This window comes from Eptesicus fuscus, chromosome 15 (assembly GCF_027574615.1).
Source record: "Eptesicus fuscus isolate TK198812 chromosome 15, DD_ASM_mEF_20220401, whole genome shotgun sequence".
NCBI classification, from domain to species: domain Eukaryota; kingdom Metazoa; phylum Chordata; class Mammalia; order Chiroptera; family Vespertilionidae; genus Eptesicus; species Eptesicus fuscus.
Window position 1 is genome coordinate 55146358 of NC_072487.1, and position 288358 is coordinate 55434715.

At 42.7% G+C, this 288358-nt stretch overlaps 4 protein-coding genes and 1 pseudogene across 6 annotated transcripts; 2 read left to right on the forward strand and 3 right to left on the reverse strand.

Annotated features, from left to right (window-relative positions):
• Window positions 1–4346: 4346 nt before the first annotated feature.
• PGAP4 (post-GPI attachment to proteins GalNAc transferase 4) lies at window positions 4347–21585 on the reverse strand. 2 transcript variants are annotated; one of them, XM_028145920.2, is made up of 2 exons: window positions 21426–21585; window positions 4347–8318 (listed from the first exon to the last, which is right to left on the reverse strand). In XM_028145920.2, exon 2 carries the CDS (start codon window positions 8239–8241, stop codon window positions 7030–7032), a length of 1212 nt encoding a protein of 403 aa, XP_028001721.1. In that variant the 5' UTR covers window positions 8242–8318; window positions 21426–21585; the 3' UTR covers window positions 4347–7029. The 2 variants fall into 2 exon arrangements, with proteins under 2 accessions (XP_028001721.1, XP_054583203.1); XM_054727228.1 differs by lacking the exon at window positions 21426–21585 and adding an exon at window positions 14206–14237.
• A 13362-nt stretch (window positions 21586–34947) lies between these two features.
• Window positions 34948–60916, forward strand: RNF20 (ring finger protein 20). 2 transcript variants are annotated; one of them, XM_028145916.2, is made up of 20 exons: window positions 34948–35031; window positions 36097–36251; window positions 42011–42178; window positions 42332–42479; window positions 42653–42835; window positions 43970–44088; window positions 47744–47890; window positions 48064–48141; window positions 48321–48440; window positions 49618–49797; window positions 51187–51322; window positions 51632–51753; window positions 51873–52243; window positions 53444–53561; window positions 54117–54266; window positions 55854–56066; window positions 58422–58547; window positions 58717–58857; window positions 59794–59895; window positions 60150–60916. In XM_028145916.2, exons 2-20 carry the CDS (start codon window positions 36123–36125, stop codon window positions 60324–60326), a joined length of 2928 nt encoding a protein of 975 aa, XP_028001717.2. In that variant the 5' UTR covers window positions 34948–35031; window positions 36097–36122; the 3' UTR covers window positions 60327–60916. The 2 variants fall into 2 exon arrangements, with proteins under 2 accessions (XP_028001717.2, XP_054582988.1); XM_054727013.1 differs by lacking the exon at window positions 34948–35031 and adding an exon at window positions 35162–35252.
• Window positions 60917–67505: 6589 nt separating this feature from the next.
• GRIN3A (glutamate ionotropic receptor NMDA type subunit 3A) lies at window positions 67506–219071 on the reverse strand. Its single transcript, XM_008141843.3, has 9 exons — window positions 218373–219071; window positions 163422–164026; window positions 143708–144755; window positions 111323–111468; window positions 107234–107349; window positions 98051–98202; window positions 74592–74756; window positions 73173–73249; window positions 67506–67897 (listed from the first exon to the last, which is right to left on the reverse strand). Exons 1-9 carry the CDS (start codon window positions 219069–219071, stop codon window positions 67558–67560), a joined length of 3348 nt encoding a protein of 1115 aa, XP_008140065.2. The 3' UTR covers window positions 67506–67557.
• Window positions 82171–82907, reverse strand: PPP3R2 (protein phosphatase 3 regulatory subunit B, beta). Its single transcript, XM_008141842.3, has one exon. The coding sequence runs from the start codon at window positions 82823–82825 to the stop codon at window positions 82313–82315; it is 513 nt and encodes a 170-aa protein (XP_008140064.2). The 5' UTR covers window positions 82826–82907; the 3' UTR covers window positions 82171–82312.
• Window positions 191949–192406, forward strand: LOC103286546 (intraflagellar transport protein 20 homolog; annotated as a pseudogene).
• Window positions 219072–288358: the final 69287 nt, after the last annotated feature.

Below are 288358 nucleotides of genomic sequence, written 5' to 3' on the forward strand. Positions count from 1 at the left end.
CCATTGGTGGCAGATTAAGGAGGGGGAAATCTTCAGGACTAGATAAAAAGTAAAATAGAGAGATACAAACTTCTTTTACATTGGTGGGTGTGGACAGTTAGCATTTCACATGTATAGTTTATAAAGAGGGATGTGGGTAAGAGATAATAATGAGGAATGTTGGGGTGTCTCGCCCTGTACTGTACCAGGATCTGGAGAAGAGATCACCTTGACATTTTAAGAAGGTTATTCTGGATGCACAAAAGCAATGGACCGAGCTTGTCAAGGTAGAGATTAATCTATCATATAGGCCTTAGGATGTGACTTCCCACCATAACTGGCTCAGTTAGGTTTTCAGGTTTTTTTTTATGATCAAAACATCCCATTGTGGCTACTTTTAGTTAACTAGAGGCCCGATACATGAAATTCGTGCAAGAGTAGGCCTTCCTTCCCCCAGCTGCCAGCACCAGCTTCCCTCTGGCACTCAGGACCCAGGCTTCCCTCACAAAGGGAGGCCCCGCCCACCTGCTGTAGCCCGCTGGTGGGTGGCCTGGCCTCCCTCTGCGGGGTGATCGTGGGGCGATGGCCAGGCCCCAACCAATTGCATTGCACCCGCCTTGGCTGGCCTGGCGCCAGTGGGTGTCATAGCGTGGTCCCGGATGGTCGTCCGGATGGTCTTTCGGCTGTCGGCCATTCGGTCGATTTGCATATTATGCTTTTATTATATAGGATGAGCTTGTCAGGCTTGCCGAGGGAGCCCATTTGGTTCACAGAAGACAGCATGTCTTATCCACGCACCTCCGTGTCTCCACTCTCAGCACTGTACCAGTCACCCAGTAGGCACTCAATAAATGTAAGTTGACATGTAGGGCATGATACCTGGTGCCTTTTGTAGAACAAAAATTGTCTAAAGTGTTCCTGGCGTGTCATCGTGAATTTTAATGTCTTCTTTAGTGTGAGAATTAATGTTTAAGGTGTGACAACAAGGGGTTAATTTGGCTGAAACAGTTCTTTCTCTGATGTTAACTGGTAAGGTAACGGGATTCTAATCTCGTCAAAGCATTTTGTTTCAAATGTGGAAGTGCGTTTCTACGCATCGGCACATTTTTAAGTAATAGTTCAGCTACAGTTTTTAAGAATCTGAGTCATCTGAATATTGCTAACAAGATTTAAGCATTTGTTAATATGGGGTAAACCACTAAATTTAGATTTACGTATGGTTAATTTGGTAGGTGTAGTTCCTTGCAGAAAAATACACAAACTGTGATTTTGAATATGACAGACACACACTATTTCTCTTAAAAGAACTTTTAGAAGTTAAATGCTTTTTTCTTTACTTCTTCAAAAGAGGAGGACTTCTGCACGTAGATTCCAGGAAGATTAGATCCTGCCTTCTTTATCATAAGCCGCATTGGAGGAGGGGCTAGATGAAAGCCAGGCTTCTTTTGCTGAACCCCAGCTAGCGATGGAGTCTGGCTGTGTGGGGGTTGAAAGGAGTATGGTTGAGGACAGGAGGAATGGCCCAAACACGTTACCAGAAGGAAATCTACACAGACCGGTTGACTTGTGTTTCAAAAGTATGGGCTTGAATGTACAAACAACCATGGTCTGAGGTCCCCAGGCCACAGCGATGCCAGGGCTTACATCATTTTCTGGATAAGAGCACATTGGGGTGGGGTACATTCTTTGTCTAACGTGTTGCCAATGCATGAATTTTGCAAAGGACTCAGTTTATTCACATTTAAACAAAGCTACACTAACAAAACATCAAAGACACCGAAAGTCACGGAACAGATGACTTTGCCACGTATCTAGCACTCAGAGATACATGGTCAGTTGAAACATATCACCCATGTCACTTGAGAGGAGTTCATTGGTACAATGTGGGGATCATTCCTTCACTCTTTCCTGCCTCTTGGCCTCAAAGTCCCAGAACAGGCTGTGGTGCCACCATGGGTGGTGGCCCTGTCTAGATAATTCCCAGGAAAATGCAGCTGTTGCAGGCTAACGAAGAAAACCCCACCTTCCCCTGAAAGTAGCACACAGGGACCCCCCCTATGGCACCCCCCCCAACACACACTGAAAACAAAACCATAATAACAGCAAAGAAAAAGAGCAGGTGTGTGGTTGTGCAAGAAGCTCCTTTTTGTACTTGCCATTCTACCTGGAATGCATGCAAAATTCGTTTACAGGGTCAAACTACATCATAGCTAACTCCCACTACCTCCCTTTTTGTTCTTCTCCTTCTAATTTTCTTCCTGAGGCTCATTTCTCTTCTTCCAATATTCCTTTTTTGTGGGTGGTTCTGTTAGATATGACAAGGGTCTCAAGGTCTGGGTAGTTCTAAATGTTATTTCTTGCTAAATGTTAAAATATAGCACAGTATTTTGCAGATGCAGCAGTAAACAAATAGGATGAGCTGGTAGGAACTCAAAAAAAAAAAAAAAAAGTAATCAACTGCAAAGAAGAAATCAACATGTAATTGACCAGAGTGTATGAGAGCAATACCAAGGCTCAGTTGGGGGAGGCAGAGCTTTGCTTATGAATCCCATTTCCTTTCCTTGTTGCAAGTAAATAAAACTACCTCGTGACAACCACATCTTGTTCCCACTGGAACACCCCAAGCAGAGAACCCCTTGAGTTCAGTAGCAGTTCCACTGTAAATCCCGTTTCTTTCTCGTTCTCATTCCTTTCCTACTATGTGGCAGGTATTGCTCTAGGATTTGGGGAAGGATTAAATGAAGCAGAGAAGACCCCTGATATTGTGGACCTTATATATTCTGTGGCAGGGGATGGAGAGGAAAAAAATACCCAAAATAATAAATAAGGGAATTTCAGATAATGACAAGAGAGAGCTGTGAAGGGAATCAATCTGGGTGATGTGATAATGTGACAGATGGGCCTGGGGGTTGGAAAGTGGGGAGGCTGCTTTGGAAAGGAAGTCTGCTGGGGGGTGAGAGGGAGGAGAATTAACATCGAGTTCAGACCTGAGTCATAGGAAAGATTCAGGCAAAGGGAAAGCATTTCAGTCAGAGAGAAAGGCTTTGCAGCAAGAAGCCATGAAGGAAATGCTAGGAACTGAAGGGAAGCCGGTGCGGTTAGAGCTTGGAGAACCATGACTGGAGAGATGATAAGACATGAAGTCTGAGTTTACAGGGGCCAGATCACATCTGGCCTGGGAGGTAATGTAGTGGTTTGAGTTTATTTTAAATGCACCACAAGGCCAGGTCCTACCCAGCAAGGTAATGAATTATTTATCCAGAACACTGACTATCCATTGTTGAGCTCCTCTGCATTATCCACAGACTGAGGCTATAAAGATTTCATGACAGTCGAACAGACATAAAGGATTTATTATATAAGGGAGTTTGGGACACACAAGAACAGCTGACAAATGTGAGCCCTCTGCTTCACTCTAATCATGGACCTCTTCTCTCATTTCTCTGACATACTAAAGCTGCCTCATTCCTACATTCTGATGCCACCTGTTCCTTGTTCATTTTTTATAAATTCATCATTTGCCTTTGGAGTTTCATGTTTTTATCTCCAAATGATGAACATAGATGTATTTTAAAAATCAGTTCACTTATCCATATTTCCATGTAGGTCATTAGGGAAAAGGTCACGATGATTTGTTCCATTCTAAACCAAAAATTCCCATTCAGCAGCGATGACTCACATTGTTGTGAATCATCCAAGTAGTGGGATGACCTGCCAGCCACAGCAGGTCTCCATAGCAGCTCTAATATATTAAATACTTTATTTTTGCCATTAGCACTATTCAATTTCCAACTGTCTTTGACACAGCCCCAAGGGTTTTCTAAATAAAATCCAACCAGAAAAAAAAAAACACCAATGCCACTTAATGAACATTTCTCAGCAAATTCCTTGTAGTTGGGATAAAAATATCCAGATTGTTCAGGTGACTTAAAATTACGCAGTTTCATAGCATGTTTTACCGCAACTCACAATGAATCTTAGTGTATCTAAAAGTCCCACAGTAATCAACTCCAATTAGAATGCCTCTCCACCCAAATTAAGTTACCAATTAAATAAGTTCTCCCAGATGAGAAGTATAGCCAAGGTAAATTAGATTAGCCCTGTCATTATGTAAGTCCTACTCGTACTCTCCAGTTATATTGTAGTATTCTTACCATTTTTTCTTTAAACAAAAACAAAAAAGAATGCATGATTCATGTGTTTCCATTTAAGAAATTCAGTTATGAATTTTCAAGTGAACAGCCCATACTTTTGAATGGTACTCTCGAACGGTACAATGGTGTGTGTGTGTGTGTGTGTGTGTGTGATACTAATTGCCACATCACAAAAATCCATCCCATCGAAAGAAAAGACAATGACAAAAAGTCTTCTCAGGATACCTCAGTGGAATGGATGCTTTTATTTTAACTAATATGTCTACACAAATACACTCAGTCACAAATGAGAGCTCCTTAGGCCTGACTATAATTTAACTCTGAAAGATGAGCAGGACTGTTAAGAGACCTTCACTGACCTGGTAACCTATGTCCCTTGATATGGGAAGGGGAGTTGGGTTCTCTACTAGTCCCCTTGCTTGGGATTAAATGAGACTTCAGCTTTGGTGTGAAGCTGTTAGCTGTCCTAATCAAGGACAATATACAAAAATTGGACTCTAGGAATGAGGGACAAAAGGGAAGAAAACCTAGAAGTGGGTAGAGATAAAAGGGCAGCACTGAGCTGCAGAAAATGTCCAAGGATGGCAGACTCTAGTTAAGATCAATGGGAGGAGATTCTTGGTGTACAGGTAGAGAAATTAGACAAGGCAAAGATGGCCTTGGCCATCCAGAATGAAGGAGTCAGGGGAGGGAGTATCTGCATGTGGTAGACATCTGAATTAGAAACAGCAGAAATGAAAACCAGCAATGGTTCCGTCTTGAGCCTTTCTAGCTTAGATGTGGCTTTTCTCCTACTGGACAAATGAATTTTCATGAGGAGATCCAATCATTAATTGCAATCAACTCTCATGAGGTCTATAGGTTGAGGGTGGTTCTATTCTCAAACATGAGGCTGGTTCTGTTCTCAAACATGGGGGTGGGGCCAGTTGCTGGGAGAGGAGGCATGAAGGTACGGAATCCGAACATCTTGAATAAGTCATCTCGTAGCTCTGGTCACTTTGGACATTCCTGGGAGATACATAACAGGTCACCATAACAACACAACACACACTCGTACCTGTTTGTTCCCCAAGGCCCACGTGACAATGAGTTTCTACCATCTTCGTTTACAGAGACATTATTCAGTCCAGGTTACAATCATATTTTACAAAAGAGAATTTGACTACACAGATATCTATAACATGGATGGGATTAACCACAGGGGCCGGAAGTCAGAAGGGCCGTTTCAGTCCTGCTCAGCTGTGTGAACCTGGAGCTGTTTAACATCGCTGGGTCTCAGTTTGTTCATCTGTAAACTGTGGTGGTGAACCCACTGCCACCTGCACCCCCACCTCCGTATACGCCCTCCCTGTTCTTGAGAGGATCCCCACATGGAAGCTCCCCGGGGAAATGTAAACGCAAACAGAAGATGTGGCACTGAACCAGACTGGACAACTGCGTGAACTCTCACGCAACCATCTGTCCTCAGGAAGGGACATGCTGCCCACCGGTTCCCTAAGTCTCATCAAAGGCCATTTATTTGTAATTCTCGAGAAAAGTAATTTTCAGATGATAGTCTTGGAATAAGTTCAAGCGGTGTCTCAGATCACTCCCAGTTCGAATGAAAAACTACTTTGGTTGGAGGTGGGGACAAGCTGGGTTCCCTCCGGAAGCCTCAATGACAAGTCAGCCTCTAATTCTAGCGGTGGTTCGTCTAGAACAGCAGCTTCATAGGTGTCAGCTCTGTGTCCTATCTCATACTCTAAACACCACCATTAACATCTTTATCCAAAATACACTTGAGTTTTATATACTTACTACAGGAGAGAAAAGAACTAGAATTCACCACGTGCCCTCTATGGGCTAAGCATTTATAAGGTGTTTTACATACAGTCTCAAGGCAACTTTAAAAGGTAGGTACCACGGTTCTCATTTTACAGGTGAAGAAACTGAGACTCCGAGTGGTTATGACTCAGCCAAGCTCACACCACCAGGACATACGAGAACTCTGAAATAAAAATGCAGTTCTTCTGACTTCACAGTCCATGTTTTCTCATGCTACCTTAGAAGGAAGGGAAATGAGGGTGACTGGCTAGCCAGAAAAGTTAGGGAAAGGGATATGCAGTTAGTAAAGAGCTCACCCATTCAATACCATTCTGCAATGTCCAATTTTCCAATAATCAGAATATGAAGAAATCTTCAATATTAAGTCACTAATAAACATAAGCGATCTGACTTCGATGATCCATAAGGTGCTTTCAAATTCTGCTGTGCCTTAAAGTTCTCACTAACAATACTGGTTATCAGTTGCGCTGCAGTGCCGAGAGGAAAAAGGCAGGTAGCGGAAGCCAGGTCACCTGCCTCCATGCTGCCAGCACTGCACAGCTTTCATTGGCTTTCATTACATCAGGTCAAGGAAACAAGCAGAATCTATCAACATGGTCCCGCCTGTTTAGACATAGAGTATATTCCAAATACATCCATTCTCATGCCCAGTGAGAACGAAATCGATTCAAAAGGACCTCACCTTTCACCAAGTTCTACCCTTAACATCCTTAGACAGTCACATCACTGTGCGCAGTAGTTTTGGCAGTCCCTATGCCTATCACGAAGCAGAGCTGAAAACAACTGGGGAATGTAACTGGTATTTTTAACACCCCCCCCTCATTGGGTGGGTCAGACTGCATGAGGCAGTGTGGCTGTGTGGAGGGACAGAGGTCCGGACCTGTGGCCAACCGCTGCTCCTGCCACGCTTCTTGACGGGCCTTTTCCTCTGCTGTCCCCAGTGCCCTATCCCCCCCAGCAACGTTAACACAACGGAATATCTGCAAGCGACCGTGTCTAAAGAAGGAGCTCCGTATCGGAATCTCCAAAGCCGCCGCCGCCAATCCCAGAAAAGCACTTCCTTCTTGGCGCACTAGAGCAGGCTGGGGTGAAAGTTGTACCGGAGGCTGGAGAAGAGCCCGATGTGTTTCACGAGGTTGGGTTCCACCACGTAGGCCCGCTCCCCCTTGGCCCTCAACAGCGAGTACAGGGCCATGTCCTTGCCAAAGCCCTGGTGGCAGTACACCTGGGACAAGTAGGTGAGGGTCCGGCGGGCCGCGGGGGCGGGGAAGAGCATGGCCGGGGTGCAGCACTGCGAAGCGGGGACCACGCTGTACAGGGAGGGGCTCAGCCGCCGCAGTTCCAGGAAGTAGTGCCTGCCCACCAGTTCCACCAGGCCCATGCTGTACAGGGAGAAGAAGAGCAGGACGGGCCAGCTGAAGCCCGGGCGGCTGGCAAAGCGCATGTACATCCAGGTGAGGAGGGGCCCTAGCACCATGCCCACGCCGAGCCACTCCAGGATCCGCATGGGCTCCGGGTTGATGTAGTGCTGGAGCCTCTCGGGGTGGTAGAGCTTTAGATAAAGGGCGTCTCTGAGGTGGGGCTCGGAGAGGCGAGCCCGCAGGAGGTGCTCCAGGACGGGGAAGATCTGCTCCTCCGGGACGGCATCGTCCTCCACCATCAGGACGTAGTCCGGGTTGTAGGTCTGCAGGGAGGACTCCAGGCAGTAGACGTAGTCCTGCTTCTCTTTCTCGAACGAGTTGGTCGAAGGGTCGTCGCCGTAATCGTCCTCCGTGCCCTCGTAGCGGTTGGCCACGGGGACGTACTTGGACAGCAGCTTGGCGTCCACGTGGCTCACGCTGCGCTCCACGTTGCACAGGAAGAGCTGGTGGCCCTCGCACGGGGGGCCGCACTGTTGAAGCAGCCGGTGGAACTGGGACACCACCTGCAAGACGTAGTGGAAGCCAGGCTGCCGGTCCACCGTGACGATGGTGATGACCAGCCAGGGCCGGGGGGTGGCCTGCCAGACGATGGGCACTGAGCCGTTGGCGGACGGCAGCTCCTCAAAGTAGTGGAGGGCGGCTTCACCCTCTTTCAGGCTTTGTTGCAGGTAATCTTGGCTCATTTGGTTCAGGTGCCAATGGCGAAGGTAGAAGTAAGAGTGCAGAAGCCGGTGACAGGCCAGGGGGGCCAGCAGGCCAAACGTCACCACGGTCAGGATGAAGAGCTGGACAGCTGTGCTGCCCCAGGAGAGCCGCCTCAGCCTCCGGAGGAGCATGGCCGCGGGGGAGGCGGACGTGCTCATGAGGTCAACTTCTGGTCAGGTCTGGTCCCAAGAACAAACCATCCTGGACTGGAGGCCCGATTCAGTGCAAGTCAAACCTGAAGAAAGAGGAGGGAGAGAATGGTAAAGGGACAGGACTCAGCGTATACCAAACCAGAAGTTCCAGTTCTAGGTTGTGTCGCTATTAGAAATGAGCAGGGGTGGGGAAGCCTTTTGCTGCCAAAGGCCATTTGGATATTTATAACATCATCCTCAACTTAAAAATTAGCCTGCTACGACAGACCTAAATAGATACTTTTCGAAAGAAGACAGAAGGAAGGCCAAGAGACACAGGAAAACATGCTCAAAGTCACTAATCATCCAAGAGATGCAAATCAAAACGACAATGCGGTGCCATCTCACACCTGTCAGAATGGCTAACATCAACAAATCAACAAACGACCAGTGCTGGTGAGGATGCAGAGAAAAAGGAACCCTCGTGCAGTGCTGGTGGGAATGCAGACTGGTGCAGCCACTGTGGAGAACAGTATGGAGTTTCCTCAAAAAACTAAAAATGTAACTCCCATTTGACCCAGTAATCCCACTCCTAGGAATATATCCGAAGAAACTAGAAACACCAATCAGAAAGGATATATGCACCCCCGTGTTCATAGCAGCACAATTTACCATAGCTAAGATTTGGAAACAGCCTAAGTGCCCATCAGCAGATGACTGGATTAAAAAACTGTGGTACATCTACACAATGGAATACTGTGCTGCGGTAAAAAAGAAGGAATTCTTACCATTTGCAACAGCATGGATGGACCGGGAGAGCATTATGCTAAGTGAAATAAGCCATTCAGAGAAAGATAAATATCACATGATCTCACTCATTTGTGGAATATAATGAACAACATAAACTAATGAACAAAAACAGATCCAGAGACAGAGAAGCATCAATCAGACCGTCAAACCTCAGAGGTAGGGGAGGGTGGGGGTAAAGGGGGAGAGATCAACCAAAGGACTTGTGTGCATGCATATAAGCCTAACCAATGGACATAGACACCAGGGGGGTGAGGGCATGAGTGCGGGCTGTGGGGGGGCAGTGGGGGGAGAAGGACACATATGTAATACCTTAATCAATAAAGAAAAAATTTTTTAAAAAAAATTAGCCTGCTATAGGCTCACTCTCCCTCCTGGGAGAACACCCTCGCTTTTCCCTTTTCTTCCCCGACAGACACACATTTTCTCAACCCTAAGGGACCCCATGAGACTTGCAGCCAGGGGAGCAGTGGGCAGCAGCAGCTCCTCCTGGGCTAAGCCCCCAGAACCTATCGCCAAGGCCCCTTTTCTCTGACTCCTCCAGTGAGCTGACTGCAGCGCCCCCTAGGCTCACTTCTTTCCCATAAAGCTTCTAGAAAGCCAATGCAGCCCCGCCCAGACTCTCCTGTTGCTTCCATCCTAGGCCCTTCCTGGTTTCACTGTCCCAGCTTTAGTAAATGTGCCCTCACAATCACCTGGATTCATGCTGTGAAATCTTTCCTGCACAAATTAAAAAAAAAAAAATTAGCCTGCTATATTGGGTCAAACATTTAATTAACTCACTCCTAATGCCTTGGCAGAGCCAGACCACATAATTTCGTGGGCCTTATACAGCTCGTGGGCCGGACATTCACCACCTCTATATTAGAGCCTTAAATATTTTCTCCAGCGCACTATCTTTGGTTGTATCTGTCAATGACCTCTTGGATTCTTTTGTTATTTCTGTGAGTAATGAAAGCTTGGTGCTCCAACCTAGTCTCTACATCTGTAGATGCTTTTTTGTTTTTTGTTTTTTTGTTAATCCTCACCTGAGGATATTTTTCCATTGATTTTTAGGAAGAGTGGAAGAGAAAGGGAAAGACAGAGAGAAACATCGATGTGGGAGAAACAGCGATTGGTTGCCTCCGACCAGGTCCAGGGCCTGAAGGGCCTGCAACCAAGGTACGTGCCGTTGACAAGAATTGAACGCGGGACCCTTTGGTCTGCAGGCCGACACTCTATCCACTGAGCCAAACCAGCAAACATGTCAAACTCAAAGGCTAACACGGGCCAAATAAACAAGGTTCAAGCTTATGTGGGCCAAAAAAAAACAAGAGCTCCAATTTTCATAGAAACGTAGGTTTATTTCGATAGAGACATACTGAATACAAAGGGCTGAAATAAATGAGTCATCGTTAACATAAAATAATAGTACATTTTAATAAAAATAAATATATTTTTTTGAACATTAACTTACCAGACATTGAATAACTGCACAAATTAATAAGCGTAACGCAAATAAACCTATTTTTCTTGTTCTCCAAAAATGAAATATTTCCTGTTGTGCACACCAAACAAGTCAATACAAGACTAATGATGTGGCAATCAGCTGCTAAAATATTCACTGCTAGTATTAGTGGAGAGAAATGGTGCACCTGTGCGTAAGGCGTGTAAGGGAAATGAATGCAATAGGATTATAGTAATCAGTCATTAGCGAGTGTTGTAGTTTGTTATTAATAACTAGAGGCCCAGTGCAAGAAATTCATGCACTGGTAGGGTCCCTAGTGGCTGTCGGCCACCGCCAGGTAATCCCTCCCTTCCCACGGCTGGCCTGCCCCCTGGTCGAACTCCTGGAAGAACTCTGCTCGAGGGGACAATTTGCATACTACACTTTTATTATATAGGATTATGTATAACAGGATATTGTACCAGTATGTGTTGGTCTGGATCCCAACTTGGCCATTCACTTAGTGGGAAGTCACTTCACTCTCCACACCTTGAATTCCTAACCTCAGAAATGGAGATAATAATACCTATCACATAGGGTTTCTGTGAAGATTAAACATGTTTCAGAGCCTGAACAGTGTGATGATTGCGCGGAGGGGAGAGGGGGAAAGAGGTAGAGGGTATAGAATTCCAAACATCTCTACAGTGCAGCAGGTCCTCAAATGATGTTGTCTACTTCTAATATTGATGAGATGCTGTGGGAACCTAACTCTTATTTATATCAATTAGAGTCTATGGTAAAATTGGTTTCATTATACATTATTTCCCCTTAAAGTTGAGAAAAGCCATTGGTGATGTTAAGTGAGGACTTACTATGTGATGACACAGTAAATTCAAGGAAGCAGACAGACAAGTCTCATTGCAGCAACAGGAGCAGATTAGACCGGGAAAGCCCAGAGGTGAGAGAGACTATCCCAGTGCTAGATCTGAATGGCACTCAAGAGGGAGATAAGCAGGGAGAGATCTGACTAGGACACAACCCCAGCTTGCTGGCTTGTGACTTCTAGAGTACTGCAGACTGGCCGCTCCTCTCTGGGACCTGCTGAGGTCAAGGGAGTTAATAAATCACGGGTTGCACACCTCCATGGCCTCGCCAGCTCCACATCCCCGCTGGTGGAAAACAAGGACTGAAATGGGGTTGAGCTCACGATCCTGCTAGCCAAGTTGTTAGCCCTGGGAACAGAGTCATCCAGGTGGCTTCCGGCCTGTTCTCCCTACCCAAGAGAGCTGTACCCACTTCGAAGGAACAAAATACGGCCAACAGATAAGGCCTGCAGCTTGGAAAGTGCAAGACACATATGAAGTGCTAAGATGACAATGTGATCATAACGACAAAGCCCAGCTCTGTGTTGGGTATGAAACTGCTATCCATCCTCCTTCCTCACACTTTTCTAGTGACAGTTTTTAGTAACGCAACCATGTGACACTCTTTAGTCCAGGGGTGGGATTTTTCAGGAGTGTGTGTGTGTGTGTGTGTGTGTGTGTGCACGCGTGTGTGTGGGGCGCATATAAATGTGCATGCATACAATTGATTTAAAAATATGCATCTGATCATGTCAATTTCTTGCTTAAAACCCTTCTTTAGCTTCCCTTTGATCTCTTAATCAAAACCCAAACTTCTTATCATGGTCCACAAGGCCCTTTATGATCTGGGCCCTGCCTTTCTCTGTCATCTTGTTGTACTGCCTCCCTTCCTCAGTATGTTCAAGACTAGAAGTTGGCATTCTCTTTCTGTAAAGTGCTAGACAGTAAGCGGTATTTTAGACTTTGTGAGTCACACACTGTGTCTGTTGCATATTCTTCATAGACTTTTGTTGTTGTTGTTAATCCTCACCCGAGGATATTTTTCCCATTGATCTTTAGAGAGAGTGGCGGAAGGGAGTGAGAGAGAGGTAGAGGGAAATATCCATGTGAGAGAGATACATTGATCGGTTGCCTCCCACATGTGCCCCAACAGGAAGAAGGGAACTAGGTGGCTTAGGGACTAGGGTGAGATAAAAACATTTTATTAAATACCTACCTACACCTTTGGGTTTAAAGGTACTGACTTATAGAAAATAAATTTTCAACTTTAATATATTTGACATAAAGATCCAATCCCAGCAATTTTATGTATAACAGGAGCTTGTTAGATTCCTCGCTAACCCTTGGTTCAGCCAGCCTCCCCCAGCAAAACATAAGCTTATCTGTCTTGATCACCATGGATACCCAGCACCTAGCACTACTGAAGGGTCAAGTCCACAATATTTACTGAATGAACAAACTGACTGAGGGCACACCCTTACCCCAGATAGGCCTGGAGAGGCCCTGAAAGCACCAAGTTCTCCCAGGCCCTTGGCTTCCTGCTTGAATTGTCTAGGACAAGCATGTCAAACTCAAAGGCTAACACGGGCCAAATAAACAAGGTTTAAGTTTATGTGGGCCACAAAAAAACAAGAGCTTACATTTTCATAGAAACGTAGGTTTATTTTGATAGAGACATGCTGAATACAAAGGGCTGAAATAAATGAGTAGTCGTTAACATAAAATAATAAAACTTTTAATAAAAATTAATATTTTTTCTTGAACACTTACTTAACAGACACTGAATAACTGCACAAATTAATAAGCGTGACGCAAATAAACCTATTTTTCTTGTTCTCCGAAAGCGAAATATTTCCTGTTGCGTACACCAAACAAGTCAGTACAAGACTAATGTAGTGGCAGTCGGCTGCTAAAACATTCGCTGCTGGTATTAGTGGGGAGAAATAGTGCACCTGTGCATAATGAATGAATGCAACACCATTAGAGTAATTAGTCATTAGCGAATGTTGTAGTTCATTATTAATAATTATATATAACAGGATGTTGTAAAAATTAAGTTACGAAATTTTTATTAAAACGTTTCTTACATACCGTTATATTGGATGGGCTGCAAAAATATTAGTTGTAGGCTGCATACGGCCCATGGGCCGTGAGTCTGACATGCTTGGTCTAGGACAGTGGTTGCCAACCGGTGGTCCGCGGGCCACTGGTGGTCCGTGAGGTCCGAAAGGTTGGCGACCGCTGGCCTAGGATCTTGCTAAGGGGCCTGGTGTGCTGCTTGCAGGACTGGCTCCAGAACTTCTGTACGAAAGAGACTTGTGCGTTCCAGGTAGCAGAGGGGAGGGAGCGGACTTCCTTAAAGCTGTGTTTATAAAGCAAGCAAGACGATGCTCCTTAGATTTCATTATTTATTGGGATGGCAACTAAAGAACCTAGTGCTGATATAAAGAGGACCTTTAATCCCAGGCAATCTCCCTACTGGGAGCAATGAAATCATTAACATCTCAGAAATCTTAAAAAGCTGGTGTGAGACTGCTGTTCTACTGATGATTAATGAAGGAGAGGGGTTCCGTTCAGAGAACACATGGTCCCTGCTGACACTGATCAGCTCTTGCCAGGGTGATGAACAGCCCCAGATTTTTTTTTATCCTCTCCCGAGGATGATTTTTATTAAAGAGAGAGAGAGAGTGGGGAGCGGGGGAGAAACATTGATGTGAGAGAGAAACATCAATTGGTAGCCTCCTGCACACTCGCCCACTGGGGATACAACCTGAAACCTAAGTATGTGCTGACCAGGAATCAAATCCGAATCCCAAACCTTTTGGTGTACAGGACAACGCTCCAACCAAGTGAGTCACCTCGCCAAGGCAATAGCCCCAGGTGTTCATAGCTTACAATAACAACATGCATTTCTTGGTCGCTGGTCTGTGGACGGCTACAGCTCAGCTTGGGTTCAGCTCCAGACTGCAGGTCAGAATCAGGCCACTGCACACACATCCCATTCCTGTCAAGCTGCAGAAGGGCCACCTGGGCGTGCTCCTTTGCTGGATGGCAACTATACAGGAATCAAAACATGCAGACACATTTACAGCCTCGCTTAAGTGTGCCATAGGTCAAGTCCACTCACCACGCACTGGCCAAAGCAGTGAGCCAGAGAAATGCACTCCTCCACAGAGCAGAGGAAGGGGAGGCAGCAGACCGGTTTCCAAGCCCTCAGGAAAAAAGATAGGATCTCGCCATCTGCTCAGAGAGTCTGGGACATTTCTAGAATGCTCGCTCCTAAGGCATCTGGCTCCCTATCATGATATACTGTATAGGTCAGAACAGGCTACAGCAATGACCCCAAAGTCCCAGGGGTTTATAAAAACTGAGGTTTGATTCTTGCTCACATTACTTGTCCATTATGGGTCCACTGTCTCTGCTCCGTGTCATCTACGCTCCGGGACCCAGGCAGGCAGAAGTGCCTCTTCCCTCAACATGGCTGGCTTTGTGGCAGAGGGGAAAGGGGCAGATAGGGAGTCACATGCTGGCTCTCACAGTTCAAAATCACTCACATCATGCCCACCTACATTCACTGTCCAGGGCAAGTCACATAATTACTCCGCAGTACAACAGGGCGGAGTTATGTAATCTTCCACAAGAAAGGGGGTTCTAAAAACATATGGCCAAGCCTGAAGTCCATGACTAGGGAAATGTATGTCTCTCCAGGGAGGGGGGACAATGCAATCTAGCACACCCCCCTTCAGCCACGGGAGCTGGGATCAGATCCCCCATTCAACAATCAGATGTCTCCTCGGCCTAAAATCCAGCTACATGCCTGCTACGTAGGCATTCAGGACATGTTCTTGTTAGCTTTTAAAACCTCTTCTTAAAGGATTTAACCAATTGCTGCACAGCGGCATGCGGTGACCCATCCCACCTAAAATTCAGTTCACTTTCCTGACCTGGTTTTAAGACAACTGGCGTTAGGAGAACAGACCTGGAAGCATGGCATTTTCCATTGGTAGTTTGAGGGAAGGAGTTCTCCACTCCCAGCCCAGTCACAGGGGTGGGGCAGACGAAGAGCTGTGCCTACAGTCAATCACTCTGATTGGCAATCACTCTGATTGCCTTTCCCAGAATTCCATAGTCTCCACGAGGATGCCGGCTCAGGCCCAGACTCCAACAACGCTGTCTACAGCTTGGCATCGGTGAGGTGGCCTGGACGCAACCCCTACCTTCACAGCCCCGATCCTAAGGCACAAGGATTACTGAAATTCTTGTCTATCCCTTGCTAGTGCACTTTGAAACACAAACAGTTCCTAAACTGGATTATGCCTGTTCCCACGTCTGGGATGGAGCTGTCAGGGCAGGCCACGAAGGACAAAGACACCAAGAAATAACCATGAAACAGGGCTAGGATGAATCAACGGGCTGATAGCGGCAATCACATTTTAGTGCCTCTTCTGAAAATGAAGCCGAAGGGTCACAGGAGCAGGGGAGGCAGAGCACCAGGCTGAGCCGAGCACCAGGAGATAACCACCCCGTGACACATGTTTCCCAAGTCCGCCTCCTCCACAAACCGCACCACCGCTCTCCAGGCACCTGGTCCAAAAGACCAGAACGTTCTGACTTCTCCCGCCTATCCACTTCCCAAGTCCTAGCCGTTCCTCTTCTCTCCTCCCCTTGCCCTTCTTCACATCCATTCCCCGGTTACTCCTCACAACCTCCATCCCTGGTTACTCCGCACAACCTCCATCCAGGCCAGCTGACTGCACCGGGCTCCCAAAAGGCCTCTGACTTCCAGTGGGAGCTGTTTGGGTCCCAAGGACAGAAAGAAGTTAAGGGAAATCTCAACAAGGGGAATGAGGATGTAGGAGCAGAGCTGACATCCTCTCACCAGAGCCCCCACTTCCGTGCATGATCAAAGGGAAACAGTTTATCCAAGAACCCCCTGAGGTGGTCTCAGAAGTTAAGGACAACAAGGCCCCCTCCCAACCAGAGTCAGAGTCAGAACTTGGCACAGCAACGCTTAGCAACAACCACGCGGGCCCCGGAAACACGTAAAGTCACGAGAAAAGGTTAGACCACGTGCGAAACTCACCCGCGAGTTGGCCCAAGTCCATTTCCATGTGAACTCCTGCTTCTTTCACAGCCTCACCCCGGCCCTGGCCTCTTTCGTTTTCTCTGCCTGAATAAAACCTGCTTTGTTCTCACTTCAACCCGTCTTGAAATTTTCCCTGTGCAAATCAAGAACCTGGAGGTCACCTGACAGGAGTCCCTGACACGCAGGCAGGCCCGGGGCCAGCCCCTGGCACTGAAGTGACCTGGTAACAGCAACACTTGCTAATTAGGTGAATTTGTGTCAAGCGATCATTTGATCTCGCCAAGGCTGTTTTGCCTCTCTGCAAAATGGAAAACAAAAGCTATCTCATTTATGGAGGCGTTGTGGAGATGAAATGAGACAACAGTTATGAAAGGCCTCTGTCAGGCACAAGACACTGTGCAAATGATGGGAATGGTTTGTATTACCAGCATCCGACGCTCGGCAGCACAGGTCTGAACGTGGCAGTCTTATCTGTAGAACTGTCCGAGGAGTCCCCAATGACTGTAGAATGAACTCCAAATTCTTTGCCAAGATTCTTCACAATCCAGTTCCCACTATCTTTCCAGACCCACTTCTCCTCCCAGAGGCTACATCAACCATCAGGAGTCAGCTCAAAGATACTCTTCCAAAAGCCAACCCTGATCTCGGCCGACCAGAAAAAACCCTTTTTTTTCTTCTCAAGTGCTGGGGCACTTTACTTGAACTTTCAGCGAAAGACATTCCTTTGTCACCTTCTGCTTTAGACTGTACCTATTTATAGCTACCACTTATTAAGCTCCAAGGACATATCCAAGTATTGTACTAGACTCACACTATTTCTTCGGACCAAAATAACATTCTCAAATAGTAATGGAACGAATCCCATTTAGATGTGGGGGGGAAGCTACCAACTTCCAAACAGGAAATTCAAACACAGGACAAATTTCACAGCCCATGTTTTTCCCATGGTGCCTGCTGCCTACCATGCCTTTATTCATGGCCCTTGGGATGTATAAAGCCCTTGTTAGTGGATTCAGTCTGATTTATCTTTGGTTTCCCTCACAGTACTCGACACACAGAAGAGGCTCAGTACCTGACCATAGTCAAGTCGGTTGACCTCTTTGTGCCCCAATTCTTCAGCTATGTAATTGGTCACATGAGCACAGATCAGCTCATTTCCAACATTAGAAATGATAGAAGTCTTTCAGAATGTGGGCAGTAACAACATTAATATGTAAAACAAATTACATAAATACACGAATCAGTTCCATCTAACCAATCACCAAATTAACTAATGGGATAAAAGATACCAGACAAAGTGGTATTTAAAATACACAGAAATAAATTTAAGACATATGCAGAAATATGCAACATAAGAAGAGCATTTAAAAAGTCTTTAATAAATGGAGAAAAATAACATTTTCCCAGCTGCGGAGACTCCCTAACGGAAGAGGAGAGAGGGGTCTTTTTCTCCAAAATTTATCTCTATATTTAACATAAGGTCAATTCAATTTACTTCAAGAGGAAGTGGCCCGGTTCAACAAATGGGCACTTTCATATAAATTGGTGCAACCTTTGGAGGGAAAGTTGGAACGGTATCTATAAAAATGTCATATGGACATACCCTTTGACACAGAAATTCTACTTGCAGGAATCTACCCTGCAGAAATGCAAACACATGCTACCAAAGATGGATAGGGAATGTTCGGGGCAGTTTTATAGGAAGAAAGAGGGCAGATGTTCAGGATCATTACACCAGAGGATGATATGGGACACTAAAAAGAAAAGAGAAAGGTTTACATATTCTGACAAAAGAGTCTTAGCTCGGTCTCTGTTATGGACTGAATGTCTATGTTCCTCAAAACTCATGTATGAAAACCCTGATTCCCAGTGCGATGGTATTGGGAGTCAGGGTGTTGGGGAGGTCATTAGGTCCTGTCCCTGGAGCTCTCCTTATGGGGTCAGCGCTTTTGTAAGCGAGATAGGTGAGAGCTTGCTTCCTTTCTCTGCTCTGCCAGTGAGGACACAAGCGGGAAGGCGGCCTTCTCTAAACCAGGAACAGGGCCTTCACCAGAGCCCAACGAAACTGGCCCCTGGTCTCAGACTTCCAGCCTCCAGAACTGGGAGAAATGTTTCTGCTGTTTAAGCTACACAGCCGATGGTAATTTGTTACAGCAACTGAGCAGATGTAAAAAGTCTCTAAGGGAAAAATGCAAGCTATGTCAATGCAAACTATAGAAAAATGTTCACAGCCTGATCATTTTATGTGTAACGGGGAGTATAATTTATTAGTAGTGCGGAAGAGAGGAAAGTACGGGGGATGGAGGTTTCCTGTTCTGCTTTCTATATTTATGCAAAAAGCATATATTACTTTTGTAATCGTTTGTTGAATTTAAGAAATACCCATTCAACAAATACTGAGTCCTGTGTGTCAGGCACTGGGAGGGTGAACGTGACCCTACTCTCAGGACCCTTGTTATCAAAAACCAAGTAGAAATATGAATGTAGTTTGTTTTGGTGGAGCAGGAAGAGGTTGGTTCCCTTAAGCAAAGTAGTCTAAGGATCGTCTGGAGTTAGTACTAACAGAAACTGCTAGGAAATGCTACTTTGGTGGCACATATACTAAAATTGGAAGGCTATATTGAAAATTAACACGGTCGCCGAAACCAGTTTGGCTCAGTGGATAGAGCGTTGGCCTGCAGACTGAGGGGTCCCAGGTTCGATTCCGGTCAAGGGCATGTACCTTGGTTGCGGGCACAGCCCCAGTGCGGGGTGTGCAGGAGGCAGCTGATCGATGTTTCTAGCTCTCTATCCCTCTCTCTTCCTCTCTGTAGAAAATCAATAAAATATATTTTTAAAAAAAAGAAAGAAAATTAACATGGTCCCTGTGCAATGATGACATCAAGCTAATGGAGTACTCCATAATTTTATTATTGTGATGGTGGTTACATTTGACAAAACTCATCGAAATATACATTTAAATTGTGCATTTTTCTTGCACGTAAACTGTACCTTAAAAAAACTGATTTTTTTTTTAAACCCAGGAAAAGGATGATAGTGGGTAATAAGAATCTGCCAAACCAGACATTAAACCTCTTATAAATCTTCAGTAATTAAAATCTGGTGCACTGACACCAAAATATACTGAAATAGATGCAAAAATCCACATACAGATACAAATATGTCATCATTTATTCTATCATAATTGTAGCAATTTAAATCAGAGGTAAGAAAAAAATTGGCTTAATAGCTTTGCAGCAACTGGCTAACCAGTAGCTCTCCATTTTACAACTCAACCTAGAATAAATTCCACATTTAAATTTCTAAATGAAAGCTTTAAAGTACCTGGAGAAACTACAGGAGAATAGTTATATAAACTTGGGTTAGGAAAGGCCCTTTTCAGCAAGGCCCTCAAGCAGAAACGATAAAGAAAAAGAATAATAGATTTGACTAAATAAAAAGTTAAACTTATATATGGTCAAAGATAAAAAACTGACAAAAAACATCAGGGAAACTGGGAAAGGCTGTGCAACATAAATGACAGAATTACTACTTTAACGTGTAATATATAAAGTGTTTAAAAATCACGAACAGCAAGTCCACTGAAAAAGGGGGCAACAGAATTAAGTCAATTCACCCACACAAATGCAAAAGGCCAAGACTTATAAGAAGAGGCGTTGATTGCCCCTGGGTCAGCAACACATTGGAAAAGGTGGTAATTTCCCCTGGGTAATCAGACATGCAAATTAAAACAATATTTTTTGGGGGGGGGGCATGTTATTGGTTTAACTGTGTGCATGCAGGGAAAATTTAACATATCCAGAAAAATCTCCACCATCTAAAAGATGAAGTTTAAGTTATCTTTATTTTCTCCTTTACATTTTTGTATCCTGAATGTTTTGAATTAAACTTTTCCTTTAAAAACAATTCTCACAATTTTAGTAACGTTAAGTGTTAGACTAGTCTCTTCTCACCTCTAGTACCTGGCAGAGGGCACTCTGGAAATGCACCCCTAAAAAGGCTCTTCTCCCTGACAAGGGGTTGAATTCCCTGGGGAAAAGCGCGTAGGTCTGCACTGTGAGGTCCCTGCAGCCGCCCGGCGGACCCCAGTGAACCACAAGGGACAGAGGGGGATGCCCGGGGGCACGCCCAGCGGGCAGGAGCTCTCGCCCTCCGGCCCCGCGGGCGCAGTGCGGCACCGGCGCCTCCCGAGCCCAGGCCGGGGAGAGGGCGAGACCAGCCGGCGCGCCCCTCGCTCTCCCTCGCGGACAGCGAACGGGAGCGGAAGACCCGCGTCCCGGATCCAGCGTCTCGTCCGCCGCTGACCTTGGGCAGTCCCCGCCGCGCCTGGGCCTCAGTTTCCACACCCGCAGGCCCGGGCTGACGGTCTCGATCGCTGCGCTGGCGCCCTTCGGCCGGTCTTTCCGGGACCTGGGAGGAGGGTCGCCTTCCCGTGCCCGATCGCCCTTTCTCGGCCCCCGGGCTGCGAGGTCGCCCGCAGACACCCATCACCGCAGCAGCGCGTCAGAGCGCGCCGGGCCGGCCCGAGGGGTGGAAGTGCCGCGGGCGGGCGGGCGGGCGGCCATTAGGCGATCTGCACCGAGGCTGCTCGGCCCCGCCAGGCTGGGCAGGAGCGGGGCGGGGGAGAGGAGAGGGGGGTCTTACCTGGACTCGCCCACGCCCGGCCGGCACCTTCCTGTGGGCCTTGCGGCGCAACCAAAGCGGGCGCAGGGTGGGGAGGCGCCCTCGCCGCGACCCTCATTCATTCCTGCGCTGACGCGGGCCCCGGCCACGCACGGGGAGCCCTTCCGGGGTCCCCACAGTTTTCTGGAAGGAAGCGGCCGGCTCCACGGCTGGGGCCAAAGCGAAGCCCGCCTACCCAGGGCGCACGACCCGGCGCAGGCCCTCCCTGGCTGAGCCAGCCCGCAGCTGCTCGCCGCGCCAGCTGCGGCCGCCCCGAACCCTGGTGCCGCGATCTGGAGTCTCTCCGGTGAGCGCTCCAGTCGCGATGCCAAAGGTACAGGGAAGATCGTGCGCGGCGGACACCTACCCGGTGGGGGCGGTCAGCTCCATCCTCGGTGCGCGCGGAGGGCCGCCTCCGGTGCTGCCTAGACCGGCCGCTTCCGTGCCGTGCAGGAGCCACTGCCGAACCCAGAAGCGGTCTGGGGGCGCGCCTTAGCCTCGCCTCCTCCCGCGCCGCGCAGCTCCATGTGACCGGCGAGCTGCGGAGCGAAGGCAACCCCCAAAGCTAAGTTGGGATGAAAATGACGGCGAAAGGCGCCCACTGATGGGCAGGGAGGGAACAGCAGGCTCAGGGCGAAGGAAGTTGAAAGGAGGTAGGGATTGAGTCTCTGCGCTGTTGGCAGCCTCAGCTGTTCTCTGCTGCAGGGATTGGTTTTTGCCGATAATAAAAACATAATAGGTTCAGGGACGTGGAAGCATGAAACAGACGGACAGATGTTAGAGGGAAGGGGGAGGCGGAGGGGAAGAGAGATTAACCAAAGAATCTGTATGCCTCTATGCATAACTCGGAAAATAGTGCGGTGAAGGTCTGGGGTGGAGCTGGAGACAGGTGGAGGGAGGCAAAGGGGAAAACGGGAGACGTCTGTAATACGCTCAACAATAACAATACATTTCAAGTAATAATAACGGACACCGCTTCCACCCCCAGTCTCCACTGTATCCAGCTTTACCCCAGGCACCTTATGAACATTCCCCTAGCTATCACTTCACTCCTGTACCTTAGGGATTGCCACCCCCAATTTGCAAATGATGAAAGATTTGAGAAGATAATTAGCCAAGTGCAACCCTTATTCCAAAAGCCAAAAATGTAAACATTTATTTAAAAAGCAGGAAGGCTTGGTTTAACAAGATCACCTGGCCAAGCATGGGGTTTAGGTCTGTAGCTCTTTCCACTTACCTGTCAGACTCTCCTAGGAGGGGCCTTGGTGGTTCATTTGAGTTGGAAGCAGTACCATCCCCACCTTTAATTTTGACAGATAGATGATAACATACCCATCTTACAGATGGAAAGATTGGGGTTTGGCCAAATGAATGATCTTGTCCAATTGACAGAGCTGGTCAATCGAGTCTGCTAGTTAATAATGGAGTGGTTATTTGCTAGGCACTGTGTAAAACACAGAATTCACATGAGTTTAGTACATACAGCAATCTTGTAAGGAAACTACTACCACTATTCCAAGTTAAGAAAACTGAGGCTCAGAGGGATTGGGAATTTGCATACCGGGCGGAAAAAAACAAAAGAGAAAATGTTGAAAAAACGAAAGATGAATTTTTGAAATTAAAAAAGAGATGAACCCGGCGGGTGTGGCTCAGTTGGTCGAGCGATGTCCCATGCACCAAGAGGTCACCGGTTATATTCCGGGTCAGGGCACAAGCCTAGATTGCAGCTTGGTCCCCAGTAGGGGACGTGCAGGAGGTAGATGATGGATCTTTCTCTCTTATCCATGTTTCTATCTCTATCTCCCTCTCCCTTCCTTTCTCTGAAATCAATTTTTGAAAAAAGATGAAAGGAATGTCAAAGAGGAGAAATTAGTAAAAAAAAAACCCTCACAGTTAAACACATTTTAGTGACATTTAAGAATATAAAGGGCAAAAATTCTAAAGGCTTACAGAGAAGAACGTATCAACTACACAGGAACAAATATCAGATTGTCATTAGATTTCTTCAACAGCAATCATGGTTGCAATAAGACACTTGGAGAAAGGTTTTCAAATTATTAAAGAAAGGAAACTTGTCATCCAGAATTTTATATCCAGCAAACTTATGCAGATGTGTAGGCATGACAAAAATGTTCTCAAGTACAGGCAGTCCTCACTGTTGCACAGTAGTGCAGAACTGAAAAATGATTGTGCATGCTGAAACCATACAAAACCATTTAATCAATCAGAAAACATGATTATTCCATGACCTTAACATTTTTTTTTGCCAAAACTTTAAAAACTCTCATACTGTTGGTTATAAAAACATTCTTACTGTCTGGGACAATGAAAAAAAAAAAAGTCAAACTAATAATTATATAGTACATTATAATTTACATTTTAGAAACATTGAGGATTAAATTTTTTTTGGTAAAAACATCAAAAGTAATTTAAGTAGTGCTTGCCCTTTTCGATGTATAAACTGCCTCCTAATAAAAGAGTTACTCTATCTCTAACTCTTTATTGACCACTTTGAAATTCTGTCTTCCTTTGCTTAAATTCTTGGTGTTGCCCTTGAAAAAGGCTTGTCTCATCGATATATAATATTTGGTGATCATTATCACCAGCTGTGTGTCCTTATTTCCCCAAAATGCCGACGCTGACCTTGAACTAAACTTAAAGCTTTGTGCTGATCTCAGCCTATCCGTAGCCAATGTGTGGTTGGACTAGCCCTGGTGGTCTTATTATGATTACAAGACACCCGTTTCCTGGTTACATCAGGAAACTTTAAAAAAAAATAAAATAAAGGTTTATTATTTACAGGACCTGGAAGTTACACAGCACATCTGGGGCCACACAGCAGGTCTCTGGCAGAGAGACAGAGGGTATGCATGGGCCTGAGGTTCTGCTTTCATTGGGGTTGAGGGTGGGGGCCTACGGTTTCGGGCCTACCCTTTTTTTGGTGAATTTAAACCTTAAGTGTAAGAGTTTAAAGCCCGGGAAGGATAAAAAAAAAAAAAAAAAGCACAAGTGGCCCAGTGGCCAGTCACTGAAATCTAACAAGGTATCTTAAGCAGAGGAGCCTCAGCCCAGAGGCGGCCTGGCTCTTTATCGGGTCTTGTGACTGGAAATGTGTCTATTCCAAATGGCCATCATTGACGTGGATGCTTCTTTGAAGTTTATGCCTCAACAACCAAAGCTGAAATCAGGCACTTGCATTACAAAAATGAAAAAACAACAACGAACTGTCAGTGCTTACACGACAGGTTTCTTGGTGTCCTTACAGATTATGTTACGGCTTCCAAGGGTTAACACAACTCCACCCAGTAAATGTGGAGCTCTAATTGGCGTTCAGCAATCGGGCAGCAACTCATCTAGCAGGCAGAGAGACACTCCAAGGGTTTGCTCGAAATGGAAGCCTTCTACAGGAAGGGTGGGGCAGGGGGGGTTTAGTAAAAGAAAACAAGTGGGTTGGATTTAATGGATTATTTTTAGATCAGGACATTTTCTTTTGGGTGGAAGGGAGTGGCTAGGGTTTTATCTGCAGATTGCCTCTTGCTCCTCTGGGGAGATGGGCGGTGTGGAGAGGGCATGTAACATTACTTTGCTCATGCGTGACGGGTTGATAAAGATTATGTTTCTGGGAGAGGTTGAAACTGCAGTTAAATCAGGTATTAAATCTAGGTTTGGCATCTTGGGCGTCAGCACAAGGAAAGCCTTTGGGGTCTGTGATTCTCTCTTCAACACTAGCAAGTCAGCGACAAAAAAAATAAGTTTACGCAATGAAATGGAATGTAAGTTTCCAGTAACCAGTGACAATGCAAAGCAAGGTACTTGCTCATTCATGTTTTATACACCGACTGTGGGCGAGCTGCTTGCTCTGTCTCTGGACGTCCCTGATCAGGAATCAAACCTGCAACCCAGGTACATGCCCTTGACCAAGAAGTGAACCAGCAACCCCTTGGTGCTTGGTCCAGCACTCTAACCACTGAACCACACCACCCAGCCTGGTGTAAAGTTTTTATCTATACACATATTCCTCTAACGTGATTACCCTTCAACAATACCTTGTAAGTTTATTTCATGTTAACACATACAGCTCTCTATCAGACTTTAATGGTTAAATAGAATTCTATGTTATAGACATATATAGACATCAACCATATTTAGGTTGATTCTAAAATATAAAATTGTAAACAGTGCTATGATAAACATTTTTCTATGGTTACATTTCAACAATTATTTAACTTTATTTTCTTTAGAATACATAATTAGAATTATGTACTCTGATAGCCGGATCATTGTATATGACATTTTAAACTTTTAATACAAATTTACAGATTGATTGGCACTCATTTTAAAAGAAGGACAGCCTTCATAAGAATAAAAAAACACACAAAACAAGATGTTCAGTACTTGAGATATTTTAGCACTTAGCAGCTTGATACCACATATCTCTTTCCTGTTATTTTAAATGTTAAGGTCACATTTCAACAAGCTGATTTAATTAGGTTTGGCCATCAGTCAGTTGTAAGTGTCCACACACATAATTATTAATAAAAATGAGCACAAGCAAAAAAAAAAGGGGGGGGAGGGAACCATATGGTCTTAGAGGGAAGTAGTCTTCAAGGTTAACTGAACATTTGAAATGCCAGTGCAGTGTCAAAATGTGCTCCATGGCCCGGACATGTTCAACTGATAGTATCTTTATCCTTCTACGTTTGAAATGGCTGTTACCCTGGCATCCAATTACTTGTAAAGCCTTATTCAATTACAAGCTACAAATGAACCCAGCTTCTAGGCTGGTGCATAAATGATAACTTGAGGTTTTAGTTCAATAAGTAAGGCGTAACGACGTGATCCATCGTGAAGGGTGAAAGTTACCAACCAGAACTGAGAATAGGGAAGGGAGGCCACCTGAACTGCCTTCCACCTGATCGAAGTAAGATCTATGTGTCTCCTGCTTTATAAATGTCTTCAACAGGAAATAATATCGACGTCCTGCAGTTAAAGGTCAAGCAAGCTTCAAATGAGAGAGAGCTGCCTGTGAGAGGTAACACATCAACTTAAGTTCACAATAGTTGGTATGTGTGTGTATGAGGTCAGTGTTTCCAGAGGTTCTGAGAGAGAGAAGAGAGGAGTTGGCTCAGTGCCAGAGGGATCATGGAGGTGGCTCCCCCTTCTTCTCCCCCCCCCAACCAGAGGACTTCACAAGAGCTGGGATGCTGGAGGCAGTCTCTGCAGATTTCACAACTCTGTAGTGACTTCACTAACTGTAACTGTGTTAGTGGTCAGTGGAGTCAGCCTATTCTTCCTCTGAGGTATGGAAACGGTGCTGATAAAACAAGATTCTAAACATATACCACTGGTCCTGATCATATACCTCTGCTCACCACCTCCTTTTAACTGAATTTGGCCACATGCCTCAGGCACCAGAAATTCATATCTTTGTGTAGCAGAATGAATGCGAATAACATCTTAATACATGCAATTTGTTAGAGTCAATAAATGTTTAAATTGATATACTATGTCAGCTATATTGATATCAATTTTCCTTTATTGATCTCAGAGTAATTTAAAAGGTAGGAAATGAAAAGGACTAGATATAACTAACAATCATGAACCACACAAGACAGTATATATACAATTAAGTAATGTATAGTATTTTTCAAACTTAAGTAATGTACAGACCCCTCTCTTAAGGAAAACAAATTTCTCATGGACCACATTAGTATTTACTTAAATTATTTTTGTTATAATGTTAGCTAAAAATGTATAAACATAATCTTGGTATAACTGCCTTATGTTTATATAGCTATACACATCAAAACATACTTACAAATTGAATATAAAAAAGCCAAATAAGCTTTACATGAACAATTTTTTTATCTGACACTTACTTTGCTGAAATTCAGACCCTTCTTGCAATGTGAAAACAGCATGATATAGATTCTTTGGTGTTCAATGATCCATCTCACCACTCTTGACTAATCATCAGAGAAGATGCCTGATCTCTATCCATGTGAATTCTCTTGAGACTCCTATAAACTCCAAGGGTGAGGGAGGGTATGCCTGGAAACCTAATTGCCCCAAATTTTTGTGCTGAGGGATAGAACTGAACAAGCGCAATTACCCTGGGCTGGGATAATGTTTTTAAAAGTTCTCTGGGTTTTATTTGTGTGTGTGAGAACATTTAAGTTGTAGTCTTTTAGCAATTTTAAATTATACAATACAATTAATTTTAAAAAATGAAAAAGAGATCATATTAATCACAGTGAAATGTTGGTTCATTTTAGCACCATAAGTTTAGATACATTTTTTCATTGTGAAGCTGTAGCATTATTTAGCCAGCACTTTGTGATAGGTACCATTAATCTATATAATAAAAGCCTAAGTGACCATTATGGTGGAACGACCAGTCTCTGTGATGCACACTGACCACCAGGGGGCAGATGCTCAACACAAGAGCTGCCCTCTGGTGGTCAGTGTGCTCCCACAGGGGGAGTGCCGCTCAGCCAGAAGCTGGGCTCATGGCTGGTGAGCAAGAGGCGGTGGCGGGAGTCTCTCCCGCCTCTGCAGCAGCATTAAGGAGCAGCGATCTGGGTGGTAAGGAGTGAGGGGTCCCAGACTGCAAGAGGGCACAGGCCAGGCTGAGGGGCCCTGCCCTCCCCCCGCCCCCCAGTGGACGAATTTCATGTACCGGGCCTCTAGTATTTGCATATTAGTCTTTTATTATATAGGACTAGCTTTCCCGTTGCAGGAAAAAATCCTGCAATAGGATTTCCCGCTGCACTCTACCCTGCCTCCGTTCCTCCCTTGTTCGCCCGCCTCACCTTCTCCTCCAGCCCGCCCGCGTTTCCCTTCTCCCGCGCCCCGCCTCTGCCCCGCCCTTGTCCCCCGCCCCGCCCTTGTCCCCCGCCTCACCTTCTCCTCCAGCCCGCCCGCGTTTCCCGTCGCCCCTGGCCCCGCCTCCACTCGACCTTTATCACTCGCCTCGCCTTCTCCTCCAGCCTGCCCGCGTTTCCCTTTGCCCCCGGCCCCACCTCCGCTCCGCCCGCCCCGCCTTCTCCTCCAGCCCGCCCGCGTTTCTCTTCACCCCCGGCCCCGCCTCCACCCCGCCCGCCCCGCCTTCTCTTCCAGCCCTCCCTTGTTTTCCTTCACCCCTGGCCCCGCCTCCACCCCGCCCTTCTCCTTCCCCCCGGCCCCGCCTCCGCCCCGCCCTCCCCCCCCCCTTGCTTGCTTCTTCGAAGCTTTACTCCCTTCTGCAGCTGTTGGCTTCTTTGGACGCTGTCTTGATATGCAAATTAGCCGCCATCTTTGTTGGGGCAATTTGCATACTCATCCTGATTGGTTGGTGGGCGTGGCTTGGCTGGTGGGCGTGGCTTAAGTGTAGCAAAGGTGCGGTCAATTTGCATATTTGTCTATTATTAGATTAGATGTGGTTTCACCCACAGACCAGCTACAGGGAGAGAAATTAATGACCAAAGAATGCAAGTGTCTGGTCTTATTGAAATAATTAACAAGTAGGCTAATCATTAAAAAATGGTTAGGACATTGCATATAAGCTTGGATAATGAGTGTTTTCTTTAGTTCTAGATTACCTATGGGGGTCCTAAAATGTATTCAGTTTTGTGTGTGTTGCCCCAAGGTTACTTCTACCTAGGAGTTATCTTCATGCTAACCAGCCAGCCTTCTCTAGGGCATGCCTCCTTCTTGCATTGCATTTCAAGTTTTAACACTACCTTCATTGTCAGCGTTGATGAGCTTAAGCAATACGAATTGGGACATTATCTAGAAAGACTTAATGGAATAGAGGCTTAAAATGGATTTTAAAAGACAGATATGATTTAGATGGGTGACTCAGATGGGGCATGGTGATTAATAAACAAGGGTGATATTATACAAGCTAATTGAGCTGCTAACGTCTGAGAGACAAAGTGTAAAGTGGTTGGCATGGACTGAAAATATACACTGTGGGAAAAGAATACACGAGGTAGGGAGTGTTCAGTGCCACCATTCTCTTCATGACAAATGAGATAAGAAACCATGAAACTTCATGGAAACACAAAGGAAGACTTGAGAAAATGGAGGCCCATGATGTGTTTCTGGTTGAAAAGATTAAGTATTAGACATTTTTATTTCTCTCTAAATTATTTCATAAATGTAATGGTCTATATAAAAATTTTAATGGAATTTTGCTCATGAAGTTTACATAGCGTTTTGTTTTCCTGCTCTTTCCATAGGCTCCATCTCTAAATACCATCACATTGGGAATCACATATTGCCAGGACTGACCAGCAGACCCTGAGCGATGGATGAATGGATGACTCTGACACACGTTTCTATGAAAGAGAAGGCTAAGGGGCTGGTTGGCATAAGGAGCCAAAACAGCCCCGATTGCCTGCCTCCTGAGGCTTTTATTGTGACAACAGCGTGAACTAGATACAATCAGCAGGGTAAGTATTCTTGAGAAAGCACCTGCTTCTGCAAGACTAAAGACTAAACATAGAGATTCCAGCAAAACACCGGGGGCTCGGACTTGTTTGGAAACGTCAAGGCAGGGACTGCTGCCTTCGGCAAGGTCCCCCCAAATGCCCCTGACCTTTCGGACTTTCCAACCTTACAGACTTTCCAACCAAGTCCTGTGCTTCCCCACAACATATGGGTTTGAAGGGGACACAATTCGGTCTATAGTACTGTTATTTAAAGTGTTGGAAAAATGGGCTTTTCTTTCATTTTCCTCTCTTTAGGGAATAAAAACACAGTAAAATACAATAGTCTTTTTACAAACTATCATCTGAGGGGATCAAGGGAGTGCCTGTGTGCTAGGACGAGGACCACCTTTCAGCAAGCCTCCACACCTTCATTTATTTGCAGGAGTCAAGTGGGAACCCTGGACCTCTGTGCCTCTTCACAAGACTCCAAAGTGACATTCTTTCAACTCTAGCTTTAGGACTCCCAGCACAGGTTCTTTCTTTCCTTTGGCCATCCAGTGGATGCTGTGGTGTGTTGTCAACATCTTCCCAGCCTCCCTTTAAAACGGAGGAACTCATTTTCCACAGATGCTGGGCATGTTGGGTGTTGACAGCTCTCAGTTGAGTTTCCATCCAAGTTTGCCCTTGGCTGGAGAACGCCAGCTAAATCAAGGTTCTGCCCCCTTCCCCGTGCCACCCAGGCTCCACATCCAATCACTGATTGGTGGAGGGGGGGGGGGGGGGGGTAAAAGCCTGGCCTCCTTGCTTCAATTCAGGGCAACTCTGAAAGGCTTCCCCAGTTCTAGAGCTGCTCATGGCATCCGTGGAGGCCTTTGTTGTACAGTCCAACTCTCCTCCTGTCCAATCCTGCTTCCTTCACCCCCCATACAGATGTTAAACCTCTAGCACGCAAATCTCCAGCTCAGAGCCTAGTTTCTGCATATTCCAAGAAGGAATTTTGTATTTGTCTTATTTGTATTTGTCTCTGCCTCGGGGCCTTTGTGGACCCTTCTTCCACCGCTCTGCATTCTTTGAAATTCTTTCTAAGTGCCCTTTGTAATTTCAGATCAGTCGGTAAACATCTTTTCATGAAGCTTTGAAACAGACAATCATATTTCACTCCCTTGGATGTTAAAATGGTTATTCCCAGTTTACTTTTATGGGGAGGAGTCTCTAACAGGCACCCAGCATTACTAGTCCCTGGGCTTTGTCTCTGGCCCCCCTTGCCCTTTAAGACCATGAAAACCTAAGTTCACATTTACTCATTTTGAAAAGTGCCCGTAAACTGAAATCCAGGTGTAGTCCTCAAGTTTGTTTTCTAAAGGATGGTCATGCTCCAGGGCTGGTAATGGAAATTACAAATGTTACCTTTGTAATTATGCTTCACATCTCCGTATCAATGCCTACTGCAAGCATTTCAGTAACGCTGTTCTTTCTCCTCCAAGGCCAGGTGGACTGCCAGTTACCCAGTGATAGCAATATGAAATCGTGGATCTACCCGGTGAGAATTCACAAAGACATTGTGGCTTCTCATCCAAAATTTCATGCTCTAATGAGGGAGTCACAGCCAGCACACGTGCATAATGAAAATCAAAATTATAAAAATATTAGGAACCTAACATTTTTATGGTAGCTGGAGAGTATAGTTTTCTACACGGTTACATGGTATAAATCATAACAGACCAATTCTGTGACTAACAGATACACCACAGCTTTCTAGGAGAGCATTAACTAACGGTGGGTTTCTCTGACAATTTGTGACTCTCATCCTTCAGTGAATCTATCAGCACTCATCCTTCCATAGACCCTGCTGGGATTCACTCTCTGGGGATGAGAGGCCTGGCTTTGGCTCCCTGAACTAAGCCACCACCATGGTCCCCAGAAACCACAAAGTAGGAGGACTGGACATGGCATAGCATAGCAGACCAGGTGATCTGGGGAGGAGGAGGCAGGGATGTACAGAAGGAAGAGAAAGATGCGGCAGTGGTGAGTTGCTATAAGGTGGGAGGTGAGGACAAGAGAAGGGCTGGTTTCTGTGAACACTTTCAGGCAGAGCTGAATAGCTTCACTTAGAGCAGTGTTCCTCAAACATGCTCAGATAGGGGCCAGACTTACAAAAGTAAGAACTTAACATTTCCAGAGAGCTTGTCCCTGGAGGTTCCGATTCAGTAAGCCTAGAGCAGGGGCCATGGGACCTGCATGTTTCTGTTTAACAAGTGATGTCATGGTAGATAAAATACAGCTTGACTAAAAGTAAGGATAAATAAAGGTCTTCTAGAATCATATTTTGTATACAAATAATCCAGTCATACATGGAGATAGAACAATCACACAGCAGAACATTTGTAGGGAGCATAGACAAAATAGTGAACAAAAATCCAAACTATCTTAATTTTGTCCTTGATGAGAGCATGAAGCCCACCCTAAGTAGTTGACCAGGTTTCTAAGAATTAAGTTAAAAATATCGCCCTAGTTTGTTTGGCTCAGTGGATAGAGCGTCGGCCTGTGGACTAGAGGGTCCCTGGTTCGATTCCAGTCAAGGGCACATGCCTGAGCTGCGGGCTCCATCCCCAGTGGGGAGTGTACAGGAGGCAGCTGATCAATGATTCTTGCAGCTGATCAATGATTCTCTCTCATCACTTATGTTTCTATCTCTCTCTCCCTCTCCCTTCCTCTCTGAAATCAATAATGATATCTAAAAAAAAAAAAAAAGACAAGCCTGACAGCACTCTGGACCCGAAGCTTTAGAAAAGGAACTGGGAGGAATGCATATTATCTGCTTGTCTGCTGCCACCTTGTGGCACAACTGTGTAGTTAATGAAGAGGGGTTGCAAGCCTACAGATGGATCCCTTGACAAATATTAATTTGGAAAGAAATCACTTGAATTACGAATGCCTTTTCCTTTAAAAATATTATTACATAAAATTTATAATGCTGTTGAGACCAGCAATGAGAACTTTCAAAGACAAGTGATATAAAATATTAAGTATTCTTTTAGCATAGCAAACGCTATTCTGCCATTTATGTGTGAGAGTTAAACTTATTTCTCCAGGGTTATTCTTTTTTTCTCTCGAATAAGATGGTGAACAGGTGGTGACAGGTAGGAAATGGGGGATGTGTCAATGAGAGAATTCTCTGCCATCCTACCCTTCATCTCTCCCATGTTCCCAAATCTCTGGGTGAAGCTACCTCTCTGGATCACGATAGGCTATTGGGAAAGGTGTCAGATGGCTGGCTGGGGCTTTTGGAAAATATAGGCCTCACCAGTAGCTGGAGAATATGATTATCTACATGGTGAGAAATGAAGATCTGCTCTCTTCTCAATATCTTCTCTAGCACTCTGAAGTGTGCGTTCAAGTTTAGGGGTATCCTAAATTGATCTGGCTCCATTTCCCTGAGCTTCTCCTTAGTTCTGTCCACCTCTGGGTTGGTTTCATTAGGCTCCAACAGTTTTGGGCTTCATACAAAATATTTAGATGATAAGTAAACTGCTTTAGTTCTACTATACCAAGCAATTCACTCTGATTAAACTGTCCATTTTTACTGCTAGGACTTTGGCTTGGGGAATGGAGCTTACTATTTATATTAACACATTCCTTGGAGATGTAAGTGAAGTCAGCTTCCCCAGAGACATACAGAATGAAGGGAGCTGAATGGACACATGAATAAAATCCTGGTTGTGCTCTGTAAAGAGGTGAGAGAGGGGGAATGGATGCCAGGTAGGCAATCAGCCCTATTCACTTAGTATCAACAGTTGATTTATCACAATACAACACAGTTTCATTTGAGGTGATGATACTCAAATGAAACTCAACTAGTCTGAGGAAATTGATAATAGTGGGGATTTTAGTAAACAGGAATAAAAGTGGAAGCACTATTCAGCTCCAGGCAATGTGGCCATGCAAGAATATAAGCCCAGTGTTGCTAGATAGTCCATATTTTCAAGAGAATTCAATAATGTGGACTTTTATGTAAAATGTCTGATTTTAAATGTTGTTGACAAAGTCAGTTTTTGTTTTTAACCACAAAGGGCAGCTAATACTGTTCAAAATAAACAAAGCATATCTGTTGACCAAAGACAGCCTGTGAAACTCTTGCTTACAACTTTGGGCCAGAAGACTTTTGCTTGCCATCCAGTGTTCTGTAGATGTAAGGTTTGCCAAGAGTCGAGCAGCTAAAGGAGGGAGATCAGAGAATTAGTGCGGTATCTCATACAATGCCATCTGGCAGGTGGGTCCCCAAACACCGTTCAGGCTTCTGCTTTCCCTAACAAAATGTGAAGTCCATTTGGAGCCACGTATTTACAGGCTAGTACCTGGAACCATGAACACTTGTTTTCCTATTGTTTACCTTCTTACTTATCCATAGGTAAGACCCAGCAGGCTCAGGGACCAAAGCCTTCCCCTGTTAGAAATCCAGTATGGATTAGATTTTTTTCCCCCCAAAGATGCGTACATTCCACTGTTGGTTTTTTGTTGTTGTTTTGTCTTTGAATATAGCAATTACTCTTACATCTCTGGACCTCTATCTGATGCCATTGGGTCGTTTTACATAGTTCTGCGAGGCATACAGCTTTTCATTGATGTTAGATTGATTAGCTCCCTGTCATTAAAACATTTAGTTCAATTGAATAGGAAATAGCACTTTATCCACCAAAAAGCAATGCTTAATTAGCTTAAAATAGACTAATGTTGACATCAGAGGGCAGAAACTATTGTGTTTCTTATCGTTTCCCTCATTAACTTCCTTGTCCCAAAGAAGCACAAAAACAGTAATTGTCAATACTGTTTGCACCTTATAATCTGGGGGGAAGGATGGGAGCGTGGGGTTGGGGAATGCTTTTTAACAAGTGTCAGCGTCCAGGACCTACCCTGCAGACACCAAAACTCCCCCAAGTGCTTCTAATGTCTAGGCAGGGTGTATGTACAGTTCCGTGTAAGAAAAATCTACAAGCCTAGACACCCATAAAAATCGCTAGCATTTTCACCCGAACCCTTCAACCCGAGGGCTCCCCTTTAACATTCTTCCCGTGTCTGAGGCTATTTTTTTTTTTCCCAGCTCGGAGATGGACAGGACCCTCAGCCAATCGGCAATTTGAACGAGTCTCGGTGGAAGCAGTAACAGGCAACAGAACAAGGCACTTTAAGTAGAAAAGCCAGGTTGCCATAAGAGGCCAACGAGCCCCCCAAAAAAGCCAGGGGCCCTCTCTCCATCATCAGAGAGGCCGGGGGGTACACCTGGAGCTCTCAGCGGACCGCCCACCCTGCGTTGCCAGAGGGACGGCGCCTACTTCCGGGCGCTCAGCGCCCGCCCCCGCGGCGCGTCACTTCCGCCCGCTGGTCGAAGCGACACCCTCTTTTTTTTTTTTTTCCCCCTTCCTTCTCCCTGGCCCCGCCTCCCGGAAGTTCCGCTGGGTCAGCGCCTGCGGGTCAGGGGTGAGAGGTGGGAGGGCTCCGTGGACGTTGGAGAGTAAGGACCCGGAGTTCTGCTCTCGGGCGTCGCGATTTGGAAGCAGCCAGGTTAGATCTCGGCCGAGGGTGCGATGGGTTGTGCGGGCCGCCGGGAACCTCCACCCTCTCCGGCTCGGGGCCTCCTCCTCCGGGGCCTGCAATGTGTCCGTGCCGGAGCCTGGGTCCTTGGCCACTCGCGAGGGAGATTGAGGCCCTTGCCCTGCCCACCAGCTCCTTTCTCGCCACGCGAGGGCCGACCGGTACCCCTTCCCCTGGAGCTTGAATTGGAGGTAGTGTGTAGTGTCGGTGATGGCAGGGCCGCTTTCTAAAGTAGCAAAGCGCTGTGGCATCCATTCTGCTTCCTTTGAGCTCGGGAACCCTGGGGAGACAGGTCGGACAGGCAGAATACTTGTTCGCTTCCCTTGTTCATAGGAGCAAAAATGAAGCTCGAGAACTTGCTCTTTCTAGGCAGCACGGCTCCCTAAAAGGTAGAACTGGAATGCGCACCGAGGTCTAGCTTCGTTAGGGTTGCAGAAAATCATGGGGAGAACATTTGGAAATAGCAAAGAAACTGCAGATATAAAAAGGAGAGGTAGCATTTCTGAGAGCATACTTCATGTCAGGCTTTATGCTAAGTTTTTTCTCTACTTATTCCTTATAAGGGGATTAGGAAGCTTATACTACTCTTGTTATTCCCGGTTTAGGAAATACAGGCTCAGAGATGATAAATGACTTGTCCAATATTAATGACTTAGTAGACATCTCCCAGATCTCTTTTCAGCTCTGATTCTTCCAACGCAGTAGAATTAACTTTTGTCTCAAACTGTATTTTTCTGATTTTGGCATTTCAGGAAGTGAGATTTTTTTCCCCTCGTCATCCTTCACCCAGGATCTTTTTTCTTACCAGCATCCTATTTAGATATGTGTAGTCGTGTAAATTCAGCCCTCAGTCATCCTCCACAATTTGCGTCTTTCCAAGAGGAATTTGGGGAACATGATGGTTGGTGTGGAGTTAATGGATGCAGGTTGAAAGGTTGGCCAGGAGAATGGCTAGTTTTAACATAACAGGCGGTCTCTTTTTATTGTTGCTTTCCTAGCATATCTTACTTAAGTTTCTGTCTTTTTTCCCTCCAGGAAAGCAGCTATCTTCTTGTGCCAAGATGTCAGGAATTGGAAATAAGAGAATGGCTGGAGAGCCCGGCACATCCCTACCTCCGGAGAAGAAGACAGCTGTTGAAGACTCAGGGACCACAGTGGAAACAATTAAGCTCGGGGGTGTCTCTTCAACGGTATGTGGAAACAATGCCATGAGAGTGTGCTTTTCTTCTGTCAGTTACGACCTGAAAGTAAAAAATTTTGGAGGCCTTCTGGAGTAAGAGGAACTGATTTGAAAAAAAAGAGGGAAATAAAAGAGCCAAAAGTAGGTTTGTTCAGTTCTGAAGAAGAGATACTGACATTTGATCTTTATTTTCAAAGGTGTGCTTATATTCTTTGGAGAATCTGGTGCCTCATACACATCGATGATAGGTATTTAGCAGTGGGAAACTACATTCATTTTTCATTCTCTGAAAAATTAGGTCCCAGGTACTAAGAGGTAATGTAGCAAAAACATGGAAAGAGTGAAGACTCAGAGTTGGAAGCCTGACTGCCTGGAATTGACTCTCAGTTCCATCACTTCTGGCTACATGGCCTTGTGTTAGCCTCTCTGTGCCTCTTATTTCCTTGTCTGCAGAATGTACTTATAAATACCTATCCCATTGGGTTATTGAAAGGATAAAACGAAAGTCCTTGTTAAGGATTAAAATACTACCTTTAACATGGTAAGTACTCAGTACATTTGAGCTATTAATGGTTATTATTGGGCCAGATATTCTGAAAATATTGGTGAATAAAACTGCCCTTGCTCTTATGAAGTTGACATTTTCATTAGACTATTGTACTCCAAAAGTTAATAGTAATGTTATGTGTCTATTGGACATCAGAAGCTCACTATAATAAGTTTTGGTTTAGATCAAGAGTCGAGTCTGTATTTTGGAACTCAGCCATGGGGATATGATATTAGAATGCTTTACATTTGATAGCTTATGAAACCACATCTGTTATTTATTTGAAGGGAGGCTGAGGGTCAGAGAGAATAATAGCATTCAGAGTAAATTGATGAAGTGTCTTTTCCAAGTCTGTCTGGGGTTCAAGTATTGCTGCTAGAAGGTGATTTTGTCCTAGTGCTATCTCACATCATGTATCCCAAAGACGTTTATTCATTCAATAAATGTGAATATTTGTTAAGCATCTGTTATTTGCCAGACACTGTGCTTTACACTGAGCATAGCTCCTGGACTGCAGTTTGTAGGGTGGCACTGACAAGGGAACAGACTGTTAGAATAGAGTGGGATGTGTGCTGTTCTTAGGGATAACCACATGTTCTAAGGGAAGCAAGGCACACATACCAGTTTGGACTTTATCCAGAAGACAGTGAGGGGCCATTGGAAAGTCTTCAGCAGGGAAGTAACTAAGACTCCAAAGTGTGCTTGAAGTGGAAACACTAACAGTGTGAATGGAGCTGTCCACCACAGCTGTGCTGAAATTGGCAGGCTGATGGGAGATGGCATGGGCACTAAAGTGCTGCTACAGGAAGCTATTGCAGTAACCTTGACGCGGGATCATGGTGGTTGGACTACTGTGGAGGTAGTGCCGACAAGATATGCTGATGGATCAGGTGAAGCATGTGAGAGAAGGGCAGCAAGATGACCCCGGGATTTTGGAAGCATGGCGTTTCCACTTACTGAGCTAGGGAAGAGTGTGAGAGGAGCAGATTTTTGGGAGCTGAGGAGGATGAATCATAATTTTAATTTTGGATATGTAAGTTTGAGATATCTATTAGACCTTTGAGTGAATAGGTGGTTGGACATAGTAATATGCAGTCTCGGGGAGGTAGATATTTAAGTCCATGCGACTAGAGGCTGGCCTCTAAGGAATGAGCATAGATAAAGAAGAGATCTGAGACGGAGCCCTGGAGCACTGCAACATTTTGCTGTCAAGGAGATGAGACGGGACTAACCAAAGAGACAGAAAAAGAGGGGCCAGTGAAGTAGGAGAACCAGAGAGAGGGGGGTCCCAGAAGCCAGGGAAGAAAGTGTTTCTGGAAGGACTTGATCAGGTGCTGCTGATGGGTTGGATAAGGGGGGGCCTGAGTGGTAATTTAGCCTTAAGCTCACTGGAGACTTGACAGGAACTGTGTTCCTGGAGTGGTGATGATAGAAGCCTGGTTGCACTGAGCTTAAGAGAACATAGGAAGAGAAGAATAAAGGAAAAGAGGGTAAAGACAATGTTTTTGGAGGAGTATTGATATAAAACAGAAAATGTGGCAGTATCCAGAGGAAAATGTAAGGTTGAGGGAAGGGCGTTTTTTTTTTTTGGTAGGAGATGTAGCATGTTTGTAAATGAAATGACTGTAAAGAAAGAAGATAAAGTTGCTGATGTAGCGGAAAGAGGAGACAGTTACTGGTGTGATTTCCTTGAATAGAAGGATGGGGGAATTGACCATAACTGGAGCAGTTACCAACAAGAAGGAGGAAAGGGATAGATATACTAGTAGAGAGGTCAGTAGTTGTTGCTATGAGAGATAGATGTGAACGTTTTCTTCTGATTGCTTCTATTTTTTTTTTTTTCAGTGAAATCAAAAGCAAGACTCATCTGAGAGTGAGGATGGGGGAGGAAGTTTGGAGGTTTGAAGAGACAGGAGAAGGTATGAAGTAGTTGTCTTGAAGAGAATGAACTAGAGAGGTGGAGTAGGGTGCAGCAATGAGGATCTTCTTGAATTTGTGATCATGAGTTTAAAGTGAGAGCAGTCAGCATGGTGCTTTCTTTTCTGTAGTCGCATTCAGCTGTGTGGAGGTAGGCCTGTGTGGAATAGGTTCAGAGTTGGATGTTACCAAGATTGGGGTTTTTACCAGGCAAGTATGATGAAGGAGAAGGTTATAAAAGGGCGTGATTATAATGACTAATGACGTAATTTAAGTGTGATAAAGAAGGAATTGAGGAAGTGCGAGGAATGAAGGACATCGAAAAGTATAGGACCAATCGATTGTAGATCCTGGAGGAATTGAAAAATTATTGGGAGTCAGGAAACTAGAGGGAGTAAGCTGGGATATGGGTGGTAACTGTGGAGAATGGGGTGTTTGAATTGATCTTATAGAGAACATACAGGTACAGCTAGGACTGAGAGTTTGGGGAGTGAGGGAAGTAGAGGACCAGATCACTGGAAGAGAGGAGGTCAATGACTTGGTCCAGTATTCATAGGAAAGATCATCACTGTGGGAATTGAAATCAGTAAGAACTTGGACAGGAGTTAGTATTGCAGAGATATGATAATCTAGTGCTAAGTCTGCAGGAAATGTGGACCACCTGCCACCCTGCCTTGCTGCATTCATCTATATATGCCCAGGGAAGTGGACCTGGGCATATATAGATGAGTGCAGCAAGGCAGGGTGGCAGGTGGTGCAGACCAATGGCATGAGTTGTGCAGAACTGGGAGGTTTTAGGGAAGAAGGTGGGATAATGGCCTGGGAGTGGCTGTGGGGAACAAGGAGAACACCTCCCTGTATTTAGATCCAGGGCTCTAAGGGGGGTGGGAGAGAAACAATCACTACCGGAGAAGCCTATGGGGAAATGGTTTTTTCATCCAGGTTTCAATTACACAAGAAGGGGAAGAAGTGCTCAGAAAAGAGGTTGAAGATAGAGCTTATTGACAGTATTAATAAACTGGTACATTGGGAAACTATTGACTCTTTTGGTATATCAAGAATGTTTTGCCCTAACCGGTTTGGCTCAGTAGATAGAGCGTCGGCCTGCGGACTGAAGGGTCTCGGGTTCGATTCCAGTCAAGGGCATGTATCTTGGTTGCAGGCACATCCCCAGTGGGGGGTGTGCAGGAGGCAGCTGATCGATGTTTCTCTTTCATTGATGTTTCTGACTCTCTATCTCTCTCCCCTTCCTCTCTGTAAAAAACCAATAAAATATATATTTTTTTAAAAAAAGAATGTTTTAACCATTATGGAAAAGAAAAACAAGAAATTGGTGCTCTAATAAATAGTTCTTACCTTAAAATATTCATTAATTCCTAGATAAAGTAAAAATCCCCATTCCAATCCTGTTTCTTGACCTGGAATACTGCTCCCCCCTTCTCCCCCCCGCCCTCCCCCGTCCTATCCTAGGGAAGGAGCTAAAGAGAGACAAGTTAAAAATATTGACAGGACTATGGAATTACTGATGGAGTGATGTCATTGCAAAAATGGTTCTTAGCCCAAGTTGAGGTTTAAGAATATGTGCACAGGTTGGTTAGTGGTATGAAGGGGTCAAGGAGGTGGGGAATTTAGGAGCTTCCTATCTGACGCCTTTTGTTTTCTCTTTAAATTGGGAAGCAGAGTCGTCTGCTTAGTGTGACGTGAGAGGAGGCGGGGCTTGGTAGTGGAGAATAGGAGGTAGCTCCCTTGTTAAAGAAAGAAACATTTCCAGAGAAATTTCAAGATCTGTTCAGGTTAGGAATTTATTTTATAAAGGCAGCAGTCTTCCTGATTTAATGACCTTATTTAGAAGTCTCAGCATACTGGGTACAGGAAAGGGATAGTCAGATATGTGGATTAATTCCGATTGGGGCTTGTTTGCAGAGGTGAAATAAAAGGATTAGCGCAGAGAATTGAGGGGCCTGATAGGCAGTTTGAATGACTTCTGTAGGGCAAGCGTGTCAGACACAAAGGCTAACATGGGCCAAATACCAAGCTTTAAGTTTATGTGGGCCACAAAAAAACAAAAGCTCAAGTTTTCATAGAAACTTAGGTTTATTTTGGTAAAGACATGCTGAATACAAAGGGCTGAAATAAATGAGTAATTGTTAACATAAAATAATAGAACATTTTAATAAAAATTAATATTTTTTCTTGAACATTAACTTACCAGACACTGAATAACTGCACAAATTAGTAAGCGTAATGCAAACAAACCTATTTTTCTTGTTCTTCAAAAGCGAAACATTTCCTGTTGTGCATACCAAACAAGTCAGTACAAGACTAATGATGTGGCAGTCAGCTGCTAAAATATTTGCTGCTGGTATTAGTAGAGAAATGGTGCACCTGTGCATAAGGCGCGTAAGGGAAATGAATGCAATGTGATTATAGCAATCAGTCATTAGCGAACGTTTTAGTTTGTTACTAATAATTATGTATAACAGGATACAGTAAAAATTAAGTTACGAAATTTTTGTTAAAACGTTTCTTAAATACCCTTATATTGGATGGGCCATAAAAATATTCGTTCTGGGCCGTGAGTTTATCAAGCTTGCTGTAGGATATAGTCAAGGTATGGAAGATATAGAGGGGACTGATAGGGAGAAAGGCGACATTTCAAAATGTTGGAGATCTAGTTGAAGGTTGGTGTATTTGGATAGGGCGTGAGATAACTGGGAAGATACGGTTTTATTCAGGGAATGGGAAGTTGAAATTTAAGATTTGGGATGTGGCACGGTTACAGACAAAAGTCCAAGATGTGGCTTCTGAAGTGCATGACTGAAGCACAGTAGAAGAGAGAATCATTGGAGTTAAGGAGTCCAAAATACAGCCTAGATGCTAGAGGATGTGGCTTGTTCTCATGTGGACATGTCCACATGTATATTGAGGGCCTGGGATAGAGAAGGTTCCAAAGTCTTGAATGAATGAAGGGCAGTGCTTAGGTAATAGAGGACTGTGGATCCGGGTAGAGATGACCTGGCAGGATGGTGGAGCCTCAGAGTAGTAATACTTTGTGGACTTGATTAGAACAGTGAGATGAGTGAGGTCGAGGTTCTAATATATTTCTTTGTATCATTTTCTCCTCCCATCATCGTAGACCCTTTATTTCTTCTGCTCCTACTACTTATCTAATTATTTACTGTAAACCTTTAAAAAAGAAATAGCTTTATCTGTAGGAAATAACTAACTAATAAGGCCTTGTTGAATTCAACAGCTGACTGTCTAATTTCATTGTGGAGACTAATAAGATTGGTTTCCTGGGGCAGGAGGATTCAGACATTCGAACACTGCAAGCCAAAAATCGCAAGCTGGCAGAAATGCTGGATCAGCGGCAGACCATTGAAGATGAACTCCGGGAGCACATTGAAAAGCTTGAACGAAGACAGGCCACGGACGATGCCTCCCTGTTGATTGTCAATCGGTACTGGAGTCAGGTAGCTAACTGTTCGTTTGCTCAGATTTTTATTTGAGCATTTTCGTTCTACGGAGCAGCACTCTCTTCATTTCCAAAGTTGTGTCTTTGTTTTGTCATAACTGCCAAATTTGTGTCATTTTGTTTTTTTATAACTGTACCTAATCTTCTCCAGTTTGATGAAAACATCCGTATCATCCTTAAACGTTACGATCTGCAGCAGGGTTTGGGGGACCTCCTCACAGAGAGAAAAGCCCTTGTTGTGCCTGAACCAGAGCCGGACTCTGACAGCAATCAGGAACGGAAAGATGACCGCGACAGAGGTGAGTACTGTCAGGGACTTAACCACTGCATACTTTTAAAATTATTATTATTTTTTCTTTTATTTTTTTTTCTTTGAAGAGCCTTGCTTTGAGGCTTTCCATTTGAGGGGAAAAATGAGTTTTGATATTTCCAGTTGAATAATTTGAGGGGGGGCTTCTTTTTCCCTCTTCAGGGGAAGGGCAAGAGCCAGCCTTCTCTTTCCTTGCTACTCTGGCCAGCAGCTCCAGTGAAGAGATAGAATCTCAGCTGCAGGAGCGCGTGGAGTCCTCCCGCCGAGCTGTGTCCCAGATCGTAACTGTCTATGATAAATTGCAAGAAAAAGTGGAGCTCCTATCCCGGAAGCTAAACAGTGGAGGTGAGGCTAGAACCAGGAGATGGGGAGCAGAGGGGGAGGAATAAGAACTCACCTTTGCGTGCTAATTTGTTCTTACATATTTATTTATTTTTTATTAAATTTCTTGGAATCCTAATGTTCAATGTTACTGGTTACGTCGTTACTGTGACATGCTGGTATTTTATGAGTGCTTCACATTTCGAGCCACATGACAGTCCTATAAGAAGCTGAGGAAAGATTTTATCAGCCCATTCTGATACTCTATTAATTAGACACTTTTGGGAGTAGCAGAATTAATTTTATTATTTAAGAAATAGCTCTGTTTCTGTATATTTCTATAGTGTTTGCCATTAATTTATTAGTGATAAGTATTTTAAATATTGGTAATTATATTTTTTAAAAATTTCCTTTGTTGATTAGATATTGCTTTTTTTTTAATTTCAAAGAGGTTTTTTTAATGAAATATTTTTTTTTTTTAAAAATATGTTTTTATTGATTTCAGAGAGGAAGTGAGAGGGAGAGAGAGATAGAAGCATCAGTGATGAGAGAGAATCATTGATCGGCTGCCTTCTGCATGCCCCACGCTGGAGATTGAGCCCACAACCCAGGCATGTGCCTTGACCGGGAATTGAACTGTGACTTCCTGGTTCATTTGTCCACGCTCAACCACTGAGCCAAGCCGGCTGGGCTGTGCTCTTTATTCTTAAGGAAATTTCTGCCCTCTCGCCCCCTTCTCTCTCAGCACAGAGATGCTTCATGTTGGTATTAGTGAACATAGGAATTTGTGGTAACCTTATAAAATAGAATTTTATTGCTATTAAGTCTGACAGATTAGAGATGCCTCTGTCTTCTAAAATTAAGTGTTTTAAATAATTCTGCCTTATCTGAATAAAGTTATAGAAACTCCCAATTTCTTTTATTAAGGCATTTTGACTCTATAGAAAGGGATGCGAGTTAGGTGACCTTGACTATGATCATTTCCTCATGAAGATCACCTAATCTCTGAGTAATTAATCTATCTTGTGAAGATAATGAAAACCAGCTTAATTCTTGAAGTTTTCTGGAAAATAAAGTGAGATTTCATGTTAATGTTTTGGTGGAATATGCAGTTCTAAAATGTGACAGAGTCGATGCTAACCTGAAGTTCTCCCTCAGATAACCTGATAGTGGAGGAAGCAGTGCAGGAGCTGAACTCCTTCCTCGCACAAGAGAACATGAGGCTGCAGGAGCTGACAGACCTCCTTCAGGAGAAGCACCGCACCATGTCTCAGGAGGTACTTGGCCTAGTGTCCTGTGGCAGACATTGACTCCGAGTTCTGAGTGCTGCAAGGTCAGCTTACTCTAGAAAGTCTCTCTATATTGAGGAGCATGCAGGACATGCTAAAGCAACCAGCTCAGAGAAATCAAAATCTGAGATAGGTAAAAGGAAGAAAGTCATTGAATGTTTCTCCTAGTCTCTTCCTGTTTTTTAAAAAAACTGACATTTTAGGATCTTAGTCTTTAGGAAGAAATACTGTCATGTGGGGTTTTGCAAAACAACACACCAAACCCCCAAATAATGAACTACCCCAAATATAAAAGACCATGTATAATATTACTGAGGCATGGGTTGGTAGAAATTCATCTGAGAATGGGGCAATAGGAACTACTGCATTATTGATGACCTAGAACTTGAGGAATGTAGGTTTTCAGTCCAAACGTGGACACATATGGTGCATGTTCAAACCACGATTTGGGTATGTGCTTATTTATATAAAACTAGAGGCCCGGCATGAAATTCGTGCACTCAGGAGCGGGGTGGGGGGGGTGGGTGGGTCGCTCAACCCAGATTGCAAGAGGGCTCAGGCCAGGCCGAGGGACCCCACTGGTGCACGATTGGGTCTGGGGAGGGACCGCGGGAGGGCTCCAAGGCGTGTCTAGCCCATCTCACTCAGTCCCGATAACCTACCGGTTGAAGCGTCTGCCCCCTGCTGGTCAGTGCACATTATAGCGAGTGGTTGAGCAGCCTTAGAATATCATTAGCATATTACACTTTGATTGGTTGAATGGATGAGCGGACACTTAGCATATTAGGCTTTTATTATATAGGATGACTAATTGATGATAGGTCTTATAAGACTCGTCTGATTCTCTTGATTATCATTTTAGTTTAGAAATTTGACCTACCTTAGTTTGGCCACCAAACTCTTATGTTTATTAATAATTTAATAGTTACCATTTCCTCAGTGCCTAGCACTTAGGTGCTTTATGCATATCAATTCCCATCTTACAGCTGAAGAAACAAATTCAGAGAGGTTGGTGACTGGTCTGAAATCACACAGTCACACAGTGATGGAGCTATGATTTGGATATAGGTCTGTTTAACTTCAAAGCCTGTGTTCTTCATTTGCCCTTGTTTCCTAAACTCCAGGGCCAATGTCCCTGCTGGGCTGGTTGCATGAAAATCATCTGGCAAGTTTATAATATATGTGGATTCTCATCAGCCTTCAAAGGGAGTGGTTAGAGTATAGCAGTGCTTATAAATAAACTAGAGGCCCAGGGTATGAAATTCGTGCACTCGGGCAGCGGTTGGGGAGGTCCCTCAGCCCGGCCTGCACCTTCTCGCAGTCCAGGAGCCCTCGGGGGATGTCCGATTGATGCGGGGAGCAGGCCTAAGCCGTCAGTTGGATATCCTTAGCTCTGCCGCGGAGGCAGGAGAGGTTCCTGCCACAGCTGCTGCGCTCGCCAGCTGTGAGCCTGGCTTCTGGCTGAGTGGAGCTCCCCCTGTGGGAGCTCACTGACCACCAGGGGGCAGCTCCTGCATTGAGCGTCTGCCCCCTGGTGGTCATTGCGCATCATAGCAACCGGTTGTTCTGCCGTTCAGTCGTTTTGCATATTACCCTTTTATTATATAGGTTTGGAGTGTCATAAAAAAATAGAGTAATTGCCCTGGCTGATGTTGCTTAGTGGTTAGAATGTCAGCTGCGCTCCAAAGGGTTGTGGGTTTGATTTCTTGTCAAGGGCACATACCTAGGTTGTAGGTTTGATCTGGCCCGGTAGGGGCACACACAGAAGGCAACCAGTCGACGTTTCTTTCTAACTCTTTCTTTCTCTCCCATCTTCCTTCCCTTCCACTCCCTAAAAGTCAATGTAAAAAGTATAGAAAAAAAAGTAACTTTGTGGTCACGTTTTTTTTTTTTTTTTTTTTTAAATATTTTTTATTGATTTTTTACAGAGAGGAAGGGAGAGGGATAGAGAGTTAGAAACATCGATGAGAGAGAAACATCGATCAGCTGCCTCTTGCACACCCCCTATTGGGGATGTGCCCGCAACTAAGGTACATGCCCTTGACCGGAATCGAACCTGGGACCCTTGAGTCTGCAGGCCGACGCTCTATCCACTGAGCCAAACCAGTTAGGGCTGTGGTCACGTTTTAAGACAAACTACTTGCTACCAAGATGAAAGAACCTACCTCTTCCAGGCCTTCCCCAAGTCTCACTTAGCTTTACAAAGCTAGAGAGGTACATTACTTTGCTCAGCTGAGCTGATGTCCAAGATGGCTCTCGTGGCTTGTGTTACTGCTACCAGTCAGCTGGGAGCTCCCCTTAGTCCACCGGAACACCTGCATGTTGCTCTCCAACGTGGCCGTTTCAGGGTAGTTAGACTTCTTATGTGGCAGCTGGCTTTCAGAGGAGGAACCGCAGGCAGAACCTTCACGGCCTTTCAGACATAGCCTCACAGTTATGTAGCATCATTTCCACTGGGCCTCTGAAGTTGACTCAGCTTCAGGAGGAGGAAACAGTGATCCCACCTTTTGACTGGAGGACTGTCAAAGAATTTAGGGGCCACATTTTATTTTATTTTTTTAAATATATTTTTATTGATATCAGAGAGAAGGGAGAGGAAGGGAGAGATAGAAACATCAATGATGAGAGAGAATCATTGATCAGCTGCCTCCTGCACGCCCCATACTGGGGATTGAGCCTGCAACCCAGGCATGTGCCTTTGACTGGAATTGAACCCAGAACCCTTCAGTCTGCAGGACAGCGCTCTATCCACTGAGCCAAACCAGTTAGCGCATGGGGGTGGGGTGGCACATTTTAACACCAACACAAAGGATATGCATAGATTAATGTGAGCATGTGACAGATTCATAATTAAAGCATTAAATAGTATTAGCTGGTGTGAAGTTCCTAAATAAACAGAGAACACCAAAGGTTTTTGTATCTCTGTAATACCTGATTCAGGATTGTCCTGGGTGAGCTTAAAAAAGAGAATGGAAGCTTTCCTTTTGTTCTCTTTGGATATCATTTGTAGAAATGAGGAGGGAGAGTTGGGGGTAAAGATAGGTGTCTTTTCTGACTATTTGAATTTTTGTCTCCTATACTATGTGTCTGAAAAAAATAATGTTATCTCTTGTCTCTTAAAAAATACACATTTGCCCTAGCCAATTTGGCTCAGTGAATAGAGCATCGGCCTGGGGACTGAAGGGTCCCAGGTTCTATTCTGGTCAAGGGCACAGGTTGCAGTCTATTCATGCCCAGGTTGCAGGCTCAATCCCAATAGGGGGTGTGCAGGAGGCAGCTGATCAATGATTCTCTCATCATTGATGTTTTATCTCTCTCCCTCTCCCTTCCTCTCTGAAATCAATAAAAATGTGTGTTTTTTTTTTTAATTACACATTTTCTGATGGGATTCTATTCTATCTATAGAGATGATGTTTCCCAGAGGTAGAAAAAGTATTGAATCTTAAGTAGTCTTCCTTGTATGAGAGTTCTTATAGACTTCCATGGTTTTCATGATTGTAACTGACTCGGAACTGTTAAAAGAGTCTGTCATTTCATTTTTATATTCCTGCATTGGGAAGAAGGTATTGATGTGAGGCATTGTTTTTCTAACTTGGTTTTGTTTTTTTCTATGCTTATTTGAATGCCCATCTTTGGGATGCAGTTCTCCAAGTTGCAGAGTAAAGTGGAGACAGCTGAGTCACGAGTGTCTGTCCTAGAGTCCATGATTGATGACCTGCAGTGGGATATTGACAAAATTCGGAAGAGGGAACAGAGACTCAACCGACACTTAGCAGAAGTCCTAGAACGGGCAAGTGCTGTTTCACTCATAGTTTGGAGACTAGAATCATTTTCAGGAGTCTGCTCAGAAACGATGGACTTGGGTAGTAGTTTTTGGGGACAAACAGATTCCTTTGAAAGTACTTTGCTTACCAGACTGAAATCTCGGGGTCCCTCACTAAAGAATCTTTGTCTTCTCTGTAGGTGAACTCGAAAGGTTACAAGGTATATGGAGCGGGGAGCAGTCTCTATGGCGGCACAATCACTATTAATGCCCGGAAGGTAAAGTCTAACTCACTCAGGACGTGTTTTTTGCCTGGTGTCAGTGTTGTGCCAGGTACCTGGGATTGTGTTCACAAGGGTTTTGGCAGAAGAGTGGATCAGTGAAGACGGAAACTTAGGAATGGGAAGGATTTAAAAATTCTTTGTTCCCATTTTACTCTTTTCCTTCATCTCTCCAGTTTGAGGAAATGAATGCAGAGCTTGAGGAGAACAAAGAGTTGGCTCAGAACCGCCACTGTGAGCTGGAGAAACTTCGGCAAGACTTTGACGAGGTCACCACACAAAACGAAAAGCTGAAGGTAGGAGACACACCTCTGACGGGGAGTAAACTGAAATGTTTTTGCTGACCAATTCATGTCCATACTTGTGAATCCTCAGAATTTATGAGGGAAAATTGGTATGTTTGTTTATTTCCTTATATATTTACTTAAGTATTTGTACCCTGCTTCCTTCTGAAAAAGATCGAAAGCAACCTACAAAGATGTATGGACTGAATTAACATGTTGCAATTGTTGAGAAAAGTGAGAATAGGATAATCTAGGGTGAGGATCCAAAATGGATTTAAAAAATGAGACTTGTATACCAGATATATGCCAGGAGCCTGTGCATACTGTAGGAGGGTAGGCCACTCACATGTTAGTAATTGCCAAAGGTGGCCACAGCATTTGGCTCTGCAGTTTCTAGCTGCCAAAACAGAAAGAAACCTGGTCTGTGATCCTGTTGGTTTTCAGACCTGCCCATTGGACTTTACTTTCCCCAGGTTCTTGGCGGGGGGAAGAAAGTGGATTCTGAAAGTCTTCCATTCCTCTTTCAATCACAGCCACCTGTCTTTGTAATTTGATTGATTTCTAGGTAAATAAAGATGTTTGAACTGATAAAAACAAAAACAATCTGAGGTAAATCAGTGGAAGCATTTGCATAATTAAAGCAGGCAGTTACTTAGGAGAAGCATAACTATTTTTGATTCAATGTCAAAAATACTTTTCTGTGATTATTAATAAAGAGAACAAGTTTGTGACTGGGGTCCTCAACTATGTTCTTAAAGTAAGCTTCCTGACAAATTTCATAGTGCTTATCTCTCCCTGAATCTGGCAAATTTCATAGGACTTTCCTAGAGTCCTTGGATCTAGGCTGACACATAATGTAGAACACTTACCAAGTAAAACAATTCTTGGGTGGAAGAATACAGGTACCAGGTACTACCTCTTGGGTGATCTGATTTAATTTTGGGTAGATTTTACATAACTAGAGGAGTGGGTAGAACTACTTTATAATCTTCATCAAGCTTGTCTCAATTGCGCAGGACATCAGAGAGTTTAACATTTTTGTTTGTTTTTTGTTTTTCTTTCTTTATTGATTAAGGTATTACATGTGTGTCCTTTTCCCCCCAGAGTTAAATGTTTTATTTCCTGTCTAGTATTGAGGGCACAGATGCTAGGTTCTGCTTTGACTTTCTTTTCTTTGGATCCCCCTGAGGTGGAACTACGGAGCGCAGTGGAGGAAGTGGTTAAGGAGACTCCAGAATATCGCTGTATGCAGTCACAGTTCTCCGTCCTCTACAATGAGAGCCTACAGTTGAAAGCGCACTTGGATGAGGCTCGCACCCTACTTCATGGTACCAGGGGGACCCACCAGCGCCAGGTGGAGCTCATTGAGGTAACAGCTAGTTTTGTCTTCTGTATATAAGCTTTTCTGCCTCATAAATTTTTAATTTTATTTTCTCATGTGCAGTTAATCTCTTATGCATTCAGCAAATACTTATAGAGTTGCTATAGGTCTTGCCTCTGCTAGATGGTGGGCATCCTGCCATCAAGAATCATACAGGCTAGTGGGGAGAATCGCATCCATTAGAATGCAGTGTGGTGCAGTAGAGGCATATCCCACATTTGCAGTGATAAAGGAGACAGAGAATCTGTTTTGACTGTGGAACCTTCTAGATTCCACTTGCCAAAGTGAAGTATGAATCTTAAGAATAAATACAAGTTTACTGGTAGATAAAAATAGGAGAAGGGCATTGAGCAGTGAGATTAACAGACATAAAAATAGGTTAGTGTGGGTGGAACCTTACGTGCATGTTGGAGAATAGAGGGTATAAGCTGCGTCTCTGATACAAGCCATTATAGCTTATAATACCAGTGTAGATACTTTTCTTTAAAGACAGAAACTTTATTTTATTTATTTATTTTTAAGTATTTTTTATATATATATTTTATTGATTTTTTACAGAGAGGAAGGGAGAGAGAGATAGTTAGAAACATCGATGAGAGAGAAACATCTATCAGCTGCCTCCTGCACACCTCCTACTGGGGATGTGCCCGCAACCAAGGTACATGCCCTTGACCGGAATCGAACCTGGACCTTTCAGTCCGAAGGCTGACGCTCTATCCACTGAGCCAAACCAGTTAGGGCCAGAAACTTTTTTTAAAAAAATTGATTTTAGAGAGGGAGAGACAGAAACATCAATAATGACACAGAATCATTGATTGGATGCCCACTTCTGGGGATTGACCCCAAATCCAGGCATGTGCCCTGACCAGGAATCGAACCTTGACCTCCTGGTTTATAGGTCGAAACTCAACCACTAAGCCACACTGGCTGGGCTAAAGGCAGAAACTTTTTATTTATGCGTTCACTTCTGTATCTTCTATAGTCCTTAAGATAATGTTTTTTTTTTATAGTAGTCAGTCTTTTGCTGTATTTCTGCCAAATGAACTGAATTTAATGTAGTGTATCTTACTTTACATATGTTTATAGTTTTATTGTTTAGTTCTCCAGTTAAATTGTAACATTCTCAGAGTTAGGGGCCATTTCCTTTATTTCTTTAGTATCTTGCTGATTCTCAAATCAGTGTTTAGTTGCCGTCTGGTGTACATTAAGTATTGATGAAATTGGAACTTTTTGGAGTAATCTCTCTTTTCTTTGTATTTTTTTTTTCTTCTTTGTTCCATAAAGATTGAATTTAGGGAACATAATAGAACATGATGTTCTTTCCACATTTTGATAAGAATTTTTTATTTTTATTTATTTATTTTTTTCTGTGTGTAGCGAGATGAGGTTAGTCTTCATAAGAAGCTGAGGACCGAAGTGATCCAGCTAGAAGATACCCTGGCCCAGGTCCGCAAGGAATATGAAATGCTGAGGATAGAATTTGAGCAGACCCTTGCTGCCAATGAGCAAGCAGGTACAATTATTCTTGCTCCTCCCTGCATTTGGCTGCTGCAAATGCTTTCCTTGAAAGACACAATATGTCACCAGGATTTGTTAGTACTAACTGAAGTCCTCAGAAGTCCTAGAGAACCTAAAATCAAACCCTGTAATTCATTTCTGTTCCCAGCCTGAGTGTTTATTTTTAACTCAAATTGGCCAGTTTTGTTTTCATCTTCTGAGAAGGAGTCTTGGCAATTCTCCCTATTTCTTAGAGGTCCCTGATGTGTTCTGTCCTCTCTCCCCTTATTGAGTTCTTCATAACATTGCTGTTGCTGTGTTTAAGGCCCCATAAACCGGGAGATGCGCCACCTCATCAGTAGCCTCCAGAATCACAATCACCAGCTGAAAGGGGAAGTCCTGAGGTATAAGCGGAAATTGAGAGAAGCACAGTCTGACCTGAACAAGGTAACCGGGAGGAGTAGAATAAGTATTATTTGCTATTCAGTTTGTAAAGCAGTTTCTGAGTGAGGAAAGCAGTGTGGTTGCATAAGTGATGTGCTTCTCCCATTTCTTTGTCCCCCCAGACACGTCTGCGCAGTGGCAGTGCCCTCCTGCAGTCTCAGTCCAGTACTGAAGACACTAAGGATGAGCCTGCAGAGGTGAAACAAGATCCCGAAGACTGGTCTGCCCAGTCCTCCGCATCGAAGGCATCTCAGGAGGAAGCCAACGAAATGAAGTCCAAACGGGATGAGGAAGAGCGAGAACGAGAAAGGAGGGAGAAAGAGAGGGAGCGAGAAAGAGAGCGGGAGAAGGAAAAGGAGAGAGAACGAGAGAAGCAGAAACTAAAAGAGTCAGAAAGAGAGAGAGATTCTGCTAAAGAGAAAGAGAAAGGGAAACATGATGATGGAAGGAAAAAGGAAGCAGAAATTATCAAACAATTGAAGATTGAACTCAAGTAAGAGCAATGTTTACGTAACTTTCTGATTCAAAAGCTAAGGTTAGGACATCACGCATGAAATGTTCCCTGGATGGCATGGCTTATCTGATAATTGTATCACTTTGAGTGTAACTAAATGAGCAGTTAATGTGGTCTTAGTTCTTGATCAAGTGTACATACAGCCACAATGACCTGCATGGCTACTGTGAAGTCCAATTCAGTGGTCAAGTCTCAGTAAACCTGGTGGTTGTGGCCTTATTTTTCATGATCCAAATTATGGGAAGGGGTGTCATGATTGAAGTAACACTCCTGAGAATTATTGAAATTAACTACTGGTAGATCACTGACATTAATTGTAATTTAACTTATATTAGGTAGAGTATGTACCACTGTTTGAACAATTTTGATCTGTTTGCCTGGCAGTTAACTAGTTTGGTACATATTGGGTCATTTCAAGAGATTTCTAGGGAGGTTTATTCCTGCAGGCTTTAAATCAGTTATACAGTCAATGAAACACTGTATAACCTCACACATCGCCCCTGCTCTTCCTGTTTAGCTCATAACTGCTCTGGTAGAACCGGGTACTTCCTGCTCCCCATTGGTCATGGTTGGGCTTTTATTGATGTTTGGATTTGAGGGACCACTGTGCTTAAAATGTTTGAACTTTGGTACCCGAAAGTATAGTTAAGAGGTTTGATAATTTAGTAAGAGATGAAATTTTCGTCTTTGGCTGATGTTTAATCACTTAACTGTCAAATCTAGGAACAGCACTATATTTTCAACTTTCTCCTTTTTTTTCCCCTCCCTTCCTCTTGGCCTCTTTAAGACAAATGTTTTTTTCAAGTGTGGTTCAGAATCATGTGGGTGACTTATTTAAAATACAACCCTGGACCCCTGCCCAGACCTAATGAATATCAGTTTCTAAGAGTGAGGACCCAGAAATGTGCCTATTTAATAAGGGCCACAGTGTTTACTTGATAACTTTAGAACGTGTTCTGAAGGAAGAAATGACTCCTTTATACAGTTTGCTTTTCTCTCCTTCCTGAGTATATCCAGAAGTCTCTTGATAGTTGCGAAAGTTTTGTCTATTAGAGGTGTGATGTAAAGTGTGAAATAGAACTGCTGCAAAATAATTTTGCTCAATTAGAAATTCCCTTGTTCTGATGTCCTTTGTTTTCTCGTTACACCATCCCCCTTCCTCTGCCACCCTCTTCATAGGAAGGCACAGGAGAGCCAGAAGGAGATGAAACTGTTGCTAGACATGTACCGCTCGGCCCCAAAGGAACAGAGAGACAAAGTTCAGCTAATGGCAGCTGAGAAGAAGTCTAAGGCAGAGGTAATCTAGCCTGCCATTACCTGTCATTCAGATTAAAATCATCATTTGTGGGATTTTCCTTCACACTTCTAAAGGCTATGGTTTCTTTGTTTTTAAAGTTAGAGTTTAAAACTTAGCAACATTTTCTTCCCTTTCAAAACCATCTGAAATAAAGATTTCCAGATTCTCCACTAGGTGGTGGGTAAGGTCACCAGAATTATTGGGAATAGGAATTGTCTTTTCAAACATTTGTATTTATTATAATGATTTTCTTTTCTGATTACTTTTGGGAAGAATGTCTTATTTTAAATTTTGGAGTCTAGGAAAAAAGGGTGAGAACTATTTTTAAAGAAACATATATGTGCACTGCTCAGAAATGTTGCTATGGAAGCATGGAGTGTTGGAATGAAGTGATGTTAAAACAGTGCTGAGATGTGTATATCATTTATCCCCTTTCATAATTCTATAAAGGTTAGTTTGATGTTATGGGCCCTCCATCTGTGCACAGTATTAATTGATTTTTGAAATTTTATCATAGCTTTTCTTTGTTTTTGTGTGATTCCTTTACTCCTGTAGTTGGAAGATCTAAGGCAAAGACTCAAGGATCTAGAGGATAAGGAGAAAAAAGAGAATAAGAAAATGGCTGATGAGGACGCCTTGAGGAAGATCCGGGCAGTAGAGGAGCAGATAGAATACCTGCAGAAGAAGCTGGCCATGGCCAAGCAGGTGGGCACACTTTCTTTATTTAACCAGCTTTTGAAGTCAGTATTACCTGACAGGTATGTTATTGACAGTGACATTGGCTCTTTCATTTCAGTCTTTTTTAAAATATTTTTTCCCCTGTATATGTTTGTTTGTTTAACATTGAAGTCTTTCATCCTGCAGTTAGTTTGTTTTGTGTATTTGTGAGACATGAAGTTTACTTTCAAATGGATAGCATGTTGTTCAGACATTGTTTATTGAGGGATTTATCCTTTCTCTTTTGGTCTGGAATTAGGGGTTATAATGAATATAAAATTAAAATGAAAGATAGAAAATTTTATATACGTTGTGCTTGTAAGTATATGAAACTAAGAAAAAACATGTGCCGCAAACAGGTTATAAATAAATACCCAGTATGTTAACCATGGTTGTTTGTGGGTCCTAGAACTATAGAGACCTTTTCCCTTCTGATAATGAGCATGGGTTGCTTTATTTTTAAGTCCCAGTGAATTTATTGACGTTCAACAAAAAGATACCAAAAATGGTTGGAAAAACCATTTCTGTTCACTACGAGGAACACCTTTACTGTTTCTAAGAAATAGCAACATGACAATGAAATGAAGTAGTTTTAATGGTGACTTGATCATTAAGTACCTTTAAAAGAGGAACTTTATTAGAATCTATATACATTCATTTTATAAAAACTGGGGTTTGACTCTTCTTAAGTCTGTTGATTGCCACTTTTCTTTCTTTGTTGAAGAATAATTATTAGGAAATTATACTACTATTGGTTTTAGTACAGGTAGAAAGACCCTATATTCATTATCTTAATAGTGTTAACTCTTCCTAAAGATTTGGAGTGGAGAAGACCCTTCTAGCTATTTCTAAGAGTCTAAAAACATGAAAGAATAGATTGATAATTTTGACTTAATGAAGGAAACGCCCCACAAAATTTCTATATGGCAAAAACGACTGTTAGCAAAGCCAAAAGATAAATGACAAACAGGGAAAAAAAATTATCACAAAAGGGCTTATATTTATAATATATATTTTAAAAACTTCTAAAATGATAGGGAATAAAACACACCAACCCAACAGAATAGGCAGAAGATAAGAATAGTTCACAGAAAAAAAAATACAGATGGTTCTTAAACATATGAAAACATGCCCATAATAACACAAATATAAGAAAACTATGTTAGATACTATTCTTCACCAGTCACATTGTTGTGCAGTGCTGTTGGAAAGTTTGTAGATTAAATCCAGTATTATAATTATGGAAAAGTGAGAAAATGTTAGATTTTGTGTTAGACGTCCTCTTAATCAACTGCTACTGGATCAGTTTGCTGATTCTGGGATGTATAAAATTTTTGTCTGTTGTGACTAACTTGGAGAACAGATCAACTAATGGTGACAGACCAATCGTCAGTGCCAGTGGCTTCAGATAATAGGGCTGACATAATGACAAAACGAAGCTTCTTGAAACTCAGTGTCTCCTTGTCAGTAGGTTAATTTATTTCTGAATGAACAGTGAGGAAGCTTAGCTTCCTGTGCTAATTTTTTTGGAATTAGAAGATTCCATTAAAATGAAGGTTTTTCCTCCTTTTTTAGGAGGAAGAAGCTCTCCTCTCTGAGATGGATGTCACAGGCCAGGCCTTTGAAGACATGCAGGAGCAAAATATCCGGTTGATGCAGCAGTTGCGGGAGAAGGATGATGCCAATTTCAAGCTCATGTCAGAACGTATCAAGTCCAACCAGATCCATAAGTTACTCAAAGAAGAGAAGGAGGAGCTGGCTGACCAGGTTTTGACTTTGAAGACTCAGGTAATTAGAATAAACAGCTTTTCAGAATTCTGTTGAAGTAGGGTAATTTCTACATGAAGATATGCATTAAAAATGATGATTGTGGCATTTTTTTGTAATAGAAAAAACAAAACAAAATGTACGTTATTAGGTTACTGGTAAGTAAATTATATGTCCTTACAAAGGAGTACAGTGTACCAGCTGTTAAAACAAATATAGACCTGCTAAGATGGAAAAATGTCTAAAATATACAATTAAGTGATTTGTTTTATTATCCCTTTTGTGCTAAAAATGCATGTCTTTGTGTGCATGGGCTGTGTATTTTTAAAATTTCTGGAAGGTTGCATGAGAAACTAAGAGTGGTTACCTGGTTATCTCTGGATGTTGGGATCAGAATTTGTGGGTGCATGACTTTACTTTTTACCCCTTAATATTGTTTGATTCTATTTTGTGCATGAGTTTCAAGAAAAAGAATACTTTTGAACCTCTAGCCGTTCTGAAAGAGATACACTTGGACTTTCGTTTGAGCTATGATTTACATGTTCTAGTATGAATTGCCAGGTTTTGGGGATTAGTATGGCTGGAGAAGATAAATACCTATAAATGTAATTCCTCTGTTCTTGGCAATTTGGAGAAGAATCTTTTCCGTGGTTTCCTAGACTCTTTGAATCATCAAATACGTATATGTATATGTACTGGTATATATGTGTGTGTGCATATATATATGTGTGTGTATATATATACGTGTGTGTATATATATATACTAGAGGCCCAGTGCACAAGTGGGGGTTCCCTTAGCCAGACTGCACCCTCTCACAGTCCAGAAGCCCTCAGGGGATGTCCGACTGACAGCTTAGGCCTTTTCTGAGCAGGCCTAGGCCGTCATTTGGACATCCTTAGTGCTGCCGTGGTGGTGGGAGAGGCTCCCGCCACCGCAGCTGCAATCGCCAGCCATGAGCCCAGCTTCTAGCTGAGCAGTGCTCTCCCTGTGGGAGCGCACTGACCACCAGGCGACAGCTCCTGCATTGAGCATCTGCCCCCTGGCGGTCAGTGCGTGTAATAGTGACCAGTCGTTCCACCGTCAGGCTGAAACCAGCTCTCTGACATCCCCTGAGCGGTCCCAGATTGCAAGAGGGCACAGGTCAGGCCAAGGGACCCCATTGGTGCATGATCAGGGTCGGGGAGGGATGTGGGAGGTTGGCCAGCCAGGGAGGGGCTGCAGGAGGGCTCCAAGGTGTGTCCGGCTCATCTTGCTCAGTCCCGATCGGCCGGACCCCAGAAGCAAGCTAACCTACCGGTCAGAGTGTCTGCCCCCTGGTGGTCAGTGCATGTCATAGCAAGCAGTTGAGCAGCCTTAGCATATCATTAGCATATTATGCTTTGATTGGTTGAATGTCCAACTGGACGACCGGACACTTAGCATATTAGGTTTTTATTATATAGGATATAAACACACACATCCTATATAATAAAAGTAATATGCAAATTGACCGTCATTCCAACACACAAGATGGCTGACCCCATGTGGTCAAAGATGGATGCCCCCATGTGGACACAAGATGGCCACCACAAGATGGCCTGCAGGGGAGGGCAGTTGTGGACAATCAGGCCAGCAGGGGAAGGCAATTAGAGTGACCAGGTCAGCAGAGGAGGGCAGTTGGGGGTGACCAGGCCTGCAGGGAAGGGCAGTTGGGGAGGGGACCAGGCCTGCAGGAAAGGACAGTTAGGGGCAACCAGGCCTGCAGGGGAGGGCAGTTGGGGGCGACCAGGCTGGCAAGGGAGGGAAGTTAGGGGTTACTGGACCAGCAGGGGAGGGCAGTAGGGGGCGACCAGGCTTGCAGGGGAGGACAGTTAGGGACGACCAGGCTGGCAGGGGAGGGCAGTTAGGGGCAATCGGGCCGGCAGGGAGCAGTTAGGCATTGATCAGGCTGGCAGGGGAGTGATTAGAGGGTGATCAGGCTGGCAGGCAGAAGCAGTTAGGGGCATTCAGGCAGGCAGACAGGCAAGCGGTTGGGAGCCAGCAGTCCTGGATTGTGAGAGGGATGTCCGACTGCCCTCAAGGAGTCCCAGATTGCAGGCTGGGCTGAGGGACACCCGCCCCTCCCCGTCCCCCCAAACGCCGTGCACGAATTTCGTGCACCGGGCCTCTAGTGTGTGTGTGTGTGTGTGTGTGTGTGTGTGTGTGTATGTTGCATTAAAAGTGAAGCTTTTAATTATCCTAATCTTGCATGTGCTTTGCAGGGGTCATGGGTAAAATCAGTAATAGTTTAGGATTTCTAGAAGATTCTTTTTTGTGGGCCTGTGAATTAACAGAGCCTCGTCAGTTTTGTTTTTTTCCTTCCTATTTATGTTAAAATCTGATTTTCTTCTTCAAAGGTTGATGCCCAGTTACAAGTAGTAAGGAAATTGGAAGAGAAGGAGCATCTGTTACAAAGCAACATTGGCACCGGGGAGAAGGAGCTGGGTCTTAGAACACAAGCCTTAGAGATGAATAAGCGCAAGGTATGATTGATTGCTCTGTAATCTAAAGTGACCATTAGTCTCAGAGGAATAAGTAAGTATGACACTGATGAAATCATAGCTCACCTTACTCCTTGGATGTGGGCTAGCATTTTACCTCACTGGAAATACTAAAAGATGACAAGATGATGTTACTGTCCATCCCATGTAGGCAATGGAGGCAGCCCAGCTTGCAGATGACCTCAAAGCACAACTGGAGTTGGCTCAGAAGAAGTTGCATGATTTTCAGGATGAGATCGTGGAGAACAGTGTCACCAAAGAAAAGGACATGTTTAATTTCAAACGAGCCCAGGTAAGAGCAGTTTTTTTCTTTTTTCTTTTTATTCCACTTGTTGGGTGTTTTCTGAGCTCTGAAGTGACCCATCTTGTGGGAGAGTCATTGGTCTAAAGCATGTCATTTCCTATTTGACTGCAATTGCTCAAGAGAAAAGACTAAGTCTGGTTTCTTCACCGCTGTGTCCCCAAAGCCTGTCATGGTGCCTAGCACCTAGTGGGCATGAAATAAATACTTCCTCGAGGAGTGAGTTGGTAACTAAGTAGCAGCATACTTAATTAGAGGACTTTAAAAGGTCTGCTAGCCCTGGCTGTGTGGCTCGGTTGGTTGCAGCATTGTCCCATGCACTAAAAAGTTGTGCATTTGATTCCTGGTCAGGATACACGCCTAGGTTGTGGGTTCGATCCCCACAGGTCAGGGTGCATACGGGAGGCAACCGATAGATGTTTCTCTCTCTTTCTCCCCCACCCCTTCCTCTCTTTAAAACAATAAAAATATATCCATGTTGAGGATTTAAAAAAAGGAAAGTTCTCCTACAATTTTTCTATTTTTGGCACGTCAGCTGTTTCTCATTATGTTTTTCTGTCCTTATCCATAAATGTGTTAATTATTTAATCCAATCTACCTTCAGCTTAAGACTGATTGCCTTAAAATGAAGTATTGCATCAAGCTTTTAGTCTTTTAAAAATCCAGTCCTTCTCATTTCTTAGACGGTATTTCCACAGTGCTGAATTGACAGTCGTTAGGTGCAGCTCCGGTTTGGCAATATGATCACAGTTGCCCGTTCTGAAACAAAAGAAATATCTTCCCACTTGCAATTGTCTGCATTTCTAAAAGACAGCTGGGCATGAAAGGACTTCCCACAACAGGATGCTGAAGTTGGAGGGATTATTTTTGTCACAAAGGGCAGGTTTGGGAGTGTGTCTGATGGGTATCCTGTCTGTCCTCCCGCAGGAGGACATCTCTAGACTTCGAAGAAAGCTGGAGACCACGAAGAAACCAGACAATGTACCCAAATGTGATGAGATTCTGATGGAGGAAATTAAGGATTACAAGGTTAGAAAAACTGCCTCAGTGATTGCTGTATGGCTTTTGTTTTTCGTGTTGTTTTTTTTTGTCAGTCAGGGCCTGAAGCGGCCCACTAATAGCTGGGGAGAATAAATATTGAACTTCTGTACATGAAGGTAACCGGAGAATGGTTTATTTTGTGGGGGAAATGGTGCTTGGTGGATCTTGTTTGCTTATGTATGAGAGCCCTTTGGATCATAAACCTTTATGGTTGCTCAGCCTTTGACTTCTTTCTTTTTTAGGCACGCCTGACCTGCCCGTGTTGCAACATGCGTAAAAAGGATGCTGTCCTTACCAAGTGCTTTCACGTCTTCTGCTTTGAGTGTGTGAAGACTCGCTATGATACCCGCCAGCGCAAATGTCCCAAGTGTAATGCTGCCTTTGGTGCCAATGATTTCCATCGCATCTACATCGGCTGACCTACACCAGGAGAAGAGGAGGGGCTGGCTAGACAGGCACTTACTCATTCACCATCAAGCCGCTACCTCTTCTCTCCTGGACTGCCGCCTGCAGGCACTTTGTCTGTCAACAGTTGTCCTTCACAGACTTTACATTGAAGTTCTCTCTGATAGCTGGATGACATCAGGGGAAAGGACTGCTGAGTGCAAGTCTTGGCTTATAAAATGAATTAGAAACAACTCTTGTCTCCCTACCAGCCTCATTCCACCTGAAGAAGTGAAGTTGGTATATTTGGCATGGAGAAGGAAATAAAGAACAGAGGAGACACATGGCCATTTGGGGAGGGAGTGTATATAGGGGATCCTTTAGAAATAAGCTATCTATGGGCGCAAACATTTCTTGATTTGGGTAGCGAACTTTTTGTAAACATGGATTACATAGGGTTGTAATTGTGCTACTCTTCCCCAGATGGTTTGAAGCCTTAATGAATTATGTCCAGGATGACTCAGTTGATTTTTATTGACCAGTGAAGTAACTTGTGAAGGTGCGCTGGCTTCCTTGTTGAAGTTAAGTTTTGAATGTTCTACACACATTAAAGTCTTTAAATTTCTTGAGGCCTATCAATTTCAGATACTGTAGCCCCTTCTATCTTAAAATATAATCAAGATCGAAGAGGATGGGGTCAGGACTGAGATAGAAGAAGTCTGGGTACTCTGGGAACTCCATACGGGGCGGGGGGAAGGGGAAGGGTAGGTGAGCGATGAATTTCTCTTATCGGCCTCTCCACAGGGAGAATTTCTCTCATCAACCTCTCCACGGAGGTTGTTGTGATCCCTGTTTTCCAGAAGATTCTCTCTAATCTTCCTGTAGGACTTTATATATTCCACAAGCTTCAATAAAGCAGGACTCAGATTGCTTTTATGTTTTTCTTTGAAACTTTGTATTTGCCATTATTAGTTGATTTACACCTGCTGTTATAGAATTGAATTCTGTTGAAAGAAATCATCAATTTAGATTAAGGGGCCTACTGTGATTAAGTTATTTATTTATTTGGTTAATTGAAGTCCTTTCTCCTGATGGTTTTATTGGGTCTGTTCTGAGATGATGCCTAAAAGATGATGGTTTATTTGGCTGTTCTGGGTTCTCTTTCACAGCTCACTGTTGGGTAACAGATTGTGACTTGTTTTCCAGGGAGTCCTTAAAGTTGCATGTTCTTGAATCTTAAGTTTTATTGTAACCAGGCAACCAGAAGTCATAAATCTCTGGCAAAGGGTTGCATAAAATGGATTCTTTCTGGATCACCACCTGTCCTAGGAGAAGGGTAAGGACAATCCTTTTGTGGTCACTACCTATAATGAGCAGAACTTGTGATGAATTTCAGTCATGTAGGATGGGTTCAGAAAACGGGTTTAACTGGGGAATCTTACAGTATCACCACAGAGCTCATGGTCCCTCGATCTTCTCACCTGCCTGTCCCAACACAACACACAGACATACAGCCACCATGGGGTCAAGTCCTGTTGCTGGACACAATGCATGTGCAGTCAGCACTTTCTGTGGCTGCTCTGTGCTTTCAGGGCAGTCCTGGGCATCACACTTGGTTTGGGGACAAATAGACTACTTGGGCAGCAGGTGGTTTGGGTTTAGATATTAACTGTTTATACCAGGTGGGTGCCAGGCACTGTGCTAAATATTAACTTGTATTGTGAATAAAGAAATTGAGGGGTCAATTTTTCTTCTACATCTTTGGAATCTAGATCCTAAGTGTTTGTCTATGTTTGTCTGTCTCTTAAGTCCATCAGTCCTGATTAAATGATGTCATGGCTAAGTCATTCCCTAACATCACAAAACTAACTTCATTTGCTCATCGCTCTACAAACTAAATGCATGTGACTGACAGCCAGTTCCACCCAGTGGTGAGGATTCTGATCTTTTATTTATATTATTTTTTAAAAATACATATTTTATTGTTTTCTTATAGCGACGAAGGTAGAGGGGTAGAGAGTTAGAAACATCGATCTTTTAAATATGTCCCTCTTCCGATTAAAATCCTTTAATGGAGAGACAGTCTTCGGATACAAATCCGATTTAGCAAAGTGATCTTGTCTCTGCATTTCGCTTTCCTGTCTTTATAACTTGCCACTCAACTGTACTTTGTTTGTCATATTGAACTATTTGATGTTCCTAAGCTGTCTGATTGCTGTAGTTTCCCAGCTCTGGAACTTTGTAATGTTTCTTTTACCAAGGTGGAGGATTTCTGTTATCCTCCACCACACACACACACGCACGCACGCACGCACGCACACACACACACACATGCACACTACACAGAAGTGTTTTCTTTGTTCCCATAGCACCTGATGTGCATTTCTTTATCAAAAGTCCCTGCCATGTTGTTTTGCAAGTTTGATCTCCCCAATAGACTGAGTTCCATGGGATCGGAATCTGCTTTTTTATCTTTCCATCTCTAGCAACTAGCCCCAATGCCTGGCTCAAAATCATCCAAAAAATGAATGACTGAATGATGCAAAACATCCTTGGGTAACTTGGTGACTGAATTAGGTTATAGTAGGTCTGTGTTTTACTGAGATTTGACTTAGGTATTTGCCAAAAGAATGTGTGAAGAATGCATCCAGCTAGTAGATTCGTGACGGCAAGTTTGCCCCCAACTAAAACTGCCCAAGTTGTCAGAGACAGCAAGATGCCTGAGACTACAGGACTGCCGAGCTGTTTGCAGCTGTGTTTATACCAGGTCTTGGTTGGACTAGGAAGCAAAAAGAGATGCCTAAAACTATTCCTGTGAGACTCGGGGACTACAGTGTTGACAATGGACTAGTGCAGGTGCATTTACCATACTAGCTTCCCTCTGTAGAGCTGGGGCCGGGCTGAGGCAGGGGCCGGGGTGATATGGCAGAAGGACGGGGGGCTCAGAGGAAAAAGAAGATATTGTAAGGCAACAATCAGAATCCTGACAATACAGTATGGTTGTTCTGGAAACAGCACTGCCTACATAAGAATCTCCGCTACTACTGTCACAGCTGTGTGACCTTGGCAATGTGTAAAATTCCCTGACCCCTAGTTTTCCCATCTGTAAGCTAGAGGTCTAGTGGACCCACTCTGGACTAGGTCCAGAGTTCATGTGTCAAGAAGGCGTTGGTAACAGCAACATTTGAATCCCCAAAGACAACGTCAGCAGTCCACTCGAAAGTGAAGTCTCTATCTGAACGTTTATTCCACAGTCATAGAAACTAAAGATGGAAAAGACTGGAGGACATCTCGTCCACCCACGTGGTTGTACAAGAAAAGTGGCCGGAGCAAAGCAGCCTGTTCACGTCATGCTCACAAGACAGCATCGCAGGTCTTCCTGGAGCGGAGCGATCGCAAACACATTAAAATGAACACACAATGCAAACACTCATACAAACCTTAAGAAAATACTTTTAAGTACATTATTTTCATAAAACGATTAAGAACTAAACTAAAAAAAGTGAGGGAATCCTGGATTCGATGGATGGCGTCGGTGGGTGACGGAAGGAACAACTAAACAGTGAAGGCGGTGAAGTGGTTTTGATGACTAGAAAGCAGTGTCTTCTGGAGACTGGTTGGATTTCCTGGTTTCCTGATCAGACATCTGAGTTGGGAGGAAGTCGTTTCCTTCCCCTTCCTTCTCCACGCCCTGACGTGCTCACTAGCTGCAAGGCTCTGACAGACCCCCACCAACCCTGAGAAGCTTGCTGCCCATGTAGCAAAGCTGTTCTTGGTAGTGGCTCCACTTACCACTTGTCCGGTTGGCACGGAAGCAGCAGGTCCTTACAGAGTTTGTGTGACAGCAAGATCCATGAGTAATGGAGAGTCACCTCCAGGCACATTGAAGACCTCAACTGACTGGTCCCTGTGGCTGCCTCACCTGTCTGTCCCAGACACTCTCCCAACTTGTCTCTCTGTTGGAAGAAGCCCTTGTCTTCTACCTCGAAGCATCCACACTCAGGGGCCCTGATTACTATTTACATGAGCGATCTGTTCTCACCCAGTCATGCTTTACTGTGTGCTTCCTGTGCCAGGAATGCCTTGGAAAACAGAGTGGGGGGTGTGCGACATCATGCCGCATCCCAGGTTTCCCAGCACCAGGGCTTCCCAATCTCATGAAATAAGAGCCCTCTAGAGGAGGAAGGCAGCAGCCTCCTTTACATCTTCACCCACACACCGCCTCCGCCTGAGGACTTCCGGTCTTCGCGTGTTCTGAGCCTGGGGCATGGGGGGAACAGGTGGAGCAGAACAGAAAGGAGGGTTTCCAAAGGACCCGCCATTTCATGAAATCTTTTTACAAAACACAACACACTGTTTCACAAATTGCAAAACACTGTTCAATCACTACCGATAAAAATAATCACTACGAAGTATGAAGACTGCTTCATTTCACCACGAGCAAAGATGCTTTGTTTTTCTGTACCCAGACCCGGAGGCATTGCAGGCAGAGCTGATGGCAGTAAGCCTGCTGCCAGCCCCTCCCTGCTGCTGCTCGCCGCATCCAGGCCCCAGCTCTGGCCAAGCAATTGGTCAGGGGACACCCCAGGAGCTGTGCACAGGCCATCTGCTCTGTGGAGAGGCAGGGCGGCCTGCCATGTCATCACCCTGCTCAGAATGCCTCAGTAGAGAAGCTTAAGGTAAACCCGATATACAAAAATCCAAACTTACAAAACAGATACGTTAAGGGACAATTAATTGCATTACAAAAGGGTTCTTTACAAAAGAATTCACCTCTGGGTTCCTTTAAGTAGCCAGCTTCTCAAGTACAGTCAGGAGATGAGCTGAGTTATAAAAATGTCCATACAACATTAGGAGCATGGCTGTTACGTGAGTTGAGGTACACCTGTACATCCGGGCTACTCAGAGGTCAGGCGTGCACAGAGCATGACGGCAGCGTCTACAGTGTCCCAGCTGGTGCGGATGGGCGGGCACGGCTAAGGGGCATAATCTTTCAAAGGCAGTTGCAAACCTACTTCTGGGCCTGGGGTGAGAACAGGGGATGATAGGGGGTTTCAAAGCAGAGCTGTCCTGCTTCCACGGCTCACCTGCTCCCTCCCTCCTTGCTGAACTGTACCATCTGTGAGGTGGATGGAGTCTAACGAGAACCCTCCCATCTCCTTCATTAGCATCTCTGCCTACATCCACCCCTGGGTTTTCTCAGATAATTAACTGATTAACAATTAACTGAAGTGTGATCTAATTACAGCTTAGGATGTTGTCTTTCCCTGGGAGACTGGGTAGCTCTTGGTGGCAATGCAGGGATTCCATTCAAAAAGTAGGCTGTGCCTTCCCAGTGATGGGCAGCTGTTACAGTGCACCAGGGCTTGGCCCAGCGCGGCGAACTCGCTGTGGCCTTCAAATGGATCGGGGTGCAACAAAGGGTACTGAGAAGATAAATCAAATCATTGAAACTCAAGGAAGCCTAGTCCTAAATGGTACCTGGGGGGTGGGAGGGGCTGTACGGAAGGTGAATCAGCAGGTGTGTGCTGAAGTTTTCAAAAAACTCACACACAGACTGTCAAATCTCAGAGGGAAGGTGAGGGAGGGTGGGTGGGTGAGAAGAGATCAACCAAAGAACTTGTATGCATATTTGCACAACCCATGGATACAGCCAATAGGAGGGTGGAGGCCTGGGGCGGGGGGCAGGGGTGGGCTATAAGGGGTCAATGGGAAAGAAAAGGGGACAGATGTAAAACTTTCAACAATAAAGATTTTAAAACAATAAGAAGACTCTCAGAAAGGCTCTTCTCACTTCTCCCATTGCCTGGGACTGCCACACTTTTAGTGTTTCCTGAAGAGTAATTTTTGGACCACACATGTCAGTCACCTGGGGGTGCGGGTTAGCAGGAGGTTTCTGAGCTCACCTCCAGTCTCGCCCCTGTCCCCACCCATCCTCTGGGGAAGGGTCCTGACAAACAGCATTCTAACGAGTTCCTAGACGATTCCTGTCTACACTCACATGGGGAGCTGACATTCTCTAGTTCCCATATCTCTTCACCTTCCTGCATGTCCAAGCAGTTGTACAGTGGGAAAGGGATGCCAGGTTACTGATAGTAATCTTTTTTCTTTTCTGATATCAATCTTTTAAGAGCATTAGATGAGGACTGGGAGAGAATTGGAGGGACCAAACCTATTCACAGCTCCTCAGAGAAAAGCGGGAGTGAGGCTGGGAGACTAACTTGGTTTTTATCAATACAGATATGAAAAGCACGGGGCTCATTGCTGAATGGTGTAGCCTGTGATGTCCACAAGCTTGAGGCTCACATGTGGGGTTCTTAGATCTCAGAGCTAAGTGACTGCTGATCTGAACGGCCTCGTATATGGTCTGCGGGACACTTTCACTAAACCCCCCAGTCACAATAAGCAGGGATGTTCCGGCTGCATCCTAAGGCCACATCCTTGCTTTGTTTTTCTCTCTCCTTTACAGAAGGCACGCACTACCGTGGAGATGCTGAGCTGGATTGGAAATATAGCCCTGTTCATTTCTCAGCCAAATTGCTTTTCTGGCCCAGAGCTTTTGTTCTAAAAGCACGGCGTCTATTTTTAACGCCTCTTTGGCCTGTCCTCTGTCCCTGCTCACCACATCCCTGTCCCCACTCGTAATGGCATGTAAACATATTCCTACTAAATGTCAGGATGGTGTCAGAGAGCTCGGACCTTCTGAGAAATGAGGCTCTACGGGATCCAATCAAGCCGGGGCCAGCTGCGATACGGATGAGTTCAAGCCAATGTCTGGAAACACCCACTTCCCTGCCCTTAGCTTCTCTAGCTCTGACCCTGTTCCCCACTCAGAATGCAGGAACAAATCTAGATTTTTGGGGAGTTGTATCAAAAACCACAACCCTGGCAACCCTGTTCTATACTGAGAATAAAACCAACAACCTGGTAAGACAAGGGAATGAGTAACAATTTTGCATCCCTTGTCAGTGCAGAGAAAGGGCTGAAAACCAGAAGTAGTGGGAGGCTAACGGAGCTGGGGTTTTCTGTTATTAGCAGATCCCTTGCCCAGAGCTCACTCCTGACTAATTCAGGATTCCTGCCCTGGAAGGTTGCTACCCTGGACACCTAGAGGGTAGGAAGAGCTGCTGCCGGACAGGGCGGACTTGACCTCTAAGACCCAGACCTCAGTCCCCCATACCTTCGTCAGTGGTTACAAAGGAGCATCCCAAGGTGTCCCCAGGGCTCCGAGGAAGGCCAGGGGCCGAGGGGGCGCAGCGTGGCCGCCTAGGACTCACGAGTCCGGCGCGCCCTCTGGTACTCCTCCAGCTCCGCCTTCCTGCTCACTGCCAGCTGCAGCTCCTGCCGGATCACCTGGATCTGCTTCTCCAGCTCCACAAGCTCCTGCATCACCGAGGTCCGCGCTCCCTGCAGCGAGTCCGCCTTCCCGTTGGTGGTCAGCGAGGCGGGGAGCTCTCTCCTCCGTGGAGGGAGAGGGATGTCCTGGGGGGTCCCCAGGCCCGGCTGGTTCTGTCCTCCCTCCTCACTAAAGATGTATTTCCGTGGGATGTCATGACTCTGATGGGAAGTGTTCCACACGGAGAGCTGACGGGGTCCCACGTTGGACCTAGGAAACAAAGAGGCACTGTAGGCTGACCTTCCACGCAGCTTCCCATCTGTGAGCCGTTTCCTGGGTGGGTGCTATAGGGCTGGGGACACATTCAGAGATGCAGGAACGAAGCAGTGGACAGACTGCCTGCTAGCTAGCACCACGGGGATGAAAGGAGCCAATACAGCTGAAGGTCAAGGTCTTATCAAGTCTTCTGCTGCCCTGAAACTGGAATGGGTGTGTGCACTGGAGGGCTGATGGACCAGGGCGTGGCACGTTGTCACAGGAAGAACCTTAGATGCCTTTTTATTCCCTTCCTGCCCATTGGGCTCAGAGATCACTGCCTTGAAAGGGTCTGTGGCTAGAAAGATGTGCTTTAGTGAAAGTAGGAATCAGTTTCTTCAGCTGTGGGACTCTAAGCATGCGCCTCAGGGTAGTTACTATAATATGACTCACCTGTCAGCCCGCAGGACCACCTGATGTTTACTGCTTGAGTTTAAGAATAAAAGCCTACACGTTGCAGGTTTCAGAAAAACATTTCCCATCACAGGGATGACTTTATGTGTGTTGGGACTGACAGCTTAACAACAACATCAACAACAACAACAGCAGCAGCAGCAAAACACAAAAAAGCCTCAAGTTCTGGCCTGGATAATGAAAGTCAAATAGAAACAGACTCCAACGCTCTATCAGGCTCGCGTCGAACCGCCCACCACCATGTCAGAGAGATGGCCGCAGACGGCCAGCGAGTCACTGCTGGCCAGGCACGGGAGGAGAGGATCTGGTTTCTGAAATACACTTTGACAGTAGATGCAATGAGAAAAGCTTCTTGCTATAAGAACAGATTAGAACCCAAGCAGCAAAGCTGCTGATTTCTTCCAGCCTTGTTGGAGGAGGAGGAGGAGGAGGAGGAGGAGGAGGAGGAGGAGGAGGAGGAGGAAGAGGAGGAAGAGGAAGAAGAGGAGGAAGAGGAGAGGGAAGATAAGGAGGAGGAGGAAGCGGAGAGGGAGAAGGAGGAAGAGGAGGAGGAAGACAAGGAGAAGAAGGAGGAAGGGGGGGAGGAGAAGGAAGGAGGAGGAGGAGGAGAAGTAGGAAGAGGAGGAGGAGGGGGAGAAGCAAGGAGGGGGAGGAGAAGGCAGGCGGGGGATGAAAAGAAGGAGGAGGGGGAGAGGGAGGTGGAGGGGGAGGGGGAGGCGGAGGGGGAGGAGAAGAGGACCACTTTTACAATCTACCACAGGGCCAAACAAAATAAAAATGCTATATCTGGTCCTTGTGCCTTGGTCCCTATATATATAACTAAAGCAAGACTTTATTCCTGGACTCTCACTTGCCAGGAAGAGGAGGAGAGGACCTGCAGGGGGAGGGATAACAAAGTCTTAATTCAGTTACACGAATGACTTCATAGGATGATTCTATTTCATTTCCCCTTGTGGTAGATGGTAAAAAAGGAAATGTTCTTCCTTTCATTCCTCCCCTTTGAATTTGGTCCAGTCTCATGACTGTTCTGGGCAAGAGAAAGTGGCAGAAGTGGCAGAAGTTCCACGCCCAAACTTTTAAGAAACCTCACACACTTCCACTGTCAGAACTGCTGCTGCCACGTGAGCAAGTCCAGACTAGTCCACTAGATGGTAGCAGACCATTGGAAAGAGTCCCAGTCTTCCCAGGTGGCCCAGCCAAGGCCATCACAGACAATGCCAGCCATGAGCTGCTCCCCCCACCCCTCCCCGCCCTACCCCACAGGCTGGCTGCAGACATGTGAGCAAATGCAGCCAAGATCAGCCAAGTTTGGCCCAGATCAGTAAATGGCACAGCTGACCCATAGATTCATAAGCAACTCACTGTTGTTTAAAACATTAAATACTGAGATAATTTCTTACAGTAAAAATTAACTGCTACATGCCCCAAACTATTAAAACACACAAACACATTCCAAACCACCCTGTAGTTCTTTAACATTTCTCATAGTTTTAAGTCTCATATACATGAGCAGGGAGTACTAGACCTTACCTCTCATGTATCCTGGGCTGGGTAAAAATTCTATACTGAACCCACTTATACCTGGATCAGAAATGTAGTTATAATTTTCCTTCTAGTCTTATGCTTCCATTTACAATTTTCTTCAACTGATTTTCTATTGAGTTTGAATAATTTCAAAACAATCTTATTTGAAATGTGTGTTATATGGTTTACAATTATTGTGTAACTTGGAGTGAGAGGAAAGGAAAAGGGGGGTGTATTGGAAACCAAGTGGGGTGAAGGAGAGACTAAAACTTACATAAAATCACATGTTAAAGGAAACCAAGGACTAAATGTAAATAGTCTCTTGCAATATCCACTTTTTTCTCTGCTTTAAATAAAAATAGAAGCAACATCAACTTTCAGACTATGCCTAAAATTCTTCCCAGCCTTTCCTCAAACACACATGTTAGTAATCCATTTATTTATCAACTAGAGGCCCGGTGCATGAAAATTCATGCACTGGAGTGGGGGTCCCTCAGCCTGGTCTGCCCCCTCTCACAGTCCGGGAGCCCTCAGGGGCAGGAGGCAACCCAGAGATAGGGGAAGGCAATGCCCCATCACACCTGTGCTGCTGCCACTGCCAGCAGTGCAAGCCTTGGCCGTTCCTTGTTACCTGAGCCTCTGGCGGCCCTGGGTGGCTGGGCAGCCAACAACTGAGGCTGGCCTGTGCCTCGGGCCGGCACTGGGTGGCTGGGGGCCTGAGGGGACTGGGGGATTCTGGAGGCAGGCATGCGGGGTGGGCCCAGCCTTGCTGTGTGCCTGCTGCCCCAGTGGGGCTGAGGGAACTGGGCGCCGCCATCTTGTGGCTGTGGGCATGGCAGTCAATTAGCATATTCCCTCTTTATTAGATAGGACTAGAGGACCAGTGCATGAAATTTGTGCACGGGGGGAGGGTGTCCCTCAGCCCAGCCTACACCCTCTCCAATCTGGGACCCCTTGAGGGATGTCTGACTGCCCATTTAGGCCCAATCCAGGTGGGACATCCCTCTCACAATCCAGGACTGCTGGCTTCCAAACGTTCACCTGCCTGCCTGTCTGGTCACCCCTAACTGCTTGCCCCTGCAGGCCTGGTCCCCCCCAACTGCCCTCCCCTGCAGGCCTGGTTCCACCCAACTGCCTACCCCTGCAGGCCTGGTTGCCCCCAACTGCCCTCCCCTGCTGGCCTGGTCTCCACCAACTGCCCTCCCCTGCTGGCTCAGTCATCCTTAACTGCCCTCCCTGCCGGCCTGGTCGCCCCTAACTGCCCTCCTCTGCCAGCCCAGTCACCCCTAACTGCCTTCCACTGCCAGCCTGGTAGCCCCCATCTGCCCTCCCCTGAAGGCCTGGTCGCCCCTAAATGCCCTCCCCTGTCGGCCTGGTCACGCCTAACTGCCCTCCCCTGCTGGCCTGGTCGCCCCCAACTTCCCTCCCGTGCAGGCCTGGTTCCACCCAACCGCCTACCCCTGCAGGCCTGGTTGCCCCCAACTGCCCTCCCCTGCTGGCCTGGTCTCCACCAACTGCCCTCCCCTGCTGGCTCAGTCACCCCTAACTGCCCTCCCTGCCAGCTTGGTCGCCCCTAACTGCCCTCTCCTGCAGGCCTGGTTTCCCCCAACTGCCTTCCCCAGCAGGCCTGGTTCCCAACTACCCTCCCCTGTAGGCCTCGTTCCCCCCAACTCCTCTCCCCTGCAGGACGTGTTCTGCCTTAGGATCTTCTCAAAATGAGGGGTTCTGAAAGGGGATTTGCCAAGAAAAGTGGGTAAGTTGAGTGAGAGACACATTTGGTCCTCAGTTTAGGCGAGATGTGTTTAGGATTCACATCACAGTTGGAGCTGGGCTCGCTGGGCTTCCTGCTTCTATTAGGTTGGAAAATAAATGCCTCGTCATTATGAGATGATGTCTTTGCTGCTGTGCCTTCTGCGTTCCTCCGGTTAAAAATTTATGTCAAAATAATTATAGAAAAAATGTATGACATAGAACAGCTGTGACCCGATCAGCCTACAGCTTGTCGCTCTCAGGGCTGCAGTATATGGTACAGGAAGACCACAGACCGAGCGGCAGGAGGGCTGCTCACCGACTGGGAAGAGAGGCTGTAAGAGATAGTGGAAATGATCCGGACAAGCTAGATGCAACCTGGAAAGAAGGGCGCTGCGGCAGTATCAGAGAAGGTTCAAACAAGAAAAACAAATCATGTTTTCCACCCTCTTCCCTCTTCTTCTATCAGAGAAGTGTGAGTGTCAGATTTCAAAATTACCCAGAAAGCCTAGCTTTGAGCCTAGGATCTGTCATCGATGACAGAGTTGCTGGCAGGTAATGCCCTCCACTGAGACCGCTGGCATATGAATGAACCAGGAACTTAGGCAGCCAAGCCAGGAACCAGACCCAAATGCTTCTGACATCCTTAGCCACCCACCACGAGTGAACAGGCAACAGTCGTTCCCCAGGTTGGATGTGGGGAAGGTGTGAAGTTTTGATTTTCAAATGTCATCTGTGCATTTAATGCTTGTTAATTCCTGGTAATGAGATGCTCTTTTCTGGGGAGTTTGTCATAAGAATGCCAGGAAATGGATGAAGCAGAACACGTCTGCTGCATATTTCAGCGCTTGGAGTGCTAGAATGGGTGGGGCGTGGAAACATGCCCAAAAGGCAATATTGCGTGAATTAATTACCTGCAGCAGGTAATTAATTGTGTTACCTGTATTTTGTACACAAGAGCGATTGCTAAAATAGCTTTATTTTCAGGGCTTTCCATGTATTATCTCATTTAATTCTTACAGCATCTCTAGGGAGCAGGTATGTTTTCAACTCAATTTCACATAGGAGGAAACTGAGGCATGGAGAGGCTAAATAACTTGCCCAAGGCCACGCATATTGTAAGTGTCTGAGATGGGATTTGGGCCCAGCTGCTCGACTTTAGAGACCATACCTGCATTTTTAACCTATGCTGCCTTTCAGTGTTCATATATGTGCAGATATGGTTTCTGTCTGTTTTACTTCTATCTGAAATGACATCTACTTTTACCGATTATGTTTAGCAACAACTTGGTCCTAATCTATCTGAATTATTTATACACTAGAGGCCCGATGCACGAAATTCTTGCAAAGGGCTCGGCCCTCGCAGCCGTGGCTTAGTCTGGAAGGTTGTCCAGAATGTTGTCAGGAAGGTCCTTTGGCCATCCGGTCTAATTAGCATATTATGCTTTTATTATTATCGATGATTTTCCTGGTGAGCACAGAGTCTCAGTTCATCTCTAACATTTTACAGGAACAAATCTGAAGAAACCTGGTTTCTTCTTACCTTTGATCCACACGTTTAGTCTTGAAACGCGGCTGCTTTTCCTCTACAAATGACGTGTTCAGCGCTCTGTGTAATCTCTGGCGGAAAGAACAGAGTCACACATAGAGGTGATTAGGAACACACAGTCAGGGCCAAAGCACCGCCTGAGATTCAACAGTGTATCTCGCTGATACAAGCCTTGGCCTCTGTAAACAGATGTCCAGAGATGCCCGAAACAGACCAACATTCAGCCCCAAATCGCAAGAGAACAAGAATTCTAAGTTATTCTGTGTGGAGGGGAAAAAAGTAATTTGAAGCTTAGAAAAGCTCTGGGTTGTAAAAAGGTATGTGATATATAGAAGAGCTGTCGTGACTAAGGTGTGGCACTTGCTAAAGGTGAGTAAAAAAAAAAAAAAAAAAAGTCTGCCCCAGCCATGTTACACTGATGGGAGAACAGCAGCTGGAAGCTGGTTGGCATTCTGGGCCTGGTTCATACCCACTCTGTTGTTAACTATACCAGGATGCCCGCATAATTAAAAAAAAAAAAATAAAAAAAGGAAGTCTGAACTTCCCAGCAGCTAAAACAAAGAAGGAAAGAACACTTGAGAACAAAACTAATCTGTGGAGTTCTCCCCTCTCCCCCCGCCCCTGCCCCACTTTTTTAAAAAAATATGTCTTTATTGATTTTAGAGAGAGGAAGGGAGAGCGGTAGAGAGATGCAAACATTGATGAGAGAGCCCCCACCAGGGATTGAGCCCGAAACCAGGGCATATGCCTTGATTGGGAGTCGAACCAGTGACCTCTGGTTCATGGGTCGACCCTCAACCACTGAGCCACATCAGGCAGACCAGAGTTCTCCTTAAGAGACCAAATACTTCCCAGGATGAAGGTAGGAAAACAGGGTTCAAGTGTAACCAAACCAGTGATAGTAACCTACCTAGAAAAGAAAGTACCGTGACAACAAAGTGGTCAGCAAAACAGATGAATGGGGCAAAAGCGGGCCCATTTTCTGTACCACTGACAATGCAGAGAGAACAAGGGCCGGTGGGTTCAAAGGGAATCAGGGGACTTCAAGCTCATTGAATGGGTTTCAATTTTGGCATGAAAAGAATCTGTAGGGGAAAAAAAAATCTTTCACAACATCTCTTCAGATTGTCACTATTAAGCGAAACCAGGCTTTAAAAACCCCAATTCTATTGCTTCCATTGTGAGCAGCCGTGGAGGGTTACAGAAAAGGAAGGGGCTTTACGGGAGAGCTTCATTTAAGGGGAAAGTGAATGAGTGGGAGGGAGGGAACTGTCTCGTACACTGAGGGTGTCTACACCACCTCAGTTCTCTTGGTAACGTGTCACTGTCAGTCTGACTTGGGGCTCTGGATCCTCCCGCTACTGGGAATTCTGACGGTTAGGAGTATGGGGGCAAGACACCCGCGGCACTCACCTGACTGGTGTGGAGCCAGTATTGCAGCCTCGACTTGTTCTTGATTCGTGGCAGCAGCAGCCGGTACACTATGTGCTCACCAATGGCTGTCAAGATGGACAGACCCAACCCAGCGCAGAGCAGCACGAAGAGCCCCGAGAAGTGCTTGATGCCCATCTGCAAAGTCTGGGGCAGAAGAGAAAAGGAGAGGCCGTGGGTGTGATGCTCCATTTGGACCCCCCGCACTTGTTTCTTCTTGCATGCAGATTCTTTTTTCCCTGGACCCAAAGGAGGCGGAGTCTGTCCTCCCTGCGTGCCCTTGGACCTCACTGCACTGTGGAAACAGTCCAGCCGGGACGGAGCGCAGGTCCTGGGGTGCCGCTCACACATGGTCCTGTCGTGTGAATGGCCCTGGACTTGGGCAGAGGTCCTGAGTCTGGACCATGCTACAGCCCCCACAGAGGCAGTGAGAGAGAGTCCGAGGGATGAAACAATGTGATATATTAAAACAGTGCATAGTTATCAAGAAAAGAACCTCTCTCAGGGACATAGAGTGAGTAGGTTTCAGGGGAAAAGATGGTGAATTCAAAAATTCTGAAACGTAGCTCTGGCAGGAAACACGGAGATCAACTAGTTCCATGTGCTCATTTTACAGATGCAGAACCTAGGAGCAGAGAAGTGGGATAAATTGAGCCAGGTCCCCAAATGAGTCAGCCGTGGAGGAGAAAGAGCAGCCACCTACTGTCTGTTGATTGCTTACTCTTTTGCCTGGAGATAGGTATTATAATGGCAATGTATAGTTGAGGAAACTGAGGTCCCTGCAGGTTTTAGGTGACAGAGTTGGTCTGCAAGTCCAAGTTTGTTTTGCTCCAAAGCCTGGGGCTCTGCTGCCGTGACAGCAACCACAGTGACAATAACTCCACGTGGCAGCACGTGGCTCAGTGATTTACATGTGCTCCCTAAGAGGACCTTCCCGAGTCCTCTACCACACAGGTGTTATTCAGTCACTGACATCGATGGCAAGAGTCAGTCATGCAGAAGGATGGACCTTTGATAGGCTGAGTGCCTACTGCGTGCCAGGCACTCTTCAAAGTCCCACGGGATGGAGACAGGAGGGTTTTGTCCTTGCCTTTAATCAGCCTGAGTCTGGGGAGGAAGCCAACAGGTATACCCTGTGATACCTGACCCACACCCCCTGGGCTCTGTGGAGAAGCTGACTCAGAAGATAAGATTTAGACTAAGAGAGTCAGGAAGGGAGGCTCGGTTGGGAAAGTCCCCATTCTAAGCTTACGGTGGTGGAAACGAAAAAGGAAAGGCGTGACCTTCTGGCACAGTGATGTAGGGGGTTGTGAAACGGACTGTGATTTAGGGGTAGGGTGCATGAGGCATGCGTCGTGAGGGAGGGCAAGCCCTGGGATGCCTGGGTGTCAGCCCTTTGCTGGAGGCTTTTGGTCATCATCATCATCATCATCAATATTTATTTAACACTTAACTTGTGGAAGGCACAGTTCTGAGCTCTTCATCAGTGCAGCAACTTGTTTAATATTCATAACGCCCTATCAGGTGGGTCCTGTTATCTCCATTTTATAGGTGAGGAAATTGAGGAACAAAAGAGTGAAGTAACTTGTTCGAGCTGGGGTTTGAACCCAGGCAGTCTGGCTCCAGAGCCTACACTCTTTTTTTTTTTTTTTTTTTATTGATTTTTGGAGAGAGAGAGGAAGGGAGAGGGAGAGAGATAGAATCATCAACATCAATCTGCTGCCTCTTGCACGCCCCTTACTGGGGATCGAGCTCAAAACTCGGGCATGTGCCTTGACCTGGAGTCAAACCAGCAACTTCTGGGTGCATGGGACAACACTCCACCAGTGAGCCACGCCAGCCGGCCAGAGCCTACCCTCGTAACAACACGTTCGACTGATGGGGGTGATCCTCCCATCCTCTTGAAGGGATTTTCCTTTCTTTCATTCTCCCCACCTCCACGCCCAATCGGGGAGAAACTGCCAGCCAGGCACGGTTCAGGCATGGCTAGGCCTCCTGGGTATTCCAGGAAGTGTACCTAGGGTGCAGGGTTCAAGGGCAGAGCTTGGAGACCTCAGGCTTTGGTGGAGTCTGGGCCACAGATCTGGTTTCCTCCATGACGCTACTTCAGGCTGTGGCTCAGGCTCAAAGAGGGGCTCTAAGATCCCTGGTGAATTAATGACTACAGGTGAGCAGGGACACAGAGCAGGTCCAGGTCCAAGAGGCTGAGACACAGGCAGGGAGACTGGGCAGACCACCCGAGGATGCCAGCAGAAGCTGGCCCTAGGGAGAGGAATGCTGGGCCACAGTAGGGCTTTGTGAGGAGGTGTACGGGGCCCGCAGGGCCACACAGGTACTAGAGCTTTCCTGGGATATCTCTCTACAGGTGGTGTCCATTGTATAACTTCATCTCTGGAAAGTATATGCAGATGTGTTTGGAAATAGCTTTTGGCCTGCATCTGTTGTAATGGATACAGGGACTAGCCATCACAGAAGGATTCAGTGTGCAATTACTGCTACAGATGAAGAGCAAACTGCGGCAATTCACTTTGGACTTGAACATCATCAACCATTCAGCAAAACACTAAACAGACTGGCACTGCTTTCTTATAAGGCGCTGCCAAGATGGAGAAGGAAAGTGTAACACACAGTGAGTCATCTCGCCTTTAAACACACGGCTTCCCTCTGTGTGTCCGTGGGCATCCAATAGTCTCATTTTCCTCTTACTACCTCAGTAACAGATAGGCTGTTTTCAGCTTATTGTATACCTTTCTTTCTTTAAATTTCTGTTGTTTACACGCACACACTAATAGACAAGTAGAAGTGGTTACTTTTTAAAACTGGGCATCTAATATGTGTACCGGATACCACATATGGGTAGTATGATCTTGTAATAACCCCATTAAGTAAATTATCATCCCCATTTCACAGTTGAGGAAATTGAGGCTCATAGAGATTAATGACCTAACCCAAGATCACACAGCTAATGAGTGGGGAGCCAGGCTGTGGATCCAGGTCTGTCTGTGGCCAAAGCCCACGTTGCCTTTCAAACGAACACCAATGACAGATCCCTGGCCATCTGAGCTCTGTCTATTCCTTTTAACCACTCGCAAACATTTTTATTCAAAACTCACCGTCTGAACTGAAAACCCACAGTAATCTGCCAGTGAGCGCCAATGGGAATGTTTACATTGTGCCTGAGCCTGAGGGCGATGCACAGCTGCAGCCACAGCTCCGCCGCTCGTCTGGAGGACCAGGGTGAACGCGCTGTGCCTGGGATACATGGACCTGCCCCCCCGCCCCCCCCCCCCCAGGCCCCCACTCCGCTGTCCCCGGAGAACTTGTTTTCGAATAAGGTGGGACCGACTCAACTTGACATGTATCACTGGTCGGAGGAAGGAGGAGGAGAGGAGCAATGAATATGCAACGTCAAATCTTTAAAATAAATTTCAGTGAGGCAGAGAAAACGATGATTACAGTTGTGACATGAGAAGAAACATCACATCCAGAGATGCAGTAACAGCCCAGCCTCATGTTGTCGAGAGCTGCATAATGAGAGCGAAGAAATGCAAACAAAAGCGTGTTTTTTATTTTCTTCATTGCTTCACCTGTGGCTTCAGCGGATAGTCCACAGCCCACACTTTCCAAGGGCCGAGGACGGAAGAGTGTCCCAGGATTTAGCCAGGGACAGATCTCAGTCATTGATGGCTTCCCTCTGTCCTTCCAAGCTCACTCTGGCCCACCCAATCTCACCGAACTGTTTAATCAATAAGGAACCATTCCCCAAATTGCAATGGGTGGGGTTGCCAGGTCAGATGCTATAACTGTTTTGACTTGGCGTGTACCACAGCCACTGCTGACAGCCATTCCCAGTGCTGCCGGCGATTTCCCCAGTCACGGATGCTCACTCCTCCAGTAACCCTGCTCTATAATTAATCCTGTTTTCCTGTTTTCAATAGTCTCCTTTGTATTTTTCCAATCAGTGAGGCTAGTTTCCAATGCTTGTTTTCCCCCTCTCCTTTTGTCTGAATCATATTTATATTGTTTGCCCAATTACGCATTTCAGAAAAGTTTGAAAAAAGCTATTAACCCCTTTCCTAACATATTAATGTTTCTCCATTTTTAAATTTCCCCCTTAGCTTTTATTAGACAGCGGTTTGGAATGTGATACAGCTGTGTTTGTGTTATGCGAACTCTTCTGTTGTTGCAGTCGTTAAAAATACCATTTGTTGGGATACATGTTTTATGACCAGCTGTTTTATTTTTGAAAAGAATGACCACGCCAGTCCATCTAGAGCTCTTGTCCTGAAGAGTGGAGCCCGTTAGTCTCTCCAGTGAGACCTCATTTCAGCCCACACTTCAGAGGCAATTTAGCCAAGAAAAGGCCACCCACCCCATCTTGGCATGGTTTGCGTTCCTTTATGCTAATTTTGATTTTTAAAAAATCTTCCGTTTTTTGAAGATTTTTGGCAAATAAAGTATTTGCGAGGATAAACACCATGTAAAACTAACAGCGAAACAATTTATTTGTGGGTCGGATTTAGCCCCTGAGCTGTTAGATTGAATCTGTTGATCTCCAGGGCTTTACTGCTAGTGTCCTTTCAATGTTATGATGTTTCATTTGAAAAAGACCTCTCCTTTTCAAGTCGTGCAAAACAGATAGAACAAGGTAGCCAGAGTAACTACCTACTCTACATGCTAACAGAGAGGATCAAAAGCGTAAGTGAAGAATGGAGTTTGTAATTAAAAAAGAAAATTCCTCGAAGGTTTTTCCTTGAGAATTCTTCTAAAGCATGATAAACTTAGAGGATAAAACAACTGCTCTGGGTCCATATTTTTTTCTGTGTTTCAAAAGAAGTGTCTAGTGGTTTGGGGATTGCAACATATGGTAGAGAGCAGACACAGGCGGTTAATACAGGATTCATGAGGACATATTGTTACTGATCTCTATAGACTCAAAGGATGCTGGTTGCTGTTAGCAGTTTAATCTAAATACTGTCACTATTTTTTAAGATGCGACGAAGGCGGAAGATGATTTAAGACTGCCTTGCCAATATGTGTGTGTGTGTGTGTGTGTGTGTGTGTGTGTGTGTGTGTGTGTGTGTGTGTGTTTTAATGCATACCAAAGAGGTGGGACCTCCTTGACAAGCTATTCTCCTCTTTTCAGAAAACTGAGGCTTGAATTCAGTAATAAGACCATCAGAAATAATTTGAGGCAGTAAATACAGGCACCACCAAACTAGGAGACAATGCAGTGAGGTGGGAAAAGCTCTGCGTTTGGGGCCAGAAAGGCTGGTTCAAGTCCTTGCTTTGCCACTAACCAGCTGGGAGACCTTGGAGAAGACTCTAGATCTCTCTACAGCATCATCTGTAAAACTGAGAGATGACACTCACCTCACAGTGTTGCTCTGGGGATTAAATGATACAACAAACGTAACTATCTTGGACAGTGGTTCAGTGAATGTTAACTACTTATCCTTCTCCCCCCCCCCCCAAAAAAAAAAACAACACAAAATTCTACAGATTTTGTTGGCAACCAGCAACAGGGGGAAAAGTCAAAGCATTCTAACTTGGAAGTAAATATGGTCTTCCTTCCCCAAAAGCCATATAAAGCCAGATCTTTCCAGTTGCTGAAGCTAGAAACAGCCTCTCAGTTCAAGGTTAATGCCGCACAGCCTTGGGCAGTGGTCGGCAAATTGCGGCTCGAGAGCCACATGCGGCTCTTTGGCCCCTTGAGTTTTTAGCGAAGGCCAGCTTAGGAGTATCCTAATTAAGTTAATAACAATGTACCTACCTATATAGTTCAAATTTAAAAAATTTGGCTCTCAAAAGAAATTTCAATCTTTGTACTGTTGATATTTGGCTCTGTTGATTAATGAGTTTGCCGACCACTGGCCTTGGGTAACTATAGTAAGTAGATTGATTGAGCTATTGGCTTAATTCCAGCCACTCTAGAGCTGAAATTCTTTTCCTCGTCCTGTTAAATGTGAAAATGCATTCCACATGTTTCAAACCCTTGGTCATGATTTTAAAATTTCCGTATTTTACGGTGCACATTGCAGAGTATATGAATAATGTCTCGTTTAGAAGCTATCCTGGCTAGCATTACATATGCTCAGGGATTTCTAGATGCATCATGAGGGAGCTGCAGCCTGGGAAAGGGAAAGATGGTTTCTGTTGCCCACAGAGTTGATTAAAAGGTGCCCAGGCAAGAGAAATATATGCATCCCTGTTGCTACAATGGGACATTAAAAATCTGTCAAAGACACCTAATCACCACAAGGAAATGAAAACTGTTCACCTGACACCGGATGTGTACAAATATTTCCTATAGATAAATCCACGAGCCCTGGCTGGGTAGCTCAGTTGGTTAGATTATCTGATAAGCCAAGGTTGCCTGTTCGATCCCCAGTCAGGGCACATACAAGAATCAACCAATGGACCTGGTTGGTGTTGCTCAGTAGTTAGAGCTTTGGCCCTTAAGGGTCTTGGGTTTGGTTTCCAGTCAAGGGTATGTACCTGGGTTGCAAGTTCGATCCCCTGTTTGGTCAGGGCTCGTGCAGGAGGCAACCAATAGATGTGTCTCTCTCACATTGATACCCCTCTCTCTCTCTCTCTCTCTCTCTCTCTCTTTGCTCTCTCTCTCTCTCTCTCCTCCCTGTCTACTTTACACTCTCTGTAAAGATCAATGGAAAAAATATCCTCGGGTGAGAATTAACAGCAACAACAAATCAACCAATGAATGCATAAATAAGTGGAACAACAAATTAATATCTCTCTCAAATCAATAAAAAAAGAAAAGTCAATAAGTGAAAATGAAAAAAACCCGTACAAAGGCAAAGATATATACAAATACATATACACTGAGTGGCCAGATTATTATGATCTCTGAACGCATAATAATCTGGCCACTCAGTATATATATATATATATATATATATATATATATATATATATATATATATATTAGAGGCCTGGTGCATGACTTCGTGCATGGATGAGGTCCGGCCAGCCTGGCCAGGGGGAGGGGACATGGGCGGTTGGCTGGCCTGCCTGCTGGTCGAACTCCTGGTCGAGGGGACAATTTGCATATTAGCTTTTTATTATATAGGATGTACACGGAGTAGGCCAGATTATTATGCATTCAGAGATCATCATAATAATCTGGCCACTCAGTGTATATTTCTTCTTCAAAATATATTTTTATTGACTTCAGAGAGAGGAAGGGAGAGGAAGAGAGAAAGTGATGGGCTGCCTCCGGCACGCCCCCTACTGGGCATCGAGCCCACACCCCCAGCATGTGCCCTGCCGGGAATGGAACTGGTGACCTCCTGGTGCAGGGGACGACGCTCAACCAACTGAATGAACCACACTGGCTGGGCTTTTTTTCCTTATTATTATTGTTTTAACTCTTAAAGTTCATCTCCACTCTTTATAGTTGGGTCTTCGAATCAAAACAAAGACAAAGACATTTATAAAAGCCATTCCTCCTCTCTCTTTCCCCACCAGGCTCCTTCAGGTGTCCCCCCCCCCCTCCCCGAATCACGGTGAGAAGAACTGACGACACGGAGTTGGTCATGAGGTTGGTGTCAGAAAATGCGGCTTTACAAAGAGAAAACACTTCCGAGTGAGTCAGAAAGGCCGTGGCGGCTGGGCGTCCTGAGCTGACCTTGAAAGAGTGAGAGACGTCAAGGTCACCGCTGGGTGGCGCTCTTCCCCAAAGCTCACACATCCACCACCAGCTGCTTGTGGACCTCCAGGTCCCACACGGCGGCTCGGAACTCCTCGAAGGAGAGCCTCCCGTCGCCGTCCGTGTCCAGGATGATGATGCTTTTGTCCACCACCTGCTGCAGCTCCCAGTCCTGCATGTTGTTGCCCACCATCATCTTCAGCACCTGGAACAGCTCCCCGTTGGAGATGTAGCCGTCCTTGTCCATGTCGTAGACGTTGAAAGCAAACCTCAGCTTCTGCTCCTCGTCCCCCCTGAGGCTGAACTGGGAGGTCCCCGCGACGAACTCCTCGAAGTCCACCTCGCCGTCGCCGTCCGCGTCGAACACCTCGAACACCCGCTGCGCCAGCGGGTTGTGCCACAGCTCGGGCAGCGACAGCAGCTCGTCCGCGCTCAGGGCGCCCGAGGAGTCCACGTCCAGCTTCTTGAACCGCTTGCCCAGCCTTTTAATCTCCTCGTGGTCAAAGTGGGAGCCCATCTCCGCGGGGTAGCTCGCCTCATTCCCCATCCTGGGCGCCCGGCCGGCTCGCAGGGGGTTGCGGGGGGCGGTGGGCGCCCGGCTCCTGCGGGGACCGTTGCGCCGAGGGAGGGTGGGGGGCCGGGTGGGGTGGCTCCCGGGATTCCACCACCAGACCAGGAAATAGGCGGCGCTGGGGGCGGGGCGGGGCGGGGAGGGGGTGGAGGAGAGACGACAGGGATAAGGGGCGGGAGGGGGGCGCCTGCGGGGTGGAGGAGGAGGTGGTGAGACCGGAGAGGAAGAGGCTGAGAGCGGGGCTGCCCTCCCCTCCTCCCGCTCTCCGCCCCTAGGTTTCCGCGATAACCCCGTCCTCGGGCTATCATTTCACCGTCTCACCTCCTCACGTTCCCCTCTCTCCTTCCACGGTGAGCTGCGAGGGGCAGGGGCTGCGCTGGTGCTGCTCACAGCGGGGACGAGGGGGCACATGGAGAAGGACACACAGCAGGTGCCCCGATGGCAGAGGGACCTGCAGCCAAGGCTCCTTAGGCTTCCTTATGCCAGGCCTCGTGTAAGGACCGGATGAGATAATAGCCCACCCCGGGGTGCTAGTCCGTCTTCCCTCCGTTCTCCGAGAGGGTGAGCCAGCACGGACATCCTTCGGGTGCCCTGGTCCCTGGCCCGTTTCAGGCCCTGGGGTCCATCCAGGGTCTTTGTAAGAGACTGCTCACACACCACACAGAATGTCTCCCGGGGATCATCCCGCTCCTGGGAATGCACACAATGCGGATTCCGGGCCTTCAACAGTTCCCAGGAGTAGAGTCTCCATCACCCTCTTTCTTCGCATCCATGTCTCAGGCACAGTCCCCGTCTCTGCTGGATGGGGCCCGGGTGGCCGTCCCTCAGTGCACCGTGTGCCCAGCGCAGCCTTTTTGCGTGTGTTGAGAGTGATGGTGGCTCCTCGGCCATCTCACTCTCTCCCCCTTCGCTTGAACTGACGTGTCCTTTTACTAGTTGAAGATGAAGATCACACGCCCTCGAATTCCTTCCTCCTTTAGGAGCACATCAGGTGCTCCCACTGCAGGAACCACACAGCGACTCGGGGGAGTCCCAGGCCACCAAAATCAATGTGAAGGGGGCAAAACTTCCCTCATTTAAAAAATGCTGGCCTGTTCTCTGTGCATCAGTTCAGCTAAAAGATCACCTACAGGTAAATCATGCTGAAACCGGCACACGGCCACAGGGTCCAGACAGTTTAACGGAGAAGGAGAGGTTTGGAGGCTCAAATATTTCGAAACGGAATTATTATCCCAACTGGCTGAATTAAGTACATCCAAAAGAAGCATTACCAGATAGAAAGACCCATTATGAAACAGGGTGACCCAGCATCAAATCTTACCTGGACAAGTTGCTTAACTTCAGTTTTCCATCTGTAAAATCCAGCCAGCAATATTATTTTGTACACTTGTGGGAGGATTAAAGCTGATTGTTAGCCAATATGATAAATCATTATCCTTCTGGTTATCATTACTTATTATTATTTACCCTGCTGGTGGAGAAAGAATACTTGACAAACTGGGCACTTACATGCATGTTATGTCCCTTTAATGAACACACCCCACATGCCATTTACAGTATGCCACTCACGGCTCTAAGCATTTGACCAGCATTACCTTTGACTCCTCCAGTCCAGCATTCTTTGGGACTGACTGCAGACTTTCCACTGACCCATCAATGGCTTGAGGAATCCAGTGACCGACCTCCCTGGCCCATCAGCCACTCTTACGGAATCCTCACTGCCTTTCTCCAGCGTTAGCACCTCGGTGGTCATCATTTAGAAAGGAGTCGTCAGCGTGGAAACTTTTAGGAAGCGTATTCCTTTAATAGGGTGTGTTAGTAGGAGGTATCAAGAGGGTGGTGGAGGGAGCATAGGAATTAAACAGACCCTTCCCAGGCTCTACTCCGCCTCTGTTAGCTGTGAGCTCTTACAGGAGCTATTCCTGTCCCAGCCCCGCTGTCCTCATCTGTCAAAGGTGAAAATAATTACACCTGCTTTATCAACTGCATGTGGTTATTGTAAGAGTGAGATGAGGGAGTGCCTATAGAAATACTATGTAAGAGGAGAAATATTATCTCAAGAGTTAACTCATGTAATGAGGGAGTAGACGATCTTGGGAAGATGGTGCATTTTATTGAATGTGTGCAACCAGACTTGCTTTACGCCTGCCTCACAGAGGATGTGATGTGATGTTGGATCTGACATAACAACGTGAGGCTGAGCTCTATTATTCCCCATTTCATCAACTTTGTATTCATTCAGCATTGTTACGGGACTCACTGCCATTGTTTCAATTTTTCTCTGGTGAGTAATCTTAGTCATTTCTATGGAAAAAATGTTTTTGTTACTCTTTCAGTTCAAAACTGCACTGTGGAGGCATCTGGAGAGTTGGACGTTCACTGTAGTAACTAAATTAAAAGGGTTGACAGAGCGCGTTGGAAGAAATCAGGAGCCTGATGGTCCCTCCATTTCAGCAAGTTATTCTTTTCTTCCTCAAGAGTTTTCAGATGAAGAATTATGAGATGGTTACGTGCAAAAATCGCTGACATTGGAAAACAAGACCGATAGAAATGTAAGTGGTGAGACCTGAGGCTCGTAAAGGCCGTTCTGGGAGCTTTACAGGGAACCTGGACCTTCAGCTGGAATGGAAACACTCTCCTTTCTGATATTTTGTGACATCTCACATCATGGCCACGAGATGGCAATCTTCACACACTTTCATGCTTTGTTTACTTCAAGCCTGGAATCTCCAGAGCCTGGAGGCAACTACTTAGCACAGGGAATAATCAGGGAGGAGACCTGTTTCATGTGATGGATCACCCATAGATTTCAGTGTAAGGAAATCTAAACAACAACAACAAAAAAAAATGGAAGAAAGACTCTCTCACAATAGTCCTAATCAGTTTGAGCACTGTTCACACCTTTTAGTTGCATAGTAAATAAATAACATTCATAAATGTTCATGAGCTCACTGAATTTAATCAGAGGAAAAGCAAGAACTATTGACAGTGTAATTTATGCCCCAAGCGTCTCTGGTGTATAAAAGAGGAGACCCTTATTCCATGAGATCTGTTTACTTGGTCATTAGCCAAGGTGATGGGGCACTTGCTGGAATTAGTTTTCATTGTATCAGAATTCAAACTTAGTAACCAGAGAGCAACAAAGAAGCCGCCCTAGCCTTGTGATGATACGGGGTGAGAGGAAAACACAATGAGAATTGTCAAATTGTCCTTCGGTCTCCAGTCTGCCTACCCAGCAACCCGACTTGAAATACCTTCCATCACATTTAAAGTAAACAGTACTGTTTTTTATTTCCAGATCTGTTTAAAGTGAATGGCTTGTATAAGCCATCTTCTTGTTTTCTCACTCAAACCTCAAAGCTGAGTTGGAAGAAAGGAATAACATGATACTATAAAAGCTGGTTAATCAACATATGACTAGATAAAGAAGATGTGGAACATATATACAATGGAACACTCCTCAGCCATAAGAAAAGATGAAATACTGCCACTTGCAACAACATGGATGGATCTTGAGAATATAGTAAGTGAAATAAGTCAGAAAAAAAAAGCTAAGAACCATGATTTCACACATATGTGGGGTATGAAACTGAAAGCAACAAATAAGAAAAACACAAAAACACATAGACACAACAGTGTGGTGGTTACCAAAAGGAAGTGGGGTAGGGAGGTAGTAAAGGGTAAAGGGGGTCAAATATATGGTGACGGAAGAAGATTTGACTCTGGGTGCTGAGCACAATGCAATATACAAATGATGTACTATAGAAGTGTACACTTGAAACGTATATAATCTAATCAACCAATGACACCCCAATCAACACTAATAAAAGAGAAATATGCAAATTGTGATGCCCACCAGCCAATCAGGAGTGAGTATGCAAATTAACCCAACAAAGATGGTGGGTTAATTTGCATATGCAGGCGTGGAGTGCCCGGGCAGGGTGCCTGCTATGAAGGGGAGGGCAGGGGGGGGAGGGAGCTACAGGAGCAGCACTCCAGCCGGAGCGAACACTGAAGACTCCTGCCAGAGTGAAGACTCTGGCTGGAGCGAAGGTGGAAGGTGGTGGCCAGAGTGAAGGCCTGGGTCCCGGGTGCCAGAGGAAAACTGGTGCCAGCAGCCAGGGAAGGAAGGCCTATTCTTGCATGAATCTTCGTGCAACGGGCCTCTAGTAATTTAATAAAAAACAAAAAAACAAAAGTAAAAGCAAGAAAGAAAGCTGGTTAATCCAGCACTTTGCATAAAGAAAATGCCAGAATCATGTAATTCTCAAGTCCTGCCAAAAAAGTTTCAGTTGTATAACATATATGTCATAAAAAAGTTTATGTTGGAATTCTAAGATGCTTATAATTATAAAATGCTCCTGCTTTTTCGCAGTTGGGTCCCTGAGGGAGGGTGCACCAACTGTAATTTCTTGCATGTGCTTATTTACCTGTGGCGAGCTGGCACGGCCATGGCATACTCAGCCCCACATTGGGCGCCATGTGCCGCACCAGTGCAGCCAGGTTCGGTGACCCTGAGGGCGGGCGGTGAAGGATTGAGAGAAGACAGACAAGAGAAGAAAGCTGCGTCTGGGTGGGACGCTGTCCTCTCTGATGGAGAGCCTCTCTGATGGAGAGCTAGCAACAGCGCCACAGACTACAAGCCGTTTCTTTATTTTATAGCCAGATGCAACGAGGCAAAGTAAGGGCGTGGTCAAGATGTTTACAACATTCTCGTGGGTTTCGATCCTACTCAATTACATGCACCTGAACTCTATCAAGCCCACATCACTCAGGCACATGGGGCCACGTGTTCGGACCATAGGTTCAAGCTGACAACTATAGCTGTTGGCTATAATGGTGCTGGGAGGGCTCTGCCCTCTAAGCTGGGACTTGCACGTGGCCATGAGAGGACTGTGCCCTCTCATTAGTCCGAGGCTTGAACCTGTCCAAACACTGTAGCCGCTCTCCACATTTACCAAAAATGTTTTTCTTCTATGTGCACAGCTCTATACTCAGGGAAGAAGAAGGAAACATTTGTTATGCTAAGTATACTCCACAAACTAGCTCATTAAATATATTTCACTATTTACAAGTAGACTCTATTAATAATAGTGTTGGGGTTAGGCTGTGAAGTTTTAGAAGCTGCATGGCTTGCAAAGACACACAATGACGGAGACAGGAGTCAAACCCTCGTGTGTCCACTTCCAGAGCAGAAATTCTTGCAGTTATTCCAGACTGCCTTCCATACGGAGACTAGAAAGGATGTCCCCGCTGTTGTGAAGGTAGGAGGGGGCTCCAAGGCAGAACACAGGAAAAGTGAAAGGCCTATCAGGTACTTCTGGTTCTAGCTGTGGCTGCATAACAGCTGAGCTGGGGAAGGGGACCAACTAGAACTTCTGAATCCCCAAGGAGGGCACCAGTAAGAGGGCGTGGAGTCCTGTCCACCTGGAGCGTGGCATCTCTGGAGGGTGGGGCCAAATGGCATTGCGGATCGTTTCATTCTTCAGTGTCTGGCTCCCGCTCTAGCTGGAGGGTTCTCCTCCCTACACACTTCACCTCCTCCAGGCAGCCTTCGCTGATTCCTTCTTGCTCTTCCATGAGTGAATCATGGGCTTGCCTGTGTCACAGTTCTCTACGTTGTAGCTTCTTCTACTGCTGCCCCTGGGGTGGTGTAGTGGAGGGGGTTTGCCCACAAATCTATCTCTTCCTGCGTGTGAGCTCTGTACTCATCTCTCCATAGGCTGCATCTGGTGCACGGAGGGCACACAGGAGTTCAATGTTGCCTGATGGCTGGCTGGATGAATTTGTTCTGGGAGCAGAGTACAAGAAGATGAGGCTTTTCTGAGACTGGTTTCTCTTTCTTGGGTACAATTCCACTCCACGTCTTAAAAGGATACGTGAACAGCTTTGTGCTTCTTTAGGTTTCCAGAAAGCACTACCTGGATAGGTTCCATGTGACCCCCTGCTTGGCTTAAATATTACACTTAATTACATAGGCTATTCCAAGGGAAGCACTCAGCTGTCAAGGTGGCTCTCGGCATACACGGCTTTTCAATTTAGAGCAATCTACAGTCATTAACTTTCCTCGCCTCTCCCTACGTTTCAGCAGGTTGAATAGCAGTGACATTTTAAATTGAAAAAGAAAGGGACAGGGGCGAGAGGGGGCAGGGAGCTACTGAGACGTGACCTAGTTGTCAAGAGCAGAAAAGACTGCAGTAAAACCCACCCCTCGCTCACCCCCGTACTATTATTCCCTTTGGGTTTTAAAAAATAAACTGGACAGAAAATTGACCAACACTGAAGCTTCTTGATGTGGCTGTGTGCTTTCTTTGGCTTTCAATGTATAGTTGACTAACCCTTCCTTCCCCGCTGCCGCTCAAATCTACAGAGGGAAGAATGGATCTGCCATGAGAAAACTCTGTTTTCCCAGGGAACAATATTAACAGGTTTCCAATGTGCATTTAGATGCACATTTTGGTGGTCTGGGGCCGTGGTCAGGGATGGAGGCCAGGTAGTTCCCTGTCCCCCGTGTCCCAGGTAGGTCAGGGCTCCTCGAAAATGAACCCCCTTGAGACCCACGGCATCCTCTAAGCTGGACTGCTGCACGCTCAGTCTTAAGATGAAGAAGTGAGCTTAGGAGAGCTTAAGTGATTTGCCCAAGGTCACTCAGTGGGTCATGGTAGGGTCAGGATGGATATATATACCACCCACTCAGCACGACTACATGTCCGGCACTTTTATGTACATTATCTCTATTCCTTATGCTATGTCAGAAACCTCAAATATTTCTACCTACAGTTTGCAGGAGAGGAAACTCAGAGAGGTTAGGTAATTTTTGTTCATGGTGTTTTCATGCACCTTTTTGATGTGGATATTTTGACACCATGGCTATGTTTACATTTGTTCCTCTACAGCAGTGGTTCTCAACCTTTCTAATGCCATGACCCTTTAATACAGTTCCTCATGTTGTGGTGACCCCCAACCATAAAATTATTTTCGTTGCAACTTCATAACTGTAATTTTGCTACTGTTATGAATGATAATGTAGGCGACCCTGTGGGTTGAGAACCGCTGCTGTAGAGCCTAAGACCATCGGCAAACACAGGTATTTATAGTACGATTCATTAACAGTAGCAAAATTACAGTTATGAAGTAGCAACGAAAATAATTTTATGGTTGGGGGTCACCACAACATGAACTGTATTAAAGGGTCGCGGCATTAGAAAGGTTGAGAACCACTGCTCTACAGGCTCCTAAAAACACACGATTTAAACTTAGGCTTTTAAAAATTACTTAATAGTGTTCTTAACAGACATCTTCATCCCTGCCCTGTGGCCCCATCCCTTACTGGAAGTTCAGGATTGGGGAGGTCAAGGATGGGAAGGGTGAAGAATGCATTAAAGGTCAGGCTGAGGCTGGCAGCTAGAAATGGGGTGAGGTCAAGGAGGAAGTAAGTTCAGGGATGGGGTGAGGGTCAAGTTGAAGGTGAGGTCAAGGCTGGAATGGGGCAAAGTTTCCTATTGTGCACTTGCCTTGATCATAACGAACACTGAAAAGTGTGATGATCTCCTTTTCAACAGTTTCAAACGTTACTTCTCCTTTTTCCTACCCCCATGTGATCGAACTCCCTGGATTCCAAGGATAGAGCTCCTTTCACCGCAACCTTTGACCTCTTGCTTAGTGAGTATGTTTCCCTCAGCACTCAACACCAAACCCCTGGATTCAGAGACAGAAAACCTTGTAACAACCCAGCAAGATATGAATTAAACTGGGGCTTAGAGGGGCTAAATTTCCCAGCAATAGAAAGCTGCCTGGCCCTCATAGTCATGGAAGAGCCATGGTGGTCTGACTCCCAAGACCAGGGTCGTTCCGTGGGCCTGGTCGTACTTCTCTCTCCTTCCCGCACGAGGCCTGGCCTCTGCCTGCAGGTGGACCTCTGTCTGCAGGTGGACCTCTGTCTGCAGGTGCAGGAGCTGCATTCTCAGATGGTCAGGCTGCAGCCCTTTCTTCTAACTGGCCCAGCCCCACCTCCATCTGCCACGAGGGGGCGTGTGGACATTCTCTTGGTTACCCCCCCCCCCGCCCCCAGATCCACTCCTCACCTTTCCCCATCCTGCTTTGTGCCCTGGGAAGGTCTCCGATGGACCCCACACGGATGCCTTGATCTAAGGCAGTGGAGGGAGATGGGAACACGGAGGAGACTGATATCAGGCATTTACCCCCTGGCCCTCGGCCAGGTCACTGGGGTTTTCCCTAACCAGGGGCGCCAGCTCCGGTAGAAAGCCCCCTCTGTTCCCCACTGGGTTCTAGGAATGGCGCGCTCCACTCTCCCCCCTTGAGCCTGGGGTGGTAATGGCTCCTCACTTTACCTATCTGGGAGACTGCACTCTTTCGGTTGGTTTCCTTGAACTGTATCTTTGCAAATGTTTTCTGGAAAACTCTGCTCGAACTGTTTGAGTGTGATACCTATTTGTGCCAAGATCACCGTTCCCTCTTCCCTTTTTACTCTTTCCAGTTGGTTAAAAGGTACATTCTTCAGCCCATTATTTACAGTAGACTTTAGAAAAGAGGTATCATCATACATCTTAATAATTCCTTGAAGAATCTGGGGAGTTGGCTAAATTGTGATCTGCTGTCTTCCCTTTCCTGATTTGCAAATAACGGATTTTACAAAACTTTCCCTGGAGCTCTTAAATTCACTCAGTGACTTGGAAAAAAAATTAAAAAAAAAATTTTTTTTCTGAGTCAAAGGAAATGAAGGAAATGTAAAGCCTGCCGTATGCTTTCCCCGTGGAATTGATCTACGATGAGTCTACTGTGGTCAGAGGCACAGTTGTGCGGGGAGGATCCTGAGAAAACATCTAAGGGCAATTTAAAATTCTTCTCTGAAAATTGCCAGAGTCTGGTCTGCAGAATTGGACTTGCAATTTCCTAGGTGACTCTGGGGAGGAGATAAAGCCCTGGAATTTGGAAAAAAATGAGTTTTTCCTCCAGAGAAACTGCCGCTAGACAGTTCTGGGGTTGCTGAGAAATGAGAGGTGAATAGATCAAGTTCTCACAAGGGACCAAGTATTAATGTCCAACAGCCAAAGGTGTCTCTCATGTCTTAATCATATTACCAGGTGACCATATAAGTGAAAGGGTGTTAATTACTCTGTGGCAACAGACATAGACTTGGACTGGACCTGGTAATTGGAAGGTAAGGTCAGAAATAAACAGCCTGGCCAGTGTGGCTCAGTGGTTGACTGTCAACTATGAACTGGGAGGTCACGGTTCGGTGCCACGGTTCGATGCACATGCCCGAGTTGCAGGATCAGTCCCAGTGTGGGGTGCACAGGAGGCAGCCAATCAGCGATTCTCTCTCATCATTAATGTTTCTATCTCTCTTTCTCCCTCTCCCTTCCTCTCTGAAATCAATAAAAAAACTATTTAAAAAAGAAATAAACAGAGAAACATCTTCCTCAAGAGCGCCTGTTAGGTGGGATACCCTCCAGAACATACCTGCTTGTGGTGCCCTGTGCCCTGCACCCCTCTCCCCACCCCCAGGAGAAGGAGGTGGGACATGTTCATTTAATGACTATTTTATTTATTCTGCACAAGAGCCACTGAAGAGATGAAGCAGCTGAGACTGAGGTGGGTTAGGGACTTGCCCATCTAAGTTGATGGTAGAGGCAGGTCTCAAATATGTCTTGTCTGATTTCAAAATAAGTCCTGGTTTCTTACACTAACACAGCCCAGCAGTGCATGATATTTGAGGTTAAAGGAATGGCAAACAAAGCATTGCCAGGCGTACTTCCGTCTTCTGACCTTTTCCGGGAGAAAGCTTAAAAAAAAAAAAAAAAAGGCAGCAAACAGGTGGAGACCCGTGGAAGTTCAATCCATGAGCTGAGATTGGCTTCATTTCATTCCATTCCATCTTTAGGTTCGGTGACATCCTGAAATTCTGTCTTGGGTTGTTCCAGACAAATGTGCCAGTCAGTGCACAAGGATATGTACTGTTGTTTAAATGCACACAGGTGAGCGTGATTAAAAGCAGTTTGTTATTGCCTAGGCCAGGATCTGCCACAGTGCAGACCACCATCCCTGAGAAAGAATAGCTCCATGTGTGTTCATAACATCCCCTGAGGCTGGGGCGGGCCCTCCTAGCTCTACACTCATGAATGTCATCAGAATCTTCTTTACTACATACATATATATATATATCTAATCTAATAATAGACAAATATGCAAATAGACCGCACCTTCGCTACACCTAAGCCACGCCCACCAGCCAAGCCACGCCCACCAACCAATCAGGACGATTATGCAAATTGCCCCAACAAAGATGGCGGCTAATTTGCATATAAAGACAGCGTCCAAAGAAGTCAAGAGCTGCAGAAGGGAGTAAAGCTTTGAAGAAGCAAGCAAGCCGGGGGGGGGGGGGGGGGGGATAAGGGCGGGGCGGAGGCGGGGCCGGGGCCGAAGGGAAATGCGGGTGGGCTGGAGAAGGCGGGGCGGGGGAGAAGGGCGGAGCGGAGGCGGGGCCGGGGGCGAAGGGAAACGCGGGCGGGCTGGAGGAGAAGGTGAGGCGGGGGACAAGGGCGGGGCGGAGGTGGGGCCGGGGGCAAAGGGAAACGCGGGCGGGCTGGAGGAGAAGGTGAGGCAGGCGAACAAGGGAGGAACGGAGGCGGGGTAGAGTGCAGCAGGAAATCCTCTTGCAGGATTTTTCCTGCAACGGGAAAGCTAGTATATATATATATATATATATATATATATATATATATATATATATATACTGGTAACTGATTTCAGAGAGGAAGGGAGAAGGAGAGAGAGAAACATGAATGATGAGAGAGAATCACTGATTGGCTGCCTCCTGCATGCCCCCTACTGGAGATCAAGCTCCCAACTGGGGCAGGCATATGCACTGACCAGGAATGGAACCATGACCTTCTGGTTCATAAATTGACGCTCAACCACTGAGCAACACCAGCTGGGCTGAATCTTTTTTATTTCTGTCTCTGAAGTTCCAACTAAGGATATACCTCTTTTCCATTCTCCTCTTTCTTACACTTCTCTCTCCCTTCTAAATTCAGCTGACCTGGAGAGTGGGACTTGATGGTTATGCAGAAACTGAGATTCAGAAGGGCCAAGTAACACATCCAGTATCACACAGCTAGCAGGGTTCAAACCTGGAACTATTTACAGTTGTTCAGATGGAAAATAATATAGTGATTAATAAATAATAATATAAGAATAAACTCTGTGGTTTGCATACTCACAACTGTAAACCTTTTGCCCCACCCTGTGTTCGTGTCTCAGGATGCTATCAAGGGAAACCACAGTCACTGTATCTAAGTTGGGAGGGCTCTTCAGAATGACCAACCCAAATACCTCACTGTATATATATGGCTGGAAGTGGGCCAGTTGAGAGAGAGAGACGCAACTTTCCCATCCACAGAGCAGTAATTGGTTGTCTATTTAGCATCCATTCTCTTGTCTTCTCCTTCCTAAAGGAGTTCTGCTTTTGTGTAGGTCAGTGGTTCTCAACCTTCCTAATGCCGCGACCCTTTAATACAGTTCCTCATGTTGTGGTGACCCCCAACCATAAAATTATTTTCGTTGCTACTGCATAACTGTAGTTTTGCTACTGTTATGAATCGTTATGTAAATATGTGATATGCAGGATGTCTTAGGCGACCCCTGTGAAAGGGTCGTTCGACCCCCAAAGGGGTTGCGACCTACAGGTTGAGAACCGCTGGTTTTTTTTTTTTTAGGTCTTCACCCTTATCTGTATGAGTATGTTTCAAGAGAAGCTGTCCCATCACCAGTCCTAGGGGGTGAGTCACAGTTGGTAAGTTATCATGGGGATCCAATTACTCTCACCATGGGTTGGTTTAGACTTGAGCTGATGACACAATTTTGGCCAATGAAATATGAGGAAGTTTGCAGAAACCAGAGGAGCCAGCCCTTCGAAAACCCCAGTTATTTGAAAAACCCCAGCCCTTTGAAAACTCCCAACTCTTTGCATATTCTCAGGCTTTTGCAACCCCTAGCCAACATTACCTGTAAACTGCCCATTTTGTATTCCCATTCTTTTTTTTTTTTAATTCTTTATTGTTGAAAGTATTACATATATCTCCTTTCCCCCCCATTGACCTCTCTCCACCTGCTCCCGCCCCCCAGCACAGGCCCTCATTCCCCTACTGTCTGAGTCCATTGGTTATGCTTATATGCATGCATTCAAGTCCTTTGGTTGATCTCTTAGGCTGCCCCTCTCCCCTCTCCCCCGCCACTTCCTTCTGAGATTGGATGGTCTGTTCAAATTGCAGCTGGCTTATGGTGGGGCGGGGGGGGGGGGGGGGGGGGCGGAGAGCAGATTTTGGTGGATGACCTGCTGCTCTCCCATACTGTCGGCATTACTGGAATAAACACTCATATGTGACTCAACCCTGTCTCTGCTTAATTGGCTCAAGTAGTGATAGGCAGCCCAGACCCATTGATTGTCCAGTTACACAACTGGTTTATTTGCGTTCTTGATGAATTAACTCAGCTGATCAGTGTAAACCCACAAGTATTTCTTTTCTGAAAAGCCATGCAAATCTCTTCCAATAAAGGCAAGAATGCCTGCCTTCTGGGGTTGTAGTGAGAACCAATGAGTCAATGTCGCTGGCACAGTTTCTATTATGTGGTGAGAAACAGAACATGTTAGTTCTCTAATTTCCCATTTTCCCCTTTGCTTCCTTCAAATCTTTGCTCACAACTTCTATGAAGCATCAGTACAATAATTAGCCAGATAAATTTTTTTTTTTGCATTTTGCAAACATTGCCAATTCTGTTATTAAAAAAAAGAATTATTTTAGAATTTAGTACTAAAAACAGACTAACTTCCATCTCTTTTTCTCTTTAAACAGCTTTATAACCCATCTTATATTCTTTTTTTTTTTTTTTTGTCATGGCTGTCCAAAACATTAGAGGTAAACTTAATTGTCAAGGGCATTGACTGGCATGCCTCAGTTTCTAGTTGTAGTTATTTACTGTTCTTTTAGAGGTTTTTGATTTCTGAGTTAGGAAAAGACACTTCTATTATTTAAGTAAAATCAATATCTATCTATCTATCATCTATCTATCATCTATCTATCAATCATCTACCAGTATTAGGTTCCTAGAGCTGCTATAACAAATCACCACAAACTGGGTGGCTTAAAACAAGATTTTTTTTCTCTTACATTTCAGAAAGTCAAGTCTGAAATGAAGATATCAGCAGAGTTGGTTCTTTCTGAAGACTCTGAGGCAGAATTTGTTACATGCTTTTCTTTTAGCTCCTGGTGGTTGCAGCCAAGCCATAGCCTCCCTTGGCTTATGGCTGCATCACTCCACATCATCTGACATCACATGCGCTTCTTCCCTGTATGTCTCTACACATGGCCTTGTAAGGACACCATCATGGATTTAGGGGCCACCCAATTCAGTACGGCCTCATCTTAGCCTATATAATAAAGAGCTAATATGCTAATTAGACCTGACGGTGGACCGACCTTCCGAAACGACCTTCTGGAACGACCTTCCAGAACGACCAGTGGGTGGGGGGGGGGGGAGGGACGGTGGCGGGGCTGCAGGGCTGGGAGGCAGCCAGGGCCGAGAGGGCCGAGCTCCTTGCACCGGGCCTCTAGTCTTAAATAATTATCTCCGAAAAAAACCTCTATTTCCAAATAAGGTCACATTCTGAAAACATTAACTTTGGGGGGACATTATTCAACCTAATATACTACCAATATCACACTTGCTTTATGTTCTGACCTTCTGCTTCCCAACTTCTTCTCATATATACTGTTTGGTTTCTCGGTTCATTTATTCCACAGTTACTTACTGAGTGCCTACTATGAAGCAGGCATTGAGAACACAACAGTAAACAACATGTTTGCCCCTAGAGGTCCTATAATCTAATGAAGGAGAAATACACTAATATAATAACCTGATTAAATATATGTTAATGAATAATAAAATTTAAATGATGCCAAGGGCTATGAAATAACGTGAGATATAAGATATGATTCAGATTGAATCGGGAACAATGGCAGTCTCTGAAGAAGGGAGATTTCAGCTGAGAGTTTATAATGAGAAGGCATTAGCTGGGTAAGTGTCAGGGGGAAGAGTATTTAAGGAGGAGGAGGCAACAGCATGTGCAGAGACCCGAAGGCAGGGAAGACGCTGGGGTATCTCTACCTAAAATGACTACTGTGGTGGGGCTGTAATGATCTAAGAGAAAGTGGCATGAGATGAGGCTGAAGAATTAGGCAGGGTCACATCCCACAGGGCACTGCAGGCCATGCTCAGTACTTTACATTGCTCCCTAATTAACATGAGGCCATTGCAAGCTTCTAAGCAGAACAGTGATCTTCCATGTGGAGAACTAATTGAAGAAAGGCAGGAATGAAAACAGAAGAGACCAGTGGGGAGACTTTTACAGTGGTCCAGGTGAGGGACAATGGCTTGGAGACTCAAGTGATGACTGTGGAGATTGGCATGTGTGGGACATATTTTATAGAAAGAAAAGATGTGGCTTATTGATGGATATAGAAGGTGAGACGTGGGGGGCATTAAGGACACCTGCCAGTTTATGGAAACAGTAATAGGACGGACAGAGGTACCATTGCCAAGATGTGAAGCATGGAAGGAAGAGCACATTGCAGCAGGAAGATCAAGGATTCAGCTGTTGACAAGTTAAATATGAGATGCCTACAGGATAGTCAAGTGGAGATGTCAAATAGGAAATCAGATACACGGTTCTGGAACTCAGGAGAAGAGTCTGTGTTGAAATTCATAGTTGGGCGTTATTGGTAAATGCAAGCGATTTGAAGCCATTATCGTTGGCTTTAGATTTTTTTTTTCTTCTTCTTTTTAAATGTCAGGCTGACCTTGTGCTGGTTTATTTGGCTTCTCTTTTAAATGTCTGAGCTCTTGGGGGCTCTTGTTTCACCTTTTAGTTTCCTATCTTAATCATCCAATTTCGGGCTCCCTTTGCAGGTTTCTTTATAATTACATCGTAAAGGCAGAGCATTGCCATGAAAGAAGCAGGTTCTGATGATCTGTGTGCCTTGGGCAAATCACTTAAGATCTCTGGATATTCGTTTCACATCTATAAAAGGGAATTGGTTGTTTTCCGTTTGGAAAAAACACACCCTAGTCTTCAAGGTAAAGCTATACAAAGTGTTAATGTTATCCGCAGTTTTCCCTTACCTCGGTGACAGCAAAACTCCTCTTGCCACAGGGAACCACCTTGTACCACTTGTCGTGCAGCACATCCATAAAGCCGTGGGACTTGTATTGACTGATCAGCTCAGATACGTTGGAGGTCAGCGGAGAGTTGGGGGGGAGCCCGATGCCGTATCCTAGGAGAAAAGATAGTCTCAGATGAGTTTTTCACCTGGGAGGCTCCTAAGAGGTTGCCGCTACACTCATGTGATATGGCCATGAGGCCTGGGAACAAGGGTAGGGTGGACCATCACCATCTTGCCTTCAAAGGACTCAAAGATATTTGAGGTATGATTACCTTCGATCTGCTGCTCCTCGGAGTAGATGAGTCTGGAAAGGAGAGGAATGGGCTGTGCATAGTATGCAGGCGGTGCATTGTATCCCAAGGCCTCTGCGCTTCCTTTCAAGGTATTTCTTAGAAGCCCCCGTTGAGGTCTTTACCAGGGCTAGGATCCCCTATCCGCTTCTGCTAGAGCCCTTCCTCTAGACCAGGGTGGGGGACGTCCATCCTGCAGGCTGTAGAAGGCCCGCAAAATCATTTGGCCTGGCCCTGCCATGGCATTAGGGGTCAGTTAATTAAGTGTTTGACCACATATAGCAGGCTAATTTTCTTTTTTAAAAAAAATATATTTTATTGATTTTTTACAGAGAGGAAGAGAGAGGGATAGAGAGCTAGAAACATCGATGAGAGAGAAACATCGATCAGCTGCCTCCTGCACACTCCCCACTGGGGATGTGCCCGCAACCAAGGTACATGTCCTTGACTGGAATCGAACCTGGGACCCTTGAGTCCGCAGGCCGACGCTCTATCCACTGAGCCAAACCGGTTTTGGCATAGCAGGCTAATTTTCAAGTTGATAATTCTGTATGGTCGAGGAATGATGTTATAAATATCCAAATGGCCTTGGGCAGAAAAAAGGTTCCCCATCCCTGCTCTAGACCTGAAGTACACAAAAGTGGGTTGTAATTATAATCTTTGGCTTATGATATTAGTCTCATCATTGGTCATGCATGACCCTCTTTTACTTTTATTTTGTTTATTTTTAAACAGTAAGACCATGAAACATACGCGATAGCATAACTAAAATATCAATAACAACGTATAATTAACTTCAATGATTAAAACAATGAGTCTGGTAAAACCAAGTGTGGGAGAAGACAGATCAATAAGATCACTTACACATTGTTCGTGGTCATGCAAATCGATGTGACCCCTTTGGAAAACAGTTTGATGTTGCAAGTACTCATTCAGTTTTGTTCAGGTGAACATTTATATACTCTAAGACCAGCAGTTTTAAGTACATTCCCAAAGAAGTCTTCCACAAGCACACCAGGAGATATGCTACGAGAGCCACTCTTCATAATAGCAAAAACTGCCAACAACCCAAAGGTGCTTTGACAAGAAAATGGTAAATAAATTGTGGAATATTTACACAATTGGAATATTATAGTATAGTGTGAAACATATTCATTAGAACTACATGCAATAATACGGATAACTCTTAGCAATAAGATATGGACTGAGCCTGGCCACAGTGGCTCAGTGGTTGAGCGTCGACCTATGAACCAGGAGGTCATGGTTCGATTCCCAGTAGGGGCATATGCTCTGGTTGCAGGCTTGATCCCCAAGCGTGCCGGAGGCAGCTGATCAATGATTCTATCTCATCATTGATGTTTCTATCTCTCTCTCTCTCCATTCCTCTCTGAAATTGATAAAGATATATATATATATATATATGTATAATAGGCAGTGAAAAGGGTCAGTTCCAGAAAATTACAGCATGAATCCACTGTGTAAATGTAAAAAGATTCAAAACAAAACAATCTATTTTTAGGAATTCATATGTATGTGGTTAAAGTATGTTTAGAAAAAAAATCAAGGAAATGACCAACCAAAAATCCAGGATAGTAGTTACTGAAGGCAAGGGAGTCAGGGGAAAGGATGAGGGAGGAACACAGGTGGAGGGAATTTGGTGTCAGCTCTCTTAAGCAGCTTGGACCCTATATCCTCACTCTGTGTGCCTTTATTTGCTTTCCAAACTGTTACTGCACTGTGGATCTCTTTGATGAGCCATGTGGAAGAGCTAATTACCTGCATTTTATCTTGAGCTATTGAATAGCAGAATTTTTTAAAAAAAGATGTTTTGCCCTCAAGATAATTGAGGAAGATAAACTAAAAATATAGTTACTTTCTTTTTCACAGATAAAAACTAAAAGGCTGTCACGAGTCCAAGGATATTTACTGGTGACAAATACCTGCCAAAATTATTGTATCTTAACAATTTACTTCCAAGTAGATTAGTTTTTGTTCCTATTTTTATTGCAGATACATAAATTACACAAAACCTTCTTTAAGAAAGGATGAGGTCTGAGATGTGAGCATAACCAATAAAAGACAAGACATAACTAATGCGGAGAAAATTTTTGAGTTTTGAAGAGCTGTATGTTTTTTTATCCCCTGGTAATTTTGTTTGTTCCTTAACAATGGCAAGTCAAGGAAATGTTGACAATGTCAAGAGCATGATTAGAATTTTTCATACACAAAGCTATTTTGAGGGCCTGTTTTGTGCCGAGTTTTGGTTGGAAAGGCGAGACTGAGAACAAAAGGCTTTACATGAGCAGCCTGTTCTGCAGATGTTATCATAAAATAACATTTTTTTTGTGTGTGTGATGAGTAATTGTAAGGATGTAGCAGTTTTCTTTAGAAACACTTCTTACAACGAATGCTATTGACAGTTCCGCTGCACATACATTCACTCAATCCTTATTTACATGCCAGGCACAATCCTAGGCACGTGTATAATAATATCCACTGACTTACTGATTCACTCATTCGTTCAATGGACAAATATACTGAGTGAACAGGCACTGTGTGGAGTGGTCCGGATTTAGCAGTGAGCCAGGCAGATATGGCCACTGCAGTTGCGGTGTATCCACTCTAGTCGAGAGACAGATATTAAACAATGACTGTACAATGATTATTTTATTACATCTATTATATAAAAAGCCTGTGGTCATCACGCCATCACGCAGTAATGACGAATCAGCAGGAGGCTGCGTGCGCAGCAGGTGCACGCAGGTGGGCGGGGACTTGAATCTGGAGGACTTGACCAGAGGCGCGGGTGGGTTTCTGGGTCCCACCGGGGTAGCGGGCAGGTTTCTGGGTCCCCCCTCCCGTGGCAGCAGCAGCCACAGGACTCTTTCAGGGTCCTGTGAGCCGCGGGACTCTGGGTCCTGGGTCTCGTGCAATTTTGCGCGCTGGGCCCCTAGTATGAGATAAGTGCCATGAGGATGAAGAACTGAGGCATATACAAACATAGAGTAGGAGGAACTGGAACTCTCTGGTGGAAGCGGGTTAATGATCAGGATAATTAGGCCCGGTTTGCTGAATATTATTGTATTTTCTCACAATATATTACAAACTATTATATCATAAAAATATTGTAAAAATACAATAATATTCAGCCCCTGTGGCAATAGTTTTCAACAACAACAAATACTCGTAATATTTATCGAGGGCTTACTATATACCAAGTCCTGCTCCTATAATAAACCTTTTACAAACCCTACCCTGTTTTGCAGATCATGCACTAGACTAAGATTGTGTGTACTAGAGTGTAGCATACAGTTCATTGAAATCACTCTGGGTTTATAATGATAAAAACTAGAACATACTGACACCTACTGTGTGCCAGACACCATTCCACACTGTGTGTCTAGTTCCTTTATGAACCCAAGCAGAATATGTATTCCTCAAGTATTAAAGACTGAATGAGTAAACTGCCCAAGGTCACACAGCTCACAGTTGGCAAAGCCAGCATTTGAAAGTAGGTCTGTTTGAGTCTAAAGCCAGTGCTCTGTCCACTGTATCTAGAATAGCATGCGACCAAGTCAAGGGAAAGCTTGGCTATTTCCGCCCCTTCAATGCAGGCCATAGCACCACAGTCATGTTGATGTGATCCCCCAAACTAGGCAGCAGTTCAGTACAAAACCGCAATCATCTAAATGGTGGTTTGTTTTCAACAGCAGACATGAATATATATCATTGATGGGCATATTTTGTCCATGTAAATGTGAGTGTGTATAGACAGATATGCCATCTAGACATCGGAAATTAACTAGCAAGGATGCTCCCTGCCTCTATTATTCCTCCTACAAACCCTCTTAAATTACTCAGCCCAGCTTAGTGTAGCAATGGCAGAATTATTTTCATTTTTCACTTCATAAGCATTTGTTGCACACCTATGCATCTATTCATTAATCCCACAAACATGTTGTGAATGTTCATTCTGTATCAGACACTCCGCCAAGTGCTGTAGAGGCTGCCAAGTTCAATTAGACACTCGGTCTGGCCATGAGAAGCTCATGGTGACATGGGGAAATGAGACACACATACATAACTATCCAACATAGTGGGAAGTCAGGGCTTTTCTTGGGAAAAAAGATAGGTGAGGCATAAGTTCAATATGGGTGAAATATAATGACTAGGATGCAAGGAGGAGAATGGATAAAACTCTGTGGAGTTCAGATGAATGATAGATTGCTACCATATGAGAGGATGAGAGAAGACATCTGAGACTGATTCGTACGGTGGTATTTTGGGAAGATGTGACAAAAATACATGATAAGACAGTTTAAAAATCTGAAGTTAATACTTGTAATAAATCTACATATTCTAAGAAAAGAATTTTGGCACTACAACAAAAGTATAAAAATTGTCCCAGGGCGAAAGCTATGTTGAAGTTTCAGAGACATTTATAAAAGATTGCTACATAGGAAATAATAAATTTTAAATCACTCCACTCCATCATGTCAAAGTTAAGCTGCAATTGCTAAAAATAGATTACTGTCCTTTTTAATTTTCTATTCTACTGCATATATTGAATATTGTCATTTTAATGATTTTTAACAACAATAATTATTAGATAATTAAAACAAACTATCAAGGGGAGAAATAAGACAAAAGTTACATGGCAATGAGAAGAGGTATTTGTTAAAAGACATAAAATTCCATTTTATTCAGAAACATAAAATAGTATAAGTTAGAAGGTTTCATCCCCATCCTTCTCTTTATCAGTTGCTTTTCGAATTTGCTGTGTTCATTGGTCAAAGAATTCTTATTTTTAAATTGCTGACTCGACTTAGCAGCCTGAGCTGCTTTCATTATCATTAGAAACATGGCTTTGCAATAAAGACGAGGTTGACTACTTTGTGGCTGATGGATGAAGCAAAATGGAATCCTTCATCCCTAAAGATGAAGGCATCAGGCACCCTGGAAATTGCATACAGCTTAATAGCCCAAGAGAACAATTTTCAGAATAGAGTCCCGATCTTTTCCCCATGGATAAATCAGCTTTACTCAGCCTAAGAGTGGTGAAAATATATTTTGGCTAGGAAATGTATAGTTAAAAATTCATGGACTAAGAGAACTTCCTGAAATGTGGTTGGAAAATAGATATTTTGAAAATAAGATTTCAGGTAGCATTAAAAAAAAAAAAAAGGCTCTATTAAGAAAGACTAATTCAGTTTTGCAGCCAGTCCTTGGAATACCATATTTACTAGTAGCTGCTCTGGGGCAATGGTTGAGAACATATTGCAATTGTCTCAACTATAAAGATGACACTAAGAATGAGGTTCCTTTATCCCCAGTACATCACAGTGGAGAGAGAAGTGTGTGGGAAAAGCTGAAGGCTATCTATCCTGGGACAATTTTATGTGAATTGGTCTTAATCTCTTAATTCAACATACTGAATAATAATTTATTAGGCACTTACTATGTGCTTGTACATACTTTACATGTCTTATTTTAGTTAATCTTTACAACCCTATCATAGATATATTATTCATAAACCCATTATGCAGATGAGGAACCTGAAGACCTGCCCCATGTAGCACAGTAGTAACAGCAACTCTGCTCTAACCCAAACACTCAGATTCACAGCTGGTGCTCCAAGAACTGTATTCAATAATTAGTGGAAAACAAGTAAGAGAACAAACTCAAAAATGGGCAAAGGTCTTTGGCAGAAAGGTCACAAATCATTACTGTGCAGTTCCGCTTCTTTTTCCTCATTTGACCTTTATTGTCAGCTAACTCCAATGCATAAATTTGGGACATGTATTCCTTTATCTTAACACTTTCTTCCCCTTTCCCCAACCCTCAGAGCACACACTATGTCTTTGTCTTCTCTGGTGTATATAGTATTTAAAATGACAAAAGGTTTTCTACATGCTCTTAAATTCCTAATAGTTTTGGGTTGCTGAGCTAAGTCCTCACGAAAAGGTTTCAATCTCAGCGTGGAGCCACTGTCTCTCTCATTTGCCTCACCTTTTATCTTTCAAGCCTAGATAAACGTAGAGTGGTGAAGTTGGGGGTGTATTCAGTAGTCGCAGTGAGTGGTGTGATATCAGTACTATACAGAGTGAATGTACATTGAGCGTGACGGAATCAATGTACTCCATTTTCCCTCCTAAGTTCCCAAAGTCGTTTAAGCACCTGGAAAAGTATATGCAGAACATCAGGGTGCTTTTGATGACTACATTAGCGACTGAATTAAGTACTTATTTCAAATCTAACCGAATGAGTTATGTAATGGGTAATACATCATTTATCACATAACTGTTATATGCCTAGATCCTGTGAAAGGAACCAGACATATGCAACAGTCCTGTAAGTAAAAATTGTTCATAAGTTGCTTTGATGATATTTTTATGCCTATAAAGTCTAATGAATTAATAATAGAGCCTACATTTTCATAAGTTCCAGAAACCTAAATGTTGTTAAAGGAAAGCAAGTAATATTTTTAAAAATTTCATTAAGAGAGAAAGATTCCCTGAAGTAGGCCTGTGGTAGGGGGTGTGGTGTGGAGGGAGATCAACAGGGGAAAAGAAGGGGGCATCTGTAATACTTTCAACAATGAAGATATATTTAAGAGAGAGAGAGAGATTTCCTAAAAATCTATAAATTAATATGCTTTTTCAAAGAGCAGCAATCAAGCCTTTCCCTAGTATCTTCATCACATTGCTGTTTATAACTTAGAAGTAACTTCTCTTTGTGTTTTGCCAAGTTCTGTTTTTAGGTTGTGAACTTGTTGCCAGGGGCAGTATTGAATTAAATTTTCTGATTTGCACCTCACCCAGAATAAATCAGCAATAGTTCCCCGCCCTCTCCCCCCACTCCCCAGAATAAAGCAACAATGACCATGAGAATGCTCTCTCTGTTCAAGTCTGTAGCCTTTCTGCTCTCTTGCAGGGAGAGCTCTTCCATGGGCCATTTTTGTGCTTATCCCCTTTGAAGACAACGTGGTGTCTGGAGATGATGAGAATGGCAAGATGAGAAGTCTCAGGAGCACAGGGGGGAATGTAAACAGGGAGTCAGCGGGAGTTAATTGTGTGGCATCTGGTGCTGGGGTCCAGCAGAGGCAAACAAGCCATCTCACCACAGCCTTTTGACAAGACAGGGTGTTCTCTGAGGACAAAGGTGGGAAGTGGAGTCCCTCATTCTTATGCCCCCAGTCAATGATTCATTGTTCAGTAGCTGCTAATGGCAGAAGGGACCTCAATTACCCAGTGAATCTAGGACAGAAAAAAAGTAACATACCTTCTATATCTGCAGATTCCACACAAAAACATGGGAATTTTCCATTGCTACATCAAAATAGGGTTATATAATAAATGTTCTTTGGGTTTTTAAACTTTCTTTTTCTTTTATTTTTGTGACTTTGCTATCTCAGACTGCAGTCTTTTTTCTTTCTTTTTTTTTTTTTTAAATATTATTGATTTCAGAGAGGAAAGGAGAGGGAGAGAGAGATAGAAACATCAATGATAAGAGAGAATCATTCATTGGCTGCTCCCTGCACACCCCACACAGGGGATCGAGCCTGCAATCTGGGCATGTGCCCTGACCAGGAATTGAACCGTGACCTCCTGGTTCATAGGTCGGTGCTCAATCACTGAGCCACGCCATCCGGGCTCAGACGGCAGCCTTAATAGAAGACCACTACAATGTAATCTCTCTCTTCCTGAATTCTATCCCTGGTTCAGGTGGAGGTCACTTTGCCTGGAGAGGAGATTGATTTTTTTCTGAGGAGAAGGTACGAAGAAATAGCATCAGCTGTTATATTCTCATTCATCACAAAAGCAAAGACTTAAGTACAAAATTTGCTGATGTGTTTCGGGGAGACAGAGACCAACTGTAGTTGGAAAACTGGAATCAGAATAGTCTCGCTGCACTAGTTAACATACAGGAAAGTACAGTTTTATGGAAACAGGGCTTGGACACTTGCCCTGGGACTGTTTCAAGTTGAAGTGTTTTCTGACAAGTGAACATGGCTGTCTTGAGGGTCAGGGTGTACTGTCAGGGGAGAGAAGCTGGGAGCTGGGAGACATGAAATTTGCTGGTTCAAACTACCAGTCCCATATATCAACTGTTGTCCAGAATGAAAGGAGCTACTGACAAAGCAATCCTTCTTTGGTCCTAGAGTTTGATTGATTGGTTGATCAACTTGGAAGCAAAAGTTTGCTGCCAGTGGGGAGAAAGGCAAACCTGAGGTCCCAAACGAGGTTTTGTTAGTACTCTTAAAGGTTACTAAGCTACAGAATGAGATTTTCTTTTCTATTTTTTTTTCAACTAGTAGAAAAAACATTTATTTAAGAACCATGAGGTTGGGATTCTAATTCCAGTATTATCACCTAACTGTGTGGTTATGAAAAAGTGATGTAACATCCCCAGACTTTCTTGTGTATGAAGTGTATTAGGTTAGCTCAACATTGGGGTCCTTCCAGTGGTAAAATGTAATCATTCTAGTTTTTTTTGCATCAGATTCATTACATGATTTGGCCATTAGAAAATAAAGATTAATTTAAAATTGGACTCCCCATTTATGACACTATGCCACCACTCCAAGATATCTGCAGCAACATCATTTGAGTAACAACAAGGTTTTCTTTTTTTCTCCCCTCTTCCTAACAGTGGGTAAATACATGTTTGTGGAGTAGGTGAAAAATAAATTCCTAACTTCAGCAACTTAATAGCTAAGTGCTTATGCGTTGAAAATGAACACAAGGGAAGATGAATAGCATTTTGCCTCTGGCTTTGGCATTTGTGACTTGCTAGGTTGGCAAAATGAGCACATCCTGAGTAAGAGTGAATTGAGAGTGACTGATTAATACCTTCTATGGCAAATGGCTTCCCCACAGTAAGAAGCTTGCAGTCAGCATCTATTGACACTTCATAGTCCAGAAGGGCTTTGTCCATGATGAAGGCGTCTAGTTTCTCTGGATCATTCCTACATTTAAGACCAAGAGAAGAAAAGTGAAAAATGATTCCTTAATGAACAGGAAGCACTAAGGTTGACAGCTGGCTTTTGTTTAGGGGACAAAAACCTGGACACGAAGGGCAGCACAAGCTAGCTAGCTGCTGACTCGGCCCTGTTGGCATCTCACTGACCTGTAGAGAAGAGACCAGGGGAAAGAGCCTCTCTTATGAGAGAGCATGACCTCTTTCCAACGGGTCTATCCACCAGTCCTTCATTACTTCTAGAGCCAACAAAAGAGTCAGAGTGACTCTGAATGGAATGAGAAGGTTCATTTCTCATTCACTGACTGAGGACTTTCTTTGTGCTAGACATTGTGTTTATTATTCTCTATACATTTCATCACTCGCGTGAAATCACGAGTGGGTGGTACTATCCCATTTTAACAGATGAGGACATTGAGGCTCAGAGAGTCAAAGTAACTTGATCCAGGTTACACAGCGAGGAAGTGTTGGAGCTAGGTGGGTTCATTATCAGCATGTGGATATTCTCGTTTCTTCCTGTCATGATCACTATCATATTTTTCAGAGACCAGGGATTATTTCACATTTAGGAGGAGATATAAGGAAATGCAAATATGAGATCTAGCATTCCTGGGGGAAAGGGAGTTAAGGTCTCTTTGAAGTCTATAGGCTAGCTTTCAATAAATGCAAGGGGAATAATCTGTGATAGATCTCAGTAATCTGTTTTATTAATTTATCTCCGGAGATTCATGTCTCACTCTCATTCCAGGAAGCAGTTCTGGCAAGAATCATTTAAGCAGGTGTCCCTAGATAGTATCAGTGAATCGGCCATGGGCTGGGATTCAGATGCCAACAGATGCCTTGTGCATCCTTTATGTGTTCTCCCCATTTTTTGGACCAGGCACAGAGTTGGTCCCACTTACAAAGCGGGGGGCTGGGGCGGGGGATGAGGAAAGGGGAGTTTCCAAGAGAATTGTTTAAGTTGTATGCAATGACTCTTGTTTTCAGTCTCCTCAAATCCTTTTTGGAAAGATGTGGACATATATCCACCTAAGAAAGACTCTGACTCTCAGGGTTGTCCAAACAGCTGGGCAAAAACAACTCGTCTCTGCCCCATCTGGGCTGAGTCATTCCTCATTTAGAGCAAAAAATGAGGCTGTTGGAATTCAATACAGAGAACATGGCCAGGGCCCATCAAGACCTAAAAGAGAAAGACAGTCCTAGACATCATTGGGCAGGATGTACATCTTTACACAGATGGCCTTGTTTGGGGCACACATGGACACATGTTAAGCAGGTCAAGTTCCTTCTTGGTGCCAATGACCATTGCTTCCTCCTTCTACTCTTCCAGGAAGTAAAATCACCAATTCACAACCCATCCCCTTTTCCACGGGGTGTTGGATTTAAGTTACAGTGAGGCCCATGTTTAACTTTACCCCAAATGAAGAACATCTCCTAGCTCTACAGCAGTGGGAAGTGTCAAAAAGGGTTCTCCTAGGAACTGATGATGAGGAACCTTAATGGAATCTTGGCAATAAAATAAAAAAGTGGAATTGCAAGACATTTCTCCAAAGTTTTACCACTATGTTAGCAGAATTTACCTTGGGAGCCACAGAGCAACCATTTACCAATACTCTGCAAATATTTACGGTTGCAATAAAAATTGGGGCTCAGTTTTCCTAACAAGTAATTCATGAGGTCCGCTCTCAGTGGTATCCTTAAATAATTACTGATTTCAGACTGCAAAGTGCGGCTAGCTATGACAGGTCTCTATTACATAGGGAGGCAAGAAGCAATCAGCTCACAGACTCTCATGGGGCCCTGAGCCACTGGTGAGGAAGTGGCTGGGTGTGAGCCGGGTATAAGCAGCTTCTAGTGTAGCTGGATCATCCTTATTGTTGGTAGAGCTTCTAGTGGTTTCTCTCATTATAGACTCGTGCTCTTTTTGAACATTCATTTCATAATACATAAAACACAAAACATAGTCATATATAAACATACCAAAAGAAATCAGTACTTTAAGTAGGGATTACTTTCTTAGAAAAACATCATCTCAGAAAGCAGGGCCCTAAGTGAGTTAGGACTAAGCCCAGGGGAATTTTGATAAGAGAGGGAGGGACAGATTTAACACAGGAGGAACCTTTCCTGTACAGAGGACTCCAGGGATTGTGCCCTGCAGGCCAGGGCTCTGGGATATCAGGTAGGTAACATGAGGACTGTCATTGCTTGGAGTGGTGGCTGAGAGCTTAGGCAGTGACTAGGCCACAAGTGGAGACAGAAGCCCAGAGATTAGAAGTGAGAAGGCATTAATGATAAGCTCTGCCTCTATTTCAATTTCACTTCAATCAGTGAATCACTGCGGGAGCTTGTTAAAGAGAAAGACATTCCTAGACTCTGAGACTGTCCGGCAGATTCTGGGCTGAGTCCCGAGATTGTGCATTTCTCACATCTCCCAGGTGCTAACGGGAACACGGATGCTACTGGAACACGGACTACTCTTTGACACATGTTAAGCAGGTCAAGTTCCTTCTTGGTGCCAATGACCATTGCTTCCTCTGGCCATCTGGGACCTACTTCTCTGTTATGGTTCCTAAACCAGCCTACAGTTGTGGTTGGATTCTAGAGATGTGATTCTAGTCCTGAGACTGCCACTTGCTATTACCATGGGCAAGTTGCTTATTCTGGACTTCAACTTCTTCATCTATACCTGCTTTTCTACCTATTTTTTCTCTCCAGGCTAAAGTGGAGTCAATTCTGAGCACTGGGGCCTTCTCAGGTGAAGCTTCCAGAATAAATGAATACCCTGAGTGAGGTGGAGCTGGGGAGAGCACCAGTGGCCCATCACACCCGTTTGTGCCAGAAGAACCTGGTTTGTCAGCCAGTGATACCTAGCTGGAAGCCACACCTTATTCTCTCTCTCAGCCATGCGTTTGCCCAAAAAATGGAATACAGAAGAGGAGCAGGGAGGCCAAGGAGCATTTAACTCTGTGTGTTGGAGGAACTCTACTGTTTTTGCAAAATTAAAAGTACCATTTCATAGTATTTGAGCATCATATATAATGTCGCAAATTTGAGAGCACTGGGCTTCCTCTCTAGACTCTAGTTTAAAGTCCATAAGATTGTTTTAGGGGCCTATTACTAGGGGTCTTGAGAAAAACAGAGCCAGCCATTCTATCCAATGAAGTTATTTATTTTCCTTCTTTCTTAAAAAAAGAAAGAATTTGGGAAGATTATTGTGGTCAACCATAGAGAAACCAGTTTCCTGATGCTGTGCAATTCTAGGGATTGGAGGATTGACTATATGTCATTGTCCTGGGACCATTAGGCAGGAGGGAGAGGACTACTTATTGGGAGCCATTCCTTCCCCTCTCCCAGGCCGACTAGATGAGCGGATCCATACCTACTCACCCTCCCTTGCATTCTGCCTCACTGAATTACAGGCTCCAGTAATCTGCCATGGCAATGGCATTGCTCTTGATTGCTTCTCACAGATTCTGATGGGAAGGATGCAAGCATGGGATCATTGCCTTTTATCTTATTTCCTATCTACAGGAAACCTCTAAGATAAATCCTTCTTCCTTGTGAAAAGAGGAGAGAGTCCATGGGCTTAGAGATTCACTGTGAAGGAAATGGGTGCTTTGGGACACTTTATCTTCTGGCCACATTCCCTGAGTGTTTTATCATTTCTGCACCATTGTTTTCTCAAGTGAAGTCAAGCCAACACTTGCTTCCCCCACCATCTGCTCCACTAATGACCCCATTGGCACTCTGAGCAAAGCTACTGCCAACTTGGGACTATGCAGGTAACTAGTAATCTTAGTCCCATAATTAAATGCAAACTGTTCCATACTGTCTCCTGGATCTCACACAGTGTGAGGTACTACTGAACACACAGTGGGTATATTGAACTGTCATTTAAAAAAACAACAACAACAAACACTGCCTCAGTGAGAACTTTTTGGCCCCAAGAGGCTGACACTCACTTCAGATTCTCCACTCCATCGGGGGTGGCTGGTACATTGTACCTTCTCATATACTCATGCATTTCGGGGAAGCTTTGCCTCACATAATCTTCAGCACTGCTTTCCCGGACAGTTCCAAAGCGGAAGCCCTGGGATGGATGATGGAGCTATGAGGGAGAAAAAGAAATGTCTTTAATATAAATTAGAATTGGTTTCAAAATTTTCTTTTTCCACCACTCGTTGAAATCTAATAATGTAGAATTTTATGCCACACATAGGCATAAAATTGCATAAATATGCATATAGAAATATGCAGACATAGGAGGGAGATGCTCTTTCATATCCCAGCTTTCACATCAGTAATTGTCCTACCTTCAGAAGCAAAGAGATGGAAACAATAAACAGAAAATACAAAAACAATTTTCTGCTTTATATTTAGAACCCATGACAATTTTTTAGAAGCTGTATAAACTGGCATGTAGGATAAATCTAGTTATTATAAACTGCATATCAGACAAAAAATACTCCATGGTTAAGGTAATAAATTGTGCTCCTCCTTGGTTGGAATAGACAAAGACCAACTTAAAACTTTGCAATACTGTGTACCTGTATCTATTTTATGTTAATCTGTCTTTATGCTATATAATAGGTCCTCAAAGAATAATTCATTCAATGTCATTTCATTATAATGCTGACAAGATGCCATAGGAACTTAACCCTACTTTCCCTTTGTGTAGCTAGTCCTTAAAGTCACTCTTCAGAGAAGTCTGCCTGACTCTCATTGTACCCTTCAATTTCACAGAGTAGATAACACTTGGAATTATTTGTTCAATGTCTGCTTTTCCTGCTGGCTCATAAGTTTTTTAGGAGGGCAGGGCCCATGCCTCCCTCATTTGTGTGGTCATAAGTCCTGAACATATAGCTGCTATTACTGGCATCATCATCACCATCATCATCATAATTATACAATACATACAGTGCTTGGAACATAGTAGATGCTTAAGAAATATTGGTTGTCATTATTAACACAAAATTCTTTTAGGTTAGATATATTACCAGTATAATATTTCTGTCACACTTCATGTTATCTTTCCCCTTAAAATTATTTTTCGCTTTAATTTTTATCTTAATTCATTCAAAACAATATGTTCTCTAAAAATGTCTCTGTGTGAGCTTCTAATGGGAAAAAAAAAAACCAATGGGCTGCTCAGCAGTCACAGAATAATAGAATCAGAAAAGGGGTCTAAGAGCGATTGATGCAACCCGATCGACTAGCATCGTCCACCCTGTGTATCCATGTGGTGTGCAATTCAAACAGCCAGGGATGTCAGAGAGCTTGAATCAAGGAGGGAGGATAAGAGTATACACAGAGCTGAAGCACTTGAGCTGGATTACAGCCATCGCCAGAAAGTCCCAGAGAGAAAAGAATTTCTTTAAAGTCTCAGCTAAAAATTTCACCAGCTCTTCCAAGTCTGTTTATATTTGCGTCAACCTCCTCAGGCCTTGGGGAAATATGTGAGGTTAAACTACCTATTTGTATGTGAATTGTTCAGAATTAATGGGATACTGAACTCTACGCAGAGCGCCCACACAGAGAAGAGTCAGCTAGACATTTCACAGAAAGCAGACAAATGGGCTCCACACAAAACAGAAGCAAACTCTAGAAAGAATCAAGCGCCTACGTCCAAGGTAATTGTGATGCTTCAGATTATAAAACAACCCTAATATTGAATATACTCACTTAAGGTTTACATTTGTATTTATCTGAGATTTATACTTAAATAATAAATGGAATGTATCACTGGACTTAGTACAATGCCCTTTCAAACTGGTTGGAAAGGGCCATTTAAAAAACATATATATTTTTATTGATTTCAGAGAGGAAGGAAGAGGTAGAGCGAGATAGAAACATCAATGATGAGAGAGAACCATCAGCTGCCTCCTGCATGCTCCCCACTGGGGAATCAAGTCCACAACCCAGGCATGTGCCCTGACCGGGAGTTGAACTGTGACCTCCTAGTTCATAGGTCGATGCTCAACCACTGAGCCATAACGGCCGGGCCTAGGACACTTCTTTAAAAAGCATTACTATTGATAATTACACAGGAACATCGGGCACACTAGGACAGTCCCCAGCAAACATAAATGTGTGTTCTCTGAGTTATTAATCATGCTCTGAACCTTAGAACCTTTTTCATCTCATGACACACAAACTAATCACTGAAACTCTGCAGCACACAAATATATATATATTTGGCTGAAATGATAAACATAGGTATTATTTCAATTCATTCACACTGAATGGCTATTGTTGTGTTGGCTGATGTTATTTTTTAAATTTAACAATCTAAGGGAAAAGAGGTCAGTGCCCTGACTAAATAGTCAGGTATTACATGTTTTAAAAATGCTTGCGGCACACTGGTTGAAAATTGCTACCTTAGAATATAGAAAAATAAGGCTGCGAGTAATGTTTCAGAGCCCTACCCAGTTTCCAATGTGAATTACTGAGTCATTTATGGTTGTAATTTTCCCCATATTATTCTTATTTTCTTCTACAGAAGCTAAGTTTGTCCATTTCAACTTAAGCATTATATTGTCTCTCCATTTTCGGTCTGAAGTTCCGTGTGTTAGGTCAGCTAATCTCTAGTCAACACACACTTTGACATCATGTTTGATTTATCTGAGCTTTAGCCCGGGTCATTCTGACAACTTGAGTCATTGCATTAAGTCCCTCGTAGAGACTGAGGCTCAGCAAATTATGCCCCACGGACCAATCCAGCCAGCCACCTGTTTTGTAAATCAAGAGTTACTGGCACACAGCTGCGCCCATTCACTTACATGTCGTCTATGGCTGCCTTCACACTACAACAGCAGAGCTGAGTAGGTGGGAAAGAGACTATCTGGTTTCACAACACCTAAAATATTTAGTATCTGGTGCAAACAGAAAATGTTTTCCAGCCCCTGGTATAGACAATATTGATCTAATTATTTTCTTGACTCCGCATTTCAAATGTTCCTCTCTATTAAAAAATCCCATTGGTCACTGAAGAGATGCCACCTTTGCGGGTGAATGAACAGAGTAGGTCTGATAAATCTCCTCAGGCTTCCTGGGCACACTGCCCAGATTTAGGCATTAGTATGACGACACATCTTGTTACAGCCGCGTGGAGTACTCAGTCCTCCAATAGGAGGTCCTGACTACTCAGTACTTCCTTTCTTTCTAGGATCAGTAATAGGAAAGCTCTGGTTACGAAATTTCAAATAGAAGCATTAGTATGATGCTTGGACTAATTTTGAATAGAATTTTCGATCCCAGGGGCCGGGGGTGTTGCAGCAGCCTCCACAGGTTGGAGGATTTTGAGAAATGACCATAATACACAGATTAAATGTAGATGAGTTGCTTTGCTCATCCTTTTCTTTGCCACTTTCCTCCACTACTCATCCTTTTGATGAGGACTTTGTTAGAGATAGAAAATATTACCTATATTTGTAGATAATATTTAAATATTTAAAATATAGATAACACTGTCTATATTATTTCTTCTATTATTTTAATAATGGTAATAGCCAACCCTTATAGGATACCTCAATTCCAGGCACTATGCCAAGGTCTTAAATTCATCACTCCTTTAATTTTCACAGCACCTTCTGTATACATATAATCATTATCCCTATTTTATTTTTTGTTAATCTTCATTTGAGGATATTTTCCCCCCATTGATTTTCAGAGAGAGTGGAAGGGAGGAGGGAGGAGGAAGAGGAGAGAGAGAGAGAGAGAGAGAGAGAGAGAGAGAGAGAGAGAGACATTGAGTGAGAGACACACATCAATTGGTTACCTCCCAGATGCGTCCTGACCACGGTGAGGGATTGAACCTGCAATCCAGGTACGTGCCCTTGAATTAGCATCAAAACTGTAATCCTTCTGTGTGTAGTCTGATGCTCTAACCACTGAGCACATCAGCCAGGGCATTATTCCCATTTTAAAGAAGGGGGGATTGAAGCTTGAAGTTAAAGCAACTTCTTGCCCAAGACCACACATAACCAGAAAGTGGCATATCAAGGAACGGAATCCAGAAACCTGAGAACTTGTATTATTAATCTCTAGTTTATACTGCCTTTGGGAAGGATTCTTTTTTCTTTGAGAAGCTATAGATAAGATAGACATTCCTCAAGCCTAATGGTCAGTTTAATCCAAACAGCCAGTGCCAGCTTAAAGAAAGCAGACAAAGAGCCCATATCCTTTGGGTTTTTAAAGACGGTGTTTGTCAGTTATAGCAACAGCAGCAAAAACAGCAACATTTGACCTGTGCTGTTTACAAAACTCATTCATGCATATTATTCCACTCACCAGGCACAAGCAGTCTGATAGTTTCTGTGTTCTAGTCATTAAAGGTAAAAAATGAGCTAGGGGGATTGACCAAGCTCCCTATAACAAACACATTCATCCTCTATCCCGTGGGGGTCAAATGTTTGGGCTCAATATCCATCAGTCTTGAGGGTGGCTGTAGGAGGACTGAGCCCTATTCCTTCTTCCCTTGCCCGCATCACCACATCTTCACACTCGTCTCTGTTGCCTCACTGTCATCTTATTGCTTCCTTTGTTCATTCTACCTGGGTTACAGGTGGAGGCTGAACCTGAAGAGAGATGTCAAAGTTGGGGAGGCTGCAAAAATATGGAATTGAGGCTAGAGGAGACATTAGTAGCTGCAGATGCTGAAGACCTCTTAGTCCATTCATTTATTTTTATAGATAACTAGAGGCCTGGTGCATGACATTCGTCCATGGGCAGGGGGTGTCCCTCAGCCCGGCCTGTATCGGGCCTAAACCAGCAGTCGGACATCCCTCTCGCCATCCAGGATCGCTGGCTCCTAACCACTCGTCTGCCTGCCTGCCTGATCGCCCCTAACCACTCACCAGCCTGCCTGATCACCCCTAATTGCCTCTGCCTTGGCCCCTGCTGCTGTGGCTTCATCCAGAAGGACATCTGGAATGACGTCCAGAAAGTTGTTCAGCTGTCTGGTCTAATTAGCATATGCTTTTATTGTTATAGATAATTTAGGGAGCTTCTATTTATTAAGTGCTTCCTATGTGTCAGGCATTGTGCAAAAACCTTAACATGGATTATCTAATATGTCTCATAACAATTTATGAGGTATTTATTACATCTGTAACTTTCACACAAGAAACTAAGGCTTGTGTTTAAATAACTCGCCCTAAATTGCTCAGCCAAAAGTCATACAGGAGGGCTCTGAACTTTGTCAAACTTCAGATTTAGGCCCATGATGAGAAAGGTAAAGAAGGGACTTACTTAGATCACACAAATAATGCAAAGGTGAGCTTGAAAAACCCTCACTCAACCCGACATCTAATCCTGTGGAATGTATAATCCCCTCCCTAAATGAATATGGCTGATAAAAATAATTGTTCTTTATTTTTCTTTATAGTATGTTCTGTTCAACATTTCCCCATCTACTCTTTATGAAATCACAAGTTTCCAATCTTTATTTCCTTTCCCAAAAAGTAATTTCTTGAATTAAATTTGCTTATCGACATCCACAAAATGGCCCTGAGGTACTTACTCACTTACGAGGCCTCTGAACGTCCTTGGTATCTTTCTGTCTCATGCATAGTAATACAAAGGGACGGCCCATGATCATGGTCTTTTTAGTGTCTGTCCCTTAGACACTACAGAGAGCAACTCAAAGAATTACAGATTTTCTACAGGGGAATTATCACTATTCTATTGTCAATGTTCTATGTCTTTGTTTCCTCGTTTTGTTTTCCATGTAAGTCATTTTGTTTTGCATCTTCTCTGGCCCTGGTCCCAATGTCTTGTTCCATTCATTTGGAGTAGCCTATCCTCTTCAGTTCACCGAGACCCTTCCCATCGTCTTCCTCAACATCCCCTTCAAATCCCATTTCATGTTGACTGATCTTGTAGTGCTAAGTCCATTTCTCCCTTCTATGTCAGACTAGTTATTTCACTACTGATACCACCAACACTAGTGATGCTTTCCAGTCAAGACCCCCGGAATAATAATCATCACAATGGTGGTGATGATGACAATGTGGCCCACCATGTGCCAGGCATTGTTTAAATGCTTTAGACATATTACCTTTTTTAATTCTTACAATAATCTTATGAGGCAGATCCTATCATTACATAGATTTTATAGATGAGAATCCAGAGGCACAAAGCAACTAACTAACTGGTCTAAGCTTATGGAGCTAGTAAATGACAGAACTGAGCGGCCTGTGTGGCTCCATGGTTTATGTTCTTGACCACTATAGTACACAGTATAAACATTATTTGCTTTATCAGCTATTCCCTTAACTGCTGTGACACTGACTCAGGTCCCTCACCCACAAAATTGAAAGAGTTCGGCCATTGTACCCGCATCCCCACAGCCAATCAAGAAAGCTTAGTTAGCTCCTAACGATCTGTTAATACGGGTGTCTATGATTTATTGTGCTGATGACATGCATGGCCCTGCACATTCATCATGTCATTTCAGACTTCCTACGCCTCTATGAGGTAGGTTCTGTTAATAACTCCATTCATGGATGGAGAAATGGAGCTCAGAGACATAAAATAATTCCCCCCAGTCTCTTCAACCCAGGCTGCTGGAGACAGTTGTGATACACACCTATCAGCTGACTCTAGAATCCAACCACCTGTAAGGCATTGTCTTACTGGGATTTTCAAAGTTAACTATGATCGTAATGCAATTATTTTAGAACCATGATCCCTCTGAAGATGTGAATACACTGTAAATAGCAGAGTTGGGGCCTGAACCAGGTCGCTGAGGCCAGAACAGACACCTCTTATGGAAAAAGGGAGGATTCCTTTAAGCCCATGGCATCAGAAGAACCCTTTTGTCTATATAATTGACTTACTATCCAACCAAAAACTTCAAGGTGAAAAATGACCTGTGGCCCATGGAACCCAAACTTCTCACTTAGTGGCTGCCCCTCACCAGCAGTACTGTCCTCGCCCACTGAGCAGGCAGGAAGGCCCTTGCCTGAACTAGAGTCAGCAATTATGGGCTGATTAAATGCAAATGGATGAAAATAGCTATAAATTGACCTCCAGTCTAGTGATGTAAGCTTTTTGGCCCAACACCACGCAATCCTTGTGGCTGAGAAACAAGTTTGAATGCCAGTTTTTATTTAATTATATAACTCAGAGGAATTAAATATTGAAGCATGACCTGAGGAATGTGGCTTTCATTCTGGGTAGGTTGGGTGCAAAAGTACAGTGGGAGGTTTAGCCTAAAGGTCTGTAATCCCACAGCTTGGATCCCAGGAAGCCAGCCTCTTCGAGAAGGTACTAAAGAAAAACATCACAGGCCCAGCCGGCGTGGCTCAGAGGTTGAGCATTGACCTATGAACTGGGAGGTCACAATTCCCACTTGGGTCACATGCTTGGGTTGCAGCCTCGATCCCTAGTGTGGGTCGTGCAGGAGGCAGCCAATCAATGATGTTTCTGTCTCTCTCTCTCTCCTCTCTGAAATCAATAAAAATATATTTTAAAAAAGAATATACCATTTTCTTTAAAAAGAAAAAACACCACACAAATAGGAAGACAAACTACTGAATAATAATTAAGAAGAGAAATCCTTTCCTCTTGCTTTATTTTTCTCTGAGGCTAGCCTTTGGGAGTGAGTTGGGCTGTATCTAATAATTTTATTTGCCAATGACTAGTCCACCTGCCTCTGCTGTGGAGTGCTCAGGGGATCAGTGATGGTGCCATGATGAGGGGCCCTCAAAGAGTCAAGCACCTACTCTGAATCAATGCATCCCGGAGGAGGTGACCCCCTCCCCCAGGGCAGCTTGCCTGAAGCATTGTCCCAGCTTTTCCACTGGAGACCATCTCCCAGTTTACAGCTGAGCTGTGTGTTTGCTTATCTTTCCTTTCTGTTCAGCACATTTGCTCCTGTTAAATGAATCACAAGAGCAGCACAACTAAAGTAGCATTTTGCTTTGTGAGCCAAGCATCGGAGGGCAGCAGTCAGCTGAGTTAAAAAGGCATTTTCTTTCGCCTTCTTTTGCAAATTTGAGAAAATTTTCATGCAGCAACAATAAAAAAACAATGCGCAATGATTCATAAAGTTTGCAGTTGAGAAAAATGAGGATCAGCAAGATTAAGCAATTTGGCTAAGATGAGACAACTGAGTGGAACTTTGCCATCCCCACATTTCACATATTGAACTTGTATGCTGTCTCTGGAACTTGACCTGCATGGAAGTTCTGATTCCACTATCTTGAGTAATCCTCACAGCAAACAAACCAGAAGCATGAAATGAGTTTATTATTCATATGCAGAAACTGGCTTGGTGCAAACTGGAAATACTCCTACAGTGTAGAGAAGGAAAAAGTGAAAGTTGATGCAGAACCTAAAAACTCATGACATTAATTAATTTACACTAAATTTAAAAGCATGCTTTCTTTTTTATTTTAGTTTTTTAAGAAGTTAAATGTATCTCATTGGTATAAAAAAGTAACTGTAACTGGAAGCTATTTTTAAAATTTTATTTTTCAATTACAGTTTACATTCAATATTATTTTATATTAGATTATTTTGTATTTTTTTATTATAGCCTGGAAAATGGACTAGCCTTGTGTGAGGCTAATGTTTTATCTAAGGAACTAGTGTTTTGTCTAAATGTATGGCTAGCTGAAAGGCAAACCACAGAGTGACACCCATCTCTTAGATTTCCATAATAACTTGGTCTATGTTTTTTCAGCTAAAGAACTTCAAAACACCTTCTATACATTTCTTCCCAATAATCCTGGGATGTCAAGATGAAGAAGTTGTTAAACTCACAGATAGAGAACAAATTGAGGGTGGCCAGATGGGAGGGGTTTTGAGAAACTGGGTGCAAAAGGGGAAGGGATTAAGAAGTACAAATTGATAGTTACAAAATAGTCATGTAAAATACAATGTAAGGAATATAGCCAATAATATTGTAATAGCTATGTATGATGACAGGTGGTACTAGAATTATTTAGGGTACATACCACTTCGTAAATTATATAAATGCCTAACAACTATGCTATACACCAGAAACTAATATAAAATAATATTGAATGTCCAGTGTAATTAAAAAATAAAAAGATGGAGGGATTGTGTTTTCCACTTATAGAGTAGGAAACCAAACTCTAGAGAGATTAAGTGGGTGCAGTTGATTGATTGGGTTAATGGGTCCAATTCTTCCCTTTTTGATTCCCACCCTTTGCCATGTGACCTTGAGTGCCCTCCCTCTTAACTCTGGTCCTGGCCAGGTGACTTCCTTTTGTTACTCGAATGCTAGCCAACAAGATGTAAGCAGTTTTGGAAAAGAGCTTGCACATTTCTACTTGTCCTATCACCATGGAAGGACGTGCCTGGATTAGCCTGCTGGAAGATGAGCCAGGTGGAGCAGAGCCCCGTCAGCCCAGCAAGTATTGAAGCCAACAACCAGCTTAGGTCAACTAAACCTGACAAGCATTTGAGCTACATAAATGCTTTTCGTTGTATGTCACCAATGTTTTGTGGCTGTTGGTTAAGTGATAGTACTGTACTAACATGTAACGGATACAGTGGTAACAACTATAAATGAAAGCCCAGAAATTTAATGAAGACCTTCTGTCTCTGAGCCTAGTGCTCATGACATCTGACCCAATTTTCACAGGGTATTTATTACCTCTGCCTGGGGTTCCCATTTCTGTTGGTCTTTCTTATTCCTCCTTTAAAATCCAGGTTGATACTGTCCTATCTCCTTTTAGAAGCCTTCACTGATTTTCCCCAGAAAGAGATAACTATACTTATGGGTGCCACCTCTCCCTTGTACACATTTTTATTTTTTTTAAAATATATTTTTATTGATTTCAGAGAGGAAGGGAGAGGGAGAGAGAGATAGAAACATCAATGATGAGAGAGAATCCTTGATCAGCTGCCTCTTGCACGGCCCCATTGGGGATTGAGCCTGCAACTCGGGCATGTGCCCTGACCGGGAATCGAACTGTGACCTCCTGGTTCATAGTCGATGCTCAACCATTGAGCCACGCAGGCCAGGCCACATTTTCATTATTTCACTAATCACAGTGTGGTGCAGGTAACTGTTTATTGAATGTATTTCTAAAGGGAATATGAGTTTCTTTGAACTCTTTTAGAAACCATCAAAGTGCCTCATTAATATTTTTGGAACTATATTAATTTATAGAAAGAAGATCATGGAAGGAGAAATGAATGATTTCTTGCTGAAAGATTTCAAGCATGTCTCTGATTTGGTCTTGTCTGCCACCTACGTGTTAGGATCTCTGGGTCAGGTAATAGGTTTAAGAACAAAGAACCCATAAATTCAGCACATATATATTATATATCCTCTGTATCACTTAATAATCCCTTTGAAAAACATAGAAAAGGTCTCTACCCCTGTGGAGAAAAACAACTAACAAAAGGCAAACCAGATAGTTACCGATAGTGATAAATTAAAGAAGGGGGGAAAATGAGAAAAAAAGAAAGAAAAAAAAATGGGATGAGGAGATAGAAAGTCAGGTGAGGAGGCTGCGTTGACAGGGAGTCCAGGATCCTAACTGGGTACTTAACAGTGAACACACTTCCTTTCTTGGTTTTACCGCAGTGTTTTCATCTTAATCATACATTTTCTGAGGATGAAATTGTGTTCATTGTTCTTCATATCCTTCTGCAGACTCTAGGTACAGAGAATAACTTGCCGGCTGATTTATTATTCTGATAATGAGGGGCACAATAAGTTCAGTGTGTGTGTGTGTGTGTGTGTGTGTGTGTGTGTGTGTTGTTTTCCTTTCAGATTTTAAAATTAATGCCACTTGCCTGGAGGGTTAGTATAAGTCTGTAAATTATACAAATGAATTTCATATTCCCTCGTAATACTTCTGGGCTTCTTCTGAGAATTCCCATTTAAAAATGGTCAGAGGCTTCATTTTCAAGATGTATGTCAAAGCATAAATCCTGAATGCCGTTATCATTGGCTGTAATTCTTCCCGGAGAAGCCAAGGATGCATTTGGTCGTGGCCTATTGTTAGAAGTATGAGCAAAATAACTAGAGCGGATCCTCGGCCCTTATATTAGGTATTATCTGTCCTTCTTCATTCATCCTGTCATCTGTAATGCTGGGATTATGGTCATCTACAATTCTACAATAGATTGAACAAATAATTACAGAACATTGATACTGGCCAATCACTGTGCTCAGGTAATGCATACACATTATCTCATAATTGCCTAAGGGCAGGGCTGTAAGTGGGTATTTTTATTTTCATTTCTGTTTCTTAGGCGAGAATTTGATGCATAAAGTTCCAGTGCCTCGTCCAGGATCACCAAGCCCAGTCCTGTAGCAGAGACAAGACCAAACACACGTTTTCTGATGTGAAACAAGACTTAGAGATCTCTCTTCTTTCTCCCAACTCATGTTGATCAAGTGCCAGACTCTGTACGAGGTTCTGAAAATACAAAGATGCTCGAGATGCTTTCCCGGTCATCCACGAACCTCAGAAGAAGACAGGGAGAAGAGGAAAAGAAGGCAAGAGGAGTGGCTTTGAGTATTCTACGTAGCAGTCTGTCTATTTAGGAGAGCAACTTCTGCATTGGATTCCCTGGAGAGCCAGGGAGCTGGAGGTCCCCACATCCTCCTCGCAGGGAAGGCGCTGTCCCCTAGTGATGGGACTGACAGCCAATGGGCTGACCAAGGATCCCAGGCAGTAAGCCCTGGGCAGTGCCCTGTGATTGGAGTTTTCATGCTTTCCCCCACCCCTTGGACCAGGGATACCTGGGACCTGGGCAGGCTAGTTAGCTTTTACATTTCCTTTCTTAAAGAATAAACCACAGAAATGTACTTCTCACGGCCTGGAGGGTGAGAGTTTGAGATCAGAGTGCCAGCGTGGTGAAGTGAGGGCCACATTCCCGGTGCCTGACTTCTCACTGTATCTTCCTGTGGCTGAAGGGGGCACTTCTCTCTTTTCCTTCCGTGCAAACTAGTCAAGTCAACTTGTTTTTTTATGAGGCATGGTTTTCCAATAGCATTTAGTTTTTTATCTATTCAAACTTTTCTCTAATATGCATAACTGTTGAAAGAAAGGCTGTAGAACAGCCATGAATTATGCCTTTTAGGGGAATGAACATTGCAGCTAATGTTGCAAGACAACTTCCATTATAATCCTGTTTTCACATCCTTGTGATATTTGGGGGAAAGAAGAGTTTTTCTTTAAGCTAAATTTTTCCATGGTTTGACTCAGCCCAAGGTGATTTTTAAAAAAATGTGCACAAATGTCTCCATTTATTTGTGAGTTATTGTATTTGGAAAATGTTGTTCATTTTTACTCCAACTATTATTAACGCATAAAAATTCCAAGTAGGAATGGCTATTAAAACTTCAGTCATTATATGCCACTTGTCCCAGGAATGACATCTGAGCAAGATTTTATATTTATAATTCCCAAAGGCTAGATTCTTTCTTTATGTGACTATATTATATCACTTAATGCAAAAATGTTAAAAATATTTCATTATTTTTAGTTTCATTTGCACACAGCTTTTCAGAGAGGAAATAATTATTTGAGTAACTTTTATAATTTTTGAATTTATGATAAACTTTAGAGTGTCAAAATACATTTTAAAATAATTTCTATATTTCTGAACTATATTATTCAAGCTTTTAAATTTCTTTTAGCTTAGATCTGTTTTAAGTGTGTCTCTTATAACTGGCACATTATTGAGACTTTCTAAAAATGTCATTTTTAAAGTGAAACCTACTTTTGGGGAACAGAATTACTAATAAATATCAGAAAATAAAAAAGCAATTCTGTCTCTATCTGAGGATCTTCATTTAGAATGTGGGGCACATTTTTAAGTAAGTCTTTTGTTCTATAAGTCTCTAATTGACTTTTCCTTTCCAACTATTATTGATGTACTTTGAAATTCTGAAACATAATCTTGTATCTATTTTTTATTTTAAGTGTATGACTTTAGATCATTTTATTTATATTTAGCTCTATTAAAACTCTACCTCAGTGTACCTAGTAACTAAGGTGAGGAAATATTATGTCTATTCCAAAGTGTGATACAACGAAAATTGTATTATCACTGAAAATAACAATATAATTTAATTGTTTCAAATTATATTGAAATATTGTTGAGAGATGACTTGTGTGATCAGTTACTTTTCCTGGGCTTTTCCATTTGATGGCAACCTTTATATTCTCCTCCAGAATGAATGATATCATCATTAGGTAAATGTTTTATTTAATGTACTTAACTTCTTAGTCTCTTTTAGAATCTTGTACCTGTAGTTTCATTCAACATAATATTTTATGATCTTATCTGATTTCATCATCCTTATTAGGTATTCCTTAAATATTATCTCTATAGTCTTTGAACCTTTTTATTTTTGTGTGTGTGTGCCTGGAGATGAGGCATTTTATAGAAAATGGCTTGGTGTTTTCTCATTTAGAATTCTGGTCTGGTACACACACATGTACATATATACATCCATACATGTACATAAAATACACATGTACTAGAGGCCCGGTGCATAAATTCATGCACAGGTGGGGTCACTCGGCCTGGCCAGCGATCGAGGTGATCAGGCCAGCCAGAGGGAGGGGCCACAGGAGGTTGGCCGGCCAGGGGGAGGAACCGTGGGAGGTAGGCCGGCCCACTCTGATTAGGGCCGATTGGGGCTGGCATGCAGCAGGGAAGGACCGTGGGATGTTGGCCAGCCAGGGAAGGTTGGCTGTGGGAGTGCATTGACCACCAGGGGCAGCTCCTGCATTGAGCATCTGCCCTCTTGTGGTCAGTGTGCATCATAGCGACTGGTTGTTTGGTTGCTTAGGCTTTTATACAGTAGGTCCTTGGGTTATGTCAGAGATCCGTTCCTATGGTGCGACATAACACGATTTTCGCTGTCAGTCGGAACCCACCTACATAAGCACCTATGTCACTCACATAGAGCACATACACAGCAGTAATGAAGTGAAACAGTAAAAACAATTTAGAAGAACGATAACAATTCCTGACCTTTACTTGTGGTAAATAAATAACAAAAAACATAAAGCACATATGTACATATGTCAAAATGATGGAACTTTTTTTTTTTAATAAATACTGTAAATGGGAGATGGTGATGTAACCACGAAATGACGTACATCAAGTCCAATGTAACCCGAGGACTGCCTGTATATATAGATTATATATTGTGCTATATACACATACATTATATGCATATATTATATACAATATATTATGATATATATATATGCTATGCTATATATACTATATGCATATGTTATACACATGGTAAATATATATCATATATACATATGAAATATACATATATGTATGTGTACATAATGTGTGTATATACATATGTGCATATATATTTCTTGTTAATGCTTAGGTTACAATATTTTTTGATCCCTGGTTTTTCCTCTAGCATATCCATATAGCAGTTCCATCATTTGAGGGAGGTTAGATCTCTGTGTTCTGCTTTCAAGGTCTCTTTTTTCTCTCTCACTCTCATTATCTGTTTGGTAAGAATGAGCTTTTGCCTCCTCTTCTCCTTCATAGCTCTGATTCACCCTTCAGAGTTCAGCTCTAGGACTACTTCTTCAAGGAGGCCTTCTCTGATTGTGCCTCCCACCCCCAAGCTGGTCAGCTTCCTGTTAGCACATTGGTAAAGTTCATCATCAAAACCCTTATCACAAAGTTACGGTCATGTAATGTCTAATTCCCCCACTAAAATGAAACTTCTCTGAGGGCAGGGTTAGGGATCTGACTTGTCTGTTGTTGTCACAGCAGCCCTTAGCTTAGTGGTAGGTATATGGCGACTTACAAATATTTATAGCATAGGTGGGTAAGTGAATTGCCCGTCTGCCATTTTCATTAAAAAACATAATTTGTATATTTAAAGTCATTTATCAAAATGACTAGGCATTTAATATAGTTTTTCCTATAATTGACATAAAGGACAGGATAGTAACGGCACTCAATGGTTGAAAGCATTTCAACAACTTTTGCCCACGGGGAGCTATAATTTCACCTTATGATATCATAAACCACTCAAGGATTTCATGTAGTTATCAGAACCTCAGGCTAAAATTATAACCCTGAAAGCCCTTGCTGCCTATTAGTCATGTGGCATATGACACAAGGTAAAATATATTCTGTATTTTTGGACTTGAGTTTGCCTCTCAGGATACTAGCTGCTTCAATTTATATTTGACCTGTAAAATATTCAGCTCCCTGGAAGGTTAAACCATCTAAAAACCTAAGGTAATTCACAACTTCTAGGTGTGCATACCAATAATTAAACACATTATGAATTTCTTATTTGTTCTGATAATTATTTTCTCAAGTTACCTTCCTGAAGTGCTGAGCAAAGCTTTGGGAGCCATGAGCATTCCTACCCTTGAATGCCCAGTCATTTCTTTAGTATAGTTTAACATGAGGCAGCACTTTGCATCGAAATTGTGATGGATCTGAAATTAGAAAGCTTGAACTTTGGCAAAGTCACTTAACTTCTCTGAGCCTCAGTCTCCTCTCCTGTGAAATGTGCTTTCTGCCAACAGATGTAGAGGAAAAACTGGGGTGCTGGACTGGAAGAGTTTGGGAAGTAATGGAGAGCTTTACAAATGGCTTGTGACACTATGAAGATAAATTGCTCCTTTTTCTTAGTTTTTGAAGTACCTGGAAGGGCATATTCTTGCTGGAACACTCCGAGTCTCACTTCTTCATGCCATCCTCAGTCATATACTGTGTATGTACAAATGTCACAGCCTCAGCAGCAGTCTCTGCCCTTGAATCAGCTTTGTGTGTGAGCAGCTTTCTCAGACTAAGTTCAAGGGTCAAGAAAGGGCTGGTTGGCATAAATGAGGCTGTGGAGGACATTCTTACTGTATGTGCAAATAAAACATTGAATAGAAAATAATTTACAGTCAGATATTGTTGAGTTTGTAACCTGTCTTTACCATTGATTAGCTATATGGCCTTGGATAAGTTACATAAATTCTTTAAGCCCTATTTCCTTATGTGTATGAATGCAGTAAGGTTTACATGAGAAAAATCCATATGAAGCAGTTAGCATAGTCCTCAAACATAGAAAGTATCCAATAAGTGCTATTATTATTATTTATTGACATTGATATTTCCAGTTCCTGTTACTGAAATTATATCTATTTTTTTATTGTGAAGTTATGAAGTTGATGTAGGACCTTCAGGATGTTGATTGATCATCATTTTGAACACATAAACTATAGGAGATGTCCATATTTATATTCTACATTCATTACATTCTTATTTGTCAATAGATTCACCTCCATTAATTCTATGTCTTCAGATCTTGTGTGGGGGAAAAATCTCTAGCTCAAATATAATTTAAAAATATTTTTATTTATTCCTGAGAGGAAGGGAGAGAGAGACAGAAACATCAATGATAAAAGAGAATCATTGATCGGCTGCCTTCTGTATGCCCCACACTGGGGATCGAGCCTGCAACCTGTGCATGTGCCCTGACTGGGAATCAAACCCTAACCTCCTGGTTCACAGGTCAATGCGCAACCACTGAGCCCGCTGGCCAGGCTAGCTCAAATATAATTTAAGGAAACATTGATAGGTTGTGTTTGCGTTAGTATTGTTAAAATTTTGGGGCATTTGGCATTTTTTAGGCATCAGCTTCCTGATAATATGCCAAGATAAGTGCATTTCTTAAGTTTTAAAAATATTAATGGGATTCTGACAAAATGTCTTCCTGAAATTAAGTTATAAATAATTCTATCTATCTATCTATCTATCTATCTATCTATCTATCTATCTATCTATCTAACTGGCTAGAGCAGGCTTGGATGCAGAACCAATCAGGAGAACTGAGCCCTTAATGGCCAAATTTCCCAGACTGAGTTAATAAGAGCTGAACTCAGAGTTCAGTTTCCTGACTTGCCAATGGATACACTGTTGGTTAGATAATGCTAGCTCCTGATCTGATTAAGGATCAAAGTGTGAAGTTGAGGCTCAATCATAAAAATCCAACATTCACCCTCCTGGAGCTGCGGGCTCGCCGGGCGCCTCGCCATCTTACAAGGAAAGGAGGATTTTAGTGGAAACCTGACTTTCTGCGACAACTGCAAACACTGAACTGCTGGGAGCACCAGACCACCGGTCCCCTATCAGCGCAAACACTCGGATTCAAAGAAACTCTTCACTGCACCACGGAAAGGTCAGATTTCGCCTGAAATAAGCTGCGGTTTCTAATCCCCGCGGTGGGTGAGGGAAGCGCTGGGTGAGGGAAGTGCGGCAGCCGCAGGACCGGCAGGAGCCGGGAGGTCTGTGCCTAGAAAAATCTGCGGCAGTTGGAACTGCCGTGATCCGTGAATGAGGAGGGGGGTCTTCTGAGCTGCTAACAGAAGTGACCTCTTGAAAGCAACTCATTTTAATCTGACGAGGAGGGTCAGACTAAGAATTTTCAAAGGAGTGCAGGCTCCTTAGTCTGGGGCACAGACCCACGGTCCGCACACCTGGGCTCTTTCCGACTCTGATTGCTAAGCCCAATACAGAGGTAAACCCAGGTGGAAACCCTGAAAGACTGCAGGGGGAAGGTGTTTTTTCGGAACCTGGGGCCAGAGCTGCGTGTGACCATCAGAGAGGCAGCTCTGAGGCGCACACCTCTACAAACCGGTAGTGAGTGCCATAGAAGGGGGAAAAAAAAAAAAGAAAAAAGAGCTAGAGAGGCCCGGAAGTCAATTCAGAAACACTGCCACCCAGGGGCTGAAACGCTAATTGTCTCTGGTGTAATCAAAAATAAATACGAGAAATTAAGACAGGGCTGGCTTAAAAAGCAGGACTGGCTTCCAACACTGAGGAGCCCTGGAATGAAGCTGAACTGAAATACCGCCCAGACTGGGAAAAAGGCGTACCAAACAGAATAATAGAGGAAGTGAATGACAGCCGCTACTGCACATTTTAGTCTTCCTATTTTTTAATTTTCAATTCTTTTTTCAATTTTTTAATTTTTTTATTCTCATATTTTTTTATTTTCATTTTTTGCATCTTTTACTTAAGAAACTAATATTTTTTTCTTTTTCCTCACTTGATTTTCACCTTTTTAATTATTACATTTTTATTTTCAATCAGCACTATTATTACTATTATTTTACTTTTTTTTCTTTTTACTGTCATTAGATTTTCCCTTTCTTTTATTTTTGGATTAGTGTCCTACATTCGATTTGCATCTTTCCCTTACAATCGCTTTACCCTATCTCAAAGCTAAAATTATGCCATCACTCTCCTCCTAACCTTTCCCCTTTTGGTCCCCAGGTTATCTTAACCCTTTCTGGCTTTAGATTTTCCCTACTTTTTCAGTTTACTCCCTGCTAAAACTTCACCCTACTTATATATCTAATTCCCAACCCCCTGCTCCAAATCCATACAAACCTCTCTCTACGCTACCTTTAAAAAATTATTTTTCTCTCGGGCCTTTTGTTGTTATTTGCTTGAATGTTGATTAGATTGAATTTTTATGCTTTTTTATGAGATTGTTTTGATTATTCTTTTTGTTGGTTTGGTTGGTTCTTTTGTTTGCTTTGTTTTTGTTTGTTTTTTACTTTTGTTTTCCCTTGCCTCACTTGATATTAGCTGCTGTTGCAGTTTGTATTAATCTCCAGGCTCGTGTTGCTGGAATTTGCTGGGAATAGTGGTTGTTCTAGTGGAGTTTACTCCCCATATATATAGTTTGTTCCCCTTTTCTCTCTTAGTATCATTCTTGTCTCTCTTACTTTTTTTTTCTTTTCTTTTTCTTTTCTGTTTTTTCTTTTCTTTCTTTCTGCTCTTTTCCCAAGTTCAGATTCACACTCTTTGTTGTTTTTTTTTTTTCTTCGTTGTTGTTCTTTCTTTTTACTCTCCCTCTTCCACTCCTATTCCCTAATTTGTCTTTCTCTGGTGGTTACCTTTATTGGAGGTTATTAATATCGTGAATACAATTCTGTTCAGTGCCTTGTCTGTTGTGCCTGGTTGTGTTGTATTTTATACCTTTAAATCAACGCCAGAGAGAGAAATCTATATAACCAGACATCCGGAGAAGAGAGACCATGGGGAGACAAAGAAACAGCCCAAACAGGAAAGAGAAGCAGGCATCACCAGAAAAGGAAGTAAACGATTTAGAGGCAAACAACCTATCAGAGAAAGAATTCAGAGAAATGGTCATAAAGTGGCTGAAAAGGATGGAAGACAAATTCGACAATATGAGTAAGAACCAAGAAGAAATGAAGAAGAACCAAGAAGAAATGAAAAATGACATCGCTGCTGTAAAGAACTCAATAGAAAGCATCAAGAGTAGACTAGATGAAGCAGAGGACCGCATAAGTGAGCTAGAAGACAAGATGGAAAAAAATACCCAATTACAACAGCTTCTAGAAACAAAAATTAGAAAGATTGAGGAGAGCGTAAGGGAACTTTGGGACAATACAAAACAAAACAACATCAGGATAATAGGGGTGCCAGAAGGAAAGGAAACTGAGCAAGGAATAGAAAACCTGTTTGAAGAAATAATAACAGAAAACTTCCCTGATATAGGGAAGAAAAAACCCACACAAATCCAAGAAGCTCACAGAGTTCCAAGCAAAATGAACCCCAAAAGACCGACGCCAAGGCACATTATAGTTAAGTTGGCAAACACCAACGACAAAGTAAGAATCTTACAAGCGGCCAGAGAGAGACAGACAGTTACATACAAAGGAACCCCCATCAGACTAGCAACTGATTTCTCAACAGAAACTCATCAGGCCAGAAAGGAATGGAATGAAATATACCAAGTCATGCAAAGGAAGGGTCTAAATCCAAGAATACTGTACCCAGCAAGGCTATCAATCAAAATTGAAGGTGAAATCAGGAGCTTCAGAGACAAAAAAGGACTAAGGGAGTTTATCACCACCAAACCAGCAATGAAAGAAATGCTAAAGGGTCTGCTGTAAAAAAAAAAAAAAAAGAAAGAAAGAAATAGGAAGCAAAGAAGGTACACAGGGGTATAGAATAAAAATGGCGTCAAATAAGTACCTATCAATAATAACTTTAAATGTAAATGGATTGAATGCCCCAATCAAAAGACACAGGGTAACAGACTGGATAAGAAAACAAAACCCAGATATCTGCTGTCTACAGGAAACCCACCTCAAAAAAAAGGATGCATACAGACTGAGAGTAAAGGGATGGAAAAAGGTTTTCCAGGCAAATGGAAATGAAAAAAAAGCTGGGGTTGCAATACTTATATCTGACAAATTAGATCTCAAAGTGAAGGACATAACAAGAGATAATGAAGGCCACTTCATAATACTTAAGGGAGAAATCCAACAAGAAGAAATAACTCTGGTAAACATATATGCACCCAATACAGGAGCACCAAGATACATTAAAAAACTCCTGGAAGATATCAAAGGAGAGATTGACAGTAATACAATCATAGTAGGAGACTTCAATACCCCACTATCACCATTGGACAAATCCTCTAAACAAAAAATCAGCAAAGAAACATCAATCCTAAATGACTCACTAGAACAGATGGAATTAATCGACATCTTCAGAACATTTCACCCCAAAGCCACAGAATATACATTCTTCTCAAGTGCACATGGGTCATTTTCAAAGATAGACCATATGTTAGGACATAGGCAAAGTCTCTCCAAATTCAAGAAGATAGAAATCATATCAAGTATCTTCTCAGATCACAGTGGCATAAAACTGGAAATCAACTACAATAAAAACAACCCAAAGAAATCAAACACTTGGAGACTAAACAGCATGTTATTAAACCATGACTGGGTTACCAAAGACATCAAGGAAGAAATAAAAAACATCATGGCAACAAACGACAATGAAAACACAACAATCCAAAATCTATGGGACACAATGAAAGCAGTCCTGAGAGGGAAGTTCATAGCTCTACAAGCCTACTTCAAAAAACAAGAAACAATGGTAATAAATTACCTAACCCAACAACTCAAAGAGTTAGAGAGAGAGCAACAAGATAAGCCCAGTGTAAGCAGAAGGAAAGAAATAATAAAGATCAGAGCGGAGATAAACGACATAGAGACCAAAGAAACAATACAAAAGATCAACAAAACCAAGAGCTGGTTCTTTGAAAGGATAAACAAGATTGATGGACCTCTAGCCAGGCTCACCAAGAAGCAAAGAGAGAGGACCCAAATAAACAAAATCAGAAATGAAAGAGGTGAAATAACAACAGACCCCGACGAAATACAAAGGATTGTTACAAAATACTACGAACAACTCTATTCCAACAAACTGGACAACCTAGAGGAAATCGACATATTCCTAGAAAAATACAACCTTCCAAAACTCAATCAGGAAGATTCTAAACAGCTCAACATGCCAGTAACTATGGAAGAAATTGAAGCAGTCATCAAAAAGCTTCCGGCAAACAAAAGCCCGGGGCCAGATGGCTTCACAGGAGAGTTTTATCAAACTTTCAAGGAAGAACTAAAACCTATCCTCCTCAGACTATTCCAAAAAATTCAAGAGGAAGGAACACTTCCAGGCTCCTTCTATGAAGCCAGCATCACCCTAATACCAAAACCAGATAAAGACAACTCAATGAAAGAGAATTACAGGCCAATATCCCTCATGAACATTGATGCCAAAATCCTCAACAAAATTCTAGCAAATCGGCTCCAGCAGTACATCAGAAAGATCATACACCATGACCAAGTAGGATTTATTCCAGGAATGCAAGGATGGTACAATATCCGCAAATCAATAAACGTGATACATCACATAAACAAATTGAGAGATAAAAATCACATAGTCATATCAATAGATGCAGAAAAAGCATTTGACAAAATCCAACACCCTTTCTTGATAAAAACTCTCAACAAGGTGGGAATAGAAGGCTCATACCTCAACATAATAAAAGCTATTTATGATAAACCCACAGCAAACATCATACTCAATGGGCAAAAACTAAAACCATTTCCCCTAAGAACAGGAACAAGACAGGGATGCCCACTTTCACCACTCCTGTTTGACATAGTACTGGAAGTATTAGCTATCGCAATTAGGCAAGAAGAAGAAATAAGAGGCATCCAAATTGGAAAAGAAGAAGTGAAGCTGTCCTTATTTGCAGATGACATGATATTGTACATAAAAAACCCAAAAGATTCCATCAAAAAACTAATAGACTTAATAAATGAATTCGGCAATGTAGCGGGATACAAAATTAACGCCAAGAAATCTATGGCTTTTCTATACACCAATAATGAACTTACAGAAAGAGAGACTAAAAAAGCAATCCCATTTACCATCGCACCAAAAAAATTAAGATACCTAGGAATAAACTTAACTAAGGAGGTAAAAGACCTATACGCAGAAAACTACAGGACACTGAAAAAAGAGATAGAGGAAGAAGTAAACAGATGGAAGAACATACCATGTTCCTGGATTGGTAGAATCAACATCATTAAAATGTCCATACTACCCAAAGCAATCTACAGATTCAATGCACTCCCCATCAAAATACCAACAGCATATTTCACAGACCTAGAAAGAACTCTCCAAAAATTCATCTGGAATAAAAAAAGACCCCGAATAGCCTCAGCAATCCTCAGAAAGAAGAATAAAGTAGGTGGGATCTCAATACCTGATTTCAAGCTGTATTACAAAGCCACTGTTCTCAAAACAGCCTGGTACTGGCACAAGAACAGACATATTGATCAATGGAACAGAATAGAGAACCCAGATATCGATCCAAACCACTATGCTCAATTAATATTTGACAAAGGAGGCATGAACATACAATGGAGTCAAGACAGTCTCTTCAATAAATGGTGTTGGGAAAACTGGACAGATACATGCAAAAAAATGAAACTAGATCACCAACTTACACCATACACAAAAATAAATTCAAAATGGATACAGGACTTAAACATAAGACGGGAAACCATAAAAATACTAGAGGAATCCACAGGCAACAAAATCTCAGACATATGCCACAAGAACTTCTTCACTGACCCTGCCCCTAGGGCAATGGAAGCTAAAGAGAAAATTAACAAATGGGACTACATCAAAATAAAAAGCTTTTTTACAGCAAAAGAAACCATCAACAAAACAACAAGAAAGCCCACTGCATGGGAAAACATATTTGCAAATGCTATCACTGATAAAGGTTTAATCTCCAACATCTACAGGCAGCTTATGCAACTCAATAAGAGGAAGATAAATGATCCAATAAAAAAATGGGCAACAGACCTAAACAGAATATTTTCAAAAGAAGACAGAAGGAAGGCCAAGAGACACATGAAAACATGTTCAAAGTCACTTATTATCCGAGAGATGCAAATCAAAACAACAATGAGGTACCATCTCACACCTGTCAGAATGGCTATCATCAACAAATCAACAAACAACAAGTGTTGGCGAGGATGCGGAGAAAAAGGAACCCTCGTGCACTGCTGGTGGGAATGCAGACTGGTGCAGCCACTGTGGAGAACAGTATGGAGTTTCCTCAAAAAACTGAAAATGGATCTCCCATTTGACCCAGTAATCCCACTCCTGGGAATATATCCGAAGAAACTAGAAACACCAATCAGAAAGGATATATGCACCACTATGTTCATAGCAGCACAATTTACAATAGCTAAGATTTGGAAACAGCCTAGGTGCCCATCAGCAGATGACTGGATCGGAAAACTGTGGTACATCTACACAATGGAATACTATGCTGCCATAAAAAAGAAGGAATTCTCATCATTTGCAGCAACCTGGATGGAATTGGAGAACATTATGCTAAGTGAAATAAGCCAGTCAATGAAAGAAAAATACCACATGATCTCACTCATTTAGGGATAGTAAAGAACATTATAAAATGGTGAACAAAAAGATAGATACAGAGACAGTAAAGCATCAAACAGACTTTCAAAGTACAGGGGGAAAGTTTGGGAAAGGTGGGGGAGTTATGAAATCAAACGAAGGACTTGTATGTATGCATATAAGCATAAACAATGGACGCAAAACTCTGGGGGGGGAGGGCATGTGTGGGTGTGGGGTGGGGGGGGTAATAGTAAGATATGTACACATATAATACCTCAATAAAAATATAAAAAAAAAAAAATCCAACATTCACCTTAAATCATACTGTGTGTGGAGCTAAAATATGTATTTTAGACATAAAAAGAGCCCCTTTGGGGGTTGTCTTCAACTTCTTCAGACACACGAAGATATTTATTGAGCATTAAAATGAGATTCGTGATGGGGCAAATCATCGAACCTAAACTGCATCATATTTCTATCTGTCCAACACCAGTACTTTTTTGTCCTTTGTATAACAGTACATCACCCCCTACTGGGGCTCTCTTTCTATTTGCTCCATAGCATATTGTGTAATGATGTTTTTGAATGGTTTGAATGGGTGTGAGGCCAAGCAGAGGTGACCAAGATGAGTCCGGAATAATAGAGGTGGAGGGTGGGGGCACCACTCACTTGCACAAGAGTGGACTGGAGTAACTTAGTTTTCCCAAATTATAAATGTGTGAGTCCATTAACCTGCATTAAATTCTAAAATAATATAAATGTATGTAAACATACAGTCCATAGATATGTATACGGATAATTGTTTATAATTACACTAGAGGCCCAGTGCATAAAAATTCATGCACTGGAGGGGGGCGGTCCCTCAGCCCGGCCTGCCCCCTCTCACAGTCCGGGAGCCCTCAGGGGCAGGAGGTGACCCTGCTGCTGCCACTGCCAGCAGCACAAGCCTCAGCTGGCCCTGGTTACCTGAGCCTCAGGTGGCCCTGGGCAGCTGGGCAGCCGCCATCTGAGGCTTGCCTGCACCTCGGGCTGGCCATGGGCGGCTGGGGGTTGAAGGGAATGGGGGACTCTGGAGGCAGGCACACGAAGTGGCTGGGTCCGGGCCCAGCCTTGCCGCGTGCCTGTTGCCCCGGCTGGGCTGAGGGGACTGGGCGCTGCCATCTTGTAGCTGTGGGCACTGCCATCTTTGAGGGCGGGGCAGTCAATTAGCATATTCCTTCCTTATTGGCTGTGGGCGCCGCCATCTTTTGCAACGGTGTGAGAGTCTATTAGCATATTCCCTCTTTATTAGATAGGATATGATATATGTGACTATTTAAAGATATATATGACATATTCATTGATATAAGAAAGTATGTGTATAAGAGAGTGCTCGCTAAGCAGGTTAATAATGTAGACAAAATTATAAGTCTATTTCCCCCTATTTAATGAGAAAGTTTTGCAAAAATTTGGCATATTCTCTGTTTGTATTCAAACGAAGGAAGTGAACTTAGACATTCATTAAAGCAAATACAGCAGGGTGTCTAATTGAAAACGCTTTGCCGCAGTTAGTATGAATTAGTGTATCTATTTGAAAGTAATAAAGCTGCAGTTATTTTAAAATTTCTATGAAGATCCACCTCAAAATTATTTTGCATGTAGATGAGGAAATAAACAGATCACATGCTCATTTGTTCAGTTTTCCATTTATCAACCTGAATTAGCTAAGTCCTGATGGTTTTCCTGAAGTTCCTTGAAGAACATTCAGGAAGGGAAGGGAAATACACATTTTTCAACTCCTAGTAAGTGTCAAGTACTGTGTGTCTCATCCTTTCTGAATCACTAAACGGTTCTGACCTATCTACGTAATCTGCCACTGGGGACCAAGCACCACCCAGGCTGGGGCAGTATCATCTGGGTCACACTCCCATTCAAGGACACTGTACCTCTGACCCTTGGCTCAGAGATGGGCATCACGGTCTTAGGTTTACTTTGCTTTGATAATCTGATTATATCAATCTCAAGGCTCAAGCACTCCTGGTCAGTCTTGGATGTAATTTGGAACTCACTTGGGTACACGCTCCAATTTCAAATGAGCGGTGCTCCTCCCCTGCCTCTATCCTACTGGACACCTCTGCTTGGCCTCATGGCCAAGTCCATTATTTACCCAACACTTATCTAAATGAGTGGTTGCTACATGCTTAGACTCTAGGGATACAGGTGCATAAGATAGATCTCGTCTCCACCTTTGTGAAGTTTATAATTGAGTGGTGAATGGAATCAGAACGTTAGTTAGATCTTTGACATCCATTACCTACTGGAATACTGTCAAATGAAGACACAGGGGCCATGGCAAGTAGTTTGCTAAATTTCATGCAACTAACCTCTGATTGAGGCATACATTAAACGTAGATCTGTCCAACACAGAGACTTTGTCCTTTGTATCATAGTACAGCACCCCTTATTGGAGTTTTCCTTCTATGCGTTCAATAGCATCTAGTATGAGAATGGTTATGAAAGGTCTTATCCAAAGCATTGATTTCAAAGTAATCCCTGCAGAAGGTTCTACCCCTATTCCAACGATGCTGCAATTTTTTATCCATTAATTACAGAATATTTACTGTTCACCCAACACTGTGTAGATCTAGTGATGAGCAAAACACAGGGGGACGATTACCTAGTAAACAAAGAGATGCCGTGACAATTTCAGATTGTGTTAAGTCCTGTGAAAGAAATAAACTGGGTGGGAATAAAAATTTGCTTCAGAAAGTAACTGTGGAAAGCACAGCATCTTTAAGATGCAAACATTTTACTGTGGGAGTGCTCCTCATTGAGGAACTCATCTTCCTGGAGCTGAAAGGCTGTGGACAACGGCAGTACATGTGGAGCAAATACTGCTTTTGGGACTATTGTCTTATGTCTCAAATATTCTCATTCTTACTTGGCTTATCATGTACTTTCTCATTACATAAATGATATATGGCCCATTGCAGAAAGCATGGAGTAGAAATAATAAATATTTCCTATAATTACAGTGCTTGGATGTTGCTGCTTGTTAACATTGTGCTATATTTCCTTCTAGTCACTTCTCTTTACTAGTATAGCACATGCATATGCATATTGCAAAACTGGAAATATAGATATGCTTTTATATCCTAACTTTATATTTAACATGGTATTTTGATTTTTTGACATTTAAAAACTCTTCAAAATCATCTCTACTGGCTACATTTTTATAACACATAGGAGGAATATTACAATGTATTAATTGTGCTACTGTTGGGACATTTACCTGGCTTTCAAGTTTTTGCTATTTTGAGTAAGACAGTAGTGAATCTTTGCAATAAATCGTTGTTCATATATTATTTCCTTTGGACAGATTCCTAGAAGTGAAAGTCAAGGCTGAAAGGGCATGACCCCTTTTAAGGCTCTTGATACAAATTGCCAAATTGATTTATGAAATTATCGTGCCAACTTACCCTCCCAACAGCAGTGTATGCTGGTGCCAGTCTTATGTGCTTCCACCAAGACTGAGAGCCAGCACTTAAAGATTCCTAATCTGAGAGGTCTAAATAACATTTCAGCCCCAGCTGGTTTGGGTCAGTGGATAGAGCGTTGGCCCATGGACTGAAGGGTCCTGGTTTCGATTCCAGCCAAGAGCATATATCTCGGAGATCATCGTGTGGGAGGCAACCAATCAATGTGTCTCTCTCACATTGATGTTTCTCTCTCTCACCCTCTCCCCTCCACTCTCTCTAAAAATCAATGGAAAAATATCTTGAAGTGAGGATTAACAAAAATAAAAAATAAAAAAGGAAAAAAAATTAATATCATTTCATTACTGTTTCAGTTAGAATTTCTTTGATTACAAGTAAGATTTAACATTTTTATATTTCTCAGTCAATTTTATTTCTTTTTCTGGATTGCTGTTAATATTCTTTATTTATTATTTGATTTGAACACTACTTAATGTATATCTTGCTCTCTTCCTGAAAGGATTTAAAGCAGCTTAAAGGTCACAAAATACAGAATAGCATAAATTAAAATAGGATGAAGTAGAAAAGGAAACAACACGAAGCCAGGAATCATGCTTAAATGCATACACCAATGACAATAAATCTGCTCTTAGTAGGCAAGAAATTTGCCTCCAAGCTCTCCAGATGTTAGCCTACAAAGAGAATCTTGCCATTTACCAAGTTCACATTGACAATAAGGAAGAGAATGAAAGAGCGAGAACTAATTGTTCAGGATAAATATAATTAATATTGGTATTAAAATCTGACAAGACACACACACACACACACACACACACACACACACACACACACACACACACACATTATTGATTTCATAGAGGAAGGGAGAGGGAGAGAGAGATAGAAACATCAATGATGAGAGAGAACCAGCGATCAGCTGCCTCCTGCACACTCCCCACTGGGGGTTGAACCCACAACTCTGGCATCTGCCTCTGATTGGAATCGAACCTGAACCCCCTGTCTGCAGGCCGATGCTCTATCTACTGAGCCAAACCAGTCAGGGCTCTGACAAGACTTTTATTTTTTATTTTTATTTTTTAATATATTTTATTGATTTTTTACAGAGAGGAAGGAAGAGGGAGAGAGAGTTAGAAACATTGATGAGAAAGAAACATCAATCAGCTGCCTCCTGCACACCCCCTACTGGGGATGTGCCTGCAACCACGGTACATGCCCTTGACTGGAATTGAACCTGGGACCCTTGAGTCTGCAGGCTGATGCTCTATCCACTGAGCCAAACCAGTCAGGGCTAGACTTTTAACTATTTTTGTTATTTTGTGTTTTTTGTATAAGTTGCTTCACTTGGATTATTTTAATTTCCATGACTACTTAATGGAGGGCGTATATTATATTAATGTGATTTACAAGAGTGTCTGGCATATGGGAGTGGTCAATGAGTATTAGCTTCTCTGTTAGTTTTGTTAGTATTGAGTTTTAAATATCAAATCCCTCGAATCTGTTTTTATATTAATGTTAATATATTATTTTTAGAAGATTAAGCAACAAACAAGGAAAGTCCTTTGGGATTTTGATTGGATTTGCTTTAGAGCTGTTAAACTAAGAGAAAATTTGACATCTTTCAATATTCAGTCTTCCAATTTGGTAACATGGCAACTTATTTGTTTGCTTATTATTAAAACAGCTTTATTGAGATATTACTCACACACCATACAAGTTACTCATTTAAAGTGTATAACTCAATGGTTTTTAGTATGTTGACAAAATGTGTGCCACCATCAGCACATTCAATTTTTTAATCCAAATCATCTTTTATGTTTCTACGTTAAAGATTGCTTTGATGCAATTCATATAGAGGATGCTTTTCTGATCTAGTATGAATTCTTGTTGCGAAAGTGAGTGAAACGTTTCCCTCATTATGTTTTCGATCTGGAAGTACATGGAGCTCATGGGAAATGCACCTATCCTCAGACTATAGCATTGCTTGGATTTTTCTTCTTTTGAGAAATTTTCTCTCTAGAACGTCTGATGATCAAAATCCATTTGTTCCCTTTTCCTGGCTTTCCAATCTCTTAGCTCATGATGGGGTGGTAACAACTGCACCCCTCTCCCTCCAGTCTAGGGGCTTCTGCATATGCTGAAATTATGCAGAAGTAATGTAGAAATATTATCACATTGTGTTAAATGTGTAGCTAGCATGCTAAACAGTCACCCTGAGATGATCTTCTAATACCCCCAACTCCTGTGAGCTCATTTACATCCTTCAGATCTCAGCTAGATTTGCTTTCCCAGGGGAAGGGATCTGGGTGGGGGGCCCTTCTCTGATTCTCTGGTAGATCAGGTCTCCTGTAAGGCTCTCTGATTCTGTTGTAATTTACCTTAACTTACTTTGTAAGTTACCACGGTTTAATTTATTAGCTGGTTTATGGGCTCCCCTGATAAATGTCTTCCCTTCTCATTAAACTCCACGTTGCAAGGACAATATCTGTTTTGCTCACTATTTAATACCCAGCCACCTAGCATGGCGCCTGGAACAGAAGTTGCTGTGATCGGATGAATTAAAGAAAGAATGAATGGTTTGGAGTAGTTCAGTTTTCCTTCCTCTCACCTCAAACTCTGTTTTCAGTGCCTTGCTTGGCTTGGAGTTCTGGCATCCCTCCCTTCTTCAAGGCCAGCTTTTATTATATGAACTCATATGTTTTATGAAGCAGCCTCATGCTGCTTTATGAAGATCAATAAAGGTGGTCTTTATTGTTTGGGGAAATGCTTTATCCCTGCTAGAGCTATGCGAATGTCCTTTCCTTTAATATTTCTGGTTAAAGTTTGCTCTTGCCTTCTCAGCGGGTCTATTTAACTTTAAATATTTACTTGAACGTTCACTAGGACTGTTTTTCTAAAGCAGTGCCATAATTTGTACAAAAATGACACTAGCTTCCTATTCTCTCTAAGGAGCTGACACTTCTTTTTAATATATTAGAGAATAGGGCTAAAGGAGGCGTTTTATGTGAGAAGCTGGAAAAGAAGAACTAGAAAGTCTATTAAAATCAGCAGATAGCTCATTTCAGATGCTCACGTATCCTTTCAGCTGGGCCACTTCAACTCCAAGAGCAGAGGTATGAGATTTATTTTTCAATGTACTTCACAATTTATGAAGTGATATTTCTCATCTTGTCTTATATCTCAGCACACTGGATGTCAATGGCTGGAAGGTTCTAAGAATGCCCAGGTCTATACCTTAGATCATAGACCCAGGCGAAGACCTTGTTGGATAAAAATAATACTGCAATGTTTATCACCAGTCCATTATCTCACAATGCTAAGAGAAAATGACTTTGGATGATGGGCCGGCGGTGTTTGTTTCCATCTGTCTACTTTACTCTGTTTTCTGCACTGCCTATAATGAATAGTGCTAGTTCTATGCCAGAGAAATACCCATATAATCTCTTAAATATGTCACTCAGAGATTCTTTCATGGTCTCATGCTTCAAGAGCCCACCTGCCTTGAAGCATGGAACTTGCTTCCCAGAAGAGACATGGTGGGGTGCCATGGTCTGGAGCCATGAGAAGCTACATGTATTACTTTTCGTGTAAAATAAATTATTCTGGCAAATAGGTGAGGACAGAACCATCCTCTTGAATTTCATTTGCACAGCAAGCCAGTCCCTTCTCCCTTGGGGTTCTCTGTAAGAACAGCCAGAAAAAAGGTTATTTCTTCCCTCTGACCACATCAGAAAAAAAAAAGAAGATTCCAGCCTGCCTTGGCTACTGCAACATGTAGTGAATCACAAATTGGTCAGTCCTGCACAGCCTTTTGCTTTTCATTTTATTTCTGATTCAAATTAGCTGGTTGAAGCAAATGAATCTCAATGCTGAAATGGTGATGAAATGTTCACATTCTTAACTCTTAACAGTTTTTCTAATTGTGTTAAATGTGTAGCTAGCATGCTAAACAGTCACGATCAATAAGAAAAATGGAGCTATTACATTCATTGAAAGTTATCTGATATTGTGATTACAGATACTTAAGCAGCCAGAAATTAATTTATTATCTCAAATTAAAGGTGGTTACATTTTGGCCTGTCTCACTGCATGAAGAACTTGCTAGTTATAACAGATAGTTGACCTTGTCCAGTTTTACTCACTTTGTCTTATGGGCTGGGTTAGGCTTATAAGTTCACCTTTCTATTGTGGTGGAGTGGGGAATGGAATGATTGTTTCTTCTGCTTAAAAACTTGTTTTACTGCTATGTGTGGTTTATCTGTATGATTGTATTTTTAATCCCCTAAAATCATTGCTTTATATTTCTCCTGCATAGCATCCTGACTTCATTTTGGCAATCTTTGGTTCTGATTTGTGAAACTTACCACTGCTTTACCAGTTCATCTGAACTCTACCCTCCTCCTTCCTTCTACCTTAAAGGTCAACTATCTAGAATATAAAAGGCAGCCTATATTAGACACAATTTTCTTAAATGTCCTTGGGCAATTGTAATGTAACAGTTGGTGACCTACCCCCAACCCAAGATGACCAGTTCTACAGCGTTCTGTATTCTATAAGGACACCCTGTTCTTAGCTAATGTTGCTACCTCAGTTAGTTCAGCATTCCTTCTTATACACCCACTGAGCTCCCTAGCATTTGCCATTGGGAGCTTATGATAAAATGTTAGTTCTTAACATTTTACTATTTTTAATGGTGACAAAAAGATGCTTTACTATTTAAAATATGGATTATACTATTTATTTCCATTAATTCTCAAGAGAAAGAATCTGTTTTTGAAATCTGCTTTGGGTGAATATTCTTTGTAAGATTATTCCCTGATAGCCATTCTGTCAGTCAAATAACACAGGGAAAAACTGTGCTAAATAGATGTTTCTACCAGAAAGACTTTCTCTAGAACAAATGTTCCCTGAAACTCTTCACTCTTTTTGTTTCATTTAATACAACAATAAATATATAATTCAACAAGGCAACAGATTTTTGGACTACTCTACAGTCAGGTGAGGGAATATTTTGTGTTAGATGAAAGCACATAGACAAACTACAGCATAAGACACAATATATGGAGTTATAATGGATGCTAAAGAGAGCTAAAAAGGAAGCATTACCTTAGGGTCATGTATCCCGGAAAGCTCTTCATAGATCTTCTCACCTACCATGACAGCAGCCAAGTTTGCCGTGTATGTAGAAAGGCAAAACATACAGAAAATGGCCCAAAGGTTCATTAGAAACCTTCCAGTCCAGCATTTTGGGGGTTTGATGGCTGCTGTTCTACCAAACAAGAGGGCATAGCAGACATTCAAGGCTGAAGAGAAAGAGAAGACTTTACTCCTATTCCGCCCCTTGGGAGTCATACCAAAGGGGCTCTTCCATTCATATAGAGTGAGGAAGATGGCAGTGATGTGCAGAGCCACAAAAATCCCTAGCCACAACGTCCAGTGGAGTGGCCACATGAAGGCTCCAATGGGAGCTGCTGTGTCTCGGGTCCTCACTAAGATGCCCAAGCTGGTGGAGAAGAAAGGACTGGTGAAGTCTATCACCTGACTTCGTGCAGTATTGATGCTGAAGGAAGTGACTGCCATGTGGGCTGAACCACTCAGGAGATCACCCACTAGTCCAGTCCAGTGCCCATTTTTCCAGGCTCCGTATTTTCCATCTCCAACGATATAGAGGTCAAAGTCAAAGTTCATGTCTTCTGCTAGCTTTTCCAGCAGATCAATGCAATATCCATAGCAGCACTTCTTGAGTTTGATGGACACTGTATCATTACTGCTATGGAGGCTACTAAAAAGGCTGTCCAATATGGAAGAGTCATTAGTCATGGGGTCAAGGCAGAGTTGGCCAGCAGGGCACAAGCCTTCATCATCTACCTCCCGTGTGAAAACAAACGGATGCTCGACCAGGGTGACCACTCTCAGGTGTAGCTTACTTGGGTTTTGGAAGTGGGTTTTATGCCTCTGCGCCTGCTCTGGCCAAATTCCATAGTCCATGACAACCTTTCCCCCCTGCCAGCTGCCCAAGCGGGTCCACATTGGCTTTCCCATGGGGTCATGTTGCAGATTCCAGATGAAAAAGTTGTTTTCTGAGCTGATGATAGAGGAACCTTTTACTTTGATGGAACCACTGAGGCCTCTGAAAGTGGTGTTGGCTAGAAACCTGGGAAAGAGGAGCAAAGGCAAAAAGAGAGAGGTGAAGCCAAAGACAGAAAGCCATGCTCATTTTTACTTCTTTGTCTTACTAAAAAGAAACTCTGATCTTTTAAAAAAAGGCATTGCCTATAATTTCTTCAGGAATGAGTAATATGGACTCTTTCTAGGAGAAGACTCCTATCTCATTGAGCCAATGAGCTCCTACCCTCACACCCTGGCTAGATGCTTGGCTCTTGGTCTTACTCCAAATTTCTTTATTCCTAGTTAAGGGAGGTGTTCATTGTTTTTTGTTGTAAACTGGTAATTATATATTTTCCAAACTGTGGAGTTTCTCAACATCTTTAACATGTCTCATTTCTTCTGGTCACTACATTTGATTGCAACTAAATCAGCTCAATAAATATTTTTTTGGTGCAAGGAATAAGTTTTGGTAAATATACATATCCTATATAATAAAAGGCTAATATGCAAATCGACTGAACGGCAGAACGACCAGTTGCTATGATGACCACTGACCAGCTGGGGGCAGAAGCTCGATGCAGAAGCTGCCCCGGGTGGTCAGTACGTTCCCACAGGGGGAGCGCAGCTCAGCCAGAAGCCAGGCTCACAGCTGGTGAGCTCAGCGGTGGCGGGAGCCTCTCCCACCTCCGTGGCAGTGGGATATCCCCCGAAGGCTCCTGGACTGCGAGAGGGTACAGGCTGGGCTGAGGGACCCCCTCTGAGTGCACGACTTTTGTGCACCAGGCCTCTAGTACTTTTATAATTGCTTAAAAATTGTATTCATACTTCTAGAAAGCTGACAAATCTTGTTACCAGTGTTTTTTCTTGGTAGAGCGAAAACAATCAACATATCTTCCCCCCTGAGACCAGTTAAAGCTGCATGTGGGCTATTGTCCAGGGGACAAACAAAAAGATGATAAATAGCTCTGCAGTTGTCTGGGAAGCCTCAGGCTATCCTCCCTCTAAGTCATTAGAGAATAACAATTGGCTCTGGCTTAGAAAGAGCTTCTGCCAGAAGTCAAAGGGAGGAAAATTATGAACTGAATGATACACTGATTCCTAACTCTGCTAACCAGGGCTCTGTCAGTATATATATGTTTTGACGTGGGTGGGACAGGAAAATGCTTTGTCTCTCTAGAGCAGTGGTTCGGAGAACCGCTAGCAGGGTCACCTAAGACCATCGGAAAACACAGATATTTACATTACGATTCATAACAGTAGCAAAATTACAGTTATGAAGTAGCAACGAAAATAATTTTATGGTTGGGGGTCACCACAACATGAGGAACTGTATTAAAGGGTCGCAGCATTAGAAAGGTTGAGAACCACTGCTCTAGAGTCTAGGAAGATAAGACAATAGAGGTAACATGAAAGCTTGTGGCACCTATGTACTCTTACTTGTGGCCTAGTGTCAGAATGGAAGCCCAGACTTTGACATCAGACACACCTCTGTGAATATTAGTCCAGCCACCTTCTAGCATTGTTCTTGGACAACTTACCGAATTCTAACCTTCATAATCAGCAAAATGGGTAAGCTAATACTTCCTCCATGACAAGGGTTGGAAATAAGGCACATAAAGAACATACCCCACCTCATGACATGTAACAAATATTCCAGATATAGTAGCAATATTTTTGTGTCATTCAAGTTTTTTTGACCATGGCTGTCCCCCAGGTCACTTTCCTGTCTTTTAGTATAATTTTTCAGGTGGGAGACACAAAATTCTACATTATGATAAACTCATAGAGGGTACTCAAAACACATTTCAAATGAAAAGGAATTAAAGTGAAATGTGGACTGTACCATAAAATATTATTTTGAGGAATTCAGATATTACAAGTCTAGGCTCTCAGCAAGAAACATTAATCCACTGCCTGCCACAAACATTACCCTGTAATTTACAAATGCAAATACAAGCAGTAAGAAGTTATGCTGCCACAGAAGGGAGATAGAGAAATCAGAAAGTGTGAAGAATGTACTAATTTTCATTAGAGATATAAATGTAAATCATATTTGAAGATGGTACTATCACTAAATGCAATGGTGAAACTACTCATTTTGGTAGATTGCATGTAATGGTAATTATTCATGTTAGCACTCCCCAGTGGGATTTAACCACTTAAAATGAGTTCTATTTTGCAACAAGTAATGAAGTCTCAGTTATCTTAGAATTTAAAACGTTTTTCTGCTTCTTTAGAGAAGTAGGGATCTAAGTCATTAAAATATACAGATTAATCAATTGATAATTATCTAGGTACCATAAGGAAAGGATGACTACATTTGTGTTTCTGATGAGCAACCTACTTTTAGATTTGCTAAGAAACACACACACACCACACACACTCTTGCTGCTCTTGCTGACATAGCCTAGGGAAGACTGAGCGCTGGCACTTCTTTCTCTAAGAAGCCTTCCTTGTCACTCCTAGAGTACACTGGGAGGTGTCACTCCAGAGACAGAGAGGGCGAGCCTCGGGATGATAAAGTGGTTAGTAATAAATAGGTTAATTTCATTTGGTTACTTTAGTGGTTGGGAAAGTAAAGTTAAAGTTGTAGAAAGAGGAGCCCTTCATTATTTTAAGAATATTGGGGCTTAATGATTATAGATTTTCAACTGGATGGGCCCTTGAAAGACTACCAATGAATAAATATATACTTAAGTTATCTCAGGAAAGAAGGCACTAAGAAGCCATTAGAAATCTTTCAGAGATTACATAACCCCGTCATTCCAGTAAAACAATTCCTCCTTATCAGTGACAATGACACTGAAGACGGCCATGGTTGATGGACAGTGCTCAGTTGTCTATGATGTATTCATTTGTCACAGGAAAGCAAACCAATCAGGATAGAAATGTCTTTAGTTTCCCCAGACCACAGTGCTAGTTTCACTATGCAATTGGCACCAAGAAATGGGGTCTCAGAGAATGCCCATTTATGACATTACTAGAGGCCCAGTGCACGAAATTTGTGCACTAGGGGGGAGATGTCCCTCAGCCTAGCCAGCACCCTCTCCAATCTGGGACCTCTCAGGGGATCGGGCCTAAATGGGCAGTCGGACATCCCTCTCACAATCCAGGACTGCTGGCTCCCAATCGCCTGCCTGCCTGCCTGCCTGATTACCCCTAACCACTTCTGCCTGCCAGCCTGATCACCCCCTAACCACTTCCCTGCTGGCCTGGTTGCCCCTAATTGCCCTCCCCTGCCAGCCTAGTTGCCCCTAATTGCCCTCCCCTGCCAGCCTGGTCACCCCCAACTACCCTTCCCTACAGGCCTGGTACCCCCAACTACCCTCCCCTGCAGGCCTGGTACCCCCAATTACCCTCCCCTGCAGGCCTGGTCACCCCCAACTGACCTCCCCTGCCAGCCTGATCACCCACAACTGCCCTCCCCTGCTGGCCTGATCACCCACAACTGCCCTCCCCTGCTGGCCATCTTGTGGCGGCCATCTTGTGTCCACCTGGGGGTGGTCATCTTGTGTGTTGGAGTGATGGTCAATTTGCATATTACCCTTTTATTAGATAGGATTTCTGTTTATTTTATTTTCTGTTTGATGGTAAAGGAAAATTAAAATGATCTCATTGATAGCTTTAATAGTCACAGGTCACACTCTTTGTATTGTAATGATAATGTGAGGTAGGTTTTCAATGCTCACTATGATAATTAAAAGATTAAAAGGCTTGTTTTGTCAACTTGTGTGTTTTTCATGGGTGTCTTGCTTTTAGCCTTACAATTAATTTTCTAAAGTATTAATTATCTAGATGTAATTTACTTACAGGATATTTTTCCTTACATGATATTCCTCTACTATCCTTTCCTTTTTTGATTTAAATGTTAGGAGGCTTTTGAAAATTTTATAATGTAGTCTTGGTGGCTTTTAAATTTTAATTTTTTGCACTATAATATTACTGTTTTAGGTTCATTACAAGCCAGAGGAAAATCATTTGGGCAAAAAATGAAATAGGATCCCAAGTCAAAATTATAGAAAATATTCCTTTATTAACTTTTGGTCGAGAATATGTTTGTATATTTTCAGAAAACAACTCCGAGACCATGTGGATTCCAGCAACAGAGAGGAATCGACAGGACTACTCCAGCCATGAAGACAGAAGAGAAGCAGTCCAGAGACGGAAGACGCTGACGTGGCCTTCCCATACTAGCAGTTAGCAGCTGTGCATCACTGCAGGTTGCCCAGGACCAAACCAGAGAGAGTCGGACCTGCATTACCACCATTTGTCCACCATCTAGAACTGTAATGTCAGTGCTGACGTGTACACATAAGGAACTGTTAGACATTGAAATTGGGTCTCAAAAGAACTGTTGGCCCAGAAAGAAACTCACTACAGACTGATTCATTTGCCTGTCACCATAACCATTATTGCTTGTCTCATTTTTGGTTCTTATAAGTGTATTTCTAACTCATCTAGGGGAAATAATGAACAACATAGACTGATGAACAAGAACAGACCCAGAAACAAGGAGGCATGGATCAGACTGTCGGGCCTCAGAGGGAGGGTAGGGAAGGGTGGGGGTAAAGGGGAGAGATCAACCAAAGGACTTGTGTGCAAGCATATGAGCCTAACCAGTGGTCATGGACAACAGGGGGGTGGGGGCATGTGTGGGGAGGGGAGTGGGATGGGAATGGGGGGATGAGGACAAATATGTGATACCTTAATCAATAAAGAAATTTAAAAAAATAAAAAATATAAAAAAAAAGATTAAAAGACTGATGTCCTAGTTTTGTTTAAATCAAATTCTACCATGTTCATTTTGATCTTGCTCGTGTTTCTTCTTGGATGAACAAAGAAAAATCAGGAAAAATTTTATTGGCAAGAAAAACTGAAACGAACACCAGGCAACTGTTCTTAACACTAGAGTTATAGAGAGGAAGACACACCCGTTCACAAACAGTCTGGGCATGAGGAGAAAGCAAAGCGAACAGGCAATTCTAAACCAATGTATGTGCGTCATGATAGAGGTAAACCTGGGTGCTACTGGCACAGAGAGCAGGGCACTTGCCCAGTGTACTCTAGGAGTGACAAGGAAGGCTTCTTAGAGGAAGAAGTGCCAGCGCTGAGTCTTCAAGAAGGAACTACAGTTAGACAGGAAGAAAAGCTGGGGACTGAGGCTGTCAACACAGGGAGACAGTGTGTGCAAAGCCAGAGACAGAGGGCGAGCCTCGGGATGATAAGCAGCGAGGAATAAGGCTGGAGATGTGGGTGGGACATGAACTACAAAAGGTCTGAGGCCACCATGAAGGTAATGGACAGCCATTGAGGGAATTTTACCTGGGGAAGGTAGTGGTCATCGGATTTGATTTTAGAAAGATTTCTCCCCCTAGCTACATAGGAAATGGTTTGGAAGGAGGAGTGGGCTGAGATAGTTTCAGATGTGAGGAATAATGTTCCTTTTCCCTCTTGCTTCCTCTTTTCTTCCCTCTCTGCTTTTCCCCACAGGGGCTTAAGGTAACGAGGGGCTATGATAATAGCAGTAGAAGTGGAGAGAAGATGGCACAATCAAGAGACACATAATTTCAAAAAGAAAAGTAGTGATTTAAAAAGGGCCAAAGCCCTAGCCAGTCTGGCTCAGTGGACAGAGTGTCGGCTCTTGGACTGAAGGGTCCAGGGTTCAATTCTGGTCAAGGTTACATATCTTGGGTGTATGCTCCATCCCTCTAAAAAAAAATGTTTGGGTGAGGATTAACAAAAAATAAAATAAAAAGGGCCAATTGCAGATGGTTGCGTTTAGTTCACAAACCATACTAAGAATGTGTGAAACTCGGCCTGAAGGAAGGTCATATAAATAAGATCTGGAGTGTTTTGTTGAATATCAGCTCTGTGTAAACCCATAGAGCAATGTCGGTATAAAAAAGGGGAAAAGTAATCTTAATTTTTTAAAATAGAAATTTAGAGCCTGAGTCACAAGAACCAATAACAACACCACACTATGTGCTGACCACAGTGCTGCTCCAGCCTAGATATGAATTCTAAATAATCTTTCAGATCCAGGAGGGTTATAAGGAAAGGTAAGGAGGTGGTAAGCGCAATGAGCTGATTGGAGCTCTGAGGACTTTTGAGCTTCATATAACCAGAGATCTGCCTTAGTAAGACTGATCTGAGAATGAAACGTATGTTTAAGAAGGAAGAGATGGCGACTGGGTAACCACTTAGAAGAATATTTCAGTAGCTTTGTCACAGTATGACAAGGGCTTGGGTCTCACTGTATAAGTGAGAACCTGGTTTAGAACTGTTTATTGCACCATTCCACTCAAAAGAATGTAGCTTATTAGTTCATTTGCAATGTGGTAACTTATTACTTTAATAAAAATTCTCAATTATGGCACTAAGAATACATGTTGATTTATATAGGAGCTGAGGTAAAATTTGCACTTTGCAAATTATGTAAAAATATTTTTGAGGCAGTTCACAGTATAAACAAGATCAGTGGTGAATGTGTTTAAGATATATTTTAAAAGCCACATTTGCACACAAAACTTGATGTACTAATTAAAGAATTTTTTTATTCATTAAAACAAGTGAATAAAGATGTTAACAAAACAACACATCATCCATTCAATCATTTATTCATTTAACTAGAGGCCAGGTGCATGAAATTCCTGCACTCGGGGTGGTGGTGGGGGCGTGGAGGGGGTCCCTCAGCCCAGCCTGAGCCCTTTCGCGCAGTTTGGGAGCCCTTGGGGATGTCCAACTGATGGCTTAGGCCCACTCCCTAAGCCTGCTCGGAGAAGGCCTAAGCCGGCAGTCAGGATCCTTAACGCTGCTGCGGAGGTGGGAGAGGTGCACTTAGCAGCCATGAGGGTCACCAGGGGGCATCTCCTGCGTTGAGCGTCTGCCCCCTGGTGGTCAGTATGTGTCATAGTGACCGGTTGTTTCACCATTTGGTCGATTTGCATATTAGCCTTTTATTATATAGGATAATATTCACTATGTGCTAGGCACTGTTCTAAGTGCTGGGGGATATAGTAGTGAACAAAATAAACAAAAATCAATGCAACTTGTATTCTATTGAAGGAGACAGAATAAATATTATACATAGGTAATGTGTATGAGACATTAGATACTGCTAAGTGCAAAGGAGGAAAAATAAAGCAGCGTTAGGTAATAAGATGTGTCAGGGTTGGTGGTAGTGGGGTGAAATTTTAGATCAGAAAGGTCAAAAAAGACCTTTCCAAGAAGGTGATATTTGAGTAAAGAACTGAATAAAGGGATTTTCCCCCCCATTTTTAATCACTTTCTCAACCAGGAGGATATCTGAATAAAAAGGGCATTTTCTGTATAGGGAGTAACAAGTCCAGTGTCCTTGAAGTGGGATTGTGCCTGGTATGTTTGAGGAGCAGCTAGGGAAGTGAAAGGCAGGAGAGTTGAAGATGATGTCAGAGAAAACCTACTAGTATAAGGAAGGGAGTTGGGAAAAATAGAATTTTGTAAGGACTTTGTTTTTCTCTACATGTGATGGAAAGCCACTGGTGGGTATGGAGCAGAGAAGCGATATGACTTAACATTTTAACAGGATCATCACAGTGCTGTGCTGAGAGTAAACTAAAGAAAGACAAGAGCAGAAGCAGAAAGACCAGTTAGGAGGCTGTTTCAAAAACCCAAATTAGGCTTTCCATTTATTTCTCTGAGTCAGTTTTGGCAAATGATGTTTTCCTAGGAATGAGTTGCTATAGAGCCACATATATCATTTGTACTAACTTAAGGATTTTTGTCTTGATCCCTTCTTTCTAGGTCTTCTCCCACTTCTAGTTTTTTTCAGATGAGGACATGTTTGTGTTCATAGATACTTTAACAATAGAACATTAACTGCAGCAGTTACCTTCCCTTATCTGATTAACTACATTATTCATGCCCTATTTTTACTTTTTGAAACTTGCTAAAATGTACTAGCTACTAAATTTACTCACATTACATTTTACTGATATCTGAATATCTAGGGATTTCTTCCCAACTCTAAATTTGCTAAAATTTATTAAAGTTAAATGTACAAACATCATGTTCCTAAAGATTTTAAGGCGTGTTGTTTCCTGATTTTTCTTCTATTTTATTCAGTATATGAAGTTTTACTAATATTATGTTTTTATATTTATTATAAATTTGTATCTTTTATTGCTTTTGAACTAGTTCTATAATTTTGTTTCTAGTGTTTATTTTGGAGACATTTGAATCTGCCTTTTTGTCTTTAAATGTACCATCATCTTCATGTGTCTTTTTAGACCCAGTTATTTTTAGGTCGTATATTTATTTCTACTTTAATCTTTTTCACTCACAAACTTGTCTCTTTGTATATCTGCTTCTATCATTTGTTGTTTATCTCTTATTAAGTTGCCCTCCTATCTTTGCTCTTTTCCTATATTGTTGCCTTCTATTAATCATATGTGTACATGGGAATATCTATTTTGCTCTGTAAAGCCTTAAAATTTATTTTTCCCTTTGGGAACTTTCTTTGTATTATTAAAAAAATCTGTACTCTCATTCTTTTATTTCTTGAAAAATGAGCTGATTTTCTTTTCCCATGATCAACTCATCATTTTTAATATTTTCCCCCTGAGGAGTGAGAGATTTGTTCATCTTCCATAAAACTCTATACAATTTTTTAGCCTGTGAGAACTTTAATTGTGTGGGGTTTTTTGCCTTTGCCTGATTAGAAATCTTTGGCTATGTTGTTGTTAGTGACATTCTCCGCAACTCCCCTACCTTCCCCTCATCAGCACAACATACTAGTAATTCTTGTCAGGCTTACTTGCTCCTAGGCACAGAATCTAAATATGTTTTTCTTGTTCACATTTAATTTAGTTCCAGATCTATTGACTGTAGAAAAACTCAATAAAGTCCTTTCAGTATAAAACAAAGGACTATTCCCAAAGTTTCCCATGATGGAGAGTTGGGAAGAGCTCAATAGATGTTCAGAAATCCCATCTTTTCTTCATATGATTCATATCTGCATCATGTAACAAATCTTCCAACCCAAACCTCACATCTTCCACAGTTCTACACTACTAGAGGCCCGTTGCATGAAGATTCATGCAATAGGCCTTCCTTCCCCTGGCTGCCGGCACCGGTTTTCCTCTGGCACCCAGGACCCAGGCCTTCACTCCGGCTGCAGCAGAGAAGCCAAGCCTCAAGGCTAGGCTTCTCTGCTCCAGCCACAGTGAGGCTTGGCTTCTCTGCTCCAGCCGAAGCGAGGCTTGGCTTCTCCGCTTGGCCACAGTAGAGAAGCCAAGACTCTTCAGTCTTCACTAGGGCTGGTGCCTTCAGTCTTCGCTCTGTACCTGTGTATACAAATTAACCTGCCATCTTTGTTGGGTTAATTTGCATACTCACTCCTGATTGGCTGGTGGGCATCGCGGAGGTACGGTCAATTTGCATCTTTCTCTTTTATTAGTGTAGATTGCATTTAACACAAGCTCACACTTATATTGTTGCTTTCTCTTCTTTATCACTGAGGAGCCTCAAACTATTCTTTGGATAATCTCATGTCTTTCAGAAAACGTACACCCAATTCACAACCTCCATAGACCTCCAGTTGTCTGAATTATCACCTATTTATATATATTTTTGTCTTTAATCCGTGATTTTTCTTAATTTTTCAAGACTTTTTTCTAATCCCTTTTATTCCAGGAATTATTCTCACGTTGTGTCTCTTCCTCAGGCTGTAGATTATCTCCCCTCCCTCCAGTATTCTCTCAGTTTCTGGCATGTGGGTTAATCGATGGTTATCTCATTATTCCTTTAATGTTCTTTGTTAGATTTTATTTTTATTTTTTTCTGAATATTATCTTCTCTTTCTTTCCCCCCTTCTCTTCACTTTGGTGGACTTTGTACCAATATTCTGTCCTGTTAGGAAGAGATCTTGTCTTAAATCAGCGGTTGACTATCTATAATTAAGTATTTTTTTGTTGTTGCCACTCTAGGCCCCCTCCCCCTCCCCTCTGAGGTCCATGCATTTACTGCCCTTCATGTTTTTCAATGTCTCTTTTGCCATCTTTCCTTTTTTATGGCCCTGGAGAACCATTGTCTATTTGTATGACAAGCTGTTACTAGTTCAGTTTTACTCTGTGGCATCTTTCACTGAAGCAGACCCCTGTGGTATCTGCCTCCCTTTTATGATCACATGAATTGCCTTCTTAGCTGCAGAGCTCTCCGATGGTCCAATTCTGTCAAAGGGCATTGCTTTGATTTTGTTCTCTGTACATGGGACAGCTCCCCAAATCAAACATTAAATGTAGATGATTTCTTGAGCTGAGTGTAAAATGACTCAACTGTCTTCTTGAATCCTGCTTAATCCTCTATCATATAAATATTTGGCAGCCAATTAAATCCATCTTCAAATTTTTAGACTGTTAGATTCTCAAAGGCATGGATTTTGACATTCTCCATGTTTTGAGAGCAATCTCTTCCACAAAATTGCTGTTAGGAATGAACAAACCCTCCCTTTCCCACTGCTCTGTTTCCTAACACTGCAGACTATCAAGTCAAAAGAGACGGTCATCTAAGTGCCGATCTGAGTCATCTTTAGATCTTAGGCAACATACAGGGCTTGGCCAGAGTAGCTGCTCGATAATACCTGTGGGGTAAATGCAGTTGAACACATGTCTTCAGCACAAATCAGACATGCATCTCTTAAAGAGACCTCTTCGTCACTTTGCCAGAAGAACAGGGCTCTGCCTACTAGGAAATATTTGTATTTGCAATTATAGATTGTTCCAAGCATTACAACTCCAATTCATTTCCCCCTGAATAATGAATGGATAGTATCAATAATAGAAAGTAGTTCATTGGAAAATCTCTCCAATGATAAGGAATTTAATTGGAAATAGAAATTATTAAATTTCAATCTTCAGAGCAAAGGGCCCCACAATTGTAATCATTGATTGCATTATCTATTAAAGCAACTTACAAAGTTCATCTTTTAAAATGGCTTTTTATCAGTTAATGGACAACAGTAATTTAATAACACATTAAATGTACATATGTACATATATATATGAAACATTTGGTTCTGTTTTTCCAATATCTGCAAAAATCAGTTACTTACAAGTGAAAGAAAGGGGTAGGAGACTGGTTTTTCTTAACTTTTTTCCCAAGGGGAGAAAAATACTAATCTATGTGATTGGGTCATATTTTAATCTAAAATTTCAGCTGTGTTACTATTGGTGTATGTGAGGGGGTCACTATGTCTAGATCAGACACATGGGCACACAGTCTCTTCTTTCTGTTTTCATGTGGCACAGTGGCAAGCTGGAGCTATTTTTCTGTTTTTCTCCCACATGGTAGTTAGTTCTGTTCCATGCTCTTAGGTTGTTTTCCTTTCCCTTTGTTTTTTGGTATGAACCTCCACTCTTCCACACAACTGTGGTCTATGACCACCCCTTGGACTGCTCCTGGTTGCTTTGTGGAAAACTCCAACTTCATTCATCCTAGCTCTCTAGATTTGGCCCCAGCACTAGCCCAGGTGCTGACATCCCTTCCCTTAGCATAGCCCTGGCAACGGGACATTATGCAGTATTTACCAGTCAAGCATCCATGTGAAGAGTTACAGGGTCTACAGATTGAAGTGAGCCCAAGAGACAGATCTGGAACTCATGGTAGAGCTGCAGTACTGCCCAACTATATCTTCATACCTCCCTTTGACATATTTCCAATTTTTTTCTTTTTTTCCTCCCCAAATTTTACAGTAGATGCACACAAAGTAAAAAAGTCAACAGAGAACATAATTACCTTTCAGGCAAATAAAAGCTTGGAAGCTCTCCTAAGTTAGAAACATTCCAATTTCAGACTCAGCTCTTGATATGACTTAAGTGATGGAGAAGGAAGGGCAAATTCAAAGGATTAAAGCCAAATTAGTCCAGTGATAGGAGTTCATATGAAAATATCTGGAAACAGATCTTAAGGGTTGGTCCCTAAGATTCATAACACCAACACTTGTGTTTTCTAGAGGTACTGACTCTTCAGTAGCCCCGGCAGAGAAGGTATGTAGGAGTAACAGCTGGACAAAGTAGGTCAGCCATAGCAATGGGTTCTCCTTGGGGATCCAAGGAACCAGTGTTACCAGTACTCAAACCCTGGCTTACATGTTCAATGCAAATGCATTTCTTTTCAGTACCTGTCAAACATATAGGCTAACCAGTTTGGCTCAATAGAGGTCCTTAGGACAAGAATGCCTACACATGGGTAATCCTGCCTCCTGATTTATATAGCTTTTGGATGAAATAATATAAAGCAATGAGATCCCAATTAAGGAAAGTTTATATTAATTCTGAGCGAGCCTGGAACTTGGATTTAGATGAACAGATTTAAATCTCGCCTGATAACGTACTCTCGCTGAATGATCTTAGGCAAAGTAGGGAGCCTTACATTTCAGGAAATTAAAGCTTCACAGAGATTAGACAATTTCGGCGGGGTCACAATGCCAGCAAATGATTGTAAAGGTGGATGGAAATACCCCCAATCAGAATCACATCAAGCAGCCTCAGGTTCCCCTGGAGCTCTCCTAATATCCAGGAATAAAATGGGGACCATCATCAAGTTATACCCTTGTGGTTTTGGAATGGGTATTTGTTTTAGTCTTGTTTCTTTCTGGAGCTTCTTAGTGCCTGACAATACCTGGCACATAATAGGTTCTGAATAGTATGTGCAGAATCAATAAACAAAGCAACATTGATTATTAATGAAAATCCAGTGAATCTTGGTACTGCTTGACCATATAAGCATAAAAATGAACATAGCTTGGAGGAGAAAGAGTCTCTAGCATGTTGGGCCATTTTTTAAGGCCAACTGTGGAGGGGGCCTAACAATGCCAGCTAATGCCGAAGGATAATCACTATAGAGCGGGTGTTGTCCCAATGAAGAATAATCACCAAGCAGCTAGGTGGGGGGAGCGGGGGGGGGGGAGGATAAAAGTTATAGATAATAGGAGGAGCATGTTCTCTCCTGGTTGGAAAATAAATAAAGAAGGTTGTAAGTTTCCTGACAGCAGAGTTTCAGTCTTCTATTCTTTGTGTCTCCTGCATTAGCCAAGGGCCTAGCCTCATCTATGTAAGCTTCAACAAATGTTTGTGAATGAATAAGTTAATCATTACCTACTTAATACAGAACTGAACTATAGAACCTGTTCAAAGAAGGAAGGCAAGACCGGCTGGTGTGGCTCACTGGTTGAGTATCAACCCCTGAACTAGGAGGTCACGGTTCAATTCCCTGTTGGGGAACATGCCGGGGTAGGGGCAGTGTAGGAGGCAGCCAATAAATGATACTCTCTCATCACTGATGTTTCTCTCTCCCTCTCTCTTTCCCTTCCTCTCTCTGAAATCAATAATAATAAATATGTTTTTTTAAAAAGGCAAGATTCCATATTCTTTCTACATAGAAACTAGAATAACTATCAGGACTATGATTAATTAGCCAAAGAATCAGGGGCTTCTTAGACCAAGGGGAACAAGGTGTGTATCAGTGTGGAGACTCTTGGCATTCTTAAAGTTTAATTGCCTTTGACCAGGCTGTGCATAACCCAGGAATAATAGATTCATTAGGACCCAGATTTTCAGGTAAACATGGGCAAATCCTAATCCTAGGATCAGCAGGTAAGTCCCCCAAATCCTATTCATTTTCACCAGAGTCTTGTGTTTCAAATGCAATAAAGCAATAAATATGGGCAAGGTTAAAACCAATTTTCAGATATACAGAAATTTATATCCTAATAGTTTTTTTAAAATGACTTGCAAGGTTTTCATGCTATATTACTGCATTTGATTAATTTGTTACAGGATTATGATTTTATAATATGTCATGGTTAATGTTCTGCTTTTCAAGTGATATCCAGTATGCATATAAAATTCAAATTCTTTAGCTTGGCGTAAAAGCCCTGTGTGGCATGCTATCAAATTAACTACTTTTCCAAAATCACATCAAACCCTCTTCATATGCAATGTATGCTCCAACTGTACTCAATTTCTCTTTCGGGTCTCGGTGATTTTGCATTGTCTGTGAATTTGCTCCAAACAGTGTTTCTCCCTCATCACCAAGCCTCAGAGAAGAGTTAATTACTTCCTCCTCTGTGTATCTTAACATACCTCTATTTTTAAGAATCACGTATCCTTTGTTTTATAACCATTTAGTTACTTTTCAACCTCATGAGCTAGGCTGTCAGCTCCAAAATGGCAGCAGGCAAGGCTTCATTTTGTCTTCCTCACCCTAGTTCAACAAATACTCATTGGCTGCCCCAAACATCCATGCATACATATTTATGAAACCATTACCAAACAATGTATCCGATTTCATCGCTTTAAATTGTTAACATTTAATAAAGCAACTTGCAAATAAATTGTTAAAGATCATGTTAAGAATACAGTCCCCCACCCCCCGAACCCCCAAGTGGTTTTATCTATGTTTAGTTGTGATGGACATTTGCTCTGGCCTGTGGAGACCCAGGAGGAGTAAAACCCTTTAGACCTGTAATTATATCTATGTAGTCTGCCATGAGAAGTGATTTTTCTAGTCTAAAAAGGCTATGCTGGAAAAGCCATGCTTTTGGTGATTTCATTAACATTTAAAAACGTTAACAATTCTGTCAGCCCAAACTGAAAATGACTGCGTGAGAAATGAAAGCTTGCGTAACTCTGACACTTGCTCTTCATGGCTCATTATCCCCAGGGCTTTCATTACGCAGCTAGGAAGCGGGGGTCAACGTCACAAAATCTGGGGACAATTAAGAAAATCACTGCATGCAGATGTGACTTTAGAAAAGACTTGATTTCGGCAACCTAAGAAAGAATGATGAAAAATCCACAGATGTTTTATAGCTTAAGGCAGACTTTATCCAGGGTTGTGCCCACTTCCCTTGACCTTTCCTGATCACCCTGAAACGTGATGGCATTCCCAAGGCATTTAGGAAGTCCTGGGCATACTTCCTGAAGTTCTCTGAGCTCATTCTCAAACACATCCCTGGAGGTGAGAATACTGTCATGATCCTCAGACATTTGAATTGCAGTCGGGCTCCAAACCTTACGATCTTCTTTTAGAGCTTTTATCGTTTATGGAAATAGCCACAAGAACAAAGATTATTCACTAACCTAACATTTTATTAAAAAAAAAAAAAGTAACAGAAGAAAACTAGATGGAATCTAGGTAAGTTAAAAAACAACTATTTTTAATTTAGACAAAATGTTATATATCTATCAACCACTTGTTTTTCTTCTGAAGCTACATTTGACGTAGGATGTAAACATAATGGAAAATGTATTTTCCTTCTATCTATCTATCTATTTATTTATTTATTTATTGTTAATCATCACCTGAGGATATTTTCCCCCCATTAATTTTTAGAGAAACTGAGAGAGAAGGAGGGAAGGGAAGAGAAAGAGAGAGAAACATCAATGTGAGAGAGATACATCAATTGGTTGCCTCCTGCACAAACCCTGTTTGGGGCCGGGGATTGAACCTGCCATTCAGGTAGGTGCCCTTGACCGGGAATCGAACCCATGGTCCTTTGGTCCAAGGGCCAATACTCTAACCACTGAGAAAAACCGGCCAGGGCTCCTTCTTTCTGCATCAATTTCAATAAATGCTTATTAAGTGATTGCTATATGCTAGGTATTAAACTAAGCTGGGTAATATTTCCACTTAATAAAATTCATATTTTGGCTCACAAGTCATACACAGGCAAACAGTGATGATTTGTACATAATTTCATGTACAAAGTGCCATGGGATCCTTATGGAAGGAGATATAACTCACATATAAATTAAATCTGGAGAAGCCAGAAAGATCAGTATGATCTTGATAAAATAACCCCTTAAGCGATATGTTATAACCCATGTCAATAAATATTTCTCCCTGTAGTTTTTAAACATTTTTAGGATCCAAACAGAATCATTTTTCTTGGGCTCTCCCTTGTACATGAGACAGAAAGATGCTAAATAACTTAATGTAGTTTTCACAAGTGGCTTTTCCTGCCTGCTATTTGCAATTGTCCTTTAAAAATAATGACTATTCTGAATTATAAATAAAAACGTTGCTTATGTTTTTGTTATGAGGGTGAATGTTTCTTATTGTAGATAAAATTCTGAGCCTCGCGTATGAACTAGTTCAAAAACAGTAGATTAAATCTGGACATAATCTATAAAATAAAAATATTCATAGAATTTATCTTGTGGAATTTCAAATACAATATGAGAAAAATGAAAAGATCATATTATGGTAGAACACCTAATTTTATCATTAAAAGGTTCCTAATAAATAATTTTTTCATTTTATTAACAATCTTCTTTAGGAAGTATATAGGTTGTACTTAAAACTCTGCCATATATATGGCATTTAGCATGTTGCCTTGCACATAGTAGGTGCTCAATCCACATTTGTAAAATTGAATGTAAAATGCTTAGGCCCTCCTGAACTTTCATTAAATCATCATATCTTTCTAAAAGGTAAGACACTATGAGGTTCTCTTGTGTTTTTCAATATGGTCAGAGGCCCTCTTCTAAGAGGATTGCCTAAAAATGGGTTCAAGCCTAGAGCTAAGCCTTTTCCTCTGAAAGACCAGTAACACTATGATTTGGCTTCTCTGATCATAGGTGATCCTCTTCAGAAAAACATCTAGGCCCTTATAAAGTAACCTTTAAGGATATTCTCCTTTTGGGGGATCATGATAACCATTTCTATAAAATGGGTTATTGTTTCATTTAAATGGGCTTTTTCATTTTAGCTTCTGAGCCAGACTGAGGAACCAGAGAGGAAATATACCTAAATTTAAATATATATATATATATATATATATATATATATATATATATATACTTATATACTATCTAATAATAGCATAATATGCAAATTAGGCATCACTCCACGACAAAATGGCGGCCCCATACCCACAAGATGGCGGCGCCCAGTCCCCTCAGCCCTGCTGCTGGAGTGTCTGGCCTGTCCCACCAGCAAACAGAGCACTGAGAGCAGGGCATGGTTGCTTCCTTAGTGCTGCGGCAGTGGGAAGCCGCCAGGCCCTGCACATACGGAGCCGGTGGAAGAGCAGGGCCTGGCGTCTTCCCGTTGGTTGCTGCAGCGATCGGGAAGACGCCAGGCCCTGCGCACATGGAGCCAGCGGAGGAGCAGGGCCTGGCGTCTTCCCGATGGTCGCCGTGGCGATCAGGAAGACGCCAGGCCCTGCGCACACGGAGCCGGCAGAGGAGCAGGGCCTGTGGCCACGGTGATCGGGAAGACACCAGGCCCTGCGCACATGGAGCCAGTGGAGGAGCATGGCATGGCGTCTTTCCGATGGTCGCCGAGGCGATCGGGAAGACTCCAGTGCCAGCAGAGCAGGGCATGGCAGCTTCCTGATCTCAGCAGCGGGGAAGCTGCCAGGCCCTGCAAAGCCGGGCATGGCGGCTTCCTTAGTGGGGCAGTGGCAGGGAAGTCCCCAGACATGGCAGACAGAGCCCAGACAGCAGGGCTTTGGGGCTTCCTTAGTGGGCAGTGGCGGTGGGAACACCCCCAGGCCCCGCAGACAGAGCCTGGACAACAGGGCATGGGGGCTTCCTTAGTGTTTCCATGTCTTGGAAGCCCCCAGGCCCGGCAGACAGAGCACACTGCAGGGCATTGGGGCTTCCTTCACATGGCACATGGTGGCAGCAGGCAGAGAGCGACAGCAGGGCATGGGGGCTTCATCTCCATGGCTGCAGGGAAACCTCCAGGCCCCGCAGAGAGCAGAAAACCATGGGGAGTGGGCCTAAGCCATCAGTAGGATATCCTCTGAGAGCTCCTGGATTGTAGAGGGTGCAGGTTGGGCTGAGGGACCCCCGTGCATGAATTTCGTGCACCGGGCCTCTAGTATATATATATATATATATATATATATATATATATATATATATATATATATATATATATATATGAGAGAGTGTGTGTGTGTGTATGTGTGTAATACTCTTGTAGGAACTCTTAGTTTGTTCTCTTTCTATGTATGTATGTATGTATGTATCTACCTACCTATGTATCTATCACAATGTCTCCATGGATAGTAGGATCTACTGATTACATTAGTGAATATATAACAGGAAACCAGAGCTCAGAGAAGTAAGGTAACTTGACCAAGTCATACAAGTGACAGAGCCAAATTCAAGTTCAGAGTCTGGTTCCAGGTTCTATGCCTATAACCCCTATGCATACTGTCTCAAGCACCTGGGAGGAGAGAAAAGTCTATTTCCTGCTTGACTAAATGTTTGTCCAGGTTTGTTGCTAGGGGAAAGTGTGGGCAGGGATAGAAACATTTTTGTGCATTTCTATGAGCTGAGCATCATGTTAGGTACTTTTCATATATAATTTCAAGGTATCTTTATTATTATATCAAGCTATTCAATATTATCGCAGTTTATTAATTAGCAAACTGAGGCCCAGAGTTGTTAAATAACTTGCCAAGGATATATAGCTAGTAAGGGACTAAGCCAGGGTTCAAAAGTAGGACTGAGTGTTCCCCACTACACACCATATGCTAAAAGTCTACAGATCAAATTCTAGATGACAGATCATGAAATACTAGCCTCATGTAACCAGAAATATTATTTGAGCTTGAAGTTTCTCAGAATCAAGGTTTTTGCAAAGGAGACAGACAGGGACATTTTACTTCCTGTCCCAGCCCGGTGAATGGGGATGTGACCTAGGCCTTGCTTCCTACCTTGACAGATATTGTCCTGAAGTGAGGTTTGCAGTTTCCACATCCATGCAGTTCATTGTGCTGGGAATGAGAGCAAGTTCTGGCTGGATCATGGTGGCTGAGGCTACAGCTCTTGCGACCAATTCCATGGCATCTTGCACATAGTACTCAAAGACAGACTGCGTTTTTTTCCCGTGAGCGATGAGCCCTAAGGGAAGACCTTCTGTCCTCAGTTCCTCGACGTTCTGTGAGTCCCCCAGCACCCAACGAAGCTCAGAGGGCATTACCCAAAACTGGGTGGTAATCTCGAAAATCCGCCGGATACTGTCCATGTGGCAGCCGAACATCACCATTGTGGGCGTGCTGTTCTTAACGCTCTCAAGCTGGACCTGCAGGAAGCTTAGGAGGTCCTCGGTGGAGGAGAGGTTGGCGGTGATGTTGATGATAGACCCAAGGTGGAACTTGGCGTTATCCTGGGTGAGGAGGAGGAAGTCGGTGATGTTCCAGTCTTCCTGGCACAGCAACAAGCTAAAATTGTACCAGTTGTTCATGGTCAGGATTGAGACAGTGACATCAGCATCAGAACTTAATGAATTTTCTAAACTCAGCTGTAGGTGAAGGGGATTCTGTATTTAAAGATATGAAAAAGAACAATTAGAAAGTACTGGCCAAGGATTATAACATAGGGTACTTTTGCTTTCTAGTGAGGTTTAATCCTTAAATTTTCCCCTGTAATATTTAAATGCACATCTGAGAAAAAATTCCCATAATTTGGAAAACTATGTTTCCTACCTAATGGAATTATTGATTCCTTTTAACTGATTTCCTTATAATTTTTGCTAAGATTATCAGATGGTTCTTAGTATAACTATTGGGGTGACACAACAATATATACATTTGGTCTTTAATTTTTATCAGGCCTGTCTACTTCCTTCCAGACTGTGCCCTTGATGCATCCCATTTCTAATTATCACTGTTATTAACCTGTTTGTTAAATTTTCCTCTCAGGTGAAATAGTTGAAAAAAATTACATTTGCTTTCCTTTAAAATTAATAGCAGGTACTTATATAAGGACTAGAGGCCAGGTGCACGACATTTGTGCACTGGGTGGGTAGGGGGAGTCCCTCAGCCCAGCCTGCTCCCTATTGCAGTCCGGGACCCCTCAGGGAATGTCCGCCTGCAGCAGAGGTGGGAGAGGCTCCCGACACCGCTGCTGCTTGCCAGCCCTGAGCCCAGCTTCTGGCTGAGCAACGCTCCCCTTGTGGGAGCATACTGACCACCAGGGGGCAGTTCCTGCATTGAGCGTCTTCCCCCTGGTGGTCAGTGCATGTCATAGCAACCGGTTCTTCTGGCGTTTGGTTGATTGGCATATTAGGGTTTTATTATATAGGATGGCATATTAGGGTTTTATTATATAGGATGGTGTGGGAAATGGATGCATCATAGTTTCTGAGACTTCTGGCTGCTGAGGAAGGCACTTCTAATATTCATGGTGCTATGGTCTGAATGTTTGTGTTCCCTCCAAGTTCATATGTTGAAATGCTAATGCCCAGGAAAGTGATTAGGTCATGAGAACAGAACCCACATGAATGAGATTAAGGCCCGAGAGGCTCGAGAGACCTTCCTTTCCCCTTCCTCCATGTGAGGATAATGATATGTTGGCTGCCTGTCACCCAAGAGATGGCCCTCACCCAACCATGCAGGCACTGTGATCTTGAACTTCCAGCCTCCAGAGCTGAGAAATGCATTTCGGTTATTTACAAGCTACCCGGTCTGCATTCTAGCAGCCTGATCAGAATAAGACATATGGCATAGTTAACAACACATACACTAAGATTAGGTTCAATGTTGAAGGCTTGCTTACATTTCTGTATCTACTGAGAATGGATTCTTGCTGTGAAATGTGTGTTTATGTAGCTTCCATCATAATTTCATCTACTTATGGAACTCACCAATTCCATGAAGGAAGAATATCTTATTTGAAAAGTCACAAATTACTAATCAAATAAGTGGAAATAGTCCTCTAATGAATAAACTTATTAAAGTGTTCTTCCCAAGAGCAGACATTTGACACATTTATCCTTTCATATTGACATCCTGAGGATGTTTAGCACAAATCCTTACACGTATTAGGTGCACAATCATATTGGCCGCATTGAACAAAGTATGTTCCCATTGGGAACTATTAGACTATTGAACTATTTCTGAGAAACTGTCCAACATTCAAGTCAATAATATCAGTAGAGAAAAGTTCAAGGGCTTGAAACTTTACCGAGAAAGTTTCAAGCCCTTGAACAAAAGGAAGTGTGGCCTTTCCTTACCCACCAAAAAAGTGTCATAAGAAATAGGATTCAATATGTATAGAATAAAAAGTGAGGATTCCAAAGGGATTTATGGGAGGCAAACTATGGCCAAAGGCAGTAAATGAGCACAATAGGTAGGATGGAATCTTAGAACTTATTTTGAGAATTTGACTGTCCTTCCAAATTAAGCTGTGGGCAAGACTTGTAATGATAAAAGCAGAGCATTTAGGGGATCAGCTATAGGCTGCATTCCATGGGGAGAGAGGAACTGAGCCCTCTAGGATCTTGATTAAGTGCTGTTAAACTGGAAGCCAGTGCTGGCAGTGATAGAAAGGGGGATGGGAAAAGTGTGTGGTTTTTTAAAAAATTAAAATCTAATGACAAGATTAGATATGAGAGGCAAAAAAGAGAAAGGTGTCAGAAACCAGGAGACAGTATCCAGAAGGTAGTTCCTGGTTTGCAGGCTGGGGAAGCCCTGGACGATCTTGAGATAAGAAGAATGAAAGCTTTGCTTCCTCACTCCTACTACTGATTCATATAAATTGCTCCAGAGAGTTTTTTCTGTCCTCCTCTTTCAGCTTTCTTTCTTTCCTTCTTCCTTTTTATTTCTTCCTTTGCCTTAACTCTAGAAGCAAAGAGCAAGGGAATGCAAGCTCCATATTTAGCTGGCAGAAACAAACTATTCCCAACTGTTTTCTTGGCTTCAGCTCCCTATTCTATTGCCAGTTTTCTTTCTAAAACATGAATATGACCATATCATTCTTCTGCACCACAACCTCTGAATCACCCAGAGGATGTACTTCAAAATCAATAGTATGGCTTAAGAGGCCATTCCTAGTCTTTAACCTCCAATACTCCAAATATGCACACCAAGACAAGTCACAGTGGACAGTGCATTTCTCTTGTGTCAGAGCGAGCATTTCCACGCCTACACAAATATGATATCCTGGTCTCGCTACCTGGAAATGCATTTGCTTGTATTCATCGTCATCCTTTAAAACTCAGCCTTTCCATGCAGATTTCCAGAAACTAGTTTATGTAGTGTTTATGACTGTTTCTGTTGCTACTGCTGCTAATCTTTTATCTTTTCTCTCACAATATTTTGGCCTTGTTGATTTCCGGCAGTGGTCAACTGGGTTTTTGTTTGATGGTTCCTCTGACTGCTGACCAACAGAATTAATCATCTCATTTCTGTGTCATGGGGTCATGTCCAACCCTTTCTTACAGAACTCTTCACACCATAGTGTAGCTATTTGGTTATGTGGTTATCTATCACACTAGATTGGAAGCTTCTTTAGGACAATACTTAGGAATATATCTCAACCACTTCTTCTAGCACAATTCTTATTCAACGTGAGAGTATTTGTCAAACAGGATTCTTTTTTTCTTGGCTTCAAGTCCTGGGCTATGATCATAATTTCTTCCCTGAAAGACTGAGTAGAAGACCATTCCTATCAGAACTAGATCTGGTATTTTGTCCCCAGTTGCAACAAAGGCCCATCATACACTTTCCATGAAGGGATTCACTAAACAGTATGTGAGGAGCAAGCTCTAATGGAGACAGGGAGGAAAATGTTCTCTTCTTGCCAGATGCAGGCTGGCCCAGAAGCCTGGGCCCCCTCATTGCTCCCATGTGCCAGCCACACAGGCATGCCATTCTAACGCATGTCAGGACACATCTTAAAGTGACTTGACCCATGGGCCTTTATTAAGTCTGCAAATATTAAGTCTACAAATGCCAAGGCTCTCCTTCACATGCTCTTACCAGTACAGAGGACTGGCCGAAAGCCCAGGGTTTCAAGTCCTACAACTTTGGGTTTGGGATCCAGGCTCCCTTTCTTAGTAACTACAACTTTGGTAAAATTATTCTTTCTGAGCCTCATTTTGGTCATCTGTTACAGGAGGCTGATCATTGTAGTCACCTCCTGAGGCCATTGTGAGGATAAAATAAGGCAACATGCATAAAGCACTAGGGACATCGGTAGCTATTATGAGCTTTTAATTTGTTTTATTATTAGACTAGAGGCCCAATGCATGAAGATTCGTGCAAGAATGCGCCTTCCTTCCTCTGGCTGCCGGCACTGCCTTCGCTCCGGCAGGAGCCGCCTTTCCGCCTTCCCACACTGCCCAGAGGCCCGGAGCGGCTGGGGTGGTGTAGAATGCCTGCATCCCGCCCTACCCCCGGCTGCGCAGTGCCTGTGTATGCAAATTAACCCACCATATTTGTTGGGTTAATTTGCATACTCACTCCTAATTGGCTGGTGAGTGTCGCGAAGGTATGGTCAATTTGCATCTTACTCTTTTATTAGTGTAGATTATAATTTCTGGGCAAGGTCCATGTATTATGTTTGCCTGATTCCTTAATGCAAACCATTCATTTCTTTATAGGCCTGGGCTTTTAAAGGAGTAAGATTTAATTTTCAGGAAAAAAACTGGGAAAGGGGGAAGACTGTTCTAGGAAAAGTTCAATAATTATGATTAGTAGGGGTAGGTGGATGCAAGTGTCTCACTATACAGGCATTCTCTAACTGAGACTTTAAAAAAAATAAAGAATGCATATAAAAATGATTATTCACCATATATAGCTAAACATATAATGATTTAAAAAACATACATATTTAACCGAAATAAGGCAACATATGCTTAAATTCTGGCTGCATCATTTAGGAGCTCTGTGGTCTTCTACAAGTCATTCAGTATTTTGGAGTAAAGTTCTTCATCTTCAAAACGAGATGAATTCACTTAGAGAATGAAATATGAGAAGGAGATAAACACACGGAAAGTGCCTGGCACAGTGAGGGTGGGTGGTGGCGGCTGCTACAATCTGCTGGAGTTAAGTTGTGGCGTTGGAAGTGCTTGCTAAAGTGACTGACCGTGGGACAGCTTTTCTCTTTGCTATTGTCCTTTTTCCTTTCTCTTGTCTCTTTTCAAACAATGGTCCCTGAAATAGGTGTCTTTTACAAATACCAATTACACAAACTCTTTACCAGGAAGACAGCCACTCTGTCTCAGGCTGGGGGAGACCATTCATTTGGCAGATATTATGTTTACAGCAGAGTACCACCTGCCCCCGCCCCCCCTCCCCCAAGCCTCTTTCCAGTTCCAGTGTCACTTTACAAGTCAAGGAATTTTTGGTGCCAACTGTGGGAGATCCCCCATCAATCTTTGTTGTCCCCGAGAGTACAGATTAAGCTATTTTCTGGATCAGTAAAAGTTTCATAAACAGGATTGGCTGCAGTGAAGAGCTTGCCAGAGAGCTTTGAGATATTCCCTTGGCAGAAGAAAAGAGGTAATGAAACCAGGTTTGCTGTAAGAGTGGAGAAAAGATGAAATTCTCTTAGCTCTTTCCTGGCAAGCAAACCTATTCAGTTTTGCCTTCTAGGCCAAAACTCAGAAAGCTCAAGTGAACATAATATTTCCACTCCTTTTAACAGAGACGAAATCCCATTCCTTTCATAAGTCTGCTGTTGCTAAAGTGTTTAAGGAGCCCAGAACCGACTTTCTATGCTGCTATAGCTACTGCTCAGCCAAAGAGGCCGCAGGAAGTTTTCTGTTTCTCATCTCACACCTCATTTGACTTATGTGATATAGAAGTCATTTTTTCTGAAAATTAAAGCTTATTCCTTTAGAAGCCCAGGCCTTTAAAGAAATTAACTACTTTTAGGGCTGCATTAAGGATACAGGCAAACATAATGCATGAACCTTGCCCAGAAATTATAATCTAATAATAATACAAATGAAAAGCTAATACTAGCTACTGATGTCCCTAGTGCTTTATGTATATTCCCTTATTTTATCCGAACAATGGCCTCAAGACGTGACTGCAGTGATCAGCCTCCTTTAACAGATGACCAAAATGAGGCTCAGAAAGAATAATTTTCCCAAGGTTGCAGTTACTAAGAAAGGGAGCCTGGATCCCAAACCCAAATTTGTAGGACTTGAAAGCCTGTGCTTTTGGCTAGTCCTCTGTACTGCTCCCTCCATTTGATATGAGCATGTGAATGAAAGCCTTGGCATTTGTAGACTTAATATTTATAGTACCAATTATTTGCAAGTAATCCTAAAGGCCCATAGATCAAGTCACTTTTAGGATGTGTCCCGGCATGGGTTAGAATGGCATGTCTTGTGTGGCTGGCATATGCGCACCAGTCAGGGGGCTCAGCCTGCTGCCCAGCATGCACCTGGCTTCCCAGCCTTTTTCTTCATTCACCCTCCCATTTGTAGCAAATTTTGTGAAATCAAAAGAGTTGAATTTCTTCATTAACAACAATTTAACAAAGAAATTCAGTTGTATAATTAATGACATTTGTTTTGTGTTTGGTAGAATAAGAAAATTTGGAAAAACTCAATTTTTCATTTAGATGCTACTGAATTTCATGGTTGAAACTATCATCCATAATGGTGTCCAACCAATATGTATGGGGGTGTCCACAAAGATCTCAGGACATATCCCTCAGGATTTTGAGTGATCCTATATAATAAAAGCCTAATATGCTAAGTGTCTGGTTGACTGGTCGGCCGTTCAACCAATCAAAGCATAATATACTAATGATATGCTAAGGCCGCTCAACCGCTCGCTAGGATGTGCACTGACCACCAGGGGGCAGACAGTTGACCGGTTGACCAATCACTATGATGTACACTGACCATCAGGGGGCAGATGCTCCAACCAGTAGGTTAGCTTGCTGCTGGGGTCTGGCCAATTGGGACTGAGTGAGACAGACTGGACACACCCTGGAGCCCTCCTGTGGTCCCTCCCCAGCTGGCCAACCTCGTCCCTCCCTGGCCCCGATCGTGCACCGGTGGGGTCCCTCGGCCTGGCCTGCATGCTCTCACAATCCGGGACCCCTCAGGGGATGTCGGAGAGCCAATTTCGGCCCGATCCTACAGGGCCAGGCCGAAGGACCCCACTGTTGCATGGAGTCATGCACCAGGTCTCTAGTACATTTATAAAACAATATATAAGAGAGTAGTAAAATAGAATGGATGCTTTAGAAGGTAGAACTCTGGTTGCATGGTACACTTGGCATAATATTGCCAATCATGCTAGGTGTGGTCTATTTCACTGCAGCAATATTGGGGAGGCTGGTTTGACCTCCTAGAATAGAGCAAACAGTGGTAGACTAACCCAGTCTTAGGAGGGAGTGTTGGCATGCCTAACACTATATTAAAAAAAAAAAGGCTGATTTACTCATCCAACAAAACATGTGTTGAAAGCCTATTACCAGCCAGGCCATGGATACTGAGATACATGTCTTCAGGCAGAAGAAACAGTAGGAGCACGCATGTGGTTCCCTTTGAACCAACTCAATCCTTCTTTCTCTGGGCCCTATTTCCAAAAGTTGTGGCAATCATTCAAGCTTCCTGCACTGTGCTTTTGATCATGGATCATTCATTTTTCCCATTCTAGTTCCATCTAATTATTATTATTATTTTAAAATTTATTTTATTGATTTCAGAGAGGAAGGGAGAGGGAGAAAGAGAGAGAGAAACATCAATGATGAGAGAGAATCATGGATCAGCTGTCTCCTGCATGCCCTCTACTCGAGATTGAGCTAACAACCTGGGCATGTGCCCTGACCGTGACCTTCTGGTTCATAGGTTGATGCTCAACTATTGAGCCATGCCAGCCGGGCCCATCTAATTGTTGGTACTCAACTAGTTTATCTGTATTCCACCCCACTTCTGCCTTTTGTTCTGGATGGTTATACTTTCTCTTGGCTGACTCTTGGTATCTTTGAAAGCCTTTGGTTGCCACTCATTCTCTGAGCACTGTTCTCCCAGCCCACTCACACAAGATATACCTACCCAGGTGCAACCTCTGGGGATGAAAACTATCACTGGTATACAGTACTTTGATCAAGGGGTGTGGCTACAGAAGATATGTAGTCATACTGTGCTTAGGAGAGAGTTGGGTCAGGCAAAATGCCCCAACACAGGAAAGGGTGAAGCAGAACAGATAGTTATTGGAAATGTGGGCGTCTGACATCAGGAAAAACTACCAGCAAGGAACAAGGTCCAAAACCTTGGTCTGGGGTTCAGAAAGTCACTGCAATTCCCATGGGAGGCACAAGAGGGAGCATGGTGGCTCTAGGTCAGTGGTTCTCCACCTTTCTAATGCCACGACCCTTTAATACAGTTCCTCATGTTGTGGTGACCCCCGACCATAAAATTATTTTCGTTGCTACTTCATAACTGTAATTTTGCTACTGTTATGAATTGTAATGGTAAATATCTCTGTTTTCCGATGGTCTTAGGCGGTTCTCAACCTGTGGGTCGCGACAACATGAGGAATTGTATTAAAGGGTCGTGGCATTAGAAAGGTTGAGAACCACTCCTCTAGGTAGACTCAGATCTTTGTTTGATTTTATGGTTCTGCCATTTACCAGTTGTGTGGGGCAGGCTCTGTGAAAATCATTTTGCCTCACGGAGCTTCATTTTCCTCTTCTCTACAATGAAAATGACAGTAGCTGCCTTGCAAGGTTTGTGAGGACTAAATAACAAAGTACATCTGCACAGAGTAAGTAGTAAGTGGTACCTTATAATGATGATGGCGATGATAGTAATAATGACAATAATATTAGGAACATTACACTAAGAGAACTGAAGTATAAAGGCTAGACTGGTACATTCAATTTATTTAACAGAATTGAATCCTTATTTTGAGTACCTATTTTGGGCCAGGCATTAGATACTAACTACTGAGGCCAAAGTACTGAATAAGACCAATGTGGTCCTTTCTTTCATGGGGTTTCAATCCAGAGGTACTATTATCAGCACCAGAACCCATATTGGGGGATAGTGTAGGTATAAGGCAGTAGACTATGACAAGAAATAGGGTCTGAAGTTTGAGCCAGACTAAAAGAATTAGTGGTTTTGTTTTTGAGTTTTAGATTATGAGGTAAATATCTTCACAACCTTCTTGACTACATTTTGGACAAGCACTGGATACTGGGGCAAGGCCAAGTCTTGCACTTGGCGGTCAAGTGACCATGGATGGCTGGGAAAGTAGGATAAGGCTGGAAGAAGGCAGAATCTGACAACCATGGAGGCTTCATCACATACATGACATGCAGTACTTGGTACATATTAGCTTATTATTATTATTATTATTATTATCATTATCATTATTGGTGTTAATAAAATGATCCCATTTCTGTGAGCTGGCATAATTGATCCTTCCCCGATGCCCAAAGCATTCTGATGCCAACACCAGGCACTGTGCCTGGCTGCAGGACTGTGTGCCAGGAACAGGGAGGCAGCTGGTTTCCGTGCTGAAGCAAGTGGAGCTGAGCTTCCGCTGACGCTGGAGCTCTCGAGCCTCTTTAGAAAGTGTATTGTCTCTCTCTCCTGCCATGGGGTCAGGTTCTCTGCTCTCCGTCCCTTTTCATTGTGTCAGTGTGCCTACTCTTATCAACTCCCTGCAGCTCCTGTTAATATACTTTAAGCTAGAGAAAGAGTATAACTCTCATATCAAAATCTTGTCTAAAATAAGAGTAAAACATATCAAGATCATCCTATAAGCAAAATGGGTCAGCTTCAGCAGTATTGAGGAGGCTGTGGATTGGACTGGAATTCAGGACTGCTCTGGGAAACTTGATATCCATTTCTTCAACTGTGACAAGAGAATAGTGAGTAGTCAACCACCCACTTCAGGGCAATGTTGGGACCACATGATGTTATACATGTGAAAGTGCTGTATGAAGTAGACAGCACTATAACAATGAAAGACACAATGCATCTGAATAACTGTTTCCTGGACAGGAGGGGGCGGCAGGGTCAGTAACCTAGATAAAGGTAAAGGAGGCATTTCTGGAGTAGAATATTAAAGTTAGATATAATTTTCAAATTCTAAGTCAGCTTTTTCATCTTCATATTAAGGAGGACAATATTATTTGTTACATTTTCAGAACTTTTGGAATAAAGATGTTGGCTTAAGAATGATTTTAGGTCCTATATCACCAATCCAGGTTTTGGTCAAAGTAAGTAACACTTGAATGAACCAACACATTTATACATATCAGCAAGCAGATGATTTTGCAGATAATGAAAACTTATTCAAATTACTGTTATAGACACTCTTGGTGACAAACTCTGGCATATCTTCTTTAAAGATATTTTTAAATTTTTGACAAGTGAGTTCACAACAGGGCCAGAAACTATTGAAATGTGCACCAGATAATTAAACTGTCTAGCATGCAAGTTAAATTTCCTATGGAAATTTGATTATGTCAATACAGCTTAAAACCATTATTAAGAGATGGCTTATGTCACATGCTAATTTGCTTTATTACACTGAGAATGAAAACTCAGCTAAATGCTGATGATTTCTTTTTTAAATACCCTTTAGAACTAACACCATAGTTGACACAAATTTTTTTCCTCAACTCCATAGGCCATTTTTAAAATTGATACAAGTATATACTTTATACATTTAAACCATGGTTCAACTAATTGTGATGTAATATGGCTTTTATATATACTAGTTTAGCACCTTAGATTAATTTCATAATTGTAAAGTCATTTTAATTGCATAATGGCTTATTATTTCATCTGGAAATGTAAAAAAAAAATATTGACTCCCATTCATTGCTTGATACCTGCCATGAACCAGTTTAACACTAGAAATAGTATTATGTGGTCACTTCGGCAGCACATATTCATTTTGGAAATAGTCTTAGCATGCCATTAAACAGTGTCTCAGTAAATTTCCATATTAGCACCTTATCTCAAAACTTGTGATCCACTAATTACGATTAAGCTTTGCTGCAATGACATTTTATTTCACTCGCATTACTAGGCACACATTAACATAATTAATCCTTTGTACCTTTCAAATCCTGGTTCAAAGCAAGAAAGCATTGGAAATGTTAATTTTAGTTTTAAAGTTTCTGGTCACAGAGGCAGTACTTTCTCATGAATTAGTGATCAAACTCAAAGGCTCTTTAAGCAGTTTGGGTGACCTCAGGCCCAGCACAATGAATTCTGCATGAACAGGCCTGTGTTCTTTCAGGATGGTCTATGTGAGCATTGTCCCTGATGAGGAAATCAAAAAAGACCTAGCTGGCTAGTTTTCAGAATTAATATTTGGATGGAATCTGGCCCTGTGGTGAACTCACTTGTCAAATCACTGCCCATACCCATTCAATAATCGAACAATAATCAATCAGACAGGGCAGAAATATTAAATTTGGAATGATTCACCAAAAGCCAATTAGTGCACTTAGGCTTTTAGCCTTTTGTTTGAACGGAACCTGAAAGCTCACCTAACCCACATTCCTGGACAGTTTATGGGATGCCATGAATTAGGCAGTGAGTAAAAGGCATTTCTCCTTCCATTAGAAAGGTTAATAATTTGCTTAATTGAGGTGGTCTGCCTTCATTATGGTCTTTAGTGAATATGGCTAAAATTTAATATTCAGGAATAGCTGCTTGTATTTAATTTTACCTCCTGAATTTTAAAGGAAAGATTCAGGCTTTGCCCAACTTATACCCTCTAACATCTCTCTCTGTAGTCCTTAAGCCACAAGTAATTGCCCTTTATAACAGAGGTAAGAAGAGTGCACTAATTTAAGAATTCATTACTTTTTCTTCTCCACTGTGACAAACACATGCAATCACATCACGTCTTGAGAGCATTGTAACATTAGTGACTAATACTTTAGCTAAAAAGAATCAAGTAAAATCAAATGAATTTTCTGAAATTATTTACTGTTCATATATATTCATTCTGATAGCATTATTTAGCCTCTATTGGCATTATTTTCTTTAAAACTCTTGCACATCACACCAAAAGCTTTTAGGGAGGAACTCCAAAGATCATCATTATGTTTTCTAAGTTAGTCCAGAGAGACAGCAGGGGCCTTGGGAAGTCTTTATTATTATTTTCAGGGGAAAAAAAGAGAGAATTGATAATCCAGCTCCTCAAAATATGAAATTCACAATGTTAGTAATATTCTTTTTCCTTTCTGCCTGTGTCCTGGATGATCCTGCAGAGTTCTGATATCCTATCTCTTGCCTCCCTTTCCAGATGATGCCAGATCCATCAGAGCAGCCTGTTACATCTCTATGTATTCCAGCCCTCACGCTTATCTCCTTTGACACAACAGTGGTGTCATCTTGTCCTGTTTATTCAAGTGTCTAGGTACATCTTAGTTTTCTTTTATCTTGGAAGCCATTCAGACACATTTGGAATTATACAAGGGCTCCGGCTCTCTGGTCTCCACATCCACAGGCAGGTCATTTTCTCTTCACCCCGCTTTTTACATCACCCACTCGCAGTCATCTTTCAAGGCTGTGCTCAGGCTCTCTCTCCAGGTGAACATTCCTGACTTGCCTCACCCTCAAGGTATATTACCTACCTCACTTTTAACGGCTGGTCCACCCCCCCGCCCCATACATCCCCCAATCATTTATTACGTGGCACAGTCATCATTAGCTTACTCACCTCTCTCCTTCCTGGACTATTTGGAAGCCAGAGATGGTATCTTTTAGAGTAAAATTCCAAGTTAACGGTGCCCAGCGAAGATTTGTGGGTTGAATGAATAAACGGTGATGTGTAGTTAGATTTAGACAGAGAAGCCTGACCTTTAGCTGAGCTGTGTGTCGATTTTTTATGAGTCATTTTTCTTCATATTTGACTAATACAGTTTCTCTCCAGAGGGCAGAGCAATATTAACTGCATTCCCATAAAATCTTATCCTGCTAAGAAGACACAAATCTTCTCCGGTGTCAATCAAAACAGTGGCATCTGAAGGTCCAGAGGACTGACAGAACTGCTCAAGTGCACACGCCTCCGAGGCACTGTTTACAGGTACAAGTGAGTCAGAATCCGCACAAACTTAGGGCGTGTTGTGTCAGTCAGTCATTTTCTTTACACTCAAGATGGTTGTGGGGAAACATTTATTGTGCTTTATAAATTATTCACAATCCAATTTGTTTAAATGCTCCACACTGATGCCTTTAAAAGATGAATCCACTATACAGAGGTATCAATGTTGAGGCAACCTTTCAGTTACTTATCTGGTACCTAAAGCGAGGTACCATTATAGAATTGGAGAAATAACTGAAATCACAGCAACCAACCTAGAATAGTATTCTAACAAAGTAAGTGGAAATAGCAGTAAGTAAACAAGACTATGTTAAGGGCTAACAGACTGTGAAGGGGCGGATAAAGGAAGATGGCAGAAGTTTTATCATGATTTTAAAAGTTAAAAAAAAAAGAACACATGTATTATTACTATGCATCTATTATTACTAAGAAAGTATCTTGAATTTTGCATTAAAGGAAAGCAAGCAGGCTTCTGTTTACTTGAATTCAGAGACACAGCTATAGATGGCATGGGCAGTGGTTCTCAACCTTCCTAATGCCGCGATCCTTTAATACAGTTCCTCATGTTGTGGTGACCCCCAACCATAAAATTATTTTCGTTGTTGCTTCATAACTGTAATTTTGCTACTGTTATGAATCGTAATGTAAATATCTGTGTTTTCTGATGATCTTAGGCTCTACAGCAGCGGTTCTCAACCTGTGGGTCGCGACCCACAGGTCGAGAACTGCTAGCAGGGTCGCCTAAGACCATCGGAAAACACAGATATTTACATTACGATTCATAACAGTAGCAAAATTACAATGAAATTGTAGGCAGGTATTGTTATTTTCATAATATGAAAATAATGTTATGGTTGGGGGTCACCACCACATGAGGAACTGTATTAAAGGGTCGCGGCATTAGGAAGATTGAGAACCACTGGCATGGAGGATGGGGAGAGGGAAATGCAGACAACTAACCTACAGTATAAACCTCTCCTTCCCCTGAATTAGTCTGGTTTGCCACAGTGTATATGGCGAAGAGTAAAGATGCTTAACTTTCTCAAGGAAATGCAGTGTAGATTGCTCTGAGCTGAAGCAAGGCAAGCCCAGAATGAGTTCCCAAAGTGTCTGGCAACTTCCAGTTGTAGAAATGTTGGGCAGTTTTTCATTCCTCTCTCTCACCTCCCTACTGACCTTGTTCTGGAATTGGCTTCAGCAGTTTCTCTCCCCTGGGATCTCCCATCGGCTTACAAATTTCCTTAATATCAACCACTTTCCTCCTCTAGCTATTATTCCATATTTCACTCCTTCTCTTCAGCACAAGTCTGAATATTTATCGATGTTTAAAGTTTCTACTTCCTTGGCCTTGGTGGGGTAGCTCAGTTGATTAGAGCATCGTCCCTATAGGTTGTGGGTTCCATCCCCAGTCAGAGCACATACAAGAAACAATCAATGAATGCACAAATAAGTGGAATGACAAATTGATGTCTCTCTCTTTAAAATCATCCAAAAAAGTCTCTATCTACTCATTTTCCATTATTAGGATTTCAAACCTACCATCAATTTTTATTAAAACAATCCATGACATATACTGCTGAAATCAAAGCTGATTTTCATGCTACCTGTAACTCAACCTCTAGATACCATTTGACACAGTTGTTTACTTTTGAAACACGTCATCCTCTATGCTTCTCAATCCCATATGTCATTTCCTTCCTACCTCACCAGTTGCTTCTTCTCAGAGTGTCATTTTATAAATTTGAGGTAGCCCAGGCCTCTGTCCTTGCCTCTCCTCTTCTAATCGACACTCCAATCTACTAAACTTAAATACCACGTGTGCCCTTTATTCTGCAACCTGGACCTCATATATTTGACTGCCTTCTTGATATCTCCCTTTGGATTCCTGTTAGGCATCTGAAAGTTGACAAGTCCAGAGACCACTGTGTTCTTTCCTCTTAGTCCCACTCCAATACCCATGTTAAATTCACTTCCCCGAAAGTCCTCCCCAAGTCACCATGATTGTACCATCATGCACATCAATTGCTCAAACCAAAAACTAAGACATCAGTTTTAATTCCTTTTTTCCTTCATATCACTCATCAATCCATCCTTAAGTCCCATTCACTCCGAAATATGTCGAGAATTCAATCGCTTTCATCATCATCACTGCATCTGGTGTGAGCCTCCATCTGTCACCTGAGCTAATGTGACAGCCCCTCACTAGTCTCCCTGCCTCCACCACTGCCTGCCTGGCAATCAGTTCTACATACAGCAGGCAGAGTGATATTTTTAAAAATCTAAATGCACATCATTCCTTTGCTTAAAACACTTTCATAGCTTCCCACTGCAATGAAAGCAAAATGTAAACTCTTTACCCTTTGTCCCTGATGATCTGGCCCTGCTCGCTTGCTCCACCTGTGTGGTCTCAAAGCCATTTTCTCTAACATTGTATATACCGAACCTTCTTTATGCAAAGTGGGAACACTCTTCCCCCAGATGACGGATTCTTTCTCACCATTCAGGGCTCAGCTCAAATTTCTGGGCTTTTTGTGAAACATTATCAGCCTCCCCACTGCACCACCCACCATGAACTTCATCATTTTCTCCACAGAACAATTTTACCTTCTTCAGAGCACTGATCAATACAAAAATCATCTTCCTTGTTGAATATTTTCTCACTACTGAAATGAAAGTTTCTAGAGGGCCCAGGCACTGGATCCTCACTATATCCTCAGAGCCTAGATGGATGTTTGATGGTGTTTGTTGGCTGACTGACTCATGGACTCAGGATGTCTGATTTTAAATCATATATTAAAATTTATCTTTCTACTGAAAGCTTCAAAAGCTAATTTTTTGACTGATAAGACATATTCGATAATTACTTTGGGGTGGTTGACCGATAGAAATCTGTCTTTCTTTGCTACCTCTGGCTCCATCCAAGCCTGTTGGGTGCTTCCTTTTCACTTCCACCTGTCTCTGTCTTGCTCTTGATCTACCAGGCTCTCTAAATGTTCTTCTCTGAACATTTACCTCCTTGTGGCTTTATTAGAGCTTTCTCTCCTGTTTAAACAAAAAGCTAAGGGCTTCCTTTAATAGGAGCACAATAATGGCAAGTGACTGTATTTACTGAGCACTAGGAACCATTATCATATTCAAACAGCTTGCTGCTTTGGCTACTGTCTTGAAACAATGAGACAGTTCAGCTATTATTAAAAAACTCATTGTGACACAGCTCTTTACTGCAAAATTGGATATCAGTGGATCAAATTATGTTTCCTAAAATATCCTCATATAGTATATCTTTTATAAAAATATGTTTTTGTTGATTTTTTTAGAGAGGCAGGGAGAGGGAAAGGGAGAAGAGGAGAAAGAGAGGGGGGGAGAGAGAGAGAGAGAGAGGTTGCCTTCCACATACACCCTGACCTGGGATGGAATCTGCTACATGGCTGTGTGCCCTGAATTGAACTGTCAACCTTTAGGACTCAGGGGTGGGGAACGTCCAGCCCGTGGGCCATATAAGGCCCTAGAAATCATTTGGTCTGGCCCTGCTAAGGCATTAGGGGTGAGTTAATTAATTGTTTGACCAAATATAGCAGGCTAACTTTTAAGTTGATAATTTTATATGGCACAAGAATGATGTTATAAATATCCAAATGGTCCTTGGCAGGAAAAAGGTTCCCATCTCTGCAAGTTAGGTGCATGGGAGGACACTCAACCAACTGAGTCTAACTGGCCAGGGCACATATCTTATCTAATAAAAGGGTAATATGCAAATTAACTGTCACTCATCACAAAGATGGCAGCACCCATAGCCACAAGATGGCGGCGCCCAGTACTCTCAGCCCCACTGGAGTCCCTCAGTCCCGGTGGGGCAGCCGCTAAGAGCGGGCAGCATGAGTGGCCTGGCAGAATGCTTGCTTTGTTGCCACGGCGACGAGGCAAGTGTTCCACCCCAGCCACAGAGGGCCTCTGGGGAGTGAGCACAGAGCAGCGGAGGGAGGTAGGGAGGGCGGGGGGGGGGAGGGGTTGGGAATGCTTGCGTCGTCTCCCCCTCCCCGGCGACAAGGCAAGTGTTCTGCGCCCAGCCACATATGGGCCTCTGGGCCACGGAGAGCCTCTGGGCAGCGGGCGCAGAGCGGCCAGGCCCTGCAGAGAGCTACTGGCACACGGATTCATGCCCAGGGCTACTAGTAATATCTTGATAGAATAGGGCTAGTTAGTTCATTCAATACCTCAACAAATGTTATAGAGAGGCCAATTTAATCTTTTGGTGTTTGAGGTCATATTCACTTCCAGAGTAACTAACTCATGTTTCTAGATACTATATTTCACTCAGAAAATATTTGTTGAATCGCTATTATGCGCTAGGCACTGTAACATATACTGGGAATGTGATGGGAGTGAATAAAACAGACATGTCATCTGTCTTCACAGAGCTTAGAATCTTAAGGTGAGGAATATGTTAATACAAGAAAAAATAATAATAGGTAATGATTGTCGGATGAATGCTTACTGTGTGCAAAGCAGTGTCCTAAGTGTTTTACAGCCATTGACCCATTCAGTCCTTACAACAACCCTCTGTGATGTAGGAACTACTAACATCCCCATATTACTGAGGAAGGTCAGAAGAAGCCAAGATGGGATTCAAAATCAGGCTCACGAGACACACTTTCAATCATTATGTTTTACTACCTCATGAGATTTATTTTTTAAAAAAGGGAAGTATCATTTAAAGTAAATTCATGATATAGTGATAAGTTCTATGAACCTAAGGTAAAGAGTATACAGAGAGTGCATTCCAGAGTAACCTGGAGTGGGGAATCAGGGAAGAGTTTCTCAGGGAAGAGGCATTAGAACGGAAATGGGAAGAATTTAACTGAATTATATTTCATTCCCTCTAATCCTGTTCTGCCCCCGCCCCCCCCTAATTCTAGTACCTTCTTTTCAGAGGAACACAGAGGCTCCTCATTGACAATTTGGTAGTCCTTCTCCTGATCTTCCCACTTCCTACAATATAATTGATGTTGTTTAAGATAATGCTGAGTCAGAACAAATAAATACGGGTCAGATGCATAAAAAAATCTCCCGGGCTGGCCACGGTTTGTCTCAGGGTAAATGTGAATTCAGGATGAATATGACACCTTCAATGATAACTCTAAGAAGTGAACAGTATTAACTCCCATTTTGTGACACATTCTAGCCACCTGTAGATAAAGCTCTAGTGTGGAGAGGAAGTATTTAAAGATATCAGAGTATGCAGTCAGGGCACTAGGAAACTGACATTATGACATTTGATTTATGACACATTATTAGAAAAACAGTCCTCCCTGCCCATGGGGCCAAGCACCAAAGCATTAGAATGTGCTGCTAGAGGAGGTCACCATAGGTTCTTTGAAGTAACAGTTCATTTAATTCCCAGAGAGAGACCAGGGAGCTTCAGTTTGTTCCTCGGTCACAGATTTCATTCTTTACCCAAATCCTTATCTAAAAATACAGAACAGTGCACACAAGGGACACCAAAAGAAAGAAGCAGAATGAATGTATTGCCAAATGACCAAGTCCAAGAGGATCAATCTCCTTATTTATTTAGAACTTGCAAATGAAACTCACAGATTTCAGAAAAGAAATCGCAGACTTGTAATAAGGTGGGAGACTAAATCAGCAAATGAGAAGCAAGTAACATCCCAACAGCAATTATTCAACAGCCACTGAAATTTGCAAAAGATGCCAGCATTTCCCAGGAGAGTAAACAATCATGATGTTGAAATGTCAGCTGTGGAGATAGTGCGTTAAAAATGCAGTGCAAAATTTCCCAGCAGCCTATTTTGTCTTATGGAGTGTAGCATTATGCACTACAGTCCACAAGTAGCCCAGGGCTGAAGCTACATCAGCAGAAATGCCTTTACTTCTTTATCCATGGTAACCATCAATCAACTGAACTGGGGGCACACTGGCTAGCTTAATTATTACCACCAATAACTGTTTATGTGTAAAATGATAAAATGCAAACCCAAATCCGTTGGCTGTTCTACTTTACAGCTGGTTTATTGTCTGGTCCTGCCTATCTTTGGCACAGTCAAGAGAGACCTCCCTTTTGGTTATCCTGGTGATACCTTCTCTATTATGCTTTTTAAAATATCCCAGATTGGCAAGCCCCAGAAATAAGAAATAGATATAGATGGGAGTCATCTAATTAAGAAGTAGCCCATCTGGTATTGCTCAGTGGTTGAGCGGCGACCTATGAATCTGAAGGTCACAGGTTTGATTCTGGGTCAGGGCACATGCCCGGGTTTCAGGCTCAATCCCCAGGAGGGGGTGTGCAGGAGGCAGCCAATCATTCTCTCTCTTCATGGATGGTTCTATCTTTCCCTTTCCCTTCCTCTCTGAAATCAATAAAAGTATTTTTAAAAAGGAAGTAAACTATTACTAATATACTTATGTCTTTAGTTTAAGGAAACATTTCTAACACTACATAATATGCATACAGTTTTAAGGTAATATCAAGGCAATTGTTTTCATCCTTACCTGTAGCAGACCAATCATCCTAATGATTTGAAATTAGTAGATAGTGAACTTTTACTTCCCCCTTGGAATGGGAGCCTGTGGGCAAGGGTGATGTCCTACCCTTCTTCATGTTTAATGGTTCTGATGAGGCGGACAGCGGAAAGGTGAAAAAAGTCAGAAGTTGCTCGCACTTCTCCTTCAATAGTTCTTTGGCAAGGCTTTCCCCTAAATGGTAACCTGTTGCATCTTGCTGATTATCAGGAGAGGAAAAGAGGGAGTTCCTTAATGCAAAAAGTGGGAGGGGCAGTCCTTGGAGGTGCTGACTATGTGACAGACCTGAAGAGAATGGGAACAGCCTACCATTTGGATGAAGAGTCTAAAATGAGTTAGCTGATCAGAATAAAATATTATTCATCATAAAGGGTCCATGTCAGGGACTGAGTGCTAATAGTAGTCAATAGATCACTAAGTTGACTAATGCATTCCCATTTTAGGACTTGAATAGCTAATTGAATTTTATAATTTCTCAGGGATTTAATATTATTTATTATGTAGAATGGGTTGTCCAGTGATAGACTAGCATCAGGTGCCTTTTAAATATATTTTCCAACAAGAGAATGTCATTTTTGTGATGACTTTCTACACAGAGACAATTAAAGCATATTTTGCTCCACTGGCACTAGGGAACTATGTGACAGTATTGCTTAACTATAGTGGGAATAGAATGCTCTGCATGAAAGGAGAGATGGGGTACTGTGGCTTACCTCCCACCCCCACAATGAGCCCAAGATCATAGATAGAGATTAATGTGACCGAGAAATTATCTATATGATACCTACCATGATAAGGTCCTATTTATCCTACCTAATAATAGACAAATATGCAAATTGACCGCACCTTCGCTATGCCTAAGCCACGCCCACCAGCCAAAGCCACGCCCACCAGCCAATCAGGGCAAGTATGCAAATTACCCCAACCAAGATGGCGGTTAATTTGCATACGCTGAGGGAGGGAGGAGTGAAGACTGAAGACAACTTAGAAGGAAGAGGGAGGAAAAACAGAAAGCAAGGTGGCTGCCAGAAGGAAAGCCCGGGCGGGGCGGGGCGGGGCGGGGCGGAGCGGGGCGGGCGGCAGCAGCGCTAGGGTGCAGGCGCTGTGGCTGCAATGGTGGCCGCAGTGGCCACTTGCACAGATTCTTCCTGCAAATGGGCTACTAGTATAATGATAATTAATAACGAATGAGTCATTTTGGTTTAGAGATCCAAATTAAATTTATTACCTGTTTAAGACATAAGTCTTCAGAAACAATGGTATTATTTCTTATGTGCATGTTTATGGATAGCCTTACATTTTTATACCAGATGAGTGAGCCTCCAGCTCCAAAATTTTAAGGTCTACACTAATGTCTCCCAGATGTTTATTAAGTCTTTCAAGAAACTTTGTGGACTCTCACATAAAATTCTGCAGTAAATTCCCAACATGAATATAGGACATATTTTCTGAATCTCACATAATAGTAGAAAGCTCAATATTAAATTTTTAACTATTATAAATGTTTTAAAAAATCATCTGAGAAGGATTCAAAATGTTCAAAACACATAGGCAATTTCAAAATGCTCCCATAATCCTTGGCAATGTACTCACTCTTTTAAGAACATGCTCACATTTTCCCATATTCTGGGCTGCAATTAGAATTTTTTTTTCCCCTTTTGAAATTGATATTTCCTAGATGGGTTGCTTAAGGTTTCTAGAGGCTACACAAGAGTAAGAGGAGCTAATGGCAAATATGTGAATATGTATGCAAGATCAATACCACAAATTCTAACAATCTTTTCCAGAAGGAAACAAGATTCATTATTTATCCATCTCAACAGCTTCAGATGATGATAAATTTTCTCATGCCAAAGGGTAATCTAAAGGCAGTTTAAAGAATATATCATTTAATGAAACAGAGCACAACTCTCTGCTTAGGGGATCTTTGGTAGACTACCCCTGGTTTTGTTGATGCAGCAGAGCCTGGTGATTAAAGGCTTCGGAGTTGGTGCCGTTGGTGCCACGGCCGCTCACACACACTCACTACCTAAGTTTTCAGAAGAAGAATCTCTGAGTCTGCAGTGGTTTAGATGACAGAGGACTGGATTTAAAATCAGAAAATTTCATTTTAATACTTGCTCAGTAAAATAGTCTACCCGAGGCTCATTTTCTTTATAACTTCATTTGTAACTTGGGGGAGTAATACCTTCCTCCCAGACGTGTTATAGAATGTTATGTGTATGTGAGGTTGTATGAACTAAAATTACTTTGTAAATGGTAAAATCCTCATCAGATGAGACTTATTGTTGTTATTATACAGATACAAAAAAAAGGCTCATGCTTTCTACCCAAGACCTAAAGGAAATGAGACGCTCTAGTGTATCTTCATACTGTACTTATTCCTCTTTTAGTTATGAAAGAATCTGTTAGAAAATGTAGGAATGGTATTTTTATGATCTACCTTATCCATAATATGAGAATGTTAAGGGTCTTTAAAAAGTGTTGTTCAAATATCCCAAACTTAGACTTATTCTATATACAATGTGTCTCTTTTACCATTAAAGAATAATAATTATTGTTTAATGGTAAAAGAGACACTTTTTCATGGAAATCCTTTGTTTTAAAGAACTCTTGAGTGAACTCCAGTAATTTGGGAGGCCGGAAGAAGGGACCATAAAGAGATTAAAGTTTATGTATTGGCCACATCAGTCCAGTCTTAAAAACAAAACAAAAACTCGTTTAGTATGTACAGGTAAGTGATCAATGGGAGTTTGGGCAGAGTTGGGGTGGGTGAGTGGAAACTAAGTTAAGATAATTAATGATCTAGGTCTCAACTATCAAAAAATGTTGAATGACGAATAATAGTGATTGTGTATTCCAACCAAATTCTCTATGTCAGAAAATTCTTATTGTTTTTTACTTCTCAAGCATAAATACAAATTAAGACAAAAATTATTTTTTGTTGCATGAAGAATACCAAAATATGTGCAAATATTAGTAATCCTTTGCAGAACTCAGTGGGTATATTAAGGTTTGGCAATGATTGATGCCCCAAACCTATTCTTAAGGGCAATAATATATTATCTAAATAGAGATCTCTAGTCTAGAGATCTGCAGCGGGCTGATATTTTCCAATTTCAATGCTGTTTCATAGATCCATCTTGTAACTCAGAGATTTCTATTTATGGCAAAGTTGCATAATCAGTTTATCCAAGTTGCTTTTCAAATGGAGAGGCTACTGAGGAGAGTCAACCTCTGGTGATGAGGTACCCCAGGGAGGAATTTTGCCAAACAATTACAGTGACATTATGTGGCATAAAGTCAATTGGCAACCAGGCATTGCTCCAGAAAATCTGAAAGACAAAGTAGATGGCCAAAGCAAATAATTTACATTAATACATTTTTTCTAAATTTCGTAGTCAGATTCAACTATCTGTTTAGTACAGATGAACTGGAAAATTGCCCAGTCTCCACAGCTCTCAGCAGTGAGGCACACATGCCTAACATACTAAATTAAATGCTGTGAAATAATAATTTCATTGATAATAAAACAAAATCAAACAATGTTGAGCAAAGAGACATTAATTTCTCAGAAATGCATCTCAGAAGAAACTATAGCACCAATGCCATTCACTGTAGGAGGCAGAGCTGTGTAGAGGCTTTGGAGCTTCAAAGACTGAACTTGATTCCTGGCTGTGCCTCTTACCAGCTGAATGGCCTTAAGCAAGTAAAGTCCTTAAGTGACCTTGAACAAGTAATCCCTAATCTTGTCAAAATAATATGAGGATAAAAATATTAGCTATGAGAGAAGATTTAGTAAGAATCATATGGGATAATGCATGATGCCTTGCACACAGTAATGGTGCAATGAATGCTAGCAATCATGACTATTCCTTCATACTATGAGTACCAGATATGGCTGTTGTCTCTCAGTTCCAAACCCACCTTTCTCTTTTGTTTTGGAATGTTAGAGCTAGTAGTCTACAAACCACATTTATGCTTTGCTGGGGGATAGGCTCCTGTAGGCTCTTCCAGTGGAGGCTATTAAGGAGAGACTGCAAGGTTGAAGAAAGAGGGGGATCCTGGTAGGCTCTGCCAGTAGAGGCCACGAGGGGGAGGCGGCTTCCTCCTGTCTGCTTTCTGCTTGTTTCCTATGGGTTTTTTGAGGCCCCTTTAAGCATAACCCCAGCAACGCTTCTTCATCTCTTCATTCCTTTCCTGGAAAGCCGCTAAATCCTCTTCAACATTTCTAGCACTTGCGAATCACTTTACCCTACTAGTTAGAGGTCTGGATCCAAGTCCCTTAGGCCCCTCCTTGGAGCTCAGAGACACCACGGCCAGCACTCCCTTTTCTCAGATATCTGAGTTTCAGCTCCACAGAGCTTTTCCTCTAAGCTTATCAGCGTTAATATTCCAGCCTCTTCCTATTGATCCTCAGCTCCAGGGATGGTCACTGCTTCCAGAATTTGCTATCTTCACACCATAGAGTCCTCATATCGTTCTTCCAGTCATCTAACAACTTTGTACCTAGTTAATTATATATTATACTAGAGGTCCAGTGCATGAAATTCGTGCATGGGGGGGGGTGTTCCTCAGCCCAGCCTGCACCCTCTCCAATCTGGGTACCCTCGAGGGATGTCTGACTGCCCGTTTAGAAAGAATCTAAATGGGCAGTCGGACATCCCTCTCATAATCCAGAACTGCTGGCTCCCAATTGCTCGACTGCCTGCCTGCCTGCCTGATTTCCCCTAACCGCTTCTGCCTGCCAGCCTGATCACCCCTTAACCACTCTCCTGCCAGCCTGATTGATGCCTAACTGCTCCCCTGCCAACCTGATTGCCCCTAACTGCCCTCCCCTGCAGGCCTTGTCACCCTAACTGCCCTCCCCTGCAGGCCTGGTCACCCCTAACTGCCCTCCCCTTCAGGCCTGGTCCCCCCCAACTTCCCTCCCATGCAGGCCTAGTTGCCCCTAACTGCCCTTCCCTACAGGCCCGGTCTCCCCCAACTTCCCTCCTTCCTCTGCCAGCCTGGTCACCCTTAACTGCCCTCCCCTGCAGGCTTGATCACCCCCAACTGCCCTCTCTTGCAGGCCTGGTCCCTCCCAACTGCCCTCCCCTGGTGGCCTGATCGCCCACCACTGCCCTCCCTTACAAGCCTGGTCCCTCCCAACTGCCCTCCCCTGCTGGCCATCTTGTGGCGGCCATCTTGTGTCCACATGGGAGCAGTCATCTTGTGTGTTGGAGTGATGGTCAATTTGCATATTACTCTTTTATTAGATAGGATAGAGGCCTGGTACACGGATGGGGGCCAGCTGGTTTGCCCTGAAGGGTGTCCTGGATCAGGGTGGGTGTTCCCTTGGGGTGTGGGGCAGCCTGGGCAAGTGGCCTGTGGTGGTTTGCAGGCTGACCACACCCCCCAGTGACCCAAGTGGAGGCCCTGGTATCTGGGACTTATTTATCTTCTATAATTGAAACTTTGTAGCCTTGAGCGGAGGCCTGGGCCAGCCAGGATGTACAGAAAGCTTGGCTTCCTCCATTGCTGGGGAAACCCAAGCCTCCTGTTTGCTTCATGGCTACAGCCATTTTTGTTGGGATTTATTTATCTTCTATAATTGAAATTTTGTAGCCTTGAGTGGAGTTCAGGGCCGGCCAGGGTGTGCAGGAAGCTTGGCTTCCTCCATTGCCAGGGAAACCCAAGCCTCCTGTTCGCTCCATGGCCGCAGCCATCTTGGTTGGGTTAATTTGCATACTCACTCCTGATTGGCTGATGGGGTGTGGCTTGTGGGTGTAGCAGAGGTACAGTCAATTTGCATATTACTCTTTTATTAGATAGGATTAACTTTTCTCTCAATAACTGGTGTGGTTTCTATTTCCTCTGTGGCACTTACTGATACATTCAACATCTGACTGTTTACTGAGTCATTAGGACAGCTTAGAAAGATCTTGGTTTTGAGCTAAACTTCCCACCTCATGGCTATCACCCATGGGGGCCTTTTAGAACCACACAAAACAACTTCCTTCCTGGACTTCACTAGTTTATCCAGTACCAACATGTTTCAAACCAGTTATTGCACCAAAGTCATAGAAGTAGATAGAACAAGAAATGAGGTAGGTAAGGCAGGAAATAGGAAATAGCATAAAGGCATGGGCAAAAGTGAAATGATTGATTGCCTGTTCAAACTGAAATTACAGTGATGGATCACCATTCAAGGACTTATCCATAAAATCCCAATAGAACTCAGGAACTGTTCTGATGCAGCATCCTACAATTTCCCACTTGAAGTATCAAATGAGACAAGAAAGTATGAAAGCCTACAACTCTGAAAACTTTTATTCACAATCAACTTATTGCTGGAATGGAAGGATGTTCCATAAACTACAAGCTGCTAGAATCAGAAGGAAAAAAAAAAATGAAGTTGATAATTGTGTCTGGAACTAATAGTAGTTAATATTTCTTCGTTTCTTTTTTTTTTACCCTCACCTGAGGATATGTTTTTATTGATTTTAGAGAGAAAGGAAGGGGGAGAAAGATAGAGATAGAGATAGAGATTGAGATAGGGAGGGAGGGAGGGAGGGAGAGAGAGAGAGAGAGAGAGAGAGAGAGAGAGAGAGAGAGAGAGAGAGAGAAACATCAATGTGAGAAAGAAATAGCAATCAGTTGCCTCCCGTATACACCCTGACCAGGGATTGAAGCCACAACGTTTTGGTGTATGGGATGATGCTCAACTAGCTGAGCCACCCAGCCAGGACAGTAGCTTATATTTTTTGAACACAATAGTATATATCAGGAATTTCTTAACACTTCCTGTAAGTTATTTCATTTAGTCTTCCTCAAAACTCAATGAAATATATCCTAATATCCCAGTATTATAGATGAAGAAACTAAGCCATGAAAGGTTAAGTGATTTACATAGTAGCACGTAGCTAGTAACTCGTAGGGATGGGATTCAAACTCAGGCAATCTGGGTCCTCTGGCTCTTCACTCCTATGATTATCATCTCTTTCCTTCTATCACTTAGTTCAATTAGAAGAGTCACCAGGACCCCTCTATTACATGGGTTCTGCTTTTTGAAGTAGTCAGAATGATATTCAATCACTTTCCTTCTTTGATTAAAAAAATACATATTTTTAATGTAGATGAAAACTGAATCTCCAGGTGGAGTGTGTATGGGAGAGATTTAATTTTCACAAGAAAAGCATCATAGAAGGTAGCAGAATCAGAAATCATACTAGTAGACATGCAAACCATCAGCTGTGTATTTTTTATGTACTTCATTCAGTGTATTGAACTTTTGGTTCAGATCAGTGATTCTCAACCAGGTGGGCATTTATCAGAAACACGTGGATTACCTTTTACATACACAAACCTACATCTCCCAGGATTTGGATCCAGGAGGTCTAGGATGGAGCCTGGCTGTATATTTTGAAAAGGCTACTGGTTCCTATTATCAGAAAGCAACACAGCGGGGGAGAAGCAGATTCCAGGTCAGCACAGCAGGGCATTAACACCACATGCGTGGTGACAGCTAAGGACTGGGATTTGTTTGAGGCGCCTGTGCACAGCAACTTCGTGTCCAGCTGTATTTATTAGAAGGGGATTCAGCTACAGCACAAGTGAATTCAAAGTAAGGCAATTATCAATCTATGCTGCCTGTTTGTTGGCAAACAGAGGGTGTAGACAGATTTCTTATTGTTCTACAATAAGAACTCCTCCACCCACCCGATAAAAAAACCAAAACAACATGGGCCCTGTACAAATGCTGCAGAGCAGACAAAGAAAAGGAAAGGCATTTGGAAAATGATTTATTTGAGAAGCCAAAGGCAAATTAGATAAAAACCCACAAAGACCCTGACACTGAAACAATAAGCGGGATAACATGACTTTTATGAAATATGAGTAATTCACAAGAGGAGAACATGTTGAGATGAACAATAATAGGATGGAATGAAAAATAGGGAAACAGGAAAACAAAGTTCTATAATAAATTTCAAATATGCTTTAGAAGCATACAAGGCATGATAAATATTGCAAAGCACTGAATTAGTGATATGGAAGACAATTCTAGAAAATCTTTTAGGATACAGAACACAAGAATCAAGATCTGTAAATAATGGAAAAAGGATAATAGGGGTGGCTGTGTGTCTCAGTTTGTACTCAGACAATTCCTGTTTTTATGCCTATTGTCCTGTGTAGTTGTTAACTGCTCCCCTGTTCACTTTCAAAACTGCCCTGATTTGGATATAAACTAGTCACCTAGTATGGGAGATAAACTTAAGAATTATGGTATACCTGAGAAAGAAACCACTATGGTAACAGAAGGACTAATCAAAGACATCTCTGAAGAAAAATTCTGTTTAAAAAAAAAAAATCTTAGCTTGATGGACTCACCTCATTCTTGACAAACTCAATAAAAATGAACTGTACTTCGATATATCTGGCAAGATATTTTTTTAAAAAAACTGTCAACCATTTTGGAAGAAAGAAAAAAAAAGTAAACTTCAAAGGGATAAATATAAATATAGGTTTCTCATTTCTGCTACATTAAATGCTCAAAGAGAATAAAGTGATATGTAACTGAATTTGTTTGGGAAAAATATTTATGCCTTGTCAATTTTCTTCTTATTTGTAAGAAAACTAACAAAGACATGCTGAGCTATACAAGTGTGTAGAAAATATACCCATATGACATAGATTCCTGGAAATATTCCAATTAACTAGCATTTATTTTCACCTTCCAGAAATATATGCTAAGGAAATAGTCTACAAGTGGACAAAGAGTCTATAAACAAAGACAGTTATTGTGAAACATTTTATGACAAAAACTGTAAAAAGAACTGAAATGTCAACATTCTAGGTATATCCAAAAACTTGGAATAATATGCAGTTAATAAAATAATGGTGACAGGCAACACGTGGCTTCCATGGGTTGGCAGGGAAGCTCAAAGGGAAACAGCTTTGGTCAAGGACATCCTGGGTGAAGCAGGGCTGCCCTGTGATGAGTTGAACCCATCTGGACCCAGAAGTTACCCTGAAGACCACAGAGCTCAAGGGAGAGTGGAAGGACTTTGTGGACAAAATTAGCCAATTTCAGAAAATAGTTGGTGGTGTAATTGAGCTTGTTGAACAACTTGCAAAAGAAGGAGAAAATGAGGAGATAAAGGCCATTTGTGTTGGGAGCTTGCTCAAATCTAGAGCAGAGCAGAGAAGCCCAACCAGCAGCAACTCCAAGCACTAATAGCAGAAAAGAAAATGCAGCGTGAAAGGTATTGAGTTGCATATGAAGCTTCGTGTAAAGTAGAAGCAGAACAAAGTGAATTTATCCATCAATTTATTTTTTCAGAAATGAACTGAAAATTTCATTTTATAGCAGGAGGGGAAGAAAACAACAAAACCAAAAAACCCTACCAAAAATCCTCTGTAAATTCCAGTGACTTTGACTAATGACCCAAGTATGTCTTGTGAGATGGTGTGAATGGGATGCAGCATCTGTAAAGGCAATAAAGCAAGTCTGGGGGAGTTGTTTTAGACTCCAGTGCATAGACTATGGTGGACCAGGTTCTCATGGCTTGCATTCTTAGTCTGAACTAAGCAGTCTCTAAACTTTGATTCTTTTTTTTTCCCCATCTTTATATTTTTTATTGATTTTTTACAGAGAAGAAGGGAGAGTGATAGAGAATTAGAAACATCGATGGGAGAGAAACATCGATCAGCTGCCTCCTGAACACTCCCTACTGGGTATGTGCCCACAACCAAGGTACATGCCCTTGACCAGAATCGAACTTGGGACCCTTGAGTCTGCAGGCCGACGCTCTATCCACTGAGCCAAACCGGTTAGGCTCCCCCTCCCCCCCCCTTTTTATTTATTTATAAATTCACAAAGCTTTGGACAAAAAAGCAATAAACTATTGTTCTCAAAAACAATAAATAAAACAAAATAATGATGACAGTGGGTTTCCCATAACATAGGAAAACACTAGCAATGTCACATCAAATGAAAGAATCTGCATAGAAACTCTCACATTTAAAGAAAAAGTTTTATGTAACAAATACCACAAGAAATATCTCAGCAAGTAAAGAGTGATTGTTTCTGGAGTGAGATTAAGACATTTTTCTTCTAGGCTTTCATATTTTTCTTATTTTATAATTAGAAGAAAAATGAACAAAACAGGTAGAGAAATATGATTTGTTTGAAGTTTGTAGAGACATAAAAGATTCATGACATAATAGAAGTGAGCAAAGCAGAATACAAAATTGACTGTATATGTATCATTTCAGAATTTCATTCATTTATTCCCTGAATAGATATTTGAGCGACTTCCTATGTGCAAAGAACTGCTATAGGCCCTTGGATTATTATGGCAAGTGAAACAGTAAACACTAACCTCACAGAGATAAAAACATGTAATATACAAGGGGATAAAAATTGGACTGAAGTGTATGTGAAGGTGATAAAATTATCAGTCTTTAAAACTGTAAATAATTTTTTTTCACATAATCATCACATTGTTTTTAAAATATAAAATTACAATTTTTAAAAAAGGTCGATGATCCAACCTTCCTAAACAGAGAATTGTTAGCTCTTTCAGAATCATCCGCAAGAATTCTCCAGACCATTTGCTTAGCAACTTCCTTGGCACAGGACTTAGAATCACTGAACCCACAGTAGAGGAAAGAGAGCCAATAATGAGATGCAAGGACATTTTTGTATTTTGAAATGACATTTCTTATGAGGCACTTCAATCACTCTGTCATCACCACCTTGTTAATTATCTCATAGAAATATTATCAGTTGTCTTTAAAGAAACACACACACACGAGTATCAAGGGACTCTTTCAGCTTTTTGTCATGAGTTTGATTTTTCTTTTAGTGCCTATTGAATTTTAGTGTATCGGAACAAAGGCTTAAGAAAAGAGAAAATAAGGGAGCCTATATATCTATATCTATATCTCTCCTGATAGATACAGATATATATGTATATACATATATATATATATATATTTTATGTTGAGTAGCTACTATATGTCACATGATGCTGCTAATCCACTTGATATAAACCATTCTACTTAATAAGTCAAACACTGTATATAGTTATCATTATCATATCTCTATTGTTCCAGTAAGGTTTCTAATATTCATTTTATTACATTCATTATCTTTTAGTGCTTTTTCCCCATCTTGTTTTCTTGCTTTCAAATTAGGTGGCTATCTCTCCTTTACAATAAGTACTTATTCTAGCTCTTTCTAGCTGCACCTTAAAGTCATTGTACCTGTTATGGCTACAGGCCTATGCCACCTCCTATTACTTAGCATTGAGGTACTTCCGGTTAATACTTTCCTACAACAAATGCATGGACATTTCCTAATCCAAAAATGTCGAACTGGTGACCCTCCAGCCCTACTGGGCCTGCAGATTATTTTTATTTATTTATTTAAATGTATATTTTTATTGATTTTACAGAGAGAGGATGGGAGTGCGCGAGAGAGAAACACTGATTGGTTGCCTTCTGTATGTGCTCCAATCTGGAACCAAACCCTCAACCCAGGTATGCGCACTGACTGGGAATCAAACCTGCAACCTTTCAGTGCATAGTATGATGCTCAACTCAGCCCTCCGGCCAGGTGCCTGCAGATTAGTTTCAAAAATGTGGTTTACTCAATTAACTTGATGGGGGGGATCCTTTCAAAATGTATAGTTGACCCTTGAACAACACAGGTTTGAACTGTGTGGGTCCACTTCTATGTAAATTTTTAAATAAATACTGTAAATGTATCTTCTCTTTCTTAGGATTTTCTTAGTAATATTTTATGTTCTCTAGCTTACTTTATTGTAAGAATACAGTATATAGGACATATAACAGAAAATATGTGTTATTAACTATTTATGTTATCCATAAGGCTCTAGTTAACAAGCAGGCTATCAGTAGTTAAGTTTTGGGGAGTCAAAAGGTATACGCAAACTTTCGACTGCATGAGGGTGTTGGTGCCTCTAACCCCCATGTTACTTAAAGGTAAACTGTACACATATATCAAATCATCTTGTGTATACTTTAAATATCAGTTTATATAATAAAGCCTTATATGCTAAGTGTCTAGTCGGCTGTTCAACCAATCAAAATGTAATATGCTAATGATATGCTAAGTCTGCTCAACTACTTGCTATGATGTGCACTGACCACCAGAAGGCAGATGCTCCGACCAGTAGGTTAGATTGCAGCTGGGGTATGTCCGATCGGGACTGAGCAAGATGGGCCGGACATGCCCTGGAGCCCTCCCGCATTCCTCTCCGACCCTGATAGTGCACCAGTGGGGGTCCCTCGGCCTGGCTTGCACCCTCTCGCAATCTGGGACCCCTTGAGGGATGTCAGAGAGCTGGTTTCGGCCTCATCCCACAGGCCAGGCCAAGGGACCCCACTGGTGCATGAATTTGTGCACCGGGCCTCTAGTCTATTATAATTCAATAAAGCTGCAAAAGAGTGAGTTGTCAACATTTAAGGACCTGTTTATATTAAAAAAAATCTATAGTCTGGCTTCCTTTGAAAAATTACATCCCCATGAGTTAACAGCAGTTTGCAGCTAAGGGGTTGGCTGCCTCCTTTAGAAAGGTCAGGGCTCTTCAATTACCTACAGTTTTTATTACTCCCCACTGTATTATATGACTCCCTACTGTATTATTTGGGACTGTTTTTCACATTTCCATTACCTTCTTGTTCCCCTATGAGGCATCTGAGTCTGAGACCTCTGCCCCAGGTCATTGATTCTCAAACTGTTCGGTGCTTATATAAATCCCCTGGGGAGGTGTTTTTAAAATGTATATATTAGGCCATAGTACATCATTTAGTAGAATTCAGTGAGGCCAAAAATCTACACTTTAAAAAATTATCTAATGTAATTTTGTTTCAGGTGATTCCTGGTCCAATAAAAAAATCACATTAGGGGAGACTCTTAGGATAACGTGGTCCTAAAACACACTCAGAACTACCTGCAGACACAATCACCTGTGAAGTTGTTTGCTTTTAAATAGGTTTCTATGCTCCAGCCCTAGGGGTTCTGATTTGATAAGTCTGGGAATCTATGTTATGAAAAGTTTCCTGGGTGTGGCTAATACACAGGGGGCCAGCCCTCTGGGGCTGAAGGCCTAAGGAATTGTCCTTGATGAAGGAAAAGCAGTGAATACAATGGGAAGCTAGGAACAGAACAGGGTATTCTTAGCAGGTCTGAATTCTTGTCTCATTTCCTGATACGTTGTTTGACGAGAAGTGACGTGATAAAATGCAATTCTAGGTTTTTTTCTCTTTTTCATGGATGATTATTTCCAGTAACTACATTCCACCAACTCTTACTTTCTTTAATTTTACATGTCAAGAATCTTTGGCTTCAAAATATAGTGAAATTGGCTGAAGGAGGGGGTGGGGATGAGAATTAGGGAAAAGCTGTGACTCAAAGACATGAGAACAATGTCACTTTCTGTCACTTGCAGTCTACAGGAAATGGAAAACCAATTGAGGGACAATGAAGGATGCATGAAAAGTTCAATAGGGTAGTAGAAGCAGGTTTTCTATTTCTTACAAAATCAATGTCCTCAAGGCCTTTCTCTTCCAGCTTTGTTCTACGTGACATAGTAAATCCTGAGTGGTCATGAACTCAGTCCACCACAGTGCAAGGGGATACATTTCCTTAAGGCAGTCTACTTCCTTAGGTTCACATCAGCCCAGATGTTACGGAGTTCTGTTACACTGGAAGAGCTGGAAATAGACCATTAATTGAGTTTAATCAACAGTAACTAAGCATGAATTATGAGCCACGCACTGTGCTAGGAGCTTAGGGTTCAGTTTAGTGGAGGAGTCACATGTTAACAAATAATGACACGGCTGTGCTACAGACCTAGAAAAGAGAAAAGTACAGGTAGGAAAGTCATAGGGAAGTGTTGGGGAGAGGGTGGGCACTGAACCGTGCACAGATGATATTTGAGCAAAGGTTTGAATGTTGAATGGGAGTTTCAGGCGGACACAGGGCAAAGGGCATTCTAAGCAGTAACAACAGCATTTACCTTCAGGCATTGCTGAGCACAGAGGACAAAGGGTAAGGGTTAGTATCTAGAAGAAATGAGAGTCAAGCAAGGCTCAGGTAATGAAAGGTCTCGGTTGCTGCTTAAATTCATCCTATGGTAGTTTGTGGGAGAATTTAGGTTGTTCAGGGGCCTGACATTAAATAACACTGAATCACAAAGTGAGAAATTTAATACCTTTTCAATTAGCATTTAATCCTCCTATTAAATCAAGAAAAAACACCTCAGTTTTGGTATCAGTATGTTATTAATACTTCTTTAACACCTGGAAATTTTCCCACTTAAAAACAGGCTCAGGCAAGGGGTACCTAGCTAAGATTGTTTTGATCTCATTGTGTACTTATTTTTACAGTTTACTTTTCTTTGTGGCAAGGGTTTTTCATTAATGTCATGATGGAAAGATTTTTAAAAAATATATATTTTTATTGATTTCAGAGAGGAAGGGAGAGGGAGAAAGAGAGAGAAACATCAGTGATGAGAGAGAATCATTGATCGGCTGCCTCCCACATGCCCCTCACCGGGGATCGAGTCTGCAACCTGAGCATGTGCCCTGACCAGGAATCGAACCACGACCTCCTGGTTCATAGGTCGATGCTCAACCACTGAGCCACGCCGGCTGGGTGGAAAGATTTTTAAAAAATAAATTTATTTAAGTAAAACAGTAAGCTAAGGAAAAACAATAAGAGCAGTAGATGATGCAGAGATACAGCAATAATTATGAAGGCAGCACATAAATGCGCCAAGTCTGGAGAACGATGCTATTGTCCTTAGGGAGTAGTGAAAGGGTGGAAGCAGGCTAGTGGACTAGTTGTCTGTCTGATAGCAGCTTGGAGAACATCATGGAGAGTCAAGAATGGAGGCAGGCAGTGAGGAGGTCACTGAACACTGCGGCAGAGACCCTAAGGCCACGGTAAATACTGTCGGTGTATTCCTGGTCTTTCCCAGTGCTCAAGGAAATCCTCAACTTTCTCCTGGTCTAGGCTCCGGCTAAATCTTGATGGAATGGATGTACAGAGATCTTTACCTGGGCGCTGCGCAGCAAGCGTTAAAAGGCAGACTTGGAATGAAGGTTAGAATGGGATTTAATTATTTGCCAGTAACCCAATCCAGTGTAAGGCATTATTTAGAAACAACCTCAAAAATCTTAACTAGCCTATTTTATGAACAGAAGCAGGCAATCTTTGCTTTAATATCTGGTTTCCAAAGTGTCTGTCTCATTTTAATCTGTCCTGGCTGTGGTCCTCCTACCCCAGTGGTCGGCAAACTCATTAGTCAACAGAGACAAATATCAACAGTACAACGATTGAAAGAAAATTTCTTTTGAGAGCCAAATTTTTAAAACTTAAACTATATAGGTAGGTGCATTGTTATTAACTTAATTAGGGTACTCCTAAGCTGGCCTTTGCTAAAAACTCAAGGGGCCAAAGAGCCGCATGTGGCTCGCGAGCCGCAGTTTGCCGACCACTGTCCTACCCTGTCAGCTCCTCAAACTTCCTCCTTTCCCCTAAGATAGGCAGCTGACTGTGGGGGCACTGAGTGCCTGTCTGGAAGTGGGAAACCCTGCTCCCCTGGCCTCCCTTTCCAGCTACTGCTGACCGTTTAGGAGAGACAGAGCGACCCCCATGGTTCAATGCAGGAGGTGGAACAAGGGTTCCTACTGCCAAATCGGTTCTGAGGAAGATAGGTCCTGGCTTCTGAAATTGAAGCTAGGAGTCTTTTCCTGAAGAAAAAGAGGTTTCAATAACGATACTTCTCATCTGTTTTTCAAATTTAAATTTACAGTGTTTTTATGTTTATTAAGTCACTGAGACCCATATAAATTCTTTAAAATAGCAGAGTAGGTACTCATTGAATACCCATTTTGTAACTTTGTAATTTATTATAGAGGAAACGGAGGCTCGGGGAGGTTTTCCAAGGCTATACAGACGAGTCTGGAGCTATACCTTGAAGCCAGTCTTCTGGTTTTCCTCCTCACTCCACATCCCCTTGGTCTCAAACAGAAAGAGTCTGTTACAGACATTGTTTAGTGTCCACAGAACTATTAACGCCATAGTTCTGCTATATAATGGGTCAAACAGGCTTTTCGGCCTGGCCCAAAGTCTAAATAGCCACAGATAACATTGTTTCAATGGAAAAATCAATTCTGAGTTGGAGCTTAATTCATCTGCAGATCGTTATAGCTTGGGTGTACATCTGTCTTTCTAGAGGGATACATAACAGAGAAATGCTTTTTAATATAATGATTTACATTTATCAATAAAAATATCACACGCATATTTCTGTTTCTAGAGATCTTTCGCTTTTTGGGTACCTATTTCTCAACAGAGTGTCACAAATTGGAAAGAGTTATTTGCACATACTTGAGGAAGGCCTTGAGGAGCATGTTCTGTAAGTTTGCTGATGATTAGCAGCCTGTGTTTCTCTGGCTTCAGGGGAGGCATGTCAGAATCTTGAACTGGGATAGAATGCTTTTTTGAACTATACTCAATAAACCCGGAGAATGGATACATTCTCTTAAGGGTGGTGAATTCTGTTCCAATTGCGCGAATTACTCTTGTAGTGAATCACTGATGTTAAGGTGTGTGTTCACCCCTCAGGAATGTTGGGGTATGAAAGAAAAGATCATCATTGTCATAGTATAGTAAAATAAAATGCATGTTGAGCAAGAGGGTAACATGAAGCTCAGTGTTTTATATACTTGACATGTGCTTGTTGAATGAATGAAAAAAATGAAAATAGCTCTGCTTTAGGAAGATTTATCTAGTAGCAGTGGGCAGAGTGGTTTGGAAAAGAAAATCTAGAGATATAAAGTCTCTTCAAGAATAGCCTTTATATCAACTGGAGGCCCAGTGCACGAAATTTGTGCACTCGTGTGTGTGTGTGTGTGTGTGTGTGTGTGTGTGTGTGTGTGTCCCCTGAGCCTGGCCTGCACCCTCTCGTGGTCCAGGAGCCCTTGGAGGATGTCCGACTGCCACGGAGGCAGGAGAGGCTCCTGCCACCACCGCTGCGCTCACCAGCTGTGAGGCTGGCTTCTGGCTGAGCGGTGCTCCCCCTGTGGGAGCACACTGACCACCATGGGGCAGCTCCTGCATTGAGCTTCTTCCCCCTGGTGGTCAGTGTGTGTCATAGCGACCAGTCGTTCCACCATTTTGTCAATTTGTATATTAGCCTTTTATTATGCAGGATAATCCCAGTTCGAAATTTCTGGTGTTGCCACAGAGAAATTCAGGAATCTAAACCTTGAAAACTGTCCATATGTGTGTACAAGAGGTCTTGTTATTGCCTTACTTTTGACATTTCCTTCTATGAGATTGTGCCCACTAACAAATCTCTAACAAATAGTGCTAAGGATATTTAGGTATTCAATAAATACTTATTGCTATGCTTATTCCTACCTCTGGGCCTCTGCACTTTTATTCTCTTTGCTTGTAATGCTCTTCCCTCAAAAATTTGCATGGTTCATTCCTTTCTTCCTTCTTTACTCAAACATCATCTCATTAGACAATCCTTATTGACTAACCATAGTCATTCTTCTAACCCTTTACCCTGCTTTATTTTTCTCTATCACACTTGCCTCTACTTAGTAATACCATATTATATATTTGTTTGTATGTCTTTTCATATGTCTTCCCCACCAGAATGTTAAGTTTTTTGAGAGTAGTGGCTTTGATATTTTACTTAATGCTCTAAGGTTTTATTGAGCACTTAATCCAGGAATATGGCCAGTGCTGATTGGATTAAGGAAGGACATATAACCTGGGGGTGCAGAAGTAACAAATCTATGTGGGTTGAGCCAACAGATGTCTGGAGAATGTAAACTAAGAGAAATAGGGACCATAGTTAGATGCCTTGATTAGAGTTATAAAGTTAGAAAAAGAGAGTAGTTGCCCTAACACTCTATAGTAGTATAGCCCATCACTACTTGCAATTCCTCTCCCTTTCATTTTCTTGTAGTTTTTCATCACAAACCCCTTGTTTTTGAGCTCAATGGAGTTTCTTTCCCTTGCAACTCCATGCCCTTAAATAGCAATAGAACTTCCCAACAGAACTTTCTGTGAAGATGGAAAATGTTGTATATCTGTACTGTCAGACATAGTAATCACTACCCACATGTGGCCATTGAGCACTTGAAATTGGGTTAGACTGCTTGAAAAACTGACTGTTAAATTTGATATAATTTTAAATAATTTAAACCTAAGTATTCATAGAGGGCTAGCACAGTCATTTTGGACAGCACAGCACTATGGTTATTGCTACAAGGGTTCAAAGAAAGAAGCACAATCAGTAAAAAACAATGGAAGAGCCAAAAATACGGAAAAAACCACGATGGTGTCATAGAACTCAAGTAGCGAGTGCTCCCAAAACTACAAGAATAATAAGGCACAATAAAGCTGGCAAAGTCCCACTAGAAGCAGTGTTATTGATTTTTTTTTTTTTTGTGATGGGAAAAACCTGAATTCAAACAACAGGGATTAAGAAAATCACCAAAACAATCCATTCAAAGGCAAATTATCTGGCCATTAAAAATAATGGAAAATATTAATAACCTAGAAGATATTTATAATATATGGATATATAAAAAAGCTCATAGCATGCTCACAATTTTATAACTCATACATGTCTAGATCTTTGGGGTTGTGGGTTTACAGGTAACTTTTATTTTATTCTTTGTCATTTTATAAATTTTCAGAATTATCTATCTAGAACATAAAATTTGGAAATGAAGGACTAAATGCTATACTTAACACAATAAAATGGCAGCATCTTTTCACATTGCACGAAGAGCCGAATAATCGTAAATACAGCTACTAAAATATTAACCACACTACATTTCTAAAGTTAGTAAGAGTCACTCTCAATTTTCTCCCAGTCTCTCTAGGCATACACTTATTAACCTAGATTTTCCCACTGTCAAAAGTCTAGGAAAAGGACTAAAAGTTGCTTGGAGGCCTTTGCCTGCCTTGTAAGGCTGGATTCATAAGATGCTTGAACTTAAAGTTATATTTCAGGTACCACTAGGTGGCTCTCTGTGCCTGCGACCAGGCGAAGGCACACTGGATTCACTCAAGTATAGATTTATCATTCATTATCAGGTGTACACTGAAGCAGTTCCTTATGTGTATAACACAATGTGTGATGTGACTCAAATTAATTCTGCATACAGCACCAACATAATAACAGCTCTCGGTCTGTACCTATTAAATTCACCACACAGAGAAGCAAATTCTTTGTTTAATGAAATTCCTGTTTAAGTACCTCCGTTTGGGACTAAACAAATAAATTCCATAACTGAGCCAGATTGCAATTCTATTAGATAAAGACATGCTGAGCATCTCACTTTGTTTATGGCAATATATTTTTTTAAATTTTTGACCTAGAGAATATAAATAACTTTTGACTTCAAGTTGAGGTTTTCAATACAAAATAAAATAAATAGGTTATATGCAGCTTGTGAGGCCAACACAGTGCTTGACCCTGAAAGTTCAGCTTATAACCACCCCTAACGGAGAGGAGAGTGGTGGCAACACATTTCTAAGAACGCCACTGGAACATCAGACAGAGCTGTCTGTGTTTGGAACTGTGCACTCAGCCACTTGGCAGAGTGATGGCAATATAAAGCTAGATTGCAAATACAAAGGAAAATCCCACCCTTTAATATAGAAAGACCAACTCAAAGTGCCCAAGCTTCAAAATTCCACACCAACTCTGAGTTTTCTAAAACAATTTTTTTTATTCTTTGATGCCATGCCCAAAAAATTCTAATTTTTTAAAAACATTATAGCCTTCAGAGATTAAAGGCATCAAAATGTTACCCAAGGTGATCTGTGGACGCCATAGGGTAGTAGTGCATATACATTACTTTTGTCATCATAAAAGCAATATGCACTTAACAAGTCTCTCAAAGTTGCATGTATCAAACAGTTTTGATATATTTGGCATTCAATAAAACAGAGTCTGCTTTATGGTTATCAATTTTCTATAAGCCTTAGTATATCAGAAGGCTACTGTCCCTTAAACCATGAGCTAACCTATGCCACAAGTCCGTTACATTAGTACAAATAAGGTCTGAATGTAAAGGGGGAAACTTCTGAACCTTTGATCCATGTCAAGTTAGATTCTGCCCTTTCTAAGAACCCCTTTCTCCCCTAAGAAGCCTACAACATCCATTGGGTCATGGTTACAAGGAAGTGGGGTCATTGTATCTTAAAAGACCCAAGTTCCACCTCTCTTAATTTTTTTCGTTGTCCTGCTGCAAAACATGCGAGCTGAACGAGAATCTGCCTCCCCAGGGTAAGCTGGGCCAGGTGGCCCTCTGTCTCTTTTCCACCTCCTCTATGCATAAGTCTGTGTCACAGAGTACATGAGTTTTTACTGCGGCTATAACAAAGTACCACAAATTAGTGACTTAACACAAATTTATTCTCTTGTTACTAATGACTGGAGGTCTTAAGTCTGAACTCAGTCTTACTGGGCTAAAGTCAAGGTGTTGGCAGGGCTGTATTCTTTATGGAGCCTCTGAGGAAAGAATTCATTTCCCTGTCTTCTCACTTCTAGCAGCTGCCTGTATGGCTTGGCGAGGGCCCCTTCTTCCACCTTCAATATGCATCACCCCATCTCCATTTTCATCATTACATCATCACAGTGACTTCGCCTCAGACTCTTCCTGCATCATTTTTATGTAATTACATTAGGTCCACCAGGATGTTCCAAGATAACCTCCCTATTTCACAATGTTTAATGTAATCACAGCTGCAAGGTCCCCTTTACCACAGAAGGTAACATATTCACAGGTTCTGGGGATTCGGACATAGAGCTCAATGGGAGACCACTGTCCACACTCCCACAGCAAAGCAAGCCAGCTCCTGTCCTTCCAGAACCCATACCTCTGGTCCACCACCTTTTTTCTTTCTTGCCACTTCCTCCTTTTATTTGCCTGGGTATAAGATGGTAGCTATCAACAATTAGAATTAAAAATGCTGCAGAAACTTGAAGCCCAAGCCATGTGCTCCAACTCAATATTTTTCAGAAGAGCCCAGCACCTGGGGACTAGACATTAATGCTTTTATTAATGAAGTGAGGCTGTTGTTTCCATTAATGAAGTCAGGCTGTTCCTTAAGTTTAGGTCCTGGGGAGCTCCTATGAGAAATTAGGGTAGGAGATAAGACAAGACTTGTGAATTGCTCACTAATACTAGCTAGTAGGAATAGAACATTATTCTTAAATCTCTCCTGTGACTGCTCCGGAGACCTAATCATTCAGAACCCATACAAAGGAGCAACCAGTTGAAACGCTACCTTGCAAGTCACTTCATCGCTAACTTTTCACACACCTAACCTTCACTGGATTAGAACTGTAACGTCAGTGGGGTTTCAAAACAGCAGGTTTTTTTTCCATTTTTTCTTTGGGTGGGCTCACTGGAACTGGGTCTGCTAAGCCTAAGTATCACATTCATACTGAACATACATATAAAAGTACTCTGGCAAGCAATCTAGAATACTTGAGTTCTTATCCTAATTATTTAAGTGTTTATTAATGCCATGTCAACAGATCTACACTTTGTGCTAAAAGAATGATCATTCTCATAATAAGAACACACAATGCTCTGGATACTTTGCTTAGAACTCTGCACACATGATGCTGTTCTCACCTTAATGTCATGAGATATTCACATTTGATGCACCAGGAAACTGAGGCAAGGATATCAGGCATGCTTCCCTAGGTAAGAATGTCTAGAAAGTTGTAAAGTTAAGGTTCAAACATAGGTCTGGGCTTCTCAAAAACCTATTCTCTTCCTTCTATTTCTTCCATTAATATGCTACAATTGTCTCATTTGCAAAATAAGGATAGTAATACTATTTGTCCTGCTTACCTCACAAAGTAATTGTGAGAATAAATGGGGGAAAATAGAAATGTGTATGAAAGGACTTTGATAAACTTAAACTCTAGAAAAATACTCTACAATTTATTTTTTCTTGAAATCTATATTTTCATATTGAAGTATTAAACATCCTGGTAAGGAAATGTGAAGGTAACTTATCTTTTTACTCTTATTGTTTTTCATTGTGTAGGTAATACGTACTTATTTTTGGAAAAATAGAAGTATGGATAGGAAAAGCATGTGGGTTTCTACCATCTAGTTACAATCACTGTTAATACTTTTATAAATAAAATTCTACACTTTATATGGGGTGGGGGAAAAGTAGGCTTATAGTTGGTATGGAAAAATAATACAACTGTAAATCTACTTTTGCCCAGTGCTATATTTTACAGAAGTAATGCCATCTTTTACATAAATGTTTTCTATCTTTCTGTCAATAAATATATTTTTATTTTGAATAGTATTCCATTGTAAAGATATATCATCATCATTTAATTCAATTCGCTTTATTGGTTATTTAGTGTGAAATTTCTTTTAACAATCAAACCTGGAAGTGGATCTCTCTTGTTTATCCCTTTTCCCCCCAGGATAACTCAAAAGCAGTGATGGATCCAGTCTGTTTTTGGATTTCAGGCTGACAAATACACTAAACTCAAAAGGAGCTATTCATTTTCTCCTTGTTGACAATGCATAGCTTTCTAGTGCTCTATATGTTATGTTGTCTATACATTGTTATCTGCCTCATAGGACTGCTAGGAGGATTATAGAAGTACATTTGTGAAGAAGCCTTAAAAAGAAAGCATAAATGTTATACAAATATATATAATTGATTTTTTTCCTGCATCTATATCTCACATGAGTAATAATGAGGCATATTTCAGCCCGATTAAAAAAGAAGTCATCTGCTAAATTCTTTACCACTTGAACCATTGAAGGCTCATTTCCATCAGTAGATTATCCTGGCCAACCAGATACTAGGCTTTCAGTGTCAGGGTTAACTACCAGCTCCCTCAATGCATAAGATCAAACACAGTCTCCCTTGAAATTGTCTGAATCTTACACCTTCAGAATGAAATCTGAACATCTGGCTGAGGTGTTAGGTTGAGGGAAGAAGAAGAGGTGGGAGGTGGTAGACAACTGGCTTATTCCTTGCTTACTTTTCCCCATCCCATAAAAGAAAGACCTAAGAAAGACAAATGAGTGGTTTAAAGATTTTCATTAGTTTCTTATTCATATATCTCTCAAAATGGTAGATAATGCCTCTGCTGAGTTTTATAGAGCATTGTGTGTTCTTGCCTAGTTTTATGGAGTTGGCATCACATTTCTGGTGCTGTATAGTTCCTCTACTCTGCTGTGCATGTCAATGGGAGTAGCTAGTGTGGTCAGGAGGAAAGGCAATGAGATTCCCATGTCTACATTCAGTTGTGTCACTAAGATGAATAATACCTTGCTATAAGAAGCCGCATGGCAATGATACTCAATGTAGCTGCTTTGCAAACTGTTATTTCTCCATACTGAGATAAGGAGCCTGTGCTAATGTGAACCAACTCACTGCTTTATTCATTAAGAAAGACATGCTGTGAAAATAATGTCAGATGGGCCAAACAGTGTGCTTAGTGGTATAGTAGGCGGCCTGGGGGTAGAGAGAGAAGTTAAGACGGTGTGGCTATAATCTTATGAATGATCTACTATAAGTATGTCCATGGTAGAAACTTATGACCAGTAACAGACCAATGTTTCTGAAAAATCTTGGGCATCACGTTGAAGCTTCTACAGCAATACCTAAGGCTCTAGAAACTGTGTTAGAGGTATCATAGGTAAAATGTTGCCACTGGTACAGAACAGTACCTAAGGCATGTCTTCTATTCCTAGGTAAATATGCAACATACTTAGGAACCCAGTTCTTTTTTGTGGTTGTTGTTTTGTTTTCCTTTATTTTGGGGGTGTTTGTGTGTGAATCCACTTACTTTAAAAAAATAATTTCATTGATTTTTAGACAGAGGAAAGGAGAGGAAAAGAGAAACATATGTGAAAAGGAAACATTGATTGGTTGCCTCCCACATGCCCCTCCCCTCCACCAGGGATTGAGCCTGCAACGTAGGCATGTGCCTTGACCAGGAATCAAACCATGGAGACAATGCCAACTAACTGAGCCACACTAGCCAGGGCTACCCTTTTTTATTTTTTAAAGAAAAAAATGAGGAAGTGGGTAGAGAATAAGGTGGATGATGAAGATATGTGAAATCACATCCCATTTTGATTAATAACTACTAATGGAGAATTAGTGGAGATTATGACTTGGATTATTCTTATCAGATCATAACCAACCTCTCTACTAGGTATTTAGCTAACATTACATTTTCCACAGTACTTCACTTCATCATTTGATTCACAAAACAACTCTGCCGGATGGCAAGGTACCTTCTTTTGACAGGTAAGCATAGATGCTCAGAGACAGAGACACCCGCCCAAGATTAACGAGAGTAAGAGGTAGAGGTAGACTGAGAGTCCTTTTAACCAACATGATTAGAATCTGATTAGGGGTATTCATGAAATAAAACCTTATGGCACAAAATCCATGGTGCTTTCTGCAACAGCAGAAGAGAAAACATTAAGGAATTAGACACCGAAATTGGTTTTCAGATGATTCAGATACTTAGCTCAGCTGATTCAATCATAAGTTAACTCCAAGATGTAAGAGTCAAACAAGATCAAGATCAAATACTCTTTATGAATACATTGTGGCAGGCACAAAGAAAAGTGGGTGAGACAGACTAATTGCCTAATGAATAGTGTTTGCTAGTCTCCTCTTTTCTATTTATCTAGAAAAATAAATTAATGTTATAAAGAAAAATTCCCAAATTAACAATAAAAATTTCCAAATCAATCCCAGGTCTCAGTTCTTCAAGAGGAACCTGTAAAAGATCACTGCTAAGAAAAGTTTTGCATCACTTGACATTTAATTTGAAATCGTTTATCTTCAAGTCAGCAATAATTAGGTGCTGCTATCAGCCATTCATCATGAAATGTAGAAAAATACATTTCCTCCAGAAAGAGAGAGAGAGCAGTGCTTAGCTGGAGCAAGTCAAGGGAAGCCAACACAGTTGGGAGCAGATGTTTTAAAAATAAATGTCCTTTACTTATCCCCTCATGAGGTACCTAAGTTATATAGTGGTATCATTGTTCTGTCCCCTGTACTGTACAAAAGTGGTGCTGTGCTAGCCAAATTCCAATAAAAAGTCTGCAGTTCTTAGCCTTGTATTGTCAAAGAAAATGGATCATCTAAAGCACTTATATTTCTAAGGGAATAAACATATATTAATTAGTTCGCATATATGGCTCAATGAGACATACAAATTGTGGATAGTACACCCAACAAGAGTTGAAAATTATAGTGTAGTCACTTTTTAATTGCATGTGTTTAGATCCAAGCCAATTACGTATATTACTCCATTAACTTTGCCTAATGGAACCAATATGGAATTGCCATGAGATATATGTTTTAGAAAGAAATGTGTATCTGGCACTACCTTAGCCAGTAAATTTTAAGGAGTGTTAACCTAACTTTGGAGAAACTATACAAAACCCCAATAAGAAACAATACTATGGGGAGGGAAGAGAAAGAACAACTATAGAAACTTAATGTGACTTATATGTAAATGTAACTGGATCCATATGCAACATCATCATTTGAAGGTCATAGAACTAAGAAGTGATCATCTAAATAAAATAAGTTAGCTTCAAGTAGAGATTTGAGTGTGGTAGTCAAGTCAGATTTTATTTTTTATGGAAACGTGCTTTGACCCTATCCTGCGTATAATGTTGCTTTAAGCTTTTATTATGTTGTATTAATATACATATGGTTTCCAAAAGTGGGTAGTTAACTATCTTATTTTTCAATGGATTTCCTGCTTGAAGGAAGTTGATTCCTTCCAAGCTGATAATCTGTTCATGTTTTGAATAAATAGTATGTTGAAATAAAATTGTTATGCTTTTCTTAGAGATTGGATCATTTCAGTGGTTTCTCCTTCCATTCAGAAGTTGTGGTAGGTACCATAAAAGCCATTACAGACAGTCCTTGGGTTACGTCGGACTTGACATACGTCGGACTTGACGTATGTCATTTCATGGTTACGTCACCATCTCCCATTTATTTTTTTTTTTTTTTAATTTCTTTATTGATTAAGGTGTCACATATTTGTCCTCATCCCCCCATTCCCATCCCACCCCTCTCCCCACGCATGCCCCAACCCCTGTTGAACTTAACCGTTGGATAGGCTTATATGCATGCATACAGGTCCTTTGGTTGAACCCTCCCCCTCCCCCCACCCTCCCCCTACCCTCCCCTATCCTCCCTCTGAGGCCCGATAGTCCGATCGATGCCTCCTTGATTCTGGTTCTGTTCTTGTTCCTCAGTCTATGTTGTTCATCATTTCCTCTAGATGAATGAGATCAAATGTCACTAGATATATACTAATAAGAACTGAATGTGAGACGAGCAATAATATTTATGCTGACAGGCAAATGAATCAATCTGTAGCGAGCTTCCCCCTGGACCAACAGTTCTTTTGAGACCCAATTTCGATGTCCAGTAGTTCCTTATGTGTACATGTCAGCACTGACCCCTCAGCTCTGGATGGTGGACAAATGGTGGTAATGGAGGTCCGACTCCCTCTGGTTTGGTCTCGGCCGAACCCAGGGGCACGGCGTCACCTGGACTAAGGGGCACGTGGCCTCACCCATACCCAAGGGGCGCGTGGTCTCACCCGGGCCTGGGACCCAGCCTCACCCGGATGGATCCAGGGGCGCACGGCCTCACCCGGACCCAGGATCTGGCTTCACCCGTACCCAGGGACGCTTGGCCTCTCCCAGACCCAGGGGCACGTGGCCTCCCCCGGGCTTAGTTGCACAAGGCCTCACCTGGATCCAGGGACACATGGTCTCACCCAGACCCAGGAACGTTTGGCCACTCCCAGACCCAGGGCCACTTGGGCTCACCCGGGCCTAGGTGCACGAGGCCTCATCTGGATCCAGGGACACATGGTCTCACCCGGACCCAGGGACGCTTGGCCTCTCCCAGACCCAGGGCCACTTGGGCTCACCCGGGCCTAGGTGCACGAGGCCTCATCCGGATCCAGGGACACATGGTCTCACCCGGACCCAGGGACGCTTGGCCTCTCCCCGACCCAGGGCCACTTGGGCTCACCCGGGCCTAGGTGCACGAGGCTTCACCCAGATCCTGGGACACATGGTCTCACCCGGACCCAGGGACGCTTGGCCTCTCCCAGACCCAGGGCCACTTGGGCTCACCCGGGCCTAGGTGCACGAGGCCTCACCCGGATCCAGGGACACATGGTCTCACCCGGACCCAGGGACGCTTGGCCACTCCCCGACCCAGGGCCACTTGGGCTCACCCGGGCCTAGGTGCACGAGGCCTCACCCGGATCCAGGGACACATGGTCTCACCCGGACCCAGGGATGCTTGGCCTCTCCCAGACCCAGGGCCACTTGGGCTCACCCGGGCCTAGGTGCACGAGGCCTCATCCGGATCCAGGGACGCATGGTCTCACCCGGACCCAGGGACGCTTGGCCTCTCCCCGACCCAGGGCCACTTGGGCTCACCCGGGCCTAGGTGCACGAGGCCTCACCCGGATCCAGGGACACATGGTCTCACCCGGACCCAGGGACGCTTGGCCTCTCCCCGACCCAGGGCCACTTGGGCTCACCCGGGCCTAGGTGCACGAGGCCTCACCCGGATCCAGGGACACATGGTCTCACCCGGACCCAGGGACGCTTGGCCTCTCCCAGACCCAGGGCCACTTGGGCTCACCCGGGCCTAGGTGCACGAGGCCTCATCCGGATCCAGGGACGCATGGTCTCACCCGGACCCAGGGACGCTTGGCCTCTCCCAGACCCAGGGCCACTTGGGCTCACCCGGGCCTAGGTGCACGAGGCCTCACCCGGATCCTGGGACACATGGTCTCACCCGGACCCAGGGACGCTTGGCCTCTCCCAGACCCAGGGCCACTTGGGCTCACCCGGGCCTAGGTGCACGAGGCCTCACCCGGATCCAGGGACACATGGTCTCACCCGGACCCAGGGACGCTTGGCCTCTCCCAGACCCAGGGCCACTTGGGCTCACCCGGGCCTAGGTGCACGAGGCCTCACCCGGATCCAGGGACACATGGTCTCACCCGGACCCAGGGACGCTTGGCCTCTCCCAGACCCAGGGCCACTTGGGCTCACCCGGGCCTAGGTGCACGAGGCCTCACCCGGATCCAGGGACACATGGTCTCACCCGGACCCAGGGACGCTTGGCCTCTCCCAGACCCAGGGCCACTTGGGCTCACCCGGGCCTAGGTGCACGAGGCCTCATCCGGATCCAGGGACACATGGTCTCACCCGGACCCAGGGACGCTTGGCCTCTCCCAGACCCAGGGCCACTTGGGCTCACCCGGGCCTAGGTGCACGAGGCCTCACCCGGATCCTGGGACACATGGTCTCACCCGGACCCAGGGACGCTTGGCCTCTCCCAGACCCAGGGCCACTTGGGCTCACCCGGGCCTAGGTGCACGAGGCCTCACCCGGATCCAGGGACACATGGTCTCACCCGGACCCAGGGACGCTTGGCCTCTCCCAGACCCAGGGCCACTTGGGCTCACCCGGGCCTAGGTGCACGAGGCCTCACCCGGATCCAGGGACACATGGTCTCACCCGGACCCAGGGACGCTTGGCCTCTCCCAGACCCAGGGCCACTTGGGCTCACCCGGGCCTAGGTGCACGAGGCCTCACCCGGATCCAGGGACACATGGTCTCACCCGGACCCAGGGACGCTTGGCCTCTTCCAGACCCAGGGCCACTTGGGCTCACCCGGGCCTAGGTGCACGAGGCCTCACCCGGATCCAGGGACACATGGTCTCACCCGGACCCAGGGACGCTTGGCCTCTCCCCGACCCAGGGCCACTTGGGCTCACCCGGGCCTAGGTGCACGAGGCCTCACCCGGATCCCGGGACACATGGTCTCACCCTGACCAGGGATGCTTGGCCTCTCCCAGACCCAGGGCCACTTGGGCTCACCCGGGCCTAGGTGCACGAGGCCTCATCCGGATCCTGGGACACATGGTCTCACCCGGACCCAGGGATGCTTGGCCTCTCCCAGACCCAGGGCCACTTGGGCTCACCCGGGCCTAGGTGCACGAGGCCTCACCCGGATCCAGGGACACATGGTCTCACCCGGACCCAGGGACGCTTGGCCTCTCCCAGACCCAGGGCCACTTGGGCTCACCCGGGCCTAGGTGCACGAGGCCTCACCCGGATCCCGGGACACATGGTCTCACCCTGACCCAGGGATGCTTGGCCTCTCCCAGACCCAGGGCCACTTGGGCTCACCCGGGCCTAGGTGCACGAGGCCTCATCCGGATCCTGGGACACATGGTCTCACCCGGACCCAGGGACGCTTGGCCTCTCCCAGACCCAGGGCCACTTGGGCTCACCTGGGCCTAGGTGCACGAGGCCTCACCCGGATCCAGGGACACATGGTCTCACCCGGACCCAGGGACGCTTGGCCTCTCCCAGACCCAGGGCCACTTGGGCTCACCCGGGCCTAGGTGCACAAGGCCTCACCCGGATCCAGGGACACATGGTCTCACCCGGACCCAGGGACGCTTGGCCTCTCCCAGACCCAGGGCCACTTGGGCTCACCCGGGCCTAGGTGCACGAGGCCTCATCCGGATCCAGGGACGCATGGTCTCGCCCGGACCCAGGGACGCTTGGCCTCTCCCAGACCCATGGGCACGTGGCCTCAACCGGGCCTAGGTGCCCGAGGCCTCACCCGGATCCAGGGACACATGGTCTCACCCGGACCCAGGGACGCTTGGCCTCTCCCAGACCCAGGGCCACTTGGGCTCACCCGGGCCTAGGTGCACGCGGCCTCACCCGGATCCAGGGACACATGGTCTCGCCTGGACCCAGGGGTGTGTGGGTTCTCCCAGACCCAGGGGCGCTTGGCCTCGCCCGGGCACGGGATCCAGCGTCATCCGGGTCCAGGGGCACTTGGCCTCACCCGGACCCGGAGTCCGGCCTCACCTGGACCCAGGGGCATGTCGCCTCACCTAGACCCAGGGACGTGAGGCCTCACTTATACCCAGAGGCGTGTGACCACACCCGAGCCCAGAGGCGCGCAACCCCGCCCGCACCCGGGTCTCAGCGGGGCCCCGTCTTCCCGATCCCAATTCCTGCCGGTCAATCCCCCCTCAGCAATTCCCCTGGCCATCCTTCCGGAGCTCCAGTATGGCTGCTGCAGAACTCGTCGGGCGGCGGCTCGGCGAAGCTCCAGTGCACCCGGTGCATGGTGGTGGGCCAGTCTGGCGTCGCTGTGTAGGCCCTTGGGTCTGCATCGGTGGCCGGTCGCCGAGCATGCGCACCTGGCCGCTTCCGGGGCGTTGAGATTCTTGACGGACTCGGAGGTCAGCAAGCGCGGAGTCTCCCACCCCATGTCTCATAGGGGCTCGTCTGTCTGTGCTTGGCTGCCAGTGGAGCCGTCCCCTCAGCCGGAGACCGCCAGGGGAACTGCGGCGAGCACGTTCCAGGCCGCTGTTGTATCGCCTGAGCCATAGTTCTTTTGTGTCTCCTGAGCTGTAGTTCTTAAAGTGTGGTCTTTGGGTCACCGGCATCAGCATCATCCCACATCCCCCTCTTTTATTCTAGTTGTAGAGCATCTATTCAGCCAGCCCTATGGTGGTCTTGGATGGTGTCTGCTCTGCTCTCTTGTCGTAGTCTCAAAGTTGTTGTGGTAGGCAACAATCAGGCTTCCGCCCTATGCCTCCATCTTGGTCCTCCTTTGTATAGTTAAGTCTTGATTGTTGTTGGTGTCACTGGGGGGGCTCTCTTTGTCTATAAAGGAAGAGTTGCTGTGCAGGAGACACGTTTATGGGCCGGGTCTTGGTGCAGCAAAGCTTTGGCGCTCACTGAATATTCCCGTTGAATGTGTCCCTTATGCACGTGGTTGAAATCTGGTGTCATCTCCCACAGACCACTAGATGCCCTCGTTTCTGGGTCTCCAATGGGGTGTAGATCAGCTACTGCCTTAGGCACTCAGCAAGGATTACAGCAAAAACTGTAGTTTCTTCCTCCTGTCTGAGTGGCCCTGGAGCAGTCCGACTAGAACAGCAGATCATCTGATCCGCTGCCAGAGGGCAGTCCACCCACATGCATAAGCCGTTGCTTGGGGCGCAGGTGTGCCTGCAAGACTTGCGGGGCAGGTCTTCAAGACGTGCGGGGCGGGTCCCAGGGCGGGGCGGGGTCTCAGGGCGCCAACAGGCCATGGTGCGGCGAGCCTCGATGGCTGTGAGTCTGGTCCTTCTGCCTTCCATGTATCTAAGTCCCCTCGTTCCGCACTCCAGCGCAGCAAACACTGATTGCTGGGCGCACCTCTGCAAGAGTCCCGCCTCTCCCCGCAGGCATCTGGGTCTCCCGGGGTTCGCCAGAAGATGGGTTTCAGGGTGATGGAGAGCTAATTTCCCTTAGGTTTGGAACAAAAGCCCCTTTCCCCCGCCACCAGCCAGACCCACGCACCTCCACACCTCATCCCCTCCGATTTCGCTGGGTGCGAGGCAACAGAACAGCCTTTAACCTCTGCCGCCATCTTTTTCAAACTTCTCAATTTGTACTTCTTAATCCCTTCATTTCAGTCAACTTTACTGAAGTCTAGCGCCGCCGGGAGGTGCACGGAAAGGGCGCCCGGGCCTCCGTCCGGTGCGCGGTGCGCGCGTCCCGCGAAACCAGGCGCGCGAGGGCCGCGCGGCTGGGACGGGCGCTGGGCGGCCGCCGAGCTCCAGGCACTGCCATCGCCGTGTTCCGGACGTCGCCGCCGCGGCGTCCCCCCCAATTTATACTTCTTAATCCCTTGAATTCAGTCAACTCTACTGAAGTCTAGCGCCGCCGGGAGGTGCACGGAGAGGGCGCCCGGGCCTCCGTCCGGTGTGCGGGGCGCGCGGCCCGCGGCACCAGGCGCGCGGGGGCTGCGCGGCGGGGACGGGTGCTGGGAGGCCGCCGGGCTCCGGGCGCCGCCGCTGCGGCGGCGTCCCCAGCGTCCCGGGCCGGGCAGCCTGCGGGGGCGGCGGAGTTGCGAAAGTGAGTGAGTTTCCCAGGGTTTCACCCGGAATGGGGTTCAGTGCAATCGGAGCCGGCGCTCAGCGCACTCCGGAATCTTTATCTCCTTCCTGCCAGTGAACTCCGGCCAGGTCATCAGCCGCCCCCTCCTCTCCGGTTCCATCCTCCCCGCAGGCGCATGTGCTCGTGTCTCCGCCCGTTTCTCCATACCTCAGGCTTTTACGGCTTCCCCGACTGTCCCCGTGGCCTTCTCCTTCCCCCCAGCTGTGGGCATTTCAGTCCGCCAGCTCTCCTGTGGTTCTGGACGATGTCCGTTCTGACCTCTAGTTGTATTTTTGAAATTGTTGTGCCCGGCTGCAGGTTAGGTGTTTAACCTATGCCGCCATCTTGGTTTTCTCCTCCCATTTATTTATAAAAAAAAAAAGTTCCGTCATTTCGACATATGTACATATGTGCTTTATGTTTTTTGTTATTTATTTACCACAAGTAAAGGTCAGGAATTGTTATCTTTTTTTTTTTTTTATCATTTCACTTCATTACTGCTGTGTATGTGCTCCATGTGAGTGATGTAGGTGCTTATGCAGGTGGGTTCCGACTTAGGGGGAAAATCATGTTATGTTGCGCAGTAGGACCGGATCTCTGACGTAACCCGAGGACCTACTGTATGCAGTAATGAAAGGCTTTATGTGAAAGAAATCAGCAGCTCTAACGAGAGAGAAAACACTGTTGCTGCTCCTGCTCTAAAGCAATTTTGATTTGTTTAAATGAGAGACACAATTTCATTTCATTGGTTGTGTGGTCGAATCCTTTGCTCAGCCACTGGCACCATCAATAACTTGGGTCACTGGGCAGTAGACTCTAATGAGGACAGTGGCTACATTACGTCAATTTTATTTAATGTGTAAAACGAGTTCAACATTCTTTTATATTTAGATAATTTTAAAAAATCACATCAGTATATCAGAGAAAGGTCTACTTTTGAGGAGAAGCAAGGGAAAGATTAGTTATTATTTTTGCTGAAAGCAGATTATGGTCATATCCTAAAATTATGTATTACAATGACTTGGCATTGAGCTGGACATTCTTATTATACAACATTATAGAGTGACATTTAAATAATATATTAAAAGTGAGATGAGTTAGATATGTTTGAATTTAAAACACAAAGATAAATGAAATAAAATACCCTCAGTTGGGCAAACGAGATCTGAGTTAGTATCATAATCTTTCCCTTTCAAGATGTGTGCCATGAAAATAACAGTGGACAACAGTGATTTAAAGTAAGTTTCTGAGTTGAAATATAGAAGTAAATGTGCGTGGCCGAGTATTTATTTTATTGTCTGCTTGTAGAGATTGTCCCTAGAGGACTCTGTTCCCCCCTAGGGGTCTTAAACTTTGAAGTCTGCTGATGTTAGATGCTGCCTCACGGTTGCTCTGGTCCCCTTGTCGTAATGTGCTGTATACTGCACAGATCCATCCTGGAACACAGACAATTTTCCTTCTAACTAAGGAACACTAATTTTGGGAAAAATTCTTGCTATTTAAGACGCTTGCCAAACAATCTACAAATGGAGAGGCGTCTGGAGACTGTGAGCAGTATTGGCACCTTATGAAATATTAGGTAATAAAGAAGCAATGAAGAGAAACAAGTGATGCTGACTCTTGCATTTCATTAGATCTGATTCTGCACATGTATTAATAATGATACACCCTATGGATGCAATTTCATGTTTGTAACACTTGGGTCATTGGCAGCATTGTGCACCTGTGTTTTCTATGCCTTCCCATCTGCTGCCCATAGTCATTCAGATTCAGGTGACGGAAATATTTTAGATAAAAGTTAATTAGCCTGCACTCTGCAGATTAAATCTCTCTAGTTCAGCATGAAATAGGAATCTTCTGGGCAACTGCTGAAAGTAACTAGTGCCCGCCTTTCCTAAGATTAAAAGTGTTAAGATTCTTTTTTTCTAGAAAAATAAATCTTTAGTACTTTCTTGATATTTTATGCATGGATTCTATCAAACTTTTGATATCTGTCCTTGCTCATTTACATATATATATATATATATATATATATATATATATATTCCTTAGTTTCTCAGCCTCTACAATGGGACCAATACCAATTACCTATTTGTTTCATAAATACTTTGTGCAAGGCTTAATGAACCTTGATATTTTGATAAAAATAAGGCACAAAATGCATACAACTTCTATTGCTTAAAGGACCCCGCCCCCTCCTTAAATATTTATCTCATCATTATTGTCAACAACTAAGTTTACAAAGAGCTTCTTTTATTGAAAATATATTTGATTTTTTTTTAACCCATAGGAAACTTCCTTTATTTCTAGATAACTGGTGCAGAAATGGGCTGAAGAGAGCAGCTGCATACAGCCAGCCTTTGAGCCCACATCACACAGGAAGAAGAAAGGGACAAAGACATGATCCCAAATGACTCATCCCATCCATTTTCATGCGATCACATAATAGCCAAGACTAATTAACCACCCTTCTTTATCTATTGCTTCTGTACTAGTTACAGATTTCTTTAAAAAAATATACATATATTCTATCGATCCCTCACAGAGAGGAAGGGAGAGGGACAGAGAGTTAGAAACATCAATCATCTGCCTCCTGCACACCCCCCACCGGGCATGTGCCCGCAACCAGGGCACATGCCCCTGACCAGAATCGAACATGGGACCCTTGAGTCCGCAGGCCGACGCACTATCCACTGAGCTAAACCGGTTAGGGCTAGTTATAGATTTCTTATTTACTCAAAAGGAATTCAGAGGGACGTGCTTCCTTCCTGACACCACCGCCTATGGCTCAGGCACATCTAAAGTCAAAGAGAGCAGATGCTGCTCTTTCTGCCACATGCTCTCCGAATTCCTCAAGGGAGTGAAACTCTGGCAGTCACGGATCCTCCATCGCCCTTCCCACATCCCGCCCCTCCCCCCCCCCGCCCCCAAGCTAGTCATTAGAATAGAACCCGGATCGCTCTCCAAGATCTTAAACTTAGACTTCCACTTCGCCCGGCACTTTTCCCCATTTTTGCTTTAAATGTTTTTATTTTACTTCTATCTACCAACTACCGATGTGGTCCAATCCTTAAACAGTATCAAAGTTGAAAATCCCTAAGTCCTTCAGGACTTTCCCGTCCCCCTTTCTCCCCCCAGCAACCCTCCCCCCCCCCCCCCCCCCGCGATGGTCCCAGCCCCCAGCGGCGCCCGTCTCCACTCCACGCGCCCGAGTGCTCTCACCTGACTCTCCCGCGGAAACTCGTGGCGCACGATGCTGATCACTGGAATGTGCAGAACAGAGCTGACCAAATCGAGCTCCATCATCTCGCCCTGGCTCTGGGGGAAAGCCAGCAGCGCCGAGACCCCTTGCACCACCACGGTGTGGCACACGCTCTGCAGAAAGGAGAAAGGGTCACTGCTCCACGGCGAGCTAGGGGAGGAGAAAGGCAAGAGCGGCAGATCGCCCAGGCCCGCCTCGATGGCCATCACTACTTCCAAAGACAGGTTGTAGGGCAGGAGCCCTTCCACGCGGTTCAGGTTGTCCACGGCGAAGAGGAGGGCGTCCCGAGGCCACAGGGTCTTGGCCCCTGCGCCCTCCCCGGGCTTCCGGACGCCCGGCGGCCCCCGGCCATGCAAGGCGCTCCCCAACCAGCGCGCGCCCGGCGAGGGCGCCGGGGGCCGCCAAGTCGCGGGCTCAGGCTCATCTCGCTGGGCGCCTGCCCGGCTGCTGTCCGGAGCGCGGCTGGCCGCGCGGGGGGCCGTGGTCCAGGGCTGCAAGTGCACCGCGCCCACCCTCACCGCGTGTCCGATGCGCTTGAGGATCTGGCAGGGCTGCGGGTGCGAGGAGGAGCCGGGCACCCCGGCCAGCACCAGTGCGCAGGGCGGCGGCAGCAGCAGACAGACCCTGCTCAGCAGCCACCACAAACTCAGTCTCCTCATTACTGAGACCCGCAGGGAGAAAGCGCGCCCCCTCCTGCGTCCGGCTGGCCCCCCTTGCAGCCGCCGCCTAAGGTCTCCGCCCCCAGGTCCCGCGCACCGCTCACTGGGCGCGGAGAAGCCGTCCCGGGAGCAGGAGCGGTCCCCGGGCCATCCAAGTGGCAGCCCTAGCGCGCCCTCGTCAGTCTCAGATCCCGCTCCTGGGTCCGTGCGCCTCGCATCCTCTGCCCGCCCAGTCCCTGCGCGGAGCCAGGCGGGCGGGCGGGCCGGTGCCGCTCACCCGCAGCTGGGGCGCCCGTTCCTCGCCCGCCCCATCTGCAGGGCGGCTCTGAGTCCGGCCCCGCGGGGAGGCTGGGGTGACAAGCACCCGGAGTCCTAGCGGGCAGCGGTGACCGAGGAGGTGATGAGCTCACTGGGATTCTTCTCTCTTCCTTTTCCACCTCGGCGAGACGCACTTATTTCTTCGGGGTCGTGCAGGAGCAGGTGTTCACGGCCGGGATGCGGAAAAGAAGCCGAATCCGCCGCGCTCCACCGTGGGCCATCCCCTCGCGGGCTTCCCCAGCACTGGCTTCATTTTTCTACTTCCCTCGCTACTTCCTCTCTTCCTTTCGTCCTCTTTCCGCCCAGTCGCTGCCCGCCGCTGGCTTCCTCCGAGGAGCGACGCGACTGGCCAGCAAAGGGTGGTTCTTCTGCTCGGAGCGCGAAGTTCTCCCCGCCTCAGCCGGCGCCTCCCTGTTGCTGAGCCTTGGCACCAGCCTGACGCTTGGCTGCGCTAAACGCCCACTGGTGGTGAGATTCCCGGTAGATGCTTCCTGCGCGCCTGGAAAGGCCTCTGCCCTCCAAGGCTAGGAGTCCGCGGTTGGCGGCTTTCCCTGCGACCTCGGAGGGCGTGGGCTCCCAGCCGGTGGGGAATTCTGAATTTGGAGTGTGGCGCCCGAGCAATCTGAAATCCAGTTGTTCACTGGGATAAGTTCAAAGAGGCTGTGACTTTAAATGAGCTTCCCTTCGGTGTGTCGGTTTACAGGTATTTTGAGTTAAGGGTAGTAAAGCAAGAATCGTTTACACATTTAATCCCCTCAATTCCTTCTCTCTAGCATGTGGGCCTCTGCGGTGTTTAGGGAATCCCTGTGTTTTTTAGATTCTCAGAATTGAAACAGTGAATTTAAAGCAATCCTCTGATCAAGAAATTAAAGAGATTCAACATACTTTGAGAGTTTCAAACCCAGTCAAGAGCATTTCCTGGTTTAGACCAGGAGTACCCCCTGAGCACGGCTTCTAGTAAATTCTTTCATTTGTATGCTAATACGTGAGGTCAGTGGGGTTATGATATCATCTTTTCCTCCATGATCTACATGATCTGGAATTAGAAGGGAGAAGTTTAAGAGGAGGAGCGTGGTTCTCACACATACGATAAATTTATTTTATGCCACAATATCATTTAGGATAGTAGGGGCCAAGCCCTGGGAATCAGCAATTCTGCATTTCATCACCAATTCAAGAGAAGCATGACCTTGGCAATTTATTTCACCTGACCTTGCCCTGTTGTTTGGATCTGTTAAATTGTTATGCAAATACAGTTAGCTTGGAGCTCTGGAGAATTGTTTTGATTCCTGAGCTAAAGTTCCCATCATGCTTTAAATCCTCGGGATGAAGAAGCTCTATCTAGCTAAATAAAACCCCCAAGAAGGTTGCCAAGTGAATGCTGTTTTCCTCAGGCTTTTAAAGGCATCTCAGTGCAAAAGGTACCTGACTCTCAAAATAGCTCTTGCAAGGCTGGGGTGCCAGAGGGGGAAAAAAGGCTTCATAGAGAGAAACATGAACATCATAATAGAGGGTGAACCACCAGGGAAAAGTTTCTGGAAATTCCTCTGACTCCGGAGGATTCCACGGATTGGGATCTGAGTAAGCAGAGTGTAGAATTCCCTGGCCCTTGTATTGCAGGAAGATTGGGACTCCATGACTGTGTAGTAAGGAGGTATGATTGTCTGTGTAGGAGTTTGTGTGCATTGAGGAGGTTCACATTCCAGCTTGTGACCATGCCCCCGAGTGGGACTCGTACGTTCTTGGCATCACATATACATTCATATCTGTTTCCTGAGAGAATAGTTGGTGATGAAGAATAGAGAGGTCTGAGATAGTAGGCAGTGAGACAGACATGAGCAGAGTAGGAATGATAGGCCAGGTACAGGAGGTTACCAAGGTCTAGTACCTGGTGCTGTTTTCGGTTAACAGGTCTGTTGGCTAATGGCATCCTACAGTCACTGTATGTTCTTTGGCCTCTCACAAGTCCACGACTACCTTGAGGGAATGGCTCAACTTGTGGTTCGTAGAAGAGAGGATGATTCCCACAGTTCTGGGGTGAGTGCTACCCCAGGTTATGCTAAAACTGCAGCTGAGCCCTGGCTAGTATGACTCAGTTGGTTGGAAAATTGTCCCATGCACTGAGAGGTTACCATTTTGATTCCCGGTCAGGGCACATGCCAGGGTTTTGGGCTTCATCCCCAGTAAGGGGGCAGGGATGTAGGAGGCAGCCAATCAATGTTTCTTGCTCCTCAATGTTTCTCTCTCTCTCAAATCAATAAAACATATTTTAAAAAACTGTAGCTGAATTGTGTGAATACTGTGAACAGTGAAGAATAGCCCTTCCTTCCTGTGCTTCCTTTTGCTTCTTTCGTGGGCTTTGCAGTTATGATTTCTCCTCCTTTCTTTTGCTGCTTGGTCCTCTTTTTCCATATCACTGTAATCTGAGCATCTCTGACATGATTCTTTTTTCTCCTTTCCCCACATCTTCCTTTTTCCTTTTCCCCCTTCTCCTTCTCCTTTTCCATGCTTCAATGATCATAATTTTTCAGATTCAGTCATCATTTCAACAACCATTTATTAAGCTCCTACTATGTGCCAGGCATTGCTGTGGGACTCTCCTGGGGATAGATGATTAAAGTATAGTTCAGAGAATTTGAGTTTTACCCCCACAAAGTCATATTATAGTTAACTAGAGGCCCGGTGCATGAAAATTCATGCACTGGAGCGGGGGTTCCTCAGCCTGGCCTGCCCCCTCTCACAGTCTGGGAGCCCTCAGGGGTGGGAGGTGACCTGGCGATCCGAGGAAGGTGACTCCCCATCACACCTCTGCTGCTGCCACTGCTGGCAGCACAAGCCTCGGCCGGCCCTGGTTACCTGAGCCTCGGGTGGCCCTGGGCGGCTGGGCAGCCACCATCCGAGGCTTGCCTGCACCTTGGGCCGGCCCTGGGCGGCTGGGAAGCCAACATCTGAGGTTTGCCTGCACCTCGGGCCAGCTCTGGGGGGTTGGGGGGCTGAGAGGACTGGGGGACTCCAGAGGCAGGCGCACGAGTGGTGTGCCCGACCTTGCTGTGCGCCTGCCGCCTCAGTGGGGCTGAGGGGACTGGGTGCTGCCATCTTGTGGCTGTGGGTGCCGCCATATTTGAGGGCTTGGCAGTCAATTAGCATATTCCCTCCTTATTGGCTGTGGGTGCTGCCATCTTTGCGATGGTGTGAGGGTCAATTAGCATATTCCCTCTTTATTAGATAGGATGAGTGAACAAAATGCTAACATTGAGCTTATATTCTAGTGCAGGGGTCCTCAAACTTTTAAAACAGGGGGCCAGTTCACTGTCCCTCAGACGGTTGGAGGGCCAGACTATAGTTTAAAAAAAACTATTAACAAATTCCTATGCACACTGCACATATCTTATTTTGAAGTAAAAGAACAAAATGGCAAAAACACCTGCATGTGGCCCGCGGGCCGTAGTTTGAGGACGCCTGTTCTAGTGGGAGAGACAGACAAACAAGTAAGTAAATGTAGGATATGTTAGTTGATGATAAGGAGAAAAATAAAGCAGCAGGAGGAAATATTAAGAGAGTGGCTTCTAAGCTTAGATAGAGCAGCCAGAGAAAACCTGGCTGAGAAGATAACTTTTGAATAAAGACCTAAAGGCAGGTGAGGAAGCAATTAGTTTGGATACTTACAAGGCAAGAATCTCCAAGCTGAGGAAACAGCAAGTGCAAAGGCCCTGAAGCAGGTGTGTTTCTGATGTGTTTGAAGAATAGCGAGGTGTCCAGAGTTGCTGGAGCATAATGATCCAGGACAAGAGTGGTGGGCAGGTGAGGACAGGAAGGTAAGAAGGATGTGATGGATCTTGTGTCAATGAATAACATTAGTTTCTACTCTAAAAGGAATGAGAAGGCATTGGGGAGGGGGCGTTAAGGAGAGGAGTGACAGACCTATGTTTTTACAGGGACACTCCAGCTGCTCTGTTGATAACAGAGGAAAGGTGGTCAAGGGAGGACGTCAGAGACCTGATATGAAGCTGTTACAATAATCTACATGAGAGAGAACATTACTGTGAAATCATAAAAACAACTTTATCAGGTTGGAATTATTATCCTCATTCTGTAGATAGGAACTTGTGTTTGACGAAAGTTGGGTAATTTGCATGAAGTCTTCACGTAGCGAGGGAGGGGCAGGGTGGATCTGAAATTCTAAGTTCCTCCCAGCTGCATTGTTGGTAGCAAGAATCAGCCCAATTCAGAATTGGCTCACCCAGAGACGATGAAGCTCTTTACATTACCAGGTTGAAAATGAGAGCTACTCATCTACTCATGTTGGAAAGTCAAATAAACAAAAACAAATCCAAATGCTGGCAATTTAAAAAGTGCTTTTGTGCACATCTGTGCTTCCTAGTACCAGCCATGGGGTGACTAAAAGCTAAGATAATCTGGAGGTGGCCCAGGAAAACTGCAGTGAAGGACATGGTGGGGAATCAGAACTTCGATTCTATTCTCAGCACTGGTTCCCAATGAATGTGACATTTAACGTCCCAAAGCTCAAGCTTCCTCCTTTCTACTGGCTCCTTGTGACGGTTCTTTCCGATGGTCTACATGGCTGTGTGTGGACCCCTGTGACTACTGTCAAATTCCCTTAGAAATTGGGGGCTTCTCCAGGGCGATCAGTTTTGTCACAGATTTATAAAAGTTTGGACAACTATTTTTTCCCCCTATATCCTGACATATTTCAAGTTCTACCCATATCTAGCTTTGCTTTGTAAATGGGAATAATATTAAGTGGAATGTTTTTAACTCTGGGTCAGGCTTTTATGCAGTAGTAACAAGGTAGGTTTGCTTTTTTAACCAATATTCAGATGACAGATGTGCTTACCGCTCATTAATAATACCCATAAGCCCAAATTGTATCCCTCCCCACATCAACTTCTTTGTCTCTGTTGCCAGAGGCCCTGTTGTGATGAGAACCTTTCTGGGTAAAAACAAACCAAAAATATGTGGGGTTGGTAGGGAAGCGAAGGTGGCAGAATTTGAGGAGAGAATGAATCTAGAAAAAATTAGGTCAGTTTAGAGAAGCAGACCCCATCTAAAGCCTAATTATTCTTTTTTCATTCCACCAATTAAAAACAAAAAAAGCTGATATTGACTTGATACCTAATAATACTGTCCTATATTCTACTAATTAGGCATTAATTTTGTCAATAGTCATCTTTTTAAAAAATGCAAATAACTCATGATTATGGGACTACCCATCAATCATTAGTATAAATTAGTTTACCCTGAATGTTGTAAAATTAATATCCTGTTGGGAATTTTGGGAGCAGGAGGAATTCATTTTGCATTACACAGGAATTTGGGGACATAGAAAAGGACCAGGTGGGGTCTCACAGAAGGAGTTTAGGACAATCTGAGGGTCTGGAGACAGAAGAAAAGGAGCATTAGGAACTAAGAAAACAGTGTAAAGAAAAAGTAGCAAAAATTGAATTCCCTTTGTCTATTTCAAATAGGCCTTAGGCTTTGTTGATGCTGGAACATATAAAGGGAAAGGTCTTCCTTTTGCACCATGTGATCAGCTATACCCAGGAAAACACATTCAGGCCAGACCCATTACCTAGAGATAAATTAGGGTTTGCCAATAGTTGTTTGCCTTTCAAAAATGAAAAAGAACACTGTGGTGTCCTCAGTCTAGTTGTTTTTGGGGGAATAAGCTATCAATTGTGACAAGTGCATGGCCTTTTCAGCATCCACCAGGATTATTGGCTGAGTGTTTAGATGTCTTGATTCCTCTCCTAAACCACACACTACAAGGGAATAAAATAGGACTTGGGGGGACCATTATGGTAGTGTTTCTCAGTGTTTCTCAGTCTCTCTCTCTCTCTCTCTCTCTCTCTCTCTCTCTCTCTCTCTCTCTCTCTCCCCCACCCCCTTTAGTGGCAATCATTCCAACATAGTGTTTATCCAAATGAGTTATGGAATAAAACTTGGCCCATCACATACTGCGACATTTATAAGGGACTTTTTTGTGCCCAGTTTGTAGCACAAATTTTATGCCTGTAGCCAAAAGAATTTGGGAATTTTCTAAGTGCTATTTGCCTTCATAGATCTCATGCCTTACATCTATAAAAGCACTTTGTTTAAGAAAAAATGGTTTTATTTCTTTAGAAAGAGACTTTCAGGAAGATTTTCAGGACATGTATAGGAATTAAGAAATCTTTATTATTCTAGAGCTTATTATTATCTTAACTTCTACATGCCAGGCACTTTGGATGCATGATGTCCTACTTTCAGGAATAGATGGTTTATCTTTATTTTATAGCTAATCCAACTGACACTTGGTAAGGCTGAGCCATTTGCTAAGAATGGGAAAGCAAACCCAGATTTGATCCCCTGACTCCAAAGACCGTGTTCTTTTCATCTCCATTTCTAGGTGAAATGGAAGTGTCATGAGCAGGCCTGGCTGACTCTAGAGCCCTTATCTAACCAATGGACAGGGATGTACATAATCACAAAGCTCTTTGATTATTTAGCACTTGTCAGAGTATATAAATGAAAACTCTAAACGTTTTAATAGATACGGAGACCTTAGGAAATGGCCTTCTTACTGTTTAATACTCCACATAATGAATCATTATGATTTTCTGTTCTCCTATTGGTCCACAAAATATCCAGCAAATATCCTCTTTTCTGTTTCCATATGTGAAATGACATCTACCATGGTTGCAGTTTTAAATGTCATTGAAAATATTGTAACTCATTATCCTCCTTACTCTGTTCAGCAACCACATACTGAAGATAGCAAGGAATTATATATATATATATATATATATATATATATATATATATATATATACTTTTATTGATTTCAGAGAGGAAGGGAGAGGGGGAGAGAGATAGAAACATCAATGATGAGAGAGAATCATTGATCAGCTGCCTCCTGTGGGTCCCCTACAGGAGATTGAGTCTGCTACTCGGGCATGTGCCCCGAAGGGGATCAAACCATGATCTCCTGGTTCATAGGTCAATGCTCAACCACTGATCCATGCTGGCTGGGCAGCAAGAAATATTTTAATATGTGAAAATCTGGGTGATTTGGGATGGTGCCTCTAGAATGTTCTCACTGGGACAATTTCCATCAAGGGGAACTTTTATTCTTTATAAGACAGACCAGAGCTGCTTCTTCACATAATCTAATTGACAAGACTTTTACTAGTATCTTGATCAAAGGATGAAAGAGTTTGCTTGGTATAAGCTAGCTTACTAAAAAATGATTTGGATCTGCTTCATATTGTGATGTGGGAGCTTTTGTTAAACAGTTGTCCTTCATCCATTTCCAATTGATGTCGGCAGAAAAAAAATCTCATGATTATGCTGAAGCCGAATCTTCTGAGAACTGAACCTCTCTTTGAAATGATTGCTAGCCATCTAGAAATTGTTAATGAAGGAGGAATGACCTCTTCCTCCTGAATTTGAAATCCCCTCAACACTATACTTCTTTCTTTTGGCGTGTCAATCATTGGGTTAAAAAAAAATAAGTTGCCCTGACTGGTGTGGCTCAGTTAGTTGGAGCATCGTCATGTGCACCCCAATGTCATGGGTTTGATTCCCGATCAGGGCACATATCTAGGTTTCGGGTTTGATCCCCGGTAGGGTTGCAATATTTCTCTCTCACATCAATGATTCTCTCTTTCTTCCCCTCTCCCTCTCTCTCTAAAATAAACAAAAACATATCCTTTGGTGAGGATTAAAAAATAATGAGAAGTTGATCCTCTCCGCCAACAGTACCATCACACTATGGAGAGGAGACTGAGCAATATCATGCTGATTAAACAACAGCCATGGTGATTAGCTTATGATCACATGGAACTCTACCAAGAACTCAATGGGAAAATATTTCATCCATTAAAAATGCTGGTATAATGAGACTGATTGGGATGAGGCAGGATGGAAATAGCATCTTCCGTATTCTGAAATAAGATGACATCTCTTTTTTTTTAATGCATTTATTTTGGAGATTTAAAAAAATTCTCTCTAAAGTAAGAAGAGGGCAGACATATTAATATATTATATACGAGGTAGTTTTAAATCAGTTGTGAATCGCTGATGGCTGAGGCAGACAGACAATAAATTGATAGCCTAAGGTTCCACAGCATATGGCAGATGCAGAACTAAAATCCTATTTACTTTATAGCAGTCAAAACAGGAGAGCACCATTTACTGCCATGACCACAGATGGGGGAGCTGGTGCTGTGTAGGCTGGGTTTCTTCCTGATCTGTTCCCACAGTTAAAGACCCCTGTTTGGCTCTGACATTTGATGCAATTAGTGAGCAGAGCTTTTCTGGTAATGAAAACACTTGTGGCCCATTTGTTTATAGCGACCATATCTGCCTTTCTTTCTTTCTTTTTTTTTTAACTGGGAGAGTTGCAATGTCCTCCCACCTTAGTGTGCCTTCTCCCTGAAGTCCTTGTCTGATTGGCAGCACAGTCATGTTTCTGTGAAGTTTCAGAAATGGTCTTCAGCAAAAGCAATCTTCCTTCTCTAGCGTAGCCTCTATTCAATCTTCCTCTTTAAGTCTCCCTACTGGCTCCCTGCTGCTTTCTAAATCAAGCTGTGATTTTCCTGGTTTATCAGCTTCTCCATCAGGTGGTTTAAATTTGCTATTACAGATTTCCACCCCTCCCAATGGTATCTTCTCTAGTGCCAATATACGTCGTGTTCACTCCAGAAGTGGGTGGTCAGTAACCTATGATGGCAGCGTCCACAGTTAGTGGTGCAGTCATCTGTATGTGGATGGGATGAGCGGTAAAGATTGTCTATAGCTTTTTTGCTTTCAAGTGATTACAATGTCTATGTGTTGCCCATACATTATTATTTCATTCTGATTCTACTAATGCCAGCAAGTCTTATTTGTCTACATAGTCAGGGAATCTGGTTTAAAGTATATAATTGTCTAACCACTATACTGTACACCTGAAACTTATACAAAATTATATTGAATGTAAACTGTAATTGAAAAAATTTTAAAAAATTCAAAAAGTAAAAAAAAAAAAAAAATCTAAAATCTAGTCAGGAGCTAAAAAGCCAAAAGATGATTCTGTCCTCTCTGTGCTCCCTTAAATTGTGCAATAAAACTTATCCTCTCTGTCCAGTTTTAATGATGGGATGGGTGCAAAATTAAGAACGTTAATTATCAAGAAGAAAAACAAATCAGATATTTCAAAATAAATTCTTATCCATAGGCATAAAAACAGTGGGGAAATGCTATTTTTATTATTAAATGACTGCTTCTTGGAAGCTTGCATATCAACATTGAGAAAACTCACTTTTTATCTAATACTAGGGGCCCAGTGCATGAATTTTTGCACTTTGAAAGGAACTGTGGGCTGCAAGCTGCGGTGAGCACAGGGGCAGGTCTCAGCCCATTCTCTGTGCCCCCACCCAGCCTCTCCCACTTGGCCCCCAGTCCTCTATCTCCCCCCTCCCACTGCTGCCGCTCCCATGTGCTGATGGTGCTGGTCCCGCTTGCATCTGCTGACAGCGCAGAACTATTGGTGCCAGCACCATCAGTGAGTACGAGCGGCACCGGCTGCAGGTGCAAGTGGGGCTGTCACTGGCAGCGGATGCGAGAGTAGGCTGCCAGCCCCAATTGCCCTTCAGGAGCAGGAGGAGGTGGAAAAGCCCTGAGGGGCAATTGGGGTTAGCAGCCACCGCTCGCACCTGCTGATGGCACTGAGCAATCGGGGCCAGTGCCGGGCGCCAGCAGTGGGTGTGAGTGCCAGGTGGGACCGTGGCATGTGGGAGCAAAGAATTTTCAGTAACCACCAGAGACTTGCCCTGATGACAGAAACCAGCACCTTGGTCTGACGCCCCCACTCACCCGCTCCACCATCCTGCCACGGCCAATGCCCACCATGTTCCGTGTTCTGCTGCCTGCTGCCAATGCCCGCCATGTTCCGTGCGTGGCCCCGCTGGTCAGCGTACATCATAGTGACTGGTTGTTCAGTTGTTTGGTTGTTCTGCCGTTAGGTCTATTTGCATATTAGGGTTTTATATATATATAGCCTAGAGGCCCAATGCACAAAGATTCATGCAAGAATGGGCCTTCCTTCCCCTGGCTCCTGGCACTGCCTTTGCTTTGGCCGGAGCCGCCTTTCCGCCTTCCCATGTTGCCCAGAGGCCCAGAACGGCCAGGGGTGGTGCAGAACACCTGCGTCGTCGCCACGGCAACGATGCAAGCATCCTGCCCCACCTCTGGCCGCTCGGTGCCTGTGTATGCATATTAACCCACCATCTTTGTTGGGTTAATTTGCATACTCGCTCCTGATTGGCTGGTGGGCGTCACGAAGGTAAGGTCAATTAGCATGTTACTCTTTTATTAGGTAGATAGTTCAGTTAGATTAAAGAGCTAAGTATAATCACATAGGAAAATGAAAATGTATATCTCAAAGTACTTAAGGCAACATTGTTGATGCTTTAAAAAAAATAGGAATATTCCTATGCTAATTATAAAATCAAGCTGTCAACACATGTGGAGGGCCACATAACTGTTAATCTTTTCTGATAAAATAATTTGCCTCATGGAAATTAATACCAAAAAAAAAAAAAAAGAAGAAAAATAAAAGGAAGAAAAACCAAACAGTGTAAGTAGAAAGGTATTTTGCAGCACAATTGAAATATTGTGGAACCCCCCAAAACAACATTCATATTTAGTAATAGGGAAATGATTAAGTTATTTATGGCACATTAATTCTATGTTATTTCAGTCAGGAAAAGTGATGAATGCGAAATTTTAGTTTTTGGTAAATCATCTACAAATATGAAAAAAATCAAGTATGGATTGCATACACTTTGATTATAATCTTATATAATAAAACCCTAATATGCAAATCAACTGAACAGCAGAACGACCAAACCGACCAGTCACTATGATGTGCACTGACTACCAGGGGGCAGACGTTCAACGCAGGAGCTGCCCCCCGGTGGTCAGTGCGCTCCTACAGCGGGAGCACCACTCAGCCAGAAGCCGGGCTCATGGCTGGGGAGTGCAGCGGTGGTGGTGGTGGGAGTCTCTCCCGCCTCCGCTGCAGGTGGGCAGTAAGGAGCGAGGGGTCCTGGACTGCGAGAGCCCTGGACTACAAGAGGGATGTCTGACTGCCGGCTTAGGCCTGACCCTGGCAGACATCCCCAGAAAGGTCCCGGACTGCGAGAGGGCACAGGGTGGGCTGAGGGACTCCTCCCCCCCACCCGCCCAGTGCACAAATCTCATGCACCAGGCTTCTAGTTCTGTATATAAAATATTTGTTTACACATTGATAGAAATTGGAAAAGATCAGAGAAGTATTAATATAAAATAATGGTTATTATTTCTTTTAAATAAGTAGCACCTCATTTACACATTTTAATGTGAAGAAAAAATAAAAGGAAGAAAAAGTAATGTGCAAATTAAAGTTATAACTGAACTAGCAAGTAATTACCCAGTTACCTTTCATTTAAAAAATATATTAAGAACCAGAAAATAAGTAAGTACATGTTCAAGGAGCAAAAAAGAAGAAAAAATTCAATGCTCTGAAGTTCACACATTTTATTTCTAGAAAAACACTTCCAGCTTTTATTCAGAGCATTGCAAGGAGCCTGACTCCTATCCATAGCAATAGATAATCAGAAGAGAGGGACCAAACCTCAGGAAATTAATGATAATTATAAGATCCATACAACCTCTCTCTCTTTTTTATAAAGTGCATTCGTATTTCATTTGAATCAAATAAAAACTTTGAGATATTATCTTTACATTGTGCCCATTTGACAGAAGAGGAAACTGAGACCTAAGTGGTTAAGTGTCTTTGCTCAAAATTGTGCAACTTAAATTCAGTTTCCTTCATCTATTTACCTTCCCTGCATCGGCTATCTTGTAATTGCACAAAGTGGCATCTGATTGTCTGCCAACTTGGAACGTCAGCATGGCAGGTTCCAGATTAGTCAGACTTGTTCTTGCCTCCTGGCTTCCCTGCTATATGGCAATTCTAAGCCTCAGTTTCTTCATTTGTAAAATGAGGAAAGCATTTATAGGGCCGTTGTGATCATCGAATGAGAAACTGCAGGTAAAGTACTTGGCATAGTGTGCAGCTAGCAGTATGGAAAACTTCAAGTACAGTACACGTGTACTTAAAGTTAAAACCGAATATGGAATCAACTGACAAATTACTGTACTATCTATTCACTTTGAAATTTTAAGGCAAAATAGCTTAAACGGCCACATATGTATAGATGTTGGTTTCTCTTTTTTAAGAACATCTTTGCCACTCTGATCTTCACAGTTCTCATAGCCTCTTTGGTTTTCATTCTAATCACAGAATAAAAACGTTAGGAGCACTGGGCTTTTTCAAATACAGGTGCCAATTTTCTTTTCTAGAACATCTTAATGAGTGGAAATATGTACAATTCTGCTTGATGTAGCTTTATAGCATGGCTTTTAGAAAGAAGGCCGGGACGTGAAAAAATGGACATCAAAAGCTTCCATCATGAGCAAAGACTTCTGTGATCTACAGAAACCTGAGTCAAACGGTGCTCCTTTGAAATTAGCTTGCGGCATCGTGTTATTCTTTCTCATGTTGTCTTTTGACTTCATGAATTATTTAATATTTTCTAAAGTCCTTCTGACCAGATTAATTGCCATTTTTTTAGATTATCTTGGACCCACAAAAGGACTGCTCAGGGAAGTAGTTTTGGAGCTGGTAATTTTTTCAACACACACAGAAACACGTGCCCAAACACACCACGCATCCTTGACATTTACTGTCTGGAACTGCATTTCTGTTGTGTCTTTGTTTTAACAGTGAAACTTAGAACCCAGACTGATTGTGGGTACTAAGAGATAATGGGATCTACCTTCCCTTGGATGATATATATGGCCTTAACTCATTGATACCTTCCCAAACTTGCTTATGAAACCAATTAGATGTGCGGTAACTACTGACAAATTCTGACTTTCCTACTACCAGCAGCTAGGTACTAGCTGAATTAACCATACTCCACTTGTCATCCATCAATCAGGAGAGGAGATGTATCACATACTTGGGCTGATGAATGAATATTAAGTGGTGGAACCACTGGAGGTTTCAGCGCTGGCTGTCCTTCCCACCCTCCCGCCCTGGTTTGCAAGAATATAAGAGTATTTGTGATTCATAAACACTTGTGAAAAACAAAGCAATAGACGAACAACAAAACAAATATCCTCACCCACTCACCCACACACACAAACAAGACAAAGAAGCACCTGGCAGAGGCTGCTGAGACCAGGGCCTACAGCTGCAGACAGTCACTCCAAAGTACCCTTCCTCTTTATCTTTGTAATACTGGTACATTTGAACTATGACTGGCCAAATAGACTCAGCCACATCTTGGACCTAATCTTAGATCGAAATGTTCTAATACATGTTCCTTTGTGTTAAGGTGACAAGTCATGGGGAGTGTTATTGGTGATTTTGGAAAATTCATGAAGAGAAGGTTAACCTAGGTGGTATGTAGAGGGGAAGGCATGGATCAAATATTTATTTGAGAACCTAGCATCTGGGTAAGAAAAAAGGTTCAAATTTTAAAGGAAGAAATCTCTCTGAACTTCTAAATTGTCACACTGGTGCATAGCATGCACTCATTATTAACTATTATTGTGAATGACTACAAACAAACTCTATAGACCATAAAAAACAAAAACAAAGACAAAGAAGAACTGAAAAGTATGGGGCTTCAATAGGCAAGTTGTATAATGTAACTCAAGTCTTTGAGAACATCTCTGAATTTCAATAGAATGCAATAGAAGACAAAGATCAGCATATTCTCCCTTTCAATTAAATTGAATCACCACAAACCTGTATAGTTGGATGGCATTAGTTCATTTCTTTGAAGAATTGCACATCATAAATTATATTTAATATTATGCACTTGTCATTTATTTTAATTGCTACAACAAAATATGCTAAAGTATTAGCTAGAAGTAAGGTTGAACATTTTCTCTACTACCCAACTTACTTGTGCCTATATAAAATTCTCTGTAATTCTTTTAGAACTAATTTATAGAAAAAACTTGATTTCCCTTTAAGAAGTATTATACTTCCTTCTTTTCAGAAATGAGAAATATAATGAATTCTAATTATACCCTTTCACTGTCTTTACCAGAAAACTCAGTACCAACGTAGAAATTTAGGTACAGCAAGTATATGGACTTTTTTTTGCCTTTTAAATATTAATATCTTAATTTTGTGCTTAATACCATCTATATTCCACGATTGCATTTCATGCTTTTTTTTTTTTGCCAGTTGTCTTAAATCCTTTGTAGAAAATAATAGATCAAAATTCAGCCATGCATTCAATCAATCAGGTCCACCAAGTTCTGTGTATTCTGCTTGAATAAAGAGAAAAGCATGCAAATGACACATTATGCATTTATCTAAATGTATTAAATTTTATAAGGGAAATACTCAACTGAATGTAATCAAATAGTGTCTAGATGTAAGACCCTTAGAATTGAAAGAACTTCAGAGTTCATCTTGTTATACCTTCAATCTCTTAGTTTTTGAATTCTTGTTGATATCATATTTTCTCAAGATTTTGTAAAGCATGGTGTCTAATTCTTCCTTTTAAAATCTTATAATAAGTAAGCATTGAAAAAAAAACATTCATTTAAATTAAGGTAGGAATGCTCAATAAGGATTATGTACATCAGCATATCAAATAATTTTAACTAAAAATAAAAGTATTTTGCGCCTTTATTATTTTACTTGTGTAAATTATTTTATTTACTTATACACCATATATATCCTAAGGCTCATTCAAGCCACTTATTTGTGAATTACATTAATCAGAATGCTGGTAGGTAAGTACTCTCTGCTATCTAAAAATAACATCAGAGGTCCTAAACCTCCATCCTAGGACCCAGACTCCATCCCAGGAATCAGACCTCCATCCTGGGATCAGACCTACATCCAGGTCCCAGACTTCCATACCAGGGTTCGGACCTCCATCAGGGACCAAGACCTCAATCCTAGGGCCCAGACCTCCTTCCAGGGTGTAGACATCCATCTTGGGGCCCAGAAAGCCATTTCTGACCCAAACCTCCATTCTAGGAACCAGGCCTCCATCCAGGACTCAGACCTACATCCGGGTCCCAGACCTCCATGTTAGGGACCAGAACTCCATTCCAGGACTCAAACCTGCCTCCAGGGACCAGACCTCCAACCCAGAATATAGTTCTGTATCCGTGGCCAAGATCTCTATCTGGGGCCCAGACCTCCATACTGAGGCACAGACCTCCATTCCAGGACTCAGACCTAAATCCAGGTCCCAGACCACTATCCCACGTGCCAGACTTCCATTCCAGGGCCTAGAGCTCCCACTCAGAACCCAGTCCTCTATCCAGGTCCAAATCTCCATCTGGGGCCCAGACCTCCATCCCGGGATCTAGACATCCACTCAGGGTCCGTATCTCCATCCTGGGGCTCAGACCTCATTCATGGGTCCCAACCTCCTTCCATGGCAAAGACCCCTCAGTGCCCAGACTTCCAGCCGAGGACCAGACCTCCATCTCTGGACTGAGACCTACATCCTGGGGCCCAGACCTCAGTCCTGGGGCCCAAACCTCATTCCCAGGGCTCAATCTCCTTCCTGGGGCAGAGACATCCATCTTAGGACCCAGTATATTTTGGACCCAGACCTCCATTCCTGAACTCAGGCCTCTATCCAGGACTCAGACCTACATCCAGGTCCCACACCTCCATCCCACGACCCAGACTTCCATTCTGGGGCCCAAACCTCCAACACAGAATCTAATTCTCTATCCAGGGTCAAGGTGTGCTTCCAGGGCTGAGACCTCCATCCTGGGGCCCAGACCTCAGTCCTGGGCGAAGACCTAATTCCCGGGGCTCAACCTCCTTCTGGGCCCAGATGTCCATAGGGGGCTCAGAACTCCATCCCGGGTCCCAGACTTCCATTCCAAGACCAAGATCTCCATCCAGGACTCAGACCTACATCTGAGTCCCAGACCATTATCCCACTACCCAGACTTCCATTCTGGGGCCCAGAGCTCCCACCCAGAATCCAGTCCTCTATCCGGGTCCAGATCTCCATCCTGGGCACATACTTCATTCTAGGGGCCCAGGCCTCATTCACGGGGCCCAACATCCTTCCTGAGCAAAGATACCCATCTCAGGTCCCAGAATTCCATCCAAGGCCTAGACTTCCATTCTTGGGGCCAGACCTCGATCATGGGGCCCAGACCTCAGTCCTGGGGCCCAGATCTCATTTGCGGGGCCCAACCCACTTCTGGGGCAAAGATATCCATCTTGGGGCTCAGATCTCCATAGGGGGCCCAGACCTCTATCCCGTGTCCCAGACCTGCATTGCAGGACCCAGACCACCATCCAGGACTCAGACTTATATCCAGGTTCCAGACCACTATCTCATGACCCAAACTTCCATTCTGGGACTCAGAGCTCCCACCCAGAATCCAGTTCTCTATCCAGGTCCAGATCTCTATCTGGCACCCAGACCTCATTCTCAGGGCCCAGTCCTCATTCACGGGGCCCAACCTCCTTCCCAGGCAAAGACACCCATTCAGGTCCAAGATTTCCACCCGAGGCCCAGACCTCCATTCTTGGGCCCAGACCTCGATCATGGGGCCCAGACCTCAGTCCCGGGGCCTAGATCTCATTCCTAGGGCCCAACCTCCTTTCACAGCAAAGAGAAAGTATCTCGGGGCCCAGATCTCCATCTAGGACCCAAACTTCCATTCCAGGATCCAGACGTCCGCTCAGGGTCCAGATCTCCATCCTGAGGCCAGACCTCATTCATGGGGCCCAACCTCCTTCCCGAACATAGACACTCATCTCAGGCCCCAGATTTCCATCCAAGGCCCAGACCTCCATTTCTGGACTCAGACCTCCCTCTGGGACTCAGATCTACATCTGGGTGACAGAATTCCATCCCCTGAAGCATTCTGGGGCCCAGACCTCCAACCCAGAATCCAATCCTCCATCAGTGGTCCAGATCCCCATCCGGGGCCCAGACCTCCATCCCTGGACCCAGAAGTCCATTCAGGGTCCAGACCAACATCCCTGGGACTAGATCTTTATTCTGGGGCCCAGAACTCCATCCTGGATCCCAGATCTCCTTCCCAGAGCCCAACCTCCTTCCCAGGCAAAGATATCCATCTCGGGGCCCAGATCTCCATCTGGGGCCCAGACCTCCATCCACGGGTCCAGACCTCCATCCTGGGGCCCAAACCTCAGTCCCAGGGCCCAGACCTTATTTCTAGGGACCAACCTTCTTCCTGGGGCAAAAACCTCCATCTAGGGGCCCAGAATTCCATTTTTGACCCAGACTTCCATTCTAGGACCCAGACTTCCATCTGGGTCCCAGACTTTCATTCTAGGCATCCATTCCAGTGCCTGGACCTCCAACCTCCCTCCCCCCCAAATAAAGTAATAAATAAATAAATAAAATAAAAATAACATCAAATTTGTGCCTTTGTAAACTTTCCTAAGATGTGAAAAACAAGGTCAAGCATATTTTTTTAAATCATTATTTAAATTTGGGCCTAGGCTCAAAATTTAGTAAGAAATAAGTTTAAAAAAAATTTAGAAACTTGTGAACAGTTCCTGTCCAGCTCGGGGATCAAGCAGGTCACTGTTTGTCAGTCATCTGTGTCCCACTCCCCCTAATACCCTGCCCAGTTGCAGAGAATATGGAAAAATTGTGTAGCAGCCTCTGGAAAGCCTCACTGAGGAACTGGGGACATTGGATTCATAAAAATAGCTGCCAATGCAAATAAAACTGCTGGTTGTGGTTGGTTCTGTGCAGGAATGGGCAGTCATCACAGCTGGGGCTGCTGGGCTGTGTTGACAAGAGGCTCCTGTTAGTGGCTGTGGTAAAATCCTGCCCTTTGACTCACCCACTGTCCTGATTCAGCGAGCCTCTTCAGAGGCATTGTCTGTGGAAACACTTTGTTCTAAGAAAAGCCGAGTCTGGTGTAAATGGTTGTGACATCCCCTTTCCCTGATAAAGAAAGGGAGAAAAGCTTCACTTGTTTATTTCAGATGGACTTAAAGTACTCCTGTGATGGAGAGCTTCTGCAGTGCTTAAAGAAGACTTCTTTCCTTGTGAGAACCCTGTCTTAGTCCACTTGAGCTGCTATAAGAAATACCACAGACTATAGCTTGTAAACAACAGAAATGCATTTCTCACAGTCCTGGAGGCTGGACGTTCCATTTCAGGGAGCCAGCATGGTCGGGAGAGGGCCCTATTCTGGCTGTAGACTTCTCCCTGTGTCCTCACGTGATAGGAGGGGTGAGGGTGCTCTGTGGGATCTACTTTATAAGAGCACTAATCCCATTTATGAGGACCCTGATCACATGACCCAATAACTTCCCCAAAGCCTCTCCTACTATTACCATCACCTTTGGAGTTAGGATTTCAACATATGAATCTGGGGCAAGGGACACAAACATTCAGACTATAGAAAACCCTCTGCAAAATGTTTCTTGTGTCCCCCAATTTAAATTTATAGCAGTACCAGAAATAGGCTGAGGACTACCTGCAAACTGAAGACCATGGGCATGTCTTCCTGGGCAAATGTCTGGCGCGTTCCTCAGAGAATTGCAGTCCTGGGATGACAGATTGTGTTTGCTCTTTTCTTTCTCTTGTGTTTTTGCTTTGTTAGTATCACTTCAGAACATCACATGTTCAGTTAGCCAATTAGTGAAAAATTACTTTATTGTCATATGTGGAAGTGTTTGGATACAGATAAAAATACACAGTCCTTTTATTTTCAAAATAATGCCAATAGAAGTTCACTCATTCATATTCCGACCAGATTTGGCCACTTGTCCAGTGAGACAATATCCTTTGCCATGGCATGGCAAGTGACCATGTAAATCTGCTAGAATTAAGAGTGGATCATTATGTTTTTATACTCAGTCATTGAAGGATTATGAACATTTATTTTCCTCCTTTTTCCCCCCAGTTAATTTCATTAACCTTTATATAACTCTTTGCATAGAGAAGCTCTGGTCAGAGAAGCTCAATTCTGCCAGCCCAGAGTACTAGTATACACTGAGTGGCCATATTATTATGATCTCTGAACGCATAATAATCTGGCCACTCAGTGTGTGTGTGTGTGTGTGTGTGTGTGTGTGTGTGTGTGTGTGTGTATTAGAGGCCCGGTGCATGAATTCGTGCATGGGTGGGGTCCAGCCAGCCTGGGCAGCAGGAGGGTACATGGGCGGTTGGCTGGCCTGCCTGCTGGTCGAATTCCTGGTCCAGGGGAAAATTTGCATATTAGCCTTTTATTATATAGGATACACACTGAGTGGCCAGATTATTATGTATTCAGAGATCATAATAATCTGGCCACTCAGTGTATAAAATTGCAGCCTCACTTGGGCCCCGCCAAGGAGCAATCTGAAATGGAGGTTCTGTTTTGACAGTACAATTTAGGAAAGTTGCAAGATTATTACCAACTTTCTGTTAGTAACTTGAGTTTTTAAGTTAAGAACATGAGAGCTGATGTTTGTACATAAGTCAATTTAAGATTACTTTGAGAACGACATTCCGATTTACACAGCAACATTAAGAAACAAATGTAAGGCCATTTTAAGTGGGATATAATTTTAGATTTCCTTGGGCACTCTAAAATTTTGGCATGTTTTAATTTATTTTCATTACAGTAGATGAAGTGGCTCCATACTTGTTAAGTAATTTTATATAGATAAGTAATTTTACAGACTTTTATCATCAGCTTTTCAATGAAAATGTCTATGACAGGTTCAAGACAGAAGTAAGAAGGTACAGACAGGTGTGTGTCCAGAAAGGTGTTTGGGTTAAGAATGTGGCAATCAAGGAAAGATGATGCCAGAAAGAGTGGGCCCATCAGGGGGGCGTCCCACCCTCTGTGGTCTGTAGGAGATCTAGATACAATTATCTGTGAGAAATCAGACACTTGTGGAGCATTTGTGGCTTTAGGAAGCTGTGCGGCACTGTGGAGTCGTCTCTTATGGTCTTGGGTCAGGTTCTCCAGAAACAAACTCTGACATGAAGATCTGAATGTGGGGAGTTTATTGGAGGAGCAGCACCGTAGGGGATGAGGGATTGGGCAGAGGGAGAAGGTGATGCAGCTGTAACAGCTCAACAGACCCCACAGGGAGCTCTGGAGCAGGGCTGGCCTTTCGGGGCTGTCCCACATTGAGGCAAGGGGACGGGCCTTTGCTCTGTCTCCCCCAACCTTGCCTTAGCATCCAGACGTGGGAAGAGGGCTGCCTCCAGAGGATGTGAATCTTGGGAAAGGCTGCTTCCTTTATCAAAGGTCATTTTCCCAAAAGTGGCTTGGTTGTGAGTTACCTACCATCAGCACTCCTGGGAGCTGGGATAGTGTGTTCTCTGCTCCAAAGGGGAGTTAAGGAGGCTTAACCACAGCATGTCCTGTGGTTACCATGCCCTGTTGGGTGCAGATCATGTACCCAATAATATCATGATATTATTATGACTGATGATTAGAGCTAACATTGTAGTGAGACCTCTTTATGCATTGGACACTGTGCCTAATGCTTTACAAGGCTGGTCACTTTAAATGTGACCACACTGTGAGGCAATATAGAGCGTTGCTTAGAAACACAGGCTTTGGAGTCCCAGTGCTTGGGTGGAATGCCAGTTTGGCTGTGCAGCCCAGAACAAGATCCTTAAACTTACAGATCCACAATCTTACAGGGCACCTGGGAATGTTAAGTGAGCTTGATTATAGAAGGCATTTAGAACAGTGATTGTCATGTGAATTACAGCTATAATTACTGTTTTTACCCATTTTACAAAGAGGAAACTGAGGCTTGGAGAGGTTCGGTAAATGCCAAGGCATATGAACTCAGGCAATTTGACTAGTGAATCCATCCTCTGACTTTCTTGAACATTTCCTATAATAAAGTACTAAGCATATTGGAAACGTAGAAATCCAGAAAACCAAATAGATTGTGTTCTCCATGTTTCCTGGACTAGAGGGTCAAACTGAGTGAAGTTTAACTCCACAAAATAATAAGCGTTCTTCTGACATTGCAGCAAGATCCTAACTTTAAAGGGAACACAATCATTATTTGCTTATTCATTCATTATTCAGCAAAAACTTTTCTTAGTTGGACCATTGTGTTCCAGCTATTCTGCTGGACTCTGGGACTAAATTGGATAGTGGGACCATCATGGTTCCTATGTTTGAGGACTTATGGTCAATAATAAAAGTGTGTGAAGTTTTATAAGCTATGTGGATATGAGAGGAAGGGTGAGGTTCAGATTCAGTTATTACTTAAATGCTTACTACAGTTATGGCCAATATGGCCATTCTTATATTCATAGCCTACATAAATCAATAATGATTACCCTACCCCTAGCTGGTTAGGCTTAGTGGATAGAGCATTGGCATGCAGACTGAGGGGTCCCCGGTTCAATTCCTGTCAAGGGCACTTACCTTGGTTGCAGGTTCCCTGGCCCTGGTTGAGGTGTGTGCAGGAGGCAACCAATTGATGTGTCTCTCTCACATCGATGTTTCTCTCTGTCTCTCCCTCTCCCTTCCACTCTCTCTAAAAATCAATGGAAAAATATCCTTGGCTGAGGATTAACAAAAAATAAAATAGATAATGATTACCCTATTTCTCCCTGACCCTTGATGTGGCATCACAGTATATAGTAGAAGCAAATTAAAGGTGCTCAAAAGGGAAATTAAAAAAGTAAGAATTCAGTAGTAGGGGTGAGTCAGTTCATTCATCAGCTACATGTCCTGGAGAGAACATGAAATGGAAACATTCCCTTGCTATTCAATCAGCTTTGTTTACTTCTTCATATGATCACCTTATCGAGCTGGGCATGATTCTTACGTTAGAGACACTTACTTTTCAAAAACATAAATTCTTTCATCTGTGCTAAATTAAAGAAACAGCAATCTGTTCCAATTATGCAGGAAAAATTTCTGGCGTTGAACCTATCCTAGGTCTCCAGTGTGGCCTAGGATAGCACATGTATGGTAGTTGATCTGTGATTAAAGGGATTTTAATGGAAATTTTTATTATATGCATTTTTTGTCTTATATACTGCCTTTAGAACTTAACCTCTGCATATGATGTGATTCCAAATAGTTTGTCGTTAAATAAGTAGACCCTGAAGCTAGGTAAACTTGGGTTCCAATCACATTTCCCACATACCATGTTGGATATCGGGGACTTCAATGAACTCCTCATGCCTTATTAGGATTGTCATGAGGACTAAATGAAAACAACATAAAACACAATGTTTTATTGAGCAATAAGTGGTCTATTAACAAAAATCCTTATCAAACAGAGAACTCTAGAGAGATAGGGTTGGCTCACTGGCTAAAAGTTATTTTGTGCTGATATGTGTATTAGGAGCCAATAAAACAGAAAAAAAGTTGTACATAAAACAGTGACTAAGTTTAATTTTGGAGTTAATGCTAAGCTTAAACCCCCACTTACTACACTTACAAGCTTTGTAACTTTGGATACGTTATTTGTCTTCTCTAAGCTGTTCGTCTGTAAAATGTGGCAACTAATAATTCCTAACTCAGAGGGTTGTTGTGAGGATTAAATGAAATGATCCATATAATGCACTTAGCTGAGTTCCTGGCACTTAATATGCACTCAGAAGTGTTAGCTATTATTGTGGGAAAAACTCATACATATTAGCTTTATAACTCCTGCAGTTATTTATTTTACAAATGTAAGAGAGTTCAGTAGCTTGTCCAGTTGGTAAGTGGTGATACTTGTCTCAATCATGAATCTTTTGATTCCAAATTCAGAGCCTTTTTCACAACCTGCTTCCTGACCCTTGTACACCCCTTTCTTCCCATCCTCCAGCTCCTTGTCCTTCCCGCCCCCCCAAATATGGACAAGATGCTTTTATAATTTATGCTGTTGATATAATTTTACAATAGCAGCAACCAGATACTCAAAATGAATCCTCCAGCTGAAATTAAACTCATGAAAAGTCCCTGTAAGGCTTCAATAACATACAAATATGTCTAATTGTGAAAGGTTACAATACCAGAATGAGTCTCCAGAGGATATGTCAAGATTAAATATTCAGACAGCAGTTTAAAAAGAAAGTGCAAGATAACTTTCTGCGAATACAAAGCATGAACCAGGACGGGCAGGAGAAGCGCAGGGAAGTAAACTGTTCATTGTGGTATTCCTAGTTTAGGAAGAATTCACAATGATTATACTTCATGTTTTAGAAAAAATACAATCTCTTGTTCTCTCATTAATGTCACTTTTTTTTCTAGTTACAGAAGCCTCTTACCATTTACACCTTTGAAATACATTTTCATGTCTACATTTACCAATTGAGGGTGCAGCGTTTCCTTGAGCAGAAGAAACAAATGAACGTTAATGATGTCCATTTGTTCGCTACCTAATAAAATGGATCTATGTGTTTGAACCCTGCAAATCTAGCAGGATGAGCAGATCCTTAGTGTCATATTCAGAGTCATTAGAACCCTGAATTCAGAGTGCTTGCTGCATATCATGTCTGTGGCACAAAGGAACATTACACAAATTCAAGGCAGAGGTGGTGTTAGCCTGGTGCATCTGGATCATGGTCATTCTCCACTTGGTCTGGGTGGTGAATCCTTCTATCCTTTGCATTTACGCCTGCCTAACATCCACTGGCTCATAAAAGTGAGGCATATAGTTTCAACAAGACTGATGCAATTGTCCCGCTTCCTCTTCTCTTGCTGCCTGTTCTCATTCTGACTCAACTCCTGTTCAGTTCCTGGCTACATCTCTCCCACTCTTTACATTGCGTCTGAGGAGCTCCTAACTTCCATGTCTCTCAAAAGGATTTTGGCTTGGATGTTTTACTGGCATTTCCTGCTTTGAATGTCCTCTGGTAGGACACCTGCTCATTTGGCTTTCCTACTACATACCCACTTACCTATCTGGACTCCAGGAGATAAATGTAACTCAAACAGCTAGTTGGCAGCATTAGGTAGACTTCTCAGATACCTGATCCTCTCTTGGGAGATTTCATATTAATCACCAAGCCATTCCCCAAGTCACATGATGCATTCAAACACACAATTCTTGAATTACTTATTAAATCACCACTTTTTTGTATAAACTCTGTTTAACTGCACATGTTTACAATCTTTCACCTGGAAATAATAGTAATAATAATAATAATAATAATCCTCTCTAATAAAGGAGTAATATGCAAATTAACCATCACTCTGCTACCTAAGCCATGCCCACCAGCCAAGCCACGCCCACCAGCCAATCAGGGCAAGTATGCAAATTAACCTCAACCAAGATGGCTACCAGAAGGGAGGCTTGGGTTTCCCCGGTAACAGAGGAAGCCAAGCTTTCCACACACACTGGCGGGCCCAGGCCTCCACTCAAGGATACAAAGTTTCAATTATAGAAGATACATCAATCCCAAGAGAAATGGCTACCGGCCATGGGAGCGAACAGGAGGCTTGGCTCCACTCCAGGCTACCAAGTTTCAATTGTAGAATGTAAATAAATTCCAGATACCAGGGCCTCTGCTTGGGTTTTCAGGGGCGTGGCTGGCCTGCAAAGCACCACAGGCCCCTCGCCCAAGCCTCTCCACACCCCAAGGGAACCCCACCCTGATCCAGGACACCCTTCAGGGCAAACCAGCTGATCCCTACCTGTGCACCAGGCCTCTATCCTATGTAATAAAAGAGTAATATGCAGACTGACCATCACTCCAACACACAAGATCAAGATAGCTGCCCCTATGTGGTCAAAGATCCTGCCCCCATGTGGACACAAGATGGCCACCACAAGATGGCCAGCAGGGGAGGGCAGTTGGGAGGGATCAGGCCTGCAAGGGAAGGCAGTTGAGAGGGACCAGGCCTGCAAGGGAGGGCAGTTGGAGGCGATCAACCCTGCAGAGGAGGGCAGTTAGGGGTGACCAGGCCAGCAGAGGAGGGAAGTTGGGGGCAAACAGGCTGGCAGGGGAGCAGTTAGACATCAATCAGGCTGGCATGGGAGTGGTTAGGGGGTGATCAGGCTGGCAGGCAGAAGCAGTTAGGGGAAATCAGGAAGGCAGGCAGGTGAGCAGTTGGGAGCCAGCAGTCCTGGATTGTGAGAGGGATGTCCGACTGCCAGTGGGATCGGGCCTAAACGGGCAGTCGGACATCCCTTGAGGGGTCCCAGATTGGAGAAGGTGCAAGCTGGGCTGAGGGACACCCTCCCCGCCCCCGTGCACGAATTTCGTGCACTGGGCCTCTAGTAATAATAATAATAACTCATACTTATATAGCACTTACTCTATGCTAGGCACTATTCCAAGCCTTTTCTACACATCAAACTCATTTCATCTTCAAAACAACTCTATCAGGTCCATAATATCTCCATTTTACAGATGAGATAACTGAGCTGTAGAGAAGTGATTTGTCAAAGGTTACTTGAAACACTAGTAAGTGAAACTTCCACAGTATTCTATCTTATATTAGTAGGTTAAATCTACCCAGTGGCTAACAATATTGACTCAATTTATTCCCAAGTGAATCTGAGTTAAAAATTCAGTAACAATGTAGTATATATGTTTGACTATAATGTTTTTCATTTCCCCATTGAAGTACCATCCTTCCCTTCAAATCTCAGTTCTTTGGATTGTCTTATCAGGAGAAAAGTAATCCAAATAGAAGATGCATAGTTAAAAAGTAACACAACTCAGAAGAAGAAATGCAAAAGATCCATGAACATATGAAAAGATGTTCAACCTTACTAGTAATCAGGAAAATGCAAATAAAAAAATAAAATATTTTCACCTACCACACTGACAGACTTTTAATCATGAAGTTGTGGCAAGTCCCATTTATGCTCTACTACTGGATGTATAACTTAGTATAGCCTTTTTGGACAGCAATTTGGCAACATCTTACAAAGACTTAAATACGTGTAATCTTCAAGGTAGCAATCCTACTTCTAGGTATCTGTTTTAGAGAACTAGTCATATGTGGACATGTAAGTAGAAGGATGTATACCACAGTATTATTGATACCAATATAATTAGCTAGTTAGTTATATTAGGAAAGGAACAAAGGGAAGGTCAGACATTAAAGGCATGTCATTGGGCAACTTCACCAGAAAGCTGCAACTCTGCACTCCCCAGAGAACCACCAGCCCATTCCCCACAGATCACTGGGGAAAGGGGTCCAACAAAGGAGAGATAGATGCATTCACAGTGAAGTTGGGGTGACTAGGGAAGGTGTCTGTCAATCACAGCTGGGAATATATAATCCCCTAAACAAAGGAGCTCTCTTTCTTCCTAATTGTGAAGATCTTATCCTTGTAAAATATTTTTCCTTTAAATCAGCTTACATGCAGATATCCAATGAAGACATATTTTTTTGCAGGAATTTGAGAAAATATATGTAGAAAATGTCTTCACATGATTTGTCTGTATCATCTTCGAAATAACTAAAGCGTTTAGAACCAGGACATTCACACTATCTGTTTTTCCATCTACAGTCACTGAACTTTGTTTTCTTTCTCACTCAGATTTCTGAGATTTGGCCCAACACCCAAGTCTTTAGGTGCAAGTGTTAACACAATCTGGAGGCAATAGAGTGCTTAGAAACCATAGCGATTTGTGTTGTTAAAACAGATTTTTAAAGTAATAACAACTTAAACTTAAGCTTTGCTCTGGCAAAAGCTTGATTAAAAAGAAAGCACTTGCAGTTTGAAAATCAACTTATTATTTGTGCTCTAAGGATAATGAAAAGAAGCACTCAGCATAACCAACCAACAATCTTCCAAACTTAATGGAATGCAGTGAGAGTGAAACAACAGTTATGCAGTGAATCACATTCCTAGAAATTTAAACACAACAAACATTCATTGTTTTCACAAAATATAACTCGTTTGAGCGACCTCTCTTTGTCCTTATTGTTTCTATTATACTTACAGGATCGTTTTCAAAGACAATCAGGGGAATACAAATGTTTTCTGCAGCCCCTCACACCACCAGGAGACACTTAATTTTAGCCCTAATTCAATTATATGGAAGTCAAATAATTTGCGCTTTGTACATTGTTTATGTGCACCTTTCTTAATACAATGTGAAACACTTCTAAATGCTTGGCTTGGTTCTTCCCTGTAATGCATATTTGCAGTCAGTCCTGAGACAATAGTAATAATAATAACGGCTAACATTTATGGAGTGGTTACTATGTGCTTATTACTTCCATTTACAGCTATATTTCAGCAACTGACTCTTGGGTAGTGGCTTAAGTTGGCAAAGAGTTTCTTCCTGAGAAATTCTCTGCTCAGTTCCACATTATCCTTTTCCTGCCTGGGTCCCAGAAGGGTGAACTTATTAAACATGTACTCATCATCTGGTAGGAGGCAGTTAGTTCTCTTATGTACTGGGAGGTATGATGATCACAGTTACACATTGTGATATTGTGATTTATAATAAATATATTCTTAGTCTTTGTCCCCTTTTCTGGCACAGAGCTCTTAAAACACTTTGGAATCTCCTAAGAGATGAAAGTAAAAAAGAGTCTTGCTATGTCCATGAAGTGACTTTAGGAACCCAACTCAAGATGGGAGCTGTTGCCAGGAAAACCAACAGTGGGGTTATAGGGTTGGAACTTTCAGTCTCACTGCCCTGATCAATAGCTAATGATTTAATCAATCATGACTATGTAATGAAGCCTCCATAAAAAATCCAAAGGACAGGGTTCAGAGAGCTTCCAGATTGGCAAACACATTGAGATGCTGGGAGAGTGGTGCCCAGGGTGAAGGCATGGAAGTTCTGTGCCTTTCCCCCATACCTTTCCCTACGCATGGCCTCCATGTGGCTATATCTGAGTTATAATACCCTTTTATAATGAACTGGTGATCCAGTAAGTAAAATGTTTCTCTGAGTTCTGTGAGCCTCCCTAGAAAGTTAATTGGACCCAAAGATGGAGGGGGTCATGGGAACCTCTTATGTATAGCCAGGTGGTCAAAAGTACAGATAAAGACCTGGACTTGCAGCTGAAATCTGACAGTCCAAGGAAGGCATTATGGGAACCAATCTCTAGCTGGTCTTTTGGAAGCACAGGAATTAACTTGGGCTTACAATTGGTGTCTGAATTGGGGGGTGAGGAGTCTTGTGGTATTGACCCCTTAACCTGTCGATTTTGACACTATATCCCAGTAGATAGTGTTAGAATTGAGTTGAATGTAGGACACCCAGTTGATGTCCAGAGAATTGCTTGTGTGGGGACTTCTCTCCCCCACAGTATACCCTAAAGACACATGGTCACTGACTTCCATGATTAGTATGTACTTAGGTACTATATATTAAGCAGGGCATACAAAGATATCATATGCTTTTCACTGTTGATAGGTATGGCTTTTTAGTTGTGTGTCTTTCAATTAGACCAGTGGTCGGCAAACCGTAGCTCGCGAGCCACATGCGGCTCTTTGGCCCCTTGAGTGTGGCTCTTCCACAAATTAACACCTGTGGGCGCGCATGTACAGTGTGATTGAAACTTCGTGGTCCATGTGCAGAAGTCGGTTTTCGGCCTGGGCGAGTCTATTTTGAAGAAGTGGCGTTAGAAAACTCAAGGGGCCAAAGAGCCGCATGTGGCTCGCGAGCCGCGGTTTGCCGACCACTACGTTAGACAATAAGCTCTTTGAGTTTAGAGACCATTCTATGTTTTCTAGCATTGACATATCCAAGTCCTAGCATTGTGCTTGGTGCAAAGGATATTTGCTGAATTCATGGCCTAGTGGAGGAGATACAGATAATAAATGACACAGGAACAGGAAGGTGAGGTGATGTTGAAAGCAGAGACTGAAACCTCAATATCCGTGTGTCGCTCTTTTCTCCCTGAAGACCTTACTTTCCCCTCATTACTAATGTCTACTCATTCTGCAGGTTTTGGGTTAAACGTCCCTTCCTCTGAATGCCTGCTTTCCTTGACTAATAATTCAAAAATAAAACTCCCTTCCACTTTATCTCAGAACAAGTTGTAGTTTTTCCTCAGAGCCCTTTACAAAATTTGTAATTATATATTTACTTGTTTCTATGTTGAATATATGTTTTCCCCCACTCGGTCTTACACTTCTTAAGGGAAGGGCCTATGTTTGCCTGAGTAACATCTATATCTCTCACACCTAACCTTACTGACACAGAATTAGGCTTTAATAATATCTGAGTCAATAAGTAAATACATGGGAATCAAATCGATATAAAAGTAAGGAGTTGGGCAGTCCATTGAAACTAGTGTTTGCTTTCATTCAATACAAGATTATTATGGTTACCTAATATGATAATTTTCTTCTTACTATAAAACTTATTGCATTTTTAGTGATTTTGGGCTCTCTGAATACCTTTATTTAAAGCTTATGATCAATAAAATTTCTTTTCTTGGGTGAATTTTCTTGGTGTTATAAGACTGACATATATTGATGAATGATAGTCTTAAATAATTGCCTTTTAAGTATATTTTTAAAAGAAAGCACAGGACACACAATGTCATTTGTAAATGATGTTGCCCTTTCTTTGAAAAATTCTGCATTTCTTGATTTTAATTGGAAACCTACGTATCATGATGCTTTTCTTTTTTTAGAATGAGAGTTTAATCCCTGTAGCCTAGTTTATGCTGGCCCTGTAGAATTCAGCATGTCAAGAACAATTTTATCTGTTTTTCATATCAGTTCTAAAGCAAACTCACAGTTGGCTCTAGCAGAAGGAAGGCAGGGATGTCAAAGAAACAGATGTTGGCATTGTTAAAGCAGATGCTCTATGCTTACTTCTACATGCCGAAAAAAAGTCTATTATTAAAATTCAACACCTGTCTCTATTACTCACTCTCAACCAGGTTGAAAATAGGCTCTTGTATTCAATTACAGGGATTCTTTGTCTCCGAATATTGTACATTTGAAAATCAAGTCAATAAACCAGAAGCGAACCTCTTCCAATATTACAAGGCCTTCGTAGTGATGGATGCAAGTCGTTTCAGACATGAGAAGTCTCCTATATGAATTGCATCTAATTTCTGCCTCTGGAACAGACCCTTCTCCACTGAAGAACAGGGATGCTGGTATCAGACTACCCACTGGAAGGAAGACAAAGAGGCATCTTTGGTTCCTGAGGAACTAACGCCTGAGCCCAGGAGTGTTCCTGCCGAGCCCTTTGATCAGTATTGAAGGGAGACCTATCTGAGTCTGTGGTTTGAAATCGTGCATCCTTGATAAGGTCAAAGATACAGAGCTAGCTGCCCTAGGAACCTAATTAAAGCCCTGCCTCTCCGAGAGAAATTAAACATTGGCAGGAAGGAAGGCACCAGCAGCTGTCAGGAAGCCATTTCTTCAAGGACAGCTGCACCTTGACAACACTTTAAAAGTGTTTTCTTCATCTGCTCTGTGAACTCCTTAAAAAAAAATCATTCCTTTCATCTCTGATTTGACAGCTGGCCCTGAACAACTTAGAGTCTGTGCTGCTTCCCCCTGTACGGAACTGTGTTCATGCAAAGGCCTTCTCATTTGTGGCAACTCAAAGTCACAATGATTGGACAGTGAAGCAATGGATGGCCCATTCATTAGGGAGGAGGTGAAGGGGAAGCATAGGATTAATTAAGGAACCTGAGTGTTCACTGCAATGCATTTCCAACTTAGACTGTCAGAGTTTCCGTGCAGCTTTTCACTTGGTTTTTAAGGGAGTGGGTGGGAGAATCCCTTTAACCCCACTGAAACTGGCTGGCAGAAAGGCACTGGGGTTTCTGATTTGTTTTCAGACAATCTGACCGCTTGGAGGAAAGGGTGTAATGCCTTGTAAGTTTCCATAATGCTTCCCACCGCGGGTTCTTATGAGTCCACTGTGATTCCCATCAGGAAACTTCAGGGGGAAATTGCTTTTCATCTGTGGGTTTGGCACCTAGATATTGATGTCTGAAAAGAAGGATTAGGGTTTGACAATGTCTAGGGGATGAGAAAATCCACAAGGGAGTTTTCTGAGCACAAAAGAGAAAAAGCAAAAACTTGTTAGGAAAGTCAGAGAAAAATATATTTCTGCTATAAGAAACCAAATATATACTTCACTTCTTGCTGAAGTCTGAATTTGAAAGTTCTGAAGCACTAACTTTATAAATATGCAGGATTCTGATGTACTTGAAAGAAATCCACTTGGTAATGACTATAGTGGGGGAAACATCTCTCTCAAGACTATTAGGGGGGTCAATAAAATATCTGTAGCTATCCAGAACAGTATTTGTTATGTAATGCTGATATCAGTAATAAAAGCAACAAACAGAACACAAAACATAAAAAACGTATTAGATGGTCATTTCTTTTAGCATTTGATATTGTAAAGCGCTCCTTTTAGCATAAATTTGCCCTAGCATGTTGGCTTTATATAGAAATGACTGTCACCTCTTTAATAGGGCCACTGATTCTTTCATCCAGCTTCAACTTGAGGAGCTGGGTAAATTGAGACGGAATGACAGTACCAGTATTTTCTCTAGCATATAAAGAAAATAGCACAGACACCAGAAATGTGCATTATCCTTTTATCCTTCCCAAGGATTGTGGGCTCTGACAATTGGCTCTGACTTCCTCCGATGCAATGAGATTCTGGAGGAAGGAGTACTTAGATCTTCCTGAATGAATGAGAGGTTTCACAGAGCTGCTCCTGGATCTAAGGAATGAGCAAAAGCTCACGGAAGTTGTGAAGTAGAGAGGTGTGGGCAAGTGTAGAATGCCCAGGAATCAACAAATTATGCTCCTAACTTTGCTTCCTGTAATTCACTTTTTATCCAGCAGCCAAAGTGTTCCTTTTAAAACAGAAAAATCCGGCCACATCAGTCCCCTATTTGGTATCATCTTTTGGCCAAACCTCTCATTTCCCTTGGTCCACTCCCTTCCTGCCCCAAACTCTTCAGACACGTGTGCCTTCTTTCTGTTTCTTGAACTTGCCCACTTCCTTTCGCCTCACTCTTTGCCCTTGCTCTCCCTCTAGATGATCAAAAGCTGGCTTCTTATTACTCGGGCCTTTCCTGACCACCTTCTCAATCTAGTCACACCCCTACCATTTTTTTCTGATTTATTTTATTCACAGCATTTATTCCTCTCTGAATTTATTAATTTTGCTCCTATTGTCTCCCTAAGGAGAACATAAGCACAATGAGAGCAGGGACATCACCTAGCTTCAGTAAATTTCTTGTTGAAACAATATTGTCACACTTGGGAGGGGCTCTACCAATGCTTATCGATTGGATGAGTGAAGAAGGAAGGAATGGATATTTTTGTAAAGTTGAACAAGAGTAGGCGTGTCAGCAAATAAAGCTTGAGAGGCAGATAAGTCACTTCAGGTAATCAGGGCTGTATGCTAAGTTAGGAACTTGAAACTTAATCCTGGAAGAGTGTAAAAGGCACTGAATAATTTTGAGAAGGAGGGTAGCTTTCATAATTCCTATTTAAAAAATGTTACTTGGCTTCTGTGGGGAAGGATGGATTGATGAAGAAGTCTGGGATGAGGAGATGAGTTAGACCTATGTTCCAATGCTCTGGGAAGCAGGGGTGGAAGAAGAGGGAGCATGGCATGGTGATCAGTTGTGTGTGCTGCAAAGGCAGAGTGCACGGGTTTGACTAATGGCGTCATATTTTTTTTCATCTGCGAGACTGTGGCAAATTACTTATGCTCTGTGAGGCATGTATGAAGATCTTCATCTGCAAGGAGAGTAACAGCCCCAGAGGCTATGCTCTGAAATCCATCTGCATTCCCCCTGAGGCCCCATTTCCCTGGGCCGCTTGCTGCTGGCCAGTGTGACGGAACATGGTGGGAATAGTAAGGCAGGTCCTTTCTGGGAGACATGGACTCCTCTGAACAGTGACATTGAGGACTCTCCATTTGCTTTTCAAAACTCTCTTAGGGCTGCACTGCAGTCTAGGCATTTCTGACTCAGTCTTCCTTCTTCCCTCTCCCCTTCACATAGGTTGGACCTGCATGTTGGTCTGGCAGCTCTCCCAGCTCCCTTTGGTTCCACCCCATTTTTCCCTCACAGGTGTTTTCCCCAACGGATCTCTTGCTAATCCTGTCTTGATGCCTGCTTTTTGGGGACCTGGACTGATACATTCTTTCAGTCTTAATTCCCAGTTGTTTTATTATTATTGTTAACCCTTACAGGAGGATATTTTTCCTACTGTTTTTTTTCAGAGAGAGTGGAAGGAAAGGGGAGAAACAGAGAGAGAGAAACATGGATGTGTGAGAGACACATCGATTATTTGCCTCTTGCATGGCCTCCACCAGGTCCAGGGATTGAGCCTGCAAGAGAGGCATGTGTCCTTGACTAGAATCGAACCTCACTGGCTGACACTCTAATCACTGAGCAAAATGGGCTAGCACTCATTTTCATTATGTGAAAGGCAACTTTAGAGAGAATAGATAGAATTTTGTGATTGCCTGGACGTTTCTAATAAAGCAGAAAGAGGAGTGTGCTCCCAGGTTCTTGATCACTCTGTCTTAAGTAACTGAGACAAAGGTGCTACCTTCTATGACAAGGAACACAGAAGAAATAGGTTTGAGAAAAAAAGGGGAGGGAAATGGAATTTGTTTGGACATGCTACTGTTGAGACCCTCGAGGTCATCTTGAATAAATGTCCAGTTAGTCATTTGACTCATGGATCTGGAGCTCAGAGAAAAATTTGGGCCAGAGGTTGTGAGGCAGGTGTCATCGGGGATGAGTACAAGCCATGGGATTGGATGGGAATGCACAGCAAGAACAAGAGGGTGTGAGGAGACAGCTGCAGGGAACAGGAGTTGTCAACAAAGGAGAGAGAACAGAGAGCATGTGTCAGAGAACTGATTAAAAAGCAAAATTAAGTTGAGAAATAGAAATGTAGATCAGCAATTTTTAATCTTTTTCATCTCATGGCCCACAGAAACTAATTACTAAAATTCTGTGGTACACCAAAAAGTATATTATATTTTTTGACAATCTGACAAAAAATAGACATAATTTTGATTGATTTATATAAATTAAATAATATTAGTAATTACCTACCCTTTTTGCTCCAAAGTTACTTAAAAACAAAACAAAACCCAGGTGCCTAGCTTGTATGTAAGGAATTAACGAATTAGACACAATCTTATTGTGCGATGTGACCAATAAGATGCAACTCTATTACTAGTATCTGACCTATAGATTTATGGTTCAAGACAGGGCATTCACACTGGACAACTATTGTTGTGTTGGCTGTTGTCATTTTTATATTTGAATATCTAAGGGAAAAGAGGTTAGTGCCCCTGAAAATAGCCAGGTATTGCATGTTTTAAAAACTCTTGTAGCATACCAGTGTGCTGCGGCACATGGGTTGAAAATTGCTGATATAGATCAAATCAATAGTAGAAAACTCAGGAAATGACCTTGATTTATATAACATTTTTTTTCTGTGACAATATAGTGAAATAGGGAAATTTTAGGAGTTTGGGGAAGTAAAATTGTAATTCATGCTTTATATCATAAACCTAAGTATATATATAAGCAGATAAATTAAATAAGTATAATAGCCAAAGTATAGAAAAAACTAGATTATTATATACTCAGTTTTGACTAAAGTTGAGTAGAACTGTGAAATTTTAAAGTTAATAGTTTTCTATCTATTACATGGAAAATATCAGATTCAATTAAACATTTTAAACATTTGTAAAATTTAAATGAACATTACAAAGCAAAATGGAAATCAATAAATTTAGAGCTTTCTAGAAAATTTAGAAATATTAGTAAAATGAGAGACAAAGGATTTATACCATTATTCTACAAAATATTGAAAGTTCAATAGATAAACTGACAAAATACATAGTTCATAAAAAGAGAGGTACAACTATAACCAAGCATATTGAAGATTTTTTCTTCATCAGTGATGAAACATATGGAATTGTCCTAGCACCTTTTAAAAAACTTTTTCTTTATTGATTGAGGTATTATATATGCATCCTTATCGCCCCATTGCCCCCCACTTCCCACTCATGCCCTCACCCCCCTGGTGTCTGTGTCCATTGGTTAGGCTTATATGCATGCATACAAATCCTTTGGTTGATCTCTCCCCCTCCCCCCCATCCTTTTCTACCTTCCCTCTGAGGTTTGATGGTCTGATCAATGCTTCTCTATCTCTGGATCTGTTTTTGTTCATCAGTTTATGTTGTTCATTATATTCCACAAATGAGTGAGATCATGTGATATTTATCTTTCTCTGAATGGCTTATTTCACTTAGCATAATGCTCTCCAGGTCCATCCATGCTGTTGCAAATGGTAAGAACTCCTCCTTTTTTACCGCAGCGTAGTATTCCATTGTGTAGATGTACCACAGTTTTTTAATCCAGTCATCTGCTGATGGGCACTTAGGCTGTTTCAAATCTTAGCTATGGTGAATTGTGCTGCTATGAACATAGGGGTGCACATATCCTTTCTGATTGGTGTTTCTAGTTTCTTGGGATATATTCCTAGAAGTGGGATCACTGGGTCAAACGGGAATTCCATTTTTAGGTTTTTCTTTTCTTTTTTTTCCTCTCTCTCTCTCTCTTTTTTTTCTCGTTGTTCCCATGCTTTAAGCACAAAGTCATCCACATGAAGAATAACCCTGTTACCTAAGTTGTAAGTTTCAGCTCACCACTGGAATGCACCAAGCCAACAGGAAAGTGGTCAGGTGCCATTTTTAGTTTTTTGAGGGAACTCCATACTGTTCTCCACAGTGGCGTCACCAGTCTGCATTCCCACCAGCAGTGCATGAGGGTTCCTTTTTCTCTGCATCCGCACCAGCACTTTTTATTAAGTGTTCAACCTCTTTATTTAACCAGGTATAAAAATTAAAAGCAAAATGTATGGAGGCACAATTTTATACTTACTAAAATAACAAAATAAAAAATAACTTGATAATAATTATAGATTCTTTTGGTTATTTTATTTCTCATATTTAATCAATCATTACATTTATTGAATAATTTAGCAAATATGCATTAAATGTGTACTGTGTGCTAGATACTGTTGTAGGTACTAAGGATAAATGCTGACTAGGTCTTCCTTAATATTATTCACTAGAACATCCTCTCCTTTTTCTCTCAATATTGCTTTAAAAGTTCAGTCATTGTTTCTTGCTTATGGTGGTAATATTCTAAATCTACTGGCTCCACCTTTTGTCTGTCAGTTCTTTACCTTGCTACTAGAGTGTCTTATTTTAAAACAAGTTTTGGTAAACTTCATTATATATATTAAAGAGTATATAAAATATAAAGCTTATAATTGTGCTTTAAATTTATATTTTATTATTATTAATGAAGAAGGACATCTTTTATGATTATGAGCCATTTATGCTTTCTTTTCTATGAAATGCTTGTTAAAGTCTTTCCCCTTCTCCTCTCTGCTAGTTTAGTTGACTTTTTCAAGATTTGGAGCTTTATGATCTACTAGAGGCCCGGTGCATGAAATTGTGCACTGGAGGGAAGGAGTGTGTGGGGGGCCCCTCAGCCTGGTCTGTGCCCTCTCACACTCCGAGAGCCCTGCAATTGATTACCCCAAAGAGGTAGGCCCTGCCCACCTGGGCGGGGATCCTCGATTGATTGCAGTGCACAGGGAGGCCCTACCCACCTAGCCAGGGCTCTGAGATTGATTGCCATGCATAGGGAGGCCCTGCCCATCTAGCCAGGGCTCGGCAATTGATTGCCTCACGAAGGGAGGTGGGATGATCGGGGGCGATGGTGGGGGCCTCCTCCCCCCAACCCCTGACCAATCACATCACACCCACCTTGGCTGGCCTGGTGCTACTGCATGTCATAGTGTGGTCATCCAGAAGGTCATCTTGATGGTCATTCAGTCATTCGGTCGATTTGCATATTATGCTTTTATTATTATAGACTAGTGGCCCTGTGCACAAAATTTGTGCACGGAGGGAGGGGATTATCCCTCAGCCCAACCTGCACCCTCTCCAATCTGGGATCCCTGTGGGATCAGGCCTAAACCAGCAGTCGGACAGCCCTCTCGCAATCCGGGACCGCTGGCTCCTAACCGCTCACCTGCCTGCCTGCCTGATCGCCCCTAACCACTCTGCCTGCTCGCCTGATCGCCCCCAACTCCCCCCCAGCTGACCTGATCGCCCCCACCAGCCTGCTCGCCACCCCTCGCACCCTCCACTGGCCTGCTTGCCCCAAACTGCTCCCCCCTGCTCGCCTGATCACCCCCAACTGCCCTCCCCTGCCAGCCTGATCTCCCCTAACCGCCTCTGCCTTGGCCCCACCACCATGGCTTTGTCTGGAAGGTCTCCTGGTCTAATTAGCATATTACCCTTTTATTAGTATAGATATCTATGAATCCTTTGATACCTGTGTGTGTATTTGTGTGTAAACACACATACATACATGCATATGTTCATACATGTTTTTTTTCTCCCTGATTAGCAGTTCTTGCTTTTAATTTTAATGTGGTTAAATTGATCAATATTTTTCTTAATGGTTTGTGTTTTTTGAGCTTTTTATGAAATATTTTCCCATTATATGTTAATAGAGGTATTCTCCTAGATTGTTTTCTAAATATTTTATAGGTTTGCTTTACATCTTAAAATTAAACCCTGTACAGGAGTTGATTTTACATATGGTGTATGGTGGAGCACCAATTTTGTTTTTTCCATATGAGTAAGTAATTGGCCTAGCACCATTTATTAAATAGTCTATCCCTTTCCTACGGCTCTGTAATACTATCTCTGTGACAAATCAGTTTCCATACATGCAATAGGTCTGTTTTTGGGCTCTGCACTCCAGTGGTCTATTTCACTAACGGCAATGAAGCACCACGTTGACTTAACACGCATTGCTTTAAAATAAAGTATTGGTAGTCAGTAGGGCACATCCTCCAACCTTGTTTTTTGATATAGAGAGATTTTGTGTAATCTACACTCTTTGCTTTCTCATATGAAGTTTAGATTCAGCTTGGCAAGTTTCAATATTAAAAAATCCTATTGGATTGATTCAGTTGCATTGAAGCCATAGCTCAAGCTGAGATAATCGGCATCTTTATGATTTTGAATTTTTCTATATGAGACTATGGTTTATCACTACATTTATTTGGGATGTCTTTAATAGCTTTTAATAAAGTTCTATAGTTTTATCTATTAAGGTCTTGCACGTCTTTTGTTAGATTTATTCATAGACACCTTATATTTTTGTTGTTATGATAAATGGTTATATTTCTAAGGTTACATAGTCATCAAACTGTTGCTGGTGTCCAGAAATGCAATTGATTTTGTGTATTGATTTTATATTCAGCAACATCATTAAAACCTTTTAGTATTTCTAAAAATATGTCTGTAGATTCTTTTTAGGTTTTCCACAGGGCCTCATTGCATTTGTAAATATTGGCAATTTGGTCTATTCATTTCTTATCCTTATGACTTTCTTCCCCCCTCCCCGCCCCCCACCTCCACCTAGCCTCCCTGCATTGCAGGGTTTCTAATAGGATTTCTAATACAATGCTGCATAGAAATAGAAGAATTGGTGATTGTATATATTGTTTTTGATTTTTAGGTTTAGGGAATGCTTTTAACCTTTCACCATTATATTTGAGGTTTATAGTAGGTGTTTGGTAACTAACCTTAACCAGATTTCTAATATCATGAAAATATAATAGCCTTTATTGATTTAGTTTTTAATAATTTTTAATTTATCTTTATTGTTGAGAGCATTACAGATGTCCCTCTTTTTCCCTCCCATTGACTCCACACCCACCCCTCTCAGGCCTTCACCACACTATTGTCTGTGTCCATGGGTTTTGCATATATGCATATAAATTTCCTGGTTAATCTCTCCCTCCACACCCCGCTTTCCCTCTGAGATAATGACTTTTATCGGAAATGATTTTCTCATCTATTGAGATTATCATGTGATTTTTCAGCTTTAATTTATTCATGGTCCATTACAATTTTTAATTTCTAATATTAAACTAACACTCTTGAGAGAAACCAATTTAATTACAATTAGTTATCCTTTTTAAGCATTATTGAATTTGGTTTACTAAAGTTTAAAATTATTATTATTTGTCTATGTTAATGCATGAAATAGACTGTTATTTGATCTTCTAATTCTGCCGTTGTTAGGTTTTGGTATCAAAGTTATACTGGCTTCATACAGAAAGTAGAGAATTTCCTCTTTCTTTCTGGAAGAATTTGTGTAAGATTGGAATACCTGTCTTTGAATGTTTTGTAGAAACATCTGAATTTCCATCTGAACTTCCTATTTTCTTGATAGGAAGATTTAAGTTGGTTCAATTTTTTAAATGCTTATAGGATTATTAGGGTGTTTGGTTTCCTCTGAAATAATTCTTGGTATTTTTTTAAATTTGTTCATTTAATCTATGTTTAAAAAATATTATTCATCATGTCTTATCTGTTTAGTCACTGCTACATCTGAAGTTTCATTCCTAGTATTTTCACTGTGTTTTCTCTTACATGCTCTAATTTTCTCCTGATTAATCTTGCTTCTCTGTTTTATTTAATTTTTTGAAATACCAACATTTTGCTATTTTGATTTCTTTATCCCATGTTTGGCTGCCATTTCATTATTTTCTGCTTTACCCTCTCTGTCTGCTTTCTTTGGCTTTCTTCTGACGATTTTTCTTAATGTCTTACTTTATATACTTAGATAATTAATTTTGAAAAAACTTTAATGAGAGCAATTAAGGCTCCATATTTTTCTCTAAGTAGTATTTTAGTTGCATTCATTAAGCTGCATGTCATAATTTCATTCCTGTTCAATTATTAATATTTTAAAAAATTCATTATTTTTTTCTCCTTTGACCTATGAGTCATTTAGAGAAATGCTTTTAAATTTCCATGACTGTAGGATTGCCAAATTTTTATAATTAATTTAAAAAATTTATTCCATTGAATTCAGCAAGTGTGGTCTGATTGACACAATTCTCTGAATATTGAAGCGATATTTGTGGCTTAGTAGTTGGCCAATCTTAGTAAATATTTCTTCCATGCTTAAAAGATGTGAAGTTTGCAATTGTTGAGTTCTGATGGCTTATATTTGTTCTTTAGAACTAAATCCTTTATTTCATAATTTACATCTATATCCTATATTTTCTTCCAATGTTTGAGAAAGGTATAATAGTCTTTCCCCATGCTTAGATATAAGGCTGATTTTAGGGCTAGAACAAGAAAATATAACATGAAGCTAGAGCATCTTATGTGCCAGAGAATAACAAAGTACTCAGATAACAAAGGGGTGAGGGCATGTCAATGGGACCCAGGGGCCAACTTGAAAATCTCCTAAAGGCTGAAACAGGAACATTTTGAGCAAAACACTAAATAATGCAGTGTTGAATTATAACCTAAAGTAAAAATACATCTTTATGAGTTCAAACTGATACAAATAAATGATTGAATTAAATAGAGTAAGAAATACATCTTCCTTAAAGAAGAAATTCCAGATAATTTATGGAAATACACATCTTTCAGAGGCGGATGGTAACCTCTTCCCCTCCCCATCCCCCCTCCTCAATAATGTGCACTGCATTTAACAACTTGCTTCCAAAGAATAGAGAATAAAAACGAGTAACAATAACTTCAAGTGGAACAGACTAGAAAACACTAGTTTGTCCATGTGGTCAATGCTAACACCATCAGTGATAAGCAATGCAGAAGCCTGTATACCTTACTATGTACCAAGCACATTCTATGCCCTGGAGATGTGTCAATGAACAAAACAGACCAAATTGCTTTCTTCAATGCGCTTATACTCTGGTACAAGGAGAAAGACATTTGAAAAAGAAAAGTATATTTCATAGACCTTTGGGAGGTGGAAGTTTTTAGGTTGATAAACCTGGGGAGAGAGAAGGGAGTTCTGTTGCATTTTTAAATACATCAGACATCATGCAAAAGTGACTTCTGAACAGACACAGAAAGGAGAGAAAGAGACATGCAAACAGCCAGGGGAAGGGTGTTCCCAGCAGAGGAAACAGGAAATAGAAAGGCTTTGAGGCAGGAGGATGGCTGGGTATTCAAGGACTAGCAAGTTTGTTGTAGCTGGAGGAGACTGAGCAAGGGAAAAAGTAGAAAGGAAGGAGATTAAAGATGGGCATTAGTGTCCCAGGACTGCCATAACAAAATCCCACAGAGCTGTTTTACAGGTGGATTAAAACAACATAAATTTATTCCATCAGGCTTCTGCAGGTTAGAAGTCTGAACTATTTGTGTTAGCAGGTTGATTCCTTCTGAGGGTTCTGAGGGAGAATCTGATAGCTTCTGGTGGTTGCTGGCAATTCTTGGCATTACTTAGTTTGTAGACGCATCACCCCAATATCTGCTTCCCATGTCTTCTCCCCCATCCCTCAGGCTACCTTGTGTGTCTGTATCTCTGTTTACTCTTCTTACAAGGACAGCAGTCATTAATTAGAGCTCACCCTAATCCAGTATGACTTCGTCTTAACTATGTCTACAAAGGCAGTATTTCCGAACAAAGTCAGATTGTAAGATTCAAGGTAAACATGAATTTTTTGGGAATACTATAAAACCCAGTATAAGAATTAACAAGGAGAGAAGAAAATAAGAAGAAGAAGAAGAAGAAGAAGAAGAAGAAGAAGAAGAAGAAGAAGAAGAAGAAGAAGAAGAAGAAGGAGAAGAAGAAGAAGGAGAAGAAGAAGAAGAAGTAGTAGTAGTAGTAGTAACAGGGAGATCTCTCCGGGCTATAGTAACATTTAGTTTATACTCTGAGGGAGATGGGAAGACACAGGAGGGCTTTGAGTGGAAAAGTGACATGATATGCTTAGAAAGAATTACTGGCTCCCACATTTAGAACAGACTGCAGGGGTGGACATAGAGGAGGCTAGTCTCCTATTATTACTAAAATAATTCAGATGCCAAAAAATGATGTTTTGGACTGAAGTGGGACCAAGGAAATGGAAAGTGATTATATCCTGGATGTTTTGAAAGTAGAGCCAACAGGATAGTTCAGTGGATTGGGGTGGCATGGGAGAAAAAAAGGAGTAAAGATTTCTCAAAATTTTTTATCTCAGTCACTGGAAGAAAGGAGTCGCCATCAACCAAAATAAGAAAGGCTGTGGGAGGGACAAGTTCAGAGGAAATATTGGATAGTTCTTTTATATAATTTCAGATGCCAATTAGACATAGGATGTGAATATGTCAATTAGGTAATCCTATCTAATAAAGAGGGAAAATGCTAATTGACCCTCATGCCATCGCAAAGATGGGGGTGCCCACAGCCAATAAGGAGGGAATATGCTAATTGACTGCCCCACCCTCAAAGATGGCAGTACCTACAGCCAATAAGGAGGGAATATGCTAATTGACTGCCATGCCCTCAAAGATGGCGGCACCCACAGCCACAAGATGGCAGCGCCCAGTCACCTCAGCCTTGCTGGGGCACCTGCCTCCAGAGTCCCCCAGTCCTCTCAGCCTCCCAGCCGCCCAGGGCCAGCCCGAGGCACAGGCAAGCCTCAGATGGCATCTGCCCAGCCGCCCAGTGCCACCCGAGGCTCAGGTAACCAGGGTTGGCCGAGGCTTGCACTTCCGGCAGTGGCAGCAGCAGAGGTGTGATGGGGCATCACCTTCCCCTGATGGCCAGGTCGCCTCCCACCCCTGAGGGCTCCTGGACTATGAGAGGGGGCAGGCCAGGCTGAGGGACCCCCTTCCAGTGCATGAATTTTCATGCACCAGGCCTCTAGTTGGACATATGAGTCTCAGTGCAGTGAAGAAGACTTGGAAAGTGACTGATATAAGACTGAGAGTCATTAATATCTAGATGGTATTTAAATCTATGAGATTGAATGAGCTCACCCAAAGAGTGATGATAGAAAAGAGAAGAGGTTCAGTGACTGAATCTTAGGCCACTTCACCAAGATCAGAGATTGGAAAGAATGTGAGAAAGAACAGCTGGTGAGAGAATATAAAAATCAGATAAGTGAGGTGTCCTGTTATCCAAGCAAAGAAAGTATTTTAATGAGGATGGGATGATCAACAATGTCAAATGCTGGGAGGAATATAAGGGAAACCAAGCACTGAACACTGAACTTAACAATGGGACACTCATTAGTGACCTTAATAATCACATATTTAATGGAGTTGTGGAAGTGAATGTCAGATAGGGAAGCCCTGAGAAAATAGGAGTAGAGGAATAGGAGGGAGAACGTGGTGTGAGGTTTAGCTATAGAGCAGTGATTATCAGTTGGGGCAGTTTTCCTTGAGGGAAATTTGATAATGTCAGGAGACATTTTTAATTGTGACAACTGGGGCCAGGAGGGTTACTGACAACTAGATAATAGAGGTCAAGGATGCTGCTAAACAGCTTACAATGCACAAGCCAGTTTTCACTGTCATATCCAGAGCATTCTCCATCTTTCCTCATTAAAACTGAGCTTTCTTTGAAACTATCATCTATCTCTAATGCCCACTATCTCTTTATGCTGTAGTCACTACCCTTTGTTTCCAGCAAATTTTAACTTGGTTCACTGTCACTCTCTTCAACAGTTACTAACTTAGTTCTTACTAATTTTAATATCCACACAGAAAATTCTTCCAACATTCTTGGCCTCTCAGTTCTTTGCATATCTTCCCTTTAGTGAGCTTGTTCTCCTGCTCACCACTTCTAAAGTCTTCTCCTTGAATGCCTGTGTTGTTACCAATAACTACAAGCCCTCTATAAATGCTTTTGAGCTGGCTACTCCCCGACCACTGCTTTCTATCTTCCCAGACTATTTACTCTACTATTCTGATTCCATTCATGTAATTCCATCTGAACCTTATATTTATTTTCTACCATATCTTAACTGTTTCTCACCCATTTCATGTTCTCACTTTTTTTTCTTTACCCAGCCAAATCATTAATCACCTCATTTCATAGCTTTGTTTTCTTCAATTCTATATCAATTCATTTTACTGTTTGCCCAAACCCAGCCCTGACTAAATCCAACTCTCTGCCTACTGTCTTCCTGTACCTCTGAAGCTGAATGGCCTTGCATAAAATTCATGACCACAAACCTCAAGATTATTAATGTTGCCAGTAACCATACTACATTTCCCTACTTCATTCACTCTTCAGCCCTTTTTACAATTATTCCATACTTTCTCAAACCTTCAAATCTTCCCACTCACTCTCACCTTACTCTCAGTTGATGACTTTGCCTTCCAACAATTATTATTATTATTTTTTAAATCTTCAAATTGAAAAATAGAAAAGAAATACTAATACTGTAAGGCAAGCTAGGGCCCATGAGTCAAATTGAGCCCACTGCCTCTTTTAGGATGGCCTGTGAGGTAAGACTGATTTTAGCATTTTACAAGGCTGAAAAACAAGGAAGAATAATGTTTTCTGACATGTGAACATTACATGAAATTAAAATTTCAGTGTCTATAAATAAAGTTTTACTGGAATACACTCAAGCTCATTGGTTTATGGGTTGTCTGTGGCTGCTTTAACACTGCATTGGCACAGATTAGTTGAGGCGCCAGATACAGCATGGCCCAAAGCCTAAATATTTACTATTTGGCCATTTACCGAAAAGTTCACAGAGCTTTGCTATAAAGCAACACCTCTCAGGTTTACCCAAGACAGGTTGTTGAGAGAGAAAATTGCTAGGGAAGGGATAGCTCCTTTGTAATTCATGAGTATTTACTCCATGTTATTTCTTGTTCAAACACTCCTCAGATTCTCTTTGGCACTGATGAGCAATATTTTCATGATACAAATCACATTATTTTTAATGACCTGCTCTCCTTGATGTGTGTTACTGAGTTACCTGCACCACATGGCAACTAGCAGAGTTCTGAAATTTCTCTCTATGTTGCTTCTTTCACTTACATTTGCCATATTTTATAACAGAAAATGTCCAAGTTCCATATAGTGTAGGAGTTTTCCATTTGCTCTGCAAAAACATATTACATGAGGAGAAAATAAAGACTACAGTTGATACTCATTAAAGCAGCTTGCTTTATTTCTGGGAGTTAAAACCATTTTGTCAAATAACTAAAAATAACTTTGCTCCTTTGGCAGAAATTGGACTTCCAGCAGCCGATGGTTAAGCTGATATCTGGAGGAAGGAATGCTCTGTACATTTATTGTGTAACATTTACAGTCATCAGCTCTGTTACAAATGTGCCCCAAATCATCTTCCATGGTGTATTTTTAAATCTTTCACTCAGCCTAGTGAGATTTCTAAGTCAATATGTGTGGAGGAACTTAAATTAGAGAAATTAAATAGCCTCTTTCCTCCCGCCTTCACATTTTGACTTTTCATTAAACAATAATGGTAGTAATTTAATAAGCTAGTTCCGGTACTGGGAAGAGATCCTGGAGGAATTCTGAACTACTCATAATATAATGGGAACCTCACATTCTTCCACACTTGGGCTTAAGATTACATGAGAAAATTTAGCTACAAGAGGTTTGTTTCTGGGATGAGTTGGAGGTAATTAAGTAGTGGACTGAAGAGAGCAGGGAAGGAGGAGCCGAGGGCAGGGTGAATTTGCAGGGAGGATAGCAACGTTGCAGGTCCAAGTGAAGAGGGATGAAATAAGACATTTCAGAGACAAAGTAAAAAAAAAAATACCCATCTGGCTGTTCACAGGAAGGATTGTAGGTAAAAGCCATAAAATGGTGCTGTTAGTAGTGAATATTTTGTGTGGGAGCAAGATCCAGTTTTCTGCTTTTGTTTTTTGCACCTGGCTAATTTAAATGATATTTGTTCCTATTAGTAAACATACCGTATTGTAAAATGCCATAACAACAAAAAAAATCTACTGAGATTTCTGGTAAAGCTTACGACTCCTCTGGCACACTGGAGAGGAAGGAGAGAGGTCAGGAATCATTCTGGCAAAATCCTAGTAAGGATTTCCTTTCATTGCAATTATCTCTTCAATTTCTTTATTTAAACTAGTTAGCTTCATTTAGACCAGTGGTTTCCAATTCTGGTTGCACAGCAATTAGAATCACCTACAGAACTGGCATACATAATATGTAATACATGTGTATATCTATAATAATAAAAGCATAATATGCTAATTAGACCAGACCTTCTGGATGTCCTTCCCGATGATGTTCCGGATAAAGCCGGGGCTGCGAGGGCTGAGCCCCTTGCACAAATTTCATGCATCGGGCCTCTAGTATATTATATATGCCAACGTCTACCTCAGACCACTTAGGTCTGAATTTCTGGGTAGGGGGAGACCCAAGTAACACTCTAATTTTTAAAAGCTTCTGGGGTGATTCTAATGTGCAGCCAGGGTTGAGAACTACTGATGTAGGCAAGTTTCTCAACCTCAGTATTATTGACATTTTGGGGTGGGTAATTCTTTGTTATGGGGCTGCCTTGTATATTACATGATGTTTAGCAGCATCCCTGTCCTCCATCCACCAGATGCTAGTAGCACTCTTTTTCCCCCACTGGGTGTGGTAACTAAAACGTTCTCCAAGCTTTACCAAGTTTCCCCGAGGGACAAAACTGCCCTGAGTTGAGAATCACTGAATGAAACCAGTAATAATCAGATAGGTGTTTTGAGACAATACCATAAAGAAAACATCTTAATAAATAAGTTACACAGCTACTTAGGAAAACAGTATGGAGGGTTCTCAAAAAGTTAAAACTAGAGCTAAATATGACCCACAATCCTACTCTGGGTTTATACCCAAAGAAAATGAAGTCAGGAACTTAAAGAGATATATGCACCTCCATGTTCATTGCAGCATTATTCACATTAGCTAAGACATGGGAACAACCTGTGTCCATTAATGGATGAATGAATAAAGGAAATTTGGTATATATACAGTGGAATATTATTGAGCCATGAGAAAGTAAGAACACCTGTCATTTGCAACAACATGGATAGACTTTGAGAGCATTATGCTAAGTGAAATAAATCAGACAGAGAAAGACAAGTATCGTATGACCTCACTAATATACAGGGTGGGGCAAAAGTAGGTTTACAGTTATTTGTATGGAAGATAATACAATAATTAATAAATAATAATACAAGAATACACACTGTGTTTTGTGCATTCACAACTATAAACCTAATTTTGCCCCTATTTCTGTATATAATCTAAAAAAGCCTAACTCACAGAAACAAAGAGTTAAAATGGTAGTTTCCAGGGGCTGGAGGGTGGGGAGTATGGGGAGATGTTGGTCAAAGGGTACAAACTTCAAGTTATAAGATAAATAAGTTTTGGGGATCTAGTCTATAGCATAGTGACTATAGTTAACAATACTATAATATATATTAGAAAGTTGCTAAGAGAGTAGGTCTTAAATGTTCTCACCATGCACATGTGCGCGTGCACACACACACACACACACACACACACACACACACACACAATGATTATGTAACTAACCTTATGTGGCAATAATTTCCCAATATATATGTATATCAAATTGTCACGTTGCACATCTTAAACTTTTACAATGTTATATGTCAACTAGAGGCCTGGTGCATGAATTCGTGCATGGGTGGGGTCCAGGCGGCCCGCCCCAATCAGAGGGCCAATCGGGGGTGAGGCCAGCTGTGGGGAGGGAGCCTCGGGTGGTTGGCTGGCTGGCCCAGGACCCTGGTCGAACTCCAGGTTAAACTGGTGGAACTCCCAGTAGAGGGGACAATTTGCATATTAGTCTTTCATTATATAGGATTATAACTGACAGCTTCATTAAATTTTTCTTACTATTTTTATGTTTTATGCTACTGAACCTGGAACTCATGTTGTCCATTGATGTGTTTACAGTGTTATCTAATCTGCTTTGCTCTGAGAAAAGTAAACATCATCATTAAATTTGTTATTTGCCCCATGTATCAGGAGTTCAAGCTCAAGAATATCACAGTGGAACCCAAACTTTTATAACATATCTGTGGAAATGACTTTCTGATATTAAAAGTTAGAAAAACCCATGAGAACACTAAGGCACAATTTTATTCAATTCTTTTGGGTCTATGAAGCAAGAATTTTTTCACAGTTGCTTGGAAGTGATCTGGCAGTGATGTATGAAGGTTAAAAGATTGGGCTTAGGGATTAGACAGACCTTGGCTCTGTTCTGTATTTACCACTTGGGAGCTGCTTAACCTTGAACAATGTATTTAGCCTCTCTGAACCTCAGATTCTTCACCTATAAAATGCAGCTAATATTACCTTACTTTATAGTGTTGAACTGAAATTAAATGGACAATTAATTTAAAGCACTTAGTGCTCAATTATTATTGCTATTAATATGTTCATGCTCCATACTTTCCTCATATTTATAAAAACTGAGTTCATACAATGAAGAGGTTTGCCTAAAAGTATATATAATCTAAATGGCTTAAAACTCTGATGATAATAATAATAGCTAACATTTATTGAACTCTTTCTAAGCACTTTTATTTCATTATCTTGTTAGATTTTTTCAAAACATTGGGCTCTTCTTCTGGCTAAAAAATTACTAAAAACACACCAGACATATTATATGAACATCTTTCAAGACACAGCACATGAAGCAACGAAGGAGAGATATCCCTGAGAGATGGAAAACATTTGAGGTAGGCCTTACAATATCCCTAGCTTACTGACTTGAGAGGTATTCCCTGCCACGGGACAGGGAGGGGGGAATCTAGGTCTACCCCAGGAGACTTCTTGAGTTGAGAGGACAAAAATGAGAGTGGTAAGATCAGGTAGCTGGAGTTCACACAGTGGAATATCAGAGAGGAGTGAGAGTACCCTAGAGTCCCACAGAGATTCCTGCTTGAGTATTCAACAGAATACTAATTCAACAGATGCATGTGAAGAAACTACTGAGACATGAAGAAAAGAACAACCTGAAATGATTGGAGGAAATTGTAGCTGGCACTTACATTGGTCCAGAAATAGTGCTTGTTCTCAGTAGTCTGACTAGAAACCTCATAATTCAAGAGGCACTGGATAAAGCACTCAGGAAGGTTCTCCCCAGTAGTAAGGAATCATTAACCCTAGACTAAGTGCTGCTTTGGTTCTGCCTGACAAATGTAACAAGCAAGGGCCAAAAAGAAAAAAAAGAAACTGTTTCTAAGTGCATTCTGAAAAAAAATAAAGCGTAAGAATATTTATTGACATAAAAATAGCACCAGACAAGCTAAAATCCACAAACTCTGGCATCCAGTAAAAAATAACAAACATATATTAGGAAATACAATTTGTAGTAAGAGAAAAATTGCTATATTAAAACTGACCAAAAATTGGCCCAGATGTTAGAATTAGCAGACATTGATGTTCAAATAGTTATAACTGTGTTCTGTATGTTCAAAAAGCTAGAGTAAATATTAAACATGTTAAGTAGAGTCATGAAAGATATTTTTAAGAATCTAAATTGAACTTTTATAGATGAAAATTAAATCTCTGAAATAAAAATCATATTGGATGGACTTAATGACAGATTGGACATTGTAGATAAAAAGACTAGTGAATTTCATGACATAGAAGTAAAAAAAAATATCCTAAATGAAACATAGAGAGGGAAAAAGGAATAATAATAATAATAAATAAAAAATAATTAATTAAGAGTGCATTTATAAGCTGTGTGACAATTTAAAGTGACCTGAAATGTGTGTAGTTGAAGTTCCTGAAAGGGTAGGCGCAGAAAAATATTTGAAGAAATAATGGCTGAAAATGTTCCAATGGATAAATCTACAGATGCCAGAAGCTCAATGAACCCCAAGCACAAGAAGTGTGAAGAATAGTACACCAAGGTACATTCTAAATAAATTTGTTCTGAAAACTAGTGATAAAGAGAAATCTTAAAAGCTGCCAGAATAAACCCCCAATACTATTGTATAGAGGAAAACAATTAAGGATTAAAGCAGAATTTTCATTGGAAGCAATGTAAGTGAGAAGATAGTGAAGAAATATCTTTAATGAACTGAAATTAAAAACACCAACCTAGAATTTTATACCCATTACAAATATCTTTCAAAAAAAATAAAGATGGTGAAAGAAGAATATGAAAGGAAGTCCTTCAGGTAGAAGGAAATTAATAGAGCAGGTCCTTGAATAACGATGCTATAGGAACTTAACATTTGTTTATATCAATTAGCCTGTAGTAAATTGGTTTTGTTTTATGTTGTTTCACTTAAAGTCATAGGACCTATTGACAATGTTAAGTGAGAACTTATTGTACCACATGTAAATGTGGAGCTAAATAAAATAATAGTTTTAACACCTCAGTCAAGGGCAGAAATTGTCAGGTTGGATAAACAAAGCAAAACCCAAACTGTATGTTATCTACATAAAATGTACAAATGGATTAAAAGTAAAAGGATGGAAAGTGAGAAACATGCTAACAATAATCACAAGAAAACTGAAGTTGTTATATTAAATGTCAAGTCAAAGTAGATTTCAGAGCAAAGATGTTCACAGCACTCCTATGAGATTAGTATATTAGAGTTCTCCAGGGAAACAGAACCAGTAGGATGTGAGAACTATCTATCTATCTATCTATCTATCTATCTATCTATCTATCTATCTATCTACTAGAGGCCCGGTGCACAAAATTCATGCATGTGTGTGTGGGGGGTGTTCCTCAGCCCAACCTGAACCCTCTCCAATTTGGGATCCCTCTCACAATCTGGGACTGCTGGCTCCCAACCACTTGCCTGCCTGCCAGCCTGATCACCCCCTAACCACGCCCCTGCCAGCCTGATTGATGCCTAACTGCTCCCCTGCTGACCTGGTCGCCCCTAAGTGCCCTCCCCTGACAGCCTGGTTGCCCCTAAGTGCCCTCCCCTGCTGGCCTGATTGCCCCTAATGGCCTCTGCCTTGGCCCCCACCACCGTGGCTTTGTGCGGAAGGACGTCCGGATGGATGTCCAAAAGATGTCTGGTCTAATTAGCATATTACCCTTTTATTAGTATAGATAACATATATGCCCCTAAAAAGTTATATTATTTTACATGCTTTAAATTATACAGTACATATTCAACCTCTTTTACCCTGTTTTTTTTTTTTTCCTAAATATATCTTATTGATTTTTTTCACAGAGAGGAAGGGAGAGGAATACAGAGTTAGAAACATCGATGAGAAGAAACATCGATCAGCTGCCTCCTGCACAGCTCCAACTGGGAATGTGCCCGCAACCAAGGTACATGCCCTTGACCGGAATCGAACCTGGGACCCTTCAGTCTGCAGGCCGATGCTCTATCCACTGAAGCCAAACTGGTTAGGGCCCCCCCCCCACCTTCTTCTTTTTTTCTTTTTAGATTATCCACATTTGTAGATATGGCATTAATTCATTTTTTCCATTGATTTTTAGAGAGAGTGGGAGAGGGATAGAGAGAGAGAGAAACATCAATGTAAGAAACATCCCTTCAATTGCCTTCCTTAGGAGCCCTGACCAGGGATCCAACTTGAAACCCAGGTATGTGTCAGGTATGTTCCCTGACCTGGAATCGAACCTGCAACCTTTCCGTGCACAGGACCATGCTCACACTCAACCAACCTATCCACTTCATCCTGGCTGTTATACAATTTCTGGAATTTTATTTCAATTAATTCTCGCAAAGTCTGTGGTTTAGGTATTATTCACATTTTGCTGATGGGAAAAAACAACAACACCCAACCTCTTCATTTTGAGACATTATTCTTCCCTCATTGCTGCGTTTTCCTACCAGCCCTACAAAGGCTCTTGACAGCGGTTTCACTGGGTATCCAGAGAGAAGCATTCTCTTCACCACTACCCTCTCCAAAGCCTCCTCTGCACTGGTACTGAGGCTGTCCTGGAGGGCGCAGAGGCTAGGTAATGGAGACAACGACAGGATTTGGACCACAGCAACCACAGTATTCACCTGTCCTCTCTCAGCCTTTCTCTGCCATGCTGGAGGCTTCTGGCAGCATGGTGCTTTGGAATAGGCCAAGGTTTGCAGCGCTAGCTTTTTGGACACCGGAAGTGCTGCAGTCTCTCCCTCTCCTGAGCCGCTGTCACCCCGGAGGTTATAGGGCTGCCCTGAAGGTTCTCTGCGCGCCTCCCATCCCGGCAAACATGGAGTGGACTTGGTGATGGAACGGCTATTTTTAGATACTTTTAAACACCCCAGCGCTGAGGTAAGACTTCGCTTCTTGATTCTGACTCTGCTTCTGGACTGTGGGACATGTACAAAAAATCCTTAGGTGTGCTTTGACTTTCCCTCATGCAGGTGGCCTTAAATTCTGCGTGTACACACCCCCTCCCCCCAGCTGGGTGTGGGCACCACATCTGTAGGAGAGCATCGGTGGCCAGCACCTTTCTCTGCCTTATCTTAGGCTCCTGAGTCTTTGGTTGAGTTGGCTGTTCTGCTTGCTTTGCTCCCCTGCCCCCTCACCCCCGTCAACTTTGGGCCTTGAAAATATCTTGGTTCTCAGATTTAGCTCAGGTGTTTGGAAGGGTCTCAGACTTTCTGTGTTTGACAGCAATTCCGGAGACCCAGCAGGTCATGATGGCTTTGTGATTCCTAAATCCCTCCTCTCAGGTCCTTTTTCTAATGGGAGTTAGGTTGCCCAGATGTGACACTCATTCAGTTTAGGATTCACCCATTAGGACATGACATATTTGCATGAAACAGCTTTTGCGTGGAGGATACCTGAGAGGAGGGGAATCAGTGGTGAAAGGAGCCAATGGCGGATTTGGAACACCCAGACAGGGAACCTTGCTCACTCCCCGCATGTCTCCCCCTGGACTCCCAGCATGTCTCCCCACTGCACTCCCTGCATGTCTCCCTCAGTGGCTGGCCTGGGTGTGCAGGAGGGTTGGCTTCCTTTGTCACCCAGAGGCGGATGCTGCCATCTTTGTGACTATGGGTGCCGCCATTTTTGTCACAAAGTGATGGTTAATTTGCATATTCCCCTTTTATTAGATAGTATCTATCTATCTATCTATCTATCTATCTACCTACCTATCTGTCTATCTAGAGATTTATTTTAAGGAATTGGCTCACAAGATTGCAGGGGCTGGCAATTCCCAAATCTGCAAGCAGGCTGGCAAGCTGGAGACCCAGAGAAAAAATTAGTGTTGTAGTCTTGAGTCTGAAGACAGTCTAGAGGCAGAATTCTTTCTTTATTGAAGAACCTGTCTTTTATCTTAAGGCTTTCAACTGATTGGATGAGACCCACCCACATATTAAAGGGTAATCTTCTTGATTCAAAGTTTTAATCATGCTTTAAAAATACCACACAACAATGTCTAGACTGGTGTTTGACCAAACAACTGGGCATCATAATCCAGCCAATTTGACACATAAAATTAATCATCACAGGTAGGTCATATTTTTAGCCTCATTTTATAGATGAAATAAACCAAGGCTTAGAAATATTAGGTAACTTGTTCATGGACACATGGCTAGTAAGTAACAGAACTGAGATTCAACTCAGGGAGGCTGCCTTGGGAAAATAAACTTTTAATCAATACACAGAATTGATCAATATAAATATTGCAATAAAGAATTATCTCCTCCTTTGAGATAAACTCTATTTGACACCTTAATTAAATTTCTGCATATTACACATTTGAGGGTTAACTAGTATTTCTTAGATTAAATTTGTTAAGTGAGTTCATATTCTCTTATGAGGTTCACTTCAGTTATTACTTTGTATTTAGCTCATGGATAAATGCAGCATAAAGGTGCACTCATGGTGATAAAAATATCTTACATTTATTATGTGTTCACGAGGCTAAGCTACAATCTTCTTTGAAGGTCTAGTCAGTTGGTAGATGGCACTTAATTATTTCTTTCATGTAATCTTTACCAGGAATTCATAAGTTGCATTGATTATTCCCCAAGAGATGAGGGATCGGTGGTAATTTAGATGGGCACCTCTGAAAAGATTTGTCAGTTTCCTGTCACGTTCTAACCAGATTATTTTGAAACGCTGGGGAAAAGACTGAAATTCCCCACCAATCTGAGACTGCATGCGAGTTTTTACAACATGCAGAATTCGTTTTACATGTATTATAATATTTAATCTTAAAACATAGTAAGTGCTCTATAAACTTTATTTCAATTATAACATCTATCAACTGTTCTGAGTAAGTGATAACATTATTTAGGAAAATTATTACTTTGATATATTGTTCTCAAAGATTTCTTTTGTGTATTTATTTTATTTTGTCTCATTAATAAAAATTATACTAGTATATATATAAGGTGTACAACATGATGATTTGATATACACATTCGTAGTGAAATGATTACTACAGTCAAGCTAACTAACATACCTTTTCCTCACATAGTTACCATTTTTGTATGATAAGAACACCTAAAATTTACTCTTTTGGCAAATTTCCAGTATTATTAACTAGTAGGAGCCCAGTGCACAAATTCGTGCACTTTGAAAGGAACTGTGGGCCATGAGGCTGTGGTGGGCACAGAGGTGGGACTCGGTCCATCCTCCGTGCCTCTGCCACCTAGACCCCTGTTGGCCAGCAGCCCCGCTCCTGCCGCCACTCCCATGCGCTGACAGCATTGGCCCACTTGTACCTGCTGATAGCATGGAATGATTGGGGCCGGCACTGGCTGCAGGTGTGAGCGGCGGCTCCAGCGCCAGCTCCAGCGCCAGCAGTGGGTGTGAGCGGGGCTGTCGCTGGCAGCAGGTGCAAGAGGCAGCTGCTGGCCCCAATCACCCCTCAGGAGCAGGGGGATATGGAGAAGCCCTGAGGGGCTGGCAGCCGCCACTTGCACTTGCTGATGGTGCTGAGTGATCAGAGCTGGCACCGGGCGCCAGCAGCAGGTGTGAGTGCTGGGCAGGACCATGGCGTGGGAGCAAAGAATTTTGAGTAACCACCAGAGGCTCGCCTGATGACAGCGACCAGTGCCCTGCCTTGGTCTGGCGCCCCCACTCACCTGCTCCACCATCCCCCTGCGGCCGACACCCACCATGTTCCGTGCGCGCCCCCTGGTGGTCAGCACACATAATAGTGACTGGTTGTTCAGTTGTTCCACTGGTTGGTCTATTTGCATACTAGGGTTCTATATATATATATATATATATATATATATATATATATATATATATATACACACACACACACACACACACATACATACATACACAGTCATCATGCTGTACATTGGATCTCTAGATTTACTCATCCTAGGTAACTGCAACTTGTACCCTTTGATCAACATGTCCTGATTTCCCCCACCCCCCACCACTAGTAACCACCATTCTGTTTTCTCCTTTCATGTGATCAGTTTTTTAGACTTCACATATAAGTAAGATTATTCCATTTTTGTTGTTTTCTTCTTTCTGTGTCTGACTTAGGTCACTTAGCATAATGTCCTCAAGGTTCATCCATGTTGTTGCAAATGGCAGGATTTCTTTCCTTTTTAAGGATGAATCATTTATATGCACCACAACTTGTTTATCCATTCATCTGTCAATGCACATTTCTCTTGCTTTTTTTTTAAAATTATTATTTGTATTTATTTGAACAATAAAGTAAATAAAGTATTTCAAAGCATACTTTATAAAAACTTAAGCTACAAGAATGTAATGTCTTTTTTTCTTTCTCAATCATAGTTGCTCAAGTTTTCCTATGTGCTGGGGATTTCATCAGCATAATGTACCTTTAGATCTGTTATGGTATTGGAGCCCAAATAGTTAAGCAGCAAAATTCCTGAGCTAATTCATGCAAAGAAAATGTTTACACAGGAAGAAAATGAGCTACACAGGAAGAAGAGTGGTGATCTTATTTTTTCTTTGAGTGTTACTCATTTTCAGCTCAGAGAAAAACCTGAAGGACTTCTTGATGCCAAAAAGAAGTGGGGTAACCCCCTGTCAGTCAAATAGCAGAGCAGAATATTGATTCCGCTGATACAGACAGCCAGCTGGAGACTAAAAAACAGAGAAAGAACCTGCTCAGCCATGCTAGGAGAAAGCAGAAATAATCCCACAGAAAAAAGTAATCAGATGCAGACATTTATTAGATGGTAATGGAAGGTTTATAAGAACTCTTGTACTTAAAATTATTAGGTAGAGAATGAGGCTGAAGGTTTTCAAAATTAGTAATAGGTATCCTGATGTCCTGATGAAAGGAAGCAATCACTGCATTACAGACTAGGATGCGTTGGTAATAGGATAAGTAAGACACAAAATCCAGAGAGCATAATCCAGAGTAGACTAGAAAAGGAAATGTTGCCTTATACTAGTACCAGTGGTTCCCAACCTTTTTTTGGCCATGCCCTACTGAAGCATCTCTAAAATCAGGATTGCCTGCCCCCCCCCCCGCCCCATGTGACATATAATTCTTATTATTCAAAAAGTGAACTCCTATTCACGTGAAGGAAGCCTAAAAGGCCATTAACTTGGTTTAAACAAGCTTCCAAAGAACATGGCATTCATGAAAAATAAAAATAAAAAAATGAAAGGACAGTTGAAGTATTGAGGAAGAAATCACTAAAAAATTGTTAAAAAATAATAATATGAAGAGATATGAAAAAATAGTAAATAAAGTTTCAAAACATATAATAAAGAACTGAAATGCATAAATATGTCACAATATATATTTATATACTGTATATGAGGCCCGTAGAAACATAAGAAATGCAAAAAAATTCACTGTTAACAACTCATTCTCGAATTGCCCCCTCACCTCCCCAAATCAAATTGCCCTCCTGTGGGGCATGTGCCCCACTTTGGGAACCACTGCCTTAGACAAACCAGGTGTAGAGTTTTTCTAGTTCATTAGGGAGTATAGACAAGTTAATCTCCTTTCTTTATTTAATCATTCACCAAATATTTTCTGAGCATCCACTCTGTGCCAGCTTTAGACTAGATGCTGAGGAGAAAATGGAGAGATGCTGAAGAGAAAAGCAGCTACGATGCTTGCCTTTTTGGAGATTACAGCCTAATGAAGGAGACAGACTAACAAAATCATCAAAATAGAAATGTGAAATCACAACTGCGAGAAGTCCTGCTGTCCCCTCTGCCTGGGGAACGTGTTTCCCTCAGCTCTTTGTTTAATTCCCTCACCCTTTCAAGTGGTTGCTCACATCTTATCTTTCACATGAAGACCGCCCTGATCACTCTGTTCACATTACTGCCTCCACCTACCTCCCTTGGCTGGCACTCCCAATCCTTTTGCACAACACTACTTTTATTTTTTCATAGCACCGATCATCTCTTCACATATTATGTGATTTACTAATTTACACACTTATTGGTACTGTCTCTCATCTGCTAGACTATAAACTTCTTGAAAGCAGAAACCTGTTAGTTTTGTCCACTGGGTCCATATCCCAAGTACGTACGGCAATTCCTGACACTTAGGAGGTGCTCAGTACTCATTCAATGGGTGAATAAATGAGGCTATGAGAGTCATCAAAACATCTCACAGTGGCCAAAGTTGTTATAAATCCCTATATTGACTTAACTCCATTGTTTTCTTTTCCTATAGTGACTCAGGTTTTTCAGTTTTCTCAACTAATTTCTTCGTGAAGTCCTAAGAATTATTATTGTTTTTTTTAAAAAGGAAGGCTAACACTCTCACTTTTCATTTCACTTCTGATACTCACATTGTACCAACTAGGAAAGTGACTTCCTTGCAGAATGTTGGCTTAATGTGATTAGTTTTTAATCTAATCTGTTTTTATACACATTTAACATTACATAGCTAGACATGCATGATATGGGTTAGTATACATTATTTTCATATCACGATACTTCCTTGACCTCTGATTTCTCGAATCTTTTCTGTTCTTTGTCCTTTAACCATATAATTTTATTTAAATGCTTACTTGCTTGATCCTCTCCATGACTATTTTAATTAAAATTGTAACTCCTTGGTTTACCAAGAGAATATCTGAAATCACGATTGTCCTAGAGAATTTAGGTTACATGGGCACAATCCCTGCAAGGCACCTTCAGCAGATAGTTAATCATTGATTATGTGCCAGCATCTGGGGGATTTAAAAATGAGAGGACACAGAGGATCTTTAAGGAGTTGTTTGGCTCTGTTAGCCTTGGAATTGAGCCATTGGAGATGGTTCACTGCAGCCTAAATTCTGGGCCAATCACGTGCAAGTGTAGTCATAATTTAAGGAGCTAAAATTTTCTTCATGGTGATTATTTTTTCCCCTTCTTCTAGTGTCCTCCCTCCCTCCCACCTGTCCCAGGGCTTACAGGAATTCTCTATAGAAATCAAATCAATGTGTAACTGACTATCTTTATTCACAAATCTGGGGTTCATTGACATAGGTGTCTTTAGAAACTTGTGTCTGCCTCTCTCAGACACTTAATAAGGAAGTCTTCTGCTCTGAGATGCAAGTGGAATTGTGATTGTTCCAAGAAACTTGTTATCTCATCCTGTAGTGTGCCACCTAGTGGTTGAGCATGATTGGGGCACACCAGCCCTGGGTGAGGGGAGTAAAAGATAAGGCTGGACAGTAACTGAGGAGCCAGATCAAAGAGTATGTTTTGCTTTACTGGGGAGTTTGAACTTTAACCTATTGAAGTGTTTTATTTTATTTTAGTTTTTTAAATCAGGGGAATGGTACAATCAGATTTACATTTCTGAATGATCACTATAGATGTAGTACAAAGAGTGGATTGGAGGGAGGGGTGGCTGGCTGAGATGCAGAACAATCTATAATGACCTGATTTAGAAAAATGGCGATGACAAAGGATGGAATATTGAGATGTAGGTGTGCACATGAACTGGAGAGGGAACAATAAAAGATGAAACTCATATTTCTGGCTTGAGCATTTAGGTGGCACTCTCAAGAGAATCAGCTCATTTGGGGAAAAGATGATGAATTCATCAGTGAACATATTGAGTTTAGATGTCTGTGGTCCATCAAAAAGAATGTCTGTTTGAGTAGTTAGGTATGTGTGTCTGGATCTCAAGAGAGATATTTGGATGGATAAATATTTGCTATTTATTAGCATACAGATGTTAATTGAAGCCGCAATTGTAGCTAAGATTTACCAGGGAGAAGGTGTGGAGTGAGAGGAAAAGAGAGCCACACTGTGGTTTATTAGTACATGAATATACAGAGAATAAGATCCTGTAAACGAGACTGAGATGGAGATGGCAGAGATTAAGAAGAAAATCATATTTATAAGCAATGGACCCATGATAGCTCCCATCTAATCTAATAATAGACAAATATGCAAATTGACCATACCTCCGACACACTCAGAAGCCACGCCCACAAGCCACGCCCACCACCCAATCAGAGCGAGTATGCAAATTAACCCACACCAAGATGGCTACAGCCACAGAGAGCAAGGTTTCCTAGGTAACAGAGGAAGCCAAGCTTTCTGCCAGCCTTTGCAGGCCTAAGCCTCCACTCAAGCTACAAAGTTTCAATTATAGAAGGTAAACAAATTCAAACAAATGGTGGCAGAATGGAGCTTGAGAGGGCAGGCCAGGGTTGCTGCCGGCAACAGGGGAAGCAAAGCTTTCCGCACACTCTGGCCAGGCCCACCCGCTTAAGGCAACAAAGTTTCAATTATAACCCCAACACAAATGGCTACGGGGCCTCGGAGGGAGCCCCAGGCTTGGCCCTGCTCCAGGCTACAAAGTTTCAATTGTAGAAGTAAAATAAATTCCAGATACCAGGGCCTCTGCTTGAGTTGCCAGGGGGCGTGGCCTGCCTGCAAACCACCACAGGCCCCTCACTCAGGCCGCCCCCGCCCCAAGGGAACCCCACCCTGATCAGGGACACCCTTCAGGGCAAACCAGCTGGACCCCACCCCTGTACCAGGCCTCTATTCTATCTAATAAAAGAATACTATGCAGATTGATCATCACTGCAACACACAATATAGCTGCCCCCATGTGATCAAAGATCCTGCCCCCATGTGGACACAATATGGCCACCACAAGATGGCCAGCAGGAGAGGGCAGTTGGGAGGCACACGGCCTGCAAGGGAGGGCAGTTGAGAAGGATCAGGCCTGCAAGGAAGGGCAGTTGGAGGTGATCAACCCTGCAGGAGAGGGCAGTTAGGGGTGACCAGGCTGGCAGAGGAGGGAAGTTGGGGGCAAACATGCTGGCAGCAGAGTGGTTAGGGGGTGATCAGGCTGGCAGGCAGAAGCGGTTAGGGGCAATCAGGAAGGCAGGCAGGCAAGCAGTTGGGATCCAGCAGTCCTGGATTGTGAGAGGGATTTCCGACTGCCCGTTTAGGCCCGATCTCAGGGATCGGGCCTAAACGGGCTGTCGGACATCCCTCGAGGGGTCCCAGATTGGAGAGGGTACAGGCTGGGCTGAGGGACAACTCCCCTCCGTGCATGAATTTCATGCACCGGGCCTCTAGTCATATACATAGATCTTGAAGTTCCACTGGAAAAGAGCAGAGTGGAGAGGAAGAGTGTTATTGCCAAGGTCTTTAATGAAAGAGGTGATCAATCAGGTGACAGTAGATAATGGTGACTGATGGAGACTAGGAGGGGAGAGTGTGACTGGATGAGCAGAAGGTAATGCTTCATAGTGGTGAGAACAAAGAGTTTGGGGTGTGAGAGAATGAGAAATCTTCCTTTGAGAAGGTTCAGGAAAAACAAGAGTTTCAGAGGAGTGCTCTAGACAGGATGTCTGTGTCCCCCAAGATTCATATGTTGAAACCCAAGCCCCAATGTGATGATATTTGGAAGCGAGTCCTCTGGGAGATGACCAGGTCATTAGGGTAGAACCCACATGAATGACATTAATGCCCTTATGTAAACGACTCCAAAGGGCTCCTTCACCTCTTCTGCTCGTGAAGACACAGCAAAAAGATGGCAGTCTGTGAGCCAGGAAGTGGGTCCTCACAAGACAATGAATCTGCCAGCACCTTGATCTTGAACTCCTCAGCCTCCAGAACTAAAGTAAATGTCTGCTGTTTCTACACCATCCATACACCTATGGTATTCTGTTGTAGTACCTGGAATGAACGAAGACAAGTTTAAATCAAGGCATGGGAGGGATGAAGGAAACAGTTAAAGGACTGTGGCTATAGAGGTATTTTATAACCCAGGACTTAGGATTCTAGAGGATACAGTGGAAAGCTTGGGGACAGAGAGGGGTGCTAGGTGACAAATGATTGCAAACAAGAAGCCTTTCCTTTTTTGATATCTCAAGATAGCAGGGTTTGAGGTTGATGGGTTTAACTCATAGTAAAGTTACTAGATAACCAGTCTTTGCTTTACCCTGTAGGTGGCTGGAGTTCTTGGGTTTCCTAGGAGTCATTTTGGCCAATGGCATGAGAGCATGTGATAAATGAATAGATCCAGAAGTGAAATAAATGCCCCGAAGGTCTAGATTGATGGAATGAACTATGTGAGTGACCCAATGTTCCACAGAGTGGTGGAGCACGTTGGGTTCTATGTGACAATCACTGTATTACATGGAACACCTGTCACCCCAATTTTCAGAGAGCAATTTGAGGTCTGAAGCCTTCTTTGTCTCTTGAGTCACAGTTACATGCCCCCTTTTAAATGTTTCTATAGCACTGTAAAATTCCCTGATCATAGCAATGGCCAAAATATACTGTTGCTAGTTTATGTAGCTATACCTTCCATCATGCCATGCTCTTTAAAGGACATTTCTGATCAATTGATGTATTTTTAGAAACCAGCATAGTGAGTGAAATATTTTCCTGTACACACACACACACACACACACACACACACACACACACACACGAAGTGGGTGGGGCCAGTTTATCCTGTGGGTATTGTACCTTCTATCTGAGGAACTGGTTTGTGCCTGTTCTGCATTAAGGTGGAGTTTTTCTGCCCTCCGTGGAGCCTCAAAGGGAGGCATTTAGTTGCTTGTCATCAATTCACATTGATCATGACCAAAAGAGGGCAGCAGAGGGTCACAGACCAGAGGTTATTTGAAGTGGCGCAGAGGACAGCTGGTGTGAGAGAATACAAAATTAGGCGAGTTCTGGGTGCCAGGAATAGTGTGTCCCTCCCCCCCCCCCCCCAGCCCCCCAAAGGCTAATCCTATGGAGGTAGGGTTATCAAGGAGAGAGTTGGGGAATGCCCTTATCTAAAGAGGATATTGGAAGGAAAACTAGAATCTTAAAACCAGGGAATGAAGCAGGAAGTAATAAGGTATTTTCTTCTTAGTTAGGAGGTAATTTGCAATAATTGTGATTTTTACTAATAATGGCCTCCTTTGAAACCCAAGCCAAGCTTCCACTCTGTTTCTAATGTTACAGGTGTATGCCTTTGACCCGGAAAGTGTGGCCTCGTAGTCACAGGAAAGAGAGGTGAAGGGATGGGGAAGTTTAGATGACTGAAGGGAAGCCACAGGTGTATAAAGGAGATGCTTCAAATTAATGTTGGAAGGCCTGCCTTTCCCTTAGAGGTAGATCAGATCCATCAATTCTGAATGGTCCCAAAGGAGAAAAACTGGGACAAATGAGTGGGAATGACAGGGAGAGTGATTTCAATTCAAAACAAGAACTTTCTCCTTCAGCCTCAGGTCATCTCACTCTCCTCTCTTGCCTACCATGATGGAGCCAAACTGGCAACCTTTCAATTCCTTAAACACACTCAGAATCTTCCTGCTGCTTCACTATTCCAATGGTTGGATTTTCATCACCCTTCAGATTTGACTTAAATGTTATTTCCTAAGAGTCCTTTTCTGACTCTCCTCTGGTATTCTCTACCACAGCATCAAGCTCACTTCCTTTAGAAAACTGCTAACTATTTATCATGGTGCATTCATTTATTTCTCTCTTCTTTTATTGCCTGCCTTCCTATGATGGGCAAAGATCACTGGTGTTTTACTCTCCATTGTATACCCAGCAACTAGAATAATACCTGCTTAATAAGTGGCTTAATAAGCATTTCATAGACAAATATACTGAATAGACTGCCCATCATGGAAAGTATTTAATATGATTTGGACATGCATAAGATGACATTTGAAGTCCCTTTCTATTATTTGATTCTATTATTCCAAGAAATGAAGAGTATAAAATTAATGACTCTAAAATAGAGGCAATAATGAGTCCATTGCTCACCAATATGAAAAAGAAAGAAAATAAATGTGGCTGATTAGAGAGTAATGAAGATCTTGTCAAACCATTAATAAAAGAGATTGTGTAATTTGTAGGAAATCTGGCCCTTAAATAAGTCAGTAGACTTGGGTAAGTTTCTAGGGAAATATTTAGGCATTAATTAATATAAAAACAGACTTGCAAATAACTAACTTATTCTCTTTGTATCTTTAATAACTAACACAGTATCTGGCACATAGTAAATGAACAATAAATATTTGCTTAACAAATAAGTCAGTAAGCTTTTAGGAACCAACATCATACTTTTTCATAGATCTATCCAATTATAGAGTCTGCATTGGATCATCCTTAACAGCATAACATGTATCCTAACAGTTTATCATGCATCTTTCTTATGTATCTGGACTTAATTTTTCACTTAACACCATGCTTTGAGGCTCTTTCATGTCTTCACATAAAGAGCCACTTAATTCCTGTTAACAGTGGCATTGTATTACATGCAATAAACACACCATAATTTGACTGCTGCTCTATTGATGGGTTTTCTGGATGATTAGATGACTCTACCTCAGTGCAGCAAAGTGGACTAGATATATATTTTCTACAAATGAAACTTGGGTTGAAAATTGCTGAAATTTCTTTCAGGTGTAGGTTGCAAAAATAGAACTCACTGTCACATGAAGTGACAAAGTGATCAAAGCTGAAGGCATATGCAAACTTTCTCTAATGGTAAGAATTGATTTGACTAATTTTATCTTGTTCAAAGATGACTAAAGAGAAAAAATAAACCTATGAATAAATAGAGCAGAACAGAGGAAACAACATCCTGAAGACTCAGAGAAAAGTCTGAAAATTTTCTGAAATTTTCACATTTCTGAAAATCTGTACTGCAGGATACAGATAATTGGTATTCCCAATATGATGCAAGAGTATATGGTCAATACTAAAGAGCAGAAAGTCATAAATAAAAAACAACTTTAGATAAAAATCGAGGTGAGGAAATAAGGGATCTAAAACCACAATGCGTTATTGACAGGAAGAAGCAAAATGAACAATATGAAAAAAGTCACATCAATAATGGACAAATAAACTGAGAAACTCTACCTAAATACAGAAGGAAAGGAAAAGAGTTAATAGCAATGAGAGCCAATGGATGGAGAGAAAACAAAATTCAGACTAGAATACGTAATACATTCAGATAGACATCAACATATCCAAATTTCATATTTGAAAATAGGGGATGCATAGTTTTTGATCATTTTTTTTTAACCCGGAGCCTTGCAGAATTCAATAATTATTTGTTGAAGAAAAGGAATAACTTAAAACAGTTATATTTGAAAATTATTTAAGAAAACGTTTTCTAGAGTAATTTGATAGCCAACAAACTTTGTATACACAGAGAATATACTTTCTTTTTAAAATTTCATAGAAAATTTGCAAACATTTCCTTAAATTAGGCCACAAAAAGGATCAATTAATTCTTCAAATCAGGAATTGTAAGATCATATTTTTAATCAAAATGTAAATTATTAAAAGAATATTTATAATTTTAAATAAAAATTATCTATATTTTTATCAAAAAAGACTGAAAGATATTTTTAGGGAATATCTTTGTTCTTTGTAGGAGTCATCTGAGAAATTGCAAATACTTTTTATTTTGCTATTTAGTAAACTATTGTAAACATATTAATTATATTTGTAGAAAAACAGGGAAGGTATTTATTTTAAAAAGCCTTTCACATTAAACTTTAAAAAGTTTAAAAATACAGGTATGACAGATAATCAGGATATTCATGATGTTAGTGACAACAGTTTAATATTCTACTATTTATTATACTCTGAAAATTCTAACTGCTATATCAGAAGAATATTACCATAGAAGCACATTTGGTGAAGTACTATGAGTTGAGAATGTTACTGGCCGTAATTGCATAATGCCTTTCCAATATGAGCTTTTATTTATTTATGACACTATGGTTATTCTTCAACTAATCCCCAAAACCTCTCAGTTTAGGGGTCTTAGAGAATCTTAGACAGAGATTAGAGGAACCTTGGATCATTTGGTTTGATTATTTTCATTTCACGTCTGGGAACACAGGGACATTAAATGATCTCCTCACTGAAACAAAGCCAGAAGGCAGTGGTGATGATTCTGCAAACTTGTCTAATAGCTTTTAGCTGAACTTAGTTTTATTTTTTAGATAGGGAGGTAAATTAAATTCCCTGTGGTTAGAAAGGAATATAGACATATTTTTGCCTAATGGTCTACATGAAAATTATAAGTGTATAACATATGGCACACCCACTTATTCAGGACCTCTATACTGTATGTGTGGATTTATCAGATCATAGGTATTCCCGGATCCAATTCCAATATTTGTGTGTGTATGTGGGGTGGGGTTTCCCCACACCAATAAACAATTCTCAGACACCAGCTGGGTGTCAATTTTGACACTATGTACCTGGGTTGCATCAGATTCCATAGGTTTAGTCCCACAAGACCGCTTTGCCCCCCACATATTTCAGGCACCCATGGTAAACTCAGGTTGTTATATGTACTTCTCACCTACCAACTATAAACGGGAGGTTCTAAGGACACCTCCTTGGACTTCAGATACCAATCACAAGTTCAGATTGTCACCTGTGCTTCTAACTGACTGGCTGTAAATCAGAGGTTCCCACAACCTCCTTATTGGGTTTGATTATTTCGCTAGAGAGGCTCATAGAACTCAGAGAAACATTTTAATTTACTGGATTACCAGTTTATAGTAACAGGAAACAATTCAGGGACGGTCAGATGGAAGAGATGCAGAGGGAAGGTATGAGGGAAAGGGGTGGAGCTTCCATGCCCTCTTGGAGCGCGCCATTTTTCCAGATCTCCATGTATTCACCAACCCAGAAGCTCTCTGAGCTCTGTCCTTTTCAGTTTTTATGGAGGATTTTTTACATAGGCATGATTGATAAAATCATTGGCCATTGGTGATTGATCCAAGCTCCATTCCTCCCTCCCTTCCCTGGAGGTCAGGAGGGCAGAACAGAATGTTCCAACCCTCTAATCAGCTAGCTGGCTCCTCTGGTGACCATCCCCCATCCTTAGGTGCTTTACAAAAGCCACTCCATTAACCTACAAAAGATACATTTATGTCTCTTATTACTTAGGAAATTCCAAGGGTTGTAGGAGCTCTGTGCCAAATACAGGGATGAAGACAAAATAGATCTTTTTTGATGGGGGGAGGGTGTGTGTGTGTGAGAAATATTAGATCTTTAATACTGTACTAATTGCAGAGAATTCCAGTCTTTCGTTGTAATTTCTCATCTGTAAGATTTTAAGTGCAGTCTTCATCAATTCTTCATTAACACCTTAGCTTTTTAATTAGAAATTGAGATAAATTTTCCTATGATACAAACTTGAAAAATTCTTGCTGAAGCTACTTTGATCCAGAATAGTTTCTGTCTCTTCTACCATGATATAACAGGACTTTAAAAATATATATATTTTTATTGATCTCAGAGAGGAAGGGAGAGGGAAAGAGAAGATAGAGACATCAATGATGAGAGAAAAATCATTGACTGGCTGCTTCCTGCATGCCCCACACTGGGGATCAAGCCAGCAACCTGGGCATGTGCCCTTGACCAGAATCAAACCCAGGACCCTTCAGTTTGAAGGCCAATGTATTCTCCACTGAGCCAAACCAGCCAGGGCAACAGGCCTTTATAGATTGTGCTAGCTTTTGATTGAAGGAGAACGACTTCTAGGTTGAGTACTGGAAAATGTTTTGCATATGATGCAAAAGGTACTGGCTTCCTATTTCTTCCCATTTTATGTTATAAAATATCACCCTCAACCTTCCATAGAAATAGTTGGAATTTAACTTCTTATGCTTGTGTCCAAATTACTCTTTACTTAAATTATTCACTATGTGTAAACTGCACATGTCCCCTAATTGCTTAAATGGTGAGCAGCTTTTAGTAAATATCCCAATTGAAAAGATTAAGAAAACAAACAATGAAATTTGTAGGAAATTCAGGGAGCAAGGTGTGCTGATGTCCCAGGTTTAAAATAAGGCGATATCCACAGGGATTCTCGCTGTGGCAGAGGAGGGCCATTTAGGGATATAGTACAGTGGTTGAGTCATCACAATTCAGGGTCTAGTCTTCAGACTTGTAAGGCGGGAAATTTAGTTTTTAGAACTCTGAGATAATTAGACCTTGGGAAATTGTTTCATTCCAATGACAAAGAGAGACGTATAAACTAGAATATCAATTTACTCATTTGTAATGAGAAATATGACTGTAGCTAGAACTGAATTACTCTTGTTAGCAGATCAGCGTATTCTTTCCCTGTAGGCAATAGACAAAGGCTATAGTATTTAATCAGAAGGCTCATTTGATGAAAATAGATTTGTTTAAATTCAGGGGGTGCCTCTCCTAAATGAAGAATAGACTAAATTACGATGGGAAGATAGTCTTACCCCCTAGAGCACAGATGCCTATTGAATCTATTGGCCTATAATCTTCATTCTCTAAATGCACACTCGCTGTACGGTATTTTATAACTAGTCCCTCTCTTTCTGTAGACTATTATATCTACTTTCCATATTCTATGGCAAATTATTTTAAACTTTTAAAACATTTCTAATGTTACTCTGATGTTCCATCTTACAATCTTATTTCTTCCTTAGGTACAGTTGTTACCTAAATAAATGTTTTGAACTCAATCTTCTGAGATATTTCACTATATACTTCATATAAACTTGCTACCAAAGTATAAATTATGTTTTTTTAGATCAAACTAGTCTAGGTGTCAAATTAGATCCCCAAATATGGTCATACCTACATTTTTATACCTACATTTTTAGGTTTACTTGCACTCACTATGTGAGTTTTCCATTCTCAAGTCTCCTTTCAACTATTTCTGGAAGCTACTGGAGGGTTTTGTACTCCTAAGGACGCTGATGCCCATGAAGGAACTGCTGCACTTTCTCTCCCTCCCTCCCTCCCTCCCTCCCTCTCTTTCTCCCTTCTTTCTTTCTTTCTTTCTTTCTTTCTTTCTTTCTTTCTTTCTTTCTTTCTCTCTTTCTCTCTCTCTCTCTCTCTCTCTCTCTCTCTCTCTATATATATATATATATATATATATATGTATATATACACATATATATACATATATATATACACACACATATATATATACATATATATACTTACTATATATATAGTATAAATGTATGTATGTATATATGTATGTGTGTGTGTGTCTATATATAAGCCATATTTTCTATAGATTTCAGAAATTTAAAAAATATGAAATTTCTCACTTCTCAATAGGTGGTTGGTGCCTTAGAGGGAATCAGTATCACTGATTTGCAAATTCAAACTGTGAACATTTTCATTTGAGGTGAAATCCAGAGCTGGCTCTCAGCAGTGTATGTTAGAAGTGTGATACAATGGGGGAATCCCTGGAGGGAACATGGCCATGGAAAAATTTTAATATAGATGCATGCATATATTAAACCTTGGGAGAAAAATAACTACTATACTTTTTTAGCAAACTGATTTTCTGTACTCATTTCAAATCAGTTTCTAAGATTGCTATGGTCATTTTTAAGCTGCCTGAATCCTCCTGCACATGTCCCTCCCCCAACTTTTCTCCAGCAAAATCCTCCTGTTTTTCAGATTTGGACCCGTACCTCCTGTTCTTTTTTGCACTTGGCTTCTCTACACCTTGGGAAAGTGCTTCCCCTGAATTGGCTATGAAATAGAACTGTCTCCCTAGCCTCCCAGTACTTCCTCTCCACTCAATTTACATTCTTATTACACACCAAGCTGGGAACTAGAAATTGCTGGTTTAATGTTTTAGCTGCTGCACACATGAAAAAAACATATATTTTTCAAATCTTAAAAAGTCCTACTCAGTTATAGTCCTTCATCCAGAGATGCCAACTGATGGACTAGGTGAACACCTGTCTTTTTTCTGAACTTTGGGCTAGTAACAGCACCCACCTTCCTCTACCAGCTAT

Coding starts and splice junctions, on each gene's coding strand:
- PGAP4 (XM_028145920.2), bottom strand. CDS start 8,241: ATGAGCACGTCCGCCTCCCCCGCGGCCATGCTCCTCCGGAGGCTGAGG.
- RNF20 (XM_028145916.2), top strand. CDS start 36,123: ATGTCAGGAATTGGAAATAAGAGAATGGCTGGAGAGCCCGGCACATCC. Junction 42,480..42,652: donor GAAAGATGACCGCGACAGAG/GTGAGTACTGTC, acceptor TTCCCTCTTCAG/GGGAAGGGCAAGAGCCAGCC. Junction 44,089..47,743: donor ACCGCACCATGTCTCAGGAG/GTACTTGGCCTA, acceptor TTTGGGATGCAG/TTCTCCAAGTTGCAGAGTAA.
- PPP3R2 (XM_008141842.3), bottom strand. CDS start 82,825: ATGGGGAATGAGGCGAGCTACCCCGCGGAGATGGGCTCCCACTTTGAC.
- GRIN3A (XM_008141843.3), bottom strand. CDS start 219,071: ATGAGGAGACTGAGTTTGTGGTGGCTGCTGAGCAGGGTCTGTCTGCTG. Junction 144,756..163,421: donor TCAGGACAATATCTGTCAAG/GTAGGAAGCAAG, acceptor CCTCTTTCCCAG/GTTTCTAGCCAACACCACTT. Junction 74,757..98,050: donor GGAGTTTTGCTGTCACCGAG/GTAAGGGAAAAC, acceptor CTTCTGCCCCAG/ACTTTGCAGATGGGCATCAA.